At 38.6% G+C, this 283,051-nt stretch overlaps 4 protein-coding genes, 1 long non-coding RNA gene and 1 pseudogene across 15 annotated transcripts; 4 read left to right on the top strand and 2 right to left on the bottom strand.

Moving 5' to 3' along the window:
- Positions 1 to 9,953: 9,953 nt before the first annotated feature.
- LOC104603209 (uncharacterized) lies at positions 9,954 to 13,303 on the top strand. Its single transcript, XM_010267188.2, has 2 exons — positions 9,954 to 10,134; positions 11,615 to 13,303. The coding sequence occupies exon 2, from the start codon at positions 11,634 to 11,636 to the stop codon at positions 13,041 to 13,043; it is 1,410 nt and encodes a 469-aa protein (XP_010265490.1). The 5' UTR covers positions 9,954 to 10,134; positions 11,615 to 11,633; the 3' UTR covers positions 13,044 to 13,303.
- A 26,306-nt stretch (positions 13,304 to 39,609) lies between these two features.
- LOC104603139 (protein OSB2, chloroplastic-like) lies at positions 39,610 to 82,190 on the top strand. Of its 2 annotated transcripts, none has more exons than XM_010267080.3 (10): positions 39,610 to 40,101; positions 50,918 to 51,056; positions 59,452 to 59,536; positions 68,421 to 68,509; positions 68,617 to 68,758; positions 68,876 to 68,985; positions 69,064 to 69,211; positions 81,231 to 81,295; positions 81,393 to 81,560; positions 81,734 to 82,190. In XM_010267080.3, exons 1-9 carry the CDS (start codon positions 39,722 to 39,724, stop codon positions 81,528 to 81,530), a joined length of 1,296 nt encoding a protein of 431 aa, XP_010265382.1. In that variant the 5' UTR covers positions 39,610 to 39,721; the 3' UTR covers positions 81,531 to 81,560; positions 81,734 to 82,190. The 2 variants fall into 2 exon arrangements, with proteins under 2 accessions (XP_010265382.1, XP_010265383.1); XM_010267081.3 differs by having other exon boundaries at positions 39,611 to 40,101; positions 68,424 to 68,509.
- A 3,497-nt stretch (positions 82,191 to 85,687) lies between these two features.
- Positions 85,688 to 173,358, top strand: LOC104603138 (retrovirus-related Pol polyprotein from transposon RE2). 10 transcript variants are annotated; one of them, XM_010267076.3, is made up of 12 exons: positions 85,689 to 86,425; positions 98,218 to 98,285; positions 110,823 to 110,893; positions 113,754 to 113,840; positions 123,497 to 123,772; positions 131,100 to 131,263; positions 131,371 to 131,426; positions 150,794 to 150,846; positions 150,967 to 151,087; positions 169,121 to 169,218; positions 172,808 to 172,891; positions 172,984 to 173,358. In XM_010267076.3, exons 1-11 carry the CDS (start codon positions 86,088 to 86,090, stop codon positions 172,877 to 172,879), a joined length of 1,404 nt encoding a protein of 467 aa, XP_010265378.1. In that variant the 5' UTR covers positions 85,689 to 86,087; the 3' UTR covers positions 172,880 to 172,891; positions 172,984 to 173,358. The 10 variants fall into 10 exon arrangements, 8 of the variants coding, with proteins under 8 accessions (XP_010265379.1, XP_010265378.1, XP_010265376.1 ...); XM_010267077.3 differs by lacking the exon at positions 172,808 to 172,891 and having other exon boundaries at positions 85,688 to 86,425; XM_010267074.3 differs by having other exon boundaries at positions 172,808 to 173,358.
- A 13,747-nt stretch (positions 173,359 to 187,105) lies between these two features.
- LOC104603137 (CBL-interacting serine/threonine-protein kinase 21-like) lies at positions 187,106 to 190,765 on the bottom strand. Its single transcript, XM_010267072.3, has 15 exons — positions 189,917 to 190,765; positions 189,710 to 189,772; positions 189,526 to 189,597; positions 189,310 to 189,417; positions 189,155 to 189,226; positions 189,008 to 189,061; positions 188,752 to 188,877; positions 188,587 to 188,676; positions 188,381 to 188,506; positions 188,180 to 188,287; positions 187,969 to 188,088; positions 187,826 to 187,891; positions 187,671 to 187,745; positions 187,490 to 187,599; positions 187,106 to 187,416 (listed from the first exon to the last, which is right to left on the bottom strand). The coding sequence occupies exons 1-15, from the start codon at positions 190,076 to 190,078 to the stop codon at positions 187,356 to 187,358; spliced, it is 1,413 nt and encodes a 470-aa protein (XP_010265374.1). The 5' UTR covers positions 190,079 to 190,765; the 3' UTR covers positions 187,106 to 187,355.
- A 70,329-nt stretch (positions 190,766 to 261,094) lies between these two features.
- On the top strand, positions 261,095 to 262,660 carry LOC148789822 (uncharacterized). Its single transcript, XR_016079121.1, has 3 exons — positions 261,095 to 261,313; positions 261,637 to 261,747; positions 261,830 to 262,660. It is a non-coding gene; the product is annotated as an uncharacterized LOC148789822 (long non-coding RNA).
- A 1,468-nt stretch (positions 262,661 to 264,128) lies between these two features.
- On the bottom strand, positions 264,129 to 264,677 carry LOC104603208 (large ribosomal subunit protein uL5z pseudogene; annotated as a pseudogene).
- Positions 264,678 to 283,051: the final 18,374 nt, after the last annotated feature.

Below are 283,051 nucleotides of genomic sequence, written 5' to 3'. Positions count from 1 at the left end.
ACATTCTTACGTCCAGAAGATAAGGGAGGACTTGGTCTAAGACAAATTTCCTTGATGAAGAAAGCTCTACTCCAAAAGTTAGGTTGGAAATTTCTTACTGAACCAAACTCCATCTGGGCTTGAGTTATAAAGCAAAAGTACCTTTGTGGTGTTACCTTTTGGAAGCACAACATCAAGAAAAATGCTTCTCCTACTTGGTAAAGCATAATAAGCAGTTGTTCTGAAATCCAAAAGGGCTGTAAATGGCTAATTTCAAATGGTTGGGAGGTGGATATTTTTTATGACCCATGGGTGGATGGGGAACCCATAAAAAAGCCTATCTCCTGGTTCAACTCTTGTAGCAAGGCTGCTCTCTGATTGATCACATCTCAGGTTCATGGAAGACAGATGACCTCAAGCAAATCTTTGATCTTTCAATCATCAATAGAATCAAACAGGTCCAACTTCCACTACTGAACAACAAAGTGAGGGTAAATTGATTTGGAAATTTACCCCATACAGGAAACATACTTGTAACTCTAGTTACAAGCTCTTGATGGATGAAAGTGAATCTTTAAACTTGAGCTACCTTTGCAATGATTTTAAGTGGGAAAGGTTTTGGGGTTCTAAAATGATTATTCCTCGAATAAAATGTTCATTTGGATGTGCATCATGGATGAACAGATTGATTCAGCCAGTGCATTGGACAAAGCCTCCCAATGGCTATTTAAAAGTTAACTTTGATGGAGGCAATTCCTCTCAGAAGTCAGGCGTGGGATTTCTATTGGGATTCTCTCATACCATCTTTGGAGGTGATAATGAAATAATTTTTAAGCTCTTGTTGGAGGAAAACTCTCATCCTCCTTGGAGTATTTTTACTCTATTATCTAGTTGTAGGAGTCTCCTCAATCACCTTGATGGTTCATCAATTACTTTCACTCCGATATCTGGTAACTAGGTAGCTCACCACTTGGCTAAATTTGCTCTAACTTGTCAACTTCCTCAAACTTGGTCCTCTATTCCCGAATTTATCTCGTCTGTATTGAACAATGATGTAATTGAGAGTTGAAAGTTGAATTAAGTTGCCTAAGGGCTTTCAAATAAAAAATTGGGGATATTATGAAAAGAAGATGTAAATCTATTGTTCCAACTTGTCCACTTTGTGTTGAAAAACATGAAACTCTGGAACATCTTTTCTTTTGCTATCCAGCTGTGGCACCGATTTGGTTGGTCTCACCTTTAGGTTTGAGATCAAGAGATTCTATTACTGCAAGTTTGAGACATTACTTGGATTAAGCCCTCGAAAACATACTCAAAGTTAACACTAATGGTGTGTGGACCCCGTTAAAGGCAGTAATGGGGATCGTTATTAGAGACCACCATGGAAATTTCATTGTTGGTCGAGCCTCCCCAGTAACTTGTTCTTCACTTGAGGAAGCCGTGAAAGACAATAATGGTTGAGAGAATCTTTGAATTGATAGATTGATTGATGAGAAGCCTTGGGTATTTATACATACAAGAGGAAGATGTATAACATAGGAGTGTATAGAGATTAACACAAAGATGCTACACTGATGATAAGGATAGATAAGGATAGGTGATATAAGGATAGGTGATATCCTTAGATATCCTTATCGTGATAGCGTTTATCATGTATCCTTATCGTGATGATGCTTATCATGTCTATCACCCCCTGCAAGCTGATGGTGGGAGACACCACTTGAAACTTGTCACGAAGCCAACCAAAGCGCGATAGTCCAAGAGGTTTTGTGAAGATGTCCGCAATCTGGTCCTTTGTGGAGATGTAACGAATGGAGATGTTCTTGGTGGCAACATGATGGCATACGAAATGAACATCTATCTCAATATGTTTTGAGCAAGCATGAAATACTGAGTTAGCAGCCAAGTATGTGGCACCAACATTGTCACACCAGAGTATAGCATTAGTGAGGGGGATACCAAGCTCTAGGAAGAGGGACTTGAGCCATAGAAGCTGTGGCAACATTGTGGTATTCAACCTCTGTGCTGGACCGGAATACGGTGCTTTGCTTTTTAGAAGCCCATAAGATAAGATTACCACCCAAGTAGATGCAGAAACCAGTTTGAGACTTCCGGTCAGCCTTGCAATCGGCCTAATCAGCATCTGAGAATGCATGGAGAGATAGTGAGGTAGAGGGGACGATGGCAAGCTCAAAGTCATCAGTTTGCTTTAGGTAGCGTACTATTCTTTTAACAGCAACCCAATCACCGATTGTTGGGCTATGCATGAACTGGCATACCCGATTCACAAAGTAGGAGATATCAGGTCTGGTGAAAGACAAGTATTGGAAGGCGCCAATGATTTGCCTGTAGAGGGGGACATCAGCGAAAGCATCGTCCCGTGTAGGAGTTGTAGTAGCTGCCGATGTGGATAGAGGCTTGGTACTAGCAAGTTGAACCTTGTCCAAGAGGTCAAGTATATACTTGCGTTGACTAAGAAAGAGACCATTTGGGGTGTATACAGCCTCCATGCCAAGGAAATAGCTTAAAGGGCCTAAGAGTTTGAGTGCAAACTGAAGTTGTAGCTTTGAGATAATGGCCTCAATAAGTGAAGTGGAAGAGCCGGTGATGATGATGTCGTTGACATAGACAAGTAAGAAGATTTTCTCACCATGATGATGGAGGATGAACAAGGAGTTGTCAGAGGTACAACACTTGAAGCCAAGTGACAAGAGATGGGAGCTTAGTTTTTGGAACCAAGCCCATGGGGCCTATTTGAGCCCGTAAAGAGATTTGCGAAGTAGGCAGGCATGATCAGGTCTCTATTTGTCGTCAAAGCCTGGAGGTTGCACCATATAGATAGTCTTAGATAAGTCACCATGCAGGAAGGCGTTTTGGACATCTAACTATTGTAATGGCCATCCATTGGAGATAGCAAGACTGAGTATAACATGAATGGAGGTGGGCTTGATGACTAGGCTGAATGACTCTTGAAAGTTAAGGTCCTCCCTCTGATGAAAGCCCTTGGCAACAAGCCGAGCTTTGTAGTGATCAATACTACCATCTGGAAGACGCTTCACACGAAAGACCCATTTACAACCCAAAATGTTTTGGGCCTCACTCCTGGGCCATAAGATCCAGGTGCCATTCATGATTAAGGCAAGGAACTCCTCCTCCATTGCTTTGTGGCAATGAGGGTCTTTATTGGCTTGGGTGAAGTTGGTGGGCTCAACACTATGAGATTGGATAAGGTATTTAGTGGAGTTATGGGCCTGACGATAGTCATATTCAAGGAGCTTAGGACTAGGTTTGTGGATACCAGATTTGGATCTGGTGGTCATATGATGTGTGTTCATGATGAGGGGAGGGGGGCAACAGGTGGTGGAGCAGCAGGTTGTGAGTCAGAACAAGGCTGATCATGGTCAGGTGGAGAGATAGCGGTAGGGGATTCAGGTGTGGAGTCGGGTGCAGGTTGGAAAGGAGGATCAGTGGAGGGGTCAAGGGCTGGTGTAGTGGGTCCTCATAAGGTGGGGGGAGGTTCGATGATGGAAGGGACAAAAGCTGCTCTACTAGACACTGCAACCTGTTGTGCAAATGGAAAAGAAGTTTCGTTGAAGCGCACGTCCTTGGAGATGTAACGTCTGTTGGTGGGAACATGCAGACAAATGCAACCGTTATGGGAGTCACTGTAGCCCAGTAATACATAGGAGGTGGAACAGAATTCCAACTTATTGGAGGCATAAGCCCTTGTGTGAGGGAAGCATTCACATCAGAAAACCCATAGTCGTAGGCAATTTGGCGTCTTGTTGAAGATAACCTCAAGAGGAGTTCGATTATTGAGAGCTCGTGTAGGTGTTCGATTCATTAAGTGAACAACGGTGCTGAATGCTTCCCACCAATATTTTGTGGGTATTAAGGAGTGGGCGAGAATGGCCAGTCCATGCTCAACAATGTGCTGGTGTCGGCGCTCAGCCACAACATTTTTGTGCTGGCGTGTGAGGGCATGACATTTGATGAATAACACCCAATTTAGCAAATGTGGAATGCAACTTGCGAAATTCACCACCACCATTAGATTGTAGCCACTTGAGAGGGACCCCCAACTGTCGTTCAACCATAGTTTTAAAATGAATAAAAATATTGAGAGTATCACTCTTTGCATGTATAGGGTAAAGCCATGTGAATTTGGAGAACACATTTATAAAAGCTATGTAATAATGATAACCATGAACTGAGGATGTTGGTGCAAGGCCCCAAACATCTGTTATAGCTAGTTCAAGAGGAGATGATGTTGTCACTACATTACTATCAAATGGCAACCGATGACTTTTCCTGTAAATACTGGAAGAGTAGAAGGAAGACACCTTCTTGGAGCTGACTGGAAGTCAATTATGTTGCACAATGTAACGAACTGTTGAAGGGGATGGGTGGAAGAATCGCATATGCTAGGTATCAAGTGGGACACGAGCACCAAATAAAGGTGAACGAGAAGTAGTGGGCAGAGGAAGATAATAAAGCCCATTATTAGTCACCCCTTTGAGAAGTACCTGATGAGTTTTGGAGTCCTTCACCAAGAAATATTCAGGGTGAAACTCAAAGTAGCATGCATTATCCTTAGTGAACTTGGATACAGAAAGTAAATGATTATAAATGTTAGGAACATGTAAAATATTCTTGAGCAGCAGTGAACGAGAAGAAGGTAAATAAGAGGTGCCAATGTGCTAAATGTGCAAACCTGTGCCATCACCGGTGGTGATCTTGTCAGAACCCCATAGTCATCATGGATGTTGAGGCTGGATAGGTCATGAGTTAGATGATCTATAGCTTCTGAGTCAGGAAGCCAAGCATCCTCCTAGGAAGGAGACGAGGCGGCATTGTAGGCATGCTTTTGATTGCGCAAGTATTCAATAGAAGCTTTCAATTTGCGACAGTTTTTGGTAGCATGAAACTTACCACCACAAATCTGACATGGGCCCTTGTTGTTGTTGGGTTTGTGTGCCGAAGTGGGAGGTGTTGATGACGATTTGTTGTCACGTTATTGGCACTTCGAACGGGATCACTGAGAGAGCGAGTGAGGTGAGTTTCCTATTGAAGCCAGAGACTTTGGAGTTCCTCAAAAGAAATATCAGTAGATCGAATAGTGAGAGCAGTAGCAAAGGAGTCATACTCAGAGGAGAGTCCTTTGATGGTATGATGAATGAGTTGAGAGATAGAGAGCGGTTCACCGAGAGCAAATAAACGATCACTGTAACTCTTGATCTCATGGAGATAATCAGTCATCGACATGTCCCCTTTTCGCAGTGAGGCCAGATTATCACGAATGTGAACAAACCGTATGGTGGATTTGGTAGCGAAGATATTCTCCAGAGCGGTCTAGATCTGACGACTGGTGGTGCATCCAACAACGTAAGACAGAACTGAGTTAGGCAGGGTGGCAAGAAGCCAGCTAACTAGTAGACAGTCTTGTTTCAGCCATGATGCTTGATCAGGGGTGAGAGCACTCGAGGTGGAGTTAGCGTCAGGGTAGGGGATGGTGTCGTCGACGTATCCTAGAATTTCATGACTCAGAAGTGGACGTTCAACCTAGAATCTCCACAGATGATAGTTCAGTCCAGAAAGTCTAACCTGTTATCAATTGAGATAGGTTGAGAGTGTACGGACTAGGAAGGGAGGGAGTGCTCATGGTAGTTGCAGAAGGAGAGGTGGACGAGCTGGAAGAGCTCAACATTAATCAATGAAGGAGGATGTGAGTCTTAGGGCTTTGATACCATGAAGACAATAATGGTCGAGAGAATCTATGAATTGATAGATTGATTACTGAGAAGCCTTGGGTATTTATACATACAAGAGGAAGACGCATAAGATAGGAATGTACAGAGATTAACACAAAGTTGTTACACTGATAATAAGGATATATACGGATAGGTGATATCCTTAGATATCCTTATCGTGATAGTGTTTATCATGTATCCTTATTGTGAAATGCTTATCACGTCTATCAAGCTGCAGCTCGTGCAGTTCTTTAATTGCTGACTGTCATAACTTGTGTTCTTATTTATCTCTATGCTCTACTCATGTTACATCTCATTCTTGTAATCGAGTAGCTCACAAACTTGCTCAATATGCCATAGGCATAACTGAGCCTCGACATGGTCTATCTTACCGGAATTTCTGCAGTCTATGGTCTCTCTTGAGATGTAACTCTCTTGTTGTTTGTTGAATGGAATTTGCCTTTGCGCTTCAGAAAAAAAAAAAAAAGTATGTATTACACCTATTCAGTGATCCACATGATAGGCAATGTGGGCCATTATGTCATTATTGTGGATTGGTGGATAGGGGTGCAAATGGATTCAATCCTATTTTCTTGGATTTAGATATCCCCTTATTGGATCTTTGAATTGAGTCGAATAAGGTGATAATATGATCTAATTAAATTTCAGATCTAATTTGTATCACCCTTATCCAATCCAAAGGAATCTGATTCAATCATGTGTGTGGTTAATTTATTTATAAATATGTTTCTATTGCATTTTTGTAATTTTTCATATTATTTACTTTTTATAAAAAAGACATGTATTATATATAAGATGAAATTAGTTGAAAAAATACTTATATTTTTGTTTTTCATTATATGTAAGAAACTGTTATGTTTTTCATTTATAAATATGTTTTTAGTTATATATAAGAAACTGTTATGTTTTTCCTTTTAATAAATTTTTAAATTTTTCAGAAATTAAATCAGCTCAGATCATATTTGGATATCCGACTTCCTTAATGAATTAGGATTCGAACCAACGTTCGTGAGGTCCAATCTCAGATCTTCGGATCCAACTATATCTACAATTTGTATTGTTAGAACGGATTCAAATATACCTCGATTTGAATCCCATCTGATAAGAAAGCTTTAAGTCTTAATGAATGACATACAACATTGTTACTATTAATCAATAGTTGAGATAAATTTGCCACATGATTCATAAAGAAAATATAGTTGAACCCAATGCTACATGCATCCAACCATGTGGCTTCTATAATAGTTGAATATGATGCCAAATGTGTGGTTGTCCTTTGTATTTTGGTCTTATAATAATAGTACAAGTTATTAAAATTGATTTAAATGCTAATATATGTTTGAAAATGAGTGATAGAGTATAAAAATAGAAAAACTGAAAAAAAAACAAGGATATTTTTGAAATTGAAAGTTTGCTCATTGACAAAGGGCAGAGTTTCTTGGATACCCAACTAGCTCAATTCATCTATCCAGGGTTTCTGAACCAATATTTAACATTTTGTTACATTGGGTGCATCAACAACTAAAAAAAAATCACTAAATAAGTTAATAGTCATTATCACAAACTAAAAATTAATCATAGTGAGAAAATAACTTTAAGAAATTCATTGTTAAAAACATTAGTATAAATTATAAGTGAGGCACCAATTTAATTTTTTGCAGTTGTTGGTGCACCCAATGCAACCAAATGTTTAAATATTGGTTTAAAAACCCTAAATAAATGAATTGGGCCAGTTGGGTAAAATTAAAGAATTCAAAATTAATAGATAAACAAAGAACTCAAAATTAAATAAAGAAAAAAAAAGAACGAGAGAACAAAATATATACATTCAATCTAAAGCATTCCATATATGTATACATGATGGAAATCCTTCAAAGGAAAATTAAATCACAAATATGCATGAAAACATAGAAAGATTAGATACAATAAATCCATGAATTGAACAACAACCAACTTTCCTTTACAAGAGTTTATCGAATATTGCTTTAATTTGAGTGAACTTAACTGTAGGATTTCCCGGGGGAAGGGATCCAGATAGTAGTTTCTAGATGCCTTGGTGTTATGTTGTAAGAGAGCGAGAGCTAGAACACCTGCATATATGGATAGCGTACAGAACCTCAATTCTATTCCAAAGCAGGTTTGTCACTTGACTTCTAAAATTAAAATATGCTACATCGAGATAGTGATTGACTTGACAATTTCAACAACATATGAAGCAATAGGGTAACGTTCCTCTCGAGGTCGGTGTCTTAGTAAAATTCGATCATTGACAAAGGAGGAAGCATGAATCTTTTTCTCTATAGCAGGAAATAATAGGAAATTCATCCTAGGTTTTAAACCTAACCTGTCTCACCCTCAAGCAAAGATGATAGGATCGGACAAGGTTTTGTATTTTCTTGTGCAATGAGGGTTTAGATATTGAAAATCCAATTCACTACGAGTTTTGGGGTGGATACAGATTGGAAGGTTTGGGGAGGTGGGGGAGGGTTTAGAATTTACAAATCCCTCCTTGAACCTATCTCGTTATCATCCCTAAGCCCCAAGTCCTTAATCCTAACACAAACCAAGAGCTTCTGAATAGGGTTGCAATTTGTATGAATTCAAACTCAAACCCAACCTGACCTAACCCAAGTTTTTGCATGGACAGAGACTGAAGTCTTGTGTTGTAGGTTGGGGTACGGCTAGAAAGCTTGGGCTTGGTTGAGTACATAGAAACTCAAGCCCGACATGAGTTCTGCCCAACCCAACCCAAAACCACGCAAACAAATGCATACATATGTGCGTTATCTATCTATTTATATCAACTATATAAAAAGAGAGTTTGATGCTCCTTGTTTTTGTGTCTTCCATGAATAATCAAATTTTCTTTTCCAAAATTTACCCTTATCAATAATCATAATAACAAAAGACAGTTTCAAGTTGAGGGCACATGTTTAGCCTGATATTATACCTTACCGGTATCCATAGGATTGTAGAATCCCAAAACCTGTTCTCATTTCAAAATCCGTCCTTCAAAAATAAACCCACCCCAGCAGGACTATGGAATAGGGTAGAAATTGCCATCCTAAGTATTGTATATCTTTGGGAAATTGTCTAAAAACTCACCATAAGTTTTCAACATTTTTTTTAAATTCACAACTTTTCAAAATGTCTAAAACTCACCATGTCAGTAAGTTTTTATTTTCTAAAACTCACCTTGTGTTACTGCACCGTTAATGCTTCTTAACAGAGGTGTCCATGTCAGCATAAATAACAATGTTCATGCCCAAATTACCCTTGAATGGTGAGGTAGAGGAAAAATGGTCTTTTTCAGTTTTCAATTATCTTGTTTTTTTTTTCATTTTTAGTGTTTTGTTAGAATTTCCAATGTTTTTTATAATGTCTGTTTTTTTACATTTTTTTCTATTTTCTACAATCTAAAAATTATCCTGTATTTTTTGTTATTTATTTGCAATTTCTGTGTTTTTCTATAATTTTTTGTGTTTTTTCTACAATTTTTATTTTCTGATCTTGTTTTTCAATTTCTATAGTTTCTATAATTTGAAAATAATTTTTTATTTTGTTTCCAATTTCTATATTATTTTATATTTTTTGTAATTTTTATGTTTTTATGCATTTTATATTTGAAAATATTTTTTTGAATTTTTTTCTTTTTTCATGTCTAAATATTAAAATGGTAACATATTAACACCCATTAATTTATTTGTATATATTTTACATTTTTCTATAAAGGTTAAAATGGTAATATATTAACACCCGTTAGTTTATTTAACGTCAAGTTAATGGCATGGTGAGTTTTAGACATTTTGAAAAATTGCGATGAATTTAAGAAAATTGCTGAAAATTCATGATGAATTTTAGACAATTTCACTTTGGGTCGTCAAAATCGTTTTACTACGTGTAGATGATTTGTGGGCCATTTCTTAAATTAACCACCATGCACACAAATCTGGAATCATTTACAATTGGTGTAATAACAAATTTAGGGGGATCCATTGGAGGGTGGAACCTCAACTTTCCACACATGAGCCACGTGGCCACTGGATGAGACCTCATTAGAAGAGATCTTCTCATGAGGTCACCTTAATTACAGGACTGTTAAGCCTGTTCTAATATAAGAAACCAAGGCGGTTGTTGCTTTGACCCGGTCAGCCTCCAACTGCCCTTTGCTCTGTAGTATTTAAATCGGTTTGTAGTTTCCACAACCACCCACCCACGACGTGGATTCTGCTGGCCCCAACCTAAAACCAAACTTCTCTTTCCTTCCTCTTCCATTCTTCTCCTCTCGGCTCTTCTCGTCCATTTGTTCCTTCCAATTGGTGAAGAACAAATCTGTCCTTGATATGGAGAAGAAAATCTGTTAGCTTAATTAATTGGATCTAAGGTAAGCATAAAAGTGCAAGATTTACATATTCATCTATATGTAAATCAGGTTTTCCTTTTATACTACAATGCATTTTCAGAATTTTCTTTCTATGTTCTTGAACAATGTTGGGTTTCTACCAGTGCAGCTTTTGCTCCATATCCTCCTAAGTTTTTCTGCTTCATTATAAAATGGTCTCAGGGTGAAACATTTACAGCATAAAAGTGCAAGATTTACATAAAACATGTTCTTGTACTATAGAACTGCTTTAAATTTATTGATGTTTGGTATATTTGTATTGACCAAACTTGGGTTATATCAGGATGCAGTCTTCCTCATTCTTTTGTTTGGTTTCTGAAATAACCCAAAAACATTTATTCAGCCAGAATTATTTGAATTCCAATATGAAAATGGCTTTTGATAACAAGGATTTCACAACATGAAAGGGTTTTTGGTAACAAGGATTTCTTGTCTTCAGGTGGAAAGGCTTGATAAAACTCTAAAACCTTCAAAAGGGAGACCTTAACCAATCAACTGGTATTCATTCAAATTTCATGGGTTTCTGATTGGTTAAAGTTTTTCAGGTACCAAAGCATTACAACAACGCCACAGAAATTGCCTTGTTATTACTAAATGCATGTCAGTATGTGTGTATCTATGTATTTACGCAAGAGATTGCTTGGGTCGGGTTAGGTCCATTCAAAGTCCAACCCTAACCTAAGCTCAAATCCGAGTTATACCTAATCCAATGTCAATGTTCAAGCCTAATAGTTCTTTTTCCCACTGTCAATGGACATAAAACCATTTTGCTCATTGAGTTGAGTCTGGCAATACTTTCTCTATGGTAAATTCATGCCTACTGTGCATTGGCATGAATCAGCACTTCCTCAATGTTCTTCAAAGAGATCAATTCTACACTACCACTTGATCATCTCCTTGATATTTGGAAAAAAAAAAGATTACTGTGTCTTGGTATTTTCTAGAAAATATCTTATTATCATTATAGTTCTAAAATAGTTTCTAAGAGGGAGAAAAATAATGCATATTGATTTTAATTTCATAATCAACAGACCTCTTTGAATGAAGATTTGAATGGGCAAAACTCTATCTTGATTATGCTTCAGTCATAAGAATGCATCAAATGGTTTTATAAGGGAAGGTTTCCTGAATTGATCCTGTAAATTTCATAATGAAACTTGGTGTTTGTAGTTTGCACCCAAAGGATTAACTGAATTCTCCCAAACTTGTTTAATTGATCCGAGTAATGTAAACTAAACATGCTGGAAAAGGCATGGTGGCGTGTATTGAGTTAATGGGTCTGATCTAGAATTTCCATTATTCCCCATCAATAGATTGTAATCTCTGCAACCTAGCCATTATTCTTTCCTTGATGCATTACATTCTTTGATAACCTTTTTTCATTTAGTAGTCATGATTTTTGTTATATATATTGGATTGATGATGACACTTCCTTTACTTTGTTTCCTTTGTATATGTATAGGTCACCCCCACTTCACCTCATGGCTACAAAAGGAAAGTCTGCTGCTCAAGGAAAAGAAAAGAGCAGCTTATCACATTCATCCCCTAGAAGCATTAATGAAAACCCTCAGGGAAGAAGAACTCCAAAACCCTCCAATGCAAGCTCTCCTGAAAAGGATAGTTCAGTGCTATCAGACAAATCAATTCCAAACTATCTCAAGCCTACAAAAAGCTCAGCTTCTGATGCTAAACATGGAAAGAAAGAAACCCCTGAACAAAATAAGACGTTGCTTACAAGAAGATCCTTTGACAGGCCTCTATCATCACTATCTCAAGTTCTAAAAACAAGCAGTCCCAGAACAGTTAAATCAGTGTCTTCTCCCTCAACTAAAACTGTCAGCTCCCCAAGATTAATCTCTGGTAATTCTTCTCCCTCGACTAAAGCAGTGAATTCTCCAAGATTAATCTCCGATAATCATTGTCCCTCACCTAAAACTGTCAACTCCCCAAGATTGATCTCCGATAAAACATCCAAAACACAACAGAAAAATGTAAAGAGTCAGCCAATCTTGGCAAAGCAAAGGAGCATGAAAAAGAGCCCAAAAACCAATCCTGAAAAGGAAACTAAATCTTCTACTAGCAGGACACCCACTACCTCAACCCCAAGTAGTCCTGATTTTACGAAAGAAACGGAGGGAAAACAAGAGGAACAAGTAAAGGAGCACTTGCAGGAAGAGATGAATAAAATTGAGGGAGAGAAAGAAATTCCAATTGAGGTACCAGAAGCCCAAGATAGAAAAACCACTGAAGTCCTAGCTTCCGAATCAAAGAATACTGAAGAGAAGCTCGAACAGTCTAGCTATTCCACATTATTAGAAGAACTAGAACGAGCTCTGGATGCCCAAGAACAACCTCGGGAGAAAAGAGACAAACAAAACGATGATGACAATCGGCCTGAAGAGGGACATGGTAACAAAGGTGAAGACAATGAGGAGCTAAACGAACACCCTGAAGAAATTTTAGCAAGCAAAAACGTGCAGGAAGAGGCTGAGAACAAGGAAGGAGAAGTGGGTATTGTAACCGAAAATCCTAGTAGCTGTAAAGGAAAAGAAGATCCCAGCAACGAAGAGGAGCCTGACAAGATGACGCTCCAACTCCAAGAAGGAAGAGAATTGAGTGAGAAGGAAGTAGTAGACGGGGAAAGCCAGGGTATTGAATTGAAGGAAAGACCAGAGGTGGAAGGCACTGATAAGAAGAAGCAGGAGAATGAGAATGTTGCCTTGAAGCGCCAAAATACTGAGGCGAAGAAAGAGGCTATGGCATACAACGATGTGATTGAGGAAACTGCCAGTAAGCTTGTGGGGAAGAGGAAGAACAAGGTTCTAGCTCTCGTTGGAGCCTTTGAGACAGTTATTTCGTTGCAAGAACCAGAGGGTCAGCAGAATCCATAGGGTTGGGTCAATGAAGAGGGGGGGAAAGAGGAAGACATGTTTCTGTTTTCATGGCTTTTGGTTTCGATTTCTTTTAATTTTACATGATTTATCCGTCACAGTTCTTTATAAGAACTTTGTTGTGTCGATGGCTTCAACCAATGGTGTGATGTATACATTGTTGTATCATTGAATTGATTCCATCGATCCATCATGAAAACCATGGAGATGTAATATGGCATTGTAAGTTTGTAACCCCTTAATAAGAACTTAATTGTTCATATCTCATCTAGCATTCCGGGGAAGGACTATTAGTGGATACAATCCTCACCTGGATCACCAGTTCAATCGTCCAGTTTATTTTGGTTAAGTAATCGTCCAGGTTAATACATCATGAAAACCATGACATCATGAATCAAATAACAAAAATACAAACATAGATAATAGTGTATAAAATAAGGTTTGTAAATTAAATTGGGCATGTTTCTAATTAAGTGTGATAAGTTATTATTATTATTATTATTATTATTATTATTATTATTATTATTATTATTATTATTAATGATGATGATGATGATGATAATAATAATGGAAACGACTTAAAAAACTTACAACTCAGTTTGGAAGGAGTACAAATACAAATTTGTAGAGTACAAAACCTTGTATTTTGTATTGTTTGATATGTATTTGCACTGTACATATTTGTATTCTTTCCAAATTGAGTCTAAAAAACAAAAGGAAAAAAAATGGAGTACGGATAGGCCCAATGCAGATTTCTGATTTCCATTGCAGAGCTATAAACATTCAAAAGATCAAAAACCCACACTCTATGCACACATACCTGCCCGTAAATTGGCATCAATTCCGAGCTGGCATCTACCCCAAATGTACTTTGAGCCTACAAATTCTAACCCTTGGTCATCTGGGTTAAACGATGCTGTAATTCAACTAAATTGTTCATCCGGTCATTGATAAGAGTCGAACGTATTTTTACACTTAGGAATTATGAATAAATTAAAAATCAACCAAAAGACTAAAGGGCCGTTTGATAACAAGTGAAGTGGCTAAACTAAATGACTTAATGCAATAAGTTGGAGGTTGTAAGCTCCTTATTAGCTTATATTGAAATTAGGTGATTACCATTCTCTCAACTATTTTATTATTTTAATTATTTAATCCATTAAAAGACAAAACAATAAATCAATCAGTTCAGCAACTTCAGTTATTATCCAAATAGGCCCTAAATTAAAGTTTCTTGGTATTGATATTTTCATGGACACAACAATGGTAGCATCTCAATAAGCAACACTGTAGATGCATCCAAAGCAACAATTTGTAGAATGGGAGAGAGCGGTATTACTTGAGAGACAAATCAATGGTCATGTATTTGTTACAAAAAGGTAAGATCAAGGTTCAAAGTATCTATATAAGAGATCAAATCAACCCCCCATAAGACTGCACCCACAACGTTCTACAGTACATCCCTGTCGTGTATTGGAAATATTTCCCGATGATAATATCAGAAATGATGATGTTATCATTTGGAGATGTTCCAAATACATGGTGGAGATGTATTGTGTGACAATGTGGGGCGCAGTCTTGTGGGGGGCTGATTTGAACTCTCTATAAAACTTGATAGTACAGCAGAAGGAATGTATCAGTACTTTGTACCGCACACATTACCTATTTTTCAAAAAATATGGCAAGGGGAAGGTTAAACATGGTTTAACGTATAAAATAAGGGGTTTTGGGATTAGCCTTAAAAATAAGTGTTTTGGCACCCCTGCTGATACGATGTGATACAATATGCCCGATATGAGGCATATCGTGTCAATACTTTGAACCTTGGGTAAGATATATACACAAGGTTTGTTAGAGTTCCATGTAAACATAAACATTTATGCTATGTTTGGTTTGAAGGAAAAAGTAGGAAAATCTGTACAGGGTTTGTAAAGCTTTCCCTATTTTTTCCTTCAAACCAAACACAACATTAAGGAATGCTAAACTAAAATGAATCTTCGGTAGTTGTATAAGACTTAACTTGAGTTATCGATAATTGTTGGGACATTATCATTAATATGCCCCCTTAGACAGAACAGGCGTAAAATAGTGTTGAGTTTGTAATATAAAAGATAGAATCAAAGATGAGGGAGGCCCTTGATGAAAATGTCAGCAACTTGATCCATTGAGAAAGGTGTCTAACCAAAATCTCACTTCATGTAACCTAGTCATGAATAAAGTGAAAATCAACTTCAAGATGCTTCACCCTTGCATGATAAAAAGGATTGGCAGCCAAGTAGGTTATACCTACATTATTGAACCACATAATAGGAGAAGAAGAGAGGAACACAGAGCTCTTGGAGAAGGAACTAAAGTCAAATGATTTCAGTAGTAATATCTGCCCAACCCATGAACAGGTCCATATATTACAATTAGTATTTTGTTTAGTGTAATAAACCTACTTGGAATCAATGATATTCAAATGAGGTGAAGGTGGAACAACAACCCAAGAGCCATTTCACATTAGAGCATCAAATTCCTCACACATAGCACAATGCCATTCAATTTGCTTATTAGCCTATGAAAAACAATAAGGTTCTTGTGGCATGTTAGAAACATGATAATCAAATCAAGTGGTAATGGATACCAGGTAAAATATACTGAGTGGTCATTGTGTGAGACCAAATTGGCACAAGTATAGCTAACATATCTCGCATGATGGAATCCAAGGACTGAATTATAGATAGGTGGGGGAGAGAAAGTGGGAGTAATCACTATAGGAGAAGAAAGAGGACCCAATATTTAAGGTGGTGATGAGCTTTCAATAGGAGATGGGGAAGACGAAATAGAGGGACCAGAAATATATAGACTTGAGGTGAAAGTTGTTGGAGTAGAATTAGGAACAAGAGTTAGATAGGAGAAAACATTCTAGGCAAACTCATCAACATCTCAATTGATGATGGTATGACCAAAAGTAGGATTGAAACAACAATAACCCTTGTGAGAGGGGATGTATCCAAGGAAAATATGTAGAAAGGAGTGATAATTGAACTTATTTTTGTTGAAGGGATGTAAGCATGGATAACAAACACAATAAAAAATTTTAAGAAAAGAATAATTTGGATATTTTTGTAACAATAGTCCAAAGGGACAAACGCCATTTAATATTGGGGTGGGAAGCCTATATAATTATGTGATATACAACCATCCTAAAAGGAGAAAAGGAGATAAACTTGGAGTTCACATCTACGCCCTATGAAGGGGCGCCCCACAATGTCCCACAGAACATCCCGACCTTGTATTGGGAACATCTCCTGATGATGTTTCATCATCTCCTGACCTAGTCATTGAGAGGTGTACCCAATACAAGGTTGGGATGTGTTGTAGGGCATGCCCCATCGTGGGGGGTAGATGTGAACTTAGAAACTTGAGGTTGTGTTACAATAAATGTTTCAATTATATGACTATGCTTACATTCAGGTGCACTATTTTCACCATGAGAATAGGGACAAAAGAACACAAAGAGAAATGCTCAACTGAGCGAGGTAAGTAGCAAGAGAGTGATATTCACCAGCCCAATTAGATTAGAATTGTTTTATATTATGAGAAAATAAATGCTCAACATATAATTTAAATTGCAAGAAAGTTCACAAGACATCAAACTTGTTGGCAATAGGGAAAAACATCCAAGAATAACAACTAAAATCATATAAAAATAAAATGTAATATTTGAATCCATTTTCAGATGCAAAGGGGGATGATCTCAAAATATCTAAATACACTAGATCTAATGGAGCAATAAACCTATGATGAATATTAGAAAAAGGTAACCTACAACTCTTTGACACTTGACAATGATGACAAATAGATGGCATATCATGATCAACTAAAAAATCAAAGGTAGAAACGACTTGTTGAACCATCTCTAAAGCTAGATGTCCTAGACGAGAATGTCGTGAGCTAAGGAAATTCTTTTCTCCAATAAAATAAAAAAACCATGATTTTGAAAACTGGACTGGACCGGAAAAACCAAGAACTGGTCAGGTGATTGGTTCCATTTTACCCCAGAACCATTATTTTGTCATAAAATGTTGATTTGGTTAGTAAACCGCTGACCCGAGTAGTCGAACCGTTCAAGTCATTCGAACTATCCAATGGTTTTGGCCATTTTTTTATTTTAATATTTTTTTGCTAGAACATGTCGTCTATTTGGTTTGAACGATCGGACCATTTGACCCGGGAACTGAACCCTTGACCGGTCCGTTGTTCAGTTCAGTTTTAAAAACCTTGCAAAAAACTACAAGAAGATGGTGCACCATGAAGTAAAAGCTAATAAATGCCATATTTATTGAGACCTTGCATGAAGAGGTTCATCAAGGATGGTGAAATTTAAAGAAATAACCATTAATTGTCTTAACCAAATTGACTAATAGAAAATAAATTTTAGTAATTTGAATTTTATGTAGAAAAATATTGAGATGAAAAAGACAATTTTGAGAAGGAAATGAAGAATATCTAACATGTAAGATGGGCAAACCTACATCATTACCAATATAAAGCTAATCCATCCATCCCACCATACTTTAGCACTTGGTAATAAAATCATTACCAATATGACTAGGCTAGTGGTGGTGATTTAATGACATTATTACTTGGTAATAAAATCAAAGGGGGTAAAGAGGATGAGTATCATTGGTTCATCAAAATATCAAGATTTCTTAACATGCCATGTAGGTTGTCGAGATTCAGGTGTGACCATGGTTTTCAAAACCGGATTGGACTGGATGGTCAGACCGGAAAAACTGGGAACCAGTCTGGTGACCAGTTCCATTTTTTCCCCAAAACTAGGATTTCTCAAAAAACTGTTGATTTTGGTCAACAAACCGTTGACTCGGGCGGTTAACCATACAAACCGTTCGAATAGTTTTGACGGTTTTTAATTTTTTTATTTTTTAAACTTTTTTATTTTATTTTTGTCAGAACAGGCTGACCGTTCGGTTCAAATGGTCAGACCGTTCGACTAGGTAACCGGACCCCTTTAAGACAATGGATTATGATATGGTGGGTCTAAGCAATATATTCTAGGTAAAGAATCCAAAATTATGATAAATATTTAGTAGTTGTAAGACAATGGATTTGTAAAGCACCAACTTGGCCGGATTCAACCCATGACTTATCAAGCATGATAGGTAATTAGAGATAAATTGACTAGGTAAAGAATCCAAAATTATGATAAATATTTAGTAGTTGTAAGACAATGGATTTGTAAAGCACCAACTTGGCCAGATTCAACCCATGACTTATCAAGCATGATAGGTAATTAGAGATAAATTGGAGTGTAAAATAGGATAAAAACAAGTATAAGAAAATTCTAGAATTTAAAATACTATAAATCGGGGCCCCATACCCATATGGGGACATAGACACTGAACAATCTTGAAAAGTAGATTTTCTTACTCTCGAACTCTCACTATCTCTCCTCCACATTCAACCTCTCTCCACAGGGATTTCATATCCAATAAACTATAGCAGCTTGATCCCTCATTGGATGGTATGTAGGAAACCCCTTTAAGGGTTCAAAGAATTTCCTTTTCTTTATATTTTCTTTAATTCCTGGTTCACTTTCATCACCATTACCTCCCTCTGGTGAGACAACTTTCTCTTTATTTCTCAAACTCACTTATAATTGTAGTGTGGTTGGTAATCTCTAAATGGAGGAAAACTCATAGAGGCAACCAGCAACAACAAGGAACTCACTTATAATTGTAGTGTGGTTGGTAATCTCTAAATGGAGGAAAACTCATAGAGGCAACCAGCAACAACAAGGAACACTACAATGATAAATAGTGGTAAGAACTAAAATAAAAAATAAAATGGAAGAGAAGTAGCATAAATCATAAGAGAGGAAAAAGAAGATGAAAGAATATGGGAAAAGGAGAGAAGTGTTTGATATGTCTTCTCTCCTCTCTCATAATTAGTTTTATTAATCTAATCTGAATGGAAAATTACAATGATGCCCTTAATGGGGAGGCAAGCTCATAAGCATTAACTTAAAAGAATTAAAAAATAGTTAATAGGCCAACTAACATACGAATAACAAATATACGAAAACAAACAATAATAAGGTACTAGAGCATATTTGGCCCAACCTCTCTACATTGCCCCTTAAACTGAGCATAGATGTCAATCATCCTAATTCACTTATATAATATAATAGCTTTCCTATTAGAACTCCCTTCATCAAGACATCAGCTAATTGTTCTTCAAAAGCAACAAATGGCAAGCAAACTTCCCTTGAAGCAAATATCTTCCGTATAAAAAGTATATAAACATAAATGTGTTTTTTCTATTATGTTGGACAGGATTATGTGCAATGTTAATGGTTACTTGATTGTCACAATATAGCATCATTAGCTTCTCATAATCAATACCCAGTTCCTCTAAAGGTGATATAAGCAACAATAATTCTAAGACTCTATGGGCCATAGCCCTATACTCTACCTCAAAAAAAGATCTAACCACCACAGATTGCTTCTTATTGCTTCATAAAACAATATTCCCTACCACCACAATATAGTAAACCAACATCCAGCCCAGTCTACATCAGTATATGCCTCTAATTTCATATGCCCATGTTTAACAAAAAGAATGCCCATTCCTAGAATACCCTTCAAGTGACACAAGACCCTCTCAGTAGCTACCATATGTATGTTTCCAGGAGAATGCACGAACTAACTAATGGCACTCACTACATAAGAAATATCAAGTAAATGGGAGAGGGGTAGATAAAACTTTCCTTATTAGTGCCAAGATCATGTCTTTCCTTTGATTGGAGTCTCTTTTTCTTTTTTGATGTTCACAAGCCTGATTTGCATGAGGTTTCAGCACTTCAAACCCATCATTACATAACTAGAAAATCACATCATTATATAATTCTCATGGTTGCAACTTTGCCACCATGATAACTTGAATCTGCCATTAGTGTTACTGTTAATCCTAGCTATTCTATTTAGGGTTTGTTGTGTTGTAACTTCATGTAAATCAGTTTAATATGATGTTTCCGGTAAGTAAAAACTCATAAAAAAGATAACAATCAAACATATAACCACAACTATAACAAGCTAGGTCTAAATAGCCTATTATGCTCTCTTTAATGTGCCATAACGTAAATTCTTTCTTGTGCACATAGAACCTTAATCTCCATAGTATTTTCTCCTCTCGAAAACTTCAGCCCTTTTGTCCTGCAACAAAATTGAAAATCCTAACTCTAATGCTTACAATGAAAACCAAAATATAATTTCATGTAATAAAAAATAAATAATAATAAAAATTACAACTTTATCAAATTGGCTAGCATTCTAGCCATTCAAGAATGATAACATTTGTAAATTTTGAATCAAGAACACAAGAGACCAACCAAGCAATCATCCAATGATCACATCATCACAATCACATTATAATCAGAGAGGAAAAACCCTAATTTTCTCAGATCACATGCCTCAAGAGTATGAAATACTCACAATAATTAAAACTTTCAAAAACAATTGAAACCGCCCAAATCAATATGCAAGAAAAATAAAATTTTGGGAATCCAAAGAATTAAATCCAAGATTGTTCAATGTCCCAAATCAAACCATTCTTGATACAAATGAAAGATGATCAACTTGTGATCATTTTGTGCAAAAAACCCTAGCAATTAGAGATGTAAGTTTTTAAAAATTTTATTAAAACCCTAAGTTTGAAATCAACAAGAGAGAAAATAGGTTCTTCTTTGGATTATTGGGATCTTGGATCAAGAAAGACCAAATCCTTAAGTTGGTTCAAGATTGAGGGTAGTTGAAGATGGCGCAACTATAAATTGTAGCCTTGGATTTCTTCTCCATAACTTACAGCAAAAAAGGTCTCACATTTCTCACAATTTTGGGTGATGTTTTTGACCCAAAACAAATCCAGAATAGTGCCTAAAAAGATTGGATAACAGGTCTGGTCAAATGGAGTTCAAAACCCTAGAAAAATGGTGTTACTAGGTTGAATCAATTTCAGCAAGGTAGGAAAGAACTATGATGGTTCGATCTCCTCTTTATTCACTCTATTTATAGATCATGGAGGGCTACAAGAGTCCTCTCTATATCTACCTAAGACTCCTAATTATGATCATGTTAAGAGAATCTTGTTCTCCTAATCCATCCCATAGGTTGAAATCTATCTAATTAGTCTAACTATCCAAATCATAGTCATACAAGACTATTTAGTTAATACTTAAATCTTCACGTGAGACTTTTAATTATACAATATACCTTGATAATTCTGAAAAATACTTATCTAATTGGGATATTACAACTTGTATGGTGTAGAACTCATAACTTAGTAGGAGAGCCAACATATCACATGCTTTTTGCAAGCTAATATAGCTGGCCGCTTAAATTTTACCTAGCCTCATAGGATAATTCGACTGTACTTGTTATGGGCTTAAGTAACTAGGCTCATTAAGTGTCTGAACACTTAAAACTACTTAGGACCTTATCATCCTAAAGGCCCCAATATATTTGGTTTAGCCCATTATGTGATAATCAAGTTAATATAACACAATTCATCTCTTTGCTAATAATACTTAACACCACATTAAGGGAAGGAATTTTTCCCTCTATGTCTTTATGACATAGTGTCCAACTTTTAACACCATTGGATTCTTAATTAAAGATTTAAATAATCCTACTACTATCAAATTCAGGATTCCAAAGAGGAAGTTGTAAATTCTCTATATATAAACATAGTAGTAGATCCCATCACATTAATCATCATTTGACATATCATCCTTAAATGTCCCAACATACCTAGGTATTTGACCCTATAAGAATCTCACTAGTTGGCATATCAAAGATAGACAAGTCTAATACTCAATCTAATATCAGAAGCAACTCTAGGGATTAAAACCAACACCTAATTATTCCTCCTGTTGGAAAGTCCAAAAACATTTTAGGTTTAGTCCAGTTCAATGTTTATTATAAGCATTCACCCTCACACCTTAGGTCATAACCTAAGTAGCTAAGACCCACTACTCTACTAACTTGGGCGGCGTGAGAATAAAACCCTTGTCAAGATAGGCTTCCCAAAGTGTATCCACCAGTTGTAATGGTTTAAGTACATATTATGAGAATTATGTGGTGTTCTACACAAGACAAATATGAACTAAGGGTATTTAGCAGAACAACCCAGTGACACATGAAATTGATGTTCTTTTTATTCATAACAAAAGTATGTAACAATTGGATTTGAGGGCATGCACACTTCATACACTCGCTTGATCAAGATTGACTTTATTCTAAGACGAAATGTAAATAGGTAAGGTTGAAATAAAAAATGAGGATGATTGTCACCCCTAAACAATGTCTTACCGATTTGACTACCATATTTACCCCAACTCTTTTCTTCCTTCAACAATAATTAGCTGGCCTAATTTATCTGTGTTGCTTCCCTTTTCTTTTTCTTTTTTTTTCTCCCTTTTGATTTTTCATTTGATTTGGAAGCAATAGATACTATAAAGGCTTAAGGGTGTAACTAGTGTATTAAACAAATAGAAAGGGGTTTAAAGAAAAAGAGGTAAAGCAAACAACCAAAAGAAGGCTGTTCATTGTTTCTTGACGAAATGCATAAACCCATACAAAAGAACAACATGTCGAGTGCAATTTGAGTTCAAATCGATTAAGGGCTTTGCATCATTTGACTACTTTGATACTTAAAAATCCTAATATTACTCGAGTAGGAATGATCCTACTCATACTATTACATTTCCCTCTTTCTCTCTCTCTCTCTCTCTCTCTCTCTTAGAACTCTTTTTCCAATTCTTTAGAATAAAGCATCTTGAGAATTTTATATGTTCACCATAGAAAAGGTCCAATAAATTGGCTCAATGGGCTAACTAGTTGTATGGAAAATGATAAGGTCATTTGAAAATAAAAGTGGTCGATAATGGTCTTAGTCCTTTCCCTAGTTAATTAACAAAGCACTAGGTTGTAGCAATTCCTTTGTTTTATGTTGGCTTAGGAGGTACATCTAAAGGGGTATGTATTAGAGATATCAGGAATGATTTTGACCATGTAACTACCCCAATTTGAGATATCAAGAATGGCTTTATCCAAGGGCATGCTTGTGGATGGATACTAGCGCTTTAGTTTGATAAGGTAATCCCCACTCCCTAAGTATTTCAGGCCATGGACCTTCAATTAACAATCATCATTTTACAAAGACATGCCTTTGGGAATTATTATTAAGTACACAATCAAAATATACCACAATCATACAACCCTCCTAAGGGGCAACTCCATCACCTTCCAAGGTTAGGAAGCCCCCTTTTATTAAAACTTATTGCTCTTTCATGAATAGGTATTTCAGGAAAATGAAAAGAAAAGAGATGAACGGCAAAATAAAATATCAAAATTATTTAATTCCTTCTAGTTGAGGGAATTAGTTAAATTAGTAAAAGGAGCTTGTAAATAAAAATTAAGTTTAAAAAATGAAGTAGCAACTGATTTTTGCCTTTTATTTATTAATGACCAAGATTTTTCTCTTCCACTACCAGAACTAAAAGTTTCAATAGTTTATACTTGTACAAGTTCTCCTATGTCATAATAATTGACATTCATATAAACTATACATTTCAATTAATAAATTATTAATTTCATCCTTTTATGATCCAATTTCATATTTTTCATAATAAGATTCAAATAAAACATCTAAATCATTATTTTTAATCCAAGGATATAATATTATAGCTAAGCAATATAGAGGAAAAATATTTTTCCAATATTTTTTAAATTTAATATTCATTATATAATAATATTTTAAAAGTATAAATTAATTCTATATTTTGAAAAATATTCACTAACCATAAATAAATAATTTACTAAAATACAAGAAGTTAGGCATTGAACACTCAAAAATTCATTAGTTGTATCAAAAGAAATTTGTGAAAAATCTTTTCTACAAATTGCAATTTCCCAATCATCATCAGTTATAATATGATGGGATATTTTCTCATTATAAAAATTAGTAAGAATATCTTTATATCAAATACAACTCTCTATCATAGAATAGGTGGAATTCCAACTATGTTGAACATTTAATACAAATTTTCAATATTTAACACCTTATTTGTTTACTATTATTGTTTTCTTATACCAAAACTTCTAATATACATTATACAATTTTTATGTTTTAGAAATATCATGAGAAAAATATTTAAAGAATCTTGAACACAAATTTAATATGTGACATGCACATCTAATATGAAATAAATTACCATTTAAACACGGTTTTAATTGAATTTTTAAAATATTTTTTACTGAATCATTATAACTAGATTTATCAAAACAAATAGAAAATGTTTTATTTTCAATTCCATAAATATATAAAGTATTTAACATACTTGCAACAATTGTCAGGCTAGTCTATGGCCATTCAAGTCTTGTAAAACTTATAATTCCTTTTTATAAAAGCCAATGTTCATCAATAAAATGCCTTGTAACACAAATATAACTTATATTATATTTAGAAGTCTAAATATCATATATAAATGCAATTTTTAAATTAAAAGTTGATAAAGTAGAAATTAAATCTTGTTTACATGAAAAAAACTTAATCATTTTCTATATTTGTATTTCTAGAGTCCTTTTTAAAGTGGGGATTTACTAATTGTTGTAAAAATCTTTTTAGCCTATGGTCTTTAGCTAATAAAAATGGTTGTTCAGCATGCCAAATATATTTAGCTAATTCTTGTCTCATTTTTTCCTGGGAATATTGAAAATTATTGAAAAAATCATGCAAAATTTATGATTAATTTTGACAATAATTACTTTTTAAATCAGTGACTATATGTCTAACTAAATGGTCAATACCACCCTTGTTGCTATAATTAAAATCACTCTTACATTTATTGCAAACAATTATTTTTCCCTTTCCCTCAATAGTTTCTATGGTAAATATTAAGATTGGGCAAGACAACCTAGATTTTTCTTTCTCTAGTAGTTCTAGGGGTGGCTCCAACAACATTAGGCATAGAATCACTAACACCCATGTTTGTGTTGTCATATTGTGATTGTACATCCTCAAAGTTGAACATGTTGGAAATTGATTTTGAGAGGAATCGACTATTTTTTAAAAATTCTAGTATTGAAACCGTAAGAAATGAAAATAAATTACAGCATACCTGGTCCACCAATATAGAATTTCAACTGAAGAAACTTCTTGTTGAAACTTGAATGAAGTTGAGAATTAGGATTAGGGAGCAAGAGATTAAGAGAGTATGAAAGAGAGTATATATGAGTATGTGAATATATGAGAGAATGAGAAAGTATGAAAATTGGTGTGATGAAAATGATGGAGGGTAAGGATATTTATAGGAATTGAAATTAATTCACTTAACCACAATACCCTTAAAAGACTAGCCATTTTATAGTTGTTGGGAGGGGTATTTTAGTCTCTTAAAAAGTTATTTATCACTACCAAAATACCCCCCAAACTATCTATTATATAGCTATTAGGAGCATTATTGTCATTTTCCCTCCCCTTAAAGCCAAAATACACAAATACCCCATAACTAGCTATTTGTAGTTACTAGAGTTATTTATGTAAAAAAAATCCCCCCAAAATGCAAAAATTAGCCATTGGGAGTCCCCAACGACTATATTTTAGTAAGCCAAAGCAGCCTATAGGCTAGGACATGAACTCTGTCAGGTTAGGCCACAAGCCTAAGCTAGCACGACCCTTTTTTTTATGTTGTGTTGTGCTGACTCATGGACCTTAAAACCTAAGCCTGGCTTGACCCAAGAGTATTGGTCGAGTCACAACATGGTCTAGTTGCTACAATGTTTGAGTCATGCTATCCCACAAGTAATATGACCCACTTTACAACTCTAATGAGAATATATGTGGTGTTGACTTGGATGATGAAGGGGCATAGGCTGGATTCATATGAGGTGGGATTGCAACCTGCCAATGGTGGCTTAGGCATTGCAAATATGCAAGGTGAAGACACAAAGGTTGGTGGTTTGTAAGATGGAGATGATATTTGCAATGGTGGCTCGGATGTTGCGAGTGCATAGGATGGAGTTGCATTGGGTGGATGCACCAACACGGATAGAGGTATATGTGATGGGGTTGCCTTAGTCTGAGAGATCTACTAATAAACTTTGGATGCCAGCATAGTCTCATTTGTCCAAGTACCTTGAACTCTTATCGAGTTACAAGCTGGTTGTCAATAAGAGTATACCTTTTTAGAGAATACACCAAGCTAAGGAAACGGGACCTCATTTTCAAGAATCTCTGGGAAGCTCATGGTTGGCTCAGAGAGATGGAGTCGCCACCCATTTTTTAGAGGAAATGGGCCCTCATTTTTAGGTTTGAAATATTCAATTTAAGCCTTTGATGTTGACTCCATTCTCTATGGAAAAGGCACACAATCGAGGGATTTTGGGTCCCAAGGATTGAGAGAGGGAAGATATTAGGCACCTCTCTCCAAGCTGTTGTAGCAGCCCAATACAGGAATTGTTCAGGCTCAATTTCTTTCGAGGGAAAATAAAAATGGTTACAGGAATTTCTTAAATCTGGAGGAACATGCTTTTAACTTCTCCTAAGACCGATTTTGAAGTGATGTTATCAAGTCTTAGGTACTAATTTCCCTAAGACCCTTGCCTCTCTGCCTTTATACTCAGTTTAGAAGAAGTCGAGAACAATGCTTCTCCAAGGTCTCAGAATTTCAAGCAACCCAGAAAAACTAAAAAAAGAAAAATAAAATTATGAAATCATGTTTAAAAGTTAAAATGAAAGACTTAGCTTTCGTGTGTACCATGGCAGGAGTTTTCCAGTAGATGGAGATGATATAGAATGAAGTTTAAATGGATTCTTGAGCTAGGGAGTGCTTCTGTTTGTAACAACTTCCGCTTGAAAATGGAGGAGGCGAGTTTGGAATTTGAGGTTCAAAGTACCTTCGAATTTCGGGTGAACAAGAGGCAGTATATGGGCTAGGAGAAAGCTCTCTTCTCTTTTATCTCTCTCTCTCTCTCTCTTTGGGGACTCTTTCAGGTTTCCTCTCTTCCATCCCTCTTCTCAGGTTACTTCTCTCAAATTTCCTCTTTTTTTGGTTTTCTCTCTCAGGTTTCCTCCTTTTCTTTTCTACCCCTGGTCTCTCCCCCCTTTGAGCTTGAATTAGATTAGTATTTATAGAGAAAGGGAGGGGGTCAGGTCTGAATTCGTTCAACTATAATGCTTGGGATTCAATAGAGGTTTTTCACACAAATAGGCAAAGATTCTTCAAAGAAATAGATGCCCAGTTAATCTTTCATGTTTGGTGAAACATTTTCTTTGATTTAGGGGTGGTTTTCATGGGCTTTGTGCATCTAATGGGAGTTTATGGCATGCATGTCATGGCAGTCTCATATTTGGGGTTGTTAATGGTAGAAAATGTAAATTTGATGAACTTTTAAATGTCATTTTGTCTTTTTTTTTGCCTAAAGTGGGGGTTTGTTTGGTATTTTTGAGCTTTTTAAGCTTATAAGGTTCTATTTCAATGGTCTAAGTGTCCTAACGAGTCAAGAATGGGTGTCACATCAGCCATCATCCTTTGAAACTTCAGGTTGGGACAGATGACGTGGCAATTTAATCTGGTGCATTGAAATAATATCTTTCTAGTTTAACAGTTAAACAGATGAATCTGGTCATGAAATTTGATGTGCTGGTGTTTTTTTTGGGTCTTTGAACACATTAGTGATGTTTGATCAGAAAAATAGGATCAGGATGATTGAGATCTATGGCTGACAAGTTTGGATCAATAAGATTTGCTGAAATAAAATCTTTGTTTGATAAATGGTCAAACGGGGGAATTTTGAAATGAAATTTGGTAGGTTGGTGCTTTTTAACGTCCTGAATCTAATGGAAGTAATGGATCTTTGATCAGAGGTGTAGATTAATTGTTTTAGTTTAGACCATGGTCTTAGTTTATGGTTTTCCAATCAACGAGAGGGCCCAAAATGGAATATTACTTTTTCAATGGTCAAACGGAGGTGTTTGGTCATGAAATTTGATGTGTTAAGGTTTTTTGGGGTCTTTGAATACAATGGTAAGGTCTGATTGGTCATATAAGGTTAGGATGATAGATGGTAAGCTCTAATTAATGAGATTTGTTGAAATAGGATCTAAGCTTGATGATGGATCAAACGGGGGAATTTTGAGCAATAACTTGGTAAGTTGGCATGGATTAGTGTGAGGAGTCAAGTGGATGCACTTTTATTATTCATAAAATTGTCCTTTTTAAGGAGTAATTCACAGAAACATACCAAATGTGATCATGAGACAATAATGTATTTCTATTATTCATAAATGTTTGTATATATCAATCTGATTAGAGCTAAGTGCATACATTATCTAACAATTTCCAATTGCACTTAAGTCCAATTGAGTATAAGCCTTAATCTCATACTATCCACATGTTCCTCAAACATTTTATGTGTCAATGGCTTAGTTAATGGGTCTGCCACATTTTATATTGATGCTATCTTCTGAATCTATATGTCTCATCTACCAATAATCTCCCATAAAATATGATATATTTTCTCAATATGCTTTGACTTCAAGTTGGCTTTTGACTCTATAGTTTTGAGTAATGGCTCTTGTGTTGTCACATAATAGTGGAATTGGTGATTTGCTAGATCGTATGTCTCCTAATTACTGGACGAATTTCTTCATCTAAACTTTGTCCTTGACAGTCATACTTGCGTCAATGTACTTGGCCTTAGTCGTAAAGTCTATTATGGGCTCTTGTTTGCATCAATGTAAACATTCTATCATCTAAGTCAAATTGGAAACCGATATTAATGTAACCAATGATTTGTAGTGAATTACCATTTTAGGCAAGACAATAATCTTTAGTGCTTCATAGGTATTTTAGTATGTTTCTCACATCTTTCTAGTGCTCTTGTCTTGAAATAGTGGCAAAGCCAGGAATTTTTTTTTTGAGGGGCCAAGTTAAATAAGAAATTAAAATAAGGAGTAGAAGAGGTAAGGTTTCAAGAAAAATGGGATGCGGAGGTTTGGGTCTATTACATATTTTTTAAAGAAAATAATTTTTTTATTTTTGGAGTTAGAGGAGCAATAGAGATTGATCATTAACAATTAAAGTTTTGGGGAGGGGTAAGTTACTACGTTTTTAACCTAGCCTTCACTAAGCTATATAAATGATATTTTTAACAATAAGTTTGTGGGGGCCAAGGACCCTCACCAATATACTTGGCTCCACCCCTGGTTGGATTAGTATCTATTTACAACACTAATGGCCCTAGCAAAGGCATAGTGAACCTTTCTCATGTCTTCTATCTCCTCAGTGGTCTTAGGTGGCATTCCGTTGGAGAGAGTGACTCCATGTCTAAAATAAACAAATCTTTTGTTGAAATCATGTAAATTCAATCTTTTGACTATCTTGTCAATGTAAAATAGATTGGAACAATCCAATTAACAGTTTCAATCTATTTTTATTGAGTCGAAGTCCTAAGATGTAGAAGCTTCTCTATGATCTTTCATGAAGAATTGTTGTGAAAATCATACTTTCACTATTGTTAATATTCCTACATCTTTCCCAATGAGTAAAATGTTGTTTTACGTATACAACTAAGAATGCAATATTGTCTTCCACTATCTTTCTATATACATAGGGTTCATCTAGATTTTGCTCAAAATTAATTTGTTTGGCTATTGAGTCAAATTGGATGGTCAAGTTTCTAGAACCGTGCTTTAATCCGTATATGGATCTAATGAGCTTACACATCACGTGTTCTTGACCCTTGGCAACAAAGCCTTCTAATTGTTACATATAAATATCTTCAATAAGATCTTCATTTAGGAACGTAATGTGCAACTATGGCCAAAAGTATCGTAATGGATTTAACCATAGCAATGGGTGAAAAAGTTCCCTCATAATTGATTCTTTCTTTCTGAGTAGAACCTTTCACTAGAAGTCAAACTTTATAAGTCTCAACATTTTTTTAGGACCCTTCTTCCTTTTGTAGATCTACTTTTAACCGATTGCTTTTACCTAGGGCCAAGTCTATATGAGTCTAGGCTCTGTTGGTAATTCATTAAGTCTATATCGACTTTCATGCCATCTATCTACTACAAGGAGTCTTTGTCTAACATAGCTTCTATATAAGTCAATGGATCATTCCTAATATCCATGGTTTCAATCAATTAACTTTCTTGATCAATCTCCCTATCCCTAAGCTTTCTTCATCAAGAATGACTTCCTGATGATGATTGTTTTGAATGTAGTCCTCTCTTAAGAAGTGGGTATTTCGACTAATAAATACTTTTATTTTCTTAGGTCATAGAAGTGATACCCAATGGATTCCTTAGAGTAACCTACAAATAGACAATAGTTGGTTTTGGATTTCATTTTGTCTACAGTAGTCTTTTTGACGTATGTTGGATAACCCCATACCTTAAAGTGTCTAGCACATGGTTTCTTGCTAGTCCAAAGCTCGTATAGAGTCTTAGGAATTGACTTGATTGGAACTTGGCTCAATACATAGATCATAATCTCTAATATGTGTCCCTAAAAGGATATGGTATGGATAACTCTTAGTGAACGAGAAGTGATCGCATCATATCTAATGAAGTCCAATTTTTTTCTCTTTGACACACCACTTAATTGTATTGTAGAAGGAGGAGAAGACAAGTGCGCTATAAATCCATTGTCCTTTACGTAGTCCCTAAATATGTTAGAAAGATATTCACCTCCTTGATATGATCAAAGTTCTTTAATTTGTCTCCCTAATTATTTCTTGACTTTATTTCTGAATTCTTTAAACTTTTCAAAACATTTAGATTTATGTCTCATTAGATACACGTACTCATATCGAGATTGTAATCAATAAATGTTATAAAATATGAGTGTGAGTTGTGTGTCATAACATTCAAGGGGCCGCATACATGTACATGTATAAGGTCAAGTGTGGATGTATTTCTTTCAAGCTTATCTATAAATGACCTTTTGGTCATCTTGCCTCGAAGGCAATGTTCACAAGTTGGTAGATCTTTTATTGTGAGAAAATCTAGAAGACTATCATTCACTAATATTGTGATTTGTTTTATGTTTATGTGGCTAAGTTGATAATGTCAATGGCATGTGGGGTTAACAATTTCTCGTGTTCTTTTCATGGGGACGTGTTCCAAAGTTGTTATAGTCACATTTGTTTATAGAGAATGGTATACATAGAAACCACTCTCAAGCTCTCCATATGCAAGGAACTTGTTATTCATTTTAATTGTAATCTTATTACTAAATAAAATGTAATAACCATCCTTACATAACTTAGAAACTGAAATCAAATTTCTCCAAAGATGTTGAATATAAAGGTAATCTTTAAGGGTAACAATCCCTTCTCTAAAAACTAAATCTATTGATCCTATTGTAGTAGCTACTGTGGTTGCAAATATACTCATGTAGAGCACGATATTGTCATCACTCAACCTTCTGCTTTCCTTGAACCCTTGTAAAGTATTACATGAATGAGTAAAGGCCCTAAAGTAAATACACCAGGAGGCAAAAGTGAGTTTCAAAAATACATTTTTTCTTCTTCTTGATGGATTCTTGATATTGAAGACAAATCCTCTTCCAATGACTGAGAATATGCATAACTTGTCAAAGTCGTGGGTAAGAGAAACTAGATGCTCTTTATTTCATCAAAATCCTTTTTGAATCCAGCTACATCATCACAAATAGGTACTATACTTAATGCCATTATTATGCTTGATAAAGACTGATTTAATCTTTTGTCCCAATGTGTAACCCTTTGAGATTATCTAATCTTGATAATATGATATTCTCTGAGTCAGATGACTTCATCATTTTTAAAGTGGGGTGCCATGATCTTGAAGAAATTCCTCAAGTTTAGAAAGGTGATTAACAATTTCCTCTTTTTTATTTTGTCATTTTTATTAACTAGCTTACTACTATTTCAAAATTTATTCAAATTTGATATTTTCTTTATTGTCGATTTTTTTTTTGTTTTTTAACTATTTTGTATTGTTTTTATTTTATTTTATTCCTTTTACAAGTAATTTTGTTCTATCATTGCAACATTTTGTTTATTTTTCCCTTTTGATTTTTTTAAATTATTTGATTTGGCGAGAGAATGACAAACTAGCAAGGGATTATGTGGTGGAGGTTTGATTTAAGACAACTAAGATGGTAGTAATGTTGAATGCAAAGTTTACCTAAAAACTATGCAATGCTAACAAAACATTGTGAAATCAACAATAAAATTGACTACCTCTAGTTTAGAACACAAGCTAGAAAATTAACTACCAAGTCAAGTCCAAACTTGAGCCGATAAAGAAACATTCATGAAGCAAGAATAGACCTACCACCTATGGTGAGGATAGGCTACTATGAGCTACCTACCTAATCACTGAGTTTGGGGGTTATAAGAAGCTATAGTTGATCGGGGTATGGACTTCCTTAAGTTCTAGTCGCATTCTACTAAGAATGGACAACATAGGGTGCTAGGGTAAGAGGAGATTAATGGATAGGTTAAGCTATTAAGGGTGGTAAGGTTACCACTAAAAGCCAAATCTCTAGAAAACTAGAATAATGTAAGAAAGAGGTGATCAACCAAATCCTTGCCTCTTCAAAAAACTCTCAAGCTAGAGAAGCGGCACATTTTGAGATGTAGGGAGGTCCAAACTGAAGCGACTGATAAGACGTGTTTATTGCAATCCAATTGTTTTGTAGAGAAGTAGGCATGCAGTGGATGTAATCCTTTAAAAATATAGGAGGTTTGATAACCTTCCCTCGGCTTTCACATGCAATGGAAGACTTCACCGATAACTAACACGTTTAACCGTTCTGCATACCTAGTTAATATCAGGTTAACAGGAAGTATTTCTAACCCCTGCAAATTTATTTGATTTGTCTTGCATTTACTGTGCATTAGGACACTTGTTTTTTTTTTTTAGTTGTTTGTAAAAATTATAGTATCATCGTAACTTACTTTACTTTAGTTCCTGCTCTCATTTCGTTGTTCCTGTTAGATTCAGATTGGATTTGGTAACAGGGTTAAGGTTTTCCCTAACTAGTAGTTTTTTTAAGGGTTTTGCTGTCAACTCATTTAACTCCTTCTGAAATCCCTATCCGGTAGTTTTGTTAGTCTCATCTAAGTCATTATCTTTTTCTCACCGCCTTCTATCTGACTCTCCTTCAACCTTGCTCTATCTTCTTTGTTTCCCCTCCATCTTCTGTAGGCTTATCCTTATTGTCATGGATAACTTGCAAGCCTTAAATGAAGAATTTCAACAAATGCTTGAAGGTAATGGTAATAATGGTGTTGTGGTCGTCAATATCCACCCCTTGAATCCACTAGACATTGCAAACAACTAGAAACTCTCCCTTATCTGTCGCATGTTCCCCCGCCTCATTGATCAGTTTGAAGATGTAGTGCAAGGGTTCTATGACCTATGGAACTTGGAACCTGGGAGTTTCCTGACAGCCCCTTTCCGTAGAGGCCATTTTCATCTTAACTTCCGCTATGCGGAAGATTTTGATCAAATCTGTCTAAATGGCCCTTAGACCTTAAATAGACAGTGGGTCCTCATGAAACCTTGAACTCCAAAACATCCTCAATATGCTTGGAATCTCCAAGAGATAGAAGTCTGGGTTCAAATTCATGAACTTCCCTTTGAGACTCTTTCTGTTGATGTTGGACGTCCTTTGTTTAATCGTCTAGGTCCCACCCGCTCCATTTCTGTCATCCAAAATTATATTAGAGCCAAGGTTACTATTTTAGTGGATCTTCCCTTGCGAATAGGCTGTTTTGTTATTGCTACCAACTGGATTATGTATAGATATGAAGATCTTCCTTAGGTGTGCAATATTTGTGGGAAAATAGAGCACCGGTTCTATAGATGCTCTCAACCTTTACTAGTTCCTCAAGGTCGATCCTATGAATAGTTTTTTAGTCGGCGTGTTATGATCCTTCTGGGCCCTTAGTTGAGGGCTGAGCTTGCTCTACGTAGGACGTGGAAGCATCCTCGGTTTGTAGATTTTGTTGATATCCACCCAAACAACCCCCCAGCACCAGAAAACCCTCCTACTGAAGGAACTTCCCCCTCTGCAAACTAGCGTCATCAAGCTATCTCTACTTCCTCCCCACAAACTTCACCAAATCTGTTGGCCCCTTCTACTTCTGCTCTCCCGAGTATACGTGTATCTGTAGAAACTTATCATCTGACAGAGACAACTCAGGACTTAGTAAACCACCTCTTTGAAGACACTCCTAGCCCTCTTCTAGGCCATGAGGTAAAAGACCTCGACTAGATTTGATTTCAAACTTGCAATTAGAATCAGAATTCCCATATTTGGCTATGTATGATAGGCCTGACCCCCCCCCCCCCCACCGATTTTACTCACATAGATCGTATTCTTACGATAGATTTGGTGGGGCACAATGAGGCAAACCAGGATTTGGAAGATCAACACTCTGTAAGTGTTCCCTTTCTACCTTCTTTTGTTTTGTTTTCTATGGGTGGAGGCGGCTAGCCCAAAACAACCCCACCATTATCAATGATTATCTTGAGTTGGAACTGTCGAGGGGTTGGGCGCCCCAAGGCAGTTTAGGGACTCAGGGATTTTTCCAGTTGCATCAACCTCGATTTTATCTTCTTATGCGAGACAAAGATCCCTGAAGATAAAATTAATCGATTAACAAATACCTTACGTTATCCTAACTGTATCACTGCCAACCTTGAAGGACAAGCAGGAGGATTAGCAGTCCTCTGGAAAGCGAGGTATCATGTTTCTTTTTTGTCTTCTTCTGCCAAGTACGTGCTGCTTCAAGTTCAAGACTCTTTTTACTCTTGGATTCTAGGTTTTATTTATGGTCCACCAGTTAAGCACCATATAAATAAATTTTGGCATGATCTTAATTGTTATTTTCAACAAACTTCTTTACCATTTGCTTTAATTGGTGATTTTAATGAAGCAACTTCTCTAGATTCTCTTGAACCTTCTACTTCCTTCAATATTTCAAATCTCTCTTCCAGACAATATTGAAACTTCACTATAGATTGCAATCTTCTAGAAATAAATATTCAGGGGGGAGGTATTTCTTGGACAAATAAAAGACACACTAGTCATATTCAGAGAACCCTGGATAGGGTAGTTGTCTCTCCTGATTGGTTAGCAACTTACCCGAATGCTACTATTGCCTTAGAAACTAAGTGGGGTTAGGACCATCACCCTTTAATATTCCCCTCCTTTAGTTAACCTTCCTAAACCTTTCTGCTTCTTAGAAATGTGGTTAGATGATAACTCTTGTAAACAATTAATAGAGGATGGTTGGAATCTTTCTATAGCAGGCCAAGCAACTTACAGGATAACCAAAAAACTTGATTCTTTGAAGCAGAATCTTATCACCTGGAAAAAAAACACATTTTACTTATCCAAAATTAAAGCTCAAACAATTAGAGGATCAGAATATACAAGCAGAACAATAGGAAGATTATTCAACTTTTATTAGCCTGTATAGAGAGTATGACCATGCCAATATTCAATTGGAGAGCTTTTGGCGACAAACTTCCTGTCAAACCTGGCTGCATTTGGGAGATTGATATACAAAATTTTTTCATAAGAGTACCCTTTTTCATCGGAAGAGGAACTATATTAAAGGAATAAAGGATTCTCAGAATGTTTGGAAGACTGATCTCGGCGATATCCCACATTTTTTTGGACTATTTCTCTACTTTTTATTTTAGTCAAGACCCTTCCAATTTGGAAATCCTAGATGAGGTGATCATCCCAATTGTGACAGAGATAGAAAAATAGCATGTTGTTATCCATTCCTACTGTAGATGAAGTCAAATCAGCCGTATTTAGCATAGGAAGTTTAAAATCCCTAGGGTCAATGGCATGCCAACCTTGGTCTACAAGGACTTTTGGGATCTGATGGGTCCAAATTTAGTTCTTATGGTGCAGGAATTATTTACTAATAAAAAACTCCTTAAAAGGGTGAACCATACTTTTATCTGTCTCATTAAAAAAAAAGTAGACTGTACAAAGGTTCAGGATTTTAGACCAATCAGTCTCTATAATGTCACATACAAAATTATAACAAAAGTCATAGAAAACCGACTTCGTACTATTTTAGATAAATGCATCTCCCCAAACCAGATGGCTTTTGTACCGGGATGCCAAATGGCAGAAAACTCAATTGTCATTCAAGAACTATTCCAATTTTTAAGGCACAAAAAGAAAGGATCTGGCTATGTTGGCCTAAAATTGGATATGTCTAAGGTCTATGACAGGCTAGAGTGGAGATAGTCCCTCTTAGGATTCTCAGAAGACTTGTATCTTTTGATTAAGGAGTGCATTTCTTCTATCTCATTTTCTATCCTCATCAATGGAACATCAGAAGGTCACTTCTACCATTCTATAGGGATAAGACAAGGGGATCCGCTTTCTCCGTACCTCTTTATTTTAGCTATGCAAGGCCTTTCTAGACTTCTCCATAAAGTTGAAGAGGAAAATAAAATTCAAGGGCTCTCTATCTCTCCTTCGTCTCCCAAAATTTCCCATTGTTTCTTTGCTGATGACAACATGCTTTTTATCAGAGCTCATAGTGAAGAAATTGACAATCACAACCAGATTCTAAATTCTTTCCAAGCTATCTCTGGTCAAGTGATTAATTTGGAAAAATCTGGTGTTTATTGTAGCAAAAATGTCCACCCTCGAGTTCAAAAACTAAATAGAAGACAAATCAGAATGAAGCCTTTGCCAGAGAACATTAGACATTTAGGGCTTCCCCTTTTTTGGTCAAGGAGCAAACATGCGTAGCTAACCTTTATCCTAGACAACCTTAAAGCAAAGTTAAATAGATTGAGGGCAACAGCCATCAGCCAAGCAGGGAAACATGTGCTTATCCAATCAGTTCTCCAAGCTACCCCTATCCATGCTATGTCTCTCATAAAGTTCCCCAGGAAAACCATAGACCAACTAGAGATGACTTTTAGAAAATTCTGGTGGGGTATATCTAATGAAAAGTCTCATCCCTATTGTTGGTGTGTTTGGCACAAATTAACCCTTCCAAAGACTGTAAGAGGATTAGGACTCAAGAATCTCACTCTTTTTAATCGGAGTCTTTTACAAAAAGTAGTCTGGAAATATATTAACGAATAGCATAAACTCTAGGCTCAAATATGGAATTCCAAATACCTGAAAAACAAAGGTTTGTTTCCTTCCTCTTTTCTTTCAAAATGGTCAATTTACTAGAAATCCATTAGTCCGGAACTTATGAATTTAGCCTTAGAATGTGGTGCTTTAGTCAATGAAAATTCAAACTTCCCACTCTGTCAGCGGCCCTAGATCCAAAATAATCATACCTTTTCCTGGATCCCCTTCCCTCTAGCCCCAAGTATAAGACATGAATATTTCCCATCTAATCCATCAAGGCCGATGGAATATTGACCTAATTAACTCCTTATTCTCCTCTATTGAGGCATAGCACATTTTGAAAACTCCTATTTACCCAAGCTTAAACCTAGTAACCTGGATATTGCTACCTCACTCTGGCAAATTCACAACAAAACAAGAATATCAAAATAAAATTTCTGCACTATCCTCCCATTTCTCACCACAATTCAACTTCTGTCTCAAGCAAATTTGGAAACTAAATATAGTACCAAGGTTTAAGCTGTTTTTGTGGCGAGTAATTAATGATTTTGTACCTGTAAAAGAAAAACTTTGTATGGAGGATAATAAAAAAACCTGTGTCTTCTATGAGTTTGAACTGGAATCAGCTGTTCACTTATTTCTAGATTATTCTTATACCCAATATGTTCTATTTGGAAACCCCTGGAATATCAATTTTATCAGCAACTTTCAAAATTCTTGGGTAAATAGTATCCATAACCTTTTTCAGCATGTAAATGTGATAATAATTTAGCTAAAAGGATTTTGAGTTGGCTAGCAATTGCTTTGGTTTGCTAGGAATGAGAAGTGTTTCAGAGAGAGATTGATCCAGCCTTAAAATCTCCTCATCAAATAAACCATACTAACACTTGGTCAATATCCACCCAAGACAATATTCCCGATGCTTCTCTTGGAAACAACTTTGATAAATACCAGCTTACAATTAAAAATGGTATAAAGCTTGTTATTTTTCTGATGCAGGGAAGATCTCTGACACTTTATACAACTTTGGATTTATAGTTCTTTCTACGAATTTAACCTGCTTGAAAATTGTTGGTGGCAGAACTGATAAAGTATCTTCTGTGGTGCAAGCTGAAATGTATGCTATAATGCAGGTTCTTTTAGAACTCTCCAGCTGGCTTTGTCAATGTGTATATATTGTTTCAAATGCTAAACAGGTGGTTGATGCGCTTCAAAGGCAATCAAAAGTTCCCTGGACCTGCCTCTGGCTTTTGAACAGGATTAGGATCTTTTCCTGTATTAACTTCTCTTTCGTCTATCGCAACTTTAATGTACTTGCCCATAAGGTATCCCGACTAGCAAAAACTCACATTTTGTCCTCTTTTTCTTTCTCTTCTTATCCAAGCAAGATACCTAGGGTAGAAGACTTTGTAAATATTGTTTCCTCATAATATTATGCACCCTTTAAAAAAAAAAGAAAGAGGTGATCAAATTGAGACGATTGCTAAATAGGAGTAATTTTGAAAAAGGGGTTAAGGGTTGCTCTATGGCTATGGCTAGAGAGTCTTTTAATGCATATATGGCTGATTAGACTAAATAAATATACAATGTAATGTGCTGCAAACAAAGTGGATATCCTAGAAATTAGGAAAATATTTCCAAGACACATAAAAAGAACAATAAAACCAAGGGGGAAACTTGATTCAAAATAAAATAATTGCACTGAGTAATTCATTTGGATTAAAACAAATTTGGAAAATAATTGCACTGGTAATCCTATTACCAGCTCTTTGCAGTCTCTTTTGGGAACCTCTCCCGTCATTTGTGGTGGATTGGAATTGTGTTTATCTACTTCTGTTGGTGATTTAATTCACATTTGTTTGATTGCAGAAATTTGTTATGTTTTCCTTCATCCATTTATATATTTTGTTCTTTTTGAGAAATTGTATCTGGATTCTGATTGGCCTTATTGGCAATTCTCTTTACTTGTATCAATTTCTTGAATAAATGAAATATGCTTCAAGTCTTAAAAAAAAACTACGCCAAAGTATAATGTATTGGTATGTAATTTACCCTATTTTTTCGGGATGGTTCAATTTGGGACTATTTTTTTAGGCTAGGTTTGGAAAGAGTGCAAATACAAATACAAATAAATACAAAATAATAAAAAAATAAAGATTTTGCATTCCACATATTTATATTTTTTTCCACAAGAACATATTTTTATTTATTCCAAAGTGAGCCTGAATACAAATTGCAAAACCTTGTATTTTGTATGTATTACCACATATTTGTATCTGTATTTTTTCCAAACCGAGCCTTAAGGTTACGAACGTCTAACATCGCTTTCCCGCGCCCGGTGGTGGGATAACTGCTTGGAAACTTGAGAACTATACACTTATACACGGTTTGAATGCTCGGTCTTATTTCATAATTCATAAGGTTTAAGTAGGGTTTAGGTTTTGCTTGGAAACCCAAAGACATATTCGATCGTTCGATCTCTTCGTCCTCCATGAAAAGTATCTATCGAGCATTTGCGGGAGTACTTTCTTCTCCTTCAACAAAGAAATGGTTGCTTCACCCTATTGTTGTTCAATCGTCGGTTTACTCGACGACGTCAATGAAGCAGAAATCCACCAGAAAACCGAAGTCTGAACCATCGACTTCTGAATCGGATCATAAAGAGTTTTACACCGTCCCCAAACGCCCTGAGAAGGAGGAAACTAATTGGCCCAGACCGAGCGAAATACCCTGGCAGGCGAAGGTTGCCAATTCGGTGAACCTGATTGGCTCCGTCGCGATGCCAGTTCATTTTCAGGCGTCTCCCGATGGCAAGTACTGGGCTGGGACTATAATCAAACAGGAGAAAACGTTGGATCTTCCTTTCCTATGGTACGATGTTTCCTGGTTGTTTCCATGTAGTTTCTTTAGTTTGAAAATACTTTTTTCGATGTAATTATTAAAAAAAAACTGTTTTCGATGTGTGCCGTCAGGTTTTGTTTTGGTTTGTTGTATAATAGAATGGAAGTACGGTAGAACATAGTTTTGAATTTTGAGTTTCGGTTAACTTGCATACAAAATGCAAGTAGTCTGACTTTATCAGTTTTGCGAAATGTTTTGCAATGAATGGAAGTTCTAGCTCCGTTATTGCTTGGTGTTGGGGAGTGGGACTTGAAACTTAGGAGTTTAGTACTGAAATCTCTTGTAACTGGTCTATTGATGATTGATGAACTGACCGTCTTTTGTTGAGGTTTGAATCTGAGAGCTACTGGAAGGATGAAGTTTGCATAAGGTATAAGTCATGTCTACTTTTCTTCCATCCTACCCATGCAGAACATCTTCAATAGCATTTCATCTGAGGTTGATCTGTACCAAGTATAATTTTGAACTTATCATGGTCAAGAATTCCATTTATCACTTCTGCAAATTAGTTTGATTTGGTAGAGGAGATTTTTATGGTACAATTTATAAACTTGTAGAGGGGCCATTGCTTGTTGTAATGGTAGCATCTTGGTCTGACAAGTGTGGGGACAAGGATTTGAGTCTTAGAGTGGCTACTTTGTGAAAAAAAGAGAAAAATGCCAAAGGTTAGGTCCTTCTCTAGTCTACTCCTCTCTAGATCCTAGATGGCTGGGACAAAGACCAACATTGGGTAATGACCTTTTTGTTATACAAACTTGGAAGGACTAGCAACTTGGAAATGTGGGTATTTATCATTGAGAGGTAGGATCACATTTAAGCTTGGTTTAAACCAATGCCCCTAAGCATAGGTGCCTTCTATTGGGAAGTGTGTCATGGGAAGGTTAGCACTTTAGATATTCTGCAAAAAAAGATGACCATCTCTTTGCTTATCCCCAAACTAGTGTATTCTTTGCAAATCCAACAGTGAGAATTACTACTACTTATATATATCTTGTTCTTTTATTGCAGACATTTGGGAATGGTTTTTTCTTTATTTGGGTGCAGGTGGAATTTGCCAATGGAGGTTAATGGTCTCTTTGATCCCTTTTCTGTAGTATTCCTCAGAAAAGGGGAAGGATTATGTGAAGATTCAATCAAGTAGCATTGATTTGGACTATTGGGGAAGAGGGGAATGCAAGAATTTTTCTTGAAAGGGGTGGTGAAAGATTGTTTGTCGACTTGGGCTATTCATTAGTAGGAGGTGCTGTTTGTTTCTATTTTTGGGCTTGTATAGAGATTATTATCTAGGGCTTGGGGTTGTCTAGTTTGTCTCTTGTGTTTGTTTTGTTTTCTGATTTTCCATTGACTTGGGTTGTAAAGTCTGTATAGACTTTGAATACTTCTTTTTTAAGCAAGAAGGGGGATGTGGACGCAAGAAGGGAGAGACAATCTATCAGTGCTATGAAGTTATAAATGGTGCTGTAGTGTGGAATTGGATTGGGAGGTGAAGTGTGTGGGGCTGCTGTCAAAGTTGCAAGAGGTGGAGGTGGATGCTCTACTTCTAGATTCAAAATTGTGGAAAGAATGCAAGAATGGGAAGTTCTCAGTCATGTTTCTTTATAATGCATTGCTCAGAAATCAGGTGGTGCCTAATTCAATCAAAGGTATTGAGGGAAACCTGTTCCTCCAAAAGTGGATGCCTTTACTTGGCTGATATCAATGGGCTGTATCCTTACTCAAAGACAATTTGAAGAAAGGGGGCTTTCAGTTCCCTAGTAGATATGTGCTGTGCAAAGTTGATGAGGAGAAAATCATGCATTTGCTGGTTCAGTGTAGGTATGTAAGAGGTATTTGGGCCTACTTTTTCAAGCTCTTCAATATGGCTGGTTGGGTGCCCAATGATTATGAGGAGATCTTTGGAAGTTGGCCAAGAGTGTATGGGAACACCAAAGCTATGGAGCTGTATTCCTTTTGTTGTGTGTTGGGTGGTGTGGAAGGAAAACAAGAGAATCTTCGAGGACAAAATGAAAAGTAATGAAGAGTTAGGGGCATTGATCAGCTCAAGGATTATCGACTAGGTGTTACTGTGAAAATTAGATCGAGAAGAAGGAGAAGAAGAAAAGAAAAAAGAGTTGATCAGGTGTGTCTATTTGATTCCTACACCTAGCAAAGGATCATTATATTAAAAGATAAAATGACTATTCTGCCCTTAATATACAAAAAGTGTACAACCAATGTACAAGTGGTGTACAACTATACAAGGGAAAAATGATAAAACTAACCCTCCTCTATCTTTACACTCACCCTAAAATTAATGTTGAGGAATAAGCATCTATTTTCCAAAAAAAAGTGTGATGGGCCCGTGACATAGCCTTTGTAAGCAGATCTGCAAGCGAAAGCCCAAAAGAGACATGAGGAAGGAAAATGCATCTTGTAAGGAGATCTTTGATAGAGTGACAATCCATTTCAATATGCTTCATCTACGCATGGAAAACAAGATTGGACGCAATCTTGATAGCACTAAGATTGTTATTAAAGAGAGGGACTGGAGACAACAACTCAAAATGAAGTTTATGGATGAGAGCTTCTCCATGAACAGATCTAAAGCACCAGGGCTGGACGGTTTCACAATGGCTTTCTTTCAAGATTGTTGGGACATAATCAAGGAAGACTTGATTGAGGTCTTCAAGGAATTCAAGGATAATTCAGTGATTAGTCGTGGAGTTAACACTACTTTTTTAGCCTTAATTCCCAAGAAGAAAGAGGCCAAGCATCCAAAGGACTTTCGACCTATTAGTTTGGTGACTAGTGTATACAAGGTTGTGGCTAAAACTGAATGGGAATCCCCATCGGATGGAGTGGTAAAACTGAATTTTGATGGTAGCTGCCAAGGTAACCCAGGGCCATTTGGAATAGGAGGGACTCTGAGAGACAAAGATAGCAACATGCTGTCTTTATTTTCAGGACCAGTGGGTGTTGGTGATTCTGTAAGGGCAGAGATACTAGCAGCGGTACAAGGTATACAGATGGCCAGTCAACTTGAAGTGAATAATTTGATAGTAGAAGGGGATTCCAAGGTAGTAGTGGGCCGGTTGACAAGTCCAGAAACAACTTGTTGGGGCTACAGGGATCTGTTAAAGAAAGTTAAATGGATGACAAGGAATATGTTAGTCAGGTTTCAGTGGGTCAGTAGATCAGCAAATGCAATGGCTGATTCTTTGGCCAAGCAAGGGGTGTCAAGGGGAGATCTGTTTTGGGCCACTTTGTAATTGTGTTTCAGGCTTGTGTTTGTTTAGTGTTTATGACTCAGTCCTAGGGGGAGGTAACACCTCGTGCCTCTTCCTAGGCTAAATGTACTACTATTTTTGAATTAATAAAACTACTCGTTTATAAAAAAAAAGGGTTATGGATGAGAGCTTGGAGCTATACAATCTCATTACAACCTGAGGACATGGCTGTATTCTTAGATTCAGTTGAAAATTTAGAGATTTGTGATTGTTTCTTACCAGAGGTGTAAAAAGGGTCATGCTTCCTACGGCCCGACACGGCCTGACCTAACTTTAGACCGGCTCGGTACGACCAAGCGGGCCATGCCGCCCGCGTGCCAGCACGACCTAGTTGTGGCCTGACCAGACACGACCCACCACGACCCATATATACTATTAATATATATTTATATATTTTATATATTTATATATATAGTATATATAATATATTATATAAATTATAATTATATAATAATGTATAGTATATAATATATTAATAAAATAAACAATTGTTTTCAATTTTATTATACTAATTTATTTAATTATTATATATATAAGCAATTGTATACATCAAAATTCATATAAAATTAAAATTTTAAGTTTTTTCAATTTTTTTTAAATAAGTAGGCAAAAATATCTTTGGCCCGGTCCATGGCTTGGCTTGGGCCAAGGCTTGGCCCACGGGCCATCCCGACACGACCCCCAAACTTTGCGCGGGCCGGCACGGGCTTGGGCTGTGCCGGGCCGACCCCAAACTTTTCACTGGGGAGGACGACATGGCCCGTGACGGCCCACACTTTGCACGGGTTGCTCGCGGGTCGTGCCGTGCCGGCCCGACACGACCCACTTTACACCTCTATTTCTTACATTTCACTGAAACAAGAAGAGTCACCCAAGAAGATTCACCAACCAATAGTGGACCGCTTGGTGTTAGGACAACAAGCCCAATCAACATCAGCAAAGCTAGAGAGCTGGAGAGATGATGAGGATGGGAAGAACAATATTTGATAATATGTTACACAGTAGGTAAATGTGGTTGCCTGGAAGAAACAAATGGGCTTACAACTTGCACTGCATAAAAGATACCTGAACCATCATTGTAAGGTAAATGAGGCTGCCCACTAGTTTATGATAGAGGGTAGGATCTTTGAGAAGAGGACCATCATATTTACTCAGCTTCAAATTAAGCTCCAAGGTAGTATCAACCAATATGGAATCTGTTAGGTGAGCCATCGATATAAGATCTGTTGCAAACTTTTGTTGGTAAACAAAGTAACCATGAGAGTTACAAGTCACCTCGAAGCCCAAGAAGTAGGTTAAATAGCCCAAGTCCATCTTTGAAGGGTTCACCCATCAACTGCTTCTAATGCATGATTCCCTTCTTATCATTCTAGTGATGATAATATTGTCAGCATACAAGAGAAGTATAGCCACTCCACTGTATAAAGCCTGCATCAGTAATGACAGAAGGGAATCTATCAAACCAGGCTCTTGGAGCTTGTTTAAGGCCATATAGAGATTTCTTGAGACGACAAACAAGATGAGAGTTATCATAATACCTAGGAGGCTTCATGTACACAACCTCCTTCAATTCCTCGTGAGGAAAGGCATTCTTCACATCTATTTGATGAATCACCGGTTGTTTAATTGTAGAGATATACAAAAGTAATTGGACTGTTGTCATCTTTGTTACTGGTACAAAAGTCTCTTCATAATCTATCCTATATTCCTACTTATAGCCTTGAGCTACAAGGCAGGCCTTGTATTAGTGAAGACTTCCATCTAATTTCAACTTCATAGAGTAAACCCATCTGCTACCATTGATAGAGGCATTTGGAAGAGGAGATACAAGCTCCTAGGTGTTATTCTCAATAAGGGCTTGAATTTCTATGTCCATGGCATCTTTCCAATGAGAAAGCACAATGGCGTGCTGGTAAGACTTAAGGATATCTGTAGATGACAACACAACAACAAGGAGTTACATTCTGAAGGAAAACCATAACAATTAGGAGGTCTAGAAACTCTAGATAAATGATGTAAAGTAGGAGCAGAAGATAAAATGGAATTAGATAGGGGAACAGGGGGACTTACAGTGTCATTGGAAGTGGGATGACCAGTGCCTGGTGATGAAGAAGAAGAGGCATAGTGGCTGGAACATCTGACGCTTCTGGAAAAATGTCTGAAGAGGCTTAAGAACAGGTGGAGATGCTTTGTAGAATCTGTAGAGTCAAAGCTGTGTAACAAAGAAATAGATGACACAGGCAACTTTACATGTTCAAAGTAGGAGACATTTTCATGAAAAAAATGACATTATGAGAAATGCGAATATGACATGCCTTGGGACCATAAAAAAGAAGTCCTTTGTGATTTAGACTATAATTCACAAAGACACACAAAGCAGCTTGAGTTATGAGTTTGGTGCTTTCTTGTGGAGGAAGATGAACAAAATAGATGCAACCAAACATGTGAAACATAGAGAAGTCTGGGTTGGGGGCAATTAAAAAGGGACTAGAAAGGAGAAGAATTACACAAAATATGTGAAGGAAGAAGATCTACAAGATACATGATAATGCTAGCCACCTCCACCTAAAACCATGTAGGTACATGTGAATCTTGTAGAAGAGTCCTCACAACACTCAAAATCTGCCTATTCTTTCTTTGTGCCATTCCATTTTGTTTCGGAGTGATAGGACAAGATTTTTGAGATTGGTTGCCTTGTTGTTTCAAGTAATTTTGGAAGTCTTTGTCAAAGTACTCTCCCCTTGAAACAGAATGTTGGATGCAAATAGTAGTTTTGAATTGAGTGGCAAACCGAGCCTGAAAAAGTTTAAAAGATAAAAAGTCTTCTGACTTCTTGCGAAGAAAGTAAATCCAGGTGAAGCGAGTTCAATCATCAATAAATGTCACAAAATACTTGTAACCCATCCTAGAAAATACTGGAGACGACAGCATCATTATGTATAAGCTAAAAAGGCACAAAAGCATGCTCAGTAGAAGAGGGATAGGGTGAAACGTGGCTTTTGTAGAAAGAACAAGTGATGCAATCTTTATTAGTATCTTCAAGCAAAGTAATTGAAGATGTCAAGCTACTAGAAGTAAACAAAAAGTTCAATTTCTTTGAATAAGGATGTCCAAATGTCTTGTCATAAATGCCAAGCATTATTACAGCTAGAAGTTTCAAAACAAGGGGTAGTAGAAGAGGGGAAGGATTATGTGGAGATGTGTCAGGCAGACCTTGATTTAGACCATCTGGGAAGAGAGGAATGCAAGAATATTCTTAGACAAGGAGAGTAGTAAGGAAGAAATCAAGACTTGTGTGATGGTCAGGGTGATCCATTGGATAAAGACCTTGGAGTTATTCTCCCAGTTTTCCTTTGATGATATTTGGAGGAATTGGGAAGTAGTTGCTAAAAGCTCATATAGAAAGGGCAGAGTGGAGTCTATTTGGTTACCTCCAATTGAAGGTTTTGTTAAACTGAACTTTGATGGGAGTAGTCAAGGTAATCCAGACCCTTTTGGAATAGGAGGGGTTTTGAGAGATGGAGAATGTAAACTTATAGCACTCTTTTCTGGCACTGCTGGCATGGATGATTCCCTCAAAGCGGAACTGCTTTCTACAATACAAGGGTGCAGATTGCTAATGAGCTAAACTTGGCAAATGCGGTGATCAAAGGGGATTGAAAAGTGGTGGTGTAGTGCTTAAAGAATCCAGAATCCATAATTTGGTGCTATGGAAGTGAAATGAAAAATTTTAAGTGGCTTATCAGGAATATGAATTTGAGGATACAATGGCTGAGGAGATCAGCAAATGGGATGGTGGATGTTTTGGCTAAGCAAGGGGTGAATAGGTCAATTTTGTTCTGGGCACAAATGTAATTTGCTTTGTTGATTTAAAGGTAGCATCTCGTGCCTCTCTAAGGGGTGCTTGTAAAGCTGTTACCTTAAGTTCTTAATAAAATTTAAGTTATCAAAAAAAAAAAAGAAAATTGATGAACCACAGATGATTAAGAGATGGGCAAAAGGAAACAGACAGAAGAGATGGCCTAGGACATCAGCTGATGGATCGTTTCTTCTTTCATGACACCCGTAGTAATATTCCCTTTTGGCATCAAGGAAGTGGATAAGGATGAGCCATTTGAACCTCTATTAAGGTTTGATATGCTTTATGTGGAGCTTTCTTCTGACTAGGCCCACTTCCCTTTGGAGGCTGAATAGTTCATTCTGAGATAATATTCCCCTGTTGCCTACAATAGGTACAAGTATTCTTCTTTTTACTGTGTGAAGCTACATGTCTAAATCGTTTGCATTCATAAACTGTACCTGATAGAAGTTTTTTGGGTTTCGTGGCAAGAAAAACAGTATCCAAATTAGAGTCCCTCTTTCCATTCAGTGCAGTTTGAGTAGTTAATCTAGTTTGTTCTCTTAGAAGCTCCCCAAGAATAGTATCTAGGTCTGGTAGTGTTTCTCTAGTCAGAATATTAGACCTAACAATTTCATATTTAGGCCTAAGATGCATTGGAAAATGCATAACCTGTCTTCTATCAAAATGTGTTTTCATGAACTTGACACAACAAGCAGAAGAATCTTCTCCCATTGCACTAGTTCATAGTCAGTTCATAAATTGATGAATCCAGCATAATACTCTTGAATCTTCCTCTCTCCTTGATGATAAGAAAATATATCAACTTCAATTTGATATTGCCTAGAGATATTAGACTGTTGATATACTTTTTCCAGGTATTGATACATATCATAAGCACTCCTGTATCCATGCATCGGAGTATCAATGTCTACTTTGACCGAACCAAGGATCCAAGAAGCAAGTTTTGCATTGTCGATTTTCCACTGTTTTGAGGCCTTTGTTTTAGTATCGTCAGGCTTAATAGTAGAGCACCATCCAAATAGCCCCAAAATCCCTTGGCTTCAATACGAAATTGGAAATGGAACTTCCACAAGGCATTGTTAGATCCATTAAACTTAATTTGTAGAATATCATCTCTTTCCGCAACCATTGAAACAGGCAGCAACAGTAGAATAACAGCAGTAAAAATCAATCCAATAAGGTGATTAACAGATTACTGGAAGCAGCCAATCAACAGTCTAGGAGAACTTTTATCAAACACCTTGCAGGCTGAAACAAAAACACATTGAGAAAGCCAAAAAGGAGAATATAGAAGGTGCCAAACTTGATCAATAAGACATTCATCAAAAAAAAAAAAAAAACTTGATCAATAAGACTAATTAGAGAGCTGAGCAACTAAGAAGATCTGAAAGGCTGAAGGAACAAAGGATGTCCAGACTTAGTTGCTCACTTGTCCAGGAGAGAAAACTGTAACAGTAGCTGATCCAAGAGAAGAATCAAAATCTTCCTGGAAACTGATTTATTCCACCCCAAAACGAGCTCCTATAACAGTCCTGGAAAATGACTAACAAGAGAACAACATGTTTCCACTCCAAGATAAGGATCAAAACCTTAGAAAAAAGCCCAAACCAAGCACAACAGAGATTAGTTGATGTAATAAGCCTGGGCGATACAAGAAGCAAGAAATCTCAAAAAAATACAGCAACTGGAGAGAAAGAAAAAGGAAAATCTTCTTCACTGGTTGTGCAGCTTCAATGTTCAGCAGATTAGGGCTGATCAAAATAGCCCTAGAATAGTTCCACAAGTAGAAAGAGAGGTGAACACAGACACAGCATAGCGTTCACATCAATATGTATAGTTGATAAAAACAAAGAAAACAAATCAGGTTGTGACCTGGTCTGTACCTTCTCAGAGTTAGTTTAAGATAAAAGGACTTCTGTCCTTAGATACAAAAAGCGTACAGCCAATATACAAGTAGTGTACAGCAAATATACCATTACTTCCAGAATTTGGAGGCCTTAGTAAAGTAAATATTGCAACTGATTTTTGGTGTACTTTGGATCAACTTCAAAGTACCGATACGTATCGGCCCAATCGTATTGGAGCCTTCCCGATATGCCCCTCCAGGGGGTGTTTTGGGTCGGCAAGTGGTTCAGGGGGTAGACCAGCCTTAAACCGACAAGTGGTTCAGGGAGCCTTCTCAATACTCCTTGTCACCTAGTCAATGTACCTTGCTTTCTTTTTCAATAAACTTTCTTATTTATTTATCTTTAAAAAAAGAACCAGGGCCTTTGTTGCCCGTGGGCACCTTGTTGCCTAGGCATACACCTAGGTGTTGTAGATGACTATACCTCAAATACTTAAGCTGTGGTTCTTGCAAATAGGATCTGAAATAATAAAATTTCCACTAAATAAGCAATGATAATACAACTACATGTGATCTCTAATCCTCAAATGGAATGAACTATGACTAAAATTACAATACTAATCTCCTTATACATACAGGTCAAAAGTTTAGGTTGGGGCCCCAAACCCCAGCATGGACTTCTTTGGACTTTGGACTTGCCTCAAGTGATTTTTACAGAAACAGAGGACTGATCTCCTAGGATGGGAATGCAAGATATTTAACATCACACTAGCTACTTGTGTAACTAGATGATAAATAAATGGATTGAAAGTTTAACATACTTGAATTGTTGAATGCTTGAAGCACTTTGGTACAATCCACATATGTTTCCTTTCACTTCCACATTTTTACTTAGAATATGTTTTATATGCTGTGCTTTTCAGTTTATATGTTTTAGTTTGATCCTAAAGGGCTTTTCAGGACATTTAATTTCCTTTAAAATTTAAATTTTCATGTTTTTCAATGTACAACAATTCTTTTTTTTCCTTGATTTTTTTTATGTTTTTCATTATGTTAATTTTTTTTTTTTTTTTTTTTTTTTTTTTTTTTTTTTATAAATTTTGTGCCTTGTAACTCATGTGCTAAAAGGCTGTTGTGCTTTTCTTACACTTTGCACTTTTAAAATAATGAGCTAAAGATGAATGAGCCACTAAATGCAATCCTTTCAAGATATCATCCATGGAGATTGATGCATTGATATCTAAGGTTTTTACCCAATGCACCACTTTTACTGAGATGTTCTTAATGATGGCCTGATTTATTTGTGATTTCTGATTGAAAAACTTCACATTTCTTTATTCTCATAATAACCATAATATAGCTGCCCTTGTGCATCTCCATATTATCTTCTCTCTTTTTGGTTGCCTGATTTTCTTACAAAATCAGAAACAAGTTATTGGAAGAGAGAAAAATGAGAAGAAATAATGTATGATCCATTCCTGAGGAATGATGAAAGCAACCACGGGCTACCAGACAATCAATAAGATGAACACTTATACTTAATTTATAAATACTAAAGAGAAGCAAAAAAAAAAACCCTAACCTTGGAATCTATCAAGATGAGCCATTGATTGTGGAAGGGAAGGTTTTAGTCTCTTTTGAGAAACTCCTCTCCCAGTTCCTTATTTCAGCTTCACTTTTATGTTTATTATATCGGTGGTGCAAAATACAGTTTATGGAAACTGTTCTTTTTCTTTTTTCTTTACTTACCATAAAGTCATTTTTTTTTGTTTCATTGACTTGCATCTTTTCTTTTTCCTCTAAATAAATCAGGATTCCTATAATCTTTGAAGGTGATTTAGCGCATACAGCTGCTTGCCACCTAAAGGAAAATGATCGTGTCTATGTAGGTGGACAACTGAGTGCAGATCCACCACCATTCGCTATGCAACATGGTCAAGCAAATGTCCAGGTTGGATTCATTGTGGAATCATGGAATGCCATTTTTTTTGGTATCTTTAACTTTTTATAAATGTGAATGTTGAGTGTGTGTGGGAAAACTACACAAAGGAACCTAGGAGTAGCTCGAATAGGTGATAACATGATCGAAAGTAGGCTAAGATGGTTTTGGTCACCTACATAGAAGGCCATCTATTGGACCAGTAAGAAGTGATCTGTTACAAGTTGAAGGGGTTAGATTTTCTAGAAGAGCTAGAGGTAGACCAAAAGGGGCATTAATTGGAATAGTAAGAAAGGATTTTAGGGTTTAAATTAGTAGACAAATCCGAACTGTAATCAGTCCAATTCTTGATGCAGATTAAGAAAAAAAATCTGGAGAAGAGAAGAAGAAGAAGAAAAGAAAGGAAGAAAGAAGAGAGAAGAGAAAGATGAGAGAAAGGAGTGATAGGCTATAGCTGCCGCCCCACTCATCTATTTATAATAACATAAAAAAGATAGCAATTACATTAAAGCCTCTACTGCTTACATAAGCAAATAACTAATAAACTAACATTGCTAACAACAACCTAAAAACTAACTAACAGCAGTAGTTGGGACCACAATAAATAAAATAACAGCACTAGTTATTGCTCTACATCTCTACACTCCCCTCAAGATGGGAATAGATATTTATCATTCCCAACTTGTGTAAATCTATTTCCAACTTAGCTTTTGTAACTGCCTTGGTGAAGAGACCAACAAGCTTCATATCGGAGGCAATATATGGAATACACACTTCTTGAGAGGCAACTCTCTTTCTGATAAAGTGTCGATCCACCTCAATATGTTTAGTTCTGTCATGCTGTACTAGATTGTGGGTAATGTTAATAGCAGCCTGATTATCACAGTATAACATCAAGGGTTTCTCATAAGCAATTCCCGGTTCCTCAAGCAAGGACCTCAACCATAATACTTCAGCCACATCATGTGCCATAGATTTGTATTCTGCTTCAGCACTGGAACGTGCTACAACATTTTGTTTCTTATTCCTCCAAAAGACAAGGTTGCCCCCTACAAAGGCACAATACCTAGAAGTCGACCTCTTGTCATCAACACACCCTGCCCAATCAGCATCTGTGTAGACTTTTATCTTCATGTGATCATTATTTTTGAAGAGTATGCCTCTGTCTAGACATCTCTTCAGGTAAGCAAGGATCCTCTCAACTACAAGAAGACGAGTAGTTGTGGGAGAATGCATGTATTGGCTAACTACATTGACTGCATAAGAAATGTCTGGTCGGGTGAGGCACAGAAAAAGCAGTTTCCCTACCAACCTCTGAAATATAGCCGTGTCTTCAAGGGGCTCCCCACCTTCAGTTCTAATCTTGTGGTTTTGTTCAATGGGTGTGTCAGCTGGTTTAACACCTAGCTTTCCAGTTTCCTCCAGAAAATCAAGAACATACTTCCTTTGAGAGACAAAAATTCCATGTTTGGACCGAGCTACTTCAATACCCAATAAATAACGTAGTTCTCCCAAGTCTCTGACTTCAAATTCTTTGTGAAACAGTTGTTTAAGAGAGTTAATCTCATGGGTATCACTCTCTGTCACCACAATATCAACCACATAAACAGCAAGTAGAGTCAAGGAGCCTGTCTTCTTAATGAAAAGAGTGTGATCTAATTGGTTTTGGGCATAGCCGAATTTTCCAAGAGCTAGTCTAAATCTGTCAAATCATGGTCTTGGTGGCTGTTTCAGTCCATGTAAGGCTTTATTCAATCGGCAGACCTTCTTCCTTGTTTCTATACTGTAGAATCCGAGAGGTAACTCCATGTATACTTCTTGCAGATCACCATTGAGGAAGGCATTTTTAACATCCATTTGGAACAATAGCGATGAGAAATTTGTTGCAATGGACAATAACACTCTGATAGTATTCATCTTGGCTACCAATGCGAAGGTCTCCAAGTAGTCTATGCCATAAGCCTGTGTAAAACCTTTTGCAACTAATCTGTCCTTATATCTCTCAATAGAGCCATCAACATTATGTTTTACTGCAAACACCCATCTACACCCAACCGGTTTCTTCCCTTTCGGCTGATCAACCAATTCCCATGTATTATTTTTGAGAAGAGCATCCATTTCTACCTTCATGGCATCCTTCACTCTGCTATTGACAAGGCTTCTTGCACTATCCTAGGAATGGGGGTGGCAGAAATATATGCCAAAAAGGACTTATAGGATGGAGACAAATGGTCATAAGTCAAAAATTGAGAAATACAATGTGCCGCAGATGAAGTGCAATGGCGTTTCCCTTTCCGGATAGCAATTGGAAGATCAAGATCATCCAAAGGAGGTGAAGACTCAGTAATAGGAGGCATCTCATTAGGCTCAGTGATGGGAGGTATCTCATCTGTATTAGGATGTGAGGGAACTGTAGTACCTGAATCTGGAGCCGCAGAGGAAATTGGAGCTGGCTTGAACTGCTGAGGACCGAAATCAACTTGTCTCCACCGCCTACGAAACACCCTCAATTCCCTACACTTTTGACAACCCTCCTCATTACACTCCCCTTCAGCGATTGAGATAGGTAAAGGAATTTCTGATGTGGGTAAACACATCTCACTACTCTCCCCCTGAGAGGAAACTCTGTGATAGTAGGGAACATGATCAAAGAAAGTCACATCTATAGAAATAGACTATTTCCCAGAAGTAGGTTCATAGTAGCAAATATCCCTTTTGATTTAGTGCATACCCTGAAATATGCATTTGGAAGCTTTATGGTCAAACTTAGAACGATGGTATCCAAGAATCTGAACAAAACAAGTACATCAAAAGGTTTTAAGGGGAATAGTGAACAAGTCTTTATCGGGATGTAAGAGGCTGAATGGAATTTTCATGTCTAGGACCTGAGAAGGAACCCTGTTGATGAGGTACACTACTGTATGGATAGCATCCCCCCAGAAACGTATAGGAACATTGGAGTTTAGCATAATGCTTCTAGCTACCTCCAATATATGCCTATTCTTTCTCTCAGTAACTCCATTTTGCTGAGGTGTGCGGGGACAAGTGCTCTTATGAATAACCCATGGTCAAGGGTTTTGCAAAATACTCTTTGGCATTATCTAATCTGAAAACCTTGATTTTGACTCTGAACTGGGTTAGGACCATTTGATGGAAGTTCCGAGTCAGAGTAGGGACCTCATCTTGAGAGTGCATAAGATAAACCCATGAAAAACGAGTGTAGTCATCAACAAACAGTAGAAAGTATCGGTACCTCCCCATAGCAGTGACATGATATGGTCCCCAAACATTAGTATGCACAATTTCAAAAGGAATAGTACTTCTTTTATTGCTCAAAGAATAGGTTGTTCTACACTTCTTTGCAAGTTCACAACTTTCACATTTTAAACTAGACATCTGGACTGACTCAAACAAACTAGGAAACAAACTCCTTAAAGACTTAAAAGACAAATGACCCAACCAATTATGCCAAAGCATAATCTGACTCACAGATTGAGAAACAAAAGACCTTTAAACTTCTTTATCTTCCCCATGTAGACACCCTCCAATCAGGTAGATTCCATTCGTCTCATGGCTAGTCCCAATCATCTTCCTTGTCTCCATATCTTGAAAAACACACCGATTAGGGAAAAAGTCACTGAACAACTTTGATTTTAGTGATGCTACTACTTGAAGTAGCAAGGTCTAAGCATGGTATTAATTTGTGTCAATGGAAATATGTTCTTGATTTGTTGGAAGAAACAGGATTGTTAGATGCCAAACCAACTGAAAGACCTATGGAAACAAATACTAAGCTGAGCAGTGATATGGGTGAAGAGTTTGAAGACCCTGGCAGGTATCGACGGCTAGTAGGTAAACTAAACTACCAAATCATTACTCGACTAGATATTTCATTTGCGGTTAGTGTGGTAAGTCAATTCATGCAGAAACCTCGGGTTTCACATTGGGATGCAGTTCTAAGGATCGTGAGGTATTTAAAAGGGGCTCTTGGTCATGGCCTGATATATAGAAGTGGAGGAAAACTTGAAATAGAGGGATATACTGGTGCTGATTGGGCTGGTTCTATATCTGATAGGAGATCCACTACAGGCTATTGTACTTTTCTTGGGGGTAATCTGGTGACATGGAAAAGTAAGAAGCAAATAGTTGTGGCAAGAAGCAGTGTAGAGGTAGAATATAGAGCTATGACACATACTACTTGTGAATCAGTGTGGCTGAGGAACCTTCTATAGGAGATGGGATACACTGTTGACACTCCAATGAAGCTCTATTGTGACAATCGGGCTGCAGTCCATATCTCTTATAATCCGGTGTTTCATGAGAGAACCAAGCATATAGAGGTTGATTGTTACTTTGTGAGAGAGAAGGTGCTGAGTGGAGTGATAGGTACTGCATATGTTAACATAGGAAACCAATGGGCAGATTTGTTTACCAAAGGGTTGAGTCGGGGAAGAGTGGATTACATATGTAACAAGCTGGGACTATATGATATATACTCACCAACTTGAGGGGGAGTGTTAATGTTGACTGTGTAGGGGTATTTTAGTCTTTATGTTTAAGTTGCTGATGTGTAAAGTTATGTTAGTACTTGTGTCCCTCACTTAAGTAGGGGCAAAGGTGTCTTTTTATGATTAATAGAAACATACAAATAGATCTGGCCGACTAGAGAGAGACTGATTTTCTCTGTTGTTCGAACCAGACTTCTCTCCTTTATTCTCTTCTCTTCTCTTCTTCCTCTTCTCCTCTTTCTCTTATTTCTACAGTCAGTATTCTAACAGAATTCAAAGGCAGATTGGATTATAATAAGTAGTAGTAGTAATATTAGTATTTGTTATTATTATTATTATTATTATACGACAGCTAACAAATAAAAGATTTATAGGAAGTTTAGGAACATGTAAAACATGGATCAAATACTCAAATCAGGGAACATTAGGAATGATCCCTTGACCAGTATCCAGCAATGGTGGAGAAAGAGCCATCAGCAAGCAAGCTTAACTCTATCTCTACTAGACAATTCTGTCTCTTGCTTGCTCGTGTCTAGTCTTTGATGTATTACTTCCAAAATGAATTGATGGAACAACTTCCTTCATGAATTCTTGTCTGTTATTTATGTTATATCATTATTTAAGATCATATATAGGACTAAATCTTGAAGGCAATCATCTTTGTTTCCTATGAAAAGCATGGTACTGATCGTAATACTTGCATATTTTAGAAGAAATGACAATTTGTAGCATGCCCTTGCTACTAGTATATATATCCAAATCCAAATACTGGTAACTTGTTCAGCTACTTCAGCCATTATTAAATGGCTCCTAAATCTTTAGCTGATAATCTGAATAGTTTACTCAGATTGGTTCCAAAATCAGCAAATGACTTGTCTGGTTCATTGGAAAGGGAAGGGAAGTGCTGAACTAAGTATCTGGGGATTGTATGGCTGTTTTATATTCATGCATTTTGTGAATGACAGCTTTTAGCTGTGTATTAGTTTCCTACGTTCTTATTAATTGGGGCTGTAGGTGTTTTACATATCTTTAGCTCTTAGTTTAGTTTCCTATGATTGCTGTTGCTGATTAAAATAAATCGAAGTTTTATCTTAGGAGGTGACAGACATCTATGAGTCATTAACACTAGTTTTAAAGCATGTCTAAGATTGAAAGCTAATGTGTATACAATATCTCCTTGTCTGGAACAGTGAAGTCTTAAGAAACTGTGGCTTTGGTGAAAAGTGGTGTAATTGGATCTTAGGTGGTGTAATTCAATCCTGGTGAATGGAGTGGTGAAGGATTTCTTCTCAGCTAGCAGGGGTATCAGGCAAGGGGACCCTCTCTCACCCTTTCTTTTCACCTTTGTTGCTGATGTGCTTAGTCGTTTAATCTCTAAGGCTGATAGAGAAAGTGTAGTTAGAGGGTGGAGAGTTGGTAGAAATGAGACCCCAGTTGCCCATCTCCAGTTTGCGGATGACATGTTAATCTTTTGTGAGGAGGCTGAGATTGAGAGGGTGAGAAGTTTAAAGGTGTTGATTAGAAACTTCGAAAGTATTCCCAACTTGAAAATCAATTTTGAAAAGAGTTGCATTGCAGGGGTTAATTTGGAGTGAACAGAAGTGGAGGCTATTACTGAGCGCTTAGAGTGTTCTATCTCTACTTGGCCTTTGACCTATTTGGGGCTTCCTTTAGGAGCAAATCCTCGGGACAGTAGGTTCTGGTGCCCAGTTGTAGAGAAGTTTGAGAAGAGATTGGCTTCATGGAGAAAAAAACTACATCTCTCTGGGGGAAGAATCACCTTAATAAGAGAACAAGAGCTACACTTGCAAACCTTCCAACTTATTCTGTCTTTAGGATCCCAACTAGGGAAGCTAAGAAGTTGGAAAAATTAATGAGAGACTTTCTTTGGTAATCAGGGGAAAATAGGAAAGACCATTTAATTAAGTGGGAGGTGGTGTATAGGAGTAAAGAGGAAGGGGGCTTGGGACTAGGGAACTTAATTCAGAAAAATACAGCCTTACTGGGGAAGTGGCTGTGGAGGTGGCCATTAGAGAGAGTCAGGTTGTGGCATGAGGTGATCAGAAGCATACTTGGATGCTTAGGGAATAGATGGGATGCTGGTGTATCAAGCCAGGCAACTTCAGTAACCCCTTGGAAGGCAGTGCACAATATTCTTCCTCTGTTCCTCAGTCATATCAGTTATGATGTGTGTGATGGCAAGTCCATCCTCTTTTGGGAGGACATTTGGGTTGGAGATGTTCCCCTGAAAACCCATTTCCCCTCCCTGTTCTCAGTTTCTCGATACAAAAAAGAGGTTGTTTCCAAATTTTGCCTCATTGGAAACCCCTTGGGCTCCTACTTGGGATTTTGGGTTCCATAGAGGCTTAAGGGATGAGGAGATAGAGTGCTTAGTCAGTTTACTCTGCCTTCTTGAGAAAGTTTGTTTGAACCCCTTTGAACCTGACAAAAGATTTTGGATACCTCAATCCGAAGGATCTTTCTCTTGTGCTTCTTTTTTCAAATCCCTTTGCAGTTCTAACCCTCAACAGGCCTTCCCTGTTTAGGACTTTTGGTGCAGACCTGTTCCCCCTAAGATTTTGGCATTCTGTTGGGAAGTGTACTATGGGAAAGTAAACCTTTTCTTTGTATTTCCCCCAACTGGTGCATCCTTTGTAGATCTCGGAGTGAGGACTGTTATCATTTGTTAATTTCTTGTTCCTTTACTGCAGAGTTATGGGATTGGTTTCTCTCTTTGTTTGGAACTAGTTGGAACTTGCCGGCAGATTTAAGACTGCTTTTTGATCCCTCTACTTTTGTTTGGCAACAGAAAAGGGGTAAAATCATGTGGAGGTGTGCAAGAGCTGCATTGATATGGACAATCTGGGAAGAAAGGAATTCTAGAACTTTTTTTGGAGAAGGAAAGGAACCTTCTAGAGATAAAGGACTGTGTCTTGGTGAGGCTGATTCGTTGGCTGAAATCTTTGGACTTGTTTCACCAATTCTCCTTTAATGACATTTGGAAGAATTGGACGGCAGTGGCAAGTTGTTCCTCTTCCAAGACTAAAGTGAGAACAAGCTGGTCATCACCTCCTGCAGGCTTCTTGAAGTTGAATTATGGAAGCAGTCTAGGAAACCCAGGTCCTTCTGGGTTAGGTGGGGTATTGAGGAATGAAGTTGGGAATGTGATACTTGTCTTCTCAGGTCCTTTAGGAGTGGGAGATTCTACTAGAGCAGAAATGTTTGCTGCTTTGCAAGGTGTACAGTTTGCAGCTCAATTAGGGGTGAACCAGCTAATAGTTTAAGGTGACTCAAAGGTTGTAATAAGCTGGTTGCAGGACCCAGAGTCAGTAGTTTGGTGCTTCAGTAATGGAATTAAAAAATTCAAGGTGCTGACAATAAACATGGACCTAAGAATACAATGGGTGGGGAGATCAGCAAATGCTTTGGCGGATTGTCTAGCCAAGCAAGGGGCAGCTAGGGAAGTTTTGTATTGGGCACAACTGTAACTTATTTCTTTCGTTTTCTTCTTTAGTGGAGAGGTCACAGCTTGCACCTCTCCAAGGGCTGCTTGTATGTGCTAATATTTCCAAATTAATAAGAAGTTCATTTATTTATCAGAAAACACTGTTTAGTGTGTAGAGAGCATTACACTGTTAAATACAATTTGCCTTTTCCTTTCTTGTAAATTCTTGTATCTACTATTTGTAATCTTTTTTGATTGCTCATAAAAGGTCTTCTGATTACATGTTCCTTCTGTTCATCCTATACTTTTGTTAAAGTTGTAGATATATTTTGATTTTGATGTATGTTGGTTGTGCATAAATTAAATATCCTTCTCAGGGTCTGGGGTTGTTTTATAGTCTCATTGTTTTGTCAGTTGTTTTCTGTATCTAAACACCTTTTCGTTGTTATCTTAGGTGATGGTACAGAGCATAAATTTTGTATCTCGTAAAGGAAAGCTGAGCTACAGTTATAAAAAGGATGAACCGAGTATTGGTTCTGGTAATTTTTTTTGTTTCTTACTCTAGAGTTTATTTGTGACTCCTTGCAACTTAAAAACAAATTAGTATGTACTAATAATTTGGTTAATTAAATAATTTTGCTGTATTGTCCATCTCAGTTGTCATAGCTGTCTATACTAACAATATATTTCTTTGTTTTCTTTACTCCACTATTCATTAGTTGATTATTTTTATTTGGATCTAAGTTACTTTGAGTTATTTGGTATCCATCAATCTTTTATTTATGGGCATTTCATTCATTTTATTGTTACACACATACAAATGGATGGGCTGCCTGCCCAAGACCTTTGCACACACTCTCTCACACACACACACACAATTTCATAAGTGCACACCCAACCAACTGTTGATATTGCTAACTCTTAAGAGAGAATTAGGGCATTTTTGATTGAATAAGACAAGTGTTACAACTACATATTGGACGGGTATGCAAGCTTGCTTGCATTTGTACTTCATTATACTTCCATAAAGGTGATTTGTCCCCTTGCATTTGCTTCCTAAACTGATTTATTCTTTAGAAAGCTTAGTGCTTAAGTTAGAATTTTGTATTATATTTTTTATTTTATCTATATTTTGGTTATTTTTTCTTTCATTTATTCTTGCTTTTGGTCCACTGTAGAAATGTTAATGGATGATTTGTAATCAGTGAGTTAAAAGTGAAAGGCACAAGAAAATTGCTGGAGCCTTATAGTGCACAAGGTGCAGGGTGAAGTGCATGCCTTTTTGAAGCAAGGTATTAATTGTTGAAAAAAAAAATACAGGAATCAGCGATACATAAAAAATTTAAACCTGGAATATAAATGAAACTGGATGTTAAAAAAACTATTGGTTCAAGTTAAAATATGTTGGAATAACATATAGAACATATTAAAAGTGAATTTGTGGAAGTGAAAGCAATCATGTGGATTGTACAACAGAATGCTTCAAGCAATCAATAATTCATGAAAAAATTTGTTTATTTATCTCCTAATTGTATTATTTCAAGTACCTAGTACGATGTTATGTCTTCCATTCCTAAAACCCTAATCCTAGGAGTTTGTCCCTCCACCTCCATAAATGCCCATTTGGGCAAGCTCAAACAAGTCTATGTAGGCGTTTGGGGAATCACCCCCAAGCTAAACACTTGGCTCGTGTATATTAAAAGGGTTGGTTTGTGATTTTAGTTGCAGTTCATTCTATTTTAGGATTAGAGATCAGATATTAATTGTATTTTTGCTTCTTTTTATGTGGAAATTTTGTTATTGAAATCCTATTTGCAAGAAGGCTTTAGGTACTTGAAAGGTCTTTGTTTTTGTATGTTTTTAAAGTTAATAGACCACTACTAGCATAGAGACATTAACTAAAAGGTAATTTAAAAGTTTATAAACTATGACAAAGGTGTAAAACATAGGAGTCTACAAAAATAACAAAAATGGCATATGTAAAAGACATTCACCTAGGTTGAGGTGCAAGGTACACTCTGTGTATGCCATTTGAAATGAGTGGCATGTGGGTTTAGGTTAGGCACATGCCTTAAAACACTGTTTCAAATGGTTATCTATTGAATTTTTGAAGTTACTATTTATTTTCTAGGTTAAGGTGTCATATCCTCACCCTTTCCCCTTTGTGTATTTTTTCTTATTTATAGAATTTTATTTTTATTTACTATAAATCCGTCTGACCTGGTCTATGACCAAGAGATAATTCAATGTGAGCTTTTCCGGACGTTGGTTCACTAATTCATAACAAGGGAGAGATTGAGGAGGATGTTACTGATAGAACTAGAGGTAGTTGGGAAAAAGGGAAGGGTGCATCTGGACTTTTTTGTGATAGGAGAATACTTCTTAGATTAAAAGGAAAGTTTTATAAAACAATTGCAAGGCTAGCTATGCTTTATGGTGTAGAGTGTTGGGCAGTCAAGAAACATGTCAAAAAAAATGAGTGTGCAGAATGTGTATGTGTTGAGCCCCCATCCCAAGTGACAGTCTAGGGCTAGACTCTTATCCAGTAGGAGACCCAGCCCAACCAGCAGTTCAAGGCCCATGATTAGTCATGCCCAATCACCGAAGGCAAATACCTTCCAATTCGATTCTTGTACACAAGGAAGACATGTCAGCAGTGAACAATGCCATGCACATGTCTCGTGAAATCCTTGTAAACACTATAAATGTTTGAAAATAAAGGAAATAGGGCAGATCTAGCTTTGTCTCATTTTCTTCTTCTCTACTTCTCTCATATAGGAGGTTAGGTCTCCCTCGAAGAGACCTTTGTGCTGGGCAGAATCCCATCAAAGTGGTATCAGAGCCATCTCCAGTGGCAACAAGAACTAGGTTCAGACGGTGTTCAGTCATCAACTATGGAGGATCACATTGACAAGATTGAAGGTAAGCTTCATAAGGTGTTCAGTGAGCTACAGGAACTGAAGGATTCCATCTAGGAGGGTGGAAGCCGATGCCAGAAGACGTTCAACTCCAATTGGTGCGAAGGGGATATTGAAGGTTCAAGCCATTCCAGGAACTCATTCGGGAGCTGGGTTCAAATGGTTGGCTAAGCTAGTGTTTCCCACTTTCTCTAGTGAGGATCCCTTCTCCTATATATTTAGAGCAGAGAGATTCTTTGGGATAAATGAGATCCCTGGCCATCAGTGTGTCGATGACTTCGATCCATATGGAGGGAGAATCCATTCAATGGCTACAATGGTATTGACACAAAAACCCTTAGATTGGGTGGTCGGAATTTACAGAGGCCATTTGTCACCGCTTTAGTCCATTTGGGTTTGAAATCTTTGATGAAGCCCTATCTAGATCGAAATAGGTGGGAATAGTAAGGGAGTATCAAAACGAATTTGAGAAACTAACCTCTCGGGTCTATGGATGGCCTGAGGTGGCTCTGGTTGGCTGCTTCTTGGGGGGGCTGAAGGACGATTTCAAATATGAAGTGAAGGCCTTGCAATCGGTTACTGTTAATGTTGTCGCTCATTTGGTCTGCTTGCATGAAGAGGGACTTAACAAGCTTATCCGAATTGCCAAGTCGAATCAGAATGGATCCATCCTCAAGACTCCTCCGACCAAGACCAAATGGGTTACCCTTGAGATGTCTCACGTGGGCAAAGATGTAGTCCCGTTGCGAGCGGGGACTCTACTACAACTGTGACAATAAGCTTGGGCCTGGTCACCGTTGTAAGAAACCACAACTATTTTTATTGGAATCAGATGAAACTGAGGACGGGGATCTTGTAGCTAAAGATGGGATCCTAGATGTGGTTAAGGACCTCGTGGAGAAGGAACTGGAGATTTTTCTTCATGCTCTGACCAGTTCATCCTCACCTTGTACCATGAGACTCTGGGCTGTATTTGGGGCCATTAGGTGGTTATATTGGTGGATAGTGGGAGTTCCTTGAATTTTGTGTCCGAACAGTTGATTAACCAACTTAACTTAGTGGTGGGACCCGTGGTTCCCTTCTTGGCCCATGTAGCCAATGGGTAGAAACTAAGGTGTGACAGGATATGCAAAGTAGTGGGGATCAAGGTGTAGGGACAATAACTTCAAGAAGACTTGCATCCACTTGAGTTAAGGGGGGAGGATCTGATTTTGGGCGTCCAGTGGTTGCAACAATTGGATCGAGTTACCTGTGATTGGGCCCAACTCTCTATGATGTTCACGGTAAATGGGCGAAGTTGTACACCTCGGGGCCTCAACCCAAGACCCTCCCTCCAAGAGGAGTCGAAACTGACCCTTAAACAAAGCTACAACTTCTCCCCACCAGTCATTCTCTACTCAGGGATGGATCAGGTGGGCCCTATCCTTCACTTTCAACCAGGCCCAATGGAACTAGTGATGAGCCAAACAGAACTGCAACAGTTGCTATACACGTATTGGGATGTCTTTCAGGAACCCATAGGTCTCCCTCTAGAATGGGCCCACAACCATAAAATCTCTCTCATGCCAGACGCTTGGCCAACTAATGTAAAACCATACTAGTACCCACATTTTTTAGAAGTCTGAAATTGAGAAGATTGTAAACGACTTAAGGCAAAAGGGAATGATAAAACCCAACACTAGCCCATTCTTCTCCCCCGTCCTACTAGTCATAAAAAAAAGATGGTACGTGGAGGTTCTGTGTGGATTACTAGGCCTTAAACTATATCACAATGAAGGACAAAGTTCCCATACCAGTGATAGACAAGTTGTTTGATGAGCTAGGAGTTACCATTGTTTTCTCAAAGTCGAGAGCAGGTTATCATTAGATTCGAGTCCACCCTGAGAATGTGGCTAAGATGGCGTTCAAAACTCATTACAAGCATTATGAGTTCTTAGTTATGCCTTTCAAGTTAACCAATATCCCCTCCACATTTCAAGCCTTAATCAATGACAAATTATGGCCCTACCTTCAATAGTTCATCCTTGTGTTTTTCGATGACATTTCGGTGTACAATGATAGTTGGGAATCCCATTTGTGACACCTAGATATCACCATGGGGCATAGTTTTCAAGGCACCAAGGCGAGGCTAGGCAATTGGGGGGCACCTTGTCGCCTAGTCGCCTAGGCGATGGATTTTTTTTATGTTAAAAACATAGACCCTAGGGTAGTTCCCTAGATACCATAACCATATTTCTTTAATAATTATTCATGATTTTCATAAGAAAAGTATAAATTTCATCTTAAAGTATAGAAAATCAACATATTCATGAGAAGAAAAGGAAGAAGGAAAATAAAATTAAAAGAATATAGGGGCTAAACCCTTATTTTTGTTATAGGAAAAGAAGAAAATAAAAAGTATTGGTAGTAGTAGTAGAAGAAGAATATATGGAAGAGGAGAATGTGCTGATTAGATAAAATTTTAAGTTCTTCCTTACTTATTGGTTCAGGGTTTTAAGTCTTTGAGGGTTCAATACAGCATTTAGCAATGCTTGTGTTGATTAAACCCTAATAGATAAGAAAATAATAAAAAGAAATTAGTATATAAACACACAAAATGATTATTTTAGTTTAATAATGTCTATTTTATAATTATAATCTCAAAAAAGAATGAATAAAAAAATATTTTGTAGTAGGAAGTAGAAAACTGCTTGGTGATTAGGCGAGGTGATCCTCAAAGGGCACCTTGTCGCCTAGGCATCGCCTTGACAACTATGCCCTGGGGGTTTTAAGGCAGCACTAGGTCTATGCCAAGGCATTAAAGTGTCTGTTCAGCCAGACCAAAGGGCATTACCTGGGCCATATTGTCTCCCATGGCCAGGTTAGGGCCGACCTAGACAAGATTACAACAGTTGTACATTGGGCATCACCCAAATCCATCAGGTCCCTCGAGGAGTTTCTTGGGATAACTGGATACTATAGGCGGTTTATACAAAACTATGGTATTTTGGCAAGCCCATTAACACAACTACTCAAAAAGAATGCCTTTCACTGGAATGAACATGCCCAGAAAGCTTTTTGAAGCCCTCAAATAGACCCTATCCACACCATCCATCCTCTCCTTGCATGATTTCTCTTTGGAGTTTGTAGTCGAATGCAATGCCTCCAATTCTGGTGTTGGCATGGTTCTCATGCAATAGGGAAAACCCATTGCCTATTTTAACAAGATATTATCCCCCCAGGCCTAATTGAAATCCACCTATGACAAAGAATTAATGGCCATTGTCCTACCTGTTCTGAAATGGAGATCCTACCTACTAGGCCGTCCCTTTATATCTGCACAGACCATTAGAGACTCAAATACCTATTGGAGCAACAAGCTCATAGCCCTGACCAGTAGAAATGGTTGTAAAAGTTGCTAGGGTTTGACTAAAGAGTAGAGTATAAGCCTGACCAATGAACAAGGCACCAGATGCATTGTCCTGGACCCGTGAAGTGGCAGTGTTGAGTGAGTCCAGGCCCAGCTTTCCCCTACTATCTACGTTGAAAGAAGAAGCCCAACAGGATGAAGCACTTAAGAAAATTGTTCAAAAAATTAAAGAAGACCCCACAACATCGATTGTGTTTCATTTAGTTGGCCCAGATCTCTTTTTTTAGGGCTGACTGGTAATTGCAGCCCATTCCCAGTTTTTGTCTGAATTGCTCCAATTATTCCATTGCTCTCCCTTGGGTGGCTATTTCGGGATATTCAGAACCCACCGGAGGGTGAGCCAACACGTATTTTGGATAGGAATGAAGAAAGACATACAACAGTTTGTAGCCCAGTGCCCCACCTACCAATGGAACAGATATGATAACTAAGTCACCCGCTGAATTGCTGAAGCCTCTCCCAATCCCGGTTCAGGTATGAGAGGATATAACTAGGGGTGAGCATTATTCGGTTAAAACCGAAATAACCGAACCAAAATTAACTGAACTTTACTATATAGCATGTAATATATAATACATATTATATTTAATATATAATATATTTATATATTGTATGTTATGATATATATATATAATATAATATAATATAGTATATTTTTGAAATTCGGTTTTAACCGAAAACTGAACCAAAAATTTCAGTTTTCCTCTAATTTGGTTTCGGTTTGGTTTTCATTTTTCTAATTTGGTTTTTAAAATTTCGGTTTATTCGGTTTGGTTTTTAACTGAATAAACCAAATGCTCACCCCTAGATATAACTATGGATTTCATGACAGGTCTTCCAGTGTCCATTGGCAAGTTGATGATTATGGTGGTGGTTGACAGGCTAACCAAATACACCCATTTTGTTGGTTTGGTCTGGACCAGCCCTATACAGCAGCACAAGTAGCGTGCATCTTTGTGTAAGAAGTGACACGCCTTCAAGGGACACCCTGTTCTTTCTTGATTGACAGGGATCCGACTTTGAGCTACTTCTGGACTGAATACTTCAAGTCCCAATGGACCCAGCTGAACCATACCACTAGCTATCACCCCCAAGTGGATGGTCAATCCAAAGTTGTAAACAGATGTTTGAAAACCTACTTGAGGTGCTTTACAGGAGAGAGGACCAAGCAATGGATGCGCTGGTTGCCGTGGGCCGAATTATGGTATAATACCACTTAACTTTCATCACTAGGCATGAGTCCATTCAAGTCCCAAGGGACCCAGCTGAACCACACTACTAGATATTACCCCCAAGCATGGTCAATCCGAAGTTGTAAACAGATGTTTGGAAACCTACTTGAGGTGCTTTACAGGAGAGAGGACCAAGTAATGTATGTGCTGGTTGCTGTGGGCCGAATTGTGGTATATAACACCACTTACCATTCATCACTAGGCATGAGCCCATTTAAAGCCTTGTATTGGCAGGAAACCACCCTTGATTCTACCATATGAACTCGGCTCCACATCTGTGGTGGAGGTCAAGGAAGTGTTACAGCAGAGGGATGAAATTCTGAAGTCATTGAAGGAGCTCCTGGCTCGGGCCCTATAACAGATGAAGGCCCAATATGATAAGAAACATAGGTTGGTGTTGTATAAGGTGGGAGAATTTGTGTATCTGAAGCTCCACCCTTACCAACAGACATCAGTAGCCCATCGACGGTGGCCCAAGATTGCACTCAGATTTTTCGAGCCTTTGCGTATAATGGGCCAAGTGGGGGAGGTGGCCTTTAGGTTGGACCTTCCTCCTCGTATTCAACCTGTTTTCCACATCTCTTTGCTGAAGAAAAGTGTGTGATCCCATGTGGATGCTAGTCCCACCTTACCTACGTTTGATGATGACGGACGATTGCAACCAAAACCACTAGAGGTTTGGGATCAAAGGTGGGTCAAGTCATGAAAAATCTTTAACAAAGAAGCACTGGTGGTCTGAAGCACCTGCCTAAGGAAGATGCATCATTGGAAGATTGTGCCACTCTTAAGAGACTATTTCCTGATTCCAACCTCGAGGACAAGGTTATTTTGAAAGGGGGGGGGGGGCGCAAGCTGTTGAGCCCCCATCCCAAGTGGCAATCCAGGGCCAGACTCTTATCCAGCGAGAGACCCAGCCCAGCCATCAGTTTGAGGCCCATGATCAGTCAGGCCCAATCACTGAAGCCAAATGTCCTCCAAATCGATTCCTGTACACAAGGAAGACATGTCAGCAGTGAACAGTGCCATGCACATCTCTCAAGAAATCCTTGTAAGCACTATAAATATCTGAGAAGAAAGGAAATAGGGCAGACCTGGCTTTATCTCATTTTCTTCTTCTCTCGTATAGGAGGTTAGGTCTCCCTTGAAGAGACCTCTGCAGTGGGCAGTATATCCCATCAGTATGCTGAGATGGATGATTGGAAAAAGTGGAAAACTAGAAGTCCGTCAACAGTGCCCATAAGAAGAAGTAATTTGTTGCAAGTTGAAGGGGCTAGGAGGGCTAGGGGAGACACAGAAGTGGTAAGAAATGGTTTAAGTGCTAATAATTTAACAATGGATATGACATTAAACAGAATGAAATGGCAAACAGAATTCATGTGGCTGACCCCATATAGTTAGGATATGCTTTGGATGGTGATGCTGATGATGGTATAGCACTCTGGATTGGAATTTCTTAGAATGGCAACTAGAGGTCAGTCGGTGATAGAGTGAATGGATTAGATGCATGGTGAGTGTTATTAGGCCTTTAACATTCAAGTGGGAAAAGATTGCTCTTTATATGCTGTACTTTTTTGTCAATAAAAAGTGTTCTGAACAACTATGTTGGATTCCTTCTGTCATTCTTGTGTCTGGTTTTACCATGGACAAGAAGTATTTTGCCTTTTTCTTTGAATATGCAGACTTTGTATTTGTGAGCTGACTCAGGCTTTTGTGCAGCTCCATGATAAGCTGCTAATGGATCTTTAGATATAGATAATTTATTATCAATCTTGTACAGTTGAACATTTCTTTTGCTTCCAAATGGAAACAAACTTATCACTATTGTACTGTATTTTGATTTAAAACTGGATGTCTTGCACTGTAGCAGAGACAAAGGATGATATTTCTGTTAAACAGTATTGGGATGATCTTCTTGCAAAGCCTCATGAGTGGTGGGACATCAGATTGAATAAGGTTTTTGGATTTGTGATATTTCATCACTTTTATCTGTTCTGGGTTGTCATAATCATGTTTATTGGTTTGTAATTTTTTTCTTTTTATTCTTCTGTACATCTTGCCAGAACAATCCAACTGGTGCAGCATTTGAACACAAAGAGAATGGCCAATTACTATGCATTGATGAGTCTACTCCAGAATCAATTCATCTTAGGCTCAATCATCTAACATTTGATCATAAAATTACACAGAAGTGGCAGAAAAGTGGTAACTAATGTCATTTAGTTATCTTATTTTGCTCCAATATTAATCAAATAAATTTTTGAACCAATTTGCGATATACATTCTTGGTATCAATGAGCTCAGGCAATAAAGTCTTTTCAGTCACAGATCTTAAGACGAAAGATGTGGAAACTGGAGAGAGTTGTTGGAGAGACCTTGTTGACAATCCAAATAAGTGGAGAGACTACCGGAAATACAAGCTTGATGGATCGGTGATCATCTCTCTCAGCACACAAGTCTTCTATATTTGATTGTCTGAAATTTTTTATTTATATTATTGTATTATGTAGATAAATGCCAGGTATCCTGATTTCAAGCACAAGGATAGTGGCCTGGCACTGTGGCTTGGCAGTGCACCAAAATGGATCTTGTCAAAACTTGAGGGACTGGAATTTGATAGCAAAATTCATAAGACAAAGCAAGGGGGTGATAACAAAGGTGAGCGTGATTAGCTTTTCCACGTTGGCCAGATTAATAAGTTGACTTGCATGAAATTTCCAGAAGCTATTGAATGCATAGAATCTCCCACAATGTACTCTGGAAATGTTTCTCCCTCTCCTGTCACTTGATTCATGATTGCTGTTATATGTTCCTCACTGCTTAATCTTTTTTATTTTTTAAAAAGGTTAACGCGTTTATTAAGTCCTGATAAACTAAGAGTACCCATGTACATTTAGGAGCTGTATAATGGGGAAAACATAAGTATATGCATGTATTTACACTGTCAACGTATGGCTATGTATTCTTGTCTTGCTTTGTAATCTTGAAAACCAAGTGATTACAAAGAAAATGCATTTGATGTTGAGATACGGTTTTTGAGTGCTATCCAATTAGGATTATCACTGGCTTCAATGCCTTAAGATTGTTATTATATTTAACCCCAAGTACCTTTGTTCTGCATAAACAAGCTCTGATGGAATACAACAAATGGAATTGGCTGTTATTCTGGTTGTCAATGGTATTTGTCTTATGTTGGTAGCAACTGTAAGTTTGTACTGTAGTAGGGATGTTATTGTAATTATGTACTCTTCTCTTAAGTTAATAACTGAGAATAAGTGCTTGTGCATCTTTCTCTCACTTTCCGAATTCCTTTTATATCTCAATTTTCATTGCCATCTTCTTTCTTCTGAACCTGCGATGGTCACAACTTAGTACTATCGCAGGTTATAATCATGAACAATAGCAGGAACAATTTGATTGACTGCACTGTAACTGGTATCATCATGGTACCCAGATGACCTGATCAGTGATCACTTTTACAATCATTAATGCTAGGCATTAGAGATCTCCCTAAATTCTGATAGAATATCCTTTTAGGGTTTCATATGACATTTTTCATGACTTTCTGGAGAAATGATTGAGGCTGGCAAATTTGGGTGCAGTGATTTTAGAGGCACGTCTTAGGCACGCCTAGGCACACAGATGAGGCGCATTTTAGGGTATGTACTATGCATAGGTCCCAGGTGCAGCACTTTCAAAAGGTGCACACGCCTGGTGTGCCTAGGTGTGTGCCTGGTGCACCTTGCGCTTCATCCCAGGCATGCACCTTTTGAAAATCTGTGCATTTTTTTTTCTGTTTTTTGTGTTTAGCAGCTGTTTTTTGTGTTCAGCCCAGGTGTGCACCTGGTGCACCTTGCCTGAAGGGGCTTGCCTCAACCATGCTCCTTGAGGCAAGCCCAAACTAGTTTGAAAACCTCATTTTTTCTAATGTTGCTCATTCATTCATCCTAATAAGAAGATATTTTAAAAGACACTTAGAGTTGTAAAACCTTTTTTTATAGGGATTAAGAATTTAAGACCCTAATATGAACTTGTTTGGACTTGCCTCAAGGGGCTTTGTACAAAAGCAGCTCCTTGAATTAGGAATGCATGATGTTTAACATCACTTTAGCTATTTGAATTAATGCAATTTGGAAAAAAAATAAAGAGATTAAGAGTTTTCATGCTTGAATATGTTTTATATGTTATATTTGATTTTATTTTTAATTTTTCATTTTAAATATGTTTTACATGTTATGTTTATGTATTTTAATTTGAGATAATAGGTTTTTTTAAAGCATTTATTTTGAAATTTAAGTTTATATTTTTAATTAATAATGTCTTTAATATTTTTAATATTTTGCATTTTTTATTTTTTGGCATTTTTTTGAACTTTTTAGATTTTTTTTTTTTTTTGCATTTTCGCACCTTGCTTCATAAAGGGGTGTGCCTCGCCTTGTGGCTTGCGCCCTGGGTACAAAATGGTCCTTCACTTTCAAAACAATGTTTGGTCCCCTACCATATTTATGTATCACTATAAAGTGATTTTACTTGATGTGGAGTTGTGTGCTGCATTTGTTTGTCTATTAGTAGGCAATATCTGTTACTTGCTTCGCTTTGTCTGTGTCATGGACATAGTTGTCAAGGTGATGCCTACGCGGGCACCTAGGCAACATGGGACTATGGAATATTTTCTATATTCTTTATTTTTTAGATTATAATAATAAAATAGATATTATTAATCTAACTATTCCTTTTGTGGGTTTTAGAGTTGTGCTACAACATATTCGATTTGTTTAATCTTAATCTGATCATGCGCCATTTCAACAATAGGCTTGGTGACTTATTGGATGTTCCCTTTGATTACGCTGATGATATTTTTGATAGATAACATGAATTCATTTCATTAATATAAACAAATATGTACAATGAGGATCCAAGAGGGGGTAGTAGGTTTACCCTAAAAGTACAAAAATTACAATTGAGCCCAGTACAACCGTCCTCTATTTACCCCTTGCTTAGCTAAGAATCAGCCAACCCATTTGTATCCCTTGGAACCCATTGAATTGATATTTTCGTTCCCCTTATTAACCAGTTGATATTCTTAATAGCCTCTTTGTAGATCCAAGCTGCATTCTTTTCATTCTTTAGCCAACTCACTACCACTTGAGAGTCCTCTTCAATAACCAACCTTTCCAAATTCACTTCTTTTGCTTTTTGAGCTCCATAAAGTACAATAAGCAATTTCGCTCTTGTGGGGTCTCTTAGGCCAACAGGACCCGAGAAAAGAGCGATTACACTCCAAGGGGCCTAGGTTACCTAGGAATGGCATTATGGCAACGGGTAAGGTACCCGTGCAAATTTCCCTACCCATTCCCGAATCCGCCTATGTATCCCTAATTCCAAACCCGTCTAACTTTTACTCTCAATTTCCCAAATTCATCCCGTCCCAAACCCGTTAAACCCATCTCGACCCCTCCCACCCATTAAACCCCTTGATCAAACGTTTTCTACTAAAAAAATTTTCTTAATGCTTATAATGTGACTTGAACCCAGATCAATTAATGATAGCACCAAATCTCTTAGCACTACTTTAAGCCACTAAGCCATCTCGCCTTTTGTGTTATTTAATGAAATAAAATAGATTTTATTAACTTTTGTGTTCATCAAAACAATCAATACATATATATGATTAACAGTTCCAACTAAAAATAAAAAAAATATATATTTAAAATTAGCATTTTATAACTAAATGAAATAAACAATCTATCAAATTTATGCATCCCGGGTATATAATATAATGGGTTCATATTTATGCATCTCGGGTATCGGGTATCGGATACCCTAAAGTCAAAACTCAAACCCGTCCCAAACCCTATAGGGTTTTATTCTAAAATCCCGAACCCATCCCAAACCCTATAGGGTTTTGATAAACAGGTACTATTAGTGTTGGGACGGGTCAGATACCCAAAAATTCACACGAAATTGCCATCCCTAGGGTTACCAAAGCTTCTCTCGTCAAAGTTTAGTGAAACTTTCCATAGGTGGTTCCCAAACTTTTAAGGTTCCATTCTTCTCCCACCTACACTTACCATGTCCTTCCATTCTATTTTCTTCCTAGTATAAATTGCTATGTTAAGAGATCTTTTAAGCTATAATACTACATCACCAACTATCAACCCCATTGCCTTCTTCATTTCTTTGATCTTCAAAGTTGACATTCTTCTTAGCTTGGTTTCTTCAAAGTTCAAACAAAAAAGATTTGTCTTGTACTTTTCCTGTTGTTTCTCCATCTGGTTTCCGAGGAAAAGCTGCATTCATCCATCTTAAGTAGTTGGATTGATTACTATAAAAAAAATTAGTAATATGCAATGAGGAGGTCCCATGGTGCTTGTTGTTTGCTGATCGCAGTGTATTGATGAAACTAATAAAGATTACTTCCTAGGTTGGGAGGTGGTAGCAAGAATGTTGAACATGCCATTAAGGAGACATGAAGGAGATTTGGGAGACAGCAAAAGAGGTTAAGGCCACCTTTAGATAGGTTGACAGAGGGCTACTTGTACTCTTAACTATAAGAGGGCTAGCTCTATTGTACTGTTTTAATTAATCCTTAGAATCATAAAAGTTGCAGTTAACTAAAAAAACTTACAAAGGATAATTCCCTGTAGTCCTTCATTCGTCTATCAATTAGGCCCCATTTGTTTACAAATTTCTCACTTACTGGGGTAAGTGCATTTACCCATTCCTAGGTAACACTTACCTATGTTCTTTTGATTCCCAGGTAAGTAATATAATGACCTTTTCGCCCATAAAAAGCTAATGTTAAAAAGGAAAAACTTGTCCCATCATGTTTTATAATCTTTTCCCCCAAGTGGGAAAGTTACTTGCCCACCTAGGAGATGGGTAAGTTTTACCCGGGTAAATAAATCTCTCTTTACCGTGGGGCCCAGTACTTAATGCAAAAAGAACATTGTAAAGTTGGTCAATGGGAAGAGATACCCATTGACCAACTTCCCCCCTCTTATTCACTGGTAAACAAACGAGGCCTTAATACAATGCTATCAGTAAACAACAAGCACCGTGTGGCCTCCTCATGAATATGCTAAGTTAATTCATCCATGATTATTTATTAGTGTAATTCTGATGCCTCTCCCACAGGCATTCTAGCACTAGTTGCACATCCTTAATTATGTCCACATACTTGTTTGGAACTCCTTTCTTTTTCAAAACTCACCATATTATTTCTCTAGGGACTCTATTAGATGTTTTCTCTAGATCAATGAACATCATAGAAAGATCTCTCTTCTTTTTCTTGAACTTTTCTATCAATCACTAGCATAAACACAAATTGGTTCTTTGGTATACTTGTTTCATGTTTCAACCTTTGCTTAATTATTCTCTCCTAAAGTTTGACAGTGTGGCTCATGAGTTTAGTCCCACAATACAACTTTGTATATTGCCTTTGTTTTAAATATAGGCACAATAATGCTCTTTCACTATTTCATTAAACGTCTTCTTTTTTTTCATTATCTTACTTTACAATGCTCTTATCCACACTAATATAATAATGCTATCACATCCAATGTTATTTTTAGTACTATTGTTACTAATCTCTCCTCCATTAGCACCCATTACATGTTCTTTATTTAATATTTGTCAAAATAGTTTTTCTATCTTTCCTTGGTTACATTATTTTTTTATCAAGCTTTTTTTAATCTTCCTCTTTGATGCACTTAACATAATCTAAATCTCTATATTTTGTTTTTTTTTCCATTTTTGCTCATTCATAAATTCCATGTTCTCCCTCCTTAGTTCCTAATTTATGAGAGTTCATCATATGTTTTAAATTTAGCTTCATTTACTTTTTTTTAACTCCCTTTTATATGGTTTCATATTTTTTGAAATTTTCTAAATTGTTTGTCTTTTGCAAATCTTTATTATATGCTTGTTTTACTTTGATTTGAACCTCTTCATTCAACTACCAAGTTTCTTTTAGCACTTTGCCATTTCCCTTTCAATTCTCCTAAAACATCGTTTTCTACTTTCTTTACATGGTTGGCAATTTTAAGTCACATATCATTAGTCTCTTCATCTAAATTTCGTTTTTCTTTGCTATCAACTTGTCTCTAAACCAGGCTAGTTTTGTTGCTTTTAGATTTGTCTACCTAATTCTTGGACATCTATTTGTTTTTTTTTTTTTTATTTCTTTTCCATTTCCCAATGTGCACATATACCACCAATCTATGTTCTGTGGTTAAGTTTTCCCCTAGAAAAACTTTGCGGTCCTTATAAACCATTTACTTGAGTTTGGGTGGGGCTAATCACAAGAGCCCATGCTAGTTTTATTCATGAAGGGTGACTCCCATGTGTGAGTCCTTTTAGTGGAGACTGACGGGAGTGGTTTGAAAATTTTGTTTTGATTTTGTTTTATTTTCATTTTTTCTTCTTTGCCCTTTCTCTCCCGCCTCCACGCTCTACCCCCCTTGTCCATAGCTACAGCCAATCATTGTCAACTTCCACCACCAGCAGATTCTCTCTCTCTCTCTCTCTCTCTGGTAGCCTTTATTCTAACAATTTTGTTCATCTTCTTCCATTACAAAATGCCACAACAAATCCCACTAGCCATCATTGCTGGCTTCCCTTCAACACAATCTCAAACCCTGTGATATCTAATTCTGAACCTTATCTAGGATCAACAACATTACCAAAAGAGTTTGGGTTCTTGTTTCCTCCTTTCAACATTTAAGAAAAAGCAAGAAAGATTAATGTCTTTAGGCTTGTTAGAAGTTATTAGCAGTTTTATTATGTAGTCTTTTTAGATTGGTGGCAGGGTATATTTCTTCCTTTTGAGATCTGTTCTGGGTTGATTACATGGTATCAGAGCACCAGTAATCACTTGGGTAGATATCAGACCTTTCTTTCTTCCTGCATAAAGGAGACACTTCTTCCGTGCAATAGGAATCATCTGTTGACTATTTTGGAGTGATCGCACAAAGAAAAGGAAGCTGTTATGCCTCAATTTGAGTTGGCATGTGGTGGTTGAATGGAGTTCTGGGTAGTCCTCTTGTTGGCAGTTTGAAGATGGACTGCTGATGTGTTTTCTAGGTTAGTTTTGTTGGGAATTAATTTCTCTCTTGGTGTGTTAATATACTCGTATGGTTTGTGGTAGAGTAGGAATTGATGTAGCTATAAGGTCAGCTATAGTCTAAGCTTCTGTTGATTTAAAGGAGTTTCTGGGTAGAATATATTGCTGTGATTGGCATCGAAAAAGATTTGTGATAGGGTATTGGTGTTTAGTGGGTTCGAGTGCAGGTAATAACATTTGAGGTGATCTGAAGTGTTAGTAGTCTGTATGTTTGCATTGTTTGGTTTCCATGGCTTAGATCATCTATGAAAACAAGTCTGGTGTGGGGATACAATCAGACCATATAATGGTACAGATGACCACAATCAAACTTGATTGTCTGAATTATGATCCTTGGGAAAAATCAGTAGAGGCAGTTCTCATCTCAAAGGAGTTGAAATATGTTAAAGATCCAGAGCTGAAAGTGGGACTGGTGGTTATGATGACTGGGAGCAAGAGAATGCATTGATAATGACTTGGCTTTGGAATAGTATGGAGACTCATGTTACTGTTTGTCTAGTGGTCCTAGATACAACCAAAGAAATCTTGGATCATGCAAAGTAGTCATATTTAGGCCAAGATAACTTCAGTTGTACCACGATTATTTCCATCTTCAATAGGGTGAGAAATGTGTGGAGGAATATTATTCAGCTCTCAAAAATTTAAGGAATAAATTAAATGTATATCAACCTCTTTCAAATAATCTGAAGATGCAGCAGGAGCAGAGAGAACATTTCGATTTGGCACGATTTTTGTTTGGTTAAAGTCCGAAACTTGGGCCTGTTTGTGCTCAAATCTTGGTAGGAGTGAAATCCACACCCTATTTGCAGTAAACCGATCCACAAGTTTAGAATGTTCCCCATCTGAGAGATCCGCATTAGCACTTGCTGGAGGGACTGGAAGAGACGTGTTGTAGAGGAAGTGGATTTAGAGGTGTTGGTCATGGTCCTAGAGGTCGTTGTGGAGGTGGTAGAGATGGAAGTACTACTAGAAGTAGAGGTATTGGTGGATGTGGTACAGTGTGATTGTGAGTGTGAAGGAAAATTCAAGAAATATAGGCGGTGAACCCCTATTTTTATTATAGGAAAAGAAAAGAATAGGTGTAAGAAGAAGAAGACAATACAGTAGTTAGCAATGTCTATGTTGATTAAACCCTAACAAATAAGAAAATAATAAAAGAATTTAGTAAAATGAATATTTTAGTTTAACTATGTCTATTGTATAATTATAATCTCAGAAAATTAAGAGTATAAAATTATTTTATAACATGATATACAAAATTGCTTGGCGATTAGGCGAGGTGAGCCTCCAAGGGCGCCTTGTCACCTAGGCATCGCCTTGGCAACTTTGGTTACCCGTAAGAAGTATGCGAAAATTTGCTTGTCTTCCTCTTCTTTTAGTAACATCCTTCACTCTCGCTAGGTCAGGTATAGCATGTCTTGCATCTTCTTCCAAGTCTTGGGTTATAGACTTTGGAGGGTGTATCGAATGAAGGCCCCCACCCTCAAAGAGCTAGTTTTATTAAATGGGATAAAGATACATACAATTATATAAATGTCCCTTATTACTGGGCAAAGTACAAAATAGTCTATATACAACCTATTGTAATCAATGTTTAAATGTCAATGTTGGTGGAAATATCAGTCACTCAATTATAGGAAACATGTCTGAAATGTCAGGAATATTGTATGGGAATATTTTAAAAATTATAAACATGATGGAAACATTGTAAAATATGCAAAAATATAGAATGATATTTTATGAAATGAGAAAAGAAGCATAGGCACACTATTGAATGTGTTGATACGGGCTGATTCGTGTCGATACTTTGAACCTTGGACATACCAAGTGTTGATCGATATAGTACCTGGGTCATGGTTTCATGTAAACAGGTTCCTTTAGATTACCATGAAGATGCATTGGTAACTGTTAGAAATATAGGCGGCTGGAGTTGTGTCTCCTTATTTTGCATAAATAGGGGTATTGCTGTAATTCTGTTATTCTTATACATAATAAAAGAGATTTGGGCTTCCACCATACGCATAGTAGAGGATATCAGAAACTTGTTTTGACTAATCGGTTTAAAGGAAAGAGGCTACTATGCCTCAATTTTGTTTTTGTGGAGTGAGTTGAGTGGTATTCAGAATCTCTCTAATTGACAGTTCTAAAAAGGAAATTTTTGGAGGATATTTCAGGTAATTTTTTTTAATGATTTGTTGGTGCTGCTGTTTGCTCTAAACCTGGTGATGTAATCTGGGTTGATGCAAGGGTTCTTTAGTGCAGTTCTTGAGATCGGCAGTCAAGTTTTGTTTCTACCTTTGGGTCGGTAGGCTTGGATGAATTGATACATCTACTTTATATTTGTGTTGTGCTGTAAATGGTAAATCTTTGCAATATATCAATTAGAAGAGTCTTGTGCTGTGAAGAGGAAGCTGTAAATCGGTGAAGGTGTGTTGCTACTAGATCATTGGTGGTTAGTTATTGTGAAGCTGTGGTGTCCGTAGAAATTCCTAGTAGTCTCTGTACTGTGAAGTACTTATTTATGTTGCAGTGATGTTTTTTTGTAGTAACTTATATGTGTGGTGACAGTCCTGAATTTTGCCTCCATGGTGTTTGTTTAGTGGTCTTAGCCTAGTTAGCAAGCTGCAATACTTTGATTGGTTGATTGGTTCTTGAGATAGGCAATCAAATTTATTGTGTTCTTTGAATCGGTAGTTCTTGAGTTATGGTGATGGTGGTTCATAAAAAGCCCTTCATTCTTCTCACACCTCACCAGTGGCATTGTTGTTTGGGTCACCCTTCTCTCCAAGTCTTAAAGAAGTTAGCCTTTACCTTAAAGTCAGTTTCAAGTTTAGAGTGCGAATCAAGTCAATTTAGCAAACATCGTAGTGTCTTTCGGTCCAAGAGAAGACGGGTGCCTTAAGTTTGTGGGTTTGAAAGAGATTAATCGTGTTGGTGAATGTCTCTACCATTGATGATAGGAAGGTTGTGGGTTTAAATGAGATCACGGTTTAAGAAGGTTATTTTTTATTTTATAAGAGACATGGAGTTTTACGTCCCTAATTTAGAAAAAAAAATGACTATGATTATACATGTTAGAAATTAGGTTGGGCCTAGATAAATACCAAATATGTAAAATGAAAAAAAAAATAATGACTTTACTATCCAAAAACTATACAACATAAACTTAAGAATTTCCAAATATGATCACTTTGTTGCTGCATTGATACCTATTCCATGTCCTAGTTTTATGGAATGGTGAGTTGTACCATATTTCTCAAATTCATATTGGTTTGTTCATATATAGGCATCTTAGTTCTTTACCCAGAGTCTAGTGAAAACCTGATCTTTAGTTTTAACTGAAAACATTTAATTATCTTGAGTTGAAGTTACCCATATCACTTATGGGTAGTTGCTCAAGCCGAGCTCGAGCTTCACAATACCAGCTCGATTGGTTCATGTGTAATCGAGGTCATAATAAAATACTATTTTTTTTAATATATTTGTACGTATATAAAATTGGACGGTCCATGTCAGCATGTCTCTCCTTCGAGAGAAGCTGTTTATCTATTTTCTCTAGTTTTTGCATTTTTTCTATTTTCTTTTGTTTTAAAAATATAAAAAAATAATCACTGCCTATTTTGATTGGATTAATAAAGCTGCACTATTAGAGAGAGGGGGGGAGAGAGACCTTTGGGTTTTCCAAGGCCTCTTATTTTAATGCATGTTATTATTACATTTAAAAAAGACATTTAAGAGAGAGGTAGTAATACAACATAATGAAGTAAAGAGAAACAATAAGAGAAAGTATTAATGAGTGGAAGAGAGAGAGAGAGAGCATTTATATTATTAAAGAGAGAGGGGGTGATGTAAGGACGTTTGGGTATTTTAGGCCCCCCCTTAAGGACTAAAGAACTCATGATACAAAACCCTAATATTAGTAAAATAATAAAATAATAGTACTATAATAAAATATTACCAAAATTATAATAGCAAACAAAGATATTAATTATTAAATATAATAATAATGTATAAATAAAATATTAGTACAATATATTTTGGGGTAGGAAAAATAATTTTAGTTATAACAATATTACTACTAAGTAATAAATAAATAATAAAATAAAAATATTAATATTAATAATTAAATAATATTAAGTATAAATAAAATATTAATATAAAATATTAAGTATAAATACTAAGATATTAATTATTAAAGACTAATAAAATAATAATAAAAAGTATTAATAAAATAATAAAATATTAATTTAATTATAACATTTAATGATTAATAAAGTAAAATAAATAAAATAAAACACTAGTGGATAATATGAAAAATAATTATTTATTGAGCAATTAGCAGTAATTTATTATTTTTTATAATAATTATTAATATAATTAATCTATATTATTAAATTGTTTTTATAACAAATTACTCAAATTATTAATATAATTATCAGTTTCCGTTGTTTCACTTTTCCTTGATAAATCCCATGCATCGCACAAGTCCCCACTAGTATAAATAAACATAGCTTTTTGACATTTAACTTATTTATAATATAAAGGAATACATTTATAATTGATTTTCACAATATATTTTTATTTATAGTATTTATAATATTAATTTATTATAAATTTTAATACTAATTTATTTATAATCAGGTTGAGTTGAGTCAAGCTCGAGTAGCTAGCAAGTATCAACTCGTGTTGAGTTGAGCCAAATACATGAAACTCGATCGAGCTCAAGTTGAGTTTCAAGCTTTGTGTTTTTGAGTTGATCTTGAGCTCAAGCAGGCTGATACTCGGCTCAACTTGACTTGATTACATCCCTAGGCATAAGATAAAGTGGCTAACTTTAGCCACTTAAGGGTTTGATATGTCAACTTCCATGTGGCTATAATCTTGGAGACATTGTTAGTAATTTCCATATGGCAAAAATCCAGCATGGGTAACGCTCGTTCTTAATTTGTCCTGAAGAATAAAAGATCCGGTAAAACAATTCAATATTTAAAAGAAAATAAGTAAAACACATGTTCCTGTTTGGATTTCAATTTTAAAAATCGAGTATAAATAGTTTGGCCTTTTTTTTCTAGGTTCTATGTTTTACCAATTTATGTTTATATGTAAACTTTAAGCTGTCTAAATTATATACATATAAAGATATGATAAAAACTAAAACTCCCATATTTCTACCCTGAACTTTACCAGCTGAATATTTCAGAAATTCTCACATTATTCATTTTCTTGAATATTTCACAAAATTTTGCTGAATTAAGCCACAGAATTGATGGATTTTTCAAAAACTGAATGAATTTTGGAATTATTTGTGAATATTTCAGTGAGTTCCTAACAAAGCTTCGAGATTATGGGGCCACTTTATATCTTCCTTGTCTACATGGATTCATAAAATTTACTCATCGTAAGCTGTGTTGTGATGAGAACTGTAAATAGAGGCTAAAACCAGAAACACGGTAAAATTGTATGCGTATCACGAGTAACGGTGACCTGGTTATGGTAACTCTTTCTCCACTACACACCATTTGACTAACATTTTGGAACTTTGCACAACTGCAGAAGAGGAATCCTGGAAGAATTTGATAGAGAACCCAGAAAAATGGTGGGACAACAGATTGGTTAAGGTAACATTGGTGTAATATCTGTTTTTGCACCATCTTTCTCATGCATTATTGTGCTACTATTTCTTTAATTTTTAATATGTGCATGTTATATTTGTAGCTCAATAAGAATGCTCCTGACTTCAAACACAAGGAAACCGGTAAAGGCTTATGGCTTAATAGCTCACCAGCTTGGGTACATCCCAAGTTGCCCCCTGTAAAAATTCCTGTCAGTAAGAAGGATACGCTACTGTCCTGAGCTTCAGAATTAAACAATTCTTTTTTCAAGGTATTCAGGTTTTATTTATTTATTTATTTTCTTTCTCTTTGGTTTTTTTATGTACTGGCAATGTACTTTATTTCTGTAACTTTGGGGTGACGAAATTCTAGAAAGGTTCTAATTGTTTAGAGAAAATTTCCCTACGGCATTACGGCTTATACAACAATTCTGCCTCATCTTAGGCTATCCTACCGGGCAAAGGAAGCCAGCTTTCGTAGAATTCCAATTGGAAGTTTGGAAATATCGCACTGGATCTCACGATGGGTTGGCTTGGATCGGAATATCGGATGTGTTTTTATTCATTATTATTTTTTTTTCGTATACAGTGGGTAGACTTGCAGTTCTGGAAGACCTCTATGTCCTAAAAACTAACTCTTACATTTCTTATTAGATATCAAGTATTCAAGTGAAAGTTAAAAATGGGTATGCTTAGTCGTAATTGATATTAGCTCCAGTGTTGCTAGATCAAGGAAACTCCGACGGTTCAAATGGAAGAATCCCCGTTTTTTATCTTTTCTGTATTTTTTTTTTTGTTTGTCTTCTTTTTATTCAATTTGAGACTAGAGGAGATTCTGAGCTGGGATTAAACGCAGCGTTTACGACTACTAATTGTAATGACGTCAATTATTGCTTTTAAAAGTCTGATTTATTGAATTCATGCTCAATAGGATTTTGCAACCTGACAACGTGCTTGCAAATTAAAAAATCTCGGGCATCCTCTCGACTTAGAGGTCATCAAGCTTTAAAGTAGCCACACAATACATTCAATGTTCAAAATGTGTAATGTAAAATGTAGTAATGCAAGATATTGGTAATATTTTTTGATACACTTTGGATATACATGGATAGATGATACATATTGAAACATTGAAACATTAATAGAATTTTCACTTTAGTTGATGACACCCAGAGTTGAGAAATACTCCTTGAGGCTTTCGTGCGTAGTATTTCACATTTTAGCTCAAATAAAGTTTAGGGGAAGTGAATTCACCTAAAACTTAACAACTGGTCGTTAAGATCTTGGTAATGCCAAGGTTAGTCACGATCAAATCTTAAATAAATAAAGCACATAGAAACCACTAGAGCTTGATATGTTCTTTTTCTTTCTCATATGGTCATGGTAGCAAATCTTCTTACTGTATTGGCTTAAATAGTGTTTAATTCATCATTTGAGTCAACTACTGCTTTGTGCTTCAAATTAACATTTGCTTCTTCAAGACTTCTAAGTTCAACTAAGGATTTGTTACAACTATACACTTGTTTTTCCACATTGTTAGTCCTCTAAATGAATTTGCTATCATTAAAACATATTGGGTTATTCATCAAAGAAATTTGCACAGGTTCTACCTAAACTTGATCGTCCTTCTGCGCCTAAAGACTCGATGCCAATGTATTAGCCATATAAGTGAAATATATGCTCTTTTGTCTCTTATATAGACAACCCTATGGAGGCAATTAAAACATTTTAAAAACTATTAGATCGATTGGATGTCTCTTGCCCTAAGGAGATGTTTCCTTCCACTTGTGCCTTAGGCAATGTCTCTTGAGTCTTGCTTATTAGGAGATGTCTCTTGGGCTAGCACTATTACCAGGGGATTCCTTTTGGACTACGGTGATTTCAAGAGATGTTTCTTGGTTCCTAGAAGATGTCTATTTCCCTATATTGCTAGACTTAACTTTTCAACACTACCCTAGGGTAGGTCAACCTGATTTTGAGCCAAACCAATTGAACTTTTGACATGATTAAAGAAAGAGGAAGTTCCATGACTAAGTTCCATATGTCGAGTTCACATATAACTTAGACTTGATTCTTGAAGCATAATATATGAACCACTTGGAGGCTTTTCTTCAAAGAATGTTCCAATCCAATGCTTGATGAAGTTTGTCTCTTAATGTTTCACTTTCTTTGGTTGATGTAGTGCATCTTGGTGTGTTTATTATCATCAAAACACATGGGTGTGTTCAATGGCATCAACCTCAACAAGGTCTAGCCCTCCAACTTCTTAGTAATTTTTATTTCAGCTTTTCTCACTGTTTTTTACTCAACCAAAATATTGCAGTTATAACCTATTGGCTCCAAACCACTCAAAATCTTCAAAATGTCAACATTTATTCAATCAATCAACCTTGTGGTTTAGCCCTATAAATTGCCATCCTCTTGAAGCCACATCCCATAATCCCTAAGGCTCAATTAGGAAAGAGTACATGCAAAATAATATAAAATACATATATTTGCACTTGACATATTTGTATTTGTACTCCTTCCAAACTGAGCCTAACACTCCATTTGGGAAGAGTGCAAATGTTGTCTGAATGTATATTTAGGGATGCAAACAAATCGGATCAGATTCGAATCAAGGTATATCCGAATCCAATTTGATATCACATATTCAAGATCTGATGCGATCCAAAGGTCCAATCAAATCACACAAAAGGTGGTTCGAATCCAAATCCATGAAGGATGTCGGATATCCGAATATGATCTGATATGATTTAAATTATGAAAAATTTAATAAATTATTAGAATAAAAATGCATAAAAGTTTGTATAAAAAACAAAACATACAAGTATTTTTCACTATTTTCATCATATATTTTGATATATACATTTCTTTTTATAAAAAAATTTAGAAAAAATGTAATATAAACATAATAAAATAGACACGTTTTTTATAAGTAAATATGTTTATATATATGTATATATATACAGGTCGGATCAGATCGGATAGGGGTGATCCGAATATGATCCAATTTTCAACCGGACCCGGATTATCTGATTTGAGAAATTGACAGAGGTTATCCGGATCCGACAAAAATACATAATCCAATCCATTTGCACCCCTATGTATATTTGTACTTTGATTTAGTTTTCTAGTGCTTGGTAAGGGTACATTTATGTCTTAAAATAACAATAAATACAGATTTCAAGACATATTTGCATTCAAAATGAGAGCAAAATTTGCACCCAAAAAATGAAAGGCAAACTTTGCACTCAAAGATGATCAATATTAAAAAGGTACATTTCAATCTTGAGACTACAAACAAGACAAAACCATAATTTATAAAAAAAGAATATTAGTACAGATGTTCAATTAGCTAAATGGATAAGACACATTTGATTGTTTGGAATTATTTAGCAAAGGATATTTTTCAAAGTTGTGAAGGTGCTTTCTCACCAATCCCTCTCCATCTCCACATTCTTCATTCATTGCTCCCAAATTGTGTTACCCACACTTATATCACGTTGGTAATAGCCAATTTACAATAAAAAACAAACATATTTTATTGATGTTTTAAACAAAATATCACGTGGTCAGACTTCTCTCACGTTGGTAGTAGACAATGCACATAAAACATGTGGGAGGCAGCATTTTCGTCGGTCACCAACCATAGCTTATAAGCTTTTACCCAATTAAACGTTTTGTCGTAAAAAGCAATATCATTTATGGATAGGGAGATGGGTGGGTTTTGATTGGTCAAAGCTCTTATCATACAATATCTTTTCTGCATCATAGATTATATGGAAAAGATATGATACCTGAAAAACTTCTGATCAGTCAATTGCAATTATGAACGTGTAGTCAATTAAGTGTTATTTATTGAAATTCATGGGTGGGTTTTAATTGGTCAAAACTCTTCCCATACCATACCTTTTTCGCATCATAGATTTTTCCACCCATGTCTTTATTCCACATCAGCCAAGTTATGGGGTCTTTTTTTTTTTTTCCTATTTTACAATTCAATCTCATCTCTCACTCTATTTTGTCTCCTCAAACCTAAAAATTGACAATTTTTCTTGCCCCCATTAGGTATCCATCCTCATCGCTCGATTCCCTGTCTCCATTGGTCAAAAGTCCTAAATCGGCCATTGGGTATAAAGACATGTTTTTCACGAGCCAAATCGAAGTTGTTGACTTTCTTAGCTAGTGATTTGTGGGGACATACTTTTCCCTTTAATGAGTCTAAATCACCTGTAAACAAAACACGAACACAATCTGACACCACAGATATCATACATGGCGGGTCCAAGTCTCATGGTGAGATGTACGCTGTCAGATCATGTTAGTAGGTGGTTGGAACGTTGTTTTGTTGGCAAGGGGATCCTATTCCTTTAAATACCCTTTCAGTTCTTTAAACAAAACCAACGTTTTCAAAGCTGCTGAACTAGCTTAAGCTGAATTGAAGCTCATCTTCGGCTCAGCCCTTCCAAACGGGTCCAAAGCAATAAGCTTTCAGTTCAACAACTTCATAAATCATAACTGTGAACGCCTACTGCAAGTCAACTGTAAATTGTAATTTTCCTCCAACACCGGCCCCCACCATCCTACGACCATCTTTCCAGTCCACTGTCACGAGAATTTTCGATCGATCATGTAACATCAAAACACTTTCCACCTTTATTTATTTTCTTCAAATGCAATCTCAGACATGAGTTGGATATAGTCGATTTTTATATCATTTTAAATCCAAATGCCTTTTCATACCTCTCTGAAACATTGAATTTCTCTATCATGCTCGTTGCTTCGATTCGCCACGCATGATTGGCGCCAAATTTCTGCCTGAAAGCGTGTATTTGGGCGCGAAGGAGATCCCGAGACAGTGCCGGGTTGTGATTCGCTGCAGTCCCAGGGAGATGTCCTGGATACGGTTAGGGTTTCATACGAAATCTCGAGAAGGAACCCTGTCGGGTGGAGGGAGTAGAACGGATAGGGCTCCGGGGATGAGCCTGCTCTGCTTCAAGGGTCGCCCAAAGAAAGGGCAGAAGGTGGAGGTGGAGTCTGTACAGGGTGGTGAAGATGTCTGGGATGCGGCGTCAGCAGAGGCGAATTCGTACCCCGAGCACCTTGTTGTTATGGTTAATGGCATTATTGGGAGGTAGACCCTACATCGTTTCTTTTTGTACTCATTAGTTTGCAGGTTCTGCTTTTGTTAAGAATTCTTAATTTTCCGTGGATTTTAATTGCACTGGACCAAGTTAATTTGAGTTTTAAATGAAGGATGGATTAGTACAAGTGAGTTGGTCATATTAAATGTGCTGGCATAAGGGGTTAAAAAGAGCCGCTGAGTTAGTTGAAGTAGTTTCTACTGGAAAATTCGTTTTAATTTTGGTTTTTCTGGGCGTTTGTAGTTTTCTTGACCTCTAATTATAAAATTGTGGCGAGTTGGCATTTTTTGATGTTTGCGCGGGTAATAATAGATACTGACAATTTTGCCATTTGTAATTTGCCATTTGTAAAATTTTGGGCTGACAACTGGGGAACATGGGTTCAAGTCTGACATGGCCATTTTGTGCAAAAGATCCAGAAGTTAGGTCAGAACCTCCCTGCTGACACTGGATAACTGGGGCCAGCATTGGTAATGGGCTTTCCACAGAACAGAAGCTGAAATGGATAGGATGCCACATAAGAAAAAAGATAAAACAACAGTGGTGAATCTGGAATTATATGTCCATATTAGGAACCTAATTTAATTCAATAATTTGGTTTGAATTTGATTGTGTATTGTTCAGAAAGTATTCTGTTGAAATGTAGAGATTGGTTGAGTTTTGAAGGAAGAAATGACATTTCAATGTATTTCTTCTTCTTTTCTCCTTGTTCATTATATGTGATTTACAGCTAATAAAACACATGATTCCGTTAGTTGTTTAATATATTGATCCTTGGATTAGATTGACCAAGAAGAAGTATTAAAACAAAAGAACTTGTATCCTTAATTTGAATGATGATTACCAGGCCTGAAGGAGTCTGCTGGACATTATCCAAGCATTATGTGTCAAAAGGCACTTTGAGGATATCCTGCTAATTTATTAAATTGATGAATGGAATTATTAGGTAGAGAAATGAAATATTCTTGGATTGGACTCCACCAGCACAATGTGTTATCAAGATGAATTTTGATGATAGCTGCTTAGGCAGCCTGGGGCAGTCGGGAATAGGGGGTATCATTAGAGATAAGCAAAATCATTTTGTTTTCTTATATTTGAGGCCAACAGGCATGGGTAGAGAAATGGGATATTCTTGGATTGGACTCCACCAGCACAATCTGTTATCAAGATGAATTTGGTTGATAGCTGCTTAGGCAACCTGGGGCAGTCTGGAATAGGGGGTATCGTTAGAGATAAGCAAAGTCATTTTGTTTTCTTATATTTGGGGCCAACAGGCATGGGGCATAGTTTTCAAGGCGCCAAGGCGAAGCTGGGCGATAGGGGAGTGCCTTGTCGCCTAGTCACCTACGCGATGAGTTTTTTCAAATAAAGAATATATAAATCCTAGGGTAGATCCTTAGGTTTCATAGTAATAAGTAGTGATCTTTAACTAGTAATCACCATAATTCTCATGAAATAAGTATAAACCCCATATCAATGGTTAGAACTGAACATTCTTATGAGTAAAAAAAAAAAAAAACAAAAAAGGAAAGAAACATACAAAACATAAGGGTTGAAGTCCTATTGATTGTTCTTGTGTGCCAATTGGATAAAACCTTCAAGTTATTTTTTACTTATCAATTCAAGTTTTAAAGTCCCCAAGGGATTCAAGACTATGTCACTGACTTTTATTTCGATGAAGAAGTCCTATTGATTATTCTTGTGTACCAATTGGATAAAATCTTCAAGTTATTTTTTACTTATCAATTCAGATTTTAAAGTCTTAAAGGATTCAAGACTATGTTACTGACTTGTCTCTCGGTTGAACCCAAACAAATGAGAAAATAACAAAAAGAAGCTAGTATAAAAATAACAATATTAATACTATAAACCTGCAATATGAATAATTTAGTCTAATAACATCTATTGTACTACTATTAATAACATAAAATAAAAATATAAAATATTGTGTGGTGTCTTACATATAAATATGTAGGCGTTTGGGTGAGGCGACCCTCCAAGAATGCCTTATCGCCAAGGCATCACCTAGGCGCCCGCCGCGCCTAGGTATTGCCTTGACAACTATGGCATGGGGACTGCACAAGACAAGGCGGTTCTAGCAGTCCTTCAAGGGAACAAACTGGATAAAACATTCTGTTTTAACAAGTTGGTGATCAAAGGTGACTCCGAGGTGGTAGTTGGTAGTTAGGTGGTTGAATGGGAGCAAAGAAGGACAATGGAAATACAGGAACCCTTTGAGAGAGGTTCAATTATTGATAGGAAAAATGACTATTAATTTCAGCTCGGTAAAGAGATCTGCCAACTGCCTAGCCAATGCTCTTGCCAGGCAAAGAGTCCAAAGAAGCCAGCTATATTGGGGGCCTGTAATGACCATATGTGAAGGGTATTGGTAACGTAATTGGGGTTTGACCTAAGGACTGGGGTGGTGCCATTTATCTCTATGTATAATCATGTTATGTACTGCTTGCACATGATCCATGTAGAATTCTGTTTTTAAGCAATAGAATTTCTGTTACTGGTAAAACTGTAAAAGAAGTCATTGGGTGGAGAAAACAAATTGTAGGTAGCTATTTTCTGTGTTTTTTCTCTCTTTATCTCTACAAGTGCAATGCTTTCTTTCCTATAATTTCCTTCTCAATATTACTTTTTTCTTTGTTCCCATGTTTCAGATCCTTAAATTCTCCATCATTACCCACCATGTTCACCTTAGTAGGATTTTTCTCCTTCTTGTCTTGCATCAGGATTGTAGTATCAGCAAATAATAGTTTAATGCTAATGATATTGAGAAAAAACCTCAATGCCGCTAACAATACCATCAAATTGTTGGAGAGAATATAGGAATATGATACTATACTATCCTAATTTATCAAGTATCATGAGAAAATGCCATCCTATAATTTGTTGTTGCTTTGGCTAGACAAAAGGTGCAAAGGAATAAAATATAATAGGGAGTTATTTTCCTATACCTGTGGAGTGTAAAATAATAACGGTTAAGGGGTAGGTGTCTATGTCAGCCTTAGCCTATGTCAACCTAAAGGGTTCTAGCAGAGATCATGGGCTGGGCTTAATGCCTATTGTAAAGGCTGTAGCCTGGGTCTGGGGTCTGGCCCTAGGCCTAGCCTGGCTTGGACCCCAAGCCTGAAATATAAGCCTGGTCAATGGCTGTACTTTGGGTCTATAACTTTAATTATAAAATATTAGATGTATATAATATTTTGTGTTTTATAATATATAATATTTATATAAATTTTACGGAAAATTATAAAAAACTTCACTGGGTTTTATGACAATCCTATAAACTTCCCCTGTGTTTTGACTGTAACAGAAACCTCCCCTATAGTTTTGAAAAAATGTGCGAATACCTCCCATTAACTTTTCAGTAATAGAGGTATTCAAGTTACCAAAATACCTTATTACTGTTAAGACATTTATCGACATCATCATCTCCAAGCTTTATCCCAACTATATGGGGTTGGCTACATGAGTTCTGTTTCACCATTGCATTCTGTTTAATGCCATATCCATTTTTAAATTATGGGCACTTAAATCATTTCCAACTACTTTCACCCATTGTTAACTTTACCCTTAACTACTTCACTGTCTGACAACTTTTAGAAGAGCAATTCTATCTAGTCTTTTCAGACAGAGTAAAGTAAAAAGGATGAAGTGAAATAAAGAGAAGCAAATAATGCATTTAGTTGACAAATGAGGGCAATTCATCCCTACTAAGAATCTGCACAGATGCTGTATCATACTCTGAACTCAGCCCTGCTAGGAATTCAAAAATTCTATTATGTTTTATCTGACCTTGAATTTCTTTCTATCCTCTTTGTGGGATAGTTTGTACATCTGAAAAAGGTCCAAATCCTGCCATATTACTCACAATGGTAGAGTAGTATTCAGAAAAAGAGTTCTCCTCTTGACATAGGCCTGTAATCTCTTGTTTGAACTGACAAATATGGGCAATGTTTCGTTTATTGAAATATGTTTTGCCTACTTTATTGTAAACTTTCTTTTGCTCATCTGGTAACAAGAAACTTCTGCTAATATTAGGCTGCATTGAGTTTAGAAGCTATGACATGAGTGATGAGAATATGATTGCTTGACTCCCATTTCTCATAGTCAGGAGAATCTTGTCAACCAGCACGAAAGAGAATAGTAAACCAATAAGAAAATAGGAAGAGGGAGAAAAAGCACCAAAATTTAATGTGGTTTGGCTTGGTTGCCTACATCCACGGAAAGAGAGGGAAAACATCCATTATGAGAATAAGAGATACAAAATTTCCACTCTCCCACACAACCAAGGGCTTAAATGAGCAAAAAGACCAAATTATATAAGAATTACACACATGCCCCTCTTCTTCCCATAAATACATACAAGTTCTCAAAATTTATCAACATTAGAAATATATCCCTGAAACCTCCAACACTCTCTCTAAAAGAATACCCAAATACAACCAAATACAATATTATTTTCTACACCTTCCCTCAAACTCAAAGTGGGGAAACCAGCTTGAGTTTGTAAGGAAGGATGTTGGAATAACGTCCATGAAAAATAGGTGTACTGTTGAAGCCACAACCATGAAACTTGAGATGTTGAAGGGGCCTCTTAGAGACCGTAGAGATGATGGTTCAAATGGGCCATGATTTCTTATTTTTTGTTTATTTCCGTTTATGCTTTATATGTATGAGTAGTGGGCCTTAATTATGGGCCTATTTTATTTCTTTTATTATTACTTTAGTGCTGCTTTTAGTGTTGGCTGCCCTACTAAGGGTATTCGTAGAATTGTGTTCTTTTTACAATCAAAGAATAAAATATAGTTGTGGGGGACTGGAGAGAGGTTTGATTGACTCTCTTCCTTCCTTCATTTTCTTCCATCTTCTTCCTCTATTTTCGCTCTTCCATCTTCTTCAATCTTCCTCTTCTTTTCTACTTTATTTCAATCTTCCTACCTTCTTTCCTTTTCCCTTTTTTAATCCCATACACAAGTTGTATGGAAGTTGATTGGTTGATTAATTAACAATTATTCAGCCTAGTTAGAGGAGGTTTTGGAGAAGATTGCAATGCTTGTTTGAGGCCCAATGTAGGTTCTTGGAGAGTTTCTCGAAAACCCTAGTTAACTAGAGAGTTTTAGATTAAGGGGTATAGAGGGAGTTTGGAAGTGGTGCTTGGGGGCTAGAATAGAAGATTTCTGAGTGTCTTTGAGATTGATCCAAGTTGGAGAGATTTTTGGAGCCTCTAGTAGTGGTAGGAGTGGCTAGACTTTCTCCCTTTTCTCCCAAGTTGTTGAGTCTGGTGAAATCCTATTTTTGGTTGTTTGAAGAGAAGTTTTGGCCTTAGGGTAGTGAATCTTGACTAGTAAGACCTTTTTTCTTTTATTTCTGTTTGTTTCTGTTTAGACAATGGAGCAAGCTAGAGGTGAGATGAAACAACCTACGAACTTTGGGTTTGGTCTAGGAGGGTCTGTGAAAACTCTATTGGGGGTAGTAACCTCCGTGAAGTTGGATGGACTAATTATTTGGCATGACCTCAGCCAATTAAGATCCATATCTACAGTCGAGGGAAATGGGGGTACATCACTGAGAGTAAGAAGCAACCTAAGGAGGATGACCCTGCCTATGAAAGGTGGATGCAAGAAAACTATATAGTTGTAGGATCTATCAAAAAAAAAAGAAAATTATACAGTTGTAGGCTGGCTAATAAATTCCATGTAGCCTATTTACAACATCATGGAATACAAACCCAGAGATCCTGTCCTAGTGCTCCTTAACAAAATGAAATTGCCACTCATAAATTAGAAAGACTCAAAAATTACAATTTTGAGTCAGCCATGCCACTTTCTAAATTAGAAAGACTCAAAATTACAATTTTGCCACTTATAAACTGTTGAAATAATTTAGTTGTTGGTGTTAGGGTCTGTTTGGCTAGTTAAAGCGTTCTTTATTTCTATTTTTTTTTATTTCTGTTATGTCTGTTATTGTACTCACTTATAGCAGGGGCACAAGGGTCTTTTCCCTTCTTGTTTCTGCCGCCCTATATATATTATAATAAAAGCTGGCACCGTCAGCACTGTTACATTGCCAATCCCTTCTCTTCTCTTCTCCCTTCTCTCTTCTTCTTCTCTTCTCTTCTCTTCCTCTTATTTCTGGCCGGACACACTGTCAAGATGGTATTAGAGCCGGAATACTGACTGAGAGAACAGATCGAACAGACTCCACTCTTCCGACTTGCTAAATCTGGGCGGAACAGAGATCTGAATCTAGACTGAGGAAAATAGATCCACAACTGGTACAGTCCTTCCTTTTTTCTCTTCCTTACCCTCCTTGGTCGTGTACCAAGTGAAAAAACCAAATGAATCTGGGTTGCTGAATGCTGTCAGATCTTTATACCTCTGTTTTTTGGGATCGTGTGGTCTTGTTCCTGTGTTAAGGTGACTGTAGGTCAAGGATGACCTGTTATCTCAATTATTTGGTTTGATTATAAGTGTTAAGGATCTCTCCTGCTGATTAATGTTCTTAGACATTCTGGAAGGCTGGTAGGTTGGGACTTTTAAACCGTACAGGTCTGAAATCTGCCGAATATTGCCTTTTTTTTGTCCTAAAATTGGTACTGTTTGTGCTCAGACTGTTTTCAAACCCAATTGTGTGGGTATGGACTGAGTGGAGCATTTTTTTGTGGAGTAAGGAGGGGTCCTAAGTCCGGTGTTTGGGACTGATTGTCTGTTTTGACCATGTCGTCTGAGAATTCTACTACTTCAGAGATTTCAGGGAGCCACAATAGAGTGAGTGGGGGAATGGATATGAGTTTCCCCATGGCTGTAATTCCCTTTGATGGTCTGAACTACCTTGAGTAGTCTAGGGGAATAAAACTCTACATCACTGCTAGGGGGAAAATATGATACATCAATGGGAGAGTGAAGGAACCAAAGTACGAAAGTGCTGAATATGATAGGTGGAACCAAGAGAATAGTATGGTGATGTCTTGGCTCTTGGTTTCCATGCTGCCACAGGTAAGGAAGACTTTTATGTGGGTTGAAACTGCTTGTGAGATATGGGAACAAGCAAAGTCCATCTATTCAGAGCAGAGACACTATGCCAAGATATATCAACTGCAAGCTGAATACTCTACTTGCAAGCAGGGGGAGAGGAGTCTCTTGATGTACTATTCTGATTTGACATCGATATGGAAAGAACTTGATCACTATTAGAATGTGAATTGGAAGTGTGATGAAGATGCAAAGGTATAAGTCACTTGTATCTCAGCAACGGGTCTTTGCCTTTCTCCTAGGGCTGAATCCTTCATATGAGTCCATCAGGGTGCAGATCTTGGGTAGTAAAGACTTGCCATCAGTTCAGGAGGTGTATGCCTTAGTGCAGTCAGAAGAGAGTAGAAGAAGTGTGATGAATTGTGTAGAAGGGGAGTCAATTTCCCTAGTTGTCCGGGGAAATTCAGATACAAATGTCGGAGGTGTTTTTAAAAAAGGTGACTCTTAGAAAAAAACAGATGATAAGAGTAAATTTTGCTGCACTCACTGCCAGAAGACACGACACACGAAAGATACATGTTGGGATCTCCATGGAAAACCTAAATGGGCACAGGATTTGGGTAAGAAGTCAACACCTGATCAGGGCAAGAAACCAAGCCAGCAGAATCAGAAAAAGTATAACTCAACTAATATGGCGTCGACAGAGACTAGTCCTTTGGTAACTCGAGAGATGCATCTCAGTTCTGACCCTAAGGAAGAAATTATCAACTCCTTTCGTGAACATTTGGAATTGTATGGTAGGACTCTCCGCCAGATGGATTCTGGTCCTACTCCCTCTACCTCTTTTGCGTCTACATCAGGTAATGCTGCCACTGCCTTCTGTGTGTCATCTCATACCATTTATTCTCCTTGGGTTATTGACTCTGGAGCCTCAAACCACATGACCGGTAAGTCAAATTTATTTCAGACATATAACCTCTCTAGGAGAGATAAGGTGAGACTAGCTGATGGTTCTTTTTCTACCATAGCTGGCCGAGGTACCATACCTCTCCCACTTGGCCTTACCCTTCCTAATGTACTGCATATTCTGAAATTACCTATTAATTTGCTGTCCATTAGTAGTATAACTCCTTGAACTATTTAGTCACTTTTTTTCTGTCTTCATGTGTGTTTCAGGATTTGGCCTCGGGGAAGACGATTGGTAGAGGAAGCATGGTGGATGCTCTCTACGTGTTGGAGAATAAAGCTGGTCTTGTGGCTACAGAGTCCATGAGTTTGTCAAGTGAGAGTCAAGCCTATTTATGGCATAGTCGTGTAGGTCATCTTTCTTTTGAGTCATTAACGGTTATGTTTCCAAAGTTGTTTGAGTCATTGTCAGTGAGTCAGTTACAGTGTTAGACATGTCAATTGAGTAAACATTGTAGAAGTTCTTTACCTTTGCGAAATAAAAGATCTGAATTTCCATTTCATATTGTTTATTCTGATGTTTGGGGCCCTGTTACTCTACCCACTGAGGCTGGATATAAGTGCTTCATTACCTTGATTGATGATTATTCTAGATACACCTGGGTTTATCCTATGCGATCTCGAGATGAAGTGCCAAAAATTGTGAAGGACTTTCAACACATGGTGTTTACTCAGTTCCAAACGGAAATCCATATCTTCCAGTCAGACAATGCGAAGGAATACTTCCATAGTGATCTCACGGAGTTTTTTGCTTCGAGTGGGTCACTTCAGCGAAAGAGCCGTCACCTTCTCGAAGTAGCTCGTGGCTTATTAATTCATATGAATGTGCCAAAACGTTTTTGGATGGATGCAGTCTTGTGTGCTACATACATCATCAACCGCATGCCCTCTCGGTTACTAGAGTATAAGGCCCTACATCAGCTTTTGTTTCCTATAGCTCCGTTGTCCACCATTCCGATGCGTGTTTTTGGGTGTCGTTGCTTTGTCCATAACCTGTCCCCTACTCGAGGTAAGCTTGATCCTCGGGCTATTCTCTGTGTTTTTCTTGGTTACCCTTTATCTCAAAAGGGGTATCGCTGCTATGATCCTACCTCTCGCAAGTACTATGTCTCCATTGATGTGTCCTTTGAGAATCAACCTTTTTTTCTCGGTTTCTCCTCAAGGGGAGAGTAGGGTTAAGGGGAAACAGGCGACTCAAACTCAACTACCTCTTTTACCCGATCCTCCTCCATTCCGGGTTTTTCATCGTCGCCATAAAAGCCAGCAGAGTTCAAGAGCCGTGGAACCTGACACTATGCAACCAACATCATCGGATTCACCAGAGGTAGATCCGTCTCATCAGCCAGGTACACTTACTCCTATTGATATGTCTATTCCTCTAAATGTTGATTCACTTGTCATCAATGATCTTGATATTCCTATTGCTAAGAGAAAGGGTGTTAGGTCTTGTACCACTAATCATTCTATCTCTAATTTTGTGTCCTATGATCATGTTTCATCTTCATTCTGTGCATTCCTCTCTTCTGTGGGCAGTGTCCCCGTTCCTAAGAATGTGGCAAAAACTTTGTCTAAACCTGAATGGACAGATGCAATGCAGGAAGAAATTGGTGCTTTACACAAAAATGGCACTTGGGAGTTGGTGGACCTTCCTGAAGGGAAGGAACCAGTGGGTTGCAAGTGGGTGTCAACAGTGAAACACAAGGCTGATGGAACTATTGAAATGTACAAGGCTAGACTGGTAGCAATAGGCTTTACACAGGTATATGGAGTGGACTATGCCTAGACTTTTGCTCCAGTAGCCAAGATGAACTCTATCAGGATCCTTCTTTCATTGGCAACAAATCTTGACTGGGAACTTCACCAATTGGACATCAAAAATGCTTTCTTGAATGGTGACTTGGAAGAGGAAGTGTACATGACCCAACCTCCAGGGTTCTGTGCCAAAGGCAATGAACAAAAGGTGTGCAGGTTAAAAAAATCTTTATATGGGTTGAAACAATCACCTCGGGCTTGGTTTAGTAAGTTCCGTTTAGCAGTTCAACAGATGGGGTTCAAACAATGCCAGTCGGATCACACTCTATTTGTGAAAAGAGGTGAAGGGAAAATTGCAGCTCTTATTGTGTGTGTGGATGACATAGTGATCACAAGAGATTGGGAGGTTGAAATACCGAGACTAAAAAAATTCTTAGCCATTCAATTTGAGGTGAAAGATCTAGGCCCCTTACGTTATTTCCTTGGAATTGAAGTTGCCCGCTCTCACAAGGGCATCTTTATTTCCCAATGGAAATATGTACTAGATCTACTAGAAGATACGGGCAAGTTGGGGGTAAAACCAATTGGCTCACTAATTGAATCTAATCATCATCTGGGAGACGGTCAGGGAGAGTTTTTGAAAGATGTGAAGAAGTTCCAGAGACTTGTAGGGAGACTTTTGTATTTGTCTATGACCAGGCTTGATATTGCTTATGCAGTGGGTGTCCTTAGTCAGTTCATGCACAATCCTAGGACAACTCATTTTGAAGCTGTAGAGAGGATTCTGAGATACCTCCAGAAGTTTCCCAGAGCTGGTTTTTTGTTCCAGAAACATGGCCACTTAAAGGTGGAAGTATATACTGATGCAGATTGGGCAGGAGCAGTCAATGACCGAAAGTCTACCAATGGGTATTGTGCCTTTGTAGGAGGAAACCTGGTCACATGGAGAAATAAAAAACAAAGTGTGGTGGCTAGATCTAGTGCTGAAGTAGAGTATAGAGCGATGTCTCATGGGGTTGCTGAAATCATGTGGATAAGAAATCTGTACTGTGACAATAAAGCTGCCATCAATATTGTTGCTAATCCAGTCCTACATGATAGGACGAAACACATTGAAGTGGACAAGCATTTTCTTAGAGAGAAACTTGTAAATGGAGAAGTGTGTGCGCCATATGTCAACTCAGAAGAACAACTTGCAGATATCTTCACCAAAGGTCTTCATCATGTGCGGCACAAAGATTTGTGTGACAAGTTGGGCATGATTGACATTTATGCTCCAACTTGAGGGGGAGTGTTGAAATAATTTAGTTGTTGGTGTTAGGGTTTGTTTGGCTAGTTAAAGCATTTTTTATTTCTATTTTTTTATTTCTGTTATGTCTGTTATTGTACTCACTTATAGCAGGGGCACAAGGGTCTTTTCCCTTCTTGTTTCTACTGCCCTATATATATTATAATAAAAGCTGGCGCCGTCAGCACTGTTACATTGCCAATCCCTTCTCTCTTCTTCTCTTCTCTTCTCTTCCTCTTATTTTTGGTCGGCCACACTGTCAAGATAAACTAACTTAAAAAAGCTAAATACCTCTTAAAGTACTTAATCAATGACTAACAATTTAAACACGACTAAACAATGACGAGACAAATAAAACTAATAGGCTGAACCACTGACACATGTTAAAATGACTAAAATACCCCTACTGTCCTAATATATTGAAATGCATAAAATTCTGAAAATTCCATTGTCGACTCTTCATCTCCTGCATCAAGGATGTTGTGATGATCCTTCATTCATTTTATTTATTTGTTTTGTTTGTGATCATTTTTTCCATTCTCCATATGCCTCTTATTCTTATATACATTAGTAAGCTTCCTTTTTTCCATGTTTCAATATATAATTTGTCAAATAAAAGGAGGTCTGAGTGACATCTGGGTTTTCTATACAAATATGAAGTAACCTTGATACATATACAGTGACATCCTTAAGCTTCAAATTGCTCCTTTCTTTGTCCTTAACTATTTACTTACTGATTAACCTTAAGGCAAAGTCCTCTTGATGACTTATTTATTTATATTACATTCAGTGCTGAAGATTGGAGATATGCAGCAGAGCAGTTTGTGAGGAAGCTCCCAGATGAAGTTATTGTGCACCGTAAGTGCCCTTTTTTATACTTTATTTATTTACCTTTCTCTCCTTCTCTCCTTGAATTAATTGATTCTCCTTGTTGATGATGTCTTCTTAAAAGCCATCTGAACAGTTATCTTTGACCTCAAAACTTCAGATTGTAGAGAAACCTGTTCTTTATCAAGTAGCTCAACTTGTTGAACTTTTGGAACATTCTCACTAGCAAATTGCTTCATATCATCTCTTCACAATTTCTTTTTGATTGACAGAAAAATTGATTGTATTGATTAGTTATATGAAAAAAACAGTACAATTTGATGACCGCAACATCATCCCCATTAATACAACTGTTTTATAAGGAAGCCCAAAACAATTGTTGCTTTGTGTAGAGAACACTGATGTGGGCCCCACTGCAGTGGTCCCCACTGTGTTCGTAGGACAGCATGTGTAGTTATTTGTTTCAGTTATAGTAGTGTCAGTTTGAGTCAGTTTGTTAATTCAGTTGTTATTTATTTCAGCTTTATTTACTTTATTTATTATGTAAGTACTAAGGGCAGATGTGTCCTTTCCATTGTGTACTAAACATAACCTATAAATAATAAGAAAGTGGCGGCGGCAGATCTGTTCCATTGTGTTCTCCTGTTCTTCTTCTATTCTCGGTTCTTTCTCTCACTTTTCTTCTATTTTGTAAACCTAAAACCTATTAGGATTGAAGACTGATTACGGTCTTGATCTTCTACTTGGTATCAGAGCCTATCTAGGGCTTCTCATGTGTGTCTAGTCCAATCGACCACATGAGAACTAGCTAGGGCTGGAAGCCTTGAAGAAGTATTCGGTGGCTGAATCTTGGAGATTACCAGAAGAGGTTCGCAGCAGTTGAAGACTTGCCGCGGCTTGCAGAGAGTTGGTAATCGGGAAGCAGCAGCGAAGGGGTTCAGGTAACCCTAGAAGACAGTAAACCGAAAGTGCATAAGTAAGTTTTTTTTTATTGAGTTTCAGAGATTGCAATTAGTCGAGATAGGTTAAACCTGTCTAGAAGGAGGGGACGAACTGTGTTCCAGTTTGTTTCTAGGGTTTGACTTGCCGAACAGTGTTTAAGTTCGTTTCTAGGGTTTGATTGTTGGGCCGAACCCCCCCCTCTCAGAGGTGATTAGTTTTTAGGGTTTCATATTGCCCTACGATAAGTCCCACTTGTGCGGACTGTTTGGAGAGTGCAGCTGCGCACTTATTTCAGACCTACAGTTGAAACCCTAATTTTGCTCTTGCAGCAGTGGGGCCTGCAGTAGTGATTTCAGAAAATAGCATCTCAGATTGACAGGCTGCTTGGTACTGTGCATGCCGATTGATTTCAGATCAGATTTGAGTTGATTTCTTGCATATACTGTGATAGGCGATTGTTTTCAGATCAGATTTCGGATCAGATCAGATCAGATCAGATTTCAGATCAGATCAGATCAGTTTTGTGTTGGTTTCAGATAAGATTTCAGACCTGCTTGTTTTACTCTGTTTCCTGGTACAGCAGTAGTGGCTCTAACAGTTTGTAGCCACTGATTCTTGATCAAAGATGGAGTTTAAGGGTCAGGGAGAAAGTGGTTTTGGAAACAACAGTTTTGGTGGTGTATCTGAAACCGGGTTTCAGATTACAACTATGAGATTTGATGGGTCAAATTACTTGGAGTGGGCTCAATCAGCCATGATGGCTATTGGAGGAAGGGGAAAACTGGGTTACCTCTTGGGAGATGTGAAAGAACCTTCCAAGGAGGACCCAACATACACCAAGTGGGTTCAAGAGAACTATTTGGTTATGGCATGGCTGTGTAGTTCTATGCAGCCACATATCAGTCGAAATTTCTTATGGGCAAATACAGCCAAAGAGATATGGGATGTTGTGAAAGAAACCTATTCCCAACCCCTTAATGTTGCCAGAGCCTATGAACTGAAGTGTGAGGTGAACAGCCTTAAATAAGGAGAGAAGCTAGTTTCTGTCTACTTCTCTACCTTGAAATCCTTGTGGCATGAGATTGACCATCTAGAGACCCTTGAGTGGGAGAGTCCCAAAGATGCACAGACTCACAGAAAGCAAGTCGAGACGAATAGGGTATTTGAATTTCTGGCTGGTTTGAATTCAGATTATGACATTGTGCGACAACAGATATTGACAAGAGATAGTGTGACCCTTTCTCAAGCATACTCCCTGGTGCATAGTGAAGAGACCAGGAGGAAAGTCATGATGCAGCCTCAGCCCTCTTTCCCAGCCTTGACAGCTATTAAACCTAAGCCAGGGGGTGACTCAGAAAGGGACCAGAAGAAGGAAGATAAACGGGATCTGGTATGTGAACATTGCAAGAAACCCAAGCACACAAAAGATACTTGTTGAAAGCTACATCCTCACTTGGTCCCATCAAAACTAAGAAATAAGAAGGGTAATGCTCATGTGGCCGTGAACATTGATTCAGCATCCTCATCAGGCACATCCCTAGAGACTTTAGCTGCTATTCGGGCTGCCCTCATACAGTTGGAAAAGGAAGTTGGGAGTTCAGCTCAGCCATCTCAGTCACCATCAGCTCCTGCCACATCTGCATTTGCACATTCAAGTACTCGAGCCTCAGCTTACCATGCTTCAGCTCCAGGTAATACTGACCACTGCTGGGTAATAGATTCAGGTGCATCTGACCATATGACTAGTTTGCCATCTTTGTTCACTTCTTATCACTTGTCCTCTGGCCGAGATAGAGTGTCCATTGCTGATGGCTCTCTTGTTCCCATTTCGGGCAAGGGGGACATCAAGCTGTCGAATACTATCTCTTTATCTTTTGTCTTGCATGTTCCTAAACTTGATACTAACCTGCTTTCAGTTAGTAGTATTACCAAACACATGAACTGTTCAATAACCTTTTTCCCTGACCGATGTGTTTTTCAGGATTTGGAGACGAGGAAGGTGATTGGGACTGGCCGTGAGACGAACGGGATCTATCTACTTGGAGAGAGTTCTCGTCGGGAGGAGTTAGTGGATAAGAAGTCTTTTGTTTCCCAGTCTGTGAGTTCGGTTATGCTTTGACATAACCGATTAGGTCATTTGTCTTTTAAGTCTTTGAAAAGTCTGTTTCCTGCTTTATTTGAGTCTGTTGAGTTATCAAAGTTGAGGTGTGAGAGTTGTGAGTTTGCCAAACATTGTAGAACCTCTTATTCTTTAAGTAATAAAAGGAGTAATTCCTCTTTTGATATTGTGCATATTGATGTTTGGGGGCCATATCATATCTCTTCGATGGGTGGGTACAGATATTTTCTACTGTTTGTTGATGACCATACCCGGTTTTCTTGGGTCTATCTTATGCGCTCTCGGGATGAGGTTCCTGCTATGACCCAAAACTTCCATCAGATGGTTCTCACTCAGTTTGGGACCAAAATCAAAGTCCTTAGATCTGATAATGCAAAGGAATACTTTGCTCAGCCATTGACCTCCTACCTTCTTAGCCATGGAGTTGTTCACCAGAGCACTTGCCCTTATACACCATAGCAGAACGGCGTTGCTGAAAGGAAGAATAGGCATATCTTGGAGGTGGCTAGAAGCATTATGTTTACCTCCAATGTACCTATTCGCTTCTGGGGTGATGCTATCCTCACGGCAGTTTATCTCATTAATCGAGTTCCTTCCCGGGTTCTTGATATGAGAACCCCCTTTTCCCTTCTATACCCAGACGAGGAGTTGTTCATTGTTCCCTTTAAAACCTTTGGTTGTACCTGTTTCGTTCAGCTTCTCGGGCCTCATCATTCCAAGTTTGAACCTAAGGCCTCCAAATGCATTTTCCTTGGTTATGCACAAACACAAAAGGGTTATTGCTGCTATGATCCGGTTTCAGGGAAACGGTTTGTCTCCATGGATGTCACCTTCTTTGAGGAGACACCCTATTATCCTAGGGTTTCTCCTCAGGGGGAGAGCAGTGAGAGTGGAAGTGGGGCTGTTTTGAGTGGGGCTATTCCTTTACCTATTCCACTGGATGATGAAGGTTGTAGTGGTGAGGGTGGTCAGAGGGAGCCGGAGTTGAGAGTCTATCACAGGCGATGCAGGCAGGTTGATCCCAGTCATCGGCAGTCCCGGCCAGCTCCAGTTCCTTTTGCGGCTCCAGATCCAGAGCCTACTGAGATACCCCTCACTGTTGCCACTTCCTCTCTTGTGGATGACCTTGATCTCCCTATTGCCATTCGCAAAGGGAAACGACATTGCACCACTTCTACAGCTCACAGCATCTCACAGTTCTTATCCTATGATCGTCTGTCTCCATCTTACCGGTCCTATCTTACTTCCATTGTCGATGTCCCTATTCCAAGAACAGTGCAAGAAGCCTTATCAGTTCCAGAATGGAAAGATGCAATGCAAGTTGAAATGGATGCCCTGTTGAAGAATAATACTTGGGCACTGGTTGACCCACCAAAAGGAAAGAAACCAGTGGGATGCAGATGGGTGTTCACTGTGAAGCATAATGCTGATGGCTCTATTGAAAGGTACAAAGCCCGGTTGGTTGCAAAGGGGTTCACTCAGACTTATGGTATAGACTACTTGGAGACCTTTGCCCCAGTAGCCAAGATGACCACCATCCGAGTTCTGTTATCCCTTGCAGCAAATCATTCTTGGCCCTTGTTTCAGATGGATGTTAAAAATGCCTTTCTGAATGGAGATTTACAGGAAGAGGTTTACATGCAGTTGCCTCCTGGATTCTATGATACTGAGACAGGTAAGAAGGTTTGCCGACTAAACAAGGCATTGTATGGTTTGAAGCAGTCACCTAGAGCCTGGTTTGATAGGTTCAGATTAGCCCTTGGAAAGTTTGGTTATGTACAGGCCCAGTCAGATCATACACTATTCATCAAGAGGGTGGAGTCCTCTCTGACACTACTTGCAGTATATGTTAATGATATTGTGGTGACAGGAAATGACAATCATGAGATTGAGTCCCTCAAACAGCTCATTCATCAAGAGTTTAGGGTGAAAGATCTTGGTGCACTACGGTACTTTTTGGGTATTGAGGTTGCTAGATCCAAGCAGGGGATTTTTATCTCTCAGAGAAAATATGTTCTAGATCTGTTGGCGGAAACTGGAAAGTTGGGGGTTAAGCCAGCTGATACACCCATCGAACAAAATCACAAGATTAGTGCAGAGGGCGGGGAGCCTCTTGAAGACAAAGTTATGTTCCAACGGTTGGTTGGAAAGCTCCTATATCTCTGCCTCACTCGGCCGGATATCAGCTATGCAGTTAGTGTTGTTAGCCAGTACATGCACTCCCCTAGAACTTCTCATCTTCTTGCGGCAGAGAGAATATTAGCATACTTGAAGAGATGCTCGGGTAGAGGTATACTACTCAAGAACAATAATCACATGAGGGTGGAAGTCTATACAGATGCCGATTGGGCTGGGAGTGTTGATGACAGAAGGTCTACCTCTGGATATTGTGCCCTTGTGGGACGTAACCTTGTCTCTTGGAGGAGTAAGAAGCAGAGTGTTGTTTCCTGCTCCAGTGCTGAAGCGGAATACAGGTCAATGGCTAATGGAGTGGCTGAAATCATATGGCTGAGGTCACTACTTGAAGAGTTGGGTATTGACTATGAAAAGCCCTTAATTCTATATTGTGATAATCAGGCAGCTATTAATATAGCCCACAACCCAGTGTAGCATGACAGAACTAAACACATCGAAGTTGATCGACATTTTGTGCGAGAAAGGGTCACATCACAGGAAGTGTGTCTTCCGTACATCACATCTAATATGCAGCTCGCGGATATCCTCACCAAGGCTGTACCAAGGAAGAAGTTAGAGACAGACCTATCCAAGTTGGGAATGATAGATATCTACTCCCAACTTGAGGGGGAGTGTAGAGAACACTGATGTGGGCCCCACTGCAGTGGTCCCCACTGTGTTCGTAGGACAGCATGTGTAGTTATTTGTTTCAGTTATAGTAGTGTCAGTTTGAGTCAGTTTGTTAATTCAGTTGTTATTTATTTCAGCTTTATTTACTTTATTTATTATGTAAGTATTAAGGGCAGATGTGTCCTTTCCATTGTGTACTAAACATAACCTATAAATAATAAGAAAGTGGCGGCGGCAGATCTGTTAGAATCTGTTCCTTCTTTCAACCACTTGTGTTCTCCTGTTCTTCTTCTATTCTCTGTTCTTTCTCTCACTTTTCTTCTATTTTGTAAACCTAAAACCTATTAGGATTCAAGACTGATTACAGTCTTGATCTTCTACTCTTTGCTACCCCTTGTTTAGCAAGGAAGTCAGCTATCCCATTTGCACTTCTTCTAACTCACTTGAATTCAACATCCATTCTCTTGCATTCCTTTCAACTTGGGGGGTTTAGGAAATAAACAAAAGGAAGTTCAAATTTTAAACACGGGACAAAATTGGGAGGGCTTTTTGAAAACCTGGCTTAAAGAGGCGTTGGTCGAGTGTTTACTTGAGTTGAACCTGTTTCTAGCTGGAAGGCATTCGAAGTAGAAGAATCAGGAAGGTAGTGGGGAAGTGGGAGATAGTGTTGGGGTATTTGTGGAAAAATGAAACTTGTGAACATTCAAGAGGATGGTATCTCTGGGATGTTCTCTGTGGCAGAAAATTATGGAATCCTTTCCTATGCTAAATAGTGGACTTTCCTTTAAACTGGGTCTGGTCATCGCCTGAAATTTTAGAAAGATAAATGGTGTAATATCAGATCTTTAGAGGAACTGTTCCCACAGCTGTTCCAAATTGCAAAGAGTCAAGAGGCATTGATTGCTGACTGCTATGAGCTGAGAGAAAATGTGGTTTCCTGGAATCCTGTTTTCAGAAGGGCTTTTCAAGATTGGAAGTGGACCAAGTGATGGATCTGTTTGCTCTGCTTTCCAATCAGATGTTAAAAGTGCAGGAAGAAGACTCCTGGGTTTGGAAGTGGTTGGCTGATGGTTTATTCTCAGTGAAGTCCTTTGCCAAAAAGTTGTCAGGGGGGAATAATGAGGATTTCCTGACTGGTAAAGTTTGGAGCCGGATTCCCCCTCCTAAAATAAACGCACTACTTTGGGCTGTGGCCTTGGACAGAAACCTCACTAAGCTGAATCTGGTTAGAAGGGGAATGCAAATTCAAAATTTGGGTTGTGTGGTTTGTGGCCAAAATGAAGAGCACAACAGCCATCTTTTTATCCATTGTCCTGTCTCAACAGCCTTGTGGGATCATTTTCTTTCTTCTGTGGGACTTTCCTGGGTCATGCCAAGTGATGAATCTCTTAAGAAACTGGGAACTTCAAGGCCTCTCCAAGTTGGAAAAAAGTGTGTGGTTGGCTATTCCTGCAGCAGTGATCAGTACCATCTGGGCTAGTGTTTTAAAAGCGCAAGGCGCAAAAAAGGTGTAGGGGTCAATTTGCGCCTGAGGCGCAAGGCAAGGTGTGGGCCTTTTTAAGCAAGGCACAAAAAATAAAAAAAGGCTAAAAAATAAGAAAAGTCAAAAAAATAAAAAAATACCAAAAAATTATTAAACATAATATTAATAAAAATATAAACTTTAATTTTAAAATAAATGTTTTAAAAAACCTATTATCTAATATTATATTACATAAATATAACATGTAAAGCATATTCAAATGAGAATTTAAAAATAAAATCAAATATATAAAACATTTTCAAGCATATAAAACCCACAATCTCCGTTTTTTCTCAATTGCATTACTTCAAGTAGCTAATGTGATATAAAACATATTACATTCCTGATTCTACGAGCTGCCTTTGTGCGACACCCTTTAAGGCAAGCCCAAACAAGTCCACATTAGGTCTTAAATTCTTAGTTTTCACACAAAAAATAATGATTTTATAGTTTTATTGTTTTTTAAGAAGATATTTTATTAGGATGAATGAATGAACAACATTACCAAATAGGGGGGGCTCTACTCCACTCCGGTTTGCTCGCGGCTTGCCTCGAGGGGTGTGACACGAGGGTTTGGGGGCGGAGCCCCCGACCCAACCACTAGACACAAAAAAGCCAAAAAGCATCAAAGTTTCAAAAGGCGCACGCTTGGGCCGAGGCGCAAGGCGCACCAGGTGTGCACCTTTTCAAAGGGCTGCGCCTAGGACCTGGGCGAGGCGCCTACCCTGAAATGCGCCTAGGCCCGCCTTTTAAATCACTCATCTGGGCAGAGAGACAGAATAGTTTTTCAAAACAAATCTAAGGATGTAGACAGTCTTGTATCTTGTAGTGTGGGGAAATTAGTGTCTTGGACTTCAGCTGTGAAAGGGTTCCAATCCCCGGCTCTTGGTGCACAACTGAGGTCTAGAAGTTTGTTTGAGCTATAATCTAATTTTGGGCTTGGTTCTCTGTATTCTAGCTCCGGTTTTGGAGCTCCTCTGTCATTTCTGTTGTCTTAATAAAATTACCTTACCTTTTTTTCAAAAAAAAAAAAAAAAACATTACCTTCATTTTTTATCATGAACAAATTTTATCCTTACATTGATATAATCTATGATATTGTAATTCATCCCACCAATTTGCTCCCTCTTTATCATGCTTGTGAGTGATTTTTTTGAAGGGTAAAGAAGCAGTTTTATTAAAATAGAAAGAAAGATACAATCTGATTGGATGTCAAGATAACACCCCACCATACAAACACTATGAAAACAGATTTACGTTACAGGCTGGGATTTCCACCAGATCTACACTGTTAATATGCTTCTGGGAGAACCAATACCCAGCTTGAAACAAGCTTTCTGACTGATGCCCCCAAAGCTTCAAGTCCTTTTGATTTGTCCTTGAACAACCTCCTATTTCTTTCCTTCCATAATATCCAGCACACTGCAAAAGGAATGCAGCTCCAAACAATTCTTTCTTTCTTGCTTCCTTTGAATCTTGGCCAAGCCGAGAAGATTTCTGCATGTGAGTAAGACTGAAAAATCTGCTTGCCACACAGAAAGGAGTAGAACCTCCAAATGAAATTTGCCACTACACAGGAAAAGAACAGCTGCCAAACTGATTCCTCATCCTTTTTATATAAGTAACAGCAGCTTGCTAGGAAGCCTCTTTTCTTTGTGGGTGATGAGCCACTTCCTAGGATCACTGTTGCTAGGAAGGTTGTTCCAGAACTTGTAGTAGGACATCAGCCAGGTGAATCCTTGCTTTGACCAACTGATGCAGAATGGGAAATGTGGGAAGAAGAAGAGCATTGTCATCTTCAAAGAAAACTTCTTCAATCCACTAGGAGAGGCGATAAAAACTCAACACAAATGAAATTCTTCAAGGGAGCTCTTCCTCCTGGAATGGATAAGAGAAAGAAGAAAAAGAAGTTAATAGAGATAGAAGAGAAGGTTTGAATGCTTTTTCTTATTTTGCTGTAGGGATTTTCAGCAGCTATTTATAGCATCATCGTAATGGATGGTTCATGCCAGCTACCAATACATGGGAATGCTCAAGTTATGCTGACGTGGCCTCCTGGTGTAGACAAACTTGATAGGTGTTGTGTGGGATACTTTCACTGGGTTTCTAGACTTGAGACCTGAAGCAAGAGATAGATGAACCTGGGTGCTCGCTGGACCAGAATTCTATTGCATCCCCCTTGGAAACAACCTTGTTGTCAAGGTTGAAATAGGAAATTGGTGCTGCAGCTTCCAAATATCTTCCCAAGTTGCATCTTCTTATGGAAGGTTCTTCCAGCTAATAAGGGCTTGCTTAATTTGTTTTGTACTAGACTTAATCCACCTGAATCCTCTAACAGCCTCAGATTCTACAATTGTGCACATCATCTGAGAATTGTGGTAAAGTGCTGCTCACTATGGGCTATAGCTGATGGAGATGGATGGTTTCAGTAGGCTAACATGAAATATTGGATGCAGTTTGGTTCTTGGAGGAATGTCCAGTCTGTATGTGATTTGTCCTATTCTTTCAATCACCTTGAATGAGCCGAAGTAGTGGGGAGCCAATTTCTGCCAAGCTCTCTGAGCCAATGAAGGTTTGCCTATATGGCTGCAGTTTAAGTTATACTAGATCCGCTATCTGAAACTCCAGCTCTCTGTGTTTCTGATCATATGAAAGCTTCATTTGTTGTTGGGCTTTCTGTAGGTATAATTTGAGATCTTGGAGCACCTTATCTCTCTTAGTCAACTGTATTCTACTTCAGTTACCACAATTGATCACTTTTCATAATGTAGCACAGCAGACAACCATAGAGAATTTTGAATGGAGTGGTACCCGCCGAAATCTGGTAAGTGGTATTATTACCAGAACTCAGCCCAAGGGAGCCAGCCACTAGACCCATTGCTTGGGTCTGTCACTGACAAAGCAATGCAAGTATGTTTCAAGACAACAGTTGACCACTTCAGATTTTCTGCCCGTTTGCAAATGATAGTTAGTTGAGTGTAGAATTTGAACTCCTTGGGCTTGGAATTATGCCTCCCAGAAGTGGCTCATAAGTAGGGAATGCCTGTCAGTGGTTATGGGGCTAGGGGTGTCATGCAACTTGGCTATCTCCTGAATATATGCCTTGGCCACTATGACAGCTGTGTATGGTGTGGGAGGGCCACAGAATGTCATACTTTCTGAACCTGTCAACAACCACCAGTATCACCGACTTGCCTTGAGATGTGGGCAGCTAGTAATGAAGTCCATTGTCATATCAATCTCAAACCTTGTCAGGAATAGGTAATGGATGAAGCAAACCAGCTGGAGCTTATGTACTGTATTTTTGTTTTTAGCAATTAGGACACTTGGCCATTCTTGACAATAAATCCGATTGAAATATGAGGAAGTAGAGAAGAGAAGGAAAGAAGAGAGAAAGGAGAAGGAAGAAAGGAAGAAAGGAAGAAGAAAAAGTTTGGAGCAATAGAACAGTACTGGCGGCGCCAGATTTTATTATATTATATAGGGCGGCAGGAAAAAGAAGGGAAAAGACCCTTGTGCCCCTGCTGTAAGTGAGTACAATAACAGAAATAACAGAAATAAAAAATGCTGTAACTAGCCAAACAGATCCTAACACAAATAACTAAATTATTTCAACAGCCATATATTCCCTGACCATAGACTTTATCCCGCTTTTTAGTAATAGTGCATGCATAGGTGCTTGTAGGTGCATAGGACTCCTGACTGTTCTCCCACTGCTGAATCATGAAACATATGAAGCAAAGAAACTCACATAATGGGCTGATGATTGGCAACCACCAGTCAGTCCTTGTAGAATAAGGTCAAGTCTACCATGGAATTCCCAGGAACAGATGTTGGATCAAGTTCCAACATGGATCTGATCTGAATAAGGACAGGATCTTGCTGTGCCTCTTTTATCTGATCCAGGAGTGGGTACCTGGGTTGAGAAACCCCTAACAGTTAATATCATTTTATATTTTTGCATATTTCACAATGTTTCCACCATGTCTATAATTTTTCCCATATTTCCATACAATATTCCTGACATTTCTGACATGTTTCCTATATTTGGATGGCCGACATTTCCACCAACATCGGCATTTTAAACCTTGGTCCATATGTGCATCTGAGCAAGACTTTCCCCTTTTCTTTGGCCATTAAAATGTAGTCAGGTTAAACAAACTTTTCACCTCAATTGATAAGTTCCACTGTACCCAATAAAAGGGGGAAAAACCATTCCGAAATGCTTGCATGAAATGGATCAAAGATTAGTAGGTGGACCACAACTCTCACTATTGGATATATAGAGAATTTGAGGGGTTCTACACAACTTCATTGGAAGGGGGTAGCTGAATTTGAGGAGAAGAGCAAAGAGAATTAAAAAAAGAGGCACACGAAAAATGACCTCTAGGATGGGGAGCTCAAACATGCCTGTGAGCTTTTTAGAAGGATCCATACTTTATCAAGGATATGCAATAAATCTTCAACCACATCAACTTCACCATCTCTCAAGCCCCTTCTAAAGCTGACATCCTGGTTAAGACTGATAGAAAGCAAGGGAGGTGTGAGGAATTTTAAAATGGGTTCAGATCTTAAAAAGAAAGCTTGAATTTTCAGGTCTGCTCCTACAGATCTGAATAGTAGAAGCCCTCATGTCATTGTAGAGGAAGTTCAAGCCTCTAACAAAGAATGGTTATTAGTCTTTGTGAATAAGAAAAATGAAAAAGAAAACATAATAGATGAATGAAGGATTATGGTGTGATTCCCCCCTTTTATTGATATTTATAATAAGAATAGGAGTTTCAAAATGACTATATTACCCTCCCAAAGTAAAAGATCCAAATACCCGTATACAAAGATTTTGTTATCTACAATCCTTAAAATTCTTTGGGATGACATTTGATGCTTTTTGCAGGTTTTCTGTTGAATTACTGTTATTGGTTGTATCGTTGGCTTTAATATAGTAGTTTAATAATCTATATTTTTTGTTCTATATATAAGAGACATTTGTCCATTTCATTCATGACTTTCAGTGAACTTTGCAATTGCCTACCTGCTTTCATCTGACCTGAAATAAACTCAAAATTTGGCAATGCATTTTGACAAGTTGTATTTTATGTAGTTTTTTTTTGTGATAAGTATTTATGTAGATATTTATTAAGAGCAATAAATCCCTTTTGGTTGTATTTGTTTTAAGCAGGCAGTGAATGCAACTTTTCTAGGTTAACATTTGATGGCGTTGACTTAATGGGTGAGAGGTTGGCTAATGAGGTATTTATAATAAGGCATTATATGTATTTCTTTTTGTGACATTTTGTTGGTCCTTACTTTCCTGGTGTTTCATAGTTTGGTTAGTTAATGAGGTACAAATATTAATGATTTTTGATATACTTTATTGTGGAAGGTGTTAGTCTTGTTTTCATGGTGTTCAATTGTGTTACTTGGTTAAATATATATCTCATAATAATAAGAAGAATATGCAAGCTAAAATCTTAGGGCTGTCATCCCCCATCATATCATATATAATAAAGGGTAAAAGACAAATACTTCTACACCAAGATATGTGGAAAACTCAAAACTCCTTTTCAAGTTGATCATAGATGTTGAGGATGGTCAACCTGCTATGAGTACCGTCATATACACATAATAACTCTTTTATTAGCAAGTTTATTTTCCGATTTCACTAAAGGAAGACACAATCACCCAAATTAACTATATTCAGTATTCCACATCAAATATTGAGTCCCCTTTTCATGCCATGCTTGGTAGGGTTTTGAGATTAGCAGTTTGGTTATTCTAGTACAACCTTCTTGATGTGAAAATTTAAAGAAAATTTCATACAACATAATTTACTTAATGAAATAATTGAGTTCTTGTTATTTTGCATTAGGCTCTGTAGAGATCATTAGTGTGTCCCCACCTGTTTTTGTTTGTCTATTATGTTTAATGTTTAGTCTTTTGTTTAGTTTCAGTCGACAGTTATTTTCTGTTAGTTGTTATTTATTTCTTTTGTAAACAGTAGGGGCAATTCAGGTTTTTCCCCTATTATTTAATTGTTAATATAAATAGAAGTTGGGGGGGGGGCGACAGTCAAAATGATCACCCACATTCTTTGACTTCTCCTCTTCGTTTTCTCCTATTCTCAGATCTCTTTCTTGATTCTGTACATTATATCTTGGACTGATTACAGTCCTACTCGACAACTTGGTATCAGAGCCAACCTAGGGCTTCTCATGTCAGTCTAATCAGGCCGACTGCATGAGAACTTCCTAGGGTTCAAAGTTTCAGCAAAACAAGACCATCAGCTGATTCTTGGAGGTTGTTGGCAGTGTGCAGCTACCACTCAAGGGACCGTAGAGCCTTGGAGAGTGTCCAGCAATCAGGAAGAATCAGAAGAAGGGAAGAATCTTCAAGATTAGGGTTCATGCTTGGTTTTGAAGGTGGCGGCCTTTGTTTTCTGAAGTAAGTTGATTTCTTTTGAGATCGATCTATTAAAAGAACCTTTTTTTGGTTATTCTAAGAGATGCGGCTGAGAGATCTCCCTTCTCTCCTGAGTCATTAAGGTTTTTCTTGACCTACGACTAGTTCTAGGTACCCTAAACCTTTTGACTGTTGTCAATTATAGGGCAACAGTTAAATCAGTTACAGCTTTGCAGACTAAGTGATTTAGTTTTCTGGAAAAACAACAGAGCTGTCCTAATATTTCTGGGTGGATTGCCGACCTAGAAGGGTAAAGTAGGTTCAGCTGTTAACAAATTCTGGGTGTAATTACCTAGTCTCAGTGCTAAAAGGGGTGCTTTTTGACCTTTATCTTGACAAGAATGGAGTTTAAGAGCCAAGGGGAAGGTGTTCTAGGGGCTGGAGGTTCTGGTAACATGCCTGAGAACACTTTTCAGGTTGCAACTGTCAAGTTTGACGGTTCAAATTATTTGGAATGGGCCCAATCAGCCATGATGGCCATTGGGGGTAGAGGAAAACTATTTGATGGGGGATGTGAATGAACCAACTATGGAGGACCCAACCTATGCCAAATGGGTTCAAGAGAACTATTTGGTTATGACATGGTTGTGCAACTCCATGCACCCCCACATCAGTCAAAATTACTTGTGGGAAAAAACAACTAAGGAAATTTGGGACATCATGAAAGAAACCTATTCTCAACTTCTTAATGTTGCTAGGGCCTATGAGCTGAAATGTGAAGTAAACAACCTTAAGCAAGGAGAGAAGCCTGTCTCAGTTTACTTCTCAACCTTGAAATCTCAGTGGCATGAAATTGATCACCTAGAGACGATTGAGTGGGAAAGTCAGAAGGATGCACAAATTTATAGGAAGCAAGTGGAAACTAATAGGGTGTTTGAATTCTGAGTATGATATTGTGAGATAACAACTTCTCACGAAAGAAAGTGTGACCTTATCACAAGCCTATTCCTTAGTGCACAGTGAAGAAAGTAGGAGGAAAGTTATATTGCATCATCAACCTTTTGAATCAGCCTTGACAGTAGTCAAACCGATGTTTGGGGGTGATAAGGAGGGGGATATGAAGAAGGAAGATAAGAGGGAGCTAGTATGTGAACATTGCAAGAAACCGAAGCATACTAAAGACACATGTTGGAAGTTACATCCACATTTAGTTCTAGCAAAGCTCAAAAACAAAAGGGGAAATGCTAATGTGGTTGTTACTACCGATGGAGCACCCTTGTCGAGTACAAGAGCTACATCCCTAGACACCTTGGAAATTCAGCACCATTATCTCAGCCATCAGTCACAACATCTGCTGCTCCCACTTCAGCATTTGCTCATTCAGGTACACGGGCCTCAGCTTATCATGCATCAGCCCCAGGTAACACTGAACCTTGTTGGATAATAGACTCAGGTGCATCTGATCACATGATTGGCTTATCCTCACAGTTTGCTACCTATCACTTATCCTCAAGCAGAGAAAAAGTGTCTATTGCTGATGGCTCTCTTGTTCCTATTTCTAGAAAGGGAGACATCAAATTGTCTAATGCCATTTCTTTGTCTTAAGTTTCACATGTCCTTAAACTTAGTACTAACTTGCTTTCTGTTAGTAGTATTACTAAAACCCAAAATTGTTCAGTGACATTTTTTTCCTAATCGATGTGTTTTCCAGGATTTGGAGACAAAGAAGGTGGTTGGGATTGGCCATGAGATGAATGGAATCTACCTGCTTGGAGGAAGCTCACATGGGGAAGACAATGTGAGTCTTCCCGGTTAGGTCATTTATCTTTTAGGTGTTTGAAAAGTTTATTTCCTAGTTTGTTTGAGTCAGTCTAGATGTTTGATTTGAAATGTGAAAGTTATGAATTTGCAAAGCATTGTAGAACAACCTATTCCTTGAGTAATAAAAGAAGTATTCCTTTTGAAATTGTGCATACTGATGTTTGGGGACCTTATCATATCACTGCTATGGGGGGGGGGGTATAGATATTTCTTGTTGTTTGTTGATGACTATACTTGTTTCTCATGGGTTTACCTTATGCGTTCTCGATATGAGATTGCCACCTTAACGCAGACCTTTCATCAAATGATTTTGATTCAATTTGGGGTCAAAATCAAAATCTTCAGATCTGATAATGCAAAAGAGTACTTTGCAAAACCCTTAACCTCATATTTCCTTGACTATGGGATTATCCATCAGAGTACTTGTCCTCATACTCCTTAGCAAAATGGGGTTGCTGAGAGGAAGAATAGACATATATTGGAGGTAGCTAGAAGCATCATGTTCAACTCTAATGTGCCTATACGATTCTAGTGAGATGCCATTCATACAGCTGTATACCTCATCAACCGAGTTCCTTCACGGGTTTTAGACATGAAAGTTCCATTTACCATCTTATATCCTGATGAAGAGTTGTTCACTATTCCCCTTAAGACATTTAGATGTACTTGTTTTGTTTAGACCCTTGGACCTTATCATTCCAAATTTGATCCTAAAGCCTCAAAATGCATTTTCCTCAGTTATGCACAAACTCAAAAGGGATATTGTTGCTATGAACATACTTTTGGGAGAAGGTTTGTCTCTATGGATGTCACTTTCTTTGAGGATGTACCATATTATCCTAAGGTTTCTTCTTAGGGGGAGAGTAGTGAGGTGGGGATTCACCAGAAATTCCATTGCTTGTCCCTATCATTGAAGGGGAGTTTATCATAGACGGTGGAGGTAGGTTGATTTCAACCATCAGCAGTTCAGGCTAGTCCCAGTTCCTTTTGCGGATCCGGATCCAATTTCCACAGTTCCTTCATTTTCCATTACAGATGAGATACTTTCCATTGTTGAACCTTTACCTCCATTGGATGACCTTGACCTTCCCATTGCAGTTTGTAAGGGGAAACATTGTTGTATTTCATCTATAGCACATTGTATTTCCTAATTCTTGTCTTATGATCATCTGGCCCCCTCTTACAAGTCCTTTTTGGCATCCATTGCTTCTATTCCCATTCCTAGAGCAATGAAGGAAGCCATGTTAGTCCCTGAGTGGAAAGATGCAATGAAAGTAGAAATGGATGCTTTTCTGAAGAACTATACATGGGAATTAGTTGATCAACCTAAAGGGAAGAAACCGGTGGGGTGTAGATGGGTGTTTACAGTGAAGCATAACGCTGATGGTTTCGTTGAGAGGTATAAAGCCAGATTAGTTGCAAAGGGATTTACTTAGACATATGGCATAGACTACTTGGAAACTTTTGCACCAGTAGCCAAGATGAATACTATCAAGGGTTTTATTATCTCTTGTAGGTAATTACTCATGATCCTTGTTTCATATGGATGTTAAAAATGCTTTCCTGAATGGTGACTTGCAAGAAGAAGTGTACATGCAGTTGCCCCCTGGATTTTATAGTGCAGACACAGGAAAGAAGGTTTGCAGACTAAATAAGGCTTTATATGGACTGAAACAGTCTCTTAGAGCCTGGTTTGACAGATTCAGACAAGCACTTGAAAAGTTTGGCTATGTGTAGGCTCAGTCAGATCACACTTTCTTTATTAAGAAAGTGGATACCTCCTTAACACTGCTATCCTTATATGTGGATGATATTGTGGTGACAGGGAGTGATACCCATGGGATTGACTCTCTTAAGCAACTCCTTCACCAAGAATTTGAGGTCAAAGACCTGGGAGAGCTACGGTATTTCTTGGGTATTGAGGTAGCACGGTCTAAGCATGGGATTTTTGTTTTCCAAAGGAAGTATGTCCTTGATTTGTTGGAAGAAACAGGGAAGTTGGGTGTTAAACTAGCTGACACACCTATTGAACAAAATCACAAGATTAGTGTAGGAGGTGGAGAGCCCCTTGAGGATAAAGTCATGTTTAAACGATTAGTTGGAAAACTTCTCTATCTATGTCTCACACAACCAGGCATCAGTTATGCAGTTAGTGTTAGCCAGTATATGCATTCCCCTAGAACTACTTACCTACTTGTAGTTGAGAAGATACTGGCATATTTGAAAAGATGTCCAGGCAGAGGTATACTATTCAAAAATAATGGTCACATGAAAATAGAAGTTTACACAGTTGCTGATTCAGCTGGATGTGTTGATGATAGGAGGTCTACCTCCGGGTATTGTACCTTTGTAGGGGGTAATCTTGTCTCTTGGAGGAGTAAGAAACAAAATGTTGTTGCCGGTTCTAGTGCTGAAGCTGAATATAAGTCAATGGCAAATGGTGTGGTTGAAGTATTATGGTTGAAATCCCTATTTGAGGAGTTGGGTATCTCTTATGAGAAGCCTTTAATTCTGTACTGTGATAATCAGGCTGCTATTAACATAGCCCGTAATCCGGTACAACATGACAGGACTAAACATATTGAAGTGGACCAACACTTTACCACAGAGAGAGAGTTGCTTCTAGTGTGCCTTCCATATATCACCTCTAGTATGCAAGTTGCAAATCTCTTCACCAAGGCAATTCCGAAGACAAAGCTCGAGGCAGACCTATGCAAGTTGGGAATGACAAACATCTATTCCCAACTTGAGGGGGAGTGTAGAGATCATTAGTGTGTTCCCATGTGGTCCCCACCTGTTTTTGTTTGTCTATTATGTTTAATGTTTAGTCTTTTGTTTAGTTTCAGTCAACAATTATTTTTTGTTAGTAGTTATTTCTTTCTTTTGTAAACAGTAGGAGCAATTCAGGTTTTCCCCTATTATTTAATTGTTAATATAAATAGCAGTGGGGGGGCGACAGTCAAACTGATCACCCACATTCTTTGACTTCTCTTCGTTTTCTCCTCTTCTCCTCTCCTTTTATAATTCTCAGATCTCTTTCTTGATTCTGTACATTATATCTTGGACTGATTACGGTCCTACTGGACAACTGGCTCATTCAGAGTATCATATAGATAGTCCCCTTAATTAAATCTCTGCAAACCAAAGCAAGTAGAGAATTCTTTAAATGAGCATTCCATTTACATTTCTTTCCATATTCAAAATTTACATAAATGAGAAACACAAAATACAACCAAGAAACTTTACAACACCATGTTATATTAAAAGGCCATTGCCCAGGTTGGTTCCAACCAAGGTTTAAAATGTTGGTGTCGGTTATCCAAATATAAGAAACATGTCGGAAATGTTGAAAATATTGTAAAAATTATAGACATGGTGGAAACGTTGTAAAATATGCAAAATATAGAATGATATTTTATGAAATGACAAAAGAAGCATAGGCACACCTTTTTAAATTATTATCTTGTTCCAAATTATTAAACAAAACTAAGAAAATAAGGTTATAGACAAAAGAATATGTTCTGAAGTTGCCCTGTAAACCTTAAGCTTTAGAAGTAGAATATCATGATAGAATTAGTTAAAGCAAAATTTAAACTCATAGAAAATGTAAATGGTTGTAATAGATCAACCAATTAATCTACTATAGGAACAAAAACTATTATTTAACTTCATGTTTGAAATGAATACTGAGCTAGCTCAAAGTAGTAATCATGTAAGTTAGGTGACAATAACTTGTTACTTCACATTTCTACAATATTGTCACCAACTTATGTCAATTCTAGTAAAATTTAATGTTGCTACCCATGGGGAAATGTCGATTCCAATAAAATTTGTACTCCACGTAGGTCTGGTAGTGTTCATTGGGGAAATGTCGATTCCAATAAAATTTCGTGTCGCTACCCATGGAAATGGAAATATGTCATGGAAATATTAGGGAAATTAGGGACATTTTAAACCATGGTTCTATCTGGGGACTTGGGGGGGGTAGACTGGATATGTTCCTAACCATGGGCATTTTTTGCACAAAGTGGTCGCTCTCAAACTTGAACTTGTGTTCTCATGCTTGCCAGCCTATGATTTTATCATTATACCAAGTAATGATAGAGGAGTTCTCCATCAATTTCCAATGGATCAGGTGACACAAGTGTACTTGTCCTCTGGCATAGAGTGTCTATTGCTGATGGCTCTCTTGTCCCTATTTCAGGCAAGGGGGACATCAATGTCTCTGATGCTATTTCCATATCCTCAATTTTGCATGTTACTAAACTAAGTACTTACTTTCAGTCAATAGTATCGCTAAACACCAGAATTGTTTAGTGACATTGTTCCCTGATCATTGTGTTTTCTAGGATCTGGCAACGAGTAAGGTGATTGGGACTGGCCGTGAGATGAATGGGATCTACTTGCTTGAACATCCACCTGGGAAGAGTAAAGAAGTTGGGAAGTCTTTTGTATCACTGTCTATGAGTCAGATTATGCTTTGGCATAATCGATTGGGTCATTTGTCTTTTGGGTCTTTAAGGAGTCTTTTTCCTAATTTGTTCGAGTCAATCCAAGTGTCCATTTTGAAGTGTGAGAGTTGTGAGTTGGCAAAGCATTGTAGATCAACTTATTCACAAAGAAATAAAAGAAGTTCTTTTCCTTTCAAAATTGTGCATACCGATGTTTGGGGGCCCTATCATATTCCTGTTATGGGTGGGTACAAATATTTTCTATTGTTTGTTGATGACTACTCTCGGTTTTCATGGGTTTACCTCATGTGCTCTCGGGATGTGGTTCCCACTTTGACCCGTGTTTTTCATCAAATGATCTTGACTCATTTTGGGGTTAAAATAAAAAATCTAAGATTTGATAATGCCAAAAAGTATTTTGCAAAACCCTTATCTTCTTATCTCCTTGAACATGGAGTGATTCATCAGAGCACTTGTCCTCATACCCCTCAGTAGAATGGGATAGCTGAGAGGAAAAATAGGCACATCCTTGAAGTTGCAAGAAGCATCATGCTGAATTATAATGTTCTTATACGTTTTTGGGGGGATGCCATTCTTATTGCTATTTATCTCATTAACAGGATTCCTTCACGAGTCTTGGACATGAAAGCTCCTTTTAACTTGTTGTATTCTGATAAGGAGCAATTTTCTATTCTTCCCAAAACTTTTGGTTGCACTTGTTTTGTCCAAATCCTTGGGCCTACTCGTTCAAAATTTAACCCTAAGGCTGCCAAATGTATATTCCTGGGGTATGCACAAAATCAAAAGGGGTATTGCTATTATGACCCTATGTCGAGAACTAGATTTGTATCTATGGATGTCACCTTCTTTGAAGATGGCCCCTATTACCATAGAGTTCCACCGTAGGGGGAGAGTAGTGAGCATGGTATTTCTGCTCAAGATGTCCTTTGCCTATTTTTGCAAGTGGAAGGGAGTGTAATGAGGGGAATTGTCAAAAGTGTAAAGAATTAAGGGTGTTTCACAGAAGATGGTGGCAGCAAGTTGGTTCCAGTAATGATCAATCCAGGCCAGTTCCTGTCTCTTCTTCGTTACTAGATATAGGTATTGTCTCCTTCGTTACTGAGACTCAGCCATCCTCAGATGACCTTGACCTCCCAATTGCAGTACGCAAGGGGAAGTGTTGGTATCCATTGCCCATTGTATCTCCCATTTCCTTTCTTATGACCACCTTTCATCATCATATAAGTCTTTTTTAGCCTCTATTGCTGCCATTCCTATTCCTAGAACGATGCAAGAAGCCCTTGTGAAAAATGATACTTGGGAATTGGTTGATCAACCAAGAGGGAAGAAGCTTATTGGCTGTAGGTGGATATTCACAGTGGAAGTATAATGCCGATGGTACAGTTGAAAGACATAAAACTAGACTAGTTGCTAAGGATACACTCAAAGTTATGGTATTGATTACTTGGAAACCTTTGCACCAGTTGCAAAAATGAACACCATCTAGGTTTGTTGTCTCTTGCTGCTAACTTCTCATGGCCATTGTTTCAGATGGATGTTAAGAATGCATTTCTACATGGTGACTTGCAGGAGGAGGTGTATATAGAGTTACCTCCTGGTTTTTATGATGCAGAGATTGGTAAGAAAGTTTGCAAGTTGAAGAAAGCTTTGTATGGTCTAAAACAATCTTTGAGGGCATGGTTTGATAGATTCAAACTTGCTTTGGAAAGATTTGGCTATGTTCCAACCAAATCTGACCACACTCTTTTCATTAAGAAGAAATGATCTACTTTGACTCTCCTAGCTGTGTATGTTGATGACATTGTTGTGATAGGAAGTGGCATTGATGAGATTAATTCTCTTAAGCAACTGTTTAATCAAGAATTTGAAGTAAAGGATTTGGGTGAGTTGAGGTATTTCCTTGGGATTGAAGTGGCAAGGTCCAAGCATGGCATTTTTGTTTCCCAGAGGAAGTATGTTCTTGATCTCTTGGAAGAAACAAGAAAATTGGGAGCTAAGCCTATAGATACACTGATTGAGCAAAACCATAAAATAAATGTAGAGGATGGTGAGCCTCTTGAAGATAAAGGTATGTATCAATGGCTTCTAGGAAGACTTCTCTACCTATGTCTGATTCACCTTGACATTTCTTATGCTGTTGTCAGTGTTGTTAGTCAGTACATGCACTCTCCCAAGACGTCACACCTCATTGCTATTGAGAGGATTTTAGCCTACTTGAAAAGGTGTTCAGACCAAGGTATACTTTTTAAAAATAATGACCATATGAAGATTGAAGTATACACTGATGCAGATTGGGTAGGTTGTATTGATGATAGGAGATCTACTTCAGGGTATTGTGCCTTTGTTGGAGGAAATCTAGTTTCTTGGAGGAGCAAGAAACAAAATGTTGTTGCTCGCTCTAGTGCTGAAGTTGAATATAGGTCTATGGCTAATGGTGATGCTGAAATATTATGGCTGAAATCTCTCCTTACAAAATTGGGAATTGAGTTTGGAAGATCCTTAATGCTGTATTGTGATAACCAGGCGGCCATTAACATTGCTCACAATCCAATACAGCATGATATAACCAAACACATTAAAGTTGATAGACATTTCATCCGAGAGAAAGTTGTCTCTCAAGAAGTATGCCTTCTATATGTTACCACTAATATGCAGTTTGCCGATGTCTTCACCAAGTCAGTCAACAGAATCAAGCTTGAGACAGATTTAAGCAAGTTGGGAATGATCAATATATTTTCCCAACTTGAGGGGGAGTGCAGAGAAAATGATTGACCAGCTTGTGGTCCCACATGTTCATATGTTTCCTCTGATTATAATACTGTTAGAATGTTTCTTTCAGTTGTTTCTAGTGATAGGGGTATTCCTGTCATTGTACCACTTATTATTATAAGCCTAATATAAATAGCACTTGGGGCGGCTGACTAAGGCAGACCGAACCCCTTTTCTCTTCTATTCTTTATTTCTCCTCTCTTTTCTTCTCTTCTCTTCATCTCTGTTTTCTTCTTCTTTTCTGATTACTAAACTGGTCTGAACCTCCTTGGTTTCAGACTACTTATTGTGTAACCATCATTACTGAAGCTTCCATATGAGAAGTTACTACATTGCATGGAACACCACAAGCAATAGTTTCAAACAGAGATCCCACTTTTCTTAACAGATTTTAGACAAGTATTTAAGCTCCAAGATTCTAATCTGCACAACTCCCCTAGTTACCATCCCCAGTCCAACAGCCAGACGGAGGTGGCCAACTGTAGATTGGAGACCTATCTATGTTGTTTTTCTGGTGAACCTAAGTTATGGGTACAATGGTTACATGGGTGGAATTCTGGTTCAACACCTCATTCCACATATCAACAGGTATGACCCCTTTTCAAGCCTTGAATGGAAGATTCCCACCCTTAATCATGCCATATGAGAGGGGTTCAGTCAGTCTCCATAGCAGCTGTTTATTCCTACCTCATGGGATGAGGTGAGGTCTTGCAGTTCCTCAATAGAAACCTTCTTAAAGCACAATGAAAAATGAATGAGCAATATGACAAGAAACACAGATCAGTAGAGTTCAACAGTGGAGATTGGGTGTACCTTAAATTGCACCCATACAGACAGGCTTCTATAGCTAAGTGCATTTGGCACAAACTCCCCCACGATTTTATGGCTCCTTTAGGTCAGCCCAATAGCTTATCGGTTTGACCTCCCTGACACTGCAAGGTTGCATCCCATGTTCCACATCTCTCTATTGAAGAAGCATTTGGGGCCTGAAGTGGTTTGTAGCACCACTCTACCAAATGTGAAAGAAGATTGTGAGCTGTGCTCGACCTAAATCCTGAATAGATACTTGACTACAATTGGGTGAAGATTGGTAGAAAAAGATTTTCACAGAAGCCCTGGTGGCTTGGGCTGTACTTCCAATGGAAGATGCTACATGGGAGTCCTGCTCATCCCTGGCACAACAGTTTCCTCAATTAGCCTTTGAGGATGAGGCCCCTCTTGAGGTGGGGAGAAATGTTACAGCCCAGCCCGAGATCAGCTCAATTGAGCCAAGTCCAGGTGGGAATACTGGTTCCAGGCCCATCATCAGGAAGGTGTATGTAAGGAAACTGCAACACCTGAAGCCCAAGACTAATTAATCAATCAAAGGTATTAGAATCTTCTGGAATCTGAGTTTGTTATTGGTTAGATCTATTGGGAGCCATTTGTCATGTATTGGCTCCCTCCTATATATGTCTTGTTGGGGGGGGGGGGGGGGTCCCCAGCAAGTGAGATGTACTTTCCCCATTTGCTTTGCAAAGGAAGCAAACACTTTGCCTTTTACTCAGAAAAAAAAAGTGGCACATCACATGGCTTTCTGTCCTTACCAAACTGAAAATAAAATGAAAGAGAGAAATAAGAAGAAAAAGAGAAGAAACCAGTGCAAGGGGCCTTTAGCCAGAGAAGAACATCAGGTAGGGGGAATGCTGTCTCTCTTGCTGCATGCTTGTGCCCCTTTACTCTTTTATTTGGAGAGCATGGTTCTCTCTTCCTGAATTCATTCACAAACATCTATCCTCTCTCCTCTTTTGCCAATATGCATAACAACAGCAGTAGAAATAAACCACCTACAGCCTAGTCTTCGGAGTTGGCCAACCACTATGCTCTACAAAAATTTAGAAAGCCATTACCCAATGTGGTCCAGGTTATCTGGGGTCTTGGGAAGGGTAGATTAGGTAAGGTCCTAACCTTTGGCATTCTTTTGATCAGTTCCTGTATACATCATCTTGTTGTACATGTTTTGTTTTTTTAATATAATTATTACTTAACCCCCAAAAAATAAGGCCCAATTGTTAATTTCTTTGGGTGAATTATTCTATTGAAGAATCTTCCAAAATTTTCACTTCAACAATTACAGATTTAGATGAAAAAGGAGTAAGAAGAGGGATGAGATAAAAAACTTATGTCAGATAAAATCTTAGGGTTGTCAGCCCCTATTATATTATTTATGTAACGAACACTAAAGGACAGAAATATTTCTATTCCAAGATGCACAGAAAACTCAAAATATTCCTTATTTGCACTTTTTATTGGCAATGAACTTAAATAATCTGCAGAAGTTTGTATGAGAATTTCTAACTTGAAAATATGTCATTTGAGGAAGTTGTTTATAAGAGCCTTGTCATATTTGTAGGTATGGTCCGTTGTCAGTCGTAGGCCTTGGGTTCGTAAGATTTCCTTTGTGGCTCACTCTTTGGGTGGTCTGGTTGCAAGATATGCTATTGGGAAGCTTTATGTCCCTTTTCCTGAAAGGGTTTCCTTTTCTACTGGGAACTCTTCAAGTGAGGATCATTCAAGATTGTCCAAGGAATTTCTTGAGCAACCTAATGAAAGTAGAATTGCTGGATTGGAACCCATGAATTTTATAACTTTTGCGACACCCCATCTGGGTTCAAGGGGACATAAACAGGTAGATCAAAGAGTGCTATTTCATGCTTTTGCCTATTTAAGTTTTTCTTTTCTTGTCTTATCTGATTGTTAATTAAAATCATTAAACTAAAGTCATGTTTCTATTGCTTTGATTATATTATTTCCACAATACTCAAGTATGTGCATAAATAAATACTTGAAAAATATTTATGGAATTGGTTTGCTTCCTGAAAAAACATGGAATTTTCCACATGGCAACATAGTTCAGAGCTCCAAATAAGTCTCTACATTGCTCCCCCACCTTTTGTTTATTGGAAAAACTTGAGGCCAAAAGACCTCCTAGATGTTCAAAGTGGGCCTTCTTTTATGGAGGACTTTTGTATTATAAATTGAAACAAGTGTTGCTAGTCTAGTCTTTTTGTTTTTGTTTGTTTGTTTGTTTGTTTGTTGTTGTTGTTGTTATTATTATTATTATTTAATTTTGAAATATGCCCAGAAGACTGGATCAATCTGAGATTTAATAGAAGCAGAGAAGTAGGTGAAAGAGTACGGGACGAGCAGTGGATGACTTCGATAAACTCTGCGGTGATTCAATAAATCCTGAACTTTTCACTGGAGCTGAGCAAATGAGAACAGCTTGTAGTCTGAACTTTTTGGATGCAGTGGAATTGAAGGGTCAGAATACAAAGAGAAAAGATGACATCCATTTAAGTGAAAATGTACTCTAGATACCTGAGATTTAATATGAGCAGAGAAATAGATGAAAGGGTAGGACTTGTGCCTTCAGACATTAACCATGAGCCTATGAACTCTCATTGTGGCATGTTGGTTGTGTCAAGGGGGCTAGGTGAAATGGGTGAGGGGCGTGAAGGAGAGAGATGGAGGTAGGACTGAAAATTTGGAAACTGATAGAAAATATTTTTGGGGGGCTTGGTAAGATTAGAGTTGCAAATCAGAATAGGAGCGTTGGGATCAGATGAAAAATAAGAGAAGAAGAAATGATGTTTAAAATCTCAAAATATGACATCAATTATGATAAGGAGAAAAGTAGGAGGAAGGAGAGAAGGAGGAAGAGGTAATAGAGGGTCTTTTGGGCAGGTTTAAAAAAATAGCAGAGATGAAAGTGATCAGTTGGATGTGAGAGTATTAGGAAATTTAGAAAGAGAAGGATAACCAACACAATGTTGTGATAGGATAAGCTGGATTGTCTTGAAAGTTGAAACAACTCTCCAAAAGAGACGCTTGGAGGGATACAGATGCCAAATGGTCTTTTGCACCATCATGAGGGGATTTTGTGGGGAATCTTAACAATGTTGGACAAAATTCAATGGAAGTCATAGAGGAATTGATAAGGAGATACTTAGTGTATGTAAAAATGAGAGAAGTTGAAACAACTCTCCATAGATCAGGTATGACTTGCACTTAAGTAACTTCATTAAATTTTGGGAACATGTTTGGGTTGGGGATTCCTCTTTGAATGATTAATTTCCAGGCCTCTTTGCTATCTCTACCCTTAAAATGAACCAGTTTCCTCTTTTTTTGTAACTTCTAATTCACCTTCTGGGTTTGGATGGAACTTGAGCTTGAGAAGAGATGTCAGGGACACAGAGTTAGCTTGTACTTTAGCCTTATTATTCATTCTTGAAGGGGTCTTCATTGAGCCATCAAAGACAGATAATAGAATATGGACACTCACTCCCTCGGGTTCCTACACTTGTGCCTCTTTCTTTAAAGCCCTTTTACCCCCTCCTCCTATTGGATTGTCTTTCCCTGTGAAAGAAGTGCTGTGTCTACCTATACCTCCAAAGGTTGGGAGTTTCTGTTGGGAAGCCTTTATGGAAAGAGTTAATACAGGGGATCTAATTCAAAGAAAAAGACCCAATAGTTGTTTGTCTCCTCACTGGTGTGTTCTCTGTAAATCCGATGGTGAGTCTGGATACCATTTACTAATTTTTTGTTAGTTTGTTAATGTTATTTAGGAATGGTTTACTTCTTTGTTTGGGTGTAGGTGGACTCCCCTTTTGAATGTGCAAAGCTTATTTACTTCCATGCGTAACTGGCCAACTAAAAGGGCCAAGATCATGTGGAGATGTGGTAGGGCTGCGGTGTGTTGGACTGTTTGGGAGGAGAGGAACTCAAGGATATTCTCAAATAATGAGAGAAGTTTGGAAGTAATCCTGGAGACTATCCACATTAGGGTGATACATTGGAATTGTTTACAGTTTTCTCAGTTGATGAGATGATTAGAAGTTGGAAGGAGATTGCAGATTCAGGCTCAATTAAGAAGACCTTAAATTCTTGCTGGACACCTCCACCTCATGGACTTACCAAACTGAACTTTGATGGTAGCAGCATAGGCAATCCAGGGCCCTCCGGAGTAGGGGGAGTGATAAGGGATGAAAAAGGGAATTTGTTAGCCATGTATTCTGGTCCAATTGGAGTGGGAGATTCCTTGAGAGCTGAGATTCTAGGAGCTCTTGAAGGGATACAAAGGGTCAAGGAAATGAATATTAAAAAGTTGATCATAGAAGGTGATTCTGAAATTGTGGAGAATTGGCTAAAAGAGGACAGCTCTATGCTCTGGAAATACAGCAATGAAAAGAGGAAGTTCAAGTGGCTCACCAAGGACATTGAAATTCATTGTACATGGATAAAGAGAAGTGAAATCGCATTGGTAGATGGTCTAGCTAGGCAAGGGGTGAACAAAAGCTCTATCTTTTGGGCTGTTTTGTAATTGTTTCATGGTTAGGATGTTTTTTGGGTAGTTGGGAGTTAAGATTCCTTAGCTCCTTCCTTTGTAATTCTGATTTTCTCAATCATTAATAAAATTCATTGTCATTGATCAAATAAAAAAAAATGAGAGAAGTTGAAGATGGATTTTGTTTTCTCAGTAGAAAGAAACCAAGATATTGGACTGACTCATAGACTCTGTAGAAAGAAACCAAGATGATTATGCCATAAATAAACCTGACTCATATTGGACTGATTCATAGACTCTATAGCTGCAAGATCAGATTCTGTGGCTTCAAAACTAGCTTTATTCTCCAACACATAGACTATTGACCATACTACATCTACCAATCATCTCACCCGAGGTCAAATCCTATATAACACAACAAGAAGGAAAAAATGTTACTAAGCAGTTCAATGAATTTGTAATGCTACTAATGAAAAACAAGTTTATGGGAATTTCAGGTACATGTAATACATTTGAGAGAGTTAAGGCCCAATGAGAGGGAAATGGTTCCTTGACCAGCTATAGTGGAGAATGAACCAACAACTAGTCTCACCTTATCTCTCCCAGAAAGTAGGTTATAGGACTGAAATAAGTTGAATTTACCCATCATATGGTTTGACACTCTAGAGTCAATGATCCCAGGAAACGTTGAAGTAAGAGAAGATACATGGAAGGCTGTGGCAAAGTTACCTGACACCGACACAAAGGAAGTGGTGGGAGTAGTGTTAGAATCCATTTGACGAAGTGTCCTACCATACATCTCAAGATGGTCACTGAAAGAGTTGATGATATCTTCCTTTGGATCGGAACTAGAAGGACGATCTTGGTTCATAGTGGGACTTGAAGTCTGATGTTCCTAGGAAACTATGTTTGCTGAGTTGTACTAATTTTTGACCCTGCTGAGTAGGCTTCTTATTCTCTTTTTGAACTGATTTCTTACTTAGCTCTTGTGCCCACTCAGCCTTTCCATGGAGATCCCAACAAGTGTCTCTAGTGTGCCTAGACCGTTGACAATGAGTACACCACAGTTTATTTTTGTCATCCACTCTTTTTTGATATCTTTACTTCCCAATATCTGAACACTAATAGATTCATACATAGGATTCAACTCCAAAACAAATGCAAAAACCCGTTGCTGAGAAACCCGAGACTTGTAGGCCTTAGAAGACATGCTAGGAAAGGGCTGATTGCACTATTTGGTCACAAAGAACAGTAAGAAAGAGAGAAACTGTCACAGTGTTCACTCAAAGCAGAACTATAGGATCATTTTTGTTTAACTTTGAACCAAGAAAATATACTACCACACTGCTGAGAAAGAGTTCCAGAAGTAAAACAGCTATATTTCGGGTCTGGACAGCCCCTACAAGGATTACTTTACCCTATTTCAGGCCACATGAGTTCTACGAACACCAAAAACAATGTATAAAACTGCTGTTACAGCAGGTACAGGTCATCCAGACCAACACAACCCAACTACCTGTGTACAAAAAAGGATCACATGATCCACATGGGTACTGAAAACATCTTCACAGCATCTGTTCACCCCTATTACAGGGGGTTCTTGGAATACGACCAAGAAAAAAAAGGGAAAAACAGCACAAGAACCACTTACAGATAGCCAATGTACTTTCCCTTTAGTTTTTATCAAAAAGAAAGAAAATCTGAAGAAGAAACACTTGATTGAACTGTCTTTAATCCCAAAACTGATGCTCTAATACCATGTTTTCTCAGTAGAAAGTATTAAAGTTAGAGGAGAGAAGTGAGAAAAGAGAAGGATGGATTTGGAGTTAAAAAGATAGGCTGGTGACTTGGGATCAAATCCTGCCTGCACCTGGGTTGGGGGATGGGCAACCCCCCATTGTGTAGCCCTTCAAAAGAAATAAAAAAAGATAGGCTGGTGGCGCCAAAGTGCACTCTGTGAATTGATGGTCAAATAGGCTCCTCCATAGTTGGCAAGGAAATAAAGACATCATTGGAATTAAAGGGAAGCAAAATAGAAGGAAAAGGTTCACGTCTAGAGAAATAGGGTAAACTCTCAAACAAAGTAACATCCAAAGCAATAAATGTTTTCCGTAGATTAGGATCATAGCACTTGTAGCCTTTTTGAGTATAAGAGTAACCAAGGAAAACACATCTAATATAGCTTTGGAGTCAAGTTTATCATGGCCTAGACCCAATTTGTGAACAAAACACACACAACCAAGCATATGAGCAGGAAGACAAAAAGAGGAAGTAAAAGATAACAAGATAGAGAAAGGTGACTCCCATTTAGGACTGGAGGGCATACAGTTTATGAGAAAACAAGAGATGATAACTGCATCACCAAATTGATTCCTTATCTCAACATGAAAAGATAGAAAAATAGAGAATAATTTTGAATGATACAAAATAAATCCACGCCCTCATACAAAATAATCCATCGGGCCTACAACTTGGGCCCGAGCTTGGCCCTCATAAAAAGCTTGAAGCCTGGGCCTGGGCCCGAGCCCAAAGTATATAGCTCATGTCGCTACTGAAGCGGCTGAATAGAGAGAGAGAAATTATAAAGAAAAAAATAAAAAATGTATATATATTAAATTATTATATATTATAATAAATATTATATATTTTATATTATATAAATGAGTCAGGACGGGCCTGGCTTTTCTGACAAATCCCGAGCCCGACCTGACACACAATCGGGCTTGGTGTTTTGGGCCCAAGGTCAGGCCCGCGGGCCTAATTACATGTCCAAGCCCGACCGGGGTGCGGGCCGGGCCGTAGGGCTACCCGGCCCATGAACAGGTCTACTCGCAACTTGAGACGTCACAAGGCTGCCCTCTTCAAACTGCCAAATAGAGGGTCTTTTGAAAAGCACCAACAACTCACACAACACAACAACTTGAGGCATTAAATCCTATTTTCCAAGGGGGCAATCAGTCCTCTTGAGTCCTTTTCCTTTCCAATGAAGAATAGAGAATATGCTCTATTCCTAGGCCATAAAAAGATGAGACGTGAACAATGTCGTGAACAGTAACAGTTTCCCTCAAAGCTCTAATACCATGCTCCAACTTCAATAAAGAGAAGTAAAGGAAGAAGGTAGAGAGAGAGAGATATGAGAGAGGGAAGACAATCAAGGTGAAGTAATAGAAATATTCCTTGGACTCAAAAGAATGTATACAGGGAAGTTGAAAGGAATGCAAGAGAATTGGATGCTGAATTCAAGTGGGTTAGAAGAAATTTAAGTGGGATAGCTGACTTCCTTGCTAAACATGGGGTAGCAAGGCAACAATTGTTTTGGGGTTCCTTGTAACACAGTTGTATTAAAGGGGATGATGTTACAGTCATCAAATTGTATTGTTTTTTCATATAATTAATCAATAAAATCATTTTTGTATCGATAAAAAAAAAAAAAAAGAAATCTACCCAGGTGATTACTGGTGCTTAATACCACGTAAGCAAACTGGAAATGGATCTCTAAAGGAAGAGAAAAACTGTATATTAGGCCTGCAAGCAGCTAGGTTTGGTTGAGAAGAGAAGGAATGGAGCAAAGTAGGGTTGAGACTTGAGAGAGCAGAGATTGAATGAACTCATTTTCCAACTGCCCTCCAACTTTTATTAAGATTATAATGCTGTATATAATTACAGATATACCCCTGGTTAAAATAAAAGAATGATAATGACACTTACACCCTGCTACCGATGAAAAAGGTTACATAAATAAAACTGCTAATAACTTCTTACAGAAGTAATAGAAATGGAAGAAAGGAGAGAAGGAATGAAGAGAAAAAGATGCTCTTCGGGATTCATTTGCAGCCCTTTATTTTATTATTTATATGAAGTGTGTACAATTACAAATTTATCCCTGTTGTCTAATATTAAGTTTATTGGCAGAATACAACAATGATAGCATAATATATATGTAATTACATGTTAGCATAGTAAAATAAATACTAAGATAATGAACTTTTCAACAATATTGTTATTCTGTTTTAAGGCCTTATTGAAAGGGGATTCCAAAACTCTAGCTGAATTTCTGTTTGGTGTCTTGGTCAAATAAAGGATTGCTGTAAGAGACTCAAATTTGCTAGCAAGAGAGATGGGTGCAAGAATTGAATGGGTACCAAGATCAGCCAATAGTATGGCTGATAATCTTGCCAGGTAACGTGTAAGAAGAAATAATTTTTTTGTAGGGACAAGGCTGTAAACAGGGGTGGGTAGTCAGCAGTGATATCTGACCCAAAATAAGGGGTGCAGTGGCACATGTATGTTTTGTAAATCATTTTAATTAATTAAAATCATCTTTCTGTTACTCAAAAAATATCAATGTAACCTTACATCAATAGATGTTATTTATGGGAAAAAATCAAAGAAATTTGGGATGGTGTAGAACTGTAGATAACACCTATTCCTAAGCACTGAACGCTACTAAATGTGGTTGATAGAAAATGGCACTGTCATTTTAGTTTTTGTTGATAATTCTAACTTCTCTTATGAAAATTGTTTGTGGGCATGTTTGTTTTAGTAATTTCACCTATCTATGTGCAACTTTGATCTGCCTTGAAAAGTTTATCTGTTGAATTTGGAATCTTGTTTTGGATTTTTTCTTTTTCTCCTTCCTTTCCCTTTATATTTTGTGTTGCTTGTGCAGCTCCCATTCCTTTGTGGTGTTCCTTTTTTGGAAAAGAGGGCATCACAGACTGCACATTGGATTGTTGGACGGACTGGGAAGCATCTCTTCCTAACTGATAGTGATAATGGGAAGCCTCCTCTTCTACTTCAAATGGTTAATGATTGTGATGATCTAAAATTTTTGTGAGTATTTACTAATCTGTGAATACTGTTTGTTATTTTAGATGGCCAACCATGGATTGTTCTGCTACTTGCATTGTTGGTGATATCATCATTTTTTCTCTATGCAGGTCAGCATTACGCTCATTCAAACGTCGAGTTGCTTATGCCAATGCAAATTATGATCGTATCTATTTTCATTGTTGAAGTTTTCTTTTTATGAACAATTGAAAATTAAAATACCAGAAAATTTTTCTATGTAGCCATATAGTTAGAACTTAGGCAATTATATCTCATTTTTAATGTGACTTTTTACTGGGAATAGATAAGTAATTATATCTCCTTCTTTTTCTTCATAATAACTGAATTTCATTTCACAGAAAAATAGCTGACTACAGGAGTCAGTCTAAACTATGGAGTACAAGATAGTTATAAGCTGACAAAAAACTATAGTTATATCCCTGTCTATCCAGTCCATTGCTTCTAGTGCGCTGAATAGTTGGGAACAATATTAGGTTACTATTATAAGTAGCCCATTTTGGGTTAATAAGGTTGTTTGTAGTTAATTCTCTTCCTCTCTCTCTCTCTCTTTATATATATAATGTGCTGCAAACACACACATACTATTTACTTTGAAGTTTGAATAAGTATTGTTATTTTTTTGTGTGATTTAACCACTTAGTGATTTGAGCTCTTGTTTAATAATTTATTATTAATATGCTTGATCTATTAGCATCATTTGCATTTTTTATGAGTTTAAGTTTTTCTTGAACTCATTCTATCATGGGAGTAAAACCGACCTCCGGGTATCTAGACACGTGGCATCCATAGGCGAGCTGTCGATTGATTCACGAGTTGGATTGTGAGCCCATCTCGATCTCGGGTCAGGAAGAATCACCTTGGGGATTGTGAGCCCATCTCATTAAGAGATGTGCAACCTGAGGAACGAGCTGCCCCGAGTTCCCACGAAGTCCCGATCAAAGAACGACCTCAGATGACTATTGAGCCGTGGTCTGGGAAAGTAGTTCCCATTTGGCAGCCCATGCAATAGAATAGTCGACATGTAAGACAACTCCGTCAACTAGTGGGTCCTGGGCCCACACCATGCATACATAGCGTGGCACACAGGTCAGCCAAGCATGCTACACTCGAGTACTAGGTGGCTGGGTCGTCTGACTAATTTCCAAGTGGCCTAATAGGGCTCTAGGTGTCCTGGAGCCGAGCTCTGGGTATCCTGACCTAGCCCCAGGTGTTCTAGGCCAAATACTAGGTGTCTCGAGGTGCGACAAATGTCCCACACTTATCCAACACTAATGCTCCTAACATGCATCCGAAGCCTATATAAAGGTCAGAATAGCATTCAATTCATACTTTGTGCTTCACTGAATTCTCACCTACCCCCTTGGACAACTTGGTGCACTGACTTGATCATTAGAGTTACAACCTTGGGAGATCACCCCGGGCCCTCTGACCTTGCTTCTCCCTTTGCAGGCAAACTCCGAGCCGCTCTGAGGACCTTGACGACTTTTGACGGCATCAATTGGCATCGTCTGTGGGAATTCCTTGGACAAAAGGCCATCTTCAAAGTTACCTTCAACTCTACCGGCATGTCACAGATTTCTAGACACACCCACCGAACTTCCCATCGTTCCCCCGATGAGACTTCTTGGGGGCATCTTCGGCGCTCCCCTTCTCTTAAGGGACTTCGGGGAGTCTACCGCAAGGAGTTCAAAGATTTGGTGCAGATAGTTAGGGACATGAACCTCAGATTTCATGCGAGAGATGAGCTCATGTGGATTGTTAGGCAAGCAACGTGAGATGCAACAATGGAAGCACAATAGAACCAATAGTCACCACCACCTCCTGGAGACCATCCAGTGCAGCCAATTCAGCAAAATCAGGTCATATAGCTCGTCCAACAGATATAACAACACCAGCCAGTTCCACCGTCGCCTTTGCTAGTTAACCCTCCAGCTTGACACAGTGAAGGGAGCCTTAAACGAAGAGACAAGTCACTGCCTCACCATGATCGACATCGGGGAGAGCGCACCGAGAGAAGAGGAGACAAGACGGGACCGACATGATAGGAACCATCAGTGGCCGGATCCACCTGCTTAGGGCTCGTATTTCGCCGGGGAGATGAGCAGATCAAACTCCTCCATGACAGATCAATCGCGAGCATCTGAGCAACTCAAGAGGTGTCAGCATCATTCACCAGTAGGTAACCGAGGTGAGCGCCTTGATAGGCTTAACCCTGCTCACCAAGTAGTGGTAAGCCACCAATACTGTACCCAACCTAGCAAGAGCATCCCCCCTTGTTCCAGAGATTTTGTTGGAACCACTACCTATGGGGTTTAAAGCCTCGACCTTTGAGATGTACGATGGTACAACCGATCCAGTAGACCACATAGAGAGCTTTCAAGCTCTAATGTTGTTCCATGGAGCCTTGGAAGCCAGTATGTGCTTGGACTTTCCCACTACCTTTAGGAAAGCAGTTAGGCTATGGTATTTTGGGCTCTCCCCTCCGTCCATAAAACGTTGGACCTAGTTTTCAAACCTGTTCATTACTCACTTTGCTATGAGTCGCAGATGTCAAAAGATGGCGGTGATCCTGATGCACATCAAGCAAAAGGCCAGAGAGAGCTTGTAGGCTTACGTGTAGAGATTTAAGAACGATGCATTGGAAGTGTGCGACCTTGAACCTGTCGTCAAGTTGGTAGTAGTGGTGCGAGGTGTTAGGGATAAATATTTTGGGTTTTCATTGACGAAGATACCTTGCTACAACATGAAGGAGTTCATGGGCAGAGCAACAAAGTACATAAATGCCGAGGAGCTGTTCTAGATGAAGAAAGATCACAAAGACATGAAGCGTAGACGAGACGAAGAAGACAAAGGACGAAAGAAGTGATTAAATTAGAATATGCACTATGCTTTGGGTTCAAGGCATCCAACAACATGGCTAAGTATGAAGCATTGATCGTCGGGTTGAACTTGGCCATTGAAGTTGGAGTGACATTGTCCGAGACGAGAACTTGAGGTAGGCCTAACCTGCAAATGATGTTCTTCCATACGAAGTTCAGTATATTGCGAGATGTAACCATAGCCAACGGCTCAACTTCTACCCACTTTGTAAAGTAATCAATGGTGACTATGAGCTGCTTGCATTTCCCTGTCGCTAGTGGAAAGGGTCCTAATAAGTCGACTCCCCACTGCGCAAATGGCCACAGACTGACGTGGTATTGGAGGTTGGCCTCGGGCTGGCGAGGGATGTTTTCATGGCATTGGCAATGATCACACCTCTGAACAAAGCGGAGTTTAACAGTCTTCATGGTGGGCTAGTAGTATCCCTACCGCAATGCTTTTTGAGCCAGTCACCTGCCCCCCGTGTGTGCTCCGTACATCTCCGCATGGATATCTCGAAGTACATGTTCAGCTTTAGAAGGCCTGAGACATCTAAGGTTTGGCAAGGTGAACGACTTCCAGTATAATTGGTCCATGATGATGGTTTGTTGGGCTGATTTTCTCTGTATTCATTTGGCTTGCATCCGATATGATGGCAGAGCACTTGTTTGCAAGTAAAGCAGTATCGAGTCCATCCAGCTCGGTTCGGGTGCCAACATTGGAGAGACCTCGACAGTAGGAGTATCCAAAATGCTAGGCCGATGCAAATCTTCGACGTTTACGGTTCTCCAAGAATTGTCTGTGCCAAGCCAGCTAGTCTTGATAACGCATATGCTTGCGCGTTCCCTGACCTAGGAATATGGAGGATGTGGAACTCTTCAAAGTGGGGGAGTAATCCCCGTACCTTTGCATGATACTTGGCCACAACGGGCTCTTAAGCCTCGTAGAGTCCTTTCACTTGGTTGACTACGAGCTAGGAGTCACTGTACATTACGAGCTTTATCACTCCAACTTCTCTGGCCAAGTTTAGCCCGACAATCAGTGCTTTATACTCAACCACATTGTTGGATGCCTTGAACATGAAGCATAGTGCATATTCTAATTTAATCTCTTCTTTGGGTCCAAGTAAATTAAGTTTGGCGCCACTGCCCTTTTGGTTGGGCGACCCGTCTACATGTAAGGTCTAGGTCGTCGATGGGTTTGCATCAGGAATAGGTTTCGAGCTGGTGGATTCCTGCTCCGAGGTGTGTTGCTCTAGTTTAAAAGTGTATTCTACAATAACGTTGGCCAATGCTTGTGCCTTGACCACAGGTCGGGATTCATATCTCACATCGAATTCGCTGAGTTCAACAGACCATTTGACCAATCTTCTCGAGACCTCTGGCTTTGCTAACACCTGCTGAAGTGGTTGGTCAGTAAGGACCACGATGGTGTGTACCTGAAAATAAGGTCGGAGTTTTATAGCTAAGATGATTAGGGCATAGCCAATTTTTCTATGTTTGTGTATTTGGTCTTGACGTTCTGTAGCACCTTGCTGAAAAAATAAATGGGGCGTTGGACCCGATATACCTCCCATGTGAGCATCGAGCTTATGACTTCGTCACTACCAGACATATAGAAAGAACACCTCTCTAGGTTCTGGTGTCGTCATTAGGGGAAGCGAGCTAAGATACTACTTTAATTCTTCGAAGGCACTCTGACACTCTTGTGTCCATTCAAAGTCCTTAGCTTTTATGATGCCCTTGAAGAATGGTAAACACCAACCTTTGAGCTTCAAGATAAATTGGCTAAGGGCAGCCACCCGACTTGTTAGCTGTTGAACTTCTTTAACAAACCTCGGAGGTCACATATGTAGAATAACTTGAACCTTTCTGGGGTTAGCTTCGATGCCACGTCACGAATCCCAGGAATTTTCCCGAGGTGGCATCGAAGACACACTTATTAGGGTTGAGTTTAATTTGATACTCCCTCAACACCCTGAATATCTCATTCAGGTTGCTTACATGATTATATGCAACTTGGCTTTTATCCACCATATTATCGACATAGACTTCAACATTCTTTCCTATTAATTCCTTGAAAATTTTGTTTACAAGTCTTTGTTATGTGGCCTCAACATTCTTTAAACCAATGGGAATTACTTTATAACAAAATAAAGCCTTTTCAGTTACAAAAGATGTCTTTTCTTCATCATCCATGTCCATCAAAATCATATTATATCCAAAAAATGCATCCATGGAGCTGAGAAGCTCATATCCTAAGGTCGCGTCGACTAAGCGGTCTATGTGAGGTAAAGGGAAGCAGTCTTTAGGGCACGCTCTGTTCAAGTTAGTGTAATCAATGCAGATCTGCCATTGCTGACCCAGTTCGGGTACTCCACCTACCTGATGAAGTCGGCGTTCAACAGCTTCCCGAGCTCCTCCTCGATCGCCTTTTAAACACTTAGGGGCGAACTTCCGCCTTTTCTGCACTATTGGTCTGACATTTGGGTTGACATTAAGCCTATGAGTTATGACCGAAGGGTCGATCCCTAGCATGTCGGCCGCGGACCAAGCAAATACATCAGAATTTAAACATAAAAGTCTTGCCAACTCATCTCGTAGGTCTGGAGGGAGGAGAGAACCAATCTGAACTGTCTTGTCAGGCTCCGTCACTGAGATGGGTACTGCCACAGTCTAAGCTCGATTGGTATTCTCCTCGGTTGGTTGGTCTAGATCAACAACTATTGTCTCCTTGTCTTCTATGGTCGGTTTCTTTTTTTGCTTCCTTGGCTTTTCTTCCTTCACGAGTTGTTTCCCCTTAAGCACCGTCATGTGGCAATGCTGAGATTCGAGTCGATTGCCCCATACTGTCCCCACGCAATTCTTGGTAGGAAATTACATCGCCAAGTGGTATGTCGAGATCACAGTGTGGAGAGCATGGAGCAAAGGTTTGCCAAAAATGATGTTATAGGGTGATGATGAGTTGATGACAAGAAATTCTGTCATTACACTAGCCTATCTCAACGCGGTCCCTGTTGTTATCAGCAGGCAAATTTTCCCAACCAGTCTTACCACATCCCCTGAGAAGCCGACCAAAGGCTAGTCGGTCGGGGCAAGTCTTTTCTTATCTAGCTTCATCTGTTCGAAAGCTGTCAAAAACAGAATATCAGTTGAACTTCTAGAATCAATTAAAATCATCTTTACCGGGTAGTTTGCTACTGTCATGCTGACGACTAAGGCATCATCATTTGGAAACCATACATCCTTTAGGTCATCATCAATGAATCCAATGGGCTCATTGGTCTTGGGTTTCTTCTTGGGTCGACCTCCTTGGTCGGTTCACAGTTTTCGCACTAGAGCTCTTCTCACGGTCTGGCTGCATCCAGCTACCGTCGAGCCTCCTACAGTGACATTATACCTGTGATTCCATCTTGGAGGTCATCCACATCATCTTCCTCTTTTTGCTTGTCTACTACTCGGTTCTCCTTCAGGAATTGCTTTTGATAACCTCTTGCTATTAGTTCTATTTCATTTTTCAGGTCATGCCAGTCCTTTGTGTCATGACCAACTGTCCGGTGGAATTTGCAGTACTTCTTCTAGTTTTGCTTGGCTAGGTTCTCCTTCAGTCGTTTCAGTCATTTTAGGAACTCCTCACTCTGTATCTGCATTAGAATCTGATCTTAAGGGGCGTTCAAGGGACTATACGTCTTGAACTTTCGAGGTGGAGTTCGAGATCGCACTGATGACCCCTTGGTCTTCTTTCGTCCTCTGTCTTTGCCGTCTCATCTACGCTTCTTGTCTTTGTGATCTTTCTTCATCTGGAACCCCTCCTCGGCATTCATGTACTTTGTTGATGTGTCCAGGAACTCCATGATTGCTTTCCTAAAGGTAGTGGGAAAGGCCAAGCACATGCTAGCTTCTGAGGCTCCATGGAACAACATTAGAGCTTGAAAACTCTCTATGTGGTCTACTGGATCGGTTGTACCATTGTACGTCTCAGAGGTTGGGGTTTTAAACCCCGGAGGTCGTGGTTCCAACAAAATCTTTGGAACAAGGGGGGATGCTCTTGCTAGGTTGGGTACAATACTGGGGAACTTGCTACTTCTTGGTGAGTGGGGTTATGCCTATCAAGGCGCTCCCTTCACTCACCTCGGTTACCTGCTAGTGAATGATACCGACACATCCTGAGTTGCTTAAATGCTCGCGAGTGATCTGTCCTAGGGGGAGGAGTTTGATCTCCTCATCTCCCTGGAGGCATATGAGCCCTGAGTAGGTGGATCCGATCGTCGGTAGTGCCTGTCATGTCGGTCCCGTCCTTTGCCTCCTCTTTTCTTGGTCCGCTCTCCCCGATGTTGATCATGGCGAGATAGCGATCTGTCTCTTCGTTTTGGGCGCCCTTCACTATGTCGAGTTGGAGGGTCGACTGGCGGAGGTGGTGGTGGAATTGGTTGGTCTTGTTGTATCTGCTAGACGGGTTGTACAACCTGGTTTTGCTGAATTGGCTGCATTGGATGGTCTCTAGGAAGTGGTGGCGGCTGTTGGTTCTGTTGTGCTTCCATTGCTGCATCTCATGTTGCTTGCTTGACAATCTGCATGAGCTCATCTCTTGAATGGACTTTGAGGTTCATGTCCCTAACCCTTTGCACCAGATCTTTGAACTCCTCGCGGGAGACTACCCGAAGTTCCTCAAGAGAAGGGGAGCGCAGTGGATGCCCCCAAGAAGTTTCATCGGGCGAATGATGGGAAGTTTGGTGGGTGTGTTTGGATGTTTGTGACATGCTGGTAGAGATGAAAGTAACTTTGAGGATGGATTTTTGTCCAAGGAATTCCCATAGACGGCACCAATTGGTGCCGTTAAAAGTCATCGAGGTCCTCAGAGCGGCTCGGAGTTTGCCTGCAAAGGGAGAAGCAAGGTTAGAGGGCCCAGGGTGATATCCCGAGCTTGTAACTCTGACGATCAAGTCAGTGCACTGAGCTATCCATGGGGGTATGTGAGAATTCCGTGAATCATAAAGTATGTGTTAGAGAATATCAACCTATTCAAGGACCTCACCTAACAGCTTAAGCTTTTGGGTTGAATGGTTCTTTGACATGGTATCAGAGCCATTTTGACCAAGTGGTCTAATGTTCGATCCTCGTTACCCCCGTTATAGTTAGAGAAGTTTCAGCACAAGGTATGGGTGGGACTGTGCTTGCTCACGCTTCAAGCCCAATGGGATTTTGTTTGAGGGGATGTGTTAGAGAATATCAACCTATTCAAGGACCTCACCTAATAGCTTAAGCTTTTAGGTTGAATGGTTCTTTGACGGTATGAATTGAACACTATTCTGACCTTTATATAGGCTTCAGATGCATGTCAGGAGCGTATGTGTTGGATAAGTGTGGGACATCTGTTACACTTCAAGACACTTGGTATTTGGCCTTGAACACCTGGGGCTCTGTTAGGATACCCGAAGCTTGGCTCCAGGACACCTGGAACCCTGTTTGGCCACCCGGTGATCAATCAAGCCACCTAGGGGTTTGGCCAGGACCACTTGGAGATCATTTAGGCCACCTGGAGCTCAACCAGGGCCACCTGTCTGGCAATCTGGCCACCTGGTGCTCGAGTGCAGCATAATTGGCTGACCTGTGTGCCACGTTATGAATGCATGGTGTGCTTGGGACCCATTGATTGACGGTGTTGTCTTACGTGTTGGTTATTCTGTTTGCATGGGTTGTCAAATGGTCACTCTCTGGACACATGGTGGATTTCTGTGCTTGCCTTTGCCAGCATTTTGTCTCGGTGGGAACTGCTTCCCTAGACCACAACTCGATAGTCGTTTGAGGTCTCTCTTTGAACGGGACTTCACGGGAACTCGGGACAGGTCATTCCTCAGGTCGCACATCTCTCGACGAGATGGACTCACAATCCCTGAGGTGATTCTTCCCAACCGGAGGCCGTGCTAGGCTTCCAATGTCCAGCTCGTGAATCGGTCGACAACACTCCTATAGATGCCATGTGTCTGTGCTAGGCTTTCGATGTCCCTTTGTTACCTGATATGCCTGTGTGGCTGACTTTTCTTTTGAGCGTTTTTAGGTGGTCGGATAGGACGGTTTGGAATAATGTGACCATGCTATTTGCAATATGTACAACATTCTTCTTGTAATGGGATGCAACATGGCCGAATCCTTTACACTCATAGCACTAACTTGTACTACTTAGAAGTTCCCCCATCACTAAATCCAAGTCTAGAAGAGTTCCTCTACTCAAAATATTAGACCTAATTATCTCATACTCAGGTCTAAGCCTCATGAGAAAATGATTCACCTTTCGTTTTTCAAAATGTTTTTGAAGATATTGGACACATGGAGGAGAATCTGAAGGGTCAATATGTATTAACTCATATTTTGCCCATAAGTCTAGAAATTTGGCATAATACTTGTTATCTTTCTGTCCTCTTGTCAATAAGCAAATATTTCAGATTCGATCTGATACTGTCTAGACATATTTGATTGATGATTAACTTTCTTCAGATAAGCATACATTTCATAGGTTGTTCGCATTCTTTGCATAGGTACAGCAATATAGGTCTGTATAGAACTTAAAATCCAAGACACCAATTTTCCATTATCAAGCTTCCATTGCTGGTAAGCTTTGGCTTCAAATTCATCTGGTTTAGTAACTTTTCCATTTAGATAACTTTCCAAGCTTTTTGCTTCAACAGAAAAATCAAAGTGGAATTTTCACATGCTGTAATTAGTTCAATCAAATTTCATCGGGATAACATCAACCTTGTCAGCCATCCTAATGAATAACCACAGTCCAGAAGAATAATAGCTATGAACTCAAGGCCAAAAGAAGGATAAAACAAGGCTGTCATCCAACCAAACCCGAGTCAAACTGAGTAATAGTGATATAAATAGTCAAACAACACCCAAGAGATAAAAAATCAGTCGAAAAACGAACCAGACAAAGGTGTTAACAGGTGACAGTCCAAGAAATGCAAGTTTACTGGACTGTTGACAAAAGATGAGGGAAGGATACCATCAAAGTGGGTTGAGGAACTTGAAACTCACTATATACAGCTTTTTGAGGAAATGTTGAATTTAAAGGTGAATTTAGAGGAGATAGGTGGAAGAGTGTGCAGGCATCTTATGGTGTGTGGTGTCCAATTGGGCAGTGAAGTATTTAGGGCTGCCCCTTGAGGATAATCCAATGAGACAAAATTTTTGGAACCTGGCGGTGGAGAGATTTGAAAAGAGATTAGCTTCTTGGAAGAGAAATTATTTGTCTCTTGGGGTAAGAGTCACTTTGATAAACTCTACCTTAGCCAACCTTCTGATCTACTTTATATCAGTATTTAAAGTGCCATAAAGGATTGCCAAGATGTTGGAGAAGCTAATGAGGGATTTTTTGTGGGACCCAGGAGAGGACAAATAGGGTCAGGTGGGAACTAGTGAGCAGAAGGAGTTTGAAAGCTTAGTCCTAGGGAATATTCAAAAGAGGAATGTGGCATTGTTGGATAAGTAGTTATGGAAGCTGTGGACAAACAGTGTGGTGAGTATTCATTGGCTTGTAGGCAATGGTTGGAGTGCTGGAATTTTGTCTAGGACTACAAGAGCTTCTCCCTAGAAAGCCATCCAAGCCTCTTTGCCTCTCTTCTTGCCTTGGAGAAGGTATGGTTTGCACTTCGGTAACTTCATTAATTTTTGGGAACAAGTCTGGATTGGGGATTCTCCCTTGGAGGATCAATTCCCATCATTGTTTTCCTTATCTAATCTACAGAATGTGCCTATTTCTAGTTTCTTGGTACTCTCACAAACATCTTCAAGGTTCAGGTGGAATTTGGGATTGAGAAGAGCAGTTAGGGAGTCAGAATTGAATAGTAACTTGTCTCTCCTAAATATTCTTGAAGGGGTTTTCCTAGATCCCACTAAACCTGATGGCAGGGTGTGGACTCTGTCAATCTCTGGGATTTTTTCTTGTGCATCCTACTTCAAAGCTCTAGTCCAATCATTGGATCCTTTAGGGCAGCCTTTTCTGGTAAAGGCAGTTTGGTGCAAACCTATTCCTCCGAGGGTTGGGAGTTTCTGCTGGGAAGCAATCCTGGAAAGAGTCAACACTTGTGATTTACTTTGAGAAAGAGGCTTAATAGGTACTTATCTCCTCACTGGTGTGTTCTCTGCAGGGCTGAGGGTGAGACTGGTTACCATTTACTGATTTCCTTCTCTTTTACTAATCACATTTGGGAGTGGTGTTTATCTCTGTTTGGGTGCAGGTGGTCACCTCCACCAGATGTACAAAGTCTGTTCACCCTCTCTATGTTCAGCTGGTAAAAAAAAGAGGAAGAGTCATGTGGAGATGTATCAGGGCTGCTGCATCTGGGAAGAAAGGAATGGGAGTGTTTTTTCAGATAGAGAAAGAAGTCTTCCAGATGTTTTGGAGATGATTCAGATTAGAGTGGTGCATCGGCTGAAGTCCTTGGATCTGTTTAAAGATTTCAGTGCCGATTTGTTCAGAAATTTGAAGGAAATTGCAAGCTCAGCCCCAGCTAAGGACACTCCCCTACCTAATTGGACTTCTCCTCCCAGTGGTTTCTTCAAATTAAAATTCGATGGAAGCAGCTTGGGCAATCCAGGTCCTTCAGGTATCAGGGGTGTTCTAAGAAATGAGGAGGGTGTGGTAATTGCTCTTTTTTTGGGGCCAATTGAAATGAGTGATTCTCTCTAGGCTGACATTTCAGCTGTTCTCTCTAGTTATAGAGGGATATTCTAAATTGGTAGTGAACTGGCTGAAAGATAATACCTCTAGTTATTGGAACTGCAGAAATGAGAAGAGGAAATTTAACTGGCTGACTAAGAATATTGAAGTGAAGCTGAACTGGGTGGAAAGAAGCGCTGACTAAGGATATTGAAGTTATTGGAACTGCTAGTTCTGGGCTCTCTTGTAATTTTTTTTGATAGGTAAAAGTTCATTAAAAATTCATTATCAGCAAAAAGATAAATGTCTCTTACAAGCATCCCAAGGGGAGGCGCGAGGTGCAGCTTCTCTCTTTAAAAGAAAACAACACAAAAATTACAACTGGGCCCAAATCAACTGATTTCTAGTTACTCCTTGCTTAGCTAGATAGTCAGCAAATGAATTTATCAAAAAAAAAAAAGATAGTCAGCAAATGCATTAGCCTCCCTTCCCACCCATTGTAAGTCAAATTCATATTGTGAATAAACCCTAGTTGTTTCTAGGTCAAAGTAGAGAAGAAGAAAGAAGAAAGAAAAGAGAAAGAAGAACGAGAGGAGAAAAGTATTCGGCCAGACTAGAAGAGAGGATGTACTAAAAATTCTTCTCCTAGCTGACCCACTTGACTTTTATTCATGAAAATTTGAGTTACAAGAAAGACAATTTTGTCCCTCATAGAAGATGGGACACATAACTTAAACTCAGATACAATAGACATTTCACTTTCAATAAGATACACCAGAATGACCAAAATACCCCTGACTCGAGCATTCTAACTCTCCCCCTCAAGCTGGAGAGTATATATCATATAGTCCCAGCTTGTTACAAATGTAATCTATTCTTCCCCGAGACAATCCTTTTGTGAAGATATCTGCCCACTGATTTCCTGAGCTCACATGAGATGTAGTTATTACCCCACTTATCACTTTCTCTCTCACAAAGTGACAATCCACCTCAATATGTTTAGTTCTTTCATGGAAGACCGGATTGGATGAGATGTGAACAGCAGCTTGGTTATCACAGTATAGTTTCATGGGTTTGTCAATTGAGAAACCCATCTCTTGTAGTAGGTTCTTCAGCCATACTAGTTCACATGTGGTATGGGCCATAGCCCTGTACTTTGCTTCCGCACTACTTCTTGCCACCACTGTTTGCTTCTTGCTCTTCCAAGTTACAAGATTGCCACCCAGGAAGGTACAATGCCCTGTGGTTGACCTCCTGTCTGATATAGAGCCAGCCCAATTAGCATCTGTGTACCCTACTATTTCAAGAGGTCCTCCTTTTTGGTATAACAGACCATGACCTGGAGCACTCTTTAGGTACCTAACAATTCTCAGAACAACTTCCCAGTGAGGAACCCGGGGATGTTGCATAAACTGACTCACCACACTCATAGCAAATGATATATCTGGTCGGGTAATGGTCAGGTAGTTCAACTTTCCCACCAACCTTCTGTATCTTCTAGGATCATCAAACTTATCACCTGCATCCACACTTAACTTGGCATTGAGTTCCATAGGAGTCTCTGCTGGTTTAGCACCTAACAACCCTGTTTCTTCAAGTAGATCAAGAACATATTTCCTCTAGCATAGGTTGATCCCCTGTTTTAACCTCGCAACTTCTATTCCTAAGAAATACTTTAGCTTCCCCAGATCTTTCATATTGAAGTGGTCCTGTAAGAATTTTTTCAGCCTGTCAATTCCATTGCTGTCACTTCCAGTTATGACAATATCATCCACATACACGACTAGCAAGATTTTTCCATCTTTCGAGTTATAGCTAAACACGGAATGATCAACCTGACACTGTTTCATCCCAAAGGCCTTCACCACTTCACTGAACCTGCCGAACCATGCACGTGGAGATTGTTTCAGTCCATAGATTGTCTTTTTGAGCCTGCACACCTTACCAGCCTCCCCCTGAGCAACAAACTCTGGTGGTTGCTCCATATACGCCTCAACAAGATCACCATGTAGGAAGGCATTTTTGATGTCAAGTTGTAGGAGAGGCCAATCATACATAGTAGCCAATGAGATCAACACCCGAACTGAACCAATTTTAGCCACAGGGGAGAATGTCTCCATATAGTCCACACCATATAACTGAGAATAGCCCTTGGCCACTAACCGTGCTTTCAATCGTTCCACACTGCCATTAGGAAGATGCTTCACTGTATAGACCCATTTACACCCAACAGTGTGCTTACCAGGAGGAAGGATGGTGAGTTCCCACGTATGATTATGTTGTAGAGCAGAGAGTTCTTCCATGGCTTGCTACCACCCTGGAGAGGCAAGGGCTTCTTGTACAATCTTGGGAGTGGGAACTGAAGAGAGTAATGATATAAACTTGCAATGGGAAGCAGAAAGGTGAGCAGTGGAAACATAGTCTGAAATGGGATGAGAAGTACAAGTACGTTTACCTTTCCGCAAAGCAATAGGGAGATGAAGATCTGAGGGAGAAGGAGCAGTAACAGGATCTGTCGACGGGTGCCGAAGTGGAGGAGGAGCCGAAGCACTTCTGCGAGTATACACTTGAGTAATTGGCGGCCTCTCTGTAGTAACCGGCATATGATGTGCATCTGCAGTAGGAGTGGGAGCTACGGGAAGGGGGTCCACAACCGGAACAGGAAGAGGAACCACAGAGGGAGAAGAAGAGACCCCGGCATTGGAGAAAAAAGGAACTGATTCAAAGAAGGTGACATCCGGGCACACAAACGATTTATGAAACTTAGGTTTATAACATTTGTACCCTTTCTGAGTCCTTGAGTAGCGAAGAAAAATACACTTCGTAGCCCGACCATCTAGCTTGTCTACTCCAGGCCCCAAGTGCTGAACAAAACAAACATAACCAAAGACTTTTGGGGTGAGAGGAAAGGGAGACAAAGTGGGGAACAACACGGAGAAAGGGGATTGACTTCCAAGGATTGACATGGGCATCTGATTTATCAAAAAACAGGATGTAAGAACAGCATCACTCCAAAAGTGCTTTGGGACATGCATATTGATCATTAAGGACCGAGCAGTTTCAAGAAGATGTCTATTTTTCCGTTCAGCTACACCGTTTTGTTGTGGGGTGTAGGCACAAGAAGTTTGATGAATTATTCCATGATGTTCTAGGTATTGCTGAAATGATGAGGAGATGTATTCTTTGGCATTATCGGAGCGAAGTATTTTCATATTAACACCAAACTGAGTGCGTATTTCAGCATGAAATTTCTGAAAAATAGAGAACAATTCACTACGGTCTTTCATAAGATAGATCCATGTCATCCTTGAAAAGTCATCAACAAAGATTACAAAATACTTAAACCCATTGTATGACACCACATTAACCGGACCCCCATACATCAGAATGAACTAAAGCAAAAGGACTTGAGACACGACTATCAATTCTTGGACTAAATAAGACTCGATGATGTTTTCCCAACTGACATGACTCACAATCTAATGATGAAAGATGACTCAAAGAAGGAATTAGCAGCTTCAAAGCCTTGAGAGAGGGTTGACCAAGTCTGCAGTGCCATTGGAGAGGAGTAAGAGACGACTGAAAAGCCACTGGAGGGCCACCACCATCAAGGTAATACAAACCACCGGCTTCATGCCCTCCACCAATCTTCGTCCCCGTCTTGAGATCCTGAAATACACAAGAAGAAGGATAGAAGGTTACAGAACAATTAAGTGACTTTGTTAATCTACTAACAGACATAAGGTTAAAAGGGAACTTAGGAACATATAAAACAGATGCTAAAGACAATGAGGAGAGATCAACATCACCAACACCACAAATAGGAGATGTAGAACCATTAGCAAGTGTAACTGTCTGAGATGTGGAAGTGCGAGAAAGGGAAGAAAATACACAAGGAGTCCTAGACATATGGTCCGAGGCGCTAGAATCAATGATCCAGGGTGAGGCTTTGGAAGCTAAACAAGTCATACCTGAATGGGCAAGTGTAGCTGTGTTCTGCTGAGATGTTTGAAGGAATTGCTCATATATTGCCCGTGGTACACTCACCATTTCCTGCTCGGAAGCACAAGTGGGTGTGGAGGGGGTTGGTGCAGTTTGCTGGCTTTCAGTAATTGTGCTACTACTTTTAGATGTAACATGGTTAGCCCAAGTGTTAGGTGGACCACGCAAATCATAGCAGAAATTAACTGTGTGCCCCTCTAAGCCACAATGTGTACATTTTCTCTGAGCATTACCCCTTCCTTTTCCACGGCCTCCAGTCCGGCCACTGGCCCGGTTAAACATGTGTCCACCACGGTTGCTTGGAGGGCCACTGCTGCCACCACCACTTCTACTTCCACGACTACTCCCTTTAGTCACTACCAAACCAGATCTATCAGAGAAGGAAGAATGTTCCACTGGCTCAATGGATGTCCTCTTAAGACGAGCAAAAACTTCTTCAAGTGAGGGGAGAGCTGATCCCCCCAATATCTGTGCTCTGACAGGCTCATACTCAGCCTTCAAACCCACAAGAAACCTAGTCACATCAAGTTGTTCACGTTGCTGCTGTTGGATCTGGACATCTGATGTGAGAGGGTGATACACATTTAACTCATTGCGGATGTTTCTCAAACTTGCATAATACTCTTCTAAGCTTTGACTTTCTTGCTTCAAATTGAAGTACTCTTGGTATAACTGATATACCCTAGTTGTGTTGTCTTGTCCAGAGTACAACTTTTTAGCATGATCCCAGATCTCTTTGGCTGTATCTAGGAACATGAAGTTCACACTAATCTTTGGTTCCATGCTGTTCCAAAGCCATGTCATTATCTGTGCATCATCTTGTTCCCAATCACTGAACCCAGGAGAATCAGAGGAGGTTTCTCTTCCCTCACATGTTTGATTTTCCTCTTGGCCTTCAAGAACACCTCCACAGATTTTGCCCATGGTATATAGTTCTCACCATTCAACTTGATGGATGTCATTTGAACACTTAGATAATCTGAAGAGAGCATGATGCCTGTTTTGTTGTCATTCCCAACTACAGTTGAAGCCATCTCAATTATGTCTCCTCTGAATATACACCACAATCTCACACTTGTCACAAGACTTATCTCACTTACAATACCACCAACCCACTTTCTTCAACTGCACATTACACACTACACTCTAAAGTTGAAATCATTCAGTCAACACATCAAACACTTGGACTGCACACTGTAGGACCATTTACCACCAACACACCACTACTGAAATTACTCAGTCATTTCATCGAACACTTGTTCTGCAAATTGCAGAGCTGATTACACACAAGGTCTAGGGGTTCACTTTTAAGCATTAAAAAAAATAGATATGCCAGCCACCACAACACAATCAACACCACACCACTGCTGTCGTGGATATCAGCAGTCTACCACTCTTCTTTCAGCACACATGTGAGCAAGAAAACACAAAAAAAACATGACTGATATGTGTATCAGTTTCACCCAGCACCACAACAACTAACTTTCTATGTAGACAAAAAAAAATCAGCATTCACAGTCCATTTCTGAACACACGACAGCAGTGTCCATACCTGTATACGACTAGCCCTCTTCGTACACTGAATAGAGGGTCTAGTATACCACTTCAACGACCACCACAGCACTGGCCAGAGGCATTCTCACCTCCAGGCCCTCAAAACGACAACTCCTTTTCAGCCCTTTATCGAGTCTTCAATCAGATCAGCTGTAGGATGAAGAAACCTACTGTGAAGCTGGCGGCGAACCCAGGAAGAAGACAGCAGCAAGAAAAAAAACGAACACCAGACCTTAATGCTCTGATACCATGTGAATAAACCCTAGTTGTTTCTAGGTCAAAGTAGAGAAGAAGAAAGAAGAAAGAAAAGAGAAAGAAGAAGAAGGAGAGGAGAAAAGTATTTGGCCAGACTAGAAGAGAGAGAGGATGTACTAAAAATTCTTCTCCTAGCTGACCCACTTGACTTTTATTCATGAAAATTTGAGTTACAAGAAAGACAATTTTGTCCCTCATAGAAGATGGGACACATAACTTAAACTCAGATACAATAGACATTTCACTTTCAATAAAATTCACCAGAATGACCAAAATACCCGACTCGAGCATTCTAACACATATGTTGTGTTACCCATTTGAATTTCTTCATTTCATTTCTATAACACCATATCACTGGGCTCTCTTGTAATTTTATTCTCTTTGTTTTTTGTCTTTCTGTGGGAGAGTTAAAAGAGCTTATCTCCCCTAAATCTGTAACTCTGTATCTATTTCTCCTTTTATTAATGAAAATTGTGAGTTATTAATAAAAAAAAAATTTAATCCAGTCCAAGAACCAACTGTAGAAATACTTAAAACTGAGCTAGGCGACACAGAATCTGGAGTTTCAAGTTGATTGGTGCAGCCAATCAAGAGAGAGAGAAATCTTCAATACTGTCTGCAATTTTCCAGAGAAATCCAGGAAACCTTGTGCTGAACAGAACAGCTTCCAGAGGTCTTCTAACCGGATGAATAACAATTGATTTAGCAGCCCTAAATCTTCCTTCAAACCTCTAATAGCAGATTTAATCAAAGCCAGGTTTGTAGGACCTGCTCTGATACCATGTCAACCCTAGTTCGAATAAGAAGTAATAGTTTCAGGGGTGTTGAATGAATCAGTCGACCCCACCCCAGAAGGCCTCTTGTATATTAAAGAGAATATATTATGTATATTTACAAGAATGCCCTTATAGGGCTGAAAGAAAATAAAACAATAAAGTTGATATGTACAGTGTACAACAAGGGCTATCCTAATATGATGTATCAAGTCTCTTCACAGGTGAAGGCTCTCACACCAATTAGGTTGTTTCCTTTTTAGAATCTCACTAGAGTTGATTTTCAAATGTTACACCTCCCAACTGGAAGTCCTCACCTTAGGTGGTGGCGTGATGCAGATTTACTCCAAATCTCTTTCACTAGGAAACTTAGAGAGGAAGAGGAGTTAGTAGCAAGGGAAAAATCATAAGAGGAACAAGAAAAGGTACTCAAAGGGTCCAACATCCAAACCTACTGTCAGACTTGGAGGGGCCAAGGAAAACATTCCCTCCAGTTAACACCTGGGGAGGAAAGGGCAGAAAACTAAGAAATAGGTTTAAGTTTGAAAGAAGAGATAGGTTGTACATGGATGGGAATTAATCTCTTAGTGGAGCATTAACCCACCAAAGTTCATCCCAAAACTTATTTCTATCACTAGAATATAAATAATAGCACTATTAAATCTCAAGAAAGAAGGATAAAAGCCAGCAATGGCGTTCCAAGGAGATGTTAAAGTACTTCTTGCAATGAAACCAGCATCCCAATTATTAGGATGAGCACCATGAGTACTCCTCACTACCTAATGCCACAATTTTCTGAGTCATAGTTCCCAAGGTGCCAAAGCAAGGCTAGGTGATAGGAGAAACCTTCCAACCTAGTTGGCTAGGCAGGTGCCTTGGCAACGGATTTTTTAAATTAAAATAATTATTGTATATAATCTTCCTTAGGATCCATAGAAACCACCAACCATCTTTCACTAGTAATTATATATAATCTTCACAAAAAAAATATAAACTTTGTACTGAAACATAGAAAATCAACATATTTATAAGAAAAAAAAAAGATAAGCATAAATTTCAGAAAATATAGGTCTGAGCCCTTGTTTTTGTCCTAGTAAATGAAGAAGAGTGTTTTATTTGGATAAAATTTTAAGTTCTTCCTTGCTTATCTGTTCAAGGTTTGAAGTTTGAGTGTTCAATGTAGCTTGTACCAACATGTATGTTGATGATACCCTAACAAACAAGAAAACCATTAAAATTTCCCCACCTTTGCATGCCAAAATGTCCATGGATATAGCAATTGTGAACCATGATGATGCTTACTCAAGTTCCCTTTGCAAGGCCAAAAGCTCTTTGGCATTGTTTCTCTACCTTAACTATGCTGCTATGTAATAGTCAATTTGGTGTTGATCTTTAACGAGTCATGAAGATATGGTTGGCTGGAGGACATCATCAATCCGCCGCCAACATGAGCTACCAAAGGTTCATTAAGTCTCCTTTTCATGCATTCTTTTATATACTAAAACGATTAAGCACTTATATTTTTATTATTTGTCATTTCCACATTATAAATTCTTTTTCTTCCTTTCCATTTTATTATAGTCCGACTTGCTTTTAAAATATGAGAGGTACCCTCACATTGTATATATTGAGAGTGATAATGATGAAGACTTCCATGAAAAGGCATCTCCTGCTGTCAGCCACCAAATAGTTGACCTTGAAGGTTTGTAAGTTTGTTTGCTAGCTTTGATTTTATTTTTCTTGGTTGGAATTGTTTGTAAGGAGGAAACAAATCATGGAATTAGTAACAGTTTTATATTTCTTGGTTGCATTTTATTGAAATCTTTATTCCTGAGTCCAAGGTTTAGAATGTTGGTCACTTAAGAATGGGAAACATGTCCAAAATATTGGAAATGTCATACAGAAATATTGAATACATTGTGAAATCTTTGGAAATGTTCTATAATTTTTTAAGAAAAGAAAAAGGAAGAATAAGTGAACATACATGCTATTGGAGTTCCCCTTAGTCTCTAAGAATCAAACTTACAATTTCTATTAAAATCCAAGTATATATTTTAAAACCAATTATGTGAATCCATAATATAAATTTAACTTAATAAGTGATAGAATGGAAATAATGATGTTACAATATACATTTAGATATTATATGGTCACCAACTCACCATTATTAATCTGTTTTATTCTTCTTTTAAATGAAATGTTACTTTAATGTGCATAATTACTTATTTGTTTTTATACAACAACTTAAATTTTCTATGTATAAATTTATGTACTTTTGAGAAGCTTATTATCAAATGTAATACCATATGGTCTATATGGACAACATTTCTGACATATTGTGTTGACATTGCTGGAACAGTCTATTTTTGAGAATAAAACAAACTTATGTTAACTGTATGTTCAATTTTGACCAAAATAATAGAACATTTGACTGACTTTTTGGATTTTTTTTTTCTTTTGTAGTGGGGCATTTTGGAATTTTAAAATTTGTTTGAAGTTTCTGGTTCTATGTATTGAAACTGAGACCTGTTGGCTGGACATTTCTGACATTTTTAAACAGTAACGACCAAATTTGTTAATAGAAAATTGAATCAATACAATATCCACCAAATGACTCTAACATCAGCACCCCCCCTCCCCCTAAAGTTTCTCTCCAAAAAAATTCAATTTGGTTTAGCGCTTGCCTTTGACATGCAACGTCTATGTTAGTGATTTATTTTCCCTTGGGATGTATGTATCTATATTTCCAGGTTGCTAATGCTTTGTTCCTTAGCCACCCTACTACTTCCTTTGAGTCCCCTTCCACAACTACCCCTTTGAAATTTAACTCTTTCCCTATTTTCAAACATGGTAGCTTTTCTGGATTCATTCCCTTGTTGAGTCAGCAATCCCAATAGGTCTCGAGTGTTTGCAAGTATGCTCTCAGCCATCCCTAAACTGTATTTATATTAAGTGGCTAATAATACACAAAAGACTGATGTGCCCCTGATTAGTGATGGGATTTTCAGACAAAAAACGAAAAAAGAAGAAAGCTAATTCAGACCCATAATTAGCCATGTTTCAAAATGAAGTAAGGAACCATAATTAGCCATGTTTCATAGACAAGGCTATAGATGGTTATCTCCTTACTTGTATTTCAATATGAGACAAGGAAGAAAAGAAAAATAAAAGGAAGAAAGAAATGAGTGAGAGGAATAGATAGAATATGGTCTTCCATCTCATGTGGGAAGCACAAGGAGTATCATACTGAAGGGGTGTAGGAAGAAAACAAGATTCACTACCTTCTTCTTCCTTTGTTTTTTATTCTCTCCACACCAATCTTCTTCTCTTTTGTCTTCCCACTTGTTTCTTAGTGCTAGAAATCCTGCAGGTAAATTAGTATTAGCCAGCAAAAAGGCATTAGCCCCTTCTCCTTGTAGGAGAGGGGTTTATATAGAGGAGGAAGGTGGTTAAGTAACTCCCCACTCTCTTCTTAGAGTGCCAAGTGTCACCCCACTTAAAATGGGTTATGGAGGGAAAAAAAACTCTTCCTTCCTAAGGTGACAAGTGTCTCCCCACTTAAAGTGGGTTAAGGAGGAGAAGAAAAGTCTCTCCCCTAGGATGACATGTGTTCCCCCACTTAAAGTGGTTAGAGGAGGGAAAATAACTCTCTCCCCTAGGATGACATGTGTCCCCCCATTTCAAGTGGTTAAAGGAGAGAAAATAGCCCTCTTGTTAGAATAGGACAAGTGACATCCCCTTATAATAAGTGGGACACCTCATAAGAAATTAATTAATATAGATTTATTCTTTTAGGGTCTGCCGTTCCATTAAATGGGCTCTACTATTGACTCATTAAATGCTTCTTGCATTACAAACAAGTCCAATTAACTTGGGGCCTGTTGTTCACTAAATTAGACTGTAGGCCCCTTTTTTTACTACAATGTTTCAGCCCACCAATAGGACTGACTTGGCTTTACTAAAATGTCCCATGTTTTAAATTGAAGTTGGCCCAAATTATGTGTTAATGGGCCTGTTGGATTGAAGTCTCTCTATGTACGAGTGTTCGGCTGATAAGAGTTCTTATTAGCCTATACTTAAGTTTAAGTTATCCTGTACTGGGCCTGTGTTAATGGGCCTAAGCCTGTTTAATGTTTTTAAGTTGTCTGGGTGTCCCACCACTAATCAGGGGCATTCCAGTAATTCCTTGTATCATTGTACTACATTCTAATATAAATAACAGTATTGTCGACTGAACTATTCAGTTCGACATTCACAGCATTTCAGAAGTCTTCTTCTCTTCTCTACTACTTCGAATATGTTAACAGGTGTATTATATGTACTGTACACAGGCTTAGTACCCGCAGGGGTATTTTCCTAATTCTGTAGACATATTGTTATGTACAGCCAAAATAGTATAAATAGAAAGCTTCACTCGACTGAAGCTAAGTTTTGTTGAGGCCTTAACTCAGTTGCCTCTTATTCTTCTTCCTCTTCTCCTTCTTTTCTTCTTCTTTTCTCCTTCTTTTCTTCTTCTTCTTGGTCTCCTGCTCAACATGGTATCAGAGCAGGTCCGTCCAGGCCTAGAAAACAACTAGCTGAGGTCTCTCCACTGCTGCGAAGGAGCTATAGTACTGATGCTTGAAGACAAGGAAGAAGAAGCTTTTCTAGTGCTGTGGTTAGTCTCCACTGCCGAATAGGTCTCTGCTACAAGTATGCTGACTGTTCAACTTCCTAGCACAGAAAAAGGGTTCGGCTACATGTATTTTTTTCTGGTAACTGGGTTGCTTCGGCTAAGAGGATTGTAGAAATCCATCCCAGATGTTCGAAGGAAGGCTCTAACCTGAAGGGAAGTTCGAGTTCATGACTGTACGCCTATTGCTGATACTGAATCTTTTTTTTTTCCCTGTTTATGGCTTCTTGCACGACTGTTAATGTCCCAGAATCTGAGTAGGGACTGTTCCCCTTCCTCCGATTGTATGTTGCACTAGTCTGCTCTCTAAGGGGCTGTTGATGAACCCTAGAACTTGAGTGACTGTTCGGCTGCCCTGGAAAGTGGATATCAGCCGATTAGGTGTGGTGAATCACCACTTGTATTGCTGTTCCTACTGTGTTTTTTTTTGGGGGGGGCTGAGAAGCTGTATCAAAGTTGTGAACTATAGGTCATTCAGACCTGGTTACACTGCATGTGCAGTTCGTATATTGTTCTGTGGACTCCTACACAGTGTAGGTCATAAACCCTAGTACTGCAGCTGCAGTGTTTGTGCTTGGTTCTCTGTGAGGCCGAAAATCAGCAAGTGTCTAGTTGTGGACTATTGCAGCTCTGTAAGACTATGGTTTGGTTTTGTGTATTTCTAAACTGAGAATCATGAGTAGTGAACATTTAGCTACATCCGGAATCTCCACAATGCTGAATGGAATGAGTGGGAACAGTGACCTATCCTTCCCTATGGCTGTTGTTCCTCTTGACGGGTTAAACTACCTAGAGTGGTCAAGGGGGATCAAGCTATACATAACTGCAAGGGGAAAAGTAGGCTACATAAATGGAAGAATCAAAGAACCACCTTCTGGAAATGCAGAACATGATAGATGGGATCAGGAGAACAGTATGGTTATGTCATGGCTTTTGATCTCCATGCAACCGCAAATAAGGAAGAACTTCATGTGGGCTGAAACCGCAAATGAGATCTGGGATCAGGCAAAGTCCACATTCTGAACTTCGACACTATGCCAAAATTTATCAATTGCAAGCAACTTCATCTACTTGTAAACAGGGGGAGAAGAGTTTATCAGTTTATTACTCTGACCTGACAACTGTTTGGAAGGAGTTGGACCATTACTAGAATATTGAGTGGAAGTGTGAGGAAGATGCAAAATTGTATAAGAAACTTGTCTCACAACAAAGGGTGTTTGCCTTTTTACATGGTCTCAATCCTATCTATGAACCCATCAGAGTACAAATTCTAAGTTCTAAGGATCTTCCTTCAATTCAGGAGGTCTATGCACTTGTCCAGTCTGAAGAGAGCAGAAGGAACTTGATGAACAGCACCGGAGGGGATGCAATTGTGTTGGCGGCAAAGGGGGGTCCCTCTACTAGTGGTGGACCTTCTTTCAAGAGAGGGGATCTCCAGAAGAAAGCAGAAGATAAGGAAAAATTGTGGTGCACTAATTGTCAGAAGCCCCGACACACCAAAGATACTTGTTGGGATCTCCATGGGAAACCGAAGTGGGCTCAGGATTTACCTAAGAAGCAAGGCTCAGATGGTATTAGAAGACCCGGGCAGCAAGGTACCAAGAAACACCACATGGCCAATATGGTTACTCAGGAGAATCAGCCCTCCACCTCCACTGTGACTCAACCACCTCATGGCCAACATAACTACTCTGGATCCGACCCAAGGAAGGATATTGTCAACTCCTTCCATGACCATTTGGAGCTTTATGGTAGAACAATTCGCCAGATGGATGCTCCTCCCACCACCTCTTTTGCATCCACATCAGGTAATCCTGCCACAGTTTTCCATGTTGCTTCTCACGACCTTGACTCTCCATGGATCATTGATTCTGGAGCGTCAAAACACATGACTGGTATGTCCTCTTTCTTCCAAACTTATAACCCTCTTTCCGGAAGAGATAAAGTGAGACTAGCTGATGGATCATACTCTCCCATAGCTGGTCAAGGAACTCTCTCTCTCTTCCCCTTGGCCTTACTCTTTCTAATGTTCTTCATGTTCCAAAATTTCCTATGAATTTGTTTTCAGTCAGTAGTGTTACAAATTCCTTAAACTGTTTCATGACTTTTTTCCCTTCCTATTGTGTGATTCAGGATCTGGCATCGGGGTGGACGATTGGTAGGGGTCATATGGTTGATGGACTCTATATGCTGGAGAATACGGCCGGCCTTCTTGTTACAGAGTCTGAGTCAGTTCAAAAAGAGTAAAATGTATTTATGGCATTGTCGTTTGGGTCACTTGTCTTTTGAGTCGTTGAAAGTTGTTTTCCCAGAACTGTGTAAGTCTGTGTCTGTTTCCAATTTTTCTTGTCAAACGTGTCAGTTAAGCAAGCATTGTAGAACTCAATTTCCTCAAGGAAATAGTAAATCTGAGTATCCTTTTCACATTGTGCATTCGGATGTGTGGGGCCCTGTTACTTTACCTTCTGAGAGTGGCTACAAGTACTTTATTACCTTCATTGACGATTATTCCAGATACACTTGGGTATATCCAATGCGAACCCGTGAGGAAGTACCAAAAATTATCCAAGATTTTCAGCGGATGGTCTTCACCCAATTTCAGACCGAAATTCAAATATTTCAATCAGACAATGCAAAAGAATTTTTTCATAGTGACCTCACGGACTTCTTTGCTTCACATGGTTCACTTCACCGGAGCTCTTGTGCCCGCACGCCACAACAAAATGGTGTGGCTGAACGGAAGAACCGTCACCTTCTTGAAGTGGCACGGGGTTTACTACTCCACATGAATGTTCCCAAACGTTTTTGGCTTGAGGCCGTCCTTTGTTCTACATGCCTCATTAACCGAATGCCCTCTCGTTGGTTAGAGTACAAAGCTCCACATCAGCTTCTCTTTCCTAAGGCCCCTCTTCTTTCTATTCCTCCTCGTGTTTTTGGTTGTCGGTGCTTTGTCCAAAACCTATCCCCCACCCGGGGAAAATTGGACTCTCGTGCTATCCCATGCATATTTCTTGGCTACTCATTCTCTCAAAAAGGGTATCGTTGCTTTGATCCTGTTTCACGGAAATTCTATGTCTCCATGGATGTTACCTTCTTTGAGGATGAGCCCTTCTTTCCTGTTTCTCCTCAGGGGGAGTGTAGGTATGAGGAGAAACTGGTTCAACTTCCTCCTCTCCCTACTCCTTCTCCTTCTCCTTCTCCCCTTTCTCCCTCTGATTCTCCACCTTTCCGTGTTTTTTCTCGTCGTCGTAAAGGCCAATCAGGTTCAAGAGCTGAGGAGAATCCAGAAGCCGTACCTCAAATGCCATCAAATTCCTTGGGGGAAGATCATACTCACTTAGGTAACTTGACTCCTAACCTCCCTATTGCTAATGATCTTGACCTTCTCATTGCCCACAGGAAAGGGGTTAGGTCGTGCACCACCAAACACCCCATTTCCAACTTTGTTTCCTATGAGAACATTTCACCTTCATTTTGTGCTTTTCTTACCTCCATTGACAGTACCCCTATTACCAAGAATGTGGTAGAAGCTCTCTCAGTTCCAGAATGGATGAAGGCCATGAAGGAAGAGATTGATGCTCTTCATAAGAATGGCACATGGGAACTTGTTGATCTCCCTACGGGAAAGGATCCAATTGGATGTAAATGGGTGTTCATTGTTAAGCATGGGGCTGATGGAACCGTGGAGAGGTATAAAGCTCGTTTAGTGGCAAAGGGTTTCACTCAAGTATATGGGGTTGATTATGCAGAAATCTTTGCTCCTGTTGCCAAAATGAACTCTATTAGAGTCCTTTTCTCTCTTGCTGCCAATCTGAATTGGGATCTACATCAGCTCGACATCAAGAATGCCTTCTTGAATGGTGACCTTGAAGAGGATGTTTATATGGTTCAACCCCCCGGTTTTTTGGCCCAAGGAAGTGAACAAAAGGTGTGTAAGTTGAAGAAGTCTTTATATGGGCTGAAGCAATCACCAAGGGCTTGGTTCAGCAGATTTCATACTGCAGTTCAGGAGAGGGGATACAAGCAATGTCAGTCAGATCACACACTGTTTATAAAAAGAGTAGAAGGTAAAATGGCTGCCCTAATAGTATACGTGGATGACATAATTGTTACTGGTGACTGGAAGGATGAAATTCAAAGTTTGAAGGGCTTCCTTGCCACTCAGTTCGAGGTGAAAGATCTAGGACCCACCAAATACTTCCTTGGGATTGAGGTTGCCCAATCAAAAAGGGGTATCTTCATCTCCCAAAGGAAATATGTCCTAGATTTGCTCAAGGACACGGGAAAGGTTGGGGTTAAACCAGCTGACTCTCCCATTGATCCCAACCATAAGTTAAGTGACAGTCAAGGTGAACCACTTAAGGATGTGAAGCAATTTCAGAGGCTTGTAGGGAGATTGTTGTACCTCTCTATGACTCGTCCAGACATAGCATATGCTGTTGCTGTCCTCAGTCAGTTCATGCATGCACCTAGGTCCACCCATCTTGAAGCAGCGGAGAGAGTACTACAGTATCTTAAGAAATTCCCGGGTGCTGGTTTATTATTCCAGAAACATGGACACTTGAGGGTTGAAATTTACACAGATGCGGATTGGGCTGGATCTCAAAGTGACAGAAGGTCTACTAGTGGTTACTGCACCTTTGTAGGAGGGAACCTTGTTACTTGGAGGAGTAAGAAGCAAACCGTGGTAGCTAGATCTAGTGCTGAAGCTGAGTACCGTGCAATGGCACATGGAGTAGCCGAAGGTATGTGGATAAAGAATCTATTGGGAGAGTTGGGTTTTCCAGTTGGTAAACCCATTACTCTACTCTGTGACAACAAGGCAGCTATCAATATCGCTGCCAACCCGGTACTACATGATAGAACAAAGCACATTGAAGTTGACAAGCATTTTATCAGAGAGAATCATCATAGGCGAAGCATGCACTCCATACATCAACTCTGAAGACCAACTTGCAGACTTATTTACAAAAGGGCTAAACCATTCTAGACATCAAGGTCTCTGTGACAAGTTGGGCATGATTGATATCTATGCCCCAACTTGAGGGGGAGTGTTAACAGGTGTATTATATGTACTATGCACAGGCTTAGTACCCGCAGGGGTATTTTCGTAATTCTATAGACATTGTTATGTACGGCCAGAATAGTATAAATAGAAAGCTTCACTCGACTGAAGCTAAGTTTTGTTGAGGCCTTAACTCAGTTGCCTCTTATTCTTCTTCCTCTTCTCCTTCTTTTCTTCTTCTTTTCTCCTTCTTTTCTTCTTCTTTTCTCCTTCTTCTTTTCTTCTTCTTGGTCTCCTGCTCAACAGAATACAGCTCCTAAGCTCACATGGTATCAGAGCATTAGCTTCTCCCTGGTTTCAGCCGGCGCACTCTCTCTTCTCTTGCTGTCTTTTCATCTTCTTTCTTCTTTTTCTAGGTTGCTGCAGTGAAAACCTAGGGTTGTAAGAGAACAAATCAAGTTTGAACCTAGGATTTCCCTTGGTTGTAGGGCTCAAGGGAAGTAAGACCTAGAAGCAGATGTCCTACTAGGTTATTTCCAGCAAATAGTAGCTATTTGGCTACTAAGAGAGGTCTGTATAAGACAGATCTAGTTGAGGACTGATTTCAGCAGTCCTAGCACTAGCCGAAAGGGGGAGAGCTTCTTCTACAGTTGCAGCTTCGAAGCTCCAGCAAGACTTGCACAGCACAGTGGTAAAGAGCCCTAATTTCAGGTCGGTTATCAGCCCAGAACCTCACTTGCTGCTGTACCCGAACTGCTTCAGCCCAAGTGAAGTCTACCTAGCAAGCTACCAACACCTGATTGTCCAGCACTGTGAACACTTCGGCCAGCTCTAAACAGAGCCATCTACTTTAGGACTGAAGTCAGGATGTCCTCGCTATCTGGAGAAGTTTCCTCTAGAGATAACAGACCTGCCGCAAGGTCCTCAAACCTGGAAAACCCTAATCTGCACAGCTTTGCAGATTACAAGTGTGCTACTGGATGAGTATAACTTCAGAGAGTGGTCCATCTCAGCAAGGCTTTTCATTACTTCCCGTGATCTCACTGGCTATTTAGATGGGGACAAGAAGGAACCTGAAGTCGGCAGTCCTGAGCATGCCGTGTGGCGCAAGGAAAATGCCACAGTCATGTCTTGGTTGCTGGCCTCCATGACTCCTCGGGTTGCTAGAACTGTTCATCATTTCCCTACAGCTGCTAAGATTTGGGAAAAGGTATCTAAGACCTACGGCCAGAAGAAGAACAATGCTAGAATCTACAGATTGAACCAAGACATTGCAGCTCTAAGGCAAGGAGATATGACAGTTGCAACATACTTTGCAACTCTGGAAGGCCTTTGGGAAGAGAATGATCATCACTTGATATTGGATTGGGAAAATGCCAAGGACAAGGAGAGACATGATAAGCAAATTGAAGAGAGCAGAGCCTTCAAGTTTCTGACTAGCCTAGACCCAGTGTATGAGGGTATAAGGTCACAAATTCTACGGAGAGATGAATTGTCGAAGCTACACCATGTCTATTACCTTGTGAGAAATGAAGAAGTCAGGAGAAAGGAGATGCAAGTTGACTCTCAGACACAGTCAACTGAACTATCTGGAGAACATTCAGCCCTAGTCTCCACTAAGGGAAACAGTCCAGACAAGAAGTCCCTCAAGTGCACCCATTGTGGTGGTGAGAAACATACAAAAGAAAATGTTGGGTCCTGTATCCTCATCTGAAGCCAGTTGCATTGAGAAAGGACAAGAGACAACATAAGGGTCATACGACAAGTGGGAATCTTGCCACCAATAACAACAGTGGTGACAACTCACAAAGTACTCCAACAGTGTCTTCTTCCTCCATAGGGCAGGTTATTGACTCCTCTGGAACGGGTACTTTGGGCTTCACGACTAGTAAGGTAGAGGTTCTCAACCGGGCATTGGCCTGTCTAAAAAACAATTCTTTTGCTTCCACCTCTCTTGCCAGATCAGGTACAATCTCTGCCTTTAGTGTAACTAGCTCCATTGATTCCACTTCTTGGGTGATTGATTCCGGAGCAACCGACCATATGACACATATGTCCTCCTTATTCTCTTCATATCATTTGTTGTCTAGCCAGGATAAGATGAGAGTGGCTGATGGGTCTTTCTCCACCATCTCTGGAAAGGGGGTGGTTGACCTAAGCAAGGACCTCTCTCTTAAATCAGTCATGCATGTTCCTAGTCTTACCTCAAATCTTTTGTCTGTTTCAAAGCTTACAAAAAAATTTGAACTGCAGTATAACTTTTTTTCCTACTCATTGTGTCTTCCAGGATAGATTGACGAGGAGAACGATTGGGAGTGGTCATGAGTATGGAGGCCTCTACTATTTTGATGCAGACATCGGCTCAGCCCTACAAGCTTCTGCTGCTACTAGTCCGGAAAGTGTGGAGTCAATAGCTAGGCTGCACCTGTGGCATGCTAGGCTAGGTCATGTGTCTTTCTCTTCATTAGCAATGTTGTTTCCCGAATTGTTTAAGGGCATTCCAAGTCAGAGTTTAATTTGTGATGTGTGTCAAATGTCAAAACAATGTAGAATAGTGTATCCAACTTCCAGTAATGAAATTTGACCTCCTTTTGATTTGGTTCATTCTAATGTTTGGGGACCTTCACCCATTGTTTCCATTGATGGCTTCCGTTACTTTATCAGTTTTATTGACCATTATTCTCGGTGCACATGGATTTATCTGTTAAAAGGACGAGATGAAGTACCACAGATAACTATGGCTTTTTGCAAGATGATTGAAACACAATTTGATAAGAAGATAGCATTTCCGGTCAGACAATGCTGCTGAATACTTTGAAAAATCCCTGAACTCATTCATGGAAGATGCTGGCCTGTTACACCAATCATCCTGTGCTAATACCCCTTAGCAAAATGGAGTTGCTGAGCGCAAGAACAAACATCTATTGGAGACAGCTCGAGCCCTATACTATTTCAGCACAAAGTGCCCAAGCAATACTGGTCTCAAGCTGTACTCATTGCATCATACTTGATAAATCGGATGCCATCTAAGGTATTGGGTATGAAGACCCCTTTCTCTGTTTTGTGTCCCACTCTTCCAGAATTTCCTCTTCCCCTACGGGTTTTTGGCTGTATATGTTTCATACATGTGAAGGATCCAAAGAAAACCAAGTTGAATCCCAAGGCTACAAAGGGAATATTTTTGGGGTACTCTCCTACACAAAAGGGGTACAAGTGTTATGATCCTATCTCCAAGAAAAAGTATGTCACCAGAGATGTCTTTTTTGAGTCTCAACCCTATTTCCAGTCTTCTCAGAATCCTCTTCAGGGGGAGACTAGTGGATTGGAAGAGGATTCTCATTCTCCCTCCTTTTTTGTTCCCCTATCTGACTCAGGTCTTCCATCACCTTCCACTACTCCTAGCTGTGACATTCCGGGTCAAACTAGTAAGGCTCCAAATGTGCCAGTTACTCCTGATGCAGCAGATGCTCCTGAAGATTCTAGTAGGCAACAAAAGGAGATACTTACATACAACAGAAGGAAAAAGGGCTCTCAACCTCATGACTACAACCAGTTGGACTCAGATCAATTTGTCTCTGCAATTCAAGGTAATTCTAACTCACATACTTCGGATTTGGATCTTCCTATTGCTCTTCGTAAGCCTGTCTGTTCTTGTACCACCCGACATCCCATAGCTGATTTTGTTTCTTACTCGCATTTATCTCCTGCCTATCACTCCTTTGTGTCTGCTCTTTCCTCTATACGTGTTCCTTCTAGGTACTTAGAGGCAGCATCTGATCCAAGGTGGAAAGAAGCTATGAATGAAGAGATGAAAGCCCTAATGAAAGCAAGAACTTGGAAATTAGTGGACCTGCCAGAGGGGAAGGGCACTGTTGGGTGCAAGTGGGTATTTACAGTAAAGCACAGGGAGGATGGGTCAATCGAGAGGTACAAGGCCTGACTTGTGGCAAAGGGATTTACTCAAAAGGAAGGAATTGACTACAAAGAAACCTTTGCCTCAGTAGCAAAGCTCAACACAATCCGGGTTCTATTGTCACTAGCAGCAAATTTCTCATGGGAACTTCATTAGCTGGATGTGAAGAATGCCTTCCTTAATGGTGATCTTCATGAAGAAGTATTCATGGAACCTCCACTAGGCTATGATGTTGGCAAGGTGTGTAAACTAAGGAAAGCATTATATGGTTTGAAGTAGTCTCCCCGGGCATGGTTCGAGAGACTTTGTATGGCCATGAAGAAAGTGGGGTACACTCAGAGTGGTGCAGATCATACCTTGTTTACAAGGAGACAGGATAGCAAGCTTACAACACTCATTGTTTATGTGGATGATATGGTGATTACCGGGAATGACTTGGAAGAGATAAATAGACTGAAGTTCCTAGCTTCAGAATTTGAGATCAAAGACTTGGAAAATCTGAGATATTTTCTTGGAATTGAAGTTGCTAGATCAAGAGAAAGAATCTACATATGTCAACGGAAATATGTGCTAGATCTCCTAGAGGAAACAGGCATGATGGGATGCAGGCCAGTAGACACTCCAATAGAACAAAACCATGGCCTACAAGAATCAATGGGTGAGGACTACTGTGATAGAGAAAGATACAAAAAATTGGTAGGAAAGCTGATATACTTATCCCTTACTCGGCCAAATATTGCCAGTGCAGTGCATGTTGTCAGTCAATTCATGCACTCACCAAAGATCCCTCACATGAGAGCAGTTGAAAGAATTCTCAAGTACTTGAAGACTTGCCCAGGGAAGGGAATTCTATTCAGGAAAAACAGTAGACTTGAAATTGAAGCCTACACTGATGCAGATTGGGCTGGGTCTGTTGGAGACAGAAAATCAACCTTAGGTTACTGTACATTTGTGGGAGGAAACCTAGTCACATGGCGCAGTAAGAAGCAGAATGTAGTGGCTAGATCAAGTGCAGAAGCAGAATATCGAGCTATGGCCCACGGGGTTGCTGAACTCTATGGCTCAGAACTCTTCTTAATGAGCTTGGCATTAAGGCTGAAGGTCCTCTCAGGCTGTATTGTGACAACAAAGCTACCATCAACTTTGCTAACAATCTCGTGCAGCATGACAGGACAAAACATATTGAGATTGATCGACACTTTGTTAGAGAGAGAATTGTCTCGGGTGAACTCTGTGTGCCTTATACTCCCCATCTGAGATGCAAATTGCAGATGTATTGACTAAAGGGTTGGCAGCAGCAAAGTTTAGGGACATACTTGGCAAGCTAAACATGATTGATATCCGTGCTTAGCTTGAGGGGGAGTGTTGGATTGAAGTCTCTCTATGTATGAGTGTTTGGCTGATAAGAGTTCTTATTAGCCTATACTTAAGTTTAAGTTATCCTGTACTGGGCCTGTGTTAATGGGCCTAAGCCTGTTTAATGTTTTTAAGTTGTCTGGGTGTCCCATCACTAATCAGGGGCATTCCAGTAATTCCTTGTATCATTGTACTAAATTCTAATATAAATAACAGTATTGTTGACTGAGCTATTCAGTTCGACATTCACAGCATTTCAGAAGTCTTCTTCTCTTCTCTACTACTTCGAATACAGCTCCTAAGCTCACAGGGCCTACAAGCTTTTAAGGTAAATGGGCCCTAGTAATATGTTAATGGGCCTTAAAAGCTTTTAAATAATTAAGTATGGACCATTATTTAAAGTGTGGTCCCATACTTCTTCACACTTGTCTTTATGGGCTTAAAAGAAAGGCCCAACAATGTAAAAGACAGCCAGCTGTCCATTAGTTACGTAAACAAAAGTCCTAACTTTTGTTTAGATAAGTATAGGAGCTAAAGAGGCCTAACACGTTTCTAACTTCTCTAGCTTATCATTACTCCAGCCAAAAGAGGAAGAAAAAAAGAGACTCAGCCTTATTGAGTCAGTCTCTTTCACGTGTAGGCTCCAAAAAGAAAGGGAGCTACTACTTCTCAAAGAGCTGCTGCACCTTCAACAGATTTGTATTCCCGATTTCTCTCCACCTAAAAATCAAAAGAGACTCTCAGTTCCATTCACGTGGAGGCTCAAAACGAAAAGGGAGCTACTACTTTTCAAAGAGTTGCTGCTTTCCAAAGAGCTGCTACTTCCAAGTGTGTTCCCTTCTCTCCACTTTCAATAGATTTGTCTTTTTCAAATCTTAGGTATGCTATTAAATGTTTAATTAAAAACAAATGATCTCTCTTTCCTTTTATTATTATTATTTTTTGAGTACTGTCGAGAAAAAAAAAGGCTGAATCCTGAAATTATTAAAATAGGATTTTGTAGCAAAGTATGTGGCTACAGACATGTCTCCTTGCTTTAGGGCAACAATATCTTGTGTTAATCTGTAGATTATAGCATTGTTCTTCTGTTGTCTGTAAGCCTTAGACACCTACCAAATATTGAAGGCGGTAGGGAAGTGCTGGACAGTCTTTGCTACTCTTGGAGTCATGGAACTAGGGAGGCAAGACATAACAGTCACATTTAGGTTTCTTCTTTTTCCCGTTAATATACCTCATTAGATCCTGGGAAGTGATAAACAACTTGGCTGAGACTGACCATTCTTTCAAATTGTACTCATCTAGTAGTACACTGGTTATCTGTAACTTGTGCAGATTGGGATTATCAAGATTTGAAGACTTTCCAACAGGTTTCTTGTCCTAAGAAGACACTTTTCCTAAAACTGATGACATTTTTCCCTTCTATGAACTCATCAAGACACCAACCGCTGCTGTTATACCAGATTCAATTTGGACATTGCTGAAACACAAGCCCAAAGCAAGAGAGAACACTCCTAGGGACAAGAACACAGCTGCAACACTCTTCTCAGACCACCTGTACCTCCTGGAAACTTGAAGAAACACTTCTACAGCAATTGGCTTCACCAGCAACTTGCCAGAACTAATCTAGGACTGTCTACTCAGTCCTTCTAGATCTGTTCTAAACAGATCTCTCTAGTAGCTGAATGGCTACTGGCTGTCGCCACCATCTAATAGGGCATAAACTGGGCTGAGAAATTCCTCTTTGGTCCCTACTCCCAAATAGAAGCCCTAGATATAGACCTCCTTGTGCACAATGATTAGAAGAAAACAAAAGAAGAAGATAGAAGAAAGAGGAGAAGAAGAAGTAGATTTGAACTTGTAGAAGTTAGATCATTAGTGCTCTGATACCATGCTTGCAAACCTGCAACAGAGTTTAGAGCAAAAGAAACAGAAAACAGAGAGGAGAAAAGAGAATGAATGGGTGGCAAGTATGTTCTCATCCAGCCCTAAAACAGTATTTATGTTAAGTGGCTAACTACAAGACAACTACAGAAATAAATCTAAAATATAAAGAATAAAAGGCCCACAAACAGTCACTCGTTACAACACTGAGAACAAAACCTTTATTGACCTAAGTGTTGTTTCTGAATTTGCATGCCCTTTACTTCCGAATTCGCATGACTGTTTTACCAATTTGAAAATTCGCTATTACTCCATTTCTGTATTCGAGTTACTGTGGCCTTTTGTAAGCCCACGCTCTTCCATTTGGAAAGGTGTTGTGAGAATGTTGAGATACCACTGCTTATTGTACAAGAAGGGGGGAAGAACTGCCTCTAGATGCAAATTGGGCAGGATACTCGATGGATAGGAAATCTACTACAGGTTATTGTACTTTCCTATGTGGAAATCTTGTCAGTTGGAGAGCAAGAAGTAGAGCGTGGTTGCTAGAAGTTGTGTTAAGGATAAGGATGAGTAGAGGTTAATGGAGCATACCACTTGTGAATTGATTTGGTTGAATAATCTCCTTCAGGAGTTGAACACTCAATTCACAGGCCTATTAAACTATTTTGTGACAATCAAACAGCAACCCATATTGTATCTATCCTAGTATTTAATGAGAGGAGTAAACACATAGAAGTGGTCATACTGTTACGTCAAATGTCAAATCAGAAGACCAACTTGTTGATTTTCTCACCAAAAGATTGGGCTGCACTAGGATGGATTATATTTATAACAAGCTGGGTTTGTCTGATATCTATGCTCCAGCTTGAGGGGGAGTGTTAAAGTCTATTCAGCAAGGGCAGATTGGTCTTTTATTCTCCTATTTTGTATTCCATCTTGTGAGGTAACTTAATGAGAGAATTGCATTTTTACCATCTTTTGAAGTATAGTCATCCTTCCTTTATTTTTCCCAATCTTCTAACTGTTTTTTAAGTAAGCTCACAGAAGCGAAGACAAAGTGTGCAAGCTAAGAAAATCAATCTATGGTTTGAAACAGTTTCTAAGAGTTTGGTTTGAGGGATTTCAATGAACTATTTAGGAGATGGGGTTCACCTAATCACATACAAATCATGCATTTTCCATAAAGAGGAATGCTAGCCTAATGACTATTTTGATTGTTTATGTTGATGATATGGTTGGCATTGGGGACAGCATCTGGAAATCTCTTAAGTTGAAGTGGTTTCTGGCTACTATATTTGAAATCAAAGACCTAAGACATCTGAAGTATTTCTTAGAAATAGAGCTTTGAAGGTCAAGAAAGGGCATCTTTGTTTCTTAGAGGAAGGATATCCTTTATTTTTCGGAGACAGGAAAGCTTGGAGCTAAGCTAGATAACACGCCTATATATCCTAAGCATAAGATTTCTCAGAGTTATGGTGACTTCATGGAGAGCAGGTGGTTGTATCAAAGATCGGTTCATGAACTTCCACGCTTTTGCTTGACTGGACTAAATTTCTCTTATGTTATTAGGGTGGTCAGTTGGTATATGCACCAGCCTAGACTTCCTCATTTGGATACTGTTTACAAGATATTGTGCAATAAGAAAAGGATTGCTGTATACACATCATGGCCACCTGAAGATGGAAGATTATACTGATGTAGATGGGATTAGTTCAGTTGATTATGGGATATCTACCTCTTGCTATTTCTATTGTAGGGGGCAATACTGTTTCTTGGAAAAGCAAGAATCAATTTGTTGTTGCTAAATCAAGTGCCAAAGCTTAGTATAGGGCTATGGCTCCAGCGTCTTAAAGATGCTATGGCTGAGAACCTTTTTAACTGAATTGAGTATCACCTTGGAAGGTCTTAGGAAGTTGTTTTGCAACAATTAGGAAACAATAAATATTTCCAACAATCAAATTTGACATGAACACACTACGTGCACTGTGTTACACCGATACTTCATATGTCAATGGGTTGCTAGTGGTGGGGTTTGTTTAAGTCAAATGATCAGTTTATTCATTGCTTAAGGTGTCTCTTGGTCCAAATTGGAATACTATTTGAGTGTTGGGAGGCACCACTTTGAGGTCATTGTTGTCTTTGTTCTTCATATTACTAATTGAGGGTTAATTTCTAGTTTTAATGTATTAGTATAATTGCTAATTAGATGTTTGTGCTCTACTCTTTGCCTCTCTCACAAATTCTTCATTGTTTCTTTCTCTCATAAAAGCTTCTAAGTCATTTAATAAAAACACTAAAGATTCACTCATTCCCAAGTTTTGTAAGTGAAGTTAAAAAGTGTTTCAGAAAGGGAAAAATTACAAACAAATGATCATTCTTTAACACCAACATGGGACAATGGATAAGATAGATATTTGCGAACCATTTTATCTTTCTTATGTAGCAATAGATTTCATATTTTTTTTCAAGGATAAAACTTTCTGTTTGTAATAATATTTGCTGATCTTCATGATTGATAGTATACTGCTTATAGATGCAATTTCTTTCATTTCTCTGCATGTTTTTGAGGTGTTCAATTTTTTTATACAATTTGTGTCTTTATTCTTATCAAAAAAATATATATAATTTGTGCCTTTATAGTTAGTCTATCTGGTTTCAGTTATTATTTTGCTCTAATTTTTAATATGGACACCAGTGAAAGATCCATAAAAAAAAACAAAATAAAGGCAGTGAGAGAAATAGGTTATCAAGTTATCGTCAAACTTGGTTCCTGTTGCCATTAAAATCAGATAATACTCCAGTTTGTTTGATCTATCAATTTTACAAAAAAAAAAAAGAAAGTTATTAGTTTTTCCATGTATACATCTGTGTTTATTCTTATGTACTTCTACATTTTTCCATATTCTAGAGGAGATGATTAGAGGTCTCACTCAAGTACCTTGGGAGCGCATTGATGTTAGTTTTCAGAAAAGTAGACAAAGATATATTGCACATAATACAATTCAGGTAACTGCTTTTGACTGTCTCACTCTATGTCTACTTTCGGGTTACTGTATCCATTTGCTAAGCATAATTGACTTCCATATGGTCAAGACATAATCTTACATATTTTCTATCTATTTGGGAGTCTCCGGAAAGAGAGTTTTTTTAAGAATATTTGAAGCAGTACTTTTAGACTTCCTTGGATCTAATGCATTTTTTGTGTTTTTACATGATCAATCACAAGTTCAAACATAGATTCGACTTTACTAGGGAATGGAAGAATAATAAAACATTGTGAAGTTACATAAGTGCCCTTAGTTGCGTGGCTGACTTAAAACACATAAAAGGAATAATTATTAAGGCCCATAAAGAAGGCCCATTACAGCATAAATAAAACAAAAGTAATGCTACTAAAAATAAATGAACCTAAGGCCCATTCAGCCCAATCTCTTTATAGTTAGAGAAAACCAGGTTGTTGGGATCCAAGCCAGTGGAGACTGCTATGGATTCCAATGTGAAGATGACTTCATGGGGAGCCATTGGAAGATCCTACAAGGTATAGGAGACTAGTAGGACAGATGATCTACCTCACTATCACTAGGCCTGACATCACCTTCAGTGTTGGAGTGCTCAACGAGTTTAGGCAGAACCCTACAACATTGTTCATTGAGATTGTGTTATGAGACTGTTGAAGTATTTAAAGGGTGCTTTAGGCCATGGACCATTGTATAAGAAAGAGGGAGACTTATCCCTAGAGGGGTATTCAGATGCAGATTGGACAGGGTCTCTAATGGACAAAAACTCTACTACAGGTTATTGTACCTTTTAGTTTGAAAACCTTGTTACTTGGAAGAACAAGAAGCAAAATGTGGTTGCTAGGAGTATGTTGAAGCTGAATATAGGAAAATTGCTCATGCTACGTTTGAGTTGATTTGGTTGAAACATTTCCTTTGGAAGTGCACATTCCATTGATCAGCCCATTAGATTGTTTTGTGAAATCAATCTGTTGCACATATTGCCTACAACATGGTGTTTCATGAAAGAACTAAACATATTGGAGTTGGCTGCCATTTTGTGAGAGAGAAAGTGACAAGTGAGGATATTGTCACACCTTATATCAAGTTAGAAGACCAAGTAGTTGATATCTTCACAACTTGAGGGGGAGTGTTAAAGTTAGTCGGAAGGGGCAGATTTGTCTTTCTCTTGTTAAATTTTCTCTTCTATGGTTATGTAATTAGGGATATAGTGGTAATTTTGTATGTCAGTGAGTAGGAACTAATCCTGGGTCAACTGTGAAGAGAGTGGACTCGAATGTCTTGGTGGTTCTCCCTTCTTTCGTGCTTTTCATCTTTCTATTGTTTCTTCTTTTCCCTCGTCTTTCTTTTTTCTTTCTCTTCTTTTCTTTTGCTTTTCAGGTTGTTACAACATACAAACACCAAGCTATTTAAGGGACATCAAAACTGCCCTTGTTATATTCTTATTTTGTGGTGTCAAATATGCCTTAACATGAGGTCTAATAGACCCCCAAAGCCAAAGAACAAAGCAGGCTCAAGAGTAGACTGAAAACTTAAAAAAAATGGCAGGAATTCTAGATTTTCCTGCCCTAACTCCCCCTAAACACAGATATGCAAGAGGTCAGAACTGACCTTGTGATTTTCTTGTTTCTTGACTGAACAAATAAAAAATTATAGGATCCCAAGGTTAGCTTCAAAGTTTGGGAAAAATATGCAATATTCCTCTTAAAATACACCCTATTGAATCTTTATGAACAAACCAATTTATGACAAGGAGTTGATGGTCTCCACATGACTTGACATTTGCAGCAGTTGCAGGAAACTGTGAGCATGATGAACAGCTTCTTGTCACTTCTCACAAGCATAGCAGCATCCCTAAGTGTTAACCAAATTGAATCATGTCTCTAATACCATGTTAGCAAGCTAGGATTTAATATCAAAACTGAGAGGAAGAGAGAGAGAGGGTATAATCAAGCGAATGCCCCCACCAACGAAGAGCCATATTTTATTTAATATGGAAAAGGATATGTGCAATTACATAAATTCCCCTTGTTATGAGGAGAAACCAAGAACTAGAAACAACATGATATCCTACATACATACTATCATATTACAACAGAACTAAATAGAAAATAAATAACAATAAAATGCAAAACTAGAACTGTCTACATTTCCATGGGGTTCAACCATTCAAGATCAAGGAGGTAAGGATTAGAGAATAGGAAGGGGATGATGAAGCAAGTAGGAGTGCAACTCATTTCGGACAAGGGGATGATGAAGCAAGGGGATGATGGAGACTTAAATAATCTTTCAAATGCTTTGAAAAAGTATAGTGATGCTGGGTTGGGTACTTAGGATCATTCTGAAGAGGAAACGAGTGTTAATAGTACTAAGGACCTTAGTGAGTTGCAGAAGGAAATATTGGGGGTTGGCAGAGTAATCTTGTCAAACATTATAGGACTGGAGTCTGACACTGTGAAGGAAGATGTTAGTGACCAAGGTAAAGTTTTTGGATTTTTTGAACCAGAGGTGTCTGTTCCAGATTGGTAAGCATTATGGTTTCTAAAGATGTTACATTCTTTGAGTCCTAGCCCTTTTATCCTGTGCATGCCTCTCTCAAAGGGAAAGTACTAGTAAATAGTTCACTAATGTTCCCACTGGTATGCCAAGGAGTTAAGCTTCAACAACAGTCTAATTCTTTTGATTCAAGTAATCCTAACCCTAATACTTGATCTTTGTTTGATAATTCATTATCCGATGCTGCTGTTGATCTAAATCTCTCAATTGTCTTGTTTAAAGGATACAGAAGCATATTTAGCCATCTACCTGTAGGTCCTCTATTCCTTATCCAGTTACTATGTATCTAATCATGTATCCTATGATTTCCTTATCCCCTTCATGTTACGCGTTTTTTGTCTACTTCGTGTATTATTTCTATTCCTAAAATTGTAAATCATGTTAAAACAACCGGAGTAGAAGAGGCCATAGACTGATGGCCACTTTAGAGAAGAGTCCAAACATGGTACTTAGTGAAATTTCCTCGGGGAAAAGAACCTGTTGAGTGCAAATAGGCCATACAGATGGCAACATCATAGTTTTCTTCGCAAGACCCTGTTGATGTAAATAGGCCATACAGATGGCAACATCAGAAACTGTAATTATGGAAATTCCCCACTGATTCCCAATTATAATTACTCACCTGAGAAATTAATATTTCTCTCACAACACTAAGGTCCTTTTCTTTCTCTTTTTTATTTCCGAGTGTGTATATTTTTTGTAATAACAGTCTCAATGTATCACTTGGTAATTAATATATCAATCATTTAAGAAAGTGAAAATCCATATTATAAATGGACTATCAAAACCTGATTATTCAAAAGGAGCAAAAAGGGTATCCATTGAGCCGTATTAGCTTTTTCTTACCGTCCACCCTTCTTATGAGGCTCTTGCACATGTTCTCCATTTTTGCTTTTATCATTCTTTTTACCACATTACATTGCGGATAAATGATTCTTGTACAAGCACAATACATTGCTCATTGTGTTTCCCTAGAGATTCTTTTTCCTCTTCTTAATATTATGCTTTCCAAATAAATGCAGGTGAAGAGTTATTGGTTAAATTCAGATGGTGCGGATGTGGTTTTTCACATGATAGATAATTTCCTCCTTTAATCATGGTTCAAAGTATCAATACTCTCGATACACAAGTTTTACGCATTGAGAGTTATTATTGACTGAAACTCTTTTTTTATCCTTTTGGTATTATCTTTTGACAGGGGTCTTACCACATCACCTATTAACATATAAAAGGGCTGAATGTTGTAGCTCTCCTAAAATAGTGGATCATTGATGCTGAAAACCAATACAATACACCCCATATTGGGCACATTGTATCGACACTTTCAACCTTGCCTCTAGTTTTCCACTATGGACATGGTGTGCATTGGTGTTGTAATTTTATGATTGATCACTCAAGTTTCCACTTGCATAGCATATATAATGCTATGTATTAGGGGTTCTGTAGCACTGTGGAAGGTTATTAACCACGCTTTTGTATATCAGCACAATTTACAATGTTTATTTGTTGCCTGAAATTGTAAGTTCATTCATCTACCCACTGATTTCGTTATGAAAATTTCCATGTATGGCTACTGTTGTGATCCATTTTCATAGTCAAGTAAATGAATTGCTAGATCTTGATATCTAGGAGCAACCGTCCATTTATTTTCCATTTTCTCTGGAGCTTTGCTAGGGGCTAGATGGAATGTGGAGAAATTCTTATTTTATTATCCTTTAAACCTACTATGAAGTCTCATGTATATAAAATTGTTAAATGGCCTATTAATATTATATAAAATAATATAACAAGTTATAATTAACTTTGATAATAACTATATTCTGTTCTCTACTTCAAAGTTCAAAATATCGACACGGGCATATTGGGCAATATCGATATTTTTTTTACTTTTTTTTTAATTTTTTCAAAACTGGTTCAGGGGAGCCGGTTTAAGGCTCCTCTACTCCCTGAACCGGTCAGAATCCTGATACACACCCTCTGCATATGAGCGCATTTACAAATTATATCCATTGTCCATCAAATTCTTATTACTTGAGTTTTCTATTTGGAGTTAATTTTGATATCGATTGTCCAATGAACCTCTAGATTAAGAGGCTGGCCACTTTTCCCGCTTTGCTAGTTGGACAGGCCCATATAACAAGTGGCTCTGGCTAACTAAAAGTCTAAAACCTTAACCCAAGAGAACTAGTGCTACTTATCACTTTATCAGAGAGAGAGAGAGATGAGACTTCGACCCAGCCTAAAGTCCAACATGCCAGACCCAACCTGTGAAAAAGACTAACACTGTTTTCAAACTGTCATTGACCTGGATGTTCAGACCGTTTGTCCTAGAAACCATCCAGGCAACCGGTTCAGTTTCACCCATAACCCATTCTTGGGCTAAAACCCATTGATTTGGTCAAAAAACCTCTAACCCGGGCAGTTGAATTATCAACCCGTTCGACCCAAACAGTGGTTCGCGGTTTAGTAATGATGCAGAGCAGTAGAGGAGATTGAGAGATGGGAAGGACTGAGACGAAAACAATATTGTAGATCGGAGCGAGAGTGAGAGAGATTTCAGATAGGAGAGAAATTAGATCTCGGATCTGAGATTTGTGTTTCTTTTACCACCACTGTCGTCACTGTTTAGCATCGGCTCTTCATCTTCCTCCTTCCCTCCTTCCTTTCTTTTCTTTCTTTTCTCTCCTTTCCTTTTTTTTTCTCTCTTTTATCTCCATTTCTTTTTCCTTTTTTTTTCTCTCTTTTATCTCCATTTCTTTTTCCTTTTTTTTTCTCTCTATTTCTTTCTCAGCTGACAACCACTCATAAAAGACTGAGTAACAATAGTTGCACTAATATATTCAAACCGCCTGGACTGTTTGACCCAGACAGTTGAACCGTTGACCCGGAAATCAGTGACCACAGCAGTTCTGTTTCCCTATCGGTTTTTAAAACCTTGGATTAACAAGGCCAGGTCAGGCTGTATTAAAATTTATCCATCCCCAGTTCTCATACTTCCAACAAAGTGAGATTTCTATAAATACAACTCTGCAATAATCGGAATATTTTGGGTGTATATTGAAAATATTGTTTAAGATATTAGCCACTTGTAGCCATTTTTTTTTCTTTCAAAGGGGAGTTTCTAAATAGAGAAAGAAAGAGTACTACAAGAATGGGAATCTTAAAAGGAAAAGGGAAAGTAGGGGGAAGAAACACGAAGGGCTGCAGAAGTTCGGTTCAACTCTTGAAGAGCCTAATCTCCTGTGTATGGTCAGCTACACATTCTTAATTTCAGCTTCCAAGTCTATTTAAGTGGATGTGATTTTAAATCAAATATGTGCAGTTGAAACTAAGGCTGTGAAAGGATGAGAGATTCTTATCGTATTCAGGAACATTTGACTTTGATCCGAAATGAAAATTGAAATTCAAATTAACTAGAAATCTGCTCAATTTTTAAGAAGCTAATTACTTTTTACCTTATATTATAAATTAATATAAATATAAAATATTAAGTTTATTTTATATAAAATATTAAAATTATAAAGGGTTTAACTATGACACTAGGAAGACATGATACGAGAAAGCTTAGTCAATTAACCTGTACCATAAAAGAGGTGAACAATTAGGTGGTATTCATCAAAGTTGATAAAGTTCATAGGGTGCTTTGATTGGCCTAAGTTCTTCCGATGCCATATCTTTCCAGCGTCACAGATTTTTTTTATACTATATAAGATCTTATATACTTATATTTATATATAATTGTATACATTTTATCATGGTTTTCAAAACTAGACCGGACCAGACGGTCGGACCAGAAAAACCGGGAATTGGTCAGGTGATCAGTTTTGGTTTTCCCTAAAACTGGATTTTCTTCAAAAACTGTTGATTTTGGTCAGCAAATCACTTATCCGGGCGGTTAATTGTTCAAACAGTTTCGACTGTTTTTAATTTTTTTAATTTTTTTATTTTTTATCAAAACAGGCTGATTGTTCGATTAAACGATCGGACCGTTTGACCCGATAACCAGACCCCTGACCGATTTGGTCTCTAGGTCAGTTTTAAAAACCATGCATTTTATATATCATTATGTATTATACTATAATCAGATTTAGATTTTAATTGAATCATATACATCAAAACAAATCCTATCCGATTATGTAATATATCACCCAAACCCGAGATAATTGGATTGGATTTTGGATTTTTAGAATTCAATGACAGCTCTAGTTAAGACAAGAAGACAACGGGAAAAAAGAAGAAGAGAGAGATTTTGAAGCCTCCTCTCATCTTCTATATTGATGTTATTAAATTATAAGAACGCTCTTGATTGTACTCTTGCCACACTCAACACTCCATTGCAAGCTAAGCATACACGTAAAGTCTTGTGCAAGGAAATGGACTCCTTATGTCATATATTAACCTTTTATTTTGTCAACGTCATTAGCTAGTCTATTGGTTGCATACCTTTTGGTAATTAGCGCATTCTCCTTTTATATATATTAATTATTGTCTAACACCTAACACCTGTGAATAGTACAACATCAAATCAACAGCTCTTTTCTTCTTGTTTAATAATAGAGGGATTCGAAACTCTACTACCGTTAGAACAATTCAGCCAGCGCACCAAGTGGGTGGGCTACCCCGTCTTGTATGTTAATCATGCGTATAAAATAGTTAGGCCTCCGTAAGCCTTGACGATGATTAGGCTAGACCATTACTGCTTGGCCTGGGTATAAAATAGTTGGTGCTCGGATTGGCCGAGGTCAACAAGATAATTTTGCCCCTAGATTCCGGAGGAGGGCCGAAGGCTCTGAGGGCTTGGAGAGGTTGTTGTTGAGGTTGAGGTATATAGGCTGAGGTGGAGGAGGCTCCGAGTATTGTAGAAGTCGAAGGTAGGTGGCTGAGGTACTGCAAGACAGAATACATCAGAGGCCTCGGATGAGAACCCGAGACAAAGTCTTCCACGGTCAAGTTAGTACAGGGTACGAAGAGGGGAACCAGAATATAGTTTGTGAGCCCAATTCTATATTCAGATTGTAGATTGTATCAGATTCCTCCCCTTACCTGGAGGGGGGCACCCCTATTTATACTTGGGCTGCCTGGAGGTAGGTGGAGATGGATGTCTGGGATGGGAGCCATACAGAAGCGTACAACGGGCTTGGCAGGATCATGTGAGTGCTCTACAATTGGCCTGGGGAGTAGGGCAACCATTGCTGTGGCGAATCTCGTTCCTACATCTAGCGCTTGTGGATTGGGCCTCCCAGCTTTGAATGGGTTGGGTTGGGTCACCCCACACCACTTGCCCCCTACTCCCGAGGCCGAGGAGAAAAATTCGGCTTCGACTGATGGGAGTAGTAATGGTGAGTGCCAGTGGGCCCAATAGCCGAGGTGTACCCTGTAGTGGCATCCTCTTTCGCTTTTCTGCCTGGTTCGTCTTTGTAAGTTGGGCCAAGGATACGAGTGGTCTATGGCATTGCTGCTTTGGACAAGTGACAAGGGAAGCGCGCTCAGTGCGGATGGTCTAGTGCCGTCATTTGGGTCAAGGACCTAGGGGGTCAAAGGCTGTTTAGGCCGAGGAGCTGTGAAGCCAAAGATTGTTTAGGCTCGAGGATCCGTGTGTGGGATGGCTTTCCGGTTGAACCGATGTGCATGCTCACAGGAACGGGTTGCCCAGACCAATGGGTCGCTTTGGGCGGACGTGCTGGTCCGTCTTGAGCATCGTTTCGTCTTCTGAGGGTGAGCGCTCAGGGGTGCGGCATGGCTGTATCGCAGGTGCAGAGGTGTTTCTCATCCGTTAGATTTGAAATGATCTGAGTCGTTATCAGCACGTTGTTTCACCTTCCGGGGCTGAGCGTCATGCGGTGCGCCATGATTGGGTTTTGGAGGCGGTGGCTTCTCAGCCGTTGGATCTCAAGAAATCTGGGCCGTTCGTTCTTCTTTAAATAGGGCCCTTAGCAGTAGCACCTTTGCCTTCGAGTGAACTCAGCTTCTAGACTCTCCAACCTTCAACACTTCATTCTCACTCTTTCTTCCTCCACATTTCTTAAGTAATTTTAAACAATGTCTTTCTCAGATTCTAGACTTGAGTGCCATGATCTTCCGAATGAGTCGGAGGGGAGTTCTTCCCGTACCCCTTCTCCCCTTTCTCCTTTGAGTCCTACGCTTGCCCCCCTTCGGCAAGAGGTTGAGGTGCTTCGGGGGAGGGTAGCCTCTAAGGGTGCCGAAGGCAGCCGTCGAGGCAAGGACCCTCCCCATGAGAGTGCCGCCTCCGTGACACCGAGGGAGCCCCAGGGGTCCTACCTAGCCGAGGGGGAGGAAACCCAAGACCATGTTCACGGGACAAGGGCTGCCCAGGCAGTAGCTGAGACCGATGTCCTCTGCCTGGGTTTTGAAAATTCTCTGGAAGGGGACCAGGTCAAAGTTCAGGCAAGGAGGGGGATCTGCATCGAACGGTCGTGGACTCTTAAGGAGGGGGATATCTGCATCGACCAACATTTTCTCCAGTTCGGTCTTCGGTTTCCCCTTCATCCGCTGATTTCTGAATTGTTGGGGGCATATGGGATTACTCTCAGCCAGTTGGTGCCCAACGCCGTTAGGACTATAGTGGCCATGCTGATGGTAGCTTGGTTCCAGGGGTGGAACTGATGCCAAGACTCTTCCGAGCGTTGTTTGTGCCGAGGAAGCATTCTTCTGAAGATGGCATGTACTACCTCCAACCCCGTAGGACCAAGCCAATAGACAACCCTTCTTCCATGCATAACTGGAAAGGAAAATTCTTCTTTTTGTCATGTCCTGAGGGTTGGTCCTTCAGGTCGGGGTGGGGAGAGGTTAGCCAGGCTCCGGAGAAGAGTGTCCCCCTGCTCATGAGTGAGGAGAACAATGATCTCGCACGATTGCTCGACTTTGGGATAATTTGAGCCCAGTCTTTGGTGGAGAAGGAGGTCCGACTAGATTTTGGGGGGCTCAGCCTTGCTCCCCTCAATAGGAGAGGCCCTATAGTCCCTTAACCGTCCTTTTCCACTTTTTTTTTGCCGCATTACTGATGGTTTGCTTTGTTTGTAGATGTGTCGATGGATGCCCGCAAGGCTATGTTGGAACGTGCTCGCGCCATGTAGAAGGAGCAGGATAAAACGCCTTAGAGGCCTGTTGATGGGCAGAAGGAGGTCTCTACCCCTATGAAGGAAGGGACCTCTCGTTAGGTCCCTGTTAAGGGGACCACTCCAGCAGCTCCCACGAAGGGAGCAACTTCACAACTCCCTGCCAAGGGGAAGAAGCTGACCGAGGAGGTGCAGCTGAGGCGGGAGCAGCCCATGCCGCCGAAGCCGACCACCGGGTCGAAGAAGCCCGCCTAGGAGACCGAGGCGGGACAGAAGAGGCCGGACGAGGAAGCCGCGGGGGATCAACTCCCATAGAAGGTGGCCCGCTCTAGGGGCTCGACGGGGGATGCCTCGAGGGGGTCCTACAAAGAATGAATGGGGTTGTTTTCTACCCCTACACCCTTGGAGGAGCTCGTCGAGCGGTCTAACTAGATCTTTCGTCCTTAGTGGAACGTCTGCGAGGGGGACTCAATCCGGGATGAGAGGGTTGGTTAAGCCCCGGTGAGTGGGGCCCTCCTCTCAAGGGACCACTTTTAGATGCTGGGGAGCGTGCCCAAGAGAGTCTACACCCAGGGCCTGGGAAGCCTAGCCGAGGTAATGCTTGTCCCTTTTCCTTCATCCCTTTTTGTTTCTCTATGGAATATTGATTGTTTCTTCGCTGCAGTTTTGCCTTCACTATGTTGGTCTCAGGGACCAACTGAAGCTGACCTTGGCCCAAATGGACAAGATGGAGGAGGAGAAGGAAAAGCTCCAACAGGTTGCCGCCACTGCCGAGGAAAAGTACCATATGTTCCGGTAGAGCCTCATCGATGAACAGAAGTTTCGGGTGGAGGCTTAAGCACAATTGAAGGAGGTGCAGGAGAGCCTCTCCAAGGAGCAGTTGGAGAGGGCCCACATCGGAAGCCTTCTTTCCAAGGTTGAGCAACGCCTCACCCAGGGCGAGGGAGATGCTGTCGAGTTAAAGAAGAGGGTGTCGTGAAGGCCGAACAGAAGGCTGCTGAGGCAGAGAAGAGGGCCCAGGAGGTAGAGAAGCGGGCTAAGGAACTGGCCGATCTTGCCTCCAGGGCTTACCTGGACAGGATCAAGGATACCAAGAAGGCACTCGTGGTGGCTCTACCTGACTTCAACGCTGAATCATTAATGGTGATCCTTGATTCTCCCGAGGAGGCTGCCGACTCTGCTCTTCCCCCTTTGACAGGAGGTAAGGCCTAAGTTGGGCTTTTCTATTTTCTTCTCTTTTTTTTGACGATGTAAATGTATTCGGCCTGAGGGGCCGTGAAACAATTTTGTAAAGCCAAAAAATTTTTGTGCGTAATGAAAATCAATGGCATTTTTTATCTTTGCCTCAAATGTTGCATTTGGTGTGTTGTTTTTCCTTGTGTTTTGTGTTATTTTTTTGCACTTATGCTTTTGTTGTCAAAGGGTCCATGCCCCTCCAAAAGAAAAATCACAGTGTGAGACAGATATAGTTCTCTTCAGTTTACTTGCGCGTCAAAAGCATGGTAAAGGGGTCGCCGAGGCGAAGCCTCCACAGCTAGGCCGAGGCTTGTCTGGCCTGATGCCCTTCTAAGTGTTCACTTAGGCAAGGCCGAAGAGGGTTGTGATGGGGGGAGGCCGAACTGGAGCATAGGGCTTTCTTGGCTCTCTTCCCCTTACTTATACTTGGGTAAAGAGCAAGATGACCTATTGACGTGAGAGTGGGGGCCAAGGCTGAGCTGAGGTTCTAAGTGTTGGCTTCGGCGAGGCCGAAGTGGCCTACCATATTGAGGGGGTGGCCGAGGTAGAGCTGAAGCTCGTTTGGCTCCGTGGGGCCTAGGTAGAGTTGAAGCTCACCCGGCTCCCGTATCCCTACACATTAGCTTCGACGAAAATTGAGATGACCTGCCCTCTCATTTCTGTCTTCAGGTAGCTGTCCAATTGATAGGAAGTTGACGATGGGATCCATCCATGAAGGTTCGGCCTCTATTGGGAATACTTGGGCTTCTTCAATGGAGGGCCAAAGTAGCTTTTTGATGTGCACGGTCCGGCCGGGGGATCCACTCGAGGTACTTGCCAACTTGGAGAGGGCATTAGCTCATGCATTCTCGGCTCGCGAGGCCCGTTGCAGGGAGAAGCGTTGGAAGTGATGGGCTAAATCTTGGACTTTGGTGAGGTACTTGGACATACTTTGTTCCCTGGCCTCGTACTCGTCGTTCACCTAATTCACCACCAGTTGAGAGTCACTGAAGGCCTCAACTTATAAGGAGTTGAGGTCCCTAGCGAGCTGCAGACTAGCGAGGAGGGCCTCGTACTCAGCTTTTTTGTTTGATGTTAGAAAGTCGAAGCATAACGCATACTCCAGGGCATCATCGTCTGGGGTGAGGAGGATGAGGCCTGCTCCACTTCCTTTAGCAATGGAGGAGCAGTCGACAAAAAGCTTCCATCGGGGTTGAGCCTCGTCATCCACATGATCCCCCTCAGCATTTTTTGGGGGTTGGCGAAAGGCTCAGCTGAAGGTGCATTCTACTTTGAAATTTGTCAGAGCTTGTGCTTTGATCGCGGGCTTCTACTGGTACTGGATGTCAAACTCATACAACTCGATGGCCCACTTCGTCAGGCGCCTCGAGGTCTTAGGTTTGGCAAGGACGACCTTGAGGGGCTGGTTCGTCAAGACCACTACCGTGTGGGCCTAGAGGTACGATCGAAGTTTCCTTGCTGAAACCACAAAGGCAAAAGCCAACTTCTCTATCTTGGGGTACCTGGTCTCGGCATCACAGAGGGCCTTGCTGGTATAGTACACTGGCTTTTGCACGCCATCTTCCTTGATGAGGACTGAACTAATTGCTTCTTCTCCAGCCGAGAGGTATAGGTATAGGCTTTCCCCTTCGATTGGCCAAGCGAGGAGGGGAGGCGAAGTAAGTTACTCCTTGAGCTCGTCAAAGGCGCGCTGGCACTGCTTCATTTATTGGAACTCTTTTACCTTCTTGATGGCATGGAAGAAGGGTAGGCAGTGGTCGGCTAACTTTGACATGAAACAATTGAGGGCTGCTATTCAGCCGGTGAGTTTTTGGGTCTCCTTCACCGTCCGCGGGGGTACCATGTCTAGTATATCCTGTATCTTCTCAGGATTAGCCTCAATGCCTCTCTGAGTGATGACAAAACCTAGGAATTTGCCTGATGTAATGTCGAAGGCACACTTGCTAAGGTTGAGCTTCATGTTGTACTTCTGCAAGGTGTCGAAGGTCTCGGCTAGGTCCGAGACATGGGTCTCAGCCTTCAAGCTCTTCACTACCATGTCATCCACATAGGCATCAACGTTCTTGCCCATCTACTTTTTAAACACCTTGTTGATAAGGCGCTAGTAGGTGGCCCTAGCATTCTTGAGGCCGAAGGGCATCACACGGTAGTAGTATGTGCCATGTTCAGTGATGAACGAGGTCTTCTCTTCATCGTCTGGGTGCATTTTTATCTGATTGTATCTGGAGAAGGAATCCATGAAGCTAAATTGCTTGTACCCTGCAATGGCGTCAATGAGATGCTCTATCCTTGGCAAAGGAAAATTGTCCTTGGGGCAAGCTCGGTTAAGGTCTGTGAAATCAATATAGATCCTCCATTTCCCGTTAGCTTTCTTCACTATAACTACATTTGATAACCAGTTAGGGTAGTGTACCTCTCGGATAATGCTGGCGTCGAGTAACATTTCAACTTCCTCCTCTATGGCCTTCCAATGCTTCAGTGCAAAGTTCCTCTTCTTTTTCCGAACTGGCCTAGAGCTCGGATCCACGCTCAGCCTATGTGTAATGACCGAGGGGTCAATTTCGAGCATATCATTGAGTCTGAAGAAACTTACCAGTTTGGATAGGCTCTCGGGGGGAAGGTTGGACCCGACATGGACTGTCTTGTCGGGCTTGTCGTCGTCTAGGGGGACCGAGACGAGGTCCTCGGTCGGCTGGCCTCGGCTCGTTGTCTCCTCCCTGGGGTCGAGGCCCTCTAGTGGTAGAGTTTCTATGTTCTTGCCCTTCAGCGCTACCACAGCACTGACGGGCGGCATGCTAGTCCCCACGAACAACTCCGATGCCATGTTCGGTGGGGAACTAAGGCGAGGTGGTAGGAGGAGATGGCTGCCAAGAGTGTGTGAAGAGTTGGTCACCCCATGATGGCATTGTAGGGCGAGCCGATCTTCATGACCAGGAACTCTGTCATCCTTGTCACTTACTGGGGCTCTATCCCTACTGTGATTGGTAGGGAGATCTTGTCCTCTGATTTGATGATGCTGCCAGAGAAGCCAACTAGTGGGACATCTACTGGTTGGAGGCGCTCCAGAGCTATCTTCATCTTTTCAAAAGCTTCGTATAAAAGGATATCGACTAAGGAGCCACTGTTAACAAGGATCCTCTTGACTACGAAATTTGCAATGACGATCGAAACCACCAATGTGTCGTCATGGGGGACTGAGGGAAACCAACTCTTCACGACCAGGAACTCTGTCATCCTTGTCACCTGCTAGGGCTTCGTCCCTACTATGACTGGTAGGGAGATCTTTCCCTTTGGTTTGACGATGCTTCCAGAGAAGCCGACTAGTGGGGCATCAACTGGTTGGAGGCGCTTTGGAACTATCTTCATCTTTTCAAAAGCTTCGTAGAAAAGGATGTCAGCTGAGGAGCCACTATAAACAAGGATCCTCTTGACTACGAAGTTTGCAATGATGGCCGAAACCACCAATGTGTCATCATGGGGGACTGCTACCCCCATTAGGTCCTCGTCCGTAAAGGAGAGGGACTCTCGCTTCTGCTTCTTGGGGGCCAACTACTAGATGTTTAGTTGTCTGGCGTAGGCTTTGTGAGCCGAGGCTGAGGCTCCACCCGAGGTTGTGCCTCCCAGTATGATGTCAATGATGTCTGTTGCTTGTTGGTGGTGGTGGTGCTGTTGCTAGGAGGACAAGAAGCCAGCCTCGCCTCCGACGTATTTCTTGAGGTGGCCTCGACGAATGAGGGACTCTATCTCATTTTTGAGATAATAATAGTCCTTGGTGTCGTGGTCGGTGCCTCGGTGGAACTTGTAGTATTTTTTGGGGTTCCCCCAGTGGGGGTTCTTCTTCAAGTTTTTAGGCCACTTCATAAATTTCTCTTGCCCTGCAACAAAATCTGTACGTGGGTGGAGTTGAGTGGCGTGTACTGATTGTAAGCCTCTTCGACGGCAATGTATTTCTGGGCCCTTTCTAGGAACTCAAGCTTCATCTTCGACTGGCTTTTGGCAATGAGAGCCGAGCTAGGGAGGAGCCCACTGATAGCGGCATGCATGGAGACCAAGGGGTCGAAGTCACAGACCTCGAGTTCTTCTTTTTTGAAGCGGTTGATGTATGACCGAAAACTCTCTCCTCGTTTCTGCTTGACAATCATCAGCAAGACAACACTTTTTTGGGGGCGTCGGCTGCTGAAGAAGCAGGCGAGGAACATGCTAAAAAACTGTTCCCATGAGGTGATGGATTGAGGTGGAAGGCTAGAGAACCACTGCCGAGCGGCTCCCTTGAAGGTTGCTTGGAAAGTCTAGCACGTCAAGGCGTCGAAGTACCCGTATAGGATCATGAGCGCCCTGAAGTTCTCTAGCTGGTCGTCTGGGTTGTTCCCGTCATACATCTCCAAGGTGGGAGCCTTGAAGTTTGGGGGTAGAGGCTCAACGACGATATCAGGGGAGAAGGCATCCATTCTCCCTAGGGAATTACTCTGTTCGGCCGAGGTGTCGGTTTGACTTTGATACCACCAAGCTCGACTCAGAGTTTGGGGAACATGGGGTAGGGCATGGTCTGTGTCATCCCGGTCTTCATGGGCATGATGGCGATCGGCGCGGACTCCGGAGTGCTCGAAGGCGAGATCGTGTGCTTCGCGCCTAGCGTGGCGATTGTTTAGAACATCCCGGAGGTCTGAGAAGTGAGGGGAAGAGGCTCGACGTTGGCCCTTGGCCTTGGAGTGGGCGCTGGGGTGGTCGCAGCATCCGCCTTCGTTCCTCGACTTGGCCCTTCGGCGTCGGTGATGCTGCTCAAAGGGCTGACGGCTATCCTCCGATCATTCCGGTTCTCCCTCCTTTTGGCTAGGGGATCCAGAGGTCCTGGAGAGTAGGTCGGATGGACGACTACTACCAGACTCTGAGGGCTCGGTCCCTATGCGTGGCCGAGGCTGGGGACCAGTTGGCTGGTGGACTCATGCCGGCCCAGCTGTGTTGACTCCCCGGCGGGACGGTCACCCTGGGCGCAACCTCCTGCCTGGGGGTAGTTTTGCTCGACTTGCTGTGTCAAGTACTCCAGGCGGTCGAGCACGACCTGGAAGTGCTCATTGGTGACAAGATTTTGTGCGTTTCTTGTTTTTCGCACCATGTTGGTTGGTCGGAGCTTGGGGACTTGTTAGCTCATTAAAGTTCTTTTAGGGAATGTCTTAGCAACGCCTTCCCACAGATGATGCCAATTGTTGGTGCTCGGATTGGCCAAGGTCAACAAGGTAATTTCGCCCCTAGACTTTGGAGGGCCGAAGGCTCTGAGGGCTCGGAGAGGTTGCTGCTGAGGCCAAGGTATGTAGGCCAAGGTGGAGGAGGCTCCGAGTACTATAGAAGCCGAAGGTAGGTGGCCAAGGTACTGCAAGATAGAATACGTCAGAGGCCCCGGGTGAGAACCTGAGGCAGAGTCTCCGACGGTCAAGTTAGTATGGGGTACGAAGAGGGGAACCAGAATATAGTTTGTGAGCCCAGTTCCAGATTCAGACTATGGATTGTATCCGATTCCTCCCCTTACATGGAGGGGGGCACCCCTATTTATACTTGGGCTGCTTGGAGGTAGGTGGAGATGGACGCCTGGGATGGGAGCGAGCCGTACAAAAGCATACAATGGGCTTGGTAGGGTCATGCGAGTGCTCCGCAATTGGCTCCGTATGAGGGGAGCAGGGTAACCCCTGCTATGGCGGATCTCGTTCCCGGATCTGGTGCTCATGGGTTGGGCCTCCCAACCTTGAATGGGCTGGGTTGGGTCACCCCACATCACTTGGTATGTTCAAATTAGTAGAATCTCTCTTGGCACAAGAAATGATGCATATGCTTTCTAATTCCATCACAAATATTTTTCAAATGTTTCTTTTTCTCTTTTCTCACATCATTTTTTTGTTACTCTTTTGGTAGGCTTCTACTGTACTTAATGAGATAAAAACAATGTTTTCGAACTGCCGTTGATCCGAACAGTTGGACCGTTCAGACCAGGAACCATCCAAGCAACCAGTTCCATTTTACCCCAAACCCAGTCCCCGGCCAAAAACTATTGAATTGGTAAACAACCCATTGACCTAGACAGTCAAACCGTTGACCCGTTTGATCCATCTGACCTGTTTTACTTTTTTTTTTGTTAGAATGAAACATCCGTTTGAACTAGATGGTCAAACCGTTGACCCAAAAACTGATGGCCGGAACGGTTCCAGTTCCAGGTCGGTTTTTAAAACATTGGATAAAAAGATAAAACACTAGATTTACTTTGTTTACTCTTCAAAACAATGTCTAGGTTTCCCAATCATCACTGCCCACGTTATTCATGCCTCAACCGGCATGATTTCAACATGCATTGTAAATTAATAATAGAAAGCAAGGATATCAAATTCTTTTTGAATATTCTGTTTTTGCTTGCTAAAGGGACTTTCAAGGGGAAAAAATAGATTTAAAAAAAAAAATTTCAGCCTCATCTAATGTCACATGTAAACATATGTTGATGGATTGCGCTAACAGAGGGAAGGTATTTGTCAGAAGGAGATTTTAGTCCTTTTATTTAAAAGAGATGGAAGATATTAGTGTTTATCAAAAACATCAAGAGAGGTTTAAGTCTTATATCCTTTATTAAATTATATCTATATAGATATCATAAAATTTGTTCCGGATTCCATGTGATCTGATCATGTAATTAATCATAATCATTTGGTTCCAACATAATTGGATTGGATGTTGGGTCAGGTTTCAAACTTTTGGGCTCCATTGACACCCCTGGATACAAACCTGAAAGATGTATTGAACTATTGATATATCACCATAATTTATGATGAAAAAACTCTGCTGCAAAATCTATACTGCATTCCATGTGTAAATGGGTAAATATCCTCAAGAAAGTTTTTTTTTTCATCCCTCTTTTGAACACAAACTTATCACTCGAATCTTGATTAAACAGATTTAGGCACATATAGAGGAGGAACCTGAAGAATAAGAACTCTGTTGTATATCTTTCAGTGTTAAAGAATTTCAAAATTGCATGTTCAAGAAAGTAGCTTTATTCACACTTCCAAACGGAGAGACAACAATTGACAAATGAAACAAACCTAAAAGAGAAATGCAAAATGAAAAAAAGAAAAAGAAACATGTCACTAAATGCAAGAAACTGTACACATTCTCTATTTTTCCCCTCTCTCTCTCTGCCAATGTGGAAGAATAATATTTTTCCATGTCTTCTACATCTTTCTTTCCCTTTGGGGACCATCAGTGTAAAGACTACTAAATGTCATGAGGAAGAATAGCCACACAATTCTTTAGTACCTCTGTTGCTGCCTTCCTCTTCAGAGCTGCATGATTTAAAAATATGAGGTGAGCTGACAGCCGTCATTTTGCTGTGCAGTTTACTAAGTTCTGAATTACCTTCCATTTTCTTGGTCATTTTTTTCAGCAAAACTTGTATCTGTGGACACTTTTGGCTCATCAGAATCACCGGGTTTATCCGTGAGCAGACTTGATAGACTTTTACAGAACTGTTGGTCATGGTCAGGTTAATAATAGTTTACAAGGATTCACCTATCATATTGAGAAATCAGTTGCCTACCTCTTTATACCCTCTTAGCTCTCCTGCAGATTTTGATATTTCCACTACGCAATGTGTGGGAGTTACCTCAATCACCTGAGTTTTACCAAATTTAATTCGTGAGACTATAACATTGAATGCTGCTATTTATATGCTGCAGAGTATGAAACATTTACCTCTGCTGATAGGTTGAAATATGATCTACTACATCTGGTCATCTTCTGTTTCTGGTGAATTCTCACCTGGTAAACTCAGAAGGACAGTAAGTAGTAAGCATGTGGGAAATTGGATTTTAGAAAAGAAGAATGTACAAACTTACTTTTGAATTATAAATCCCTTCTACTGAGAGGCTTGCATCCTTTGCAGCATACTTGATTTTTTCTATGGTCTCATGAATTGGATGTCTGGAACCAAGCCTTATTTTCTGTTTCTCTTCATCCTTGAAGTGGCAAAAGATGCAAAGATACTTAGAAATTGAAGGGAAAAAGCATATGACAGAAGGAAATTCAGCATGAGAATTTCAAATTTACCTGTTCTTCAAAGAGACCTGACAGATCAAGGTCATTAGACATTGCTATCAATCGGAATGCATTGATAAAACTAGGTGATTTTGGAATACCCATTTCATTGTCCTTTCCCTGCATCAAATTTCAGATTCCTTACAACAGTTTACTAGCATTCATCTTATGGCTAATTGAAAAGAGTAGTTTAAATAGACCCAGTCCCTTTACCTCCATATCACTGAATGCAGCATTGACATCCTCTAAACTAATGTCTTCATCACACACAATTCCTAAAGAAGTCTTGTAGTTGGTTTGGAACCACTCATTTTCAATAATCTCTGCTATTGTGATTCGCTATAGAGAGAAAAATGGGAAGTTATCTCAATGATTATTGTTAGTTGGAGTTCTTCAACTGAACTTTTTGAGAGAGTTACCGTTTGGGCATTTGGATCAAGAATTCTGGAAATTAGATTCTTTTGCCTTTTTGTAAACCAGTCTGGGTACCTGTACTCTGCTTTAGATATCTTTGCAGAAAACTGGTATCAGAAAACTGAATGTTCATGTGGAACTGGAGCATCTAGTCTTTTTAACTACCATACCTTCCTATACAAGCTCATCAGGTTTCGATCATCAAAGGGAAGATAGCCAGAAAGTAATTCAAAAAGAATTACTCCACATGACCAAACATCAGAGGTTGCTCCATCATAGTTTTTATTGGCAATTACCTGTTAAAATAACAAAGGAGAACCATGCCAGGGATTGGAAAATATTTCTGTTTTAATGGGGTTTTGCCTGATTTTCACAAACAATTCAAGTGACCCTGCTAATTTTGGACAATATGAAAAATTTTCTTACCTCAGGAGCTACATAGCATGGAGAACCACAAGCAGTAGATAGTAAATCTCCAGGCTGTTTCCATAGCAAATTGATCAGACCTTCCATGTGTTTATTGAAATCTAAACAAAAAGTAATTTGAAGAATTGAAGTCAAAAGTGTACATGCCTTACGCAGTGCACTGAGCCCAAAGTCTGAGATTTTCAAATTTCCTTTGGTATCTAGCAGCAAGTTTTCAGGCTGTTCAAGGGACACCAACAGAAGCAAAGTTAATTGTGGCAGTAAGCAATCAATTAGGAGATGAAAGGATGATGATTTTCTACCTTGAGATCTCTGTGATAAACGCCCCTGCAATGACAGTACTCAACAGCATCGATCAATTGCTGAAAGTATAGCCTTGCCTCTTGCTCACTCAATTTCTTAAGGTAAGACTGGCAGAAAAGTAAGCTTCAGACAGACAATTTTCAAATGAAGCCAGCAAAGAGAGGGACCATTTCTGGCTAATTTTCTAGAGCTCAGAGAAAGATAAATATACCCACCAACTTGTCAGAGAGTTGACCCCCAGAAACATATTCCATTACAATGTAGATTTTTGTCTTGGTGGCGATGACCTGTATTTGCAGATCAACAAAGAAACCCAACTAGAGGGATGAGAACTTGATGCCCAAAATACAGAAACAAGGAATCCTATTAATCTCCAAGTTTGAGACTCTATAGACATACTTCGTGTATCCGGACAATATTGGGGTGATTCAGAAGCTTCATTGTACTTATCTCTCTCTTCACCTGAAGCCCAAAATTCAAAAACAATTGACTAATTGCTCTTAATCGGTGTCCTGCCATTGTATGGTGGGTACACCTCAACAGATTTCTTTTTTTTTTTCTGTAAAAGAAAATTCAAAGAAAAACAGAAGAAGAGATGAAAGTCACCTGCTCCATTAGCTTGTTTTCCATCACCATCTGTTTATCAATGATCTTGATTGCAACATACTGGTCTGTGCTGGTGTTCAAGGCCAGCTTAACCTTGGCGAAGGTGCCCTCTCCGATGGTTCTGCTGAGTTGGTATTTCCCAATGCTTTTAGCAAAACCCATCAATTTCAGACACTGAGCTTTGATGCCTCTGAGTGGAAAAAGGGAAATATGATCCTTCCCTCTGCTTGCTCGTCTTCACCAATGACCAAATGAGGATTTAGTGGGTATGTCGGCAGTGGTAGTACTGTTTCCGTAATTTGCTGAAGACATACACAAGAAATGATTTTGAAGCTCCCTTTTATTGCAGAGATATTCATCTGCTTCTCTCCGATCAGCCTCCTCCTCTTATTAGTCAGACGTTGCCCCCACACCAGCCACCAATTATAAGGGTTCTAATGGTTTAAGCAATATTTTCTTCTGGAGACGATTGAGCATGAGGTTAGGAAGGATTTACGCATGGGACTGGGAGGACAGGTAGTTGGGTTGAGAAGAGGGAACGTGTTGTTTTGAATGGAAGGTATTTCCAACCATCTCTCTCTCTCTCTAATGGCTCCTTTTATCTCCCACATTGTTGAAACCTTATTAAATTATTTTCCAAATGACAGAGACGGAGTGAAATCAAAATTGACGGTTTGGGTCTTGGGGAGCTGCATAGTGCGGACACAGAAAGGAGGGAGACCGGATCTGCGCGCCTCACACGCACATCCAATATTTCTCGCGCTTATTAATTATTATTCACGGGAGATGTTCCAATGCACGGTGGATGTGCATGTGAGGCGCCCATTTGTGAAGAGCAGATCCCGTCACAAAAGGCAGGGCTTTGGTCTTTGGGGAGTGGGGAAATAGGAAGGTGGGAATGTTTCAGCCCCAATAACATCTCCCGAATGTCATTATTCTTTAATAGCACACATCCCAATCACATTAAAATTAGCAAGAGGCCTTGACAAAGCCTGTTGGCTCATTCGTACATATATTGAGAACATCTCTCAAATGGAAAATGATGCGGCGCGATCCGGGCACTCCTAGTTTGCTAACTGGTTCCTTGTTGGCGACGGACGGCATCTGAGAAGACGGAAAAGAAGGATTCCCGGGGATTTACCCGGTGGGAATATTCCGATGCTTAAGTCAGAACGCAGGGGAAAGAGAAAAGAAGAGTGCTAAAGCTAAGAGTGTAGGTCGCGCTTTATCACTGTGCTCGAGAGATTAGCTCGCGAGCAAAGGTGTATGCAGTTTAGAGTATGAGAATATTAATGTGTTCCAAAGTCTGAAGATCCCTTTTCCCCTCTGCCTTGAGGGTTTTTATAGGGGCGTTCTTGTTAGATAGGGCATAATCGCCACTGGACCCCTGCCACAGTCGTTACTTGCTAGGGCTGCGCAGGTGGCCGTTGCAACGTACTCCTTGCTCGTGTGAGTGACACGTTTTCAAGGGGCAGGCGTGCCTCTGCCTGCTAAGAGACGTGGGCGCAGACTGTCGAAAGGAGAGGGACTGCGTCGTCAGTTAAGGGACATGGCGCAGTCTGATCGGTACGGCCTGTCAGATAGAAGCTTCTTGAAGAGCTCTCATGTTGCGCACTTGTGAACCACTTTGTAGCGAGCTTGGGAATACTTCAGGGTTACCCTTAGTAGAATTGGTCCCTGGGATGGCTTATCTGCTTGGGGGCCCGGGCGAGCTGGTTTCCCTAGCTCGCGAGCTAAATTTTCCTCAGAATATCCCCTTTGGGGTAGCTCGGGGAACCCGGAGCTCGCGTTGTGGCGAGCTCCTTTATGGGCTCATTACTTGGTTGTAATAGGCCACGATGTTGAGTTGTTACTCGTGCTGAGTCAGGTCCACGTGTCACCGTTTCGTAGGTCGGGTCAAATCATCCTACATCAATTGCCCCCACTCCTTGGGCTGAGAGCGTCGCCTTAGCGCGAGGAGTTCATAAGTATGACGGACTGATTTGACCGAAATTCAAACTTGATTGACTACTCACATTAAATGCGTTCGCGGGAACCAAGAGATTTTCTGACTTTTCGGATTCCGAAAACGTGTTGAAGTGGCGCTTAACTCCGGATGTCGTGCAGCCGTCACTACCTTAATCATGGAAGATGTGCAGCCAATCGCTTTCGGTTTTCAGAAGGCGTGCGGTCAGTATGCCTACGAACCGTTGGATCTGCTTTAATCTGGGCCGTTGATTCTGAGGAGTGGGGGCTATAAATAGGAGGGCCCTTTGGGTCTCTTTTTCCCTCACACCATCTTGCTGTCTTCGGATTCTGAGGTCGCGCATCTGTCAAGTCTACTCGAGTTCCTCAACTCACTTCATCCCATCCCTTTCAGTGTCTCTTACTTACTGTCAGTCCTGTCTGGGTACCCGTACCATACTCGTCATCGGGACGGTGACCAAGACGATGATGCTCCCTCGAGCTCGGGGGGAGCTTGGGAGCAGGTCTCGGGGGCCGGGAGACCTCCGGTGAAGGAGCCTCTACTTCCCACGGAAGGGAGCCCGATACTTTTGGCCTTTCCTCCATGACAGAGGGGAGGCTTAGGTCTCTAATTAGTTATTTCCACCTTCCTGGGGACCTCCTCTACTGCCTTTCCACCGGTAACTTTCCATGGGAGCATAGTCCCAATGAGATAGTCATTTACCAGGAGCAGCTCGAGGCTGGCCTACGTCTTCCCCTGCACCCCTTGATAGTAGAGGTGCTAAACCACTTTAATGTCACCATCAATCAGCTTCATCCCAATGCCATTCGGAACATGGTTGGGACTATATCCTTGTGTTGGGAATACTGTCTTCCCTTGAATCTCGACATTTTTTCCGCTATCCTTTGTATAAAGAATGCCACCCTCGGGGCTCCACCGGAGAGGCGTCTCTATTACTTCTCTCCCCGTCGTGGCTACAAGCTCTTGCATGAGCTCCCGAAGAAAATTTCTGCTTGGAAGTGGGACTATTTTTTGGTCCGCAACCCCGAAGGGTGGCCCTTCTCTACTTCTTGGAGGGGTGCCATCCAGGACTCCGGGGTCGAGCTGGACCCCGATACATAGAAAACGATGCTGTCCTAGCATTAGTAGTCTTCCTCTATTCGGACTACTTGACCGAGGAGAAGCTCGTGCAGGCCGGCCTGAGCCCGGGTAGGTTGCCTTTTTAGGTCGCGTAGTACTTGTCGTAACATTGTGTCATATACATATACTTCGTTCTTACCGAACTAACACTTTGTGGTTTCTTCTTGGCAGCCATCATGTCTGGTATCGACTCACGCCGTCTTCTTTCAAACAACTAGAGGCGCAGAGTGAAGAGGTCGCGCCCCAATCGGACTCCCCCCTCGGGGGGCACCGAGTTCGGATCTGTCGAGCCAGTCTTATCCTCTCCTCCGCCTGAGATTCCGCCACCTGAAATCCCGCCACCTCCACCCGAAGGAGGAGCTAGTGGGGCTGGCTTCAAAAGGGGCTGGCTTTTAGAAGCATTCCCACAGAGGACACCGAATGATGCGGTGCGATCTGGGCAATCCTAGTTGTCTACTAACTGGCTCCTTGTTGGCAACAGACGAAACCTGAGAAGACGGAAAAGAAGGATTCCCGGGGATTTACCCGGTGGGAATACTCCGATGCTTAAGTCAGAACGCAGGGGAAAGAGAAAAGAAGAGTGCTAAAGCTAAGAGTGTAGGTCGCGCTTTATCATTGTGCTCGAGAGATTAGCTCGCGAGCAAAGGTGTATGCAGTTTAGAGTATGAGAATATTAATGTGTTCCAAAGTCTGAAGATCCCTTTTCCCCTCTACCTTGAGGGTTTTTATAGGGGTGTTCTTGTCATATAGGGCATAACCACCACTGGACCCCTGCCACAACCGTTACCTGCCAGGGCTGCACAGGTGGCCATTACAACGTACTCCTTGCCCGGGTGAGTGACACGTTTCCAATTGGCAGGCGCACCTCCGCCTGCTGAGAGATGTGGGCGCAGATTGTCGAAAGGACAGGGACTGCGCCGTCAGTTAAGGGACGTGGCGTAGTTTGATCGGTACGGCCTATCAGATAGAAGCTTCCTGAGGAGCGCTCATGCTGCGCACTTGCGAACCACTTTGTAGCGAGCTTTGGAATACTTCAGGGTTACCCTTAGTAGAATTGGTCCCTGGGATGGCTTATCTGCTTGGGGGCCCGGGCGAGCTAGTTTCCCTAGCTCGCAAGCTAAAGTTGCCTTGGAATATCCCCTTGGGGGTAGCTCGAGGAACCCAGAGCTCGCGTTGTGGTGCGCTCCTTCTTTATGAGCTACGATGCGGCAAGCTGCTTTATGGGCTCATTACTTGGTCGTAATAGGCCACGATGTTGAGCTGTTACTCGCGCTGAGTCAGGTCCACGTGTCACCGTTCTAGATGTGCGGCTCCAAGTGCTGTGAGATTGGTGTGAGTAGAGCTCATACCAAATAATAACATTGATATAGGTTTGATATAGATTTATGAGATCCACATGATTCAGTTAAGGACAATGACTGGGAATGACGAGGATAATAGTGGTATTGTGAAATTGGAAAAAATTTTGGTTGTTTTCATCTGTATCCACACATCTTATACACCGTGGATCAGTCTTGTGGTGAGGTGTGCGTACACAGATCTTATTGGAATATATATATATGCTGGAACGGATTTTTGTTGGGAAGAGACTCCAACTCACAAATTGCTAGTACTAGTGCCATCAGGCATTGCAAATCTGGATCCTCTCCCAAGTCCCAACAAAAAAAAAGGAATCCGATCAAAAGCCATTTTAAGGCATCTCATACATGGTGGATCCCATTCTTATGGTGCAATGTGGAGACACGGATCATGTTGGAATGATACTCCTAATACGGGGCATCATCCCTGTAGAGAACACTAATGTGGACCCCACTAAGGTGGTTCCCATGGTTCGTATGTCAACAATAAGTTATGATTAGGATTAGATAAAAATTAGGATTATTCTCTTATGATTTCAGCTTTATCTTATCTTGCCATGCAAGCAATTTAGTCATTTTATAATAGTATAATACTATGTGTATAAATTTAAGAGTGGGGCCACTGTTTCAAAACAACCAAATCTCTCTTTTCTCAAAATCTCTCTCTCTCTCTCTCTCTTCTTTTCTTATTCTTTTTCTTCTTCTCTTTTAAGTGTCTGTTCCATCTTGAATGACAACTTGGTATCAGAGCATTCGATCTAGGTTTTCTCATGTGGGATTAATTTAGCCGACCACATGAGAACTATTTAGGGCTGAAAGATTTTTTTCATTCGATTGATTCTTGGAGATTACAAGAAGTCTTCAGCAACTGTCCAAGGATTGGAAAGTGTTCCTTGTAATTAGGAAGAATCAGAGAAGAATTAAGTGATCAAGGGAAGGTCTTGATCAAGATTGGAGGTGCCAATCAGATTTTTTTGGTTCTCTCATCAAGACTAAAGTTGGCGATCAAGAAGATTTTCTCAAAGATCAGTTCTATTTTCAGAAGTTTCCGGGGTTGATCAGAATCAAGATCAGTTTTGAGCAAAATTGAAGTTGACGATTAGAATTTCAAGAAGATCTTTGAATCAAGATCAGTTTTTTCAGAAATTTCTAGGTAAGGTCTTTTTCTTTCTTGAGGTCAGCAGCAAGGATAGCTTAATTTGTGAGGTACGGGTATATATAGAGATTAAACTATTTTTTTTCTTATGTCTGGTTGTGTTTCAATAGAATTGGGTACAAAACTCTTAAATAGAGATAAGAGAATAGAAATCTAATACCAGCCAACTACTATTAGTTCTCAAATTCAGTAGGTTGATTGGTACAGTAATACAGTGATATGGAAAGTTTTTTTACTGAATTCGATTTCTGCTTGTAGACCTACTGTCGTTAGTTTTCAGACCCAATAAGCTAATTGTTATAGTAAATAGAAAGTGTTTTTTGCTTAACCCTTAACCAAGAATGGAGTTCAAGATCCAAGGGGAGGGTGGTTTTGGAACTGGCTCAGGTAATATGGCTGAGAACACTTTCCAAATTACAACTGTTAAGTTTGATGGATTGAACTACTTAAAATGGGTTCAATCAGCCATTATGGCCATTGGGAGAAGAAAAAAACTAAACTATTTGTTGGGGGATATGAAGGAACCAACTAAGGAGGATCCTACTTATGCTAAGTGGATTCAGGAGAATTATTTGGATATGACATGGCTGTGCAACTCTATGCAGCCACACATCAGCTGAAACTACTTATTGGCAAAAATAGCTAAGGAAATATGGGATGTTGTGAAAGAAACCTACTCTCAGCCCCTTAATATTGTTAGGGCTTATGAGGTAAAATGTGAGGCTAAAAATCTCAAGCAAGGTGAGAAACAAGTTTCTGTTTATTTTTCAATCTTGAAATCCCTATGGCATGAAATTGACCACCTTGAATCAATTGAAGGGGATAGACTTACAGAAAGCAGATTGAAACTAATAGAGTGTTTGAGTTCCTAACTAGTCTAAATTTGGAATATAATATTGTGAGATAGCAATTGTTGACAAGAGATAATGTAGCTCTGTCCCAGGCCTATTCCTTAATACACAGTGAAGAGACTAGGAGAAAAGTTATGCTACAACAATAGCCTTTTGAATCAGCTCTGGTAACAGTTAAGCCCAAATCTGGGGGTGATAAGGAAAGAGACATGAAGAAAGAAACATGAAGAAAGAAACTAAGAAGGACCTAGTATGTGAGCATTGCAAGAAACCTAAACATACTAAAGATACCTGTTAGAAGTTGCATCCACATCTAGTTCCAGTAAAACTCAAAAAGAAAAAGGGGAATGCAAATATGGTTGTTAACACTGATAGTACAACCTCACATAGCACAAAAGGCACTCCTCTAAACACCCTAGCTGTTGTTCGAGCTACTCTAATTCAGTTGAAAAATGAAGTTGGTAATTCAGCTCCACCTCCTCGAACACCATCAGCACCCTTACCTCAGTTTTTGCACATTCAAGTAATAGGGCCTCAGCTCACCATGCCTCAGCTACAGGTAATACAGAACATTCATGGATAATAGATTTAGGAGCATCTGACCATATGACTGGCTTGTTGTCACTGTTTGCTACCTATCACTTATTTTTTGGCAGAGACAAAGTGTCAATTGCTGATGGCTCCCTCATTCCTATTTCTGGCAAGGGAGACATCAAGTTGTCTAATGCCATTTTCTTATCTTCGGTTTTGCATGTTCCTAAGCTTAGTACTAACTTGCTTTCAGTTGGTAGCATTACGAAAAACCAGAATTGTTTAGTAACATTTTTCCCGGGTCGATGTGTTTTTTAGGTTCTGGAGACAAGGAAGGTGATTGGGACTGACCGTAAGGCAAATAGAGTCTATCTGCTTGGAGGGAGTTCTCATTGGGAAGATAGTGAGACTAAGAGATCTTGTGTTTCTCAATCTGTTGATCAAGCTATGCTTTGGCATAATAGGATGGGTCATTTATTTTTTCTAGCTTTGAAGAGTTTGTTTCCCAGTTTATTTGAATCTATCCAGATGTCTAGTTTGAAATGTGAGAGTTGTAAATTTGCAAAGCACTGCATGACAACATATTCATTAAGTAATAATAGAAGTAACATTCCCTTTGAAATTGTGCATACTGATTTTTGAGGACCTTACCATACCACTGCCATGGGAGGTATAGATATTTCCTACTATTTGTTGATGATTATACTCATTTTTTGTGGCTTTATCTCATGTGTTCTTGAGATGAAGTTCCAAAATTAACCCAGATTTTTCATGAAATGATGGGTTAAAATCAAAATTTTTAGATATGATAATGTGAAAGAATATTTTGCAAACCCATTAGCCTCCTATTTGCTTGAACATGGAATTATCCATCAAAGTACCTGTCCTCATACACCACAATAGAATGAGGTTGCTAGAAAAAAAGAATAGACACATATTGGAGGTGGCCAGAAGCATTATGTTTACCTCCAATGTGCCTATACTGGGGGGATGCTATTCTTATAACAATATATCTCATCAATAGGATTCTTTCATGGGTTTTTGACATGAAACCTCCATTTACCCTCTTATACCCTGATAAAGAGTTATTTACCGTTCCCCTTAAAACCTTTGGTTGTACATGCTTTGTTCAGATTCTTGGCCTTCATCGTTCCAAGTTTGATCCTAAGGCTTCAAAATGTGTTTTCCTTGGTTATGTACAAATTCAAAAGGGACATTGTTGCTATGAACCTACTTCTAGGAAAAGATTTGTCTCAATGTATGTCATTTTCTTTAAAGACGTACCCTATTATCCAAGGGTTTCTCCTCAAGGGGAGAGTAGTGAGGTTGGGATTAACTCGTCAGAAGTTCTTTTACTTGTCCCATTAAGTGAAGAGGGGTGTAATGGGGAGGGTTGTTAGAGATGCAGGGATGTGAGAATTTATCATAAATGATGGAGGCAGGTTGATTTTGGTCGTCAGCACTCCAAGCCAGCCCTAGTTCCTTCTACAGATCCAAATCCAGGTACCACAGTCTCTTCACCAGATACTACAGATGAGAGATCTTCTACCATGGAGCTTGCACTTTCATTGAATGACCTTGACCTTCCCATAGCAGTCCGTAAAGGCAAACGCCGTTGCACCACATCCACAACTCATTGCATTTCCTAGTTCTTGTCCTATGAACATTTGTCTCCCTCCAACAAGTCTTTTCTTGCATCCATTGCTGAAATTCCCATTCCTAGAACAGTATAAGAAGCTTTGTCAGTTCCTAAGTGGAAAGATGCAATAAAAGTAGAAATTGATGCCCTCATCAGAAACAATACCTGGGAGATAGTTGATCAGCCTAAAGGGAAGAAACCAGTTGGTTGTAGATGGATGTTCACTATGAAACATAATGCTGATGGCTCCATTGAAAGGTATAAGGCCTGATTAGTTGCAAAGGGATTTACTCAGACATATGGTATTGATTACTTAGAAACTTTTGCACCAGTAGCAAAGATGACCACTATTAGAGTCCTATTATCTCTTGTAGCCAGTTACTCTTGGCCGTTGTATCAAATGGATGTTAAAAATGCCTTTCTCAATGGAGACTTGCAAGAAGAAGTTTACATGGAGTTACCTCTTGGATTTTATGGTACAGAGACAAGAAAGAAGGTTTTTCAGTTGAACAAAGCCTTGTATGGACTAAAACAGTCCCCTAAAGCTTGGTTTGGCAGATGCATATGAGCCCTTGAAAGGCTTGGATATGTATAGGCTCAATCATACCACACCTTGTTTATTAAGAGAGTGGATTCTTCCTTAATCTTACTTGTTGTATATGTGGATGATATTATAGTAACAAGAAATGATAATAGTGAGATTGAGTCCCTTAAGCAACTCCATCAAGAGTTTGAGGTAAAAGATCTAGGAGAACTATGATACTTCTTAGGCATTGAAGTAGCCAAATCCAAGTATGGGATTTTTGTTTCTCAAAAAAAGTATGTTCTTGACCTATTGGAAGAAACAGGAAAATTGGCTGTTAAGCCTGTTAACATACCTATTGAACAAAATCACAAGATTAGTGCAGAGGGTGGAGAGCCCCTTGAAGATAAAGCTTTGTTCCAATGGTTAGTTGGAAAACTTCTCTATCTTTGTCTCAATTGACCTGACATCAGTTATGCAGTCAGTGTGGTTAGTTAGTATATGCATTCTCTTAGGACTACTCACCTCCTTGCAGTTGAGAGGATACTAGCATATTTAAAGAGGTGCCCAGGCAGAGGCATTTTATTCAAGAATAATGATCACATGAAGATAGAAGTTTACACAGATGCTGATTGGGCTAGGTGTGTTGATGATCGAAGATCTACCTCTGGATATTGTGCTTTTATAGGAGGTAATCTTGCCTCTTGGAGGAGTAAGAAACAAAATGTTGTTTCTCGTTCTAATGCTGAAGCTAAATATAGGTCCATGGCAAATGGTGTAGCTGAGATTCTATGGTTGAGATCATTATTTGAGTTAGGTATTGTTTATGAGAAACCCTTGATGTTGTACTGTGATAATCAAACTACCATCAATATAACCCATAATCCGGTACAACACGACAGAACTAAGTATCTTGAAGTGGATCAATATTTTATCAGAGAGAAGGTTACATCTCAAGAAGTATGCTTTCCATACATCACCTCTGACATGCAACTGGCAGACCTTCTCACCAAGGTGGTTCAAGGAAGAAATTAGAGGTAGATCTATGCAAGTTGGGAATGACAAACATCTATTCCTGACTTAAGGGGGAGTGTAGAGAACACTAATGTGGACCCCACTGTTCGTATGTCAACAATAAGTTATGATTATGATTAGTCTTTTATGATTTCAGCTTTATCTTATCTTGCCATGTAAACAATTCAGTCATTTTATAAGTATGATACTATGTATATAAATTTAAGGGTGGGGCGGTTATTTAAAACAACCAACTCTCTCTTTTCTCAAAATCTCTCTCAAGTTCTCTCTCTCTTCTCCCTCCTCTTTTCTTATTCTTTTTCTTCTTCTCTTTTAAGTGTATGTTCAATCTTGAACGACTACTATCCCCATTAATGCTATTCAAAAAAACCCTTTAATTCTATTTAACTATTAAAAATAGCATTTTCTTGAAATGCCTTAAAAAGTAGCATCAGCCACCTGTCAATTTGATAGGATACCCCTTATATGGGGCATATCGTGTTGAAATATTAAATCTTACTCCCAAGGCCATTTTAAGACATCTCTCACACATGGTGGATCCCACTGTTATGGTGCAATGAGTGGACACAGATTATATTGGAATATATGATACTCCTAATATGGGGCATCAGCCCCATTAATGCTATTAAAAAAAAAACCTTTAATTCTATTTAACTATTAAAAATAGCATTTTCTTGAAATACCTTAAAAAGTAGCATCGGCCACCTGTCAATTTGATAGGATACTCCCAATAAGAGACATATCGTATTGAAATTTTAAATAGTAACCCTTGTGACAATAAGTTTTGATCTAGCTAGCAATAGTACCAACTGAACAACCCATCAATTGGTGCCAATGACCAAGTACTTGAAATGGTTTTTAGCTAATATTATACCTTTGTTATGAAATGGAAGTATTTATGACTCTCTAGTTAAAATTACATAAAAAAAAAAAATAGAAATGGTCACTTGGCACCCTACAAATCGAAGGCATGGGATCAAACTTATAGCATGGCAGACTCTTTATAATATGAAATCACATCTGCGCCCGATAGAGCACACCCCATGGGTGCCTCACAGTACATCCAAACCATGTATTGGGAAGATGTTCCCAATGCACGCTCAGATGTCCATGTGGGACACTCTATTGAAGCTTAGATGTGAATTCCCATAATATGGTTATTGAGCTTCACATGCACCCTGTTCTACTTTCCTGTACGGTAACAAAGGAAAAAGTTACCAAAATGACATTTCCTACTATTCCTCGTAACATTTCTCAAAAGAACCAATCAAGTCCTACATTATTTCTTCTTTTTGTTTGTTTTTTTTTTCTTTTTTTTTTTGAATCTTGTCATTTGATTATATTAGATTGATTAAAGCAAAGTTTTAAGATCCGTATCCAACACGGAACCGTTTTGAAGACCAGTCCTTGGTTGAACAATTTGATCTCCAGTTCGAATGAACAATTTGTTCTGATTAAAAATATAATTTAAATAAAAATGGTAGTTGTTTGAATTGACGATTCAATTACCCAAATCAATGGTTTTTTATTCAGACATGGTTTTAGGGTAAAATAAAATCGGTTGTTTGATAGATTACCGGGTCAACCGGTCCGACCATTTGCTCCAATCAGGTTGACAAAACCATGGATTAAAAAATACCCTTTTATAGTAAAAAGTACCGGGTCAATCGGTTCCAAGTATACCCTTTTATAGTAAAAAATACCCTTCAGCCTCTGAGAACCTTGGGCTAGGTCTCGTTTGGAGTCGTGGATGAAGCTCCGACGAACGGAAAATGCTCACACAAAAACATGAACATTAGACTGGTACTTACATAGCAGGACACAGATCAGTGCAACTCCTTATTTCATAAAGAAATCATGAAACAACCATCAAAACACTGAAAGATAGGAAGCAAATGGAAGGGATTCACCATAGGCCACCTTCCATAGCAATTTGGTACAAATTATGTACAATGTTGTCTTTTAAAGATTTGGGAAAACAAATTTTGAAAGAAAAGCTAAAATAAAATAGTAGAGAAGAAAACATCCTCATGCATTGTTATGGTAGTTTAATTAAAATGCTCAGACCAACTAGTAAACAGCCTCTTTCCAAGGCACCCATGCAGTATGGAACATGTTGGCACCAGACTTTTTGTCATCAGGCATAATATGTTCACAGACATATTTAATTACAATATAATTTCTAGTGAGACTACGTGTCAAACAAATAAATTTCACCTACCTCGCCAACATCAGGAAGACCAGTCAGTGCACATACATGAATTCGGCTTCTATCAGGGCAACATCCGTTCAAACAACTTTTTACAGCGTTGTATTGGGAATATCTCCACATTCATGTGCTTTATTTTATGGGGAGATATTCCCAATGCAAGATTGCAAGAGGCTGTTGGGACTGTGTGAGCACAGCTTTCTTATTAAGACCACCGAGAAGCCAATACATTCATGAAGCTTTCTTATTGCTCCCAAAGCTAGTTACATTCCAGAGTTCGATGCCTTGTAGCCTCAGAGCATAAATAGTATTGGTTAGCATAAAATCACACCAGTAAACTAAGGCTTTTGAATAGCCCTCCTAAGACTGCCAAGTAATGGAAATAGGCCCCAACCAAACAATAGTGAGATTCAAAAAGGTACTGACAGACTTTGGAGGAATAAAATCATAAGGGAACTTCTTGTCAGGACTAACATTAACATGAAGATGAATGTAATGACCTAAGGTTGTGTTTGGTTTGAAGGAAAAAGTAGGGAATGGAAGGGAAACCTTTACAAACCTTGTACAAATTTTTCTACCTTTCCCTAACTTAAGTTTGGTTTGAAGGAAAAGGTAGGGAAATGCAGGGAAATCTATACAAGATTTGTAAAGGTTTTACTTCCTTTCCTTTCCTTTCCTTTCCCTACTTTTTCCTTCAAATATCAACAATATAGGAGTACGACCACTCCCTTTCAAGTAACCCTAGAATTTTCAAGTGTTGAAGTAGTCAAATGATGCAAACTTCCTTACGATAATCAAATTTGAATTGCACTTGATATGTAGTTCTTTCAAATACTTTAAACCCATTTTTATTTGCTCAATCCACTAGTTACCCCCTTTAACATTCATACTAGCTATTCCTTCAAATAAAACCTCCCAAGAGGTAGATGTCGGATACTTAATTGTCTATATGAACCCTTAATCAATTCTCGAAAGAAAAAGAGGGAGGAGTAAATGAATATGAAAAATCAGGGAAAATAAGCAAATGATAAGGCTGAAAAAAGGAAAGGAATGTAACAAAGATAAACTAGAGTAGTTAAGTGCCGACAAATGGAGAAAAGAGAAAGTAAGAAAAACTACGGGAGATATATATAGTATTCAAACCGATGAGACATCGTTTGAGGGTAACATCCATCCACATTTTTATTCTAGCTTTATCCATTTACATTTTGCTCTATAATAAAGTCCTTTCGGATCAATCAAGTGTATGGCCCATGCTATTAAAAGACATGAAGAGCCCTTTCTTGATTCATGGTTATGAGAGGAGTTAGAGTGAATAGAAAGAAATAAAAACAAGAAAGTACAACCTTGAGTAAAACCCTAGATGTCAATTTAAGCATTTGATTTCCATTTTAGCTAAGTATTCTAAGACTTTTATCCATCATTACAAGATCCTTGCCCTAGACCACCTTTCGTCCTAGTTAAAAGTCCTCATTGATCTCTAAGAAATTGACAATTAGCACTAGACAAACCTAATGGGCTGGCAATGAGGGAAATAAGAATGATGATAAAACCCAGAAGGGCACCCTAAGGAGTTAGACAAAATAGGTTTCAAAAAAAAAAAAGACAAGGGAAAAAGAAAAAAAGAGAGAAAAAATGACAGATAAAACCAGACCTAGTGACTCTTTAAAACTAGGGCCAAAAGAGCCTCAAAAAGCATTTCATCGCTAAAGTTACAATCCAATTAAGGCATTGAGTATTTGAGAGAATATAGTGATTAATCATCTCAAGCGTGATGAAGCTATAAACTAACCCAATTTGTGCAAATTCTGCTTTATTCACTATCCTTTTTTATGTTTAGCATAAGCATCATTTTTGTTAAATCATCAACTTTATTACCCTAAATTGGAGAAAACCTTCCTTTTGTGTTACACCCTTTTGTCTTATACCCTTTGGATGTGAAGCTTCCTGTGACGCTGATGAAGACGGAGGAGCAGAAGAAGGCTCCATCGTGGTCCCCCTGGTTGAAGGCCCCCTCTGTGTACCAACGACCTCTCTCCCTTGCTCACCGCCCTCGATCGAGCGGCCCTTATATGCCAGCCTCTTCCCCTGGAGGAGGCTGAGGTGCATCAGTTGGCCTCTTTTGGTCAGTCTCCAATTGTTGGACCCCCTCAGCTGGTCCCCGTGGCAACCGAAGCCTGAGGATGAGGCATCCCCTTGTTAGGTGCAGGGCCTCTTAGAGTCTACCTCCCTGATGCACCCTCGCCTGGCGCCTTCTTCCTAGCTTGGGCCCTCTCCCACAGAAACCTCTTTGCGTCAACAGACATCTCTACAAGAAAACAAAACAAGCATCAGTACCTCCAAGAAGAGCGAAAGATTGGCGTGTTAAAAGTCAACAATAGGACTTCTCTTACCGAGATGGGTAGGACTGAGCCTGGAAAAAACTAAGGGAGGCTCCTCCTCCACTAGGGGCTTGGCCCAGATTGTTACCAACACGAGATGTGGGTCATCATGTCGGCTTCATCATCCTAGAGTAAAGGCTTGGATTTCTCGGCTGATAAGTACATCTCCCCTAGCCTGACCTAAACGATCAACCCTCGGGATAGGAAATAAAGAACTTGCTCTTCCATTTGTGCACAGACGAAGGATTGTCCACTGGCCGACCTCTTCGAGGCTGAAAGTAGTACATACAATCCTCGCGTGACTGCGGCCTCGGTATGAACATGGCGCAAAAGATTTTTTGAGTAAGTTCTACATCTTGGAGCCTAGCCACAACCAACATCGCAATGATGGTCCTAAGAGTGTTAGGGGCCAGCTGACTGACCATAATGTCGTACCACCTCAGCAGCTCGGGGATCAGAGGATGGAGGGGAAACCTGAGGCCGAACTCCAAGAAGTGTTGGTAGACACAGATTTCCCCCTCCTCTAGCGTCCATGATTGATCACCAGTGTTGGGGACCCTAAGCCTATAGGATCGAGGTATGTAATACTTCCTACCCAAGGTCTTCACTTGCTCGAAGTCAAGGGTGCTATCTAACTCCGACTGGCGGAGACGACCGATCGTCACCCCTTGAGCAACATATTTAGCCACCATCCTCGAGTTGGGCTCAGGAACTTCCTCCCCTTCTACCACCTCGGGGGATCCCTCAGCTTCCCTTGGCATCATCGATCTAACACTTTCATGAGGAGAGTCATCACCCCTTCAACTGCACATGGTGCCTACAGAGGCAATCCTCTCCCTCGGCACCTTAACCTTCAGTCTCGGAGCTGGGATTTCGGCTATTGAAGAGCCTCAACTACGGATGGTTAGTGATGGGGTCTGGTAGGAGCTCGCCCCTGAGGGGGTTTGGGAGCTTATAGCACTTTGGTCCAGAGTCAGAATAAGGCATGATGATGAAGGATTATTTACCTAGAGAAGAGGAAGACAGGAAAGTTCTAAGAAAAACGGGTAAGCCGAGGGCTCTGGGAAGCAAAGGTCACTGCAAGGCAAAAGTTGTAGGAGGCAAATGGTGGGGGGAAAAAGCACCCTGTTTAAAGGAAAATGGATGGCTCAGATCGCCTCTAATCCAATGGTTGCGCTGCGACCGCCTTTACAGTCCTATCCCGTGATCAGCACGCGTCGCTCACCTTGGGGAGACAAAGCGACACCGAGCGAGCCAACCAATCTCCTCTCCATGCCTATCTGTTTGATCGGCAATGCTGAACCGGAAAACGTGTGACCTGGCCTGCTTGACTCCCATTTCTCCTACGAGCATGACGCCATGACCCATCACAAACACCGCCATGACCTGCCAGTTCGAGATCCCGTGTCACACTTAGTTTACGCCCATCACCAAAATCCGTCTCCCTCACTAGTTACGAATCCCTAATAGCGAGACCCGTTCAACATGCATCTAAGTCACAACCTCCTGCCGCAAAGTATTACACCCTTGGCGTCCTCAGCCGAGGTAGACACCTCGTATGGTTTTGCCTCATAACCAACAAGAAGCAGTATATGGGGCAAGAACCCATCTCGCCCGTGTCTAGCATGAATGCCAAAGCCGAAGCCGAGGCCTCTAGACCACTAAATCCTCCATAGCACCCCTTGGAGAAAGGAACAAAGGTCAAGTTGGCGCCACCGCAAACAACGTCATGTTCGTCCCCAACAAGCCGAGGCCAAGGCCAAGACCCTCATCCAAAAGGCACTGCAGTGCCTCCCAATACAAGCAACGAACTCTCTTTGGCCGAAGCCGAGGTCCTTAGCTCATACCTTTATCATGACCTCAAGAGTGGGAGGCAAATGATGTAAGCGCACATGGCCTTGGCCAATAGCGGGCTTACACGCATTTGATGGCGGCGCTCAGAGCAGGCCCAATTAGGGCACGCATGAAGTAGAGTTCGATGTGCAATTCAGAACCAATGGTGTGGCTGCACTTTGTGACCTCGGATGACTGTGCCCCCACGTACAGACCACATCCTAACCATCTGAGCCCACCTACCTCTAGGTGGCCTCAAGTATAAATAGAGGGAAACCCCTGAAGGTAAAAATTTGGAATATGGAACTTAGACTTGAGAACTCTTAACCTCATTTGTGGCCTTATCTGAGTGTTTCCACCTCAGGCCTTGTCCACCTTGCGTTACACCCGTACTAACTTGACCATCAGAGCCTCCCCCTCAAGTATCAACCCGGGGCCTCTGACATTCTCCCTCCTTTGCTCCTCGCCGGACGGCCTACCAGCCCTCAGCCACTCCAAGCCTCGGATTACTCAACCATGCCTTGACTCAGAAGCGAATTGACAATGTTGCCCTCGGCCCATTCTGACCGGCAACAGTTATTTATTTTTAAGTAGTTACTTATTCTTGAGATATCGGTAGCAACTCATGACTACTTGAATCTCCAGTTTATTTTGAGAAGTGAGAACGAATCCTTTAAGGTTTTACATCAAAAAAATCCTTTAGGGTTCAATGTTCAATGTCAGTGCTTGATCAAATGGAATGAGAAACAAAGTGGTTGAAGCGATTAGGGATTGAGGGATTCGGTGTTAAAAGTTATTTTACTATTATACTTGTACTACATAACAATATTAATGGAAATAACAAAATATATAGGAGGGTAATTCATGTAATTTCATTGTATAAATGATTATACTATATATATAAAATATGTATATAAATAAAATAAATGGTTTAGATAATTAACGAATTGAATCATGTAAAATTGGAATTTGACCATTAATTCTAATTCAATTATTTGAATTTAGTTCGATTGGAGAGCTGTTGGGAAGGATTAAATTGGGTTCCTAACAAGAACTTTCAAGTTTGAATTGAAAGTTCAATTGGAGTATGACCACTCCCTTTCAAGTAACCCTAGAACTTTCAAGTATTGAAGTAGTTGAATGATGCAAACTTCCTTGAGACAATCAAGTTTGAATTGCATTTGATATGTAGTTCTTTCCTATGGGTTTATGCTTTCTGTGACAAAATGATGGAAGACTCTCTTTTAGCCATTTGAATTATCTCCATTACTTTAAACCTTATTTTTTTTGCTCAATCCACTATTTGTCCCCTTTAACCTTCATACTAGCCATTCCTTCGAATAAACCCTTCCAAGAGGTAGATTTCAGATGCTCAATTGTCTATATGAACCCTTAATCAATTCTCAAAAGAAAAGAGGGAGGGATAAATGAATATGGAAAAATGGGAAAAATAAGAAAAGGAAAAGGAAAAAAAAAAAGAAAGAGAAAAAGGAAAGGGGTGTAACAAAGATAAATTAGCGTAGTAAGAAAAACTATGGGAGATATATATTGTATTCAAATCAATGAGACATCGTTTGAAGGTAACAGCCACCCAAATTTTTATTCTAGCCTTATTCATTTACATTTTGCTCGATAATAAAGTCCTTTCTGATCAATCAAGTATATGGCCCATGCTATTGAAAGACATGAAGAGCCCTTTCTCGTTTCATGGTTATGAGGAGTTAGAGTGAATAGAAAGAAATAAAAATAAGAAAGTACAACCTTGAATAAAACCCTAAATGTCAATTTAAGCATTTGATTCTCATTTAAGTTAGGTTTTTTAAGCCTTTTATCCTTCATTATAGGACCCTTTCCCCATACCATTCGTCCTAGTTAAAAGTCCTCCCCGATCTCTAAGAAATTGATTGTGAGCACTAGACAAACCTAATGGGCTGGAAAGGAGGGAAATAAGAATGATGATAAAACCCATTAAGGCACCCTAAGGAGTTAGATAAAATAGGTTTCAAAAAAAAAAAAGACAAGGGAAAAAGAAAAAAAGAAAAAAAGAGAGAAAAAATGCCAAAGATAAACCAAACCTAGGGACTCTCTAAAACTAGGTTTCATAAAGTTTTTATTGTTTTTATTGTAGAAACCAACCTCAATAGTAACTGCATGGGTATTTTGGACATTTCCATGTATATTGTTAAAGGAGTTTAACAAAGGGAGTCTACTTGCAACTATGTCAAATAACTTAGGGGAGGTGATTGCAATTACCTAACTTAAGGGGAGGTTTCAGCAATTTACCCTATTATAAAACAGGTTTATAGTATAATTCCCTTCCCTCTCCCATCCAAACCTTATCTGGACTGGTTCAGCCGATGCCTTGGGTTCGGAGTCACTATTAAGCTAAAGATAATTTTGAGCTCAATTCTCAGAGATCTCATCACCTCCAATTTTTTCACGATGTGCGATGGACAAGTGAGCCATTTTCTAATGTTCATACTGTAGGTACTATGGTAAAGGTGGAGGTTGGTCAACTCTTTGAAGGTCCAGAGAAGGCGATGAAGAAGAGAGAAGAAGAGAGGAGAGAATGGAGAGTTTCTTTTTTAGAAACCCTAGGTCAAAGTTGTATTATGTTGTCTCCCCCCTCAGGGAACTCCCTTTTATATAGAGAAAAACCCTAAGCTATAAGGAGAAGGATTTAAAGAGACTTTTCCTGTTAGGAAAGGAGATCTTTTCCTTATGTTGATTATTAAGAGAGCATTATTGGGGTTTCGCCACGTGTCCAGTGAGATCCTTTGAAGATGGGGTTTCCTTTCCCTTAAGTATCTCTACGTATGTGACCCTTTTATACTGACGTGGCGCGGGTGACGTCATCGTTCGTCGGGGGCGTTTTTATGAAACCCACGTGGTATTTTATCGCACATGTAATTTAAAGATGCATGTGTAACCTACATTTTTTCCCAGTCTTCTGTGATTCCACGGTTCTGTAATGGTGTCGGGTTCATCGCAACTCCATGCGTGTCAGAAGTTCATTGCAAATCCATGCACTTCTTATAGATCATCATAGATTCACGTCTATCTAAGGTTTATTACAGATTCGCGCTAGCCGAATTTCATCGAGACCTGTTCCGGGTATGAGTTCATCGCAGATTTGCGATGAGACATGCGATTGGTTATGGATTCATCGTAGGCATCCATGTAGTGTTGGTTTGACACCTTCTGTACTCTGATGGTCTTAGTGACCACTATGTACCTACACATACTAATGTAAGTACATAGAGCTAGTTGTCCCACCTCTCACAATGTGCAATAGGCAAGATAAACCCTAGCACAAATAAAACCCATCTCTTCACATATTTAGTATTACAACATTGCACCCTCATATTTCAAATTCATAAGTTCTGCATTGTAGTTATGCTTTGTAGTTTCTCATCGCATTGTACTATTACACTTAGGCCCCATTTGACATCACCCCAAAGAATCAATGTTGATTATGGGGATTCTTTGGATGAGAATCTTGTTCAGGACCAAAGGCATGATCCTCCAAAGTGAAATTTTTTCACTTATGAGAATCGCAATTCTCGTAATAAGCAATTCTCACTATGTCCTATATCAAATAAAGAACACATGTGCAATACACCCATGTGCAAGTGTGGGTAGTTGTGTCATTTTACATTAAATACTGCATCCTGATCGAGTAAATCCCTAAAATGATGGAAGCCCTCTCCAACAGTTTTCTTCTCCCCAAGGACTCCAATGGATCTCTATGCACATGACTTAAGCTCTGCTTGAAAGATAAAGGGCTTCTTCTTCAACAAAACATCTTCCTTACAAAAGACTAACATCTATGAACTTTTCAATGTCTCAGGTTGCTTTTTCATTTATTCCTTTATAGAGTAACATTTGTGAAATTTTCAATGTCTCTCTCTTCAACAATTCACAGGTATGCACTTATGTTTTATTTTTTATGTAATATTCTTTGTGAAATCTTCTAGAACAAACACCTAGCATCATTATCTTAGGAAGAAATTCCATATCTAGTATCAGATATGCAATAACGGTTTTATTTTTTATGATAACCAAAGTATTTTTTTATGATACAAATCTATTATTTTTTTCATTGTTTTATCCTTCCTATCTGTGTTTTTTCATTGCATTTGAAGTTCTGAAAGTAGTATTAAATATTGTAAGAACAGGGTACTCTATTTACCACCCAGGGAAAAAACATGAGAAAAAACTGAACTACTTGAAGAGAAAACCTGAGCTCTATGAGGAAAATGTGTATAAATAGGATTGAAGCTATGTTTCATCTAAACATCACTATGAGCCTATAAATAAATACATAAACATGTAAACATGAGGATGAGTACACTAGTCAGGTAGTTCAAGGTCCAACCAATGGTTTAGGTCTAATTGGTGGGAACAGAAATTGCTTTTAGTCACAAAGAAAGCTATCAAGATTCTGTGGAAACAGGAATCCTTTGTTTATCAATCGATCAAAGAATTCCAAGAAATTGGTTGCTGTCAAATGTGACTATGCCTAACAAGACTAGTGATTCTTAAGATGAAAATTCTTAGAATCCATTATTTTCTAAAAAGGATTTTGAGAATGAGAATTCCTAGAATTGATGCCAAACAGGGCCTTAGTCTCTCATCACACACTTATACATTCCCCATTGCATTAAACTTCTCATCACAATTTTCTTAGGGACTTAAAAGGGCCATAGCAACCCACGTCCTCACATGCCCATGTTAGGAAGGGGCAGAGGCCCAAACACCAAGGTAACCTCTTGGACACATGGTGAAATCCCAACAAATATAAGTAATGCAAATTGGGTAACTACATGACAAATTCAACTCTTTTCAGAAATAAAAATTTTTGAGGAAATCTATAAATAGGGGATCTTTGAGAGGATTTAAACACATTCCTACCTATTTAGACCAAGTGAATTTCCTCCTCATGCTAGAGTTCCTTTTTCCTCTTGAGATCCTCCCTCTCGGATCTAAGATCTAAGACCTGAGACTATCTTTCAATAACATCTCTCAATCTTCCCACTTCTCTTTTTGTAATCCATCTCCCTCCCACCGATGGAATTCCAATTTTGGTGAACTACAATGGCTTGATCCCTCATTGGAGGGTATGTAGGTAGCCCCTTTGGGGTTCAGCCAAGTTCTCTACTCCCCTTCTCTTTCCCCCTGTCTTAGATTAGCATCCCCTAAGACCTTCAGGGCATAGACCACACTCTATGACCTTACACTAACAATCAGATCCATAGGTCTATCCAAAGAGTGATTCCATCCCTTAAATAAACTAGCAAATGTGCACATGTGGCCATTTCAAATGATGATGACGATAATGATATTGTAATGTTTTTTGTTAGAACTCATGTAACAAAGAAAATTGATCAAAGGATGGCATACTAGTGAATTTATTGTCTTTCAACCTAAAGACCTAACTTCATATCTTCTTATGGTTTATAATAATGCTTTCAACTTGCGATAGAACCAAACAGTTGGGTTTATTAATTTTTCATTTGGACATATTTTTTTGAGTACGTTTTAACCTAAACCACATTTTTGCAAAAAGAAAAAAAAAATCATTAACTTGATCAACAACCAAAAGATCTTATTGGTTGAATCAATAATCTATTTGACAAGGTCAATGGACCATGGTTAAGACATTAATATGTTTTTTATTTATTTTTAGTTATTTTCATCTTTAGAAACAATAATTCTCATTTTTTTCAAACACATTTTTGTTTAATATAAAGAATATATAATATTAATGGCATGCTAAATTTTTTCTATAAAATTATTAAAGAATTTATATATTTTTATTATTTATTATTTAATTTATAGCATAATAAAATTTACTTATTTACCAGGACAAAATGTAATTCTAATATATTTTTTGAATATTGGTTTTAAATATTATGGTCAAATCAGTTGATTGGACTAACAAATCTACCACCAAACCACTTGTTTGCGGTGACCTAGCTAATTAAATCATTGAACAATTAGAATGATTGGAGGGGTCATGTGTTAGACATTAATACTCTTTTTTGTTTCCTAATTTTTGTCCCATTTCCATCATTAATGAAAATAATTCTCATTTACCACACTTATTTTTTATATGATGAATATATAATATTATAGAATGTTCCTAAATTTCTCTACAAATTTCTGCGTTTTTTGGAACTTTATGTATTTTATTATTTAATTATAACATCACATTATGACCATTTTGACATGGAAATTTGAACTACTAACCCACAACCTAGATGGGGAAAACTATTATGCCTTTTCAGTTGGTTTTAAATCCTACATTCCATTTCCATCATTAAAAAGTAATTTTTGTTTTCACATTTACTTTTGTTTATATGATGAATATATAACATTATAAATGTATCAAAATGCTTTATACAAAGTTTATATATATGTTTTTAATATTTATTACTTAGTTGTGACATCATAGATTGACCAATTTGACAAAGGCTAAACTATTGGCCTACCATAAATATGAAAACGGTTTCATTTTCAAATTGGTTTTAAATTTTGTATTTCATTTATATCATTCATAAACATAACTCTTACTTATCAAACTTATTTTTGTTTTATATGATTAATATGAAATATTATAGATGTGCCCAAAGTTATTCCATAATTTTATCTGTTATTCTATTTTAATAATTTTATTTTCATGGGTTGATCGATTTGACCAAAAAGGTTAAACAACTAACCTACTCGCTAGATGGGAAATGGCTCATTTCCCATTGGTTTTAAATTGCATATTCCAAGTCCATCATTAGTAAAGTTATATCTATTTTATTATACTTACTTTTTTCTAATATGACAAATATATAATAATAGAAATATTTCTAGGTTTTTTACAACGTTTCCTTATTTTCTATATTTTTGTATTTCTTATATTTCTAAATTTTTATTATTTATTTATTTATGGCATCATGAAATTATCCATTTGACCCAAATGGTTGAACTACTTACTCACCACCTAGAAGGAAAATATGGTTTCATTTTTATATATTTTAAAAATATAAAATTTTCTTCTATTAATATTATTGTCTATAAATTTATTAGGGAATTTTAACGATGAGAAACAAAAGTAACTTAAATGTTAAATTTAATGAGGGGGAGAATAGCATTTATTTAATGCCTTAAATATAAGACTTAATGAAAGATAATTGAATATACTTAGGCCACATTTGGCAAGTCTTCCCGCGCAAGCTTTGGGCTGTTTAGAAGCCCGGAAGCCTAAATTCTGGGCTTTTCTTGTTTGGCAATGAAAAGATCTTTTAGAAAAAAGCTCCAGCCCATATAAGAGCTAGCAACCCGAATTTGGGCTTTTTCAAGAAGCTTCAAATGAAGCTTTTATAATCTTTTAGCGCTCTGTCTTCTTCGAACGTGTAGCACGATGCACATGCTTGGGAGAGAATAAGTTATCTTTCCACAAAAAACTATTTGAATGTGTAAGTGGGACCTACCAATGGTATGTTGTGCCCACCTTGGGAAAATGTATGTGGGCCCACATTAGGTATTATGTGGGGCTCACTTGAAAAATGTTTGGGCCCACATACATGTCCACACATGGACTCATATGCATGTCCACCAATGGCATGTGGGGCCCACCTTGTAAAATGTACATGGGCCCCACATACATGTCCACACATGGACCCCACATGCATGTCCAACAATGGTATGTCGGGCCCACCTTGTAAAGTGTGCGTGAGCCCCACAAACATGTCCACCAATGGTATGTGGTCCCACCTTGAAAAATGTATGTGGGCCCTACATACATGTCCACACATGGACCCCACATGCATGTCCACCAATGGTATGTTGGACCCACCTTGTAAAATGTATGTGGACCCCATGTACATGTCCACACATGGACCCCACATACATGTCCACCGATGGTATGTGGGCCCCACATACACGTCCACACATGGATCCCACATGCATGTCCACCAATGGTATGTCAGGCCCACTTTGTAAAATGTACGAGACGCACATACATGTCCACCAAAGGTATGTGGGCCCACCTTGAAAAATGTAGGGATTATAGCAAATAAGGGCAACTTTTGGTCCCTAATATCAATAAAAGTAATATTTTAAAAAAAATTCAAAAATAGATTAACTTTTTTAAAAATAATATCAATTTAGGGCAAAAACACTGTTCATCTTCATCCTCTTGCAATCTATTCATCAGCGCCGCCGTCTGCCATCACTCGCCGCCGCCTCCGCCTCCAACAACCTTGCCGGAGGTGGGCGGAGGCAGAGGTGGCGGTGGCAGTGCTGGTGGTCATTCCTCTACGCAACGCCACCACCTTCGCCTCTGGCAACTTTGTTGGAGGTGGGTGGAGGTAGAGGCGGCAGCGGTGACGCTGGTGGTCATTCCTCTGCCCAACGCTGCCATGTCCGCCTTCGCCTCCAGCAATGTTGCCAGAGGTGGGTGGAGGCAGAGGTGGTGGCGGTAGCGCTGGTGGGCGGAGGTGGCAGTGTTGGGTAGAGGAATGACCACCAACACCGCCGCTGCTGCCTATTGCTGGAGGTGGAGGCGGAGGTGGGCGGAGATAGGCGGAGGCATTGCCAGAGGCAGCGGTGGCGAACGACAACGCTGATGAATAGATTGCAAGAGGAAGAAGATGAACAATGTTTTCGCCCTTAATTGATATTACTTTTAAAAAGTTAATCTATTTTTGAAATTTGTTTTAAAATGTTTCTTTTATTGACATTAGGGCCCTAAAGTTGCCCTTATCTGTTATAATCCCAAAAATGTATGTGGGCCCCACATACATATCCACACATGGACCCCATATGCATGCCCACCAATGGTACGTCGAGCCCACCTTGTAAAATGTATGTGGGCCCCACATACATGTCCACCAATGGTATGTGGGCCCACCTTAGAAAATGTATGTGGGTCCCACGTGTTAAATGAAAGGTTTGTTGGCCCACACACAAGGCATTCATATATATATATATATAACACAAATTTTCATCGCACTACCAAACGGTCTTCTAGCTTTTATGATCTTTCCTGAGATCTATGAAAAATATTTCAACCAAACAAACAGTCTTTGGTCTTCTAAGATCTATTTGCAAAAGTTCATCATGTCTTTTAAAGATCTTCTTGAAAAGACTTGCCAAACAGGCACTTAATATTATTATTTTAATTATATTTTCTACCATCTCAATAATCATGATGAAAAAATTCAAGAGAATGGATATTTTAGCCGATAAAACTTTCAAAAACGCAATAGGCCAATACCTAATTTATTGGTTACAAATGTGTTTATAGGTTAGTTATATTTACAAGAAAGATAGGTCAGCACATGAGCTTAGATTGGTTAGTGAAACACGTTGACAAATCAAATACACAAGAATGATGTGATACCCGGGCCCATTAGGAATGATAGTGCAGAAAGGCCACTATAAACGTTCAAAAGGTCAAAAGCACTCACTCTACACACCACTACCCGCATACGTGAATTGGTATCACAAGAATGATGTGATACCAAGTAGAATTGGCATCCACCCTACCTGTATGTTAGGCTTACACAAATCCTGACAGAAACATCATGAGTGACAACAGGTACCATAGCCATCTCTAATCTCTAATGATTCAACCAACCACACAACCTAACCCGATTCACCTCCCCCATTTAAAACCCCTTTTAAAACTCTGAATATATCACCAGGAACCGACCTCTGAAATTTGTGGAGGTAAACGAAGCAGATGGTGCAGTGGGACAACCATGAGCCACATGTTTGTGGATGTTCTCCAATCTCTTTGATTTTTCATGATAAACATGCTTATTGTTGAGTCCAGATCTTTGCATTCGGCATCCTCCACAATTTGTTATTTTCAGGTGCCAATGATAGTAACGGATGCCTGAATTAATGCCATTACATTTTATTTTTTGGTTTTCTAGGAAGAAAAATAGTTGTTGGGGCCGTTAGGTAAGTCTTTCTAAGACCCTGTTTGATGTGTCCTTTCACACGGTTATTCGGCTGTTTACAAGTCGGACAGACTGTGCCATGGTCTTTTTCTACTTGGGTTTCCCAATCCCACCCTCACAACATACTTGTTGGAGCCCAAGTACCGCCCGGAGTGGGCTGGGACTCTAGCCTCTGACTTCTTTACTACAGATCCTCTGGAATTGTTGGAGAGGATCTTCATGGTTGAGTGGGAGTGGTTTTGTATTCCCTCGGCCCAAACTTGTAGAAACTGAGAAACTTCATTAATCTGATCTACAGAGAAGTAGTTTAAAGTTCAAACTAACTATGAATTATGTGTTTTATTAACCTTCGGCAAAAGCAGAGCAGGCTAATGTCGAGAGGAGAGAGCTGGTTCTAATAGTATGACTGGTTCGAATAGGGGGTGTCAGGGAGACCAAAAGAAGAGGATGGGGAGAGAGAGAGAGTTCGGTGATGTTGCTCTGTTTGGTGCTTGGTCCATCAACAACTACCATGTTCAACATGATATGGTGCTGCACATCTACCTCTCTCATATTCAATAAGAAATCCCCAATTTTTCATATTTTCTCATGAATATATTTTTAGATTCAAATATTACCACCATAGCGAGAAAGTTTAGCATAACAAAATCATTAAAAATGATTAATCTAGTAAACAATAATTAAATTAAAAGTTATTAATAAAATAATAACATTATTGAATTTAATATGACTAAAAAATGATTACATTTAATATGACTATTTAAATTATAAGAAAATGATTGAATAATTAATGTAAGTTAAATAATAAAACATGAATAAATATTACATAAATGATTAAACAATTAGAAAATAATTAATTAAATGAAAATATTAAATGATTAATGGATGGATAAAAGAAATATATGAGACTACTTTAAAGAAAGAGTCATTATAAATACTTTATATGGTGTTGGTCTTTTAAAAATAGGATGTTGATTACAAATTAAACCTGATTTATTTATTTTTAATTAAACAAGAAACTTAAATCAAACTTATCATATAAGCAAAAGTTGTGAATCTCAAGTGAAATAATAAATAGTGTAGACCCATTATTCTAAAATATGGTATCTTAAATCAAATAAAAACCTTATCTAAATTTCTAACATAGATGATTTTTTAAAAAACTTAAATAGTTTAGACCAATGGCCCCGTACATAGTACGGGGATCATTCCTAGTACGATTCAAAAAGTAGCTTAACACATGTTTATCCATAATCTATTAAATACAAATGGTGGGACTCATTAAAAGATTACCATAAACTTAGCTTTGTTTTTAAATGATTTTTTTTTCAAAAATAAAATACTTTGTTAATTATAAACTTGATTTAACTTTTAGGAAGCAATCTAATTTAACTTTTAAAAATAAATAGTTCAAAATTAATTTATTAGATACATAGTAAATACTAAATAAAGTGGGCTATTGTTTACCAATAAGATCTCTTTAATATCTTAAATCAAATTTAGAAAAAACAATTTTCCAAGGGAAAGGAGTAAGAAAGAAAGGTAGTAGAAGAAAATAAATAGAGGAATGAAAGATGCTTAAAAAACTGAACTACATGCACCAGAGGTTCAAACTCAAAAGCCAAAACTACATTTACACTACTCTATTTTTATTTTTATTTATTTTTAAGCCTTTACTACTTTAAATGGATACGATGCTTTTAACAAAGTCGCGTATATCAAATGTTTTAAATATCAGTTCGGAATTAGAACGGCTTTGGCCGGTTTTTACGTCAGCAGTTTGACCATCTGGTGGACAGTTCATTCCAATTTAAAAATTAAATAATGATCAAAATAAAAATGACCAAAAATCTAATCAAACGGGTCAATGGTTCGACTACCCACCGATCAAATCACAGGTTGGTGAAATGAAACTGGTTAGGCTGAACAGTGCGACCTAGGTTCGAAAACACTGGTATATATTGTTCTGATCCAATGAATTGAAAATTTGTATTTCCGTTTTCCTTTGAATTTTTGATTTGGTTCCCATTGACCAAGAATCCTATGTTCATTTTTCAGATTTATGTGGGGACCAGAGAATCTCTTAGGTGGGTAAATAACTTTCCCACCTAGAGAGAAAGTTGCTACATAAAATAGGTATTTCCCAAAAAAAAACTTATCCAAATAATTGTATTTACCCCAATAAACTTATCCAAATACTCAAAGTCCTTGACTGAAATGCAGCGCCAATAACAAGTTATGGCATACACTCTCCCACTATTTATACTCTATTTGCTTCTCTTTTTCTTATTTAGGCGATGTGGGACTCTGTAGCCACTCATAATCTAACTCTCAAGAGTTTTTAAAGCATCCCGCACGCAACACGTGGTAAAAGTCCGTTTTGCAGTCTACAGATGGCGATTGGCGAAGTTGTGTTATTTGATCCCTTGCGTCATGATCTTAGTTTCTCTTTTAACTTTTTGATTTAATTTATAGATAAAAAGAAAGAAAAATAGAGTTGAACACAGCAACAGACTGGAAGGCGGGGAGAAACACCACTCTCCAACCTCAGAACAAGCTTCTACCAAAAAAAACAAAAAACAAAACGACTAGAATCTGAGTAGGGGTGTCAATTAGACTGGATTTGGACTAATTCGGTCCAGTCCAATAGAAGTCTATTACAAATGGATCTGGTCCAATCCAATTCAATGAATATTTTGGACCATTTTGAACTAGTTCAGAGACTGTCCAATCTGTTCAAATTTCTGTTAATTTAGACTGGTTTGACCTCAAACCTAGTCCATTGACACCTATGATCTTATCTTCTATCAATGGACCAGATATTAGCTCAATCTAATATAAATTCATTATGAACAGATCAGGTCCAAGTCCTTCCCTCATTTCTGTCTCACTTAGCATCCCAAGCGGAAATTCGAAATGAGTATCAAATGTGGGGGCAGCTTGACCGAAGTGGGTAGGGAATCACGATTTGTATCAAATCAAGAAACATATGGGGAGTTTTTGGTGGATCAAAATCAACTTTTCAGAGATACTGAGGAGAATCCAAGGTTCAACATCAGGTGTTACCAGTGAGATGTGATGATTAGAAATGGGCAAAGTCTATTAGCAGAGAATTAGTTATCTTTTTATACTTCGTTGACGGATTCTGTGAGATTTGAGGGTTTTGATTTAGTTTAACTAATGCACACTGTGCTGAGCCAGAGAAGGTGTCCATATGTATTACAAATTTTGAAGAATAATGGACAAATTTGACATTCACCTATAGTTAAAAGAGAGGAGACAGAATCAGCCCCTCATAAGACTTTCACCCACAACATTCCACACCACATCCCCGCTATGTATTAGTAACATCTCCCGATGATGATATCATCATTCCTGATATTATCATCGTGAGATGTTCCCAATACACGGCAGAAATATGTTGTGGGATGTTGTGAGGGGCAGTCTTGTGCGAGGCTGATTTGAACTCAAAATATAGGGTAAAATACAAAAACCCACCCTACACTTTTGAGGTAATGGCATTAAGCTCCCCAAACTTTCATTTGGGATAGAGAGCTATTTACTTTCAAGTGCCAACACTGTTCCTGCCTTTAACATTCCCTCAGTTTTAAATTTATATGAAAACTAAAACATCTACACCTTTAAAACTTTCATTTTCTTTTAGAAAACAATAATTCATTGATTTCAATAGTGTAGGGGTGGTTATGATTGAGACATTTTGGTATTGTCTATGCTATATACCCTTTGACCTAACTAATGTGTGATGAAGGATGTTTTGATAAATATTTAAATAGTGGGAAATTAAGATTTTATAATTGGTATATAGGTTTTTGGAAGATGTGTTTCCTTTGGACTAGCTGTTAGATAGTAGAAAGACAGTTTAAATAAAAATTTTAGGGAGTGTTTGGCTTTTGTGTGGTATGTCTTTCATCCTTTTTAGAGCTTAGAAAACCAAAGTTTGGTCTTTTTCTGCTTGGCAATGGAAGACAGGAAACTGGAAAGACCTATGCCCTAAAAAGCTCGTGAAAGGTTTTTAGGGGCAGGTTTGTTTCGGTGTAGGATCAGATTAGGGTTTTGTACTACTTTTGTTGCTTCAATCCAAGTTGGGTTCAGGTTTCATCATCCTGACATGCCACACTATTATGCCCCTGTTTCGAATACAAATTCCAAACCTCAGTTTGGAAACTGTATAAATACAAATATGTATAGTACAAAAACATATAAAATAATACAAAATACAAAGTTTTGCACTCTACATTCAAAATTTAAGGTGTTTAAAGAAAATAGAAGATTTAACAAAAATTCATAAAATATCAATCAACTAGAGGTGCAACTTGGTCAAGCTCAAGTTGGGATTTTGTCAAAATTTGATTGGGCCCTGATTACCAAAAACATAATGGGCCCAGTCCGAATCCTGAGCCCAAACAGTGTAAAATATAAACTCAGGGCAATCCAAGTTGCAACCTTGCAATCAACAATTGTTTCGTAGTGTTTAGGTAATGATGACACATAATAAGCAAAATATGTCATATATAACTAATATTTTTATTAAAATATAAATCAAAGAAAAAGAAAATACATCACTTTTCATATATAGGTTAACTTTAATTTTACGATTGCATATCCAATTTACCAAAGCTAAAATAAAAGATAAAAAGTGAAACACACGAGTGAGAAAACTTCCACATTTGAACAACTCACCTAAGCTTAACTAAATCCATTCAAGCCCATTTACAAGTTGTGTGAGGTTTAGCCAATTAAGGTGGATTTGGATTGGAAAATTTGGGCTTTAACCTTGTTATTGGTACAAGGATGAGGTCCATGTCTTAGGGCTGGACCTTGACTTGACCTAACCCATCAAATTTAAATCTCTAAGAAAAATAAAGAGATGGATAAGAGAGGTTTCCACTGAAAAATGGCACAGCTTGAATTGAAACTGGTTCAGCAACATAGTTTTCAATAAAATTGTGATTCAACATCTTGGATCGGACAAGAGAGGTGAACATGAATTGGTTCTAATATTTTCTTGTAAAAAACAGAAGTCAGAACTGATCAAGATCAATTCAAGAACTGGAGGTCGAAATAAGATTCTTGGGGCGGCAAGAGTAGAGAAAGATCTGAGAGCAGAGTTATTTGGAGCAGATTTTGATCTCCTCTTTTCTTAGCCTTAAGGATCATCACTCCTAATCGAATTAAGAGGTTCCTAATCCAAATCTTTATTTGGATTTGGACTCTCAAAGTGGATAAGACTTATCCTCTTATCCTAATCTTTATTTGGATTTTGATCACCATTTGATTCATCCAATTAATCTTGGGTTTTAGCCCCATCAAACAAGTGGCTCACGTCCCTAGGTAGTTGCTGGCCCATTTGGTTCACTTTGTATGGCATGGGACCCCAACAATGATCCTACATAAGCCCATATGGGTTTGGTCCAGTCTTTAAAAAGGCTTGGCCGAATTCACTGCCAAGCATAGTGAACCCCTAAGTCCATCAGTATGAACTCTTAATGGGCCCAACATTTACATTAAATGATCATTGAATCCAACCATCCTATGAAGGCCTAAGGACAATGGACTTAAGTAAGATATAGCCCATCGGGTAAATAGCCCTAAATGGTCTCTTACACTTAACCTCACTGCTCGACAGGGAAGGACCTCTCCCCTATCTGCAAAGTGCAATATTGCACACTCTTCTCGGATGGGTCGTAGGAATTAAAACCTTTTGCAAACTTTTTTTTTAAAACATAATATATATAATCATATAAATATATTTTGCAAAACAAATCTCAAACACGGTTGAAATCAATTGCCGATAGTTTTGGTCTCCATCAGAGAGAGTGCAGTCCCAATCATTCACTTTGTCCGACAAAGGGGTTGATCCTGTCACTATGATCACCTACTCGAGTGAATTCTCAGACTGCCCCAACATACCCAGGTTTTGACCCCCAAAGGATCTCACTGATTGGCATATCAAAGACAGCCCAATCCGATACCCAATGCAGTACCATAATCGAATCCAGAGGTTATGTGTAACTTTCCAGTTTTGCCCACTGGTCTCCAAGGTCCAAGGCATAACTAGAAATTGGTTCAGGTTTAGTGTTTCAAACAAACACACACTACATGTGCTTTGGGTCCAACCCTGGTAGTTAAGACAGGCTGCCCCAACCTTCTTGGCAACACATCAGTATCAGCTTTGGTAGGATAAACTTCCCCAAGTCTATCCAACGGCTAAGAACATTTAAACTAATATGAGTCTTATAAATGTTTAGTTTAAGCGTAATTACACAAAAACACACCAATTATAAAATGAAACAATTATGTAATTTTATTCATTTACAATAAATGCATCAATACATCAATTTGATTGGAACTAACGACATACACTGTCTAACAGCTCCCACTTGCATTAAGTCCAATCTGGTACAAGCCTGAATCTACATTTACCCAAAACAAAAGAACTAGAGAGTTGTGCCTAATAAAAAAACCAGCAAAACCACTGCCTGCACTAGAAAAACTCCCATCTGTGTTGAGTAAATAGACATCAGAGGATACAGGAGGGTCTCTTCAAAACCACTGGGTTAGATATTGGTAATACATAATCTTGTCCATTCTCTTATACAACACTCTTACAAAATCAACCCAAAAAGCTACAACCATCCATCACTGAACTCCCAACAATGTTTCATTCTCCAACCATATGCTAAACAATTTTTGGTCTCCTCTACCACTTTGAAGCTTACGTACAACTTCGGAACTTCCTCCATCCAGTTGGTGTATAGATCATACACACTAGATAAAGCAAAAGAATCATAAGTTAATAACTTTCACTACCACCACCACCATCTATCAATAACTAGCCGCCCTAATTAAAATCAATTTGAATGGATTGGATGGGTCGGGTCAATAAGACATTGAATTGGACTAGTCCAGACTTAATCGTCTTGTATTTGTTGGATTGAATTGGACCTGATTTATTTGTAATGGATTGATTCTATTGAACCAATATCAGGTCCATTGGCATAAGATAAGAACATAAGTGTCAATGGACCAGATTTAGATTAGACTCGATGTAAATTAAACCTCCATTTACCCTCTTATACCCTGATAAAGAGTTATTTACCGTTCCCCTTAAAACCTTTGGTTGTACATGCTTTGTTCAGATTCTTGGCCTTCATCGTTCCAAGTTTGATCCTAAGGCTTCAAAATGTGTTTTCCTTGGTTATGTACAAATTCAAAAGGGACATTGTTGCTATGAACCTACTTCTAGGAAAAGATTTGTCTCAATGTATGTCATTTTCTTTAAAGACGTACCCTATTATCCAAGGGTTTCTCCTCAAGGGGAGAGTAGTGAGGTTGGGATTAACTCGTCAAAAGTTCTTTTACTTGTCCCATTAAGTGAAGAGGGGTGTAATGGGGAGGGTTGTTAGAGATGCAGGGATGTGAGAATTTATCATAAATGATGGAGGCAGGTTGATTTTGGTCGTCAGCACTCCAGGCCAGCCCTAGTTCCTTCTACAGATCCAAATCCAGGTACCACAGTCTCTTCACCAGATACTACAGATGAGAGATCTTCTACCATGGAGCTTGCACTTTCATTGAATGACCTTGACCTTCCCATAGCAGTCCGTAAAGGCAAACGCCGTTGCACCACATCCACAACTCATTGCATTTCCTAGTTCTTGTCCTATGAACATTTGTCTCCCTCCAACAAGTCTTTTCTTGCATCCATTGCTGAAATTCCCATTCCTAGAACAGTATAAGAAGCTTTGTCAGTTCCTAAGTGGAAAGATGCAATAAAAGTAGAAATTGATGCCCTCATCAGAAACAATACCTGGGAGATAGTTGATCAGCCTAAAGGGAAGAAACCAGTTGGTTGTAGATGGATGTTCACTATGAAACATAATGCTGATGGCTCCATTGAAAGGTATAAGGCCTGATTAGTTGCAAAGGGATTTACTCAGACATATGGTATTGATTACTTAGAAACTTTTGCACCAGTAGCAAAGATGACCACTATTAGAGTCCTATTATCTCTTGTAGCCAGTTACTCTTGGCCGTTGTATCAAATGGATGTTAAAAATGCCTTTCTCAATGGAGACTTGCAAGAAGAAGTTTACATGGAGTTACCTCTTGGATTTTATGGTACAGAGACAAGAAAGAAGGTTTTTCAGTTGAACAAAGCCTTGTATGGACTAAAACAGTCCCCTAAAGCTTGGTTTGGCAGATGCATATGAGCCCTTGAAAGGCTTGGATATGTATAGGCTCAATCATACCACACCTTGTTTATTAAGAGAGTGGATTCTTCCTTAATCTTACTTGTTGTATATGTGGATGATATTATAGTAACAAGAAATGATAATAGTGAGATTGAGTCCCTTAAGCAACTCCATCAAGAGTTTGAGGTAAAAGATCTAGGAGAACTATGATACTTCTTAGGCATTGAAGTAGCCAAATCCAAGTATGGGATTTTTGTTTCTCAAAAAAAGTATGTTCTTGACCTATTGGAAGAAACAGGAAAATTGGCTGTTAAGCCTGTTAACATACCTATTGAACAAAATCACAAGATTAGTGCAGAGGGTGGAGAGCCCCTTGAAGATAAAGCTTTGTTCCAATGGTTAGTTGGAAAACTTCTCTATCTTTGTCTCAATTGACCTGACATCAGTTATGCAGTCAGTGTGGTTAGTTAGTATATGCATTCTCTTAGGACTACTCACCTCCTTGCAGTTGAGAGGATACTAGCATATTTAAAGAGGTGCCCAGGCAGAGGCATTTTATTCAAGAATAATGATCACATGAAGATAGAAGTTTACACAGATGCTGATTGGGCTAGGTGTGTTGATGATCGAAGATCTACCTCTGGATATTGTGCTTTTATAGGAGGTAATCTTGCCTCTTGGAGGAGTAAGAAACAAAATGTTGTTTCTCGTTCTAATGCTGAAGCTAAATATAGGTCCATGGCAAATGGTGTAGCTGAGATTCTATGGTTGAGATCATTATTTGAGTTAGGTATTGTTTATGAGAAACCCTTGATGTTGTACTGTGATAATCAAACTACCATCAATATAACCCATAATCCGGTACAACACGACAGAACTAAGTATCTTGAAGTGGATCAATATTTTATCAGAGAGAAGGTTACATCTCAAGAAGTATGCTTTCCATACATCACCTCTGACATGCAACTGGCAGACCTTCTCACCAAGGTGGTTCAAGGAAGAAATTAGAGGTAGATCTATGCAAGTTGGGAATGACAAACATCTATTCCTGACTTAAGGGGGAGTGTAGAGAACACTAATGTGGACCCCACTGTTCGTATGTCAACAATAAGTTATGATTATGATTAGTCTTTTATGATTTCAGCTTTATCTTATCTTGCCATGTAAACAATTCAGTCATTTTATAAGTATGATACTATGTATATAAATTTAAGGGTGGGGCGGTTATTTAAAACAACCAACTCTCTCTTTTCTCAAAATCTCTCTCAAGTTCTCTCTCTCTTCTCCCTCCTCTTTTCTTATTCTTTTTCTTCTTCTCTTTTAAGTGTATGTTCAATCTTGAACGACTACTATCCCCATTAATGCTATTCAAAAAAACCCTTTAATTCTATTTAACTATTAAAAATAGCATTTTCTTGAAATGCCTTAAAAAGTAGCATCAGCCACCTGTCAATTTGATAGGATACCCCTTATATGGGGCATATCGTGTTGAAATATTAAATCTTACTCCCAAGGCCATTTTAAGACATCTCTCACACATGGTGGATCCCACTGTTATGGTGCAATGAGTGGACACAGATTATATTGGAATATATGATACTCCTAATATGGGGCATCAGCCCCATTAATGCTATTAAAAAAAAAACCTTTAATTCTATTTAACTATTAAAAATAGCATTTTCTTGAAATACCTTAAAAAGTAGCATCGGCCACCTGTCAATTTGATAGGATACTCCCAATAAGAGACATATCGTATTGAAATTTTAAATAGTAACCCTTGTGACAATAAGTTTTGATCTAGCTAGCAATAGTACCAACTGAACAACCCATCAATTGGTGCCAATGACCAAGTACTTGAAATGGTTTTTAGCTAATATTATACCTTTGTTATGAAATGGAAGTATTTATGACTCTCTAGTTAAAATTACATAAAAAAAAAAAATAGAAATGGTCACTTGGCACCCTACAAATCGAAGGCATGGGATCAAACTTATAGCATGGCAGACTCTTTATAATATGAAATCACATCTGCGCCCGATAGAGCACACCCCATGGGTGCCTCACAGTACATCCAAACCATGTATTGGGAAGATGTTCCCAATGCACGCTCAGATGTCCATGTGGGACACTCTATTGAAGCTTAGATGTGAATTCCCATAATATGGTTATTGAGCTTCACATGCACCCTGTTCTACTTTCCTGTACGGTAACAAAGGAAAAAGTTACCAAAATGACATTTCCTACTATTCCTCGTAACATTTCTCAAAAGAACCAATCAAGTCCTACATTATTTCTTCTTTTTGTTTGTTTTTTTTTTCTTTTTTTTTTTGAATCTTGTCATTTGATTATATTAGATTGATTAAAGCAAAGTTTTAAGATCCGTATCCAACACGGAACCGTTTTGAAGACCAGTCCTTGGTTGAACAATTTGATCTCCAGTTCGAATGAACAATTTGTTCTGATTAAAAATATAATTTAAATAAAAATGGTTGTTGTTTGAATTGACGATTCAATTACCCAAATCAATGGTTTTTTATTCAGACATGGTTTTAGGGTAAAATAAAATCGGTTGTTTGATAGATTACCGGGTCAACCGGTCCGACCATTTGCTCCAATCAGGTTGACAAAACCATGGATTAAAAAATACCCTTTTATAGTAAAAAGTACCGGGTCAATCGGTTCCAAGTATACCCTTTTATAGTAAAAAATACCCTTCAGCCTCTGAGAACCTTGGGCTAGGTCTCGTTTGGAGTCGTGGATGAAGCTCCGACGAACGGAAAATGCTCACACAAAAACATGAACATTAGACTGGTACTTACATAGCAGGACACAGATCAGTGCAACTCCTTATTTCATAAAGAAATCATGAAACAACCATCAAAACACTGAAAGATAGGAAGCAAATGGAAGGGATTCACCATAGGCCACCTTCCATAGCAATTTGGTACAAATTATGTACAATGTTGTCTTTTAAAGATTTGGGAAAACAAATTTTGAAAGAAAAGCTAAAATAAAATAGTAGAGAAGAAAACATCCTCATGCATTGTTATGGTAGTTTAATTAAAATGCTCAGACCAACTAGTAAACAGCCTCTTTCCAAGGCACCCATGCAGTATGGAACATGTTGGCACCAGACTTTTTGTCATCAGGCATAATATGTTCACAGACATATTTAATTACAATATAATTTCTAGTGAGACTACGTGTCAAACAAATAAATTTCACCTACCTCGCCAACATCAGGAAGACCAGTCAGTGCACATACATGAATTCGGCTTCTATCAGGGCAACATCCGTTCAAACAATTTTTTACAGCGTTGTATTGGGAATATCTCCACATTCATGTGCTTTATTTTATGGGGAGATATTCCCAATGCAAGATTGCAAGAGGCTGTTGGGACTGTGTGAGCACAGCTTTCTTATTAAGACCACCGAGAAGCCAATACATTCATGAAGCTTTCTTATTGCTCCCAAAGCTAGTTACATTCCAGAGTTCGATGCCTTGTAGCCTCAGAGCATAAATAGTATTGGTTAGCATAAAATCACACCAGTAAACTAAGGCTTTTGAATAGCCCTCCTAAGACTGCCAAGTAATGGAAATAGGCCCCAACCAAACAATAGTGAGATTCAAAAAGGTACTGACAGACTTTGGAGGAATAAAATCATAAGGGAACTTCTTGTCAGGACTAACATTAACATGAAGATGAATGTAATGACCTAAGGTTGTGTTTGGTTTGAAGGAAAAAGTAGGGAATGGAAGGGAAACCTTTACAAACCTTGTACAAATTTTTCTACCTTTCCCTAACTTAAGTTTGGTTTGAAGGAAAAGGTAGGGAAATGCAGGGAAATCTATACAAGATTTGTAAAGGTTTTACTTCCTTTCCTTTCCTTTCCTTTCCCTACTTTTTCCTTCAAATATCAACAATATAGGAGTACGACCACTCCCTTTCAAGTAACCCTAGAATTTTCAAGTGTTGAAGTAGTCAAATGATGCAAACTTCCTTACGATAATCAAATTTGAATTGCACTTGATATGTAGTTCTTTCAAATACTTTAAACCCATTTTTATTTGCTCAATCCACTAGTTACCCCCTTTAACATTCATACTAGCTATTCCTTCAAATAAAACCTCCCAAGAGGTAGATGTCGGATACTTAATTGTCTATATGAACCCTTAATCAATTCTCGAAAGAAAAAGAGGGAGGAGTAAATGAATATGAAAAATCAGGGAAAATAAGCAAATGATAAGGCTGAAAAAAGGAAAGGAATGTAACAAAGATAAACTAGAGTAGTTAAGTGCCGACAAATGGAGAAAAGAGAAAGTAAGAAAAACTACGGGAGATATATATAGTATTCAAACCGATGAGACATCGTTTGAGGGTAACATCCATCCACATTTTTATTCTAGCTTTATCCATTTACATTTTGCTCTATAATAAAGTCCTTTCGGATCAATCAAGTGTATGGCCCATGCTATTAAAAGACATGAAGAGCCCTTTCTTGATTCATGGTTATGAGAGGAGTTAGAGTGAATAGAAAGAAATAAAAACAAGAAAGTACAACCTTGAGTAAAACCCTAGATGTCAATTTAAGCATTTGATTTCCATTTTAGCTAAGTATTCTAAGACTTTTATCCATCATTACAAGATCCTTGCCCTAGACCACCTTTCGTCCTAGTTAAAAGTCCTCATTGATCTCTAAGAAATTGACAATTAGCACTAGACAAACCTAATGGGCTGGCAATGAGGGAAATAAGAATGATGATAAAACCCAGAAGGGCACCCTAAGGAGTTAGACAAAATAGGTTTCAAAAAAAAAAAAGACAAGGGAAAAAGAAAAAAAGAGAGAAAAAATGACAGATAAAACCAGACCTAGTGACTCTTTAAAACTAGGGCCAAAAGAGCCTCAAAAAGCATTTCATCGCTAAAGTTACAATCCAATTAAGGCATTGAGTATTTGAGAGAATATAGTGATTAATCATCTCAAGCGTGATGAAGCTATAAACTAACCCAATTTGTGCAAATTCTGCTTTATTCACTATCCTTTTTTATGTTTAGCATAAGCATCATTTTTGTTAAATCATCAACTTTATTACCCTAAATTGGAGAAAACCTTCCTTTTGTGTTACACCCTTTTGTCTTATACCCTTTGGATGTGAAGCTTCCTGTGACGCTGATGAAGACGGAGGAGCAGAAGAAGGCTCCATCGTGGTCCCCCTGGTTGAAGGCCCCCTCTGTGTACCAACGACCTCTCTCCCTTGCTCACCGCCCTCGATCGAGCGGCCCTTATATGCCAGCCTCTTCCCCTGGAGGAGGCTGAGGTGCATCAGTTGGCCTCTTTTGGTCAGTCTCCAATTGTTGGACCCCCTCAGCTGGTCCCCGTGGCAACCGAAGCCTGAGGATGAGGCATCCCCTTGTTAGGTGCAGGGCCTCTTAGAGTCTACCTCCCTGATGCACCCTCGCCTGGCGCCTTCTTCCTAGCTTGGGCCCTCTCCCACAGAAACCTCTTTGCGTCAACAGACATCTCTACAAGAAAACAAAACAAGCATCAGTACCTCCAAGAAGAGCGAAAGATTGGCGTGTTAAAAGTCAACAATAGGACTTCTCTTACCGAGATGGGTAGGACTGAGCCTGGAAAAAACTAAGGGAGGCTCCTCCTCCACTAGGGGCTTGGCCCAGATTGTTACCAACACGAGATGTGGGTCATCATGTCGGCTTCATCATCCTAGAGTAAAGGCTTGGATTTCTCGGCTGATAAGTACATCTCCCCTAGCCTGACCTAAACGATCAACCCTCGGGATAGGAAATAAAGAACTTGCTCTTCCATTTGTGCACAGACGAAGGATTGTCCACTGGCCGACCTCTTCGAGGCTGAAAGTAGTACATACAATCCTCGCGTGACTGCGGCCTCGGTATGAACATGGCGCAAAAGATTTTTTGAGTAAGTTCTACATCTTGGAGCCTAGCCACAACCAACATCGCAATGATGGTCCTAAGAGTGTTAGGGGCCAGCTGACTGACCATAATGTCGTACCACCTCAGCAGCTCGGGGATCAGAGGATGGAGGGGAAACCTGAGGCCGAACTCCAAGAAGTGTTGGTAGACACAGATTTCCCCCTCCTCTAGCGTCCATGATTGATCACCAGTGTTGGGGACCCTAAGCCTATAGGATCGAGGTATGTAATACTTCCTACCCAAGGTCTTCACTTGCTCGAAGTCAAGGGTGCTATCTAACTCCGAGTGGCGGAGACGACCGATCGTCACCCCTTGAGCAACATATTTAGCCACCATCCTCGAGTTGGGCTCAGGAACTTCCTCCCCTTCTACCACCTCGGGGGATCCCTCAGCTTCCCTTGGCATCATCGATCTAACACTTTCATGAGGAGAGTCATCACCCCTTCAACTGCACATGGTGCCTATAGAGGCAATCCTCTCCCTCGGCACCTTAACCTTCAGTCTCGGAGCTGGGATTTTGGCTATTGAAGAGCCTCAACTACGGATGGTTAGTGATGGGGTCTGGTAGGAGCTCGCCCCTGAGGGGGTTTGGGAGCTTATAGCACTTTGGTCCAGAGTCAGAATAAGGCATGATGATGAAGGATTATTTACCTAGAGAAGAGGAAGACAGGAAAGTTCTAAGAAAAACGGGTAAGCCGAGGGCTCTGGGAAGCAAAGGTCACTGCAAGGCAAAAGTTGTAGGAGGCAAATGGTGGGGGGAAAAAGCACCCTGTTTAAAGGAAAATGGATGGCTCAGATCGCCTCTAATCCAATGGTTGCGCTGCGACCGCCTTTACAGTCCTATCCCGTGATCAGCACGCGTCGCTCACCTTGGGGAGACAAAGCGACACCGAGCGAGCCAACCAATCTCCTCTCCATGCCTATCTGTTTGATCGGCAATGCTGAACCGGAAAACGTGTGACCTGGCCTGCTTGACTCCCATTTCTCCTACGAGCATGACGCCATGACCCATCACAAACACCGCCATGACCTGCCAGTTCGAGATCCCGTGTCACACTTAGTTTACGCCCATCACCAAAATCCGTCTCCCTCACTAGTTACGAATCCCTAATAGCGAGACCCGTTCAACATGCATCTAAGTCACAACCTCCTGCCGCAAAGTATTACACCCTTGGCGTCCTCAGCCGAGGTAGACACCTCGTATGGTTTTGCCTCATAACCAACAAGAAGCAGTATATGGGGCAAGAACCCATCTCGCCCGTGTCTAGCATGAATGCCAAAGCCGAAGCCGAGGCCTCTAGACCACTAAATCCTCCATAGCACCCCTTGGAGAAAGGAACAAAGGTCAAGTTGGCGCCACCGCAAACAACGTCATGTTCGTCCCCAACAAGCCGAGGCCAAGGCCAAGACCCTCATCCAAAAGGCACTGCAGTGCCTCCCAATACAAGCAACGAACTCTCTTTGGCCGAAGCCGAGGTCCTTAGCTCATACCTTTATCATGACCTCAAGAGTGGGAGGCAAATGATGTAAGCGCACATGGCCTTGGCCAATAGCGGGCTTACACGCATTTGATGGCGGCGCTCAGAGCAGGCCCAATTAGGGCACGCATGAAGTAGAGTTCGATGTGCAATTCAGAACCAATGGTGTGGCTGCACTTTGTGACCTCGGATGACTGTGCCCCCACGTACAGACCACATCCTAACCATCTGAGCCCACCTACCTCTAGGTGGCCTCAAGTATAAATAGAGGGAAACCCCTGAAGGTAAAAATTTGGAATATGGAACTTAGACTTGAGAACTCTTAACCTCATTTGTGGCCTTATCTGAGTGTTTCCACCTCAGGCCTTGTCCACCTTGCGTTACACCCGTACTAACTTGACCATCAGAGCCTCCCCCTCAAGTATCAACCCGGGGCCTCTGACATTCTCCCTCCTTTGCTCCTCGCCGGACGGCCTACCAGCCCTCAGCCACTCCAAGCCTCGGATTACTCAACCATGCCTTGACTCAGAAGCGAATTGACAATGTTGCCCTCGGCCCATTCTGACCGGCAACAGTTATTTATTTTTAAGTAGTTACTTATTCTTGAGATATCGGTAGCAACTCATGACTACTTGAATCTCCAGTTTATTTTGAGAAGTGAGAACGAATCCTTTAAGGTTTTACATCAAAAAAATCCTTTAGGGTTCAATGTCAGTGCTTGATCAAATGGAATGAGAAACAAAGTGGTTGAAGCGATTAGGGATTGAGGGATTCGGTGTTAAAAGTTATTTTACTATTATACTTGTACTACATAACAATATTAATGGAAATAACAAAATATATAGGAGGGTAATTCATGTAATTTCATTGTATAAATGATTATACTATATATATAAAATATGTATATAAATAAAATAAATGGTTTAGATAATTAACGAATTGAATCATGTAAAATTGGAATTTGACCATTAATTCTAATTCAATTATTTGAATTTAGTTCGATTGGAGAGCTGTTGGGAAGGATTAAATTGGGTTCCTAACAAGAACTTTCAAGTTTGAATTGAAAGTTCAATTGGAGTATGACCACTCCCTTTCAAGTAACCCTAGAACTTTCAAGTATTGAAGTAGTTGAATGATGCAAACTTCCTTGAGACAATCAAGTTTGAATTGCATTTGATATGTAGTTCTTTCCTATGGGTTTATGCTTTCTGTGACAAAATGATGGAAGACTCTCTTTTAGCCATTTGAATTATCTCCATTACTTTAAACCTTATTTTTTTTGCTCAATCCACTATTTGTCCCCTTTAACCTTCATACTAGCCATTCCTTCGAATAAACCCTTCCAAGAGGTAGATTTCAGATGCTCAATTGTCTATATGAACCCTTAATCAATTCTCAAAAGAAAAGAGGGAGGGATAAATGAATATGGAAAAATGGGAAAAATAAGAAAAGGAAAAGGAAAAAAAAAAAGAAAGAGAAAAAGGAAAGGGGTGTAACAAAGATAAATTAGCGTAGTAAGAAAAACTATGGGAGATATATATTGTATTCAAATCAATGAGACATCGTTTGAAGGTAACAGCCACCCAAATTTTTATTCTAGCCTTATTCATTTACATTTTGCTCGATAATAAAGTCCTTTCTGATCAATCAAGTATATGGCCCATGCTATTGAAAGACATGAAGAGCCCTTTCTCGTTTCATGGTTATGAGGAGTTAGAGTGAATAGAAAGAAATAAAAATAAGAAAGTACAACCTTGAATAAAACCCTAAATGTCAATTTAAGCATTTGATTCTCATTTAAGTTAGGTTTTTTAAGCCTTTTATCCTTCATTATAGGACCCTTTCCCCATACCATTCGTCCTAGTTAAAAGTCCTCCCCGATCTCTAAGAAATTGATTGTGAGCACTAGACAAACCTAATGGGCTGGAAAGGAGGGAAATAAGAATGATGATAAAACCCATTAAGGCACCCTAAGGAGTTAGATAAAATAGGTTTCAAAAAAAAAAAAGACAAGGGAAAAAGAAAAAAAGAAAAAAAGAGAGAAAAAATGCCAAAGATAAACCAAACCTAGGGACTCTCTAAAACTAGGTTTCATAAAGTTTTTATTGTTTTTATTGTAGAAACCAACCTCAATAGTAACTGCATGGGTATTTTGGACATTTCCATGTATATTGTTAAAGGAGTTTAACAAAGGGAGTCTACTTGCAACTATGTCAAATAACTTAGGGGAGGTGATTGCAATTACCTAACTTAAGGGGAGGTTTCAGCAATTTACCCTATTATAAAACAGGTTTATAGTATAATTCCCTTCCCTCTCCCATCCAAACCTTATCTGGACTGGTTCAGCCGATGCCTTGGGTTCGGAGTCACTATTAAGCTAAAGATAATTTTGAGCTCAATTCTCAGAGATCTCATCACCTCCAATTTTTTCACGATGTGCGATGGACAAGTGAGCCATTTTCTAATGTTCATACTGTAGGTACTATGGTAAAGGTGGAGGTTGGTCAACTCTTTGAAGGTCCAGAGAAGGCGATGAAGAAGAGAGAAGAAGAGAGGAGAGAATGGAGAGTTTCTTTTTTAGAAACCCTAGGTCAAAGTTGTATTATGTTGTCTCCCCCCTCAGGGAACTCCCTTTTATATAGAGAAAAACCCTAAGCTATAAGGAGAAGGATTTAAAGAGACTTTTCCTGTTAGGAAAGGAGATCTTTTCCTTATGTTGATTATTAAGAGAGCATTATTGGGGTTTCGCCACGTGTCCAGTGAGATCCTTTGAAGATGGGGTTTCCTTTCCCTTAAGTATCTCTACGTATGTGACCCTTTTATACTGACGTGGCGCGGGTGACGTCATCGTTCGTCGGGGGCGTTTTTATGAAACCCACGTGGTATTTTATCGCACATGTAATTTAAAGATGCATGTGTAACCTACATTTTTTCCCAGTCTTCTGTGATTCCACGGTTCTGTAATGGTGTCGGGTTCATCGCAACTCCATGCGTGTCAGAAGTTCATTGCAAATCCATGCACTTCTTATAGATCATCATAGATTCACGTCTATCTAAGGTTTATTACAGATTCGCGCTAGCCGAATTTCATCGAGACCTGTTCCGGGTATGAGTTCATCGCAGATTTGCGATGAGACATGCGATTGGTTATGGATTCATCGTAGGCATCCATGTAGTGTTGGTTTGACACCTTCTGTACTCTGATGGTCTTAGTGACCACTATGTACCTACACATACTAATGTAAGTACATAGAGCTAGTTGTCCCACCTCTCACAATGTGCAATAGGCAAGATAAACCCTAGCACAAATAAAACCCATCTCTTCACATATTTAGTATTACAACATTGCACCCTCATATTTCAAATTCATAAGTTCTGCATTGTAGTTATGCTTTGTAGTTTCTCATCGCATTGTACTATTACACTTAGGCCCCATTTGACATCACCCCAAAGAATCAATGTTGATTATGGGGATTCTTTGGATGAGAATCTTGTTCAGGACCAAAGGCATGATCCTCCAAAGTGAAATTTTTTCACTTATGAGAATCGCAATTCTCGTAATAAGCAATTCTCACTATGTCCTATATCAAATAAAGAACACATGTGCAATACACCCATGTGCAAGTGTGGGTAGTTGTGTCATTTTACATTAAATACTGCATCCTGATCGAGTAAATCCCTAAAATGATGGAAGCCCTCTCCAACAGTTTTCTTCTCCCCAAGGACTCCAATGGATCTCTATGCACATGACTTAAGCTCTGCTTGAAAGATAAAGGGCTTCTTCTTCAACAAAACATCTTCCTTACAAAAGACTAACATCTATGAACTTTTCAATGTCTCAGGTTGCTTTTTCATTTATTCCTTTATAGAGTAACATTTGTGAAATTTTCAATGTCTCTCTCTTCAACAATTCACAGGTATGCACTTATGTTTTATTTTTTATGTAATATTCTTTGTGAAATCTTCTAGAACAAACACCTAGCATCATTATCTTAGGAAGAAATTCCATATCTAGTATCAGATATGCAATAACGGTTTTATTTTTTATGATAACCAAAGTATTTTTTTATGATACAAATCTATTATTTTTTTCATTGTTTTATCCTTCCTATCTGTGTTTTTTCATTGCATTTGAAGTTCTGAAAGTAGTATTAAATATTGTAAGAACAGGGTACTCTATTTACCACCCAGGGAAAAAACATGAGAAAAAACTGAACTACTTGAAGAGAAAACCTGAGCTCTATGAGGAAAATGTGTATAAATAGGATTGAAGCTATGTTTCATCTAAACATCACTATGAGCCTATAAATAAATACATAAACATGTAAACATGAGGATGAGTACACTAGTCAGGTAGTTCAAGGTCCAACCAATGGTTTAGGTCTAATTGGTGGGAACAGAAATTGCTTTTAGTCACAAAGAAAGCTATCAAGATTCTGTGGAAACAGGAATCCTTTGTTTATCAATCGATCAAAGAATTCCAAGAAATTGGTTGCTGTCAAATGTGACTATGCCTAACAAGACTAGTGATTCTTAAGATGAAAATTCTTAGAATCCATTATTTTCTAAAAAGGATTTTGAGAATGAGAATTCCTAGAATTGATGCCAAACAGGGCCTTAGTCTCTCATCACACACTTATACATTCCCCATTGCATTAAACTTCTCATCACAATTTTCTTAGGGACTTAAAAGGGCCATAGCAACCCACGTCCTCACATGCCCATGTTAGGAAGGGGCAGAGGCCCAAACACCAAGGTAACCTCTTGGACACATGGTGAAATCCCAACAAATATAAGTAATGCAAATTGGGTAACTACATGACAAATTCAACTCTTTTCAGAAATAAAAATTTTTGAGGAAATCTATAAATAGGGGATCTTTGAGAGGATTTAAACACATTCCTACCTATTTAGACCAAGTGAATTTCCTCCTCATGCTAGAGTTCCTTTTTCCTCTTGAGATCCTCCCTCTCGGATCTAAGATCTAAGACCTGAGACTATCTTTCAATAACATCTCTCAATCTTCCCACTTCTCTTTTTGTAATCCATCTCCCTCCCACCGATGGAATTCCAATTTTGGTGAACTACAATGGCTTGATCCCTCATTGGAGGGTATGTAGGTAGCCCCTTTGGGGTTCAGCCAAGTTCTCTACTCCCCTTCTCTTTCCCCCTGTCTTAGATTAGCATCCCCTAAGACCTTCAGGGCATAGACCACACTCTATGACCTTACACTAACAATCAGATCCATAGGTCTATCCAAAGAGTGATTCCATCCCTTAAATAAACTAGCAAATGTGCACATGTGGCCATTTCAAATGATGATGACGATAATGATATTGTAATGTTTTTTGTTAGAACTCATGTAACAAAGAAAATTGATCAAAGGATGGCATACTAGTGAATTTATTGTCTTTCAACCTAAAGACCTAACTTCATATCTTCTTATGGTTTATAATAATGCTTTCAACTTGCGATAGAACCAAACAGTTGGGTTTATTAATTTTTCATTTGGACATATTTTTTTGAGTACGTTTTAACCTAAACCACATTTTTGCAAAAAGAAAAAAAAAATCATTAACTTGATCAACAACCAAAAGATCTTATTGGTTGAATCAATAATCTATTTGACAAGGTCAATGGACCATGGTTAAGACATTAATATGTTTTTTATTTATTTTTAGTTATTTTCATCTTTAGAAACAATAATTCTCATTTTTTTCAAACACATTTTTGTTTAATATAAAGAATATATAATATTAATGGCATGCTAAATTTTTTCTATAAAATTATTAAAGAATTTATATATTTTTATTATTTATTATTTAATTTATAGCATAATAAAATTTACTTATTTACCAGGACAAAATGTAATTCTAATATATTTTTTGAATATTGGTTTTAAATATTATGGTCAAATCAGTTGATTGGACTAACAAATCTACCACCAAACCACTTGTTTGCGGTGACCTAGCTAATTAAATCATTGAACAATTAGAATGATTGGAGGGGTCATGTGTTAGACATTAATACTCTTTTTTGTTTCCTAATTTTTGTCCCATTTCCATCATTAATGAAAATAATTCTCATTTACCACACTTATTTTTTATATGATGAATATATAATATTATAGAATGTTCCTAAATTTCTCTACAAATTTCTGCGTTTTTTGGAACTTTATGTATTTTATTATTTAATTATAACATCACATTATGACCATTTTGACATGGAAATTTGAACTACTAACCCACAACCTAGATGGGGAAAACTATTATGCCTTTTCAGTTGGTTTTAAATCCTACATTCCATTTCCATCATTAAAAAGTAATTTTTGTTTTCACATTTACTTTTGTTTATATGATGAATATATAACATTATAAATGTATCAAAATGCTTTATACAAAGTTTATATATATGTTTTTAATATTTATTACTTAGTTGTGACATCATAGATTGACCAATTTGACAAAGGCTAAACTATTGGCCTACCATAAATATGAAAACGGTTTCATTTTCAAATTGGTTTTAAATTTTGTATTTCATTTATATCATTCATAAACATAACTCTTACTTATCAAACTTATTTTTGTTTTATATGATTAATATGAAATATTATAGATGTGCCCAAAGTTATTCCATAATTTTATCTGTTATTCTATTTTAATAATTTTATTTTCATGGGTTGATCGATTTGACCAAAAAGGTTAAACAACTAACCTACTCGCTAGATGGGAAATGGCTCATTTCCCATTGGTTTTAAATTGCATATTCCAAGTCCATCATTAGTAAAGTTATATCTATTTTATTATACTTACTTTTTTCTAATATGACAAATATATAATAATAGAAATATTTCTAGGTTTTTTACAACGTTTCCTTATTTTCTATATTTTTGTATTTCTTATATTTCTAAATTTTTATTATTTATTTATTTATGGCATCATGAAATTATCCATTTGACCCAAATGGTTGAACTACTTACTCACCACCTAGAAGGAAAATATGGTTTCATTTTTATATATTTTAAAAATATAAAATTTTCTTCTATTAATATTATTGTCTATAAATTTATTAGGGAATTTTAACGATGAGAAACAAAAGTAACTTAAATGTTAAATTTAATGAGGGGGAGAATAGCATTTATTTAATGCCTTAAATATAAGACTTAATGAAAGATAATTGAATATACTTAGGCCACATTTGGCAAGTCTTCCCGCGCAAGCTTTGGGCTGTTTAGAAGCCCGGAAGCCTAAATTCTGGGCTTTTCTTGTTTGGCAATGAAAAGATCTTTTAGAAAAAAGCTCCAGCCCATATAAGAGCTAGCAACCCGAATTTGGGCTTTTTCAAGAAGCTTCAAATGAAGCTTTTATAATCTTTTAGCGCTCTGTCTTCTTCGAACGTGTAGCACGATGCACATGCTTGGGAGAGAATAAGTTATCTTTCCACAAAAAACTATTTGAATGTGTAAGTGGGACCTACCAATGGTATGTTGTGCCCACCTTGGGAAAATGTATGTGGGCCCACATTAGGTATTATGTGGGGCTCACTTGAAAAATGTTTGGGCCCACATACATGTCCACACATGGACTCATATGCATGTCCACCAATGGCATGTGGGGCCCACCTTGTAAAATGTACATGGGCCCCACATACATGTCCACACATGGACCCCACATGCATGTCCAACAATGGTATGTCGGGCCCACCTTGTAAAGTGTGCGTGAGCCCCACAAACATGTCCACCAATGGTATGTGGTCCCACCTTGAAAAATGTATGTGGGCCCTACATACATGTCCACACATGGACCCCACATGCATGTCCACCAATGGTATGTTGGACCCACCTTGTAAAATGTATGTGGACCCCATGTACATGTCCACACATGGACCCCACATACATGTCCACCGATGGTATGTGGGCCCCACATACACGTCCACACATGGATCCCACATGCATGTCCACCAATGGTATGTCAGGCCCACTTTGTAAAATGTACGAGACGCACATACATGTCCACCAAAGGTATGTGGGCCCACCTTGAAAAATGTAGGGATTATAGCAAATAAGGGCAACTTTTGGTCCCTAATATCAATAAAAGTAATATTTTAAAAAAAATTCAAAAATAGATTAACTTTTTTAAAAATAATATCAATTTAGGGCAAAAACACTGTTCATCTTCATCCTCTTGCAATCTATTCATCAGCGCCGCCGTCTGCCATCACTCGCCGCCGCCTCCGCCTCCAACAACCTTGCCGGAGGTGGGCGGAGGCAGAGGTGGCGGTGGCAGTGCTGGTGGTCATTCCTCTACGCAACGCCACCACCTTCGCCTCTGGCAACTTTGTTGGAGGTGGGTGGAGGTAGAGGCGGCAGCGGTGACGCTGGTGGTCATTCCTCTGCCCAACGCTGCCATGTCCGCCTTCGCCTCCAGCAATGTTGCCAGAGGTGGGTGGAGGCAGAGGTGGTGGCGGTAGCGCTGGTGGGCGGAGGTGGCAGTGTTGGGTAGAGGAATGACCACCAACACCGCCGCTGCTGCCTATTGCTGGAGGTGGAGGCGGAGGTGGGCGGAGATAGGCGGAGGCATTGCCAGAGGCAGCGGTGGCGAACGACAACGCTGATGAATAGATTGCAAGAGGAAGAAGATGAACAATGTTTTCGCCCTTAATTGATATTACTTTTAAAAAGTTAATCTATTTTTGAAATTTGTTTTAAAATGTTTCTTTTATTGACATTAGGGCCCTAAAGTTGCCCTTATCTGTTATAATCCCAAAAATGTATGTGGGCCCCACATACATATCCACACATGGACCCCATATGCATGCCCACCAATGGTACGTCGAGCCCACCTTGTAAAATGTATGTGGGCCCCACATACATGTCCACCAATGGTATGTGGGCCCACCTTAGAAAATGTATGTGGGTCCCACGTGTTAAATGAAAGGTTTGTTGGCCCACACACAAGGCATTCATATATATATATATATAACACAAATTTTCATCGCACTACCAAACGGTCTTCTAGCTTTTATGATCTTTCCTGAGATCTATGAAAAATATTTCAACCAAACAAACAGTCTTTGGTCTTCTAAGATCTATTTGCAAAAGTTCATCATGTCTTTTAAAGATCTTCTTGAAAAGACTTGCCAAACAGGCACTTAATATTATTATTTTAATTATATTTTCTACCATCTCAATAATCATGATGAAAAAATTCAAGAGAATGGATATTTTAGCCGATAAAACTTTCAAAAACGCAATAGGCCAATACCTAATTTATTGGTTACAAATGTGTTTATAGGTTAGTTATATTTACAAGAAAGATAGGTCAGCACATGAGCTTAGATTGGTTAGTGAAACACGTTGACAAATCAAATACACAAGAATGATGTGATACCCGGGCCCATTAGGAATGATAGTGCAGAAAGGCCACTATAAACGTTCAAAAGGTCAAAAGCACTCACTCTACACACCACTACCCGCATACGTGAATTGGTATCACAAGAATGATGTGATACCAAGTAGAATTGGCATCCACCCTACCTGTATGTTAGGCTTACACAAATCCTGACAGAAACATCATGAGTGACAACAGGTACCATAGCCATCTCTAATCTCTAATGATTCAACCAACCACACAACCTAACCCGATTCACCTCCCCCATTTAAAACCCCTTTTAAAACTCTGAATATATCACCAGGAACCGACCTCTGAAATTTGTGGAGGTAAACGAAGCAGATGGTGCAGTGGGACAACCATGAGCCACATGTTTGTGGATGTTCTCCAATCTCTTTGATTTTTCATGATAAACATGCTTATTGTTGAGTCCAGATCTTTGCATTCGGCATCCTCCACAATTTGTTATTTTCAGGTGCCAATGATAGTAACGGATGCCTGAATTAATGCCATTACATTTTATTTTTTGGTTTTCTAGGAAGAAAAATAGTTGTTGGGGCCGTTAGGTAAGTCTTTCTAAGACCCTGTTTGATGTGTCCTTTCACACGGTTATTCGGCTGTTTACAAGTCGGACAGACTGTGCCATGGTCTTTTTCTACTTGGGTTTCCCAATCCCACCCTCACAACATACTTGTTGGAGCCCAAGTACCGCCCGGAGTGGGCTGGGACTCTAGCCTCTGACTTCTTTACTACAGATCCTCTGGAATTGTTGGAGAGGATCTTCATGGTTGAGTGGGAGTGGTTTTGTATTCCCTCGGCCCAAACTTGTAGAAACTGAGAAACTTCATTAATCTGATCTACAGAGAAGTAGTTTAAAGTTCAAACTAACTATGAATTATGTGTTTTATTAACCTTCGGCAAAAGCAGAGCAGGCTAATGTCGAGAGGAGAGAGCTGGTTCTAATAGTATGACTGGTTCGAATAGGGGGTGTCAGGGAGACCAAAAGAAGAGGATGGGGAGAGAGAGAGAGTTCGGTGATGTTGCTCTGTTTGGTGCTTGGTCCATCAACAACTACCATGTTCAACATGATATGGTGCTGCACATCTACCTCTCTCATATTCAATAAGAAATCCCCAATTTTTCATATTTTCTCATGAATATATTTTTAGATTCAAATATTACCACCATAGCGAGAAAGTTTAGCATAACAAAATCATTAAAAATGATTAATCTAGTAAACAATAATTAAATTAAAAGTTATTAATAAAATAATAACATTATTGAATTTAATATGACTAAAAAATGATTACATTTAATATGACTATTTAAATTATAAGAAAATGATTGAATAATTAATGTAAGTTAAATAATAAAACATGAATAAATATTACATAAATGATTAAACAATTAGAAAATAATTAATTAAATGAAAATATTAAATGATTAATGGATGGATAAAAGAAATATATGAGACTACTTTAAAGAAAGAGTCATTATAAATACTTTATATGGTGTTGGTCTTTTAAAAATAGGATGTTGATTACAAATTAAACCTGATTTATTTATTTTTAATTAAACAAGAAACTTAAATCAAACTTATCATATAAGCAAAAGTTGTGAATCTCAAGTGAAATAATAAATAGTGTAGACCCATTATTCTAAAATATGGTATCTTAAATCAAATAAAAACCTTATCTAAATTTCTAACATAGATGATTTTTTAAAAAACTTAAATAGTTTAGACCAATGGCCCCGTACATAGTACGGGGATCATTCCTAGTACGATTCAAAAAGTAGCTTAACACATGTTTATCCATAATCTATTAAATACAAATGGTGGGACTCATTAAAAGATTACCATAAACTTAGCTTTGTTTTTAAATGATTTTTTTTTCAAAAATAAAATACTTTGTTAATTATAAACTTGATTTAACTTTTAGGAAGCAATCTAATTTAACTTTTAAAAATAAATAGTTCAAAATTAATTTATTAGATACATAGTAAATACTAAATAAAGTGGGCTATTGTTTACCAATAAGATCTCTTTAATATCTTAAATCAAATTTAGAAAAAACAATTTTCCAAGGGAAAGGAGTAAGAAAGAAAGGTAGTAGAAGAAAATAAATAGAGGAATGAAAGATGCTTAAAAAACTGAACTACATGCACCAGAGGTTCAAACTCAAAAGCCAAAACTACATTTACACTACTCTATTTTTATTTTTATTTATTTTTAAGCCTTTACTACTTTAAATGGATACGATGCTTTTAACAAAGTCGCGTATATCAAATGTTTTAAATATCAGTTCGGAATTAGAACGGCTTTGGCCGGTTTTTACGTCAGCAGTTTGACCATCTGGTGGACAGTTCATTCCAATTTAAAAATTAAATAATGATCAAAATAAAAATGACCAAAAATCTAATCAAACGGGTCAATGGTTCGACTACCCACCGATCAAATCACAGGTTGGTGAAATGAAACTGGTTAGGCTGAACAGTGCGACCTAGGTTCGAAAACACTGGTATATATTGTTCTGATCCAATGAATTGAAAATTTGTATTTCCGTTTTCCTTTGAATTTTTGATTTGGTTCCCATTGACCAAGAATCCTATGTTCATTTTTCAGATTTATGTGGGGACCAGAGAATCTCTTAGGTGGGTAAATAACTTTCCCACCTAGAGAGAAAGTTGCTACATAAAATAGGTATTTCCCAAAAAAAAACTTATCCAAATAATTGTATTTACCCCAATAAACTTATCCAAATACTCAAAGTCCTTGACTGAAATGCAGCGCCAATAACAAGTTATGGCATACACTCTCCCACTATTTATACTCTATTTGCTTCTCTTTTTCTTATTTAGGCGATGTGGGACTCTGTAGCCACTCATAATCTAACTCTCAAGAGTTTTTAAAGCATCCCGCACGCAACACGTGGTAAAAGTCCGTTTTGCAGTCTACAGATGGCGATTGGCGAAGTTGTGTTATTTGATCCCTTGCGTCATGATCTTAGTTTCTCTTTTAACTTTTTGATTTAATTTATAGATAAAAAGAAAGAAAAATAGAGTTGAACACAGCAACAGACTGGAAGGCGGGGAGAAACACCACTCTCCAACCTCAGAACAAGCTTCTACCAAAAAAAACAAAAAACAAAACGACTAGAATCTGAGTAGGGGTGTCAATTAGACTGGATTTGGACTAATTCGGTCCAGTCCAATAGAAGTCTATTACAAATGGATCTGGTCCAATCCAATTCAATGAATATTTTGGACCATTTTGAACTAGTTCAGAGACTGTCCAATCTGTTCAAATTTCTGTTAATTTAGACTGGTTTGACCTCAAACCTAGTCCATTGACACCTATGATCTTATCTTCTATCAATGGACCAGATATTAGCTCAATCTAATATAAATTCATTATGAACAGATCAGGTCCAAGTCCTTCCCTCATTTCTGTCTCACTTAGCATCCCAAGCGGAAATTCGAAATGAGTATCAAATGTGGGGGCAGCTTGACCGAAGTGGGTAGGGAATCACGATTTGTATCAAATCAAGAAACATATGGGGAGTTTTTGGTGGATCAAAATCAACTTTTCAGAGATACTGAGGAGAATCCAAGGTTCAACATCAGGTGTTACCAGTGAGATGTGATGATTAGAAATGGGCAAAGTCTATTAGCAGAGAATTAGTTATCTTTTTATACTTCGTTGACGGATTCTGTGAGATTTGAGGGTTTTGATTTAGTTTAACTAATGCACACTGTGCTGAGCCAGAGAAGGTGTCCATATGTATTACAAATTTTGAAGAATAATGGACAAATTTGACATTCACCTATAGTTAAAAGAGAGGAGACAGAATCAGCCCCTCATAAGACTTTCACCCACAACATTCCACACCACATCCCCGCTATGTATTAGTAACATCTCCCGATGATGATATCATCATTCCTGATATTATCATCGTGAGATGTTCCCAATACACGGCAGAAATATGTTGTGGGATGTTGTGAGGGGCAGTCTTGTGCGAGGCTGATTTGAACTCAAAATATAGGGTAAAATACAAAAACCCACCCTACACTTTTGAGGTAATGGCATTAAGCTCCCCAAACTTTCATTTGGGATAGAGAGCTATTTACTTTCAAGTGCCAACACTGTTCCTGCCTTTAACATTCCCTCAGTTTTAAATTTATATGAAAACTAAAACATCTACACCTTTAAAACTTTCATTTTCTTTTAGAAAACAATAATTCATTGATTTCAATAGTGTAGGGGTGGTTATGATTGAGACATTTTGGTATTGTCTATGCTATATACCCTTTGACCTAACTAATGTGTGATGAAGGATGTTTTGATAAATATTTAAATAGTGGGAAATTAAGATTTTATAATTGGTATATAGGTTTTTGGAAGATGTGTTTCCTTTGGACTAGCTGTTAGATAGTAGAAAGACAGTTTAAATAAAAATTTTAGGGAGTGTTTGGCTTTTGTGTGGTATGTCTTTCATCCTTTTTAGAGCTTAGAAAACCAAAGTTTGGTCTTTTTCTGCTTGGCAATGGAAGACAGGAAACTGGAAAGACCTATGCCCTAAAAAGCTCGTGAAAGGTTTTTAGGGGCAGGTTTGTTTCGGTGTAGGATCAGATTAGGGTTTTGTACTACTTTTGTTGCTTCAATCCAAGTTGGGTTCAGGTTTCATCATCCTGACATGCCACACTATTATGCCCCTGTTTCGAATACAAATTCCAAACCTCAGTTTGGAAACTGTATAAATACAAATATGTATAGTACAAAAACATATAAAATAATACAAAATACAAAGTTTTGCACTCTACATTCAAAATTTAAGGTGTTTAAAGAAAATAGAAGATTTAACAAAAATTCATAAAATATCAATCAACTAGAGGTGCAACTTGGTCAAGCTCAAGTTGGGATTTTGTCAAAATTTGATTGGGCCCTGATTACCAAAAACATAATGGGCCCAGTCCGAATCCTGAGCCCAAACAGTGTAAAATATAAACTCAGGGCAATCCAAGTTGCAACCTTGCAATCAACAATTGTTTCGTAGTGTTTAGGTAATGATGACACATAATAAGCAAAATATGTCATATATAACTAATATTTTTATTAAAATATAAATCAAAGAAAAAGAAAATACATCACTTTTCATATATAGGTTAACTTTAATTTTACGATTGCATATCCAATTTACCAAAGCTAAAATAAAAGATAAAAAGTGAAACACACGAGTGAGAAAACTTCCACATTTGAACAACTCACCTAAGCTTAACTAAATCCATTCAAGCCCATTTACAAGTTGTGTGAGGTTTAGCCAATTAAGGTGGATTTGGATTGGAAAATTTGGGCTTTAACCTTGTTATTGGTACAAGGATGAGGTCCATGTCTTAGGGCTGGACCTTGACTTGACCTAACCCATCAAATTTAAATCTCTAAGAAAAATAAAGAGATGGATAAGAGAGGTTTCCACTGAAAAATGGCACAGCTTGAATTGAAACTGGTTCAGCAACATAGTTTTCAATAAAATTGTGATTCAACATCTTGGATCGGACAAGAGAGGTGAACATGAATTGGTTCTAATATTTTCTTGTAAAAAACAGAAGTCAGAACTGATCAAGATCAATTCAAGAACTGGAGGTCGAAATAAGATTCTTGGGGCGGCAAGAGTAGAGAAAGATCTGAGAGCAGAGTTATTTGGAGCAGATTTTGATCTCCTCTTTTCTTAGCCTTAAGGATCATCACTCCTAATCGAATTAAGAGGTTCCTAATCCAAATCTTTATTTGGATTTGGACTCTCAAAGTGGATAAGACTTATCCTCTTATCCTAATCTTTATTTGGATTTTGATCACCATTTGATTCATCCAATTAATCTTGGGTTTTAGCCCCATCAAACAAGTGGCTCACGTCCCTAGGTAGTTGCTGGCCCATTTGGTTCACTTTGTATGGCATGGGACCCCAACAATGATCCTACATAAGCCCATATGGGTTTGGTCCAGTCTTTAAAAAGGCTTGGCCGAATTCACTGCCAAGCATAGTGAACCCCTAAGTCCATCAGTATGAACTCTTAATGGGCCCAACATTTACATTAAATGATCATTGAATCCAACCATCCTATGAAGGCCTAAGGACAATGGACTTAAGTAAGATATAGCCCATCGGGTAAATAGCCCTAAATGGTCTCTTACACTTAACCTCACTGCTCGACAGGGAAGGACCTCTCCCCTATCTGCAAAGTGCAATATTGCACACTCTTCTCGGATGGGTCGTAGGAATTAAAACCTTTTGCAAACTTTTTTTTTAAAACATAATATATATAATCATATAAATATATTTTGCAAAACAAATCTCAAACACGGTTGAAATCAATTGCCGATAGTTTTGGTCTCCATCAGAGAGAGTGCAGTCCCAATCATTCACTTTGTCCGACAAAGGGGTTGATCCTGTCACTATGATCACCTACTCGAGTGAATTCTCAGACTGCCCCAACATACCCAGGTTTTGACCCCCAAAGGATCTCACTGATTGGCATATCAAAGACAGCCCAATCCGATACCCAATGCAGTACCATAATCGAATCCAGAGGTTATGTGTAACTTTCCAGTTTTGCCCACTGGTCTCCAAGGTCCAAGGCATAACTAGAAATTGGTTCAGGTTTAGTGTTTCAAACAAACACACACTACATGTGCTTTGGGTCCAACCCTGGTAGTTAAGACAGGCTGCCCCAACCTTCTTGGCAACACATCAGTATCAGCTTTGGTAGGATAAACTTCCCCAAGTCTATCCAACGGCTAAGAACATTTAAACTAATATGAGTCTTATAAATGTTTAGTTTAAGCGTAATTACACAAAAACACACCAATTATAAAATGAAACAATTATGTAATTTTATTCATTTACAATAAATGCATCAATACATCAATTTGATTGGAACTAACGACATACACTGTCTAACAGCTCCCACTTGCATTAAGTCCAATCTGGTACAAGCCTGAATCTACATTTACCCAAAACAAAAGAACTAGAGAGTTGTGCCTAATAAAAAAACCAGCAAAACCACTGCCTGCACTAGAAAAACTCCCATCTGTGTTGAGTAAATAGACATCAGAGGATACAGGAGGGTCTCTTCAAAACCACTGGGTTAGATATTGGTAATACATAATCTTGTCCATTCTCTTATACAACACTCTTACAAAATCAACCCAAAAAGCTACAACCATCCATCACTGAACTCCCAACAATGTTTCATTCTCCAACCATATGCTAAACAATTTTTGGTCTCCTCTACCACTTTGAAGCTTACGTACAACTTCGGAACTTCCTCCATCCAGTTGGTGTATAGATCATACACACTAGATAAAGCAAAAGAATCATAAGTTAATAACTTTCACTACCACCACCACCATCTATCAATAACTAGCCGCCCTAATTAAAATCAATTTGAATGGATTGGATGGGTCGGGTCAATAAGACATTGAATTGGACTAGTCCAGACTTAATCGTCTTGTATTTGTTGGATTGAATTGGACCTGATTTATTTGTAATGGATTGATTCTATTGAACCAATATCAGGTCCATTGGCATAAGATAAGAACATAAGTGTCAATGGACCAGATTTAGATTAGACTCGATGTAAATTAAAACCAAATTGATCAATTTGTACAATCTTGGCATTAAAATGGACTAGTCCAGAATAATCCAAAATATCATTGGATTGGATTGGACCTGATCCATCTGTAATCTGTAATGTATTCATACTGGATCGGATCCAATTAGAGCAATATCTAGTCTATTGGCACTTTGACAGCCCTACCAAAACAACAATAACACATGAAGGCGCACCATCTCGTTTTCTACTAAAGTAGATGCATTAATTGTTCAGTATAGATGTCAAATTTTCAGACTCTCTTTAGACCCATAGTGAGAAATTATATGGCTGTAGGCCCCATACATTTTATGAATACATTGGACTGGCTGAATTAGCCCAGATACAAGCTTTGAAAAAGTTATTTAATCATTTTTTTCAATATAATATTTATATATTATATAATAAGTAATGTGAAAAGTAATATTTATAAAATTTAAATTATAATGTTAATTTTTAAAATTTTATTATTATTATTATTATTATTATTATTATTATTATTATTAGGGTAAATTACAAAGACCCACCCTATGTACTTTGTTTTGCGACAAAGACCCTTGTACTATGCCCGTTAGACAAAAATCCCCTTCCGTTAAAATCTGCCATTACAATATTTTTTAATTCTCACACTGCCTTCTGATAAGAAAAACACTGTTCATCTTCCCCAGTTGCATCAGACGCATCATGTGCCCAAACCCCCTGCAAGTAATGGCACATGCGTCGCACCGGCCTGGCTGAAACCAGTTGACAGGCAATCATCGGCGGCATCATGCACCCAAACCCCCTGTAAGCTGTGCCATCTGTGTCGCTGGTGGAATCGGCCCAGCCAAACCAGTTGGCAGGCAATCATCGGCAAAGGTAAAGAGGTGGATTGAGATGAAGAAGAGACGGTGCTGTTGCAACTTCCGGCTGAAACCAGTCATCGAAAACGGTAGTAAGCTTTGTCGAGAGAGGGGAAGTTGGAAACGGTAGCCAATGTTTTCATTTCCAACCGGTGAAGAGAACAGCAAAAATTCCAAACGTCTCTCACGGTGCTGCTGCAACTTCCAGCTGAAACCAATCATCGGAAACGGTAGCAAGCTTTTCCGAGAGAGGGGAAATCATAAACGGTAGCCAATGGTTTCGTTTCCAACCGGCGAAAAGAGTAGCAAAAATTCCAAACGTCTCTCACGGTTCTGCTGCAACTTCCGGATGAAACCAGTCATCGGAAATGGTAGCAAGCTTTGGCGAGAGGGGAAACCGGAAACGGTAGCCAATGGTTTCATTTCCAACTGGCAAAGAGAGCAGCAAAAATTCCAAACGTCTCTCACGATGCTGCTGCAACTTCGGGCTGAAACCAGTCATCGGAAACGGTAGCAAGCTTTGCCAAGAGAGGGGAAATCGGAAACGGTAGCCAACGGTTTCTTTTCCAAACGGCGAAGAGAGCAGCAAAAATTCCAAACGTCTCTCATGGTGCTCTGCAACTTCCGGCTGAAACCAGTCATCAGAAACGGTAGCAAGCTTTGCCGAGAGAGGGGAAATCGGAAACAGTAGCCAATGGTTTCATTTCTAACCGGCGAAGAGAGCAGCAAAAATTCCAAACGTCGCCTGAGAGATCCGAACTCTCGCGGGGAAACCCCATGTACTTTGTAGGCACACGCCTTAACCAGTCAGCCAAAGCGATGATCGATTTCAAAGCTAGTATCAATCCAACAAGACTGCAAAACAATACACAAAAAAAAAAAAAACAGTATCGCCTTTTCTGGCTTTCTTTCTGACCATTTCAGTTTCCGCTGGGCAGAGGATTCACTTTCAAGAATTATTTTTCAGCGCCCCCAATTTGTTTACCAATAAAAATTTCTTACAATTTATATGTTCAGGAAGCAAATACTATTTCTGTTCTAACGTTCAAACTAAATGAGAAAGATAAGTGAAAAAACCTCCATTGGTTTTACACACGTGTATTCCCTCACTTAGGAATGCTATCCCCATTCCCTCTCAAGGGAAAACAATAGGTAATAGGTTTTAAGAGAAAAAGGGCAAAAAAAAAAACAAAATAGAAAGTTGAATTTTCTATTTTGTCTCATGGTTATAGTACAAGGGGTCTTTGTAAGTTAAATTTTCTTAGGGGCAGGATTAAAGAAAGAATAAGTTCCATGGATAGACTTTGTAATCAACCTTGGAACTCTCAAAACTTGGAACTTGGAAAGAACCTCTGCGTGGTGGGTTTCAGGTTCTTCCTTGAGACCAAACAGTACCAACCCAACGCTCATCCTTATCAAGTATAATCAGGTCAGATTCGATTGTCCCGATTAATAATTTGTTTGGTGGTGTTATATCACGAATTCACGATACAGAAATTGTCTGTTTCAATTATAAACAGCGTCGAATAACAATGGACACCGGTTTTGGGTTGGACTCTGTCCAGATCAAAATCAATTTGGATGGATCAGATGGACCAATAAGGTATATTAAATTGGGCCAGTTTGTGGATTTAATGGTCCAAAGAATTTATTAGATTGAATTGGACCTGGTCCATCTGTAATAGGTTTATATTGGATTGGGCTGGATTGAACCAATATCCGGTCCATTAATAGAATATAAAAATACAAGTGTTGAGATCAGGCTTGGGATGAAACCCATACAAATTAAAACCAATTTGAACAGATTAAACAGTACATAAGTATTCATTGGATTGGATTGGACCTAATCTGTGTATAATGGACTCATATTTGATCAGATCGGATTGGACCAAATCTGGTCCAATTGATGCCCCTAACCAAATCTGGTCTGATAGGATGCATGGATGCAAATATGAGGTCAGTCAACTTTCAATGCCTGATTTCTGATTATATAATGAATCAAAGAGAGCATCAAGTAAAATATATACAAATTTGTATTCTACATATTTGGGCAAAAAGAAAGGAGGTTTGCATACAAATATATGCTATCATGCCATTAGAAAATAACGGACGTTTTAAAAATGTGTGGTTATCCAAACTTGTAAGTTGGAGAGACTCACGAGTGGTTATCCAAACTTGCTAACGGACGGACGTTTCAGTGTTCGACGGATTACCATGCATTAAACAAGCTTTATTTTATTGAATCAACCCAAGATGTTTCAACCCAAGGTGAAACAAACATTATACAACAACCCAGATTTTAAATTACAAACATTGAGCTGCTGTTGGTGTTGAACCTCGAGCATTAAGGTTTTCTTGATTTAAGGCTGTGTTTGGTTTGAAAGACAAAATAGGGAAAGGTAAGTAAACCTTTACAAACCTTGTATGGGTTTCCTTACCTCTCCCTTCCTTTTCCTTCAAACCAAACATAGCCTAAAACTAAGACTGTACATGTTTGGTGAGACATCTGCACTCCCCTCGTTATGAACTGGTGAAGGTTTGTATAATTTCAAATCGGAGTTCTAGGGGCTAACTGTTCGTTAAATAAATTGTTTTTATCATTAATATGACAATTTGTTAACTAATTTGTTTTAAAAAACAATCATACATGTTGACAAACACCTAAATAATTGAAGAATAAAGGTTTTAATTGGTTTTCATTTTGTATAAAGCATAAGTGGACGAGGTCATCATTTTCCTAAGGTGAGGCCTGTTCGCATTTCAATAAATTACTTATTTGGGTAAGTGCACTTATTTTATTTCTCAGATAAATAAGACTGAAAATTTTAGCCATAAAAATCTATCATTAACAGGGGTATTTTTGTCCCATACAAGTGTTGTCAACTCTATCTCAAGTGGGAGAGTTATTTACCCATCTGGGAGTACTCAAGTAAATGATACACAGGAAAATAAATTTTCCCTAATCTCTACAAAAATTTAAAAAAAAATAACATAAATTTCTTAGTTGATAAGATTCAACTGCCCCCTCTCAAAATCCAAAAAGAAAACGCTCCCTATATGATTTGTTATAGATAGTGATTACATGGAGATGAAATGATTGGAGAGGGCAATACACGTGCAAGTGGCCCTTTGACCAGAGCTCTATGTCCATTTTGTACCATAAAATGAAAGAACCTTTGTTCATTCGATCCAGTGGTACTATTTGAATAGTGAGATTAATTAATATGGTTATTGAGGTTGTATTTGATTTATGAAAAAAATGTTGAAATTGGGAAAGTTGTGAGAAAGTCCTTTTTAAGTCATAAATTAACTTAAGTTCAGATATAAAAACTTGTTTTATGATGTTAGTACAAGATTTGGAATCTATAGCATTAAAATATTAAAAAGTATTATTTAATACTTTAGATCCAGTGGCATTGTTAACTCAAGTTCAGATATTCAAAAACTTGTTTTATGATGCCAATGCAAGATTTGGAATCTATAGTATTGATGGCAATTTGATCCATCCCCGTGGGACTCCACCTCACCCTCTGCCCCCATCGGGGTGGGTTTTGGGGAATTTGAAACTTTGGGGACAGGAGATAGGACAGTGATGGGGTTGGGATTTCTATCTCTGATGAGGTTTGGGACAAGGTATCTGAGTTCAGTATTAAGGACAAGGTATGTAAAACCAGTCCCAAAGGTTGAATTGTTGACTGACCACCAAAGAGATGGATCAAATTAGAGATTGATCAAATTAAAAAATAGGGATATTTTGGTCAAGAATATGATTTAATGAATGTTAATAAGAGTTAATACCTTAAATATAAGACTTAATGAGAGGGATTTGAATGAGGAGAACGGTTATTCAAATTGCATTTCTATCATTACAATTAGAAGGACAAAATTCAGAAAAAAAAAAAAAAAATTGGAATATTTTAGTCAAACAAAAGTTCTATACTTTCATTCACACTTTTAATATAATAGTATAGATATACAATAGCATAACTATGCTCCATAACTCAATAACCCAGCTATATGATTTGAGGTGAGATTTCATGAATCCTTGTTTGCTATCCAACCCATCAACAACCCTAAAACTCACCATGACACTTTTACATTTCTCTTAAATTTACCATGACTTTTCAAAACATCCACAGAGCCCCTAGTCTTTGAGTCACCTTCTATTAAGATTTCCATTACATAATCATTAGTGACATTAATAAAAGTTGTCCATATAAGTTTTTAGGTATTTTACATGACTAAACTATCCTTAAAATGGTCAATCAACCTTATTAAATATTTTATTACAAAATTACCTCTGAAATGGTCAATCAACCTTATTAAATGTATCAGCCCTAGGTCAAGCTTGAACTATTAGACCCAAACCTGACTAAAATTTATAAGCCTAATATGGGCCTGGGCCTTGTCATAAAAATATTTAATAAGCTTGATTGACTATTGAGGATAGTTTGGACATGTAAAATAGTTAAATGCTTATGGACAACTTTTATTAATGATCATAAGGGTCATCTAACAAAAATGTTAAACAAATGTGAATTTTAGACAAATTCAATGATTGAGGGCTCTATAGATGTTTTGAAATGTCATGATGAATTTATGAGAAATATTAAAAAAAAAATCAGGCGTGTGGATATGAAAACTCAATTATTGATTAAGCCAGACATTAAAGTGGCGTGCTGATCCAATTGAATGATTGATCTGAGCATTAAAGTGGTCTGCTAAGAATTCAACCATTAGATCTGGCATCTGGCGTGCCGCATGCAGACTTTGGAGCACACGTACAAGCAATTCACTACCACATAAATTATAGGTAGGGTAAATTACAAAGACCTCCCTGCATTATGGAAATTTGTGATAAAGAACTCTTCAGTTAGCTTTTCGTTGAAATCAGCCCTTACAGTATTTTTTAATCTCCATAATACCCTTGTCATAAAGACAATTGAAAGATAAACATTGTTCATCTTTCTTAGCCTCACGACATACGAAAACACTATTCATCTACTGACAATTTGTGACGGTCTGACACAGGTTTAGCCTTGCCTACGCTTGACAGACTTACGTTAGGGACATCATCATCATTTTTGCCTGTAAGATTTTTGGGAGAATTGATATTATCTTCAGGCAGATCACCAGAAGCTTAACGTACTCTTTGAGGAGGGGTGGTCGACCTCTTTGGGTGCCTAACCTTGGCACTCCTAGACCTTCATCTCCTTGCGGGGCGGCCCTGATTAATGGCTAGCATGGCTACCAGGGTTCCTCATGGGCGCATACTTGCTCATGGGGGCAATGTTGGACTGGCACTGTGCTACCAATACTCAAGGGAGGCTTGGCATGCAGGCTTGGCTCAAGCATGACCCTTCACCACGCTAGCCCCTTGCCCAAGCTGAGTGAGCTACCCCATTGCCTCTAGCGCACGGGTGTGTTCCGGCCCAAGCAGTTGCCTATCATCATGACACGTAGGTGCCTGTCGTCATCGGCATACAGGAGATCCTTTACATCGGTGCCAAGTCACCTCATCGGTGCATGGTCGCCTTGCATTATGGTTGTCCCCCTTTAGCATGTAAGCGGCACCTCCCATGGACCAGTCTAAGCCAAGAGAGTGCTCTGGCCATTGGACTTGAGGTCATGATCCAATGCTATTGACTTTGGTGGAGCCATCCCATCGAGCAACTCCTAGCCTCTAAGCACATAAAGGCTTGTCCTGGCCTACCTTGGCCTGGACGCCACACGAGTTTCTTCCGCTGTAGAACTATCCCGTGACAAATTGGCATCAGAAAGCTCTTGGAATAAGATCCAAACACCAAACCAACAAACCGGAATGGAGAAAAACCGGTTTGTGGATAAAGAGAAACGAACAAATCTTAATCCGTTTATAGGAGATCAGCTTCAGAGCCTAGTCTTCTATTTATAGCGAACCTCTCTCTCTCCCCCGATTTCTCTTCAGACGTCAAACCCAGCAAGAAAATAAATTCCTTCATTCCGCCATAATTCCGAACCTCAGCTTCGTCAGATCCGAGCCACTTCTCCGTGCATACAAACTTCCAATTTCCAAACCTGTTTTTTATTTGCCTAATATAAACGAAATCTGCTCTGTTTGCTTCGGGGACCCTTCTCACTACACTAACAAGATCCAAGGAACGATAAAACTCTAGCTTCTATCTAAGGCTTTCTGATCCATAAGCAATATAGATTGACGTATAAATCTCTGTCTTCCCGGCCCGCTTCGCACAACGCAAATGCTCCAGCTGCTTGAATGAATTAATGTTTTATTAGAGAGTTTTTTCTTCTGCCCAACTTCAGCTTTTGTTCACCGTAAATAGCAGACGAGGCTCTGAACCTGATCTCCTGTAAGCGGATTAAAATTTGTTCATTTCTCTTTGTCTACGAAGCGGTTTTTCTCCATTCCGGCTTGTTCAAGAAACTGAGGTTTGGTGTTCGGATCTTATTCCAGGAGCTTTATGATGCCAATTGTCAGCGGATGAACAGTTTTTTTGTGCACAGTGTTTTCTCCCGATTGGATAGTATGGGAATTAAAAAATATTGCATTAGCGGATTTCAACGGAAAGCTAAAGCTAAGGGAAGGGATATCTCAGGTGTACATGAGGTTTTTGTAATTTACCCTAAATTATATACAAGAAGACCTACCACCTACTCCACCTTTATTATACATAATTTGTGCATAACGGTGATTTTAATAATAAATACTTCCATAATCTTTTACATGAAACGTACAGTTCAAACGGTAAAGCTAGTAGAGGGAAAGCCAAAAATCTCGATTAAGTAGGGCCTGTTTGGCAAGTCTTTTTGAAAAGATTTTCTTGTAGTTCTAAGCAGTCAAACGACGCATTGAGCTTTTGACATAAAATCTGGGCAGCCCAAAAACCATTTGGCATATGCACATTTTTCTATGCATCTTTCCACATCTTCCCACATGAGCATAAAATGCAAAAAACGCAAAAAGCTCCATTTGGAGCTTCCTGAAATCAGCCCAAAATGGGCTTTTTGCATTTTTTTTGGTGTTTCGTCTTTTGGCGGCTAGATCTTCCGCATGCCAAATGGAAATAGACTGAATTTCAGTCTACTCAGCTTGTAAATAGCCGAAAGACCGTGCGAAAAGACGTGCCAAATGCCCCTAGGTATTTGGCATTGGTGCTGGGAACATTGCACCGTTTTTTGAAAATAATGTTTATTTTTTGTTTGGAACCAGTGTTGCTACATAGGCTGTTTGTTGAGAAAACAACATTGATTTTGTTTGATACTAGTGCTGGCAACAACATTTTCAATATGATTTATATTATTCTACATTCAAGCTGATGCCATATCATTGTACCGTTGGCAACAATGTATCATTTTCTTAGAAAATAATGAATTTGGCATAGCTCTAGACCACACTTTCTCAATTTCCAAAGTGTAGTCCGAAATAACATTTTTTTTCTGGAAAAACGGTACCAAACAAGGAATGTAGGTGATGTTTTGCATCGATGTTGTTTTCTGAAACACTTCCCATTGTGCACCTTCATTCCTTGTTCATCAATAAAAGAGAACCTATGATTCAATGCATTTAAATCATTTCATGTGTACTACTTTTGAGCTTCAACGAGAACGAGAGATGGATATTGATGAGGGCAGATTTGGCCCTCCAGTCACGTCATGACACATGGCATCTTGGAACAGCTGGATGACACATGGACACCACCTAAGCGATGATTTGGAGTCCCAGATCGCGGTTCGTCTTCGCTCCGACCTAGCGACTTCGACCACAACTTAGGTTGGCTAGGAGCACCTCGTCTAGGGCCGATGTGACATCGATGCAAGGAGGCGACCTCACTCAAGGGCTTGCCGACCTGACTAAGGTCCAGGAGGCGACCTGTGAGTTGTGCTCGCTAACAAATTTGGTATGCATATCCCGACACTCCCAAGTTTCTTGGAAGTTGGCCCACGCACCGAGTGTTCCGAAGGATGGTCAACGTGCCTTGCGGTTACCTCCGGGGATCTCAAACCGATTAGGCGACCTCCCGGAAATCTCAGATGCAGTGCGTGAAACCCACACCAAACAAAGCCTATATAAAGACACCAACCCCAATGACTAGGGAGGTACACGCGATTACTTATGTCCAAGCTCTCTAGCACTTGAATTATAGCTTACAACCACAACAGAATACTGACTTAAGCATCGGAGCGACCTCCCTGGGTCTTCCACCCCGGTCACTCTGATCTCTGTTTTGCAGTTTGCTCCAACTCATTACTCGAGTACGTCCAAGCAACCCTCCGGGTAGGAACTTCCAGATCGTGCATCATCAGATATCACTTAAGCCTTTTGTATTAGGTGGGGACCGTGGGGTGGGCAAGAGATTTCTTTAGCTGGGAAATTTTCATTAAACAAGTAAGACAAAGATGTTATAAATTTCTTTAGCTGGGCTATATACAAAAACATGATATTAATGACTGGTGAATTAAAAATATTATAATGTGCATATGGAACAAAAAGAGCAAAATTTATGTTACCTGTTCGGACAAAAAACAATAATATAGAGAATTTCAATTTACTTTGGGGGATCAGTTCAGCACGGCCCAAACCTATGTGGACCCCTGTGGATTGAGTTTTGGGCTAGGTTGGGCCACGAATTGGGCAAAGCCATGCTTTTATAAAAATTCATAAAAAAAATAATGAAAATTTTAATATAAATTAAAAAAATAGACAAAAAATTAAAAAAAAAATTAAAGTTATATTTTATATGAATTTTGATGTATACAATTGTTTATATATGTAATAATAAAACGAAATAATATAACAAAACTGATATATACAAGATGATGCTATATTTTTTTTGTTAAGTAATGAATTATAGATTAACTGAAACTAGAATCTTGACCGGATGATTGGTCCAACCAGCCAAGTCAATGATGGGTTGAAAGCAAATTCAGAACATCTATCACATGGGTTGACATAACGATTTCACACCTACTCTCCTTTAGAAGTAATAGATATTATTTGTTGATATTTTTGCATAATTAAAAAAGGGCTACTTAGTTACTTACTTTTGACATAGCGAAGGCTCACATTTAACCAAAAGATAGGTTGGAGTTTACAAAATTAAGGGTAAATTATTAAGTTTCTGACTATTGCTGAAACCTCCCTTGAAGTTTGGTAATTTCAATCATCTCCACTGAATATTTTAACACAGTTGCAAGTAGACCCCCTCTTTAGAATCCTCTAACAAGAGGCATAAAAATGTCCAAAATGCCCATGCAATTACTTTTGACCAAAAAGTATTTTCCAAATTTTCTCTTCATATCAATCGCTACCCTAAATCCTTCCAATCTCTTCTTTGAAATTGATTTATTTTTCCAAATTTTTCCTTCATATCAATTGCTCAAAGGCAAAGTTACAACTTTCGCTCTCTTATTTTTTTATATTGTTCAATAATTTGTATTGCTTTTTCTTTAAAAATCAGCCTCAATTGTAATTGCATAGGTATTTTGAACATCTTTGTGCCTCTTGTTAGAGGATTCTAACTAGAGGTGAGAATTGGATTGGATTTGGTCCAATCCAATGTGAGTCCACTTACAAATGGACTGGACCCAACCCAGTTCAAATCCAATCCAATCCATTAAAATGTAAATGGACTCGATCGTGTCCAATCCAAACCGAATGAAATATCAAAAATTATATAAAAGACATAACACATAAAAAATTACAAAAATATATTAAAATGAAAAATCTGAAATTACAAAAATATACCCTTTTGGCATTGAAAAAGCACATTTGTAGAAATGTTTTCATAAAAGTGCTTCCGTAAAAGTACTTTTATAAAAGTACTCTCGTATAAGTTCTTTTAAAAGTACTTTTATAAAAGTACTTTTGTAAAAGTACTTTCGTAGTACTTTCATAAAAGTGATTTTGTAAAAATTCTTCCGTAGTACTTTTATAAAAGTACTTTCTTATAAGTGTTTTTATAAAAGTACTTTCATAAAAGTGCTGTTATAAAAGTACTTCCATAAAAGTGATTTTGTAAAAGTGCTTTTATAAAAGTACTTCCATAAAAGTGCTTTTATAAAAGTACTTCTATAAAAGTTCTTTCAGAAAAGTGCTTTCATAAAAGTGCTTTCGTGTAAAAGTACTTTTATAAAATTGCTTTCATAAAAGTACTTTTCATAAAATTACTTTTATAAAAGTGCTTTCGTAAAACTACTTTTATAAAAGTGATTTTATGCTGGCTTCAGTTTTGACCGGTTTCAAATTGGACAAGGATTTGGCCTCACGATCGGATTATTGGAAATTTGGTTTAGGTCCAATTCAGGCCAATAAGAATATAGACCAATTTATTTTGAATTGGCCTAATCCAATAATTATAATGACCCGTCCAAATCTGAATTAATAAGATTTGGGTTAGATTGAATCCAATCCAAAACCGGTTGATTGACACCCCTAATTCTAGAGAAGTGATTGCCATTACCAAACTTCAGGGAGTTTTCATCAATTTACCATAAAATTAAATTAATGGCTCCATTTGTAATGCCAACTCAGTTGTCGCATGTAAAAGGTAAATAAAAGCTAAAAACAGGGCAAATAAATGCAACCATCTTCCTCTCCCACATGTACAGGAATAGGCTTCCAATCTCTCAAGTCTCAAGTTGGCTTCATCCTGGCTTCGGGAAAAAAAGTTGGCTGCATCCTTCGTATCGAGTTGTGAATAAATGAAATAAATTAAAGGCTCCGAATGTTTGCATTGCCAATTTCATTTGCACGGGTATAGATGCATGGGAGTGCAAATAATCTGATTATAAATTTAATTTATTTTTGCTTTAGGTTTGACTTTTAAGCTCCCATTTGAAAGAGTACAAATACAACAAATGTGTAGAGTTAAAAATTTTATATTTTATGGGGAAAATTTCCAATAGGTACCTGTATTTTAGGTGGAGTACCAATTTAGTATTCATTTAGGTAATGGACATCAATTATGTATATCACATAACTTTATGTGCCATTTAAAATTTTTGAAAATGTTAAAATTACCCTTAAACACTGTTCATCATCTTCTTTCTCAAGAATGAAAGAAAGACAAACAGTTGCTTCAAACTCTAGCAAACCTCCAAACACCAGATTTGGTAACGGCAGATATGGTGGTCGCCCTCTGGGCTTATGTTCATCTGCGTGGCCGCCTCTGCAGCAGAAGCCTCAAGCTGGTTCGGGTATGAGAGTCGTTTTCCTTGGAGGCTCCGGTACAAGAAGGGAGTGTAGTGGAACCGGTGTCTTCTTGCCTCTTTAGGATGGGTAGCCCAAGTGAATCCCGGAAAAAAACAGGTAATTTTTGTTCCCTTCTAAAGCCTCTGTTCCTTTTCTCTTTCTATGAGCTATATATCTTTTACAGGGGTGTTGTTCTCATTGATGTCTTGTTTGTTTGATGTAGTTTGTTTTTAGTGATCCGTTTTTTTCCCATGCGATTTCCTTTTAATTTGTTCGGGGTCTGTATAAGTTCTTTTTCCCTTTCATCTGGATGTCTGTTACAACTACTGGGTTTGTATTTCGGTTCGTTTTGATGAGTTGTTTTTGGGTGGTCGGAGGTGGTAGTATTTGTTTTGCATCTGGGTTTTTCATGGGGTTAACTTGTGTTTTTTGTATATCAGCGTGTTCGACAGTTCTACTTCCGGCAAGAGTGGTGCAGGCCTTAAATTTGAACTTCGACGACATGGGTGCTTGTCCACGCATCCATGGAGTTTTTGCTGCAACCGAAAATGGTAGGCAAGTTATTGAGTTTCCTCAACTCCCTTTTCAAGTTGGTGACGCATACACCTAACGTAATGTTTGTTATGTGGGAAGTTTATACTGCAGATCCGGTGACTGCTCGGAGTAATGCCTCCTTGTCTCAACAGAAGAGGGGTTGTCGCCCTCAGGGATCTATGAACCATGAGATACGCCTCCCCCAAGATTGGACATATTGACGAGTCCAATTACAACAGTTTTACTAATCTAGTACTGATGTTGCAGTTCTGCTGGGAATAATGTAGAAAATGAAGAAAGAAGATAAGAGGGAAGTTTAAGAGTTGAATATAGTGAAATTTTATTTTTGATTGGGAAAAAGAAGATATTACTGATGAAGAAGAAGAAGAAATGGTTTTTTGCTAGCTAGTAGGGAAAACAAATAAATACGAATCTGTAAACATCAGTTGTTGCCGTTTCTCTGGTAAACAATAGAACAGGGGTCAGTACCATCGGCGGATCTCAGTTTTGGATGAAGCTGTGAGCGATGGAAACGGCATGTTTCAGAAGAGCAGAAGAAATTCCAGTGCGGTGCAGTATCCCAAAGAATAACAACAAAAGGTAATGGGGAGTAAGAAGAAGCAAGCAGAAGTGCTTGAAAATGTTTCTCCGTTGAAGAGAAGAGGTGAGACGATGAATAGGCGACACTATCGGTCTGGTTTTACCGGATGGTTGATAAAGAAAATTAGATGACATTTGAAGGGCATTTTTGTTTTTTTGCGTGTCACTTAACGGGTTGGTTAATGTCGGGTATTAAATTGTCGCAAAATAAAAGTTCGGGTACTAGATTGTCATGTTTTAAAGTTCGGATACTAAATTGACACTCAGCCAAAAGTACAGGATACCTATCGGGAATTTTCCCTATTTTATATTATTTTATATGTATTTGTACTGTACAAATTTATATTTATACTCTTTCCAAATTGAGCCCTGATGAATTTTTGCACTGGTAATGAATGCAACTGAGACAATAAGTTCACATTTTATATCAAGTGCAAAATTTATATCCTGTTCCGATTTGCACTACAAACAAATAGAGCCAAGGGATGAATTGCAATAAAGAGTGGAGCGACCTCTACAATGGAATAAAACTGTATTCTTTAAGTAAGAGTGTCTTAGAAACCATGCAAGATGATAAAACTATTTATAAGTTATTATTCACGGGAGATGTTCCCAATGCACGGTGGATGTGCATGTGAGGTGTCCAAGTGTGAGGAGCAGATCCCGTTCCATGAGAGGAGTTGTATAATATAGGGCCCGACTGAAGTGGAACAAGGTTTCGTGCTTTTCGTGTCTGTTGTATTTTTACCAACTCATTTCATGCAGTTTCCTTCGCGGCAATAAAAGTTTTTAGGCCCTGTTCGCTTTTTGGTAAGTTACTTCCCGGGGTAAATGCACCTGGGTAAGTGCATTTACCCATGTTCTTTTATTTCTCATGCAAACAAGGCAATGACCATTTTAGCCATAAAAATCCATTATCACAAGGGACATTTTTGTTCCATTCAAGTGTTAGCAACTTTCCCTTAAGGCTGTGTTTGGTTGCAGTGCAATTTTATTTGTACTAATACAAATGTATGGGATTGCAAGTGTAAAAATTGCAAATTCTTATTTAATTTGGTTTTGGATTTTACTTTATTCTGCTTCATGTCTTAATTTACTTCATTCGTATTCCAACTAAACAAAATAAGTTAAAATTTGAAAAAAGAAAAATAGGTCATAATTTACACTCAAATCATTTGTACGGTCATGATTTTGCATCAACGCAAATTTATTTATATTGCAATCAAACACAGCCTAAGTTGAAAAATTTATAAACCTATTACTTACCCAAAAAATAAACTTTCCCTAGTCACCACAAATCTTAAAAAAGGTCCGACTATGATATGGAAAACCATATCATATCTAAAACTCTACTACTGCCATGTAGTTACCGGAATTATTTAAGTAACTGATAATTACTTTTTTATATGTTAATTAAAACTTAAAACACTCTTTAACCTATCTGTTAACGGAATCCTTCGTTACCCATTCTTATCTCCTTCCAGTTCCCTCTTCTGGTCGAACTTCTCCCTCAATGCCTTCAATCAGCATTCAATAGGTTATTGACCTCCCTCACTCTCTATCACATGTATATTCTTCTTTCTAGGATCACGTAATAAAACACCTGATCAACCCTTGCCTAAGAAGCTGGTCATATTGATGGGTCAGATTTATGTTGGAAGTTGGTCTACAAACCTTGCCTAAGAAGCTGGTCAGATGGGGTCATAATGGTCTACAAACACGCATAAAACAGAATGAATATTCCTGGTCTACAAACCTTGCCAAAACTTAAACGGGATCCAGATTAATGGGGATCTCCCTAAGAAGCTGCTATTGTCTGAGCCTTGTTGAGGATCACTCCTTTATATTTCACTTGGAACCATTTCATAGCATCCCCCTTTGTGACCCTGTGTTGGATACCAACACGAGATTTGTACCTACGACGGCAAGCAACGCGATATCCCGATCGTTCGAGAACGACATAAAAGTCCATACCATAAATACCAGTTGAAGGATCATACTTGATACCCAAATCGATATGCTCCTGAATACCGAAACCGAAGCATCTAGTATCACTGAAGTTCCTCCTCAACAGCTCGTATTCCTTGATCTTCAACCCACTCTCCACAAGTTGCGTCGCCTTCTCACCCGAGTGTGACGTAGCATGCAATCTTCTCACTACGTGTTATACCAAAAGACCGAACGGTGTACCTAGCCTTTGAGAAAATGGGGTATGCCCACTCAGCTGCTCCAACACCTTCGTGACTCTGGTGAGACGATCTCCACTTTCACCAACAGAGATGTTGAGGACTAATTTTTGAACTTTGATCTCTCGCATCGGGATCGAGAGCTTCTTCTCTGAAGCCATTGCTCTCCGCAGAAAAGGTTACAGAGGCAACTGAATAGGTTGATCGTTTACGAGGAAAGCGGTGGGATAGAAGAAGAAAGTCTAATATTGATTGGTTCATCTCATCCGATATGATACGGAAAATGTTGGATTTTAATCTCATAAGAGATTAAATCCAATGGATTTGATTGGTGAATTACATGAGAAATTGTACCTGCACACTTGATTGAAAAATCAGTTTTTCTCTTACAAAACCCAGTTTTGAACTTGTCCCACATTGGAAAATTATAAGTTTTGTTTTCAGTAATTCAACAAAAGCTGATTCACACTCCTTAGAATTAGTAGAGGAGAGTATGGGGATTCGATACCGTGCAACGCGCGTGCACGTGTGTGCGTGCATGTGTGCGGCGCAATGAGGCACTTTAGAGGTGCACTTCACGTGCACCTGCATGGCTCGCGATGGGCGGCTTTGGTTTTGGTGTGTTGTTGACCATTGATCACCGTTGATGAGATCAATGGTCACGATTCGATCGGGTGTGATCAAGAGGCACAATTCAAAGTTAACTGTCACTAACTGTTAACTACTTTTTAAACAGTCACAATGTTTGAAATTGTGACTGTTCAAGGTGCCTTCTCTAAACCAGAACCTACCTTTTCTTCATACCTCTTCACAAATTATTTAAGGAGCATGAATCAGACTCCAAAAACACACAATTTCGAAATTCACTCTCTCTCTCTCTCTTAGTCTGGTCTACTACAGTCTCACAGAAGGTTTCTTTGGAGACTCTTCAACTTTGCTGGTTGTAGATTCTCGCCCAAGGCTCTGTTGTATCCTGGGAATGAATTTGCCTGTAACCCAATAGCAAACTCAGTGAAACCGAGTGGGGGCAAATAACGTTCTAAAGACAGTGTCTTCAGACACGCCTCAGAGCTTCTCCTCCAAAGTTATAGTGACCCCATTTTCTCCAACAATTTTAGAACGTTATTTTGCAATGGAGGCGGAAGCAAGCGTGACTTCGATCAAGATGATGTACCAAGATCTTGTTCGACTAGACCAGTTCGATGGAGCAAATTTCAGCCGATGGCAAGACAAGATGATCTTCTTTCTGACCACATTGAAACTATACTATCTGCTGGACCCGAATCTGCAATCACTTCCTGAACCCACTAACAAAGACTCAGAAAAATTAAAGAAGGAAAGAGCAAAACGAGAAGAGGACTCACTTCTGTGCTGAGGACACATACTGAATGCCTTATCAGACCGGCTCTACAACTTCTACAAGGAACTTACATCTCCAAAAGAAATCTGGAAGGCCCTGGAATTCAAATACAAGGTGCAAGAAGCAAGTACGAATAAGTATCTTATTGCAGAATACTTTGACTTCACCATGAACGACCATAAACCCATACTGGAGCAAGTTCATGAACTACAGGTGATAGTCGACAAAATTCAATCCCTTAACATCATCCTTCCCGAATCTTTCCAAGTGGGAGCAATCATTGCCAAACTTCCACCCTCTTGGAAGGATTACAGGAATAAGGTTCTGCACAAGGTTGAAGAACTTACCTTGAAGCAAATTCAACAACACCTTCGTATTGAAGAAGAGTCTCGGTTTAGAGACAATAGGGATAAGACCCTGACCGGTATGCTGAATTCTAAGGTCAATTTTGTGAAAAACGGATCGAAGAAGACTAACCCTGCATTATAAGTAAAGAAGGAGGATGAGAACTTCAAGAAGAGCAACAATAAGAAAGGATCCTACTATGTTTGTGGAAAGAAGGGGCATTATGCCCGAGTCTGCCGATATCGCAAAGGCGGAACCAAGTCTGCAAACATGGTAGAAGACAATCTAGTGGCCATGATTACTGACGTCAACATGGCAGAATTGTCCTCTGGATGGTGGTTTGATTCAGGCGCCACAGTCCATGTTTGCAAGGACAAGTCCTTGTTCAAGACATATGAAGAAGTGACTGATGGCCAGGAGGTACAAATAGGAAACCAAACATGTGCTAAAGTTGCTGGAAGAGGCAGCGTAGAGTTGAACTTCACCTTTGGAAAGACACTGACTATCCTGAATGTTCTCCATGTTCCTGGCATTAGAAAAAACTTGGTCTCAGTAAATCTTATTTGTAAGAGGGGATTCAAAGTTGTCTTTGAATTCGGCAAACTAATCCTATCCAATAATGGGATGTTTGTTGGAAAGAGATATGGTTGTAATGGTATGTTCAAATTAAGTATTAATGAAGAAAAATTTTCTGCTTATATTGTTGATACTTTCTCTTTATGGCATGATAGATTAGTACACTTGAATTTTAAATCCATAAAGAACATGAGAAAACTTGGTATAATTGCTTACAGTAATGAATCAACTGAAATATGTGAAATAGGTGTAAAATCTAAAATGGCTAAGAAACCTTTCCCTAGTGTTGAGAGAAATTCTCAACTTCTAGAACTAATCCATTCTGACTTCTGTGAATTCAATGGTGTATTAACTAAAGGAGGTAAGAGATACTTCATAACATTTATAGATGATTTTTCTAGGTACACCTATGTCTACCTTATGAGAACTAAGGATGAAGTCTTTGACATGTTTAAACTATATATGACTGAAGTTGAAAATCAACTAAAAAATAAAATTAAAATCCTTAGAAGTGATAGGGGTGCTGAATACTTTGAAAATGAGTTTAATTCTTTCTGTGAAGAATTTGAAATAATACATCAGTGTTCTGCTCCCTATACCCCTCAACAGAATGGTCTGGCTGAAAGAAAAAATAGAACACTTACAGAAATGATAAACTGCATGTTGTTAAAAGTTAATGCATCCTTAAACCTGTGGGGGGAAGCACTCCAAACAGCCTGCCATTTACATAACAGAATTGTTTCTAGAGTTAATAACAAATGCCCATATGAATTATGGACAGGAAGAAAGCCTAATTTAACATATTTAAAAGTGTGGAGGTGCTTGGCATACTATAGAGTTCCAGATCCTAAAAAAACCAAGTTAGGACTCATAACTAAGAGAAGTATATTTGTCGGATATGCAGAACATAGCAAGACCTATAGGCTTCTAGACTTAGAGTCCAACATAATAATTGAAACCAAAAATGTTGAATTCTTTGAAAATAAACTATGTTCTGAATCTACAGAAAATGAATCCACAGAAAGTGATAGAGAACCTGAAAGATAAATTCAGATCTCAATACATGTTGATAATAATGAGATTGAAAGAAGAAATGACACAACTGTAACACTTACAATAGGACCTAGAAGAAGTCAAAGACAAAGAACAGAGAAACACTTAGGTTCAAATTTTATCTATACTCAGTCAATTGTATTTTTGGTTGAGGCTGATAGAGAGAAAATTTTAAATAAGATACCTATTGTCCTAAACATTGAAAATGATCCAAAAACCTACAATGAGGCCATGACCTCTAGAGATGCTGTCTTTTGGAATGAAGCAATAAATGATGAAATGGATTCAATAATGTCAAATAACACATGGGTACTAGTAGACCTGCCTCTAGGATCAAAACCAATAAAATGTAAATTGGTGTTTAGAAGAAAATACAACACTGATGGAACTGTACAAACTACAACACTGATGAAACTGTACAAACTTTTAAGGCTAGATTGGTAGCCAAAGGATTTAGTCAAAAGGAAGGGATTTATTACTTTGACACCTATGCACCATGGCTATAACAACTTCTATTAGAACACTCATAGGATTAGCATCCATTTATCACTTATCTGTTCACCAAATGGATGTTAAAACCGCTTTCTTAAATGGTGATTTAAATGAAGAGGTTTATATGAAACAACTAGAAGGATTTGTTCTTCCTGGAAACAAGAAGAAAGTCTGTAAACTGGTTAAATCATTATATGGATTAAAACAAGCACCTAAACAGTGGCATGAGAAATTTGATTCTTGCATCCTAGCTTTTGGTTTTAAACATAATAGTGCTGATAAATGCATCTACTCAAAATTCACTGAAAATTATGGAGTAATTGTGTGTCTTTATATTGATGATATGCTTATTATGGGTACAAATTTGGTTGGCATAAATGAAACTAAAAACCATTTATCCTCTGTCTTCAAGATGAAAGATTTAGGAGAAGTAGATACCATCTTGGGAATAAAAGTTAAAAAGCATAGTAGGGGCTATGCATTAAGCCAATTACATTATATTGAGAAAGTACTTGAGAAATTTAAGCATTTAGGGTTTAAAGAATATAGCACGCCATATGATTCTAGTATAAAGCTAGTAGAAAATACTGATTGAGCAATTGCACAACTTGAGTATGCTAGTGCAGTAGAGAATTTGATGTATGCTATGCTTTGTACCAGATCTGATATTGCATTTGCAATAAGTAAACTCAGTCAGTTTACAAGTAATCCCGGTGCAGAGCATTGGAAGGCAATTGGGAGAGTTCTTGGATATCTCAAGAGAACCTTAGAACTTGGCTTGTTTTACTGTGATTATCCAGCTGTACTAGAGGGTACACTAATGCAAGTTGGATTACCGGTAATGGAGAAAACAAGTCCACATCTTGATGGATTTTCGTCCTTGGTGGGGGTGCAATCTCTTGGACATCCAAAAGACTAACTTGTATATCTCACTCGACCATGGAATCCGAATTCATAGCCTTAGCGGCTGCTGGAAAAAATGTTGAATGGATTAGGAATTTATTATTGGATATAAAATTTTGGCTTAGTCCTATGCCTCCAATTTTCATTTTCTGTGATAGTAAGACAACTCTGTCAAGGGCCTACAATGGTACCTACAATGGTAAGTCCAGACATACAAGTCAGAGACATGAATTTGTTAGGTAACTGATTCAAGATTGAGTCATCACTATAACCTATGTGAGGTCAAGTAAAAACTTGGCTGATCCTCTTACCAAGGGCTTGGCCAGAGAATTGGTAAGAATGACAACCAAAGAGATGAGATTAAAACCCTTTACTTAGTCACATGTAATGGTAACCCAACCTGAACTGAAAAACCATCAGTATTGGATTTAATGGGTAACAACAAGTTACAACAATGTGACTGTTAACACTGACATTGAGAAATTTCCCATCACAATATAAACAGTGTTGTCCGTTATGATGAAAGGTTGAGATAAACTCTTAATGAAGTTCTGAAATCTGTCAAATAACGGAACACATAGTGGAACTTCACCTATGTGAACATAGAAGTGATGCCACTTCTAATGAGAGTTTTTGTTTGCTCTCGAGATTGTTCATGAAACCAGGAAAGAAGCACATGGCCATAACAGTGCTGAGCAAAACTTGAAACTCTTAGAGAGACTGGACATTTTTGTGTGTATGGGTGTCTCCGATCTGTCTTGAGAGTAATTGGTTTAATGTCTTACCACCAATAACTTTGACAAGGCTCTGAGATATCTATACGAACAAAAGGTTTAACTTGATAAACACCTTTTGTATGCATAATTGTGTCATAGTAGTTTGGATTGAGAGAGAACTATATAATTGATCAATCAATGTGGGGGATTGTTGGATTTTAATCTCATAAGAGATTAAATCCAATGGGTTTGATTGGTCAATTATATGAGAAATTGCACCTGCACACTTGATTGAAAAATCAGTTTTTCTCTTACAAAACCCAGTTTTGAACTTGTCCCACATTGGAAAATTATGAGTTTTGTTTTCAGTATTTCAATAGGAGCTGATTTACACTCCTTAGAATTAGTAGAGGAGAGTATGGGGATTCGATACCGTGCAACGCGCACGAACGCGTGTGCGCGCGTGTGTGCGATGCAATGAGGCACTTTAGAGGCGCACTTTGCTCGCACTTTGCACGCACCCACGTGGCTCACGATGGGCGGCTTTGGTGTTGGTGCATTGCTGACTGTTGATCACCGTTGATGAGGTCAATGGTCACGATTCGATCGGATGTGATCAAGAGGCACAATTCAAAGTTAACAGTCATACTCCAAAAACATACAATTTCGAAATTCACTATCTCTCTCTCTCTCAGTCTGGTCTGCTACAGTCTCACAGAAGGTTTCTTTGGAGACTCTTCAACTTTGCTGGTTGCAGATTCTCGCCCAAGGCTCTATTGTATCCTAGGAATGAATTTGCCTGTAACCCAACAGCAAACTCAGTGAAACTTAGTTTTTCTCCAACAGAAAATATTCTTTTTCCATATCATAGATTTTCCCTCTTAAAATATAACATGGAATTTTTGGTCTATGGGAATCAAAATCCCATTGACAAATGACAACTTTCCCCGCAGACAAACTACAAGTGCCAAGTAATCCTCAATTTGAGTTCTAGTCCATGATTTTATTGAACAAATGCAAGTAGGTAATTAAGATTGTCGCAATGTGGAAGTTTGATTTATTAATCAATTCTATGGTTACAAATACTGATTTTCTGAGTATGCATTTAGGCTTTAATATCTGAAACTAGTCGTTTGGATTAGTGTTTCTCGCCCTTGCAGGTTGCAGCACTGAAAACGAGTTCAATTTAGTTGGCCTTGCTATCACTGTTTACATGTCAATTTTATGATTTATTTGACAACAAATCATTAGATGTCATGAACGATAGGGGATGTTAGGGTAGTTTTGAATGATAATGACATACTGTGTTTCCTAAAGGAACTTATTTGAAGATGCTTTCATCCTCTTCTGATTGCAGTTTTTTTTTTTTTTTTCATTCTAATTTCTATTGGGTTGTAGTAGAAAATCTGGGAGGACTTTGGGTACAGAGGCTGGTTATCGTTAGTTACATACTTACATGTCGAGGACCTGTGTGAATATGGAGCAGAAACATGGTCCTCTACGTACTTCAATGGTTCGTTTGGCAGGTTAGACCATCAGAAATGTGATGAATGGCCCAGAAAAGATAATAATCCATAGAAGTGAAAGTGTTTGCCATGCAGCATTAGGCAATTAAATGCAAAGCCATTTTAGTCCAACAACTGGGAATATCTTTAACTAAATTGTACTTGATATTTCATAATGACTATAACATAACTTACAGAGTTATGCTTGTCCTAGTGAAGATTTTCCTCTAGATATCTAGTTTTTATAACTCCGTGTAATGATTTTGAATTGGTCTCATAATGGAAATTATAGAACAAGTGTTTCTTCAGCGTGAATGATGTGGAAATATAATTGATATATCATGGTTTGTATCAAAGTCAAAGGTCCAATGCATTTCTCAACTCATTAATTACTTTCGTAATTTTTCCATTCTAGAATCAATTAGCATATGGCAAAAATTTTCTTCACGAAAGAATGAATTTAATTTGTTTTCAGAAATAAAGGATTTGGTAAAACAAAAAAGCAATAGAAAATATATGTGTATGTGTTTAGTACATTTTAGTTTAAATAGAAAACTTCACCAATTCACATAAATTGAATATTCCAAGTTTAGGTAATTGACGTGATTGATTGGAGGCTCATTAGCTGGTCAAATTTTAAATTTTAAGATGGTTCTTGAGGCTGCAAGAAAGATATGGTCATGAGGGTCCTTAGGTTCAACGTTGTAGTGAAGAGGATTCCAAACGGAGGTCCTAGATCAAATCTAGCTTCGGGTCTCAAGATGGAGGGGTTAACGGTCTGGGAATTGGGCGATTATTGGTATCGTTGGACTAGGAATTATGAGCTCTATTCATCTACAAGGTTAGACTTTTTATTTCATGTAGTATTTGGTTCATCATAAAAAATGATCCTGATCAGACAATTGGAATCGGTTCTGATTTTGGGTGTTATGATGAAGGGGTAAACAGTGTTGGATCTGTGTGATATTGATGCCATTGGATTTGGTTTTTAGGGATCTACATACCTATGATTTTGGATTTCTGATTTGATGTGAAATGAGGTTTAAGATCAAAATGGCCATGATTAGACGATTGGAATTGGTTCTATCTTTGGTTGTTAAGATGACTACCCACACTTTACCCGCCTTGAATAGATTTCACACATAACCATCTTGTATTGAGAGATGTGCTGCTGTAGTGTACTATGGGTAGGGAGCACGTAGAGAAAGTGAATAGTAAATCTGGGTTCCTCTAATAGAGGTGTCTTTTAGAATCTAAAATGTCCTGCTTTGTCTTAAATTTCTTTTTGCCACATTTCTGGTGTACTTTTTCTATCAGGCTGGGAGGGCTGATTTTGAATACCTTGAGAAGAAGGTTATGGAATAGGGAGAACCCAAGGTTCCTTCTATCAAGCACGTAACTTAAACTGAAAATCCTTTGATTATTAATTTATTTTGTCTAAGTAGTCTAAGGACCCATTTTTCGTACGATTTTTAGAGAGGGAAAGTTGGTCAAAAGGATTTTGGTTACCATTGACTTATATACCCATGTTCCTTTTTCAAAGGGGTCCCTGGTTAAGTAATACCCATATCCCAAGTGGATAACTTTCTCACCTGGGAGAAAGTTGACAACATTTGGATGGGACAAAATTGTTTCTTTTAATAATGGCTTTTTATGGCTAAAACAGTCATTGTCTTATTTATCTAGAAATAAAAGAACACAGATAAATAGCTTCCAGAAAAAAAGGACCTAGGCTTAAATAAAACTTTCTTTCCCATGTTGCAGGAACTTGCTGATAATAAACTAGTGTAGGGGGATCATATTTTTAGGTTCTCTTGTCAACTGTCATAGTAAAAATAGCAATAGGAAATAGGCAAAAATAACAATGTTAAGGCACCCTTCTGTTTGACTAATGGTGCCAGTTAAAATATAAATATGTATCTACTAGACTACTAGGGAATAAATTACATGAAGGGCAAGGAATAAATGAGGTATAAGTTGACCATAGTGTTTATAAGATATATTTCGTTTTTCATATCTATAATTTTTGTTTTATCATGTTTGGGCTTTGTGATCAATCAACTGCCTATAAACATTCATGGATCAGAAGTTGCACCAACTTTACTAATCTAGTGCTAGTAAGGCTTGAACTAGATCAGACATCAGACTGAAAACTTGGAAGTGGTGATGCTTCAGTCTCGGTTAAATAATGGTTTCATGGGTTAAACAGGGTTTAAAGTGCTAACCGATCTGGTTAACTGATACAACAGTGACATAGTGAGCATTCCAGTTTTTAGTTGTAAGTCTTACGATATTGATTCTACACACCATGTGATTGACTGGTTGTTACTGCACTAGATTAATTAGATACCAGTGACTAGTAGAGCTGGCAATTTTGACCCCAATCCATTTAACTCATCCAATACACTCACATGAAAATCCATCCATACCCAGTTACCCACCCATCCCAGTAGTGGGTCAATATGGGTCAAGTGACCCATTAGGGTCAGGGTGCATGGGATTGGATCGACGGTGCCCATGGATCAACATTTATTAGATTTTAGATAGGGTTTGTAAAACTTTACTCTCTCTCTCTCTCACACACACACATATCTTCACCCCCTACCGAAAGAGAAAGAGAAATCTCCCACTCTTAGCCTCTAGTTTTTGCTTTTTCAAACCAGAGTTATGCTCCTCGATGATTTTGCCTCTTTCCAAAGCTTCTTCAAATCTTTAAAGCGACCCCTCTCATCGTGGCGACACTAGACAAATCTTTAGCTCTAAATTGTTGGTAGAGTGGCCATAGGCTCTCATTTGATCCTCAACATGTTGGAATAGCCAATGGCCATGTGACAAGCCACATGTTGATGGAAGATGATTATTTTATGGTTATCTCCATGCAACACTCTCACACATAATCATTCATTTTTAATTATTACCTATTTATTTATTTTTTATAAAAATAATTTTATTTGATTGTTTATTTGAAAATGTTTTTATGCATGCAGATATCAATATTGTTGGATTATTCTAGATCCAAATTCCAGTTCTTATTGGGTCAATGGATATCCATTTGACCCAGTCTAGACTGGATGACCATGTGGCTAGATCCTTGGTCAGTATGAGACACTTGTCTCAATCCGGAGGGGCTTGACTCAGTCAACCAAACGGTTATACTTCAATGTTCCTATTAGCATTTATTGCACACAGTAGGACGTTGTTATAAAAGGGCACTTAGCTTGTTTCTAAAGCACACAAAAAAGGCAGCTAAGTGAGGGAAGAGCATAGAGCCTCCCAACTAGCCCAATTTGGATTAAGCAGTTCCAAGTTGCACTTTGCTTCCATGGGCTAGTGTCTCGGATCCTATATTATGCATTTTTTTTTCTCCTTGTATGCAGATTTGATACACCAAGATCTCAGCCGTCCATCTCTGCATCTACTCGGTCTTTCATAAATCTCATACGACAACACCTCTTCAAGGATTTTGCTTCCTTTAAAAGCTTATTGAATAATCTCACACGAAGATGAGTTGAATATCTACTTTGGCAGAAAAACCACTGTGTGATAATCAAGGTTCAAGAGATTTCCTTTCAATCTAAAGCGAAACCCCAAATCATTGACTTGGCTGCCTCGAAATCCTTGAGCTCGATGTTCTTTGATGTAAATATCCAATTAAAATTAGACACTTGCGGTTTTATGACAAACTGCTGCGATAATTTGAATTCAATGAATGATGTTCTTCGATGAATATCTCTCCCTTCTTCTACAAGGAAATTTCAATGAACATCCGGTACAGCCAGTGAAGATGCAAGTACTTTCTTTTCTCAATTTCTATCTTAGATGAAAAATATGATTTTTTAACATTTATTGTGTTTTGTTTTTTGTCAAAATTTATATTTGGGAAATTTTCTTAAACTACCCTTTTGGTTTAGCTAATTGACTAACTCTACCCTTATTGTTTACATGTTGTCTTAAAGTATCCTCAAGTTTTCTAACAATTGATATTATCGTTAAGTAAATAAAATGTCAAATTTGCCCTCCATTATTCTTTAAATTTTCAAAATCAAACCCAAGATGAAAATTTTGAAGAACCTTAAGATAGTCTCAATCTATTGGAAGGAGTCCATCCAGAACTTCAAAACCACTTTAATGGAAGAAAACAGAGAATGTGTAGAGTTTTCTCTAATGGAAATGTGCTAATTGAAAATGGAGATGAATGTTCTACAGATGTACATATTTTCTCCCACTTGTCCATCTTTAGCTGTTGCATTTCAGAAATCTACGATTGCATTCCAAAAATCTACAGTTGAACAAACCAGTGTTCAGCTCTAATGGATTTAGTGAACTGAAAAAAAAAATTGGGGGTTCTAAAACTATTATGTAATTAAGAAAGAACGAAAGACTGAAAAAGAGAGTTATAGAATCTTAAAGCTAGACCAGAATTAATAGAATGAACTTTGTTGGATTTGAAAGACGTAAGAATCCAAAGTAATTCCATTCTCTGAACCATCTGTCTGGATTTCCACAGATTCCTCCCTCAATAATAGAATAACACGTGCCCATGCTTTGCCTCTGTTCCCCTTCCTTCACATGTGTTTCTCTTCTAGTTCTGTGTCTGGGAGAACGGAATCAGCCAAGACAGCCTTGGAGTTAGTGAAAACCTTGGAAGGAATAGTAGAGAAATCAACTTTGTTGACAATTTCTGTGAAGATTTCGGTGTTGAATCCATGAGCTTCATTCCAAGAATCCCTTGAGGGGGAAAATGGGGAAGTTTTAGACATCGGAGGTGGTAGTGAGCTGACCTCCCAAGTGTTATGTTGTTGACTCGTTGCCGATCCATCCTTCAAATAGGATGGGTTTGAGCTCGGCCCAAGAGGCATAGATGGGCAGTGTGAGCCACGGGGCCACTGCCAATTATGCAAACGTGAGTTCTAAGGGTTTGGAGATTATCGATGGCGCGGGAGACTTTACCAGAGAAGAAGGGTTTGGAGATTATCGATGCCATGGGGCAGTGTGAGCCATGGTGCGGTTTTGACCAAGGTTCAAAATACCGATACGCCTGATACGTCGGTAGGGGTGTATCGGGCAATGTCAATAGTGTTTTTTTGCCCTTTTTTATTTTTTTTTCAAAATCGGTTCAGGAGGACTGGTTTAAAGCTCCTCCACCCCCTGAATTGGTCAGAACCCTGATACATTGGGAAGCCACCGGCACGATATGTATTGATACTTTGAACTTTGGTTCCAACAAAGTTTCAAACTGTTGAGAAGCGTCAAAAGCTTTGAGCACCTGTTTGAGCAATGACACATTCTCGACTAATACCTATTAGCTTTGCACTCTATGGGCACCAAAAATGTGAGACTTGAGTCACTTTAATTGAGGTTTCGTTGAATCTTGATACTTGAGAAGTTGATAATTGAGAGAGCCTTGCTGCCCTTGAATGCCAAATTTTGTTTGATCTCTGTCTCTAGATGCATGCCTATTGCCTATCACTATGATGTTTATCATATTTCAGCAGATGTTTTGTCTACTAAACATCAGATTCCAGCTTATTCAATCTAAAAAGAGAGGACTTCTTAAATGCATCGGTTAGCATTTACCGTTTCTATCAAAAAAAGGTAAGCATTTACCGTGATTTTAGAAAGGGTAATTTAAGAATTTCTAGAAAATATATCAATCGCGTGATGTCACATGTGACAGAAAGTTAATGGTAAGGGAGGTTTTAGACAATTTTCAGAAAACTTGGGTGTACTTTAAGACAATATGTAAACAGTAGGGGGTACTATTTGTCAATTAGTTAAATAGTAGGAGTATTTTAAGAAATTTGCCCTTTATATTTTTTATTTTTAATCATTTTTACATTTTCTGTAATTTCTAATTTTTGGCTGCATTTTTTCAACACTTTCTGTAATGTTTGCAATTTCTATTACTTATTTGGTATTGTTTTGAAAATTTTATCATTTTCTATGCTTTTTATGATTTCTAAACATAATTTTTCCTACAATTTCTGCAATTATTTGGGTGGAAAATCAGTCAATCTGGTTTTCTAATTCAGCCACAAGTTGAAAACATTGATATACATGTGAGAAGATTTGAAGGTAGGCCTTTAGGTTGAAAGCTAAGGCCTTGTTTGGCATCAATTCTCCTATTTCTCATCATTGGAATCCATCCAGAAAAGAATGGATACTGAATTTTTTTGGATTCTCAATTTTGAGAATCAGAATTGAGTTTGGTAGACCTTGCTTTTTCATATCAATTCTTAAATAGAAAAAATCAAACCATTTCGAATAATTCCTTTTTTTTCTCTCTTTAAATTCCTATTACATAGGGAGAGTATAGATTTATCACACAAACGTCTAAATTTTATCACAAAAGTTGAACAAAAAGATTACAATGAAACATGGGATGTATCATAAAAAATCATCCATTACTCCACTGGTGTATCACAAAAAAACCAAACAAAAACATCCCAAAACAAAAGGACATCTGTATATATGTAAGATTCAGATTTGTTGGAGGAAAGATTTGTAGTGTATAGTCAGTCACACTTACCTACATCGGCAAGGGAAGAAAGGATGATTTGTTGTTCTCCAAGCCATACAAGACAATGAAGAAACTAATATGAGAAGAATAGACCATTGGATGGATTTTTGAACGGAAAAGTATGGATAGATTCAATGCAGATTTATGATTTCTACTATACAGCTATAAACATTCAAAATATCAACAACCCATACTCTATGCACCAACGCTCGCCCATGAACTGGCATCAATTCCGAGCTGGCACCTACCTCAATAGTACTTTGGGCCTATAAATTCTGACCCTGGGCTGAACCGTCGTTCTCCCATCTTTGAATATGAAGATTAAAAAAATGAAAAAGAAAATGTCTTACTAGTGAAGAAGATAGTCGGAGGAGGAGATGAGGTAAGAAAATAATGAAAAAAACGATGGAGAAAGTTTTTCCATTTCATAGCTTATTTGTGTTCAAATCTTAGAAATGCACACGTGCTCATATGTAAAAAGACGCAATGAAAATCGATTTAAGCGAGACGCTTCTTATGAGCTAAAAAATCCTACGAATTACGATTTTCTTTTGACAATTTTCATTCTCGATTTGAAAAAGAATTATAGTTATTGCCATGCCAAACATGATTCTCATCCTTTGGAATGCGAGAATCAAGAGAATCACTCCGAGGGAGTGATGCCAAATGGGACCTAATACCAATACACCTAGAGGTGTCAATTGGACAGATTTGGTCCAATCCGATCCAGTTCAATGTGAGTCCACTTATAAATGGACATGATCTATTAAAATGTAAATGGATTGGATTGGATCCAATCCAAACCGAATGAAATATCAAAAATTATATAAAAGCACTTTTAGCATTGAAAAAGCACTTTTATAAAAGTACTTTGATAAAAATATTTTCATAAAAGTGCTTTTACAAAAACACTTTATTGAAACTACTTTGGAAAAGTGTTTTTATAAAAGCACTTTTATCAAAGTACTTAAGTACTTTTGTAAAAGTGCTTTTGTAAAAGTATTTTTATAAAAGTACTTTCGTAGAAGTGTTTTCATAAAAGTACTTTTGTGAAAGTGCTTTCGTAAAAGTTTTCATAAAAGTGATTTTCTAAAAGTACTTCCATAAAAGTGTTTTCCTAAAAGTGCTTTTATAAAAATACTTCTATAAAAGTGCTTTCGTAAAAGTACTTCCGTAAAAGTTTTCTTTTTGTAAAATTGATTTCATAAAAGTGCTTTTATTAAATGATTTTGTAAAAGTTCTTTTATAAAACTACTTCTGAAAAAGTGCTTTCATAAAAGTACTTTTGTAAAACTATTTTTATAAAAGTGCTTTCGTAAAAATATTTTTCATATAATTACTTTTATAAAAGTGCTTTTATAAAAATGTTTTCGTAAAAGTGATTTTATGCTATTTTCAATTTTGATTGATTTCAAATTGGACAAGGGTTTGGCCTCGTGATCAGATTATTGGAAATTTGGTTTAGGTCTAATTCAAACTAATAAGAATATGGACCAATTTATTTTGGATTGGCCCAATCCAATAATTATAATGGACTGTCCAAATCTGATTTGATAAGGTTTGGATCGGATTAGATCCAAACCCAGTCGATTGACTCCCCTAAATTAAAATTATATACCATGCTTCTTCAATTACTTATCTTTGTTATATGAATTTAATAATAACATAGAAATTATTACCATCATCATCATTTGAAATTGTTGCATGCAATGCATGTGCACATTAAAATGAACAAAAAGTAGCTTTGATAATGGATAATAATATGAACAATTTATGGGTGGATCGGTACTTTAACCCATGCACCTTTTATTTTTTTTAGTTTTTTCTCCAAATTTCTGTTATATATATATATATATATATATATATATATATATATATATCAATTAAAAATCGAGTTCTTGAAAACACCTATAAACAGGTGTTTTAGGTACCCAAAATAAATTAGGATTTCAATTGCTATACATTGAAATATCTATTAATTATATCTTAACTTGATTTAGTATTAATTGAATGCTTTATATTTTATATTAGAAAATTTATTTAATATAAAACAAAATACAAAAATAATATAAGATCAGATGTCTAATAATATTAAATAAACCAATTAATTTGGCTATAAATAGTATAGACTATTGAAGTGGTCCATTTTTTTTCAAATTCTAATATTACAAACACTAAAGCAATGTTTTCAAAACCGGATCGGATCGGATAAACCGGGAGCTGGGAATTGGTCACCTAACCAATTCTGTTTTACCCTAAAACTGCTATTTGGCCAAAAACCGTTGATTTGGTCAGTGAACCCCTAACCAAGGTAGTCGAACCATTCTACTCAAGAATGGTTTTTGGTCATTTTTTTAAATTTTTTTTATTTTTTTGTTAGAATGGGCCATCTGTTTGAACTGGATGATTGGACTGTTCAACCCAGAAATCAGACCCCAAAACAGTTCCTTGTCCGATCCAATTTTAAAAACCTTGCACTAAAGCATTGATTTTAGCCCCAAGACTATCGAGGGAGGGGTTGCCACAATGAATTTTTATAATTATTGAAAAATTTTCTAGGAGGGGGGGGGGGGTATGATTACCTTACCCCTCTAAAGAACATATACAAGTAGGGGTGAGCATTCGGTTTAAAACCGAACCAAAAAAAATAAAAAATTTAATAACCAATTTATCACATGTATAAATCAAAGTATTGAACTTTGTTAAAACCAATCAAATCGAACTAAATTTTTATTTGGTTATTTTGGTTAAAAAACAAAATAGAATTACACACCCAACCAAAAGAAGAAGAAGAAGAAGATTTCTAAATTACGTGTAAATATGGAATATGAACTCTAGAAGCCTTCTAATCTCTGAAATCTGAATTGATGATTGTAGGTTATAACCTTGCAATCTCCGTAGCCTTGTTGCAATCACTGCGTCGTTGCTGGTCTCTCACTCTCTTCTGAGTTCAAACTTCTGGGTTTGAAATGACTATAATGTTATTTTATGATTCAATAAGTATTTATTTTTGTAGAAATAACCATTATAACCCTAACTTCACAAATCATGACACACATGAGCCCATGTGTCACATACGTGGCACTATTGAACAATTTATTTTATTTAAGAAAATATAATAAATAACAAAAAAATTGATAACGATGATAATAGTAGTAATAGTGATGATATTCGAATATTGTAAAAAATATTACTAGTAATTCATTTCGAGAACAACAATAATATCATAGCACATTCAGGTTATCATTTCAAGAACAAGAAAAGCTAAAATATCATAGCAAAAACTATTTCAAGAACATCAAATTCGGATAAATATTTCAAGAACAAGAAATAATGGTTTTTTCCTAATTAATCACAAAAATTATAAATCAAAATTATAATCAAACATTAACATTTTCACCACAATTTCAACATGAATAATTTGGGTATCAGGATTTTTATCCAATATCATAGATAGAAAAAAAAATGAAAAATCGATTATATATTTGTAATTACATAGGAAAAAAAAAAGAGTTTAGAACTCACCAACCAAGAAGCCGTCACTGGCTAGAAGGTAGTTTTCCACTTTCCCAAATGCAAATCTAGGGGGTTAAAACCCACCAAATGTTTCAATAAATGGGTTAAAACCCACCAAACCAGAGAATATGAAACAAAGAAAAATGATGGATTTCACATACCTGAAACATGAAAACCCGCTTGGTCGTAGTTTGCCACCCGCCTGATTGATGCTCCACTGTCGTCCTTGCTACTTTGCATAGAAGAGAGGGTCACATACCATAAGTGCTTACAATAAGATGGCCCAGAGTTGCTTAGTTTTTAAGCATTTATTTTCAAAATAAGTACTTATTCTACCTTTTTTTGTGTCAAACATGAATAAGTACTTATTTTGTGGTTCTACCACTTATTTTAAGTACTTATTTGAAAAAGTGCTTCAAATAAGTGATACCAAACAGAGGCATAGCTGAATAATAACATTTTTAAATAAAAAACATACAAAGAATTGTTGAAAATACAGAAAATAAAAAATCGTAGATACATTTTTAATATTATATGTTAATCATATTAAACAAAATTAATTATGATAAATAAGAATTATTTTTAATAATGATATAAATGAAGTACACAATTTAAAAGACTGAAAAGGGATTCATTTTCTTATCTTGGTAGTACGTCAATGGTCCAACCTTCTAAATCAAATGGCTAACCCATGAATGTCATAATTAAATAATAAATATTTGAAAAGATAAGAACACAAAAAATTCAAAAAGGTAAATAAATTTTGTAGAAAAAATTTGAGCACATCTCTAATATTATATTCATCATATTAAAAAAACTAAGTGTGAAAAGTATGATATACTTTTACTAATGATTGAAATGGAATACAAAGTTTAAAATCAACCCAAAAGCAAAATGATTTTTCAATCCATGTGGTGGGCCCATAGTTCAACCATCTGGGACTAATGGACTAGTCTATATTGTCATAATTAACTAATAAAAATTTAAAAATATATAGAAATAAAATAAATTGTAAAAATTATATAGAAATTTCATATGACTACATCTCTAATATTATATACTCATCATTTAAAAAAATAAATGTGATAAATAAAAATTACTTTTTTATTAATGAAAAAAATACAAAAATTAAGACAAAAGCAATGATTTTTTAACTAAGCCAATGATTTTGCCTTTGGTTCAATGGTTCAGTTAGCTCGCTCACCCATGTTGTTAAGTAAACCAATGATTTTTTATAGGTAAGCAAGTTGGTGGTAAATACACCCAAAATCCTGGTCAAAGTGGTAGGTCAACCAATCTGACCAATTGATTTGATTTGATTTGAGACAAAAACATTAATAAATGACCAATGTTCTTAAAACTGAATGGAATCACATTTCCCTCAAAATTTAACAAGTCAACTTGTAATGTCATAAATTAAATAATAAAATAAAAATAAAGAAAATATTATAAAATTTATAGAAAATTTTAACATGTCTTTAATATTATATATTCATTATATTAAACAAAGATATGCGTAAAAATCGAGAGTATTGTTATTAATATAAAA

The sequence above is a fragment of the Nelumbo nucifera genome, chromosome 8 (genome assembly GCF_055504915.1).
Source record: "Nelumbo nucifera cultivar China Antique chromosome 8, China Antique-T2T, whole genome shotgun sequence".
In the NCBI taxonomy this organism is placed as follows: domain Eukaryota; kingdom Viridiplantae; phylum Streptophyta; class Magnoliopsida; order Proteales; family Nelumbonaceae; genus Nelumbo; species Nelumbo nucifera.
The sequence above is the reverse complement of the archived record's forward strand: the minus strand, read 5'-3'. Positions and strand labels throughout refer to the sequence as shown.

Bases quoted from the DNA above. Each gene is read 5' to 3' on its own strand.
- LOC104603209 (XM_010267188.2), top strand. From the start codon at position 11,634: ATGGCTACAAAAGGAAAGTCTGCTGCTCAAGGAAAAGAAAAGAGCAGC.
- LOC104603139 (XM_010267080.3), top strand. From the start codon at position 39,722: ATGAAAAGTATCTATCGAGCATTTGCGGGAGTACTTTCTTCTCCTTCA. The intron at 68,510-68,616 runs GTTTTTGGATTT...ACATCTTGCCAG, and splicing joins GGGACATCAGATTGAATAAG to AACAATCCAACTGGTGCAGC. The intron at 68,759-68,875 runs GTAACTAATGTC...AAGTCTTTTCAG, and splicing joins ACAGAAGTGGCAGAAAAGTG to TCACAGATCTTAAGACGAAA.
- LOC104603138 (XM_010267076.3), top strand. From the start codon at position 86,088: ATGATTGGCGCCAAATTTCTGCCTGAAAGCGTGTATTTGGGCGCGAAG. The intron at 123,773-131,099 runs GTAGATCAAAGA...TTGCTTGTGCAG, and splicing joins GTTCAAGGGGACATAAACAG to CTCCCATTCCTTTGTGGTGT. The intron at 169,219-172,807 runs GTAACTGCTTTT...AAATAAATGCAG, and splicing joins TTGCACATAATACAATTCAG to GTGAAGAGTTATTGGTTAAA.
- LOC104603137 (XM_010267072.3), bottom strand. From the start codon at position 190,078: ATGGGTTTTGCTAAAAGCATTGGGAAATACCAACTCAGCAGAACCATC. The intron at 188,878-189,007 runs GTAAGAAAATTT...TTATTTTAACAG, and splicing joins CATGCTATGTAGCTCCTGAG to GTAATTGCCAATAAAAACTA. The intron at 188,089-188,179 runs GTAAATTTGAAA...TGCCACTTCAAG, and splicing joins CAGGTCTCTTTGAAGAACAG to GATGAAGAGAAACAGAAAAT.